Source organism: Thamnophis elegans, chromosome 9 (genome assembly GCF_009769535.1).
Source record: "Thamnophis elegans isolate rThaEle1 chromosome 9, rThaEle1.pri, whole genome shotgun sequence".
In the NCBI taxonomy this organism is placed as follows: Eukaryota; Metazoa; Chordata; class Lepidosauria; order Squamata; family Colubridae; genus Thamnophis; species Thamnophis elegans.
This window is the reverse complement of record NC_045549.1, coordinates 18,069,400-18,346,610: the sequence shown is the minus strand read 5'-3', so window position 1 is coordinate 18,346,610 and position 277,211 is coordinate 18,069,400. Positions and strand designations below refer to the sequence as shown.

General features: G+C 39.1%; 2 protein-coding genes across 3 annotated transcripts; both read right to left on the bottom strand.

The window, feature by feature from the left end:
* Nucleotides 1-37,817: 37,817 nt before the first annotated feature.
* PDLIM5 (PDZ and LIM domain 5) lies at nucleotides 37,818-187,962 on the bottom strand. Its single transcript, XM_032224129.1, has 13 exons — nucleotides 187,699-187,962; nucleotides 181,263-181,397; nucleotides 148,334-148,485; nucleotides 112,872-112,914; nucleotides 110,638-111,065; nucleotides 99,388-99,560; nucleotides 97,661-97,697; nucleotides 67,428-67,606; nucleotides 49,429-49,588; nucleotides 45,073-45,253; nucleotides 44,259-44,379; nucleotides 40,290-40,405; nucleotides 37,818-38,209 (listed from the first exon to the last, which is right to left on the bottom strand). The coding sequence occupies exons 2-13, from the start codon at nucleotides 181,356-181,358 to the stop codon at nucleotides 38,120-38,122; spliced, it is 1,776 nt and encodes a 591-aa protein (XP_032080020.1). The 5' UTR covers nucleotides 181,359-181,397; nucleotides 187,699-187,962; the 3' UTR covers nucleotides 37,818-38,119.
* Nucleotides 187,963-218,831: 30,869 nt separating this feature from the next.
* On the bottom strand, nucleotides 218,832-255,440 carry OPN4 (opsin 4). 2 transcript variants are annotated; one of them, XM_032224590.1, is made up of 10 exons: nucleotides 254,932-255,440; nucleotides 238,614-238,750; nucleotides 236,378-236,511; nucleotides 232,633-232,836; nucleotides 229,033-229,204; nucleotides 227,682-227,840; nucleotides 226,359-226,466; nucleotides 223,501-223,672; nucleotides 221,679-221,825; nucleotides 218,832-219,969 (listed from the first exon to the last, which is right to left on the bottom strand). In XM_032224590.1, the coding sequence occupies exons 1-10, from the start codon at nucleotides 254,959-254,961 to the stop codon at nucleotides 219,580-219,582; spliced, it is 1,653 nt and encodes a 550-aa protein (XP_032080481.1). In that variant the 5' UTR covers nucleotides 254,962-255,440; the 3' UTR covers nucleotides 218,832-219,579. The 2 variants fall into 2 exon arrangements, with proteins under 2 accessions (XP_032080481.1, XP_032080482.1); XM_032224591.1 differs by lacking the exon at nucleotides 232,633-232,836.
* Nucleotides 255,441-277,211: the final 21,771 nt, after the last annotated feature.

Below are 277,211 nucleotides of genomic sequence, written 5' to 3'. Positions count from 1 at the left end.
GGGGAAGGATACTGTAAAATCTCCATTCCCTCCCCACCCCACCAACCTGGTTTCCATCTCCGTTTTCCTTTGCAGGGCAACAAAAGAAGACCCAACCGATCAGCCGGGACTCCAATCAGTTGGGCCTCGGGGGGCAGCAAATAGATTGGGGGTGGGGCCAGTCAGAGGAAGTATTTACCAGTTCTCCAAACTACTCAAAATTTCCGCCAACGGTTCTCCAGAACCTGCTGAATACCACCTCTGTGTTATACTCCAGATGCTTAGGGTTACAAAAAGTATTCTTGGGACCCATATTTGTCAATGAATTGCAGGGAATAAGTTACGGTCAGTATATTGTATACAAACCAGAACTTTTATCTGAAGGAGATGGGTGATTAAGAAATATGAAATATAAACAAATATATAAATGAATATGCAGAATAAAACATTAATTAATTCTTTAATATAATCTAAGGTTGTACATCTTTTGATTTTGCTGTTTCATATTTTATGAATTTTTAAAAAATGTAAACTATTTTCATAAGGCCTCCAAAGTTTTCTGCCTATTGTGCCTAATATATACAAATAAGTATGCCAGCTTCGTGTTAAGTCAAAGAAATGCAAGCAAAAAGACCCCCCCCCCAAAAAAAGAAATATAAATTCTTATATTTCTTATATTGCATATATATCAGAAGTGGGTTCCTACTGGTTCAGACCGGTTTGGCCGAATAGGTAGTAATTTGACATGCCACGCCCCTGAAGTGGTTCTCTTGGTGGTACTACAGGCGTCACCATCTTGTTTTTTGCTTCTGCATATGCGCAGAAGCATTTTTAGTACTATGCTTGCTCATGTAGCGTGCATCAAGAGCATGCATGCGTCCCTGAATGAACCGGCAGTAGCAGCAGCCAGAACCCACTCTGATATATACATATACATATACATATACATATACATATACATATACATATACATATACATATACATATACATATACATATACATATACATATACATATACATATACATATACATATACATACATACATACATACATACCAGTGGTGGGTTGCAGGCGGTACACCCCAGTATGGGCATACCAGAGCCTGGGTACTGTTCCGGTACGGTGCTCCCCTTTAAGCCTTTGGCACTTCCGTGCATGCGCATGGTGCAAACTGTGCCTGCACGACACTTTGCCGAGCAGCTGGAGCATCATGGAGGCTTGCGGAAGCGTCGCAGGCAGGTACGACGCTTGTGCGTGCCACGCACATCCATATGGGTGATGCTGGGCCAGTTTGAACCATACCAGTTGGAAGGGGATCTGGAACCCACCACTGGTACATACATACATACAAATGAAAATCTTCCAAAAAACATACCCTTCCCAATATCCTTATTCCCTGATTGCATGATACAGCAAGCCACAAAGCATAGTTAAAATACATCTTGGGACTTTTTAACTAAGCTTTTCAACCCATCCTATCAACAGAGCTAAGGTGAGGCTGCTCAGACAACTGACCATTGACCACAACAATTCCAAGCCAAACTAGTAGTGGAATGCAAATCATCAGCAGAAGATATTAGTTCTTAGAGTGACAATCATGGATTATTTAAGGATTACATATATAAAGTTCTTTTTCCAACTTCTGGCAATAAACAGTGAAGTCTCAAGAACTATTCCATATGTCTGTGGGAAGAAATATCCTTCTGGTTCAGTTCCAAGCTGGAAAAAAGACACTGGAAACATGGAGGCTGATTGGAAAGAAGGTTTAATGATGAACAGAACCACCAAGGCCATGGTTCTGGTGCAGATGACCTGGTGCAGATGACCATGGAGTTGAGGAGGAGCTTATATTTTCTCTTGGGCTTTGCACTTGAGCTTCCTGTTCCTGGGCAAGAGCATGAGGCCATGTAGGGGTTATATAGGGGTCATAGCTGGCTCTGTACACAAAGTACAAATCCTAGGTGATTGTCCGAGCTAAGTTTGGTTGAAATTTCTGAGGGTGATGCAATGAAGGACCTTCTGTTCTGAAAGAGTGTTGGGTAATTCCTATTATGGCTTAATGGCTTTCATCCTGTTTTGGCTCTTGGGTGAGGATATTTGCTTATGAATAGAGCTACCTAGATACTTTAAGTGTTGACATCTGCTCTGGACTATTAAGGAAAGGGGGGTTGCTTTCTGTCTCTAAAAGAAACCCATGTTTCTCCATTTCTTCCTTTGGGGAGAATCTACCTTTTTAAAATATTCCTCAAGATATTAATTCTTCTAGGAGGGAGGACTGTGGCTTCCCACATTCCCTAGTAATCAATCCATTTAAGAAGCAGTTGGGTACTCTTTTATGATGGGGTCTGTTAAGTAAGCTCCCCGTTGGGAGAGCAAGTGCGTTCAGAAAAGCGTTGTGAGAGTTGTGTTGGAGAACACACAAACCAGCATACAGAGCAGAGGTGGGTTCCTACCAGTTCGCACCTATTCGGTAGAACCGGTTCATCAAATCTACTGAACAGGTTAGAAGAGGTTCCACCAGTGGACCCGGAAAGCAGGCCACACCTACAGAAGAGGTTCCAAAATTTTTTGAAACCCACCACTGATACAGAGACACTGCAGTTTAAATAGGCTTTTACTTTCGTGAAAATAGAGGTATCAGAGTCCATCAAACAGTCCAAGTCATACACGGATAAGACAGTCAGTCATCAACGTCTTTCAGTTAAGGGATAATCCAAATAACATAGTCCAGTATCATATGCAAACAGTCTGGTACTCAAAGTTTGCCAGCAGTTACAAAACTTACAATAGCTCACGGTACTTTCTAACAGCCAGCTTCCAAAACACTCAGATCAGATCAGCCCAGCATCTCACAAACAGAGAGCTAACAATCGTTCTGGCTCCCTCTTATGGCCGATTGAGAAAAACAGCAACCAATCACATTTTGCAGTATGATTTTAAGAAACAGGTATAGCATTGTTACATGATTTATATATTGCCAACCCAACCGTTAGATTATATTCCTAACATTGTCTCAGAACAAGAGGGAGAAAAATGTGTTTTTAAAAATCTATTCCTCATTCATAAGCTCTCAGTCAAACATTCCTTTCCAGCCTTTTCACCTTTTTTCTTTGTGAAAAGCAGTTTGATAAGACACAGGTTTGAAACCTGGATTTTGCACCTGCTTTAATTCACCTCTTGAGATCTGTCTTTTATAATGAAATTCCGCAAAACAGTCTCTACAGTACATCCTAGTCTTTTAAAAAAAAAAAAATCTAGGCTAATGAGCCAAGGTGGCGCAGTGGTTAAATGCAGCACTGCAGGCTACTGCTAGATCAGCAGTTCAGCGGTTCAAATCTCACCGGCTCAGGGTTGACTCAGCCTTCCATCCTTCCGAGGTGGGTAAAATGAGGACCCAGATTGTTGGGGGCAATATGCTGACTCTCTGTAAACCGCTTAGAGAGGGCTGAAAGCCCTATGAAGCGGTATATAAGTCTACTGCTATTGCTATTGCTATTGCTATTGCTAATTCCAATTCCATCATTTCCTAATTCCAAAATATAATCAGTGCTTTTCCCCTACCAATCCAACATCGAATTTCTCAAGCTTTGAGGCGTTTCTTCTTTTTTGTGGGTGTTTTTTTTTTGGGGGGGGGGATTTCACCTGTTTTGATCATCCAGAGCTACAGCTATGAAATGGGAAGCTATATAGGATTCATAGTAAATAAATGAAGGAAATGACCAGGCTGAGCCCAAGAGTTGGGTCAAACTCATCATTATTTTGGAGTCTCTATACCTCCTTAAGAGACCTAAGTCCACCCCCCACCCCCATTGACCCCTATCTGACACCAATTTGCCTTGACCGTGTATAGGTAGCACGAAGTAAACCTGTAGTACTTTTGAACTTTATCTTGGTTCCAGACTTCTTGCACCTGAGAATAATAGATTAATAGTTTCAACCATTCATAAATCTGATCAATCCCCCTTAGTGCTGTCTAAGTTTGATGACCAGTTTTGGAAGAAAATACCATAATTTAATGACACATTTCATAATGAATATATATTCATTATATTACATATATATTATTATATTACAATACTTGAGAGACCACCTACTGCCAATTACCTCCACACGACCTATTAGATCTCACCGATTAGGCCTCCTCCAGGTTCCATCTGCGGGTCAATGCCGACTGGCGACCACGCGGAGGAGGGCCTTCTCGGTGGCAGCTCCGACCCTATGGAACGATCTCCCCGAGGAGATTCGTACCCTCACCACTCTCCAGACCTTCCGCACAGCCATTAGAACCTGGCTATCCCGCCAGGCCTGGGGCTAAGATTGTACCCTCCCGAATGGTATGAATGTTGTGTTTTCTTTTAATTATGTGTTGTCGTATATGTAAAAATTTGTTTCCCCTTTCCCTTTTGGATGTGAGCCGCCCTGAGTCCCCCCAGGGAAAAGGGCGGCATACAAATAAACTCCTGAATCCTGAATCCTGAATCCTGAATTTAACTTCATGTATTCATCACTCTTGGGTGTCTCTTTCAAAAGATCTTACCTAAATTCCACAATTAAAAGATAGTAGACTATACAATAGACATTAAGCTCAGGGCTAATTGTTAATAAGCCACAATGACATCAAAATGAGACATACATTATGACATTTTGCAAAGGGTGGAATTTAGTTTAGACAGCACAATAATTCATACATCATAAATATGCATTACATATCTGTGAATGTAAATCATGCAATTTGTGTCATGGTGTCACAATGGAAGGATTGTGATTTGCCTACTTATTTCTGTCCTTTTACTATTTGCAAAAAGAAAATATATATCATTTTTGTTTCTCTAACCGTAAACGGAGGAAAGCTGTAACTTTTGCACTTAGAAAAGTTTGCTCTAAGTTTCTTTTTCATCTTACCCGGGAAACGATGGCCCTTCCTCTAAATACATTTGCCTTATATTGTTTCTGTCCTTTTAAATTCCAGCCAACAATGTTGAAATACCAGAACTAAATATTTCTATTTTGCACAATTATTCTGCGTTTAAACATTGCACAGTCTCAGAGCAAAAAAGAAAAGAAAAGAAAGGATTTTATTTGACTTGTGAAGATGTTGCTCAAAGTTTATTGCATAGTTCAGATTTTTCCAATCTTTCAGATTCTTCGAGGCAACTTCACTAATTCTGAGGAATGGAATGGGGCAGATTTAATATACATTTTTCTCAAAGTGTTGAAAAACATACTGCCCATCATTTGATATTTGTGGTAACTGAATTATTAATACTTATTAAATTTTTATGGAACCCATCTCCCCTATAAGGTGACTCTTATTTGTTGATCTGATATATTTGCATATTTTTTACTCCTTTTTGTTTTAGGGTTCTATTTAATTGATAATAATAATTAAAATTGTACACTGCTTGACTCTCAAAAAAACTGTCCACAACAAGCAAAGAAACAATCGAATCAATAAAATATTTAAAAAAATAAAGAAAAAGATGGCATTATTTTGTTTTGTTGAATTTTGTTTCCTGGAAATTTCTTAATATATACTAATGAATCTAGCCCTGACATTTTTAAAATATAAGCTTGGTTGGATATCTTGCAGAGTGTAGACTCACTCTCCACGGTTCTCTAAAAGCCTGGGAAATCCTGATACTTACTTTTCTGTTTCCATGGCTTTGCTGTGGTCACCTGTCCCAAATGCAATTAGAATAGCATTTCTGTATTCCAGACGTTTAATTTCCAGCCAACAAGAATCCTTTCTTAAAGGCTCAAGACACAATGGTATATGTTGTTTGGTTAGAATATTTATGGGACAGTTTGGAAGCTGCAAGGCCATGTGATTTTACCCAGTTGCCAGTCTTTTGCAATTTGTTCTAGTTTTTGTATCTCTAGTTACAATAACTCTTAGTTCCCAAATCTTATTTTCATTGTATGTATTTCCCAAGGTGAGATTGCAGTCCTGTTAGGAAGATAAAATCAGTCATCTTCATATAACATTTTTCAACTGTATCTTAACTTGGATTACAGGTAGTCCCCAATGTACGGCCACAATTGCGCCCCACATTTGTGTTGTTAAGTGAGATACTTGTTAAGTGAGTTTTGCCCTATTGTACGACCTTGCTTGCCACAGTTGTTAAGTGAATCATTGCAGTTGTTAAATTAGCGGCATGGTCGTTAAGTGAGTATGGCTTTCCCATTGATTTTGCTTGTCAGAAGGTCGCAAAAGGAGATCACATGATCCCGGGACACTACAGCCTTCATAATTATGAATCAGTTGCCAAGCATTTTACTTTTGATCATATGATCGTGGGGAGGCCGCAAGTGTGAAAAATGGTCATAAGTCAGATTTTTCAGTGCCATTATAACTTTGAGCAGTGCCCAAATGAACTACTGTATGTCAAGGACTACATCAATATGTGAGAATGTGAGCTCTTCCCAATAACATCTGGACAATGAACCAGATAAAAATTAACTAGTCAGAAAATCTCCATTAGTTGCTTCCATTTAATTTTGGCCAACAAGTTTGCTCATTATTCAGTAACAAGGGAAACTTCTTCCATTAAGGATTTTGACTACCAAACAGATCACAACATGGAATAAAGAGCCATATAAAATTACACCTAAAAGCAATTACAGTCACTTTTCATTGTTTAATAGTCTGTCTGTTTAAATTTCTTTACAAGTCCTTAATGGCAATGAAATTACACTGTTTGTTAGCATCTGTCAGTTTTATGACTTTGGACCCAGGCAATTTAATCAGTGAATACATTTGCTGGATCAAGGAAAGTAACAATAAATTACAAAGTCAAATTCTAACTTCAATAAAAAAATATGATTTATTATAACAGGTATTTAAAACAGGCACCAATTTAAAGTAGCTGCATTCGTTTCCTATGAAGATCATTTTTCCAAATAATAATTACCTTAATATCCTCCGATGTTACCTTAACAGTTCCTAGGTCCTTGGTTAGGACTCGAGCTGTTGAGCTACCAACCAGCCCCAAAGGCTGTGAATCTCACCAAAGATAAACCTCATAATAATAAAACAATAGCAACTATTGCAGAATATATAGGTAGGGCCAAGTTGTATGCCCGTAACATGAAAACTAGTAACAAGAATTTATAATGGAAGTTCTGAAGCAACCTTAACCCCAGGGCCTGCTTGAATGCATCGTACTCATAAAATCCAGCACAATGGAGGTAGACTTGTACTAAAAATAAATTTTAATAAAGCAAACAGCAGAGATATACATTCTGCTCAAGTTTTCAAAGGCTAAATAACCTGCTACTATTGTGTGACTATAAAAAGACTTGCCAAATATTATCAAAAAGTTCACATGGGATTTAAACATTGAACAGGCTGACTGACAACTGAAAGCTTATTCCGAAAGCAATTTAAAACTGGGTTGGCCACAGGTCAGTTTTTCTTTGCCAATTTCCAGACTTGCACACATATCTTGCCAAATACCAAGACAAAGTTTTGGCAAGCAGGGGTGCCCTATTTTGGGCTTGGGGCCTTTCATGGTACAAACATTACATGTATATCCCCTTTTCTTCTCAAAAGAATATCGCATCTCTGACAGAAGAATCTGCCCTGTTGAATTGCACTGGAAGAACAGCGTGAGTGCTTTTGGATAATAATGTAATACTGGTTTAATACCAGAGGTGGTATTCAGCCGGTTCTGACCGGTTCAGGCAAACCTGTAGTGGAAATTTTGAGTCATTCGGAAAACCAGCAAATACCACTCTGGCTGGCCCCGCCCCCAATCTATTCACTGCCTCTTGACTCCCAGCTGATCTGAGTCCAGGCTGATTGGCTGGGTCTTCTTTTGTCGCCCTGCACAGGAGAATGGAGCTGGAAAGCAGGTTGGTGGGGTGGGGAGGGAATGGGGATTTTACAGTGTCCTTCCCGCAGGAAATGGAAATTTTGCAGTATCGTCCCCTGCCACACCCACTAAGCCACGCCACGCCCACCAAGCCACATCCATAGAACTGGTAGTAGAAATATTTGAATCCCTCCACTGTTTAATACATATTGCGGATAGATGGGCTTAAAGAGTACATAATGTATAGAGTAAGTCTTTGGGGAGATTTTGTTCAAAATGTCTTCCATGGGATCTCTCCTATTTCAATTGGTTCAGGTGGATTTTACTACCCACAATTGTGGTTTTGCTCAGCAACTCAGATCAATCAATATCATTTCCTTCTATAACCCACTCTAAAATGTAGTGGAAAATTGTGACTCTAAGATAGAGGGCATCAGCCCATAATGTGTCCTGCTGGGTATCTAACATCTGCCAGATGTTGATATTGGGGTTGATATTCACTTACTTTTCCTACCGGTTCGCAAACGTGAACATGTGTGCCCATGCATGCTTTGATCACCCATGCCGCTTGCACGCATGCACGCAGCTTGAAAACATGTCTAAATAGGACAGCATAGAGCCAGGGCAGGTGGGCGGGCCCACCTGCAATTTCTACTACTGGTTCAGACAAAGTGGTCCAAACTAGCTGAATACCACCTCTGGTTGATACGTATCTGCTCCTAACTATGATGGCACCAAAATTATAAAACATATTATCAGGGCTCCGACTAACAAACCCAAGCAAATCAGAACTCTGAGACTTGGCTCTTTCTCAAAGGTCCTTTTTTAACGAGTACATCATATCGGCACAACTTCGATGGAAAACCAATTCTAAGTCTTTCCCACGGTTTCAGCGTAATTAAACTAGGAAACAACCCCATCCCCAAGTGTCACAAGTCACATTGGCCAATTGGGTTAGTTGACAGGCTCTTCAGGCACTCCTTCCCCAACCTTATCTGTTGCCAGTAGAGACAACCTTGGTTCTCAGGAGAAAGTTCTTTGTTGTGTCCAGTAATGCATTCCAACCTCCTTCCCCCCTCCCCCCTCTGCGTGGCAACTGAGGAACAGAAAGATGGCTGTAGCCAGGTTCAGTTCGATGTTGATAGATAGATAGATAGATAGATAGATAGATAGATAGATAGATAGATAGATAGATGATAGAGATAGAGATAGATATGTATGATGCAGTGTCATACTTGTGTCATAACATCAGTTGCAAAGGCAAAGTTTTGTCATAATTATATCACTCTTCCCCACCCCACCCCTTGTTACCCCATGGACACTCATAGATATATGCAATTAAATGCAACAAATTTGGCCTGCCGCTATGTACTTTTTGAAGCTGCCACGGGCTAATTCATTGATGGTTCTCATAGCACAATATGCAGCCTCCTGAAATATACAAGGGCCTATGCATCATTTGGGGGGCGGGGTGGCTCAGTGGCTAAGATGCTGAGCTTGTCGATCAGAAAGGTCGGCAGTTCGGCGGTTCGAATCCCTAGCACTGTGTAACGGAATGAGCTCCCGTTACTTGTCCCAGCTTCTGCCAACCTAGTAGTTCGAAAGCACGTAAAAATGCAAGTAGAAAAATAGGGACCACTTTGGTGGGATGGTAACAGCGCTCCATGCATTCAGTCATGCTGGCCACATGACCATGGAGACGTCTTCAGGCAGCCCTGGCTCTTCAGCTTTGAAACGGAGATGAGCACCGCCCCCTAGAGTCAGGAACAACTAGCACATATGTGTGAAGGGAACCTTTACCTTTACCTTCATGCATCATTTGCCAAGATGGGTGGCTGTAGAAATGAATCAATATTTCAAATCTATCGTCTGGATTCATATAATTATATGATCTCAAATTTGTTGAGCAATGAACAGATGGCTGGGTTAGTAAATTCAACTCTTCAATATGGCCCAGATTAGGAAACAGATTCCATCAGAAGATTAGAATTATACTTTATTGAGTATACAATAACAGAATCAGAGTCTGATTGTATTTTTTCCTCCAATCTTACATCCCAGGAAATCAGTAATGGAGTCAATTGGAGTCTCTTCCTAATATATATTTTTTCCCCTTTTCTGGGGCTCAGGACATGCTCCTGCACATTTGGAACAGTTTCTAATTATTTTTTCCCCGTGATAATCTCCATGACTCTCTGTACCAATGCAAATAAGCTATTAATCATAATTATAAAAACTTAATGAATGATTTTACACAATACACTAAGCTAACGTCACTTAAATGTGATCACTTAAATATGGGCTACTAGTGTGCGGCGGCACCTTAAAAAAAGCTAATAAATCCTTCGTTGTATAAACAGAGGCATAGTATCAAAATCACATGAAGCATTAGTACTGCTTAATCAAGCCTTAGTAAGACCACACCTGGAATACTGCATCCAGTTGTGGTTCTCCACATTACGAAAAAGATGTTGATGTTTGCATAAAGGGCAAAGAAGAGCAACTAAGATGATTAAAAGCTTGGAGAATAAAACATATGAAGAACAGTTGCAGGATTTAGATTTGGCTAGTCTAGAGAAAAGAAGGACTAGGGCGGAATATGATACCAGTATTCCAGTATTAGAGAGGCTGCCACGAAGAAGAAGTGGTCAACTTATTTTCCAAAGCACCAGAAAGCAAGAGAAGAAACAATGGATGGAAACTAATCAAAGAGAGAAGCAACCTGAAGTTAAGGAGAAACTTCCCAACAGTGAGGACAATTAGCCAGTGGAACAGCTTGCCTTCAGAAGTTGTGGGTGCTTCATCACTGGAGGTTTTTAAGAAGAGACTGAACAGTCATTTGTCTGAAATGGTATAGGGTCTCCTGCTTGAGCAGAGGGTTGGACTAGAAGACCTCCAAGATCCCTTCCAGCTCTATTCTGGTTAAAAATATACGTACATGGCTGGAAACCATCAAGGCAGAATCATTGAACATCCACACAGTTATTTAAGAAAATAGATGCCAGTTTCTTTAACTTGCCAGATGTTCTCACTGATAGGAGAGAAAACAATTGTGTGACTAACATGAAAAAGAGACAGAGATTGTTTCATTTAAATATTTTCTCCTTCATCCTATCCTAAGCCAGAAGGAAGACCCAAAAAGGAGGATCTCCCACCACCTTCAGCCAAATAAAAATGGAGGTGGAAGGAGAGTCACAACAGCCTTTGGCTCATCACAACTAGGAGGAGGAAGAGAGAGATGTGTTTACAGTTCAGAGACCCAAAAGCAGGAAAAAATGGAGGAGGGATGATATAAGGGCTGAAATGGATAATGTAGAAGCAAATGATTTCCATGCTAGGGAAATCCATTATACAAACCTATTTCCACCATCTTTCAAATTCACCAGACAATCTACCAAGCAGTTGCAATTTCCAAAGGATAAGAGATATCCTGTATGAATTATGAAGCTAAATTACCCAGGTTTTGTCTGGGAATCTGCAGTCTAGCAAAAAAAAAAATCAATTGAAAGTAAAGTGTGTGAAGTTCTGGGATTTACAGAATATAAGCTCAGTATAATGAGGCTTTTTACGAACCAGCCATTAAGTTTTGTACAACATAATTTGTTACTTAGCGTTGTTTTATTCAGTAAAACCATAACTGATTAAACAGTGGCACAGAGTGATATACAGAGCTAATCAGAGGTGGTATTCAGCAGGTTCTGACCAGTTCTGGAGAACGGTATGGTAGCGGAAATTTTGAATAGTTCGGAGAATCGGTAAATACCATCTCTGACTGGCCCCGCCCCCATCTATTCTCTGCCTCCCGAGTCCCAGCTGATCAGGTGGGAATGGGGATTTTGCAGTATCCTTCCCCTGGAGTGGGCAGGGAATGGAGATTTTACAGTATCCTTCCCCTGCCATGCCCACCAAGCCATGCGAAAAGGAACTGGTAGTAAAAAAATTTGAATCCCACCACTGACAGCTAATATATAAGTAACTGTTCATTTCTGATAGTAATGCTTAGTTGTCCTTTTAGACATTTATTTTAAAATAGATTAGTAGAATTTCCATTTTATGTAGGCAAAATGTATTTATCTATAACAAGATACTTATTTTAAAAAACACATAGGCCACTCAGAGTCTTGCCTTTGAATATATTTGGGCAGATCAGAAAGAGGTTTGTGGTAAAAGTCTTGTTTGTAACATACCAGTGCCCTATTTTCAAATGCTTCTAACAAAGATATCCTAAGGAACGCAATAAATGTTTGCATTTGTGTACCACTGATGCCTTTCATATTTTTCTAGCTTTGATCCTTAAGGTGGTAGATTTAATTAAAAATGTTAAGTAGTTGTTTGCTTAAGTCCTGCTCCTGTAGACTAAACAAAGGGACTGGCTTGGAGACTAGCTTATAGATTAGAGCCAATATATACAATAGTGAGTTTTAATATGGCAGGAAGGTTAAGCCAATATTTGGGGGAAAACATATTCCCCATTTTCTCCTGCTTCCTAAAAAAATCAGTGGGATTATTTTTGAAACCCTAGATAGTTTGGGATCAGGGCACCTTCACAACTGTTGTCCCAAGAGTTCCTGTCACCAAAATCCTCTAAATCAGAATCATTTTTTGAATTTTACGGTGTAAGGTAAGGGTAGCCCTCACACATATGTGCTAGCCATTCCCAACTCAAGGGGGCAGTGCTCATCTCTGTTTCAAAGCCAAAGAGCCAGAGCTATCCGAAGACGTCTCCGTGGTCATGTGGCCGGTATGACTAAGTGCTGAAGGGGCACGGAACGCTGTTATCTTCCCACCAAAGGTGGTTCCTATTTTTCTACTTGCATTTTTGCATGCTTTCAAACTGCTAGGTTGGCAGAAGCTGGGACAAGTAATGGGAGCTCACTCCGTTACGCAGCGCTAGGGATTCAAACAGTCAAACTGCCAACCTTTCTGATCGACAAGCTCAGTGTCTTAGCCACTGAGCCACCCCATCCCTTTACTGTCCCATTACTGTGTAGTAAAACCCATTAATTAGGGGTTAAGGAAGGCTGCAAATGCCTCTGCAATTACTGGATGGTTGACAATTCTTAGAGAAGTGGTTCTAATGCATTTTTTAAAAAATCCAATGAAGAGTTTGATCACAGCTCAGAAATTAGAGAAATAAAGGGCCCAAGAGAAACTCTGATGCTTTCCCTCCCATTTCTGAACCTTGTGGCACTCACAAAGCTCTGAAGAATGAAGATAGCATAGAATAGTTACTTAGAGATAGAGCTTGTATTTTCCATTAAATAGAACGCTGTTACCTTCCCGCCCTGAGTCCCCCCAGGGAAAAGGTCGGCATATAAATAAACATATAAATAAATAAACAAAGGTGGTCCCTATTTTGCTACTTGCATTGTTTACATGCTTTTGAACTGCTAGGTTGGTAGAAGAAATACTACCTTGTCTTCTTTTATTTCTTTGTCAGTAAAATATAGAATTCAACACTTTGGAAAGATATGTTTTCAAACCTGAGAGAACACTTAAAATTATTAAACCAGCTACATTTTTCCAGGTTCGCGGGACTATTTAAGCAACTCCTCCTAACTATCTCTGCCCAGGGCCGGATTTTCCTATAGGCTAACTAGGCTTCAGCCTAGGGCCTCAAGATCAAGAGGGGCCTACATTCAAATTGTTAGCAAAATTAAAATTACACTATTCTAAAAACAGTGAACACTAAAACACTGAACTGAAAATAAGGAGAAATTCTACGCATATGACTAATAAACATACATAAAAATGTATTGGTTAAGATCGTTCCAGCGCTGTGGCAGTTGGGGAGCCCACCCACATTCCCGGCATTGGCGGTCAGGCGAGAGGCGCAGCCGCTCCCAGTAGCCGCCCCGTCGACGTGGAGCCCACCAGCGGCCAGGCAAGTGAGGGCGAGGGGGCCGAGCCAGGCAGCTGAGTGCAGCAGGGGAGGTGGCTGGCCTCGCTGCCTTTGCCGCAGAGCAGAGCTGCCCTCCGTTGGGAGGCCAGCTATATATATTGATATATATTGATATATATCACAGTAATGATGTATTTTATTGTCTCCCATGTAATTTACAAACTTAAAAATGGGAGGTGAAAGGGCCTCATAAGTGGAGTAGCCTAGGGCCTCTTTTCATTTAAATCCGGCCCTGTCTCTGCCTATATGTGCATTACATATTCCGTACATGTAAAGACACTCAGGAGCAACTGGGCAGACAACTTCAGAATTAGGCTCTATGTGTGTTCCCTTTTATCCAGAAAATCACCTCTTTCCATAGCCTTATTGGGCAGGCTGTTTAAAGTTGCTGAGACGTCTTATTGGTGACAGCAGATGGACCTTCCTCGCTGCCAAACTAAGTGATTGTGAAAGAAAAGGACAGTTAATTGCTTCCAATGCTGAGTAGGAATGATGGGATTTGCAGTTGCCAACACATACAGAGCACGAAGTTGGAAAAGCCTAGGTTAATAATAATATTATTAACACAAGAGTGACAGTTCTCTCCAAACCAGTATTGTAATCTACAATTGCTAATTGCCTATTATCTCTACCATTGCATTTTCTAAAGCACTTAGTAGTCATACTAGGGTGGATCCAAACCACTTTGCTGCCTGAGACAAAGTTTTAAATGTCACATAAAACACTGTCAGCGTTCCAAATATCATCCATAATTAAATCAGAGTCCAAGGCAAAGTATTGCTCTAAGTTCCAATATTAAATATTATTAAAATAGACATGTTGGCACATCTACGGAAAACCCGAATCTGACAACTTCCTGGATTTTCCATCCAGTTGAAAGTTCATGATCTTGCCCCCACACCCACAAGTCCCTCTCATGGTCCAATCTTCCTTTGCCATGCTGGCATTTCCACCCATCTAGTTCCGGTCAGGTGCAGAGGTGCGAAGACAAAGAATGACCTTGGGCTTCTAGAAAAGAATGTTTTATTTTGACAACAACACATTCTACTCCTTACTATCCCTCCGCCCAATTACCCCACTAATGAAACAGAATAGTAAAATAATAGAGTGTGTGGCAGGCCAAAGATCCTAAAAGGAATACGATTGCAGGCCTGACACAAGCATTTTACAGAGTCAGAATATTGCCACCAATAATCTGGGTGCCAAGTTCCAGAGTTCAGCAAGGAGTTCAGACAAAGCCAAAGATGGTTAATTGAAAACTTTATCCAACAAGCTATAACACTGGCACAGAGTGACAAACAGGATTACAAGCAATAGCAATAGCAATAGCAGTTAGACTTATATACCGCTTCATAGGGCTTTCAGCCCTCTCTAAGCGGTTTACAGAGTCAACATATTGCCCCTAACAACAATCCGGGTCCTCATTTTATCCATCTTGGAAGGATGGAAGGCTGAGTCAACCCTGAGCCGGTGAGATTTGAACAGCCGAACTGCAGAACTGCAGTCAGCTGAAGTAGCCTGCAGTGCTGCATTTAACCACTGCGCCACCTCGGCTCTTCACCCAAAGTCAGTGCTAACTGGCTTATCCTTCTACTATTTAAATAGCAGTTACTCCACCCCCATGTCTCCACCCCTGGCCTTGCCCTTACAACCCCTCACACACCTCCCTTTAGTGTGTGATGGACAAGCCACGCAGGCCCCAGGTGCTCTGTGCACCGTCCGCCACCTGTTTGTCCCTTTGTAGGCTCCGTGCAGCTGGCACTGGTTCCTCATTTTACCAACTTCGGAAGGGTGGAAGGCAGAATCAATCTTGAGCTGGTGAGAATAGAACTGCTGGCAGTCAGCAGAATTAGTCTGCAGTACTGCATTCTAACCACTGTGCCACCATGGTTCTTATTACAGAATAAGAGCCAAATATAGTAAGTTTCAAGCTTATTCAAATGTTTCTAACAATATGAATGCTAAACCATATCTGCAGGGGTCTGTGTATCTTAGTGATGCTAGAAACTATAGTGTTGGAAGTGTGTGAATTCTCAGGAAAATCCCACATGATGGGCAGGTGATAGCTAAGGGATCAGAATGAATAGGGTCTATTGGAAAAGAAAATGATAATCCACTCTAGTAATTGCCAAGAAAAACAACTGGGATTTACAAATTGGGACAGTATTAGCATTACGCTTGGAAATTAACTTTCCCTTTAGCCAAGTCTGGAAAATATCCAGTGAGCTACTGGGGAGGATCAGTGGTCAAAAATACTGATGTGATGTGGAGAGGGTGAATTCCAGCAGGCTCTGACAGGTTCTGGAGAACTGGTAGCAGAAATTTTGAGTAATTTGGAGATCTGGCAATTGCCACCTCTGGCTGGCCCCAGGAGTGGGGTGGGAATGGAGATTTTGCAGTATCCTTTCCCTGCCATACCCACAAAGCCACACCACGCCCACCAAGACCACAGAACCGGCAGTAAAAGAATTGAATTTCACCACTGGATATGGATGGACTAAAATCAAAGGATGTCTAGAAGGGAAAGAAAGCTCAACAGGACAAAAACATCTATAAATTTGTATGCAGAATGTTAGACATTAAAGCATAATGTCAGAACCAAAATGTTAAGATTGAACACTGATAGAATTGAATTGAATTGAATTTATTGCATTTATATGCCACCCTTTTCCCCGAAGGGGACTCAGGGCAGCTCACAATCCAAGTCAGGGAGGTGGGTACAGATAAGGGATAAAAAAGACGAACAGAACAATACACAATTTAAAAGCACACAACAACCATACCATTTGCGGGGGGGGGGGGGGGGGGGGCAAAAGCTCTTTAGCCCCAGGCCTGTCGGAACAGCCAGGTTTTAAGGGCTTTGCAGAAGGCCTGGAGGGTGGTGAGGTTTCGAATCTCCACAGGGAGCTCGTTCCAGAGGGTCAGAGCAGCCACAGAGAAGGCTCTCCTCCGGGTAGTCGCCAGTCGGCATTGGCCAGCGGATAGAATTTGGAGGAGGCCTAATCTGTGGGATCTAATCAGTCTATTGGAGGCAATTGGAGGTAATTGGCAGCAGGCGGTCTCTCAAGTACCCAGGTCCAATACCATGAAGGGCTTTATAAGTGACAACTAGAATGATCACAGTTTGAATTTCAAAGCAATTTCAATGAAAGAGAAAAAAACCTGGTTAATTATGCAAAGACCCAGCTCTCTGGGAAAGGTTCTAGTGCTAGTAAAGATAGAGGGACAGAAAAATCTGGAGAACGATGAGCAGCAAAGAGGAGAGACTAGATACAGTTGCAAAGAATGTACCATTGGGATACTTAGAAGAATGGGTCATGTAGAAAACCTATTAAAAGTCTAAAGTGACTTGCTGGCAGTTAATTGGTTGATATTATGAATTACATCCATGTCTGTGTACAATGCTTCCATACTCACCCCACTCCATCCTCCTGTAAAATCATTATAGGTGAGTGGAAGACTAAAATATGGACTTAGACTATGGATTTGATTCTTTGAAACCTTATTGTACCCCCTCTCTCTGTGTCTGTGTGTGTAGAGAGAGTGATAACAAATATATATATGCACACAAGTGCATGTGTGTGTGTGTGTGTGTGTGTGTGTATCAATGATGTGCTGTGAGGTTTATGGCTAGTGAGGCACTGACACAGGGGTTTCAATTTTTTTTAGACTTGTGGACTTCAACTCCCAGAATTCCACAGCCAGGCATGCTCAGTTCCGATTTAAAGCAACAGCTATAAAAGGAAAAAGGCAAGAGCTGAGGTCAGGCTGAGCTAGTTGCTGCCAGAGTCACCGGGGATGACTCTGCTTAACTGTTTAAAAAAGCCTCTAAAAAACGCCCTCTACAGGAGGAGGCAGGTGAACGACTTACCTCATCTACGTCAGGAATTTTTTGGCTTTTAACTCTTGCTTAACTTTGCTCAAGTGATCATAAAACGCCAGATTAGATGAGGCACATCGTTCTGCCTCTCCTGTAGAGGGCACTTTTTAGAGGCTTTTTAAAACAGTTAAGCACTAAGCAGAGTCATCTACGGTGACTCTGGCAGCCACTAGTTCAGCCTGACCTCAGCGCTTGCCTTTTTCCTTTTACACATTTTTTCTTTTCATGATAACAGTGGTGAGGCTCTGCCTCCCCTGACTGCACGTCCCTGATATATATATACACACACACACAAACCCCATATATATATATGGGGTTTGTGTGTGTGTGTATTTATATGTATATGTATACGTACATACATACATACATATACACCCAAATACAACAAGACCAGCATACCTACACCCGTGAAAAATCTATGAAAATATATATATATATATTTATACATAGATTTTATATATATATTTTCATAGATATATATATAATGTAGGTCTTTGGTTATTCGGGTTTTCTCCCGCGTAAATTTGGAAGTGTCTTGGCACTTAAATTTACACGGGAGAAAACCCGAATAACCAAAGACCTACATACAAACACGCATGAAAACCTCAGAAAACAAATATGTATGTATGTATGTATGTATGTATGTATGTATGTATGTATGTATGTATGTATGTAGAATCTAATATACCTTTTAATTTGATTAAATCAGTTCATATTTTAAGGGGGGAAATTCTTCTAAATAACTTATAGAAAACAAATACAATTGTACCTATGAAATCTTACCCAATTGTTGCACTTGCATCAAAGGCCAGGAATGGACAACGCTAAAGAGACTTTTCCACTTTCCATCGTGAGGATTTTAAAAATGTACCTCATAGAGCAGTGATGGGTAACTTTTTTGTCCTTGTGTGCTGAAATTGTGCCCTTGCACGCAACAGCGCATGTGCCCATTTTCATAATGCAATGCACCATTGTTGGCTGCAATGGCTGCCTGCAACCCTCTGCCAGGGAAAACAGAGCTCCTTTTTCACGGGCAGAGGCACAGCGGGACCGTCCTTCGCTGTTTCCAGGGCGGATCTAAGCACCCCATGGGCTGGATCCGGCCCTCAAGCCTTGTGTTTGACACCCCTGTTTTAGACTTGTTAGTCCCATAGACAACGGTCTCAAGATGTTAAAACTTGATAAAATACTCTTTAGCCAAATACAGTTCGGAGGGTTAATATTCCCTTTCTTACAGTGTATTTAAAAAAACTCGGGTAAAACTACAGGAAACTGTAGCAGCAGGATTTTTTTCACAATATGTCTTTAAAATTAATCATCAGATGTCCCACATGAAAGCTGCCAGGCAGCTCCAAGTCCTTTCACTCAGTAAGTTAATGATTTGACATGGCCTGTAACAGGATCTGTCTATTTTGATTAAAAAAGTTCCAGTGATAGCAACTAGCGTTTACCCTGCAGCCCAAAACGATCCCAAGGATTTTCCTATTCACTCCCCAATTCTACAACAGGGTAAGGTTAACTTTTTCCAGCCAATGGATAAGGGAACGCATCTCATTTGTAAGAAATAATAAAGGCAGGATCTAAACAAACAAAGAGGTTTGCTCATAAAATGGTTGGTATTCAACTTGTTCCTTCATCAACTGGATGCCATTGTCATCACATCTAGCCACAAAACATACATTTCACAGAAGGCAGAACGGGATGTTCCCTGTCTATCTTGAGTGGCATCTGCGGAAATGAGATACAGAGTCCAAACAAGCAAGATGCTGGTCAGAACATCCCAGCTGAAGGTCTTCCTTTTTTTTCTATAAATGTTGAGGTCACACACATCTACCATTTTTCCTGTTTCAATCCCCACTTCCAGACTCTTAAACTCTCTGAAGTTCTTTAATATCTCAGCTCTTTATCTTTCTTCTTGCAATAAAGTGTGGCACACTTGCAATCAAGCATTAGGTTTGAGTTAACTCTATTTTAGTTGCTAAAAATATCTAAGCTACGTCCCAGGGATTCCTGTAAATAAATGCTGCAAAGATTTGATTATTATTATTTTTTGCTTTGAAAATCTTCTACACAAAGCCCAAAAGTTTTTCTACACAAAGCAAAAAAACCCACTTTTTTTGGCTTTGTGTAGAAAATCTTCAGGGTTGGCTCAGTGGCTAAGATGCTGAGCTTGTCAATCAGAAAGGTTAGCAGTTCAGCGGTTCAAATCCCTACTGCTGCATAACAGGGTGAGCTCCCGTTACTTATCCCAGCTTCTGCCAACCTAGCAGTTCGAAAGCATGTAGAAATGCAAGTAGAAAAATAGGGACCACCTTGGGTGGGAAGGTAACAGCGTTCCATACGCCTTTGGCATTTAGTCATGCCGGCCACATGAACACGGAGACATCTTCAGACAGCGTTGGCTCTTTGGCTTTGAAACAGAGATGAGCACCGCTCCCTAGAGTCGGGAACAATTAGCACGCATGTGTGAAGGGAACCTTTACCTTTACCTAGAAAATCTTCAACAAAAGACATGTCAAGGAAAGTACCTGTAAATACTGAAATGCCTGTAAGAACTGTGTGCCTGAACCTACTATAGAAAGCAATTTTAAACTTGTGTTCAGCACTTTGTTCAGTAATAATGGTTTGGTGCTGGAAGGGAAATGCTGAGAACTGTTAGTACTTGAACGTCTCTTCCTCTTTTACAATTAGAAATAGCTGGTTCTTATTTCCAAAGAAGTTTATTTTGCTATTTGGTTGATTTGGATTTGCACCATATCTCATACTTAATACTTTTCATTTTCAATGTACAGGATTAGGAATTAAATAATTGGAAATAGCTCAGGCTGAAGTCTTGAAGAACTGTTGCTGGTCACAACACAAGTTTGGATCAATAGTCCGTCCAAGTCAAAGCTTTGATGGTCTTTGAGTTCTGTTTGCTTATAAACTAAGGTTGAATTTGGGTTTGCAAAGAAGCATCTCTCATCGTTTACAAATTAGAACAATCTCCCCGTGGAGATTCGGACCCTCGCCACCCTTCAGGCCTTCCGTATAGCCGTTAAGACCTGGCTGTCCCAGCAGGCCTAGCGTTGTTGAGTTCCACCCCTACTCGAATTGGTTGTGCTTATTGTGTTTTTAAAATTGTCTGTATTGTTGTCTTATTTTTGTCTTCCTTTTTGTATTTGTTCCCCTCCCCTTGGCTTTTGTTCAGCCGCCCTGAGTCCCTTTGGGAATAGGGCGGCATACAAATCGAATAAATCCAATCCAAATCCAATCCAATTATTATCTATTTACTAATATCTCACTTTTATTATAAAGAATTCAAGGTGGCAAACCTATCCAACACACATTCCCCCTCTTCATTTTCCCCACAACAACTCTATGAGGTGAGCTGGATTGAGAGAGTGACTGGTTGAAGATTACCCTGCTTAATAAAGCAGGAAATCATTTATTGTTTTATGGAGAATTGTAATGCCACGTTACAGTTTTGAAGTTCAACCTGTAGAGCATTATTTCTTCTTCTTCTTGGATTGATCACTAGATTGTATTTGTGTTTTATCATTGGCAGCCTTGCCTTGGAGAACTAAATGTCACTTATTTGGCCTTCCCTCTCCACTATTCTTTCATCAATCACTTAAAAGTTTAACAGGAAACTGATAGCAGTTGGTTGCTAGAAAATCACAAATCTATATCCATTATTGTTTTAATTTGTAACTCAGATATTTGATTTCACTTACTTGAACCACGTTATAATTGAAGGGTATGTTTACTTCATTCAATATGTTGAAGTAAACGACTTCCTGTGGGAGGAGCCTGTCGCCGAGGAGCTCAACGGAGCCCCTCTTAGAGTTCTGGTCTGTATATCTAATTAAGATCAATAGATATCATCCCTTTCTGGCAGAAAGGGACAGGCAGCAGCTCAGGTGTTAGGATTTATTCGTAGTTCACAGCCCTTTTCCTTTTTTTTTGGGCTGCGAACAGAGAATAGATCCAGCGTAACTGAGCTCTTATCTCCAGCCAGTTCTTCGCAGCTGCCTTTTTGCAGCCTTAGACAGCCGACTCCCACACTCAGGACAATGATATATTGTTTTTAAGATAATACGAGCGGGTCTCACTTCTGTGATGTGTTTTTTTTTTAACAATCTAAACACCAGCCTTGTTCTTCCTTTGAACTTCTCTGCGCAATTGGGATACAAAATGGCGTTTTTACTGTGTTGGTGATTGATGACGTAATTAACTGGCTTTATTTCCCCGGAGACCGCTACTCATTAATGAGCAAAATCTACAAATAATTTATTGAGAACTGACCAGCTGAAGACACTGTTTATCTGTCTACTCTCAGATTTTATCTATAATGTCTCCCAGGTCTAAACAGGCAAAAAAATCCTCCCCCCTCGTGCTTAAAGAACTTGTTACCAAATCGCTGCCTTTGTCTCCTACGCCATCTACTGGAGATTCTTTGACACAGGAGCTTCTCTTTCAAATAATTAATGACTTTAGAAAAGAAATTAAAGAATTTGTGTTGGATTTATGCGATAAAATACAGACCAAAATTGCCCAAATAAATGCGAATATGTTTGAAGTCACGTCTACTTTAACAGATTATATTGAAGAAATGGAGACGAAATTGGAAACTTTGGAGGGGGCTAATTTTAATTTGACTTCTAATATTCAAGCTTTACAACAAGAGATTATTAATAATCAAACACAACTTACAATGATAAATTATAACAGAAAGGCGTTTGCAATAAGAGTCAGAGGACTGCCTGAAAAGAAAGGAGAAAATTTGAAACAGACTTTTGTAGAAGCTTTCAGCCAAGTGGTGGGAGGTCCGGGACTTAATTTTGATTGGAATATTCAAAAAATCTATCGCCAAAATTCGCATGTAGCAGAGCAACGACAGCTTCCAAGAGACATAATTATATATTTTTTCACAAGAGAATCCAGAAACGCGATCTCACAAAAGTTTTATAATAGCAGGCTCCGAATCGATGGCCACGATTTGTTCGTCTTTAAAGATATCCCGCTTTAGATGCTGCAAGCAAGGAGAGGCTATACTTTTTTAACCCAAGAACTTAGAAATCGTCAAATAAAGTATAAATGGGAAGCTCCAGTTGGAATCACAGTTACATTTGAAAATCAAAGATTTCGTATTAATTCTGTTTCGGAAGCTCGGGACTTTTATTATAAAACTCTGAAGGCGGGGCTTCTTGACTCACTCGGAAGCGCGGAAGGACAAGGTGAAGGAAAGATAAGCAGCAAGTCACTTGGTTACAAGAAGGAGGGAGTTGTTCTCCCCCTACTGGAGAGGCAGAAGAGCAGAAACTGAGGATTTAGTCATATTTTCAAAGCAGCGGGACACGTGGTTATAAGGCAGAGGGTTGCCTTTTCTTTCCGGAAGGGCAGAAGAGCAAAGAATATAGACCCAGCGACGTCTTTAAAATACTTTCTAAGCTTTTGGACTGATTAAAACTTTAGGATTTCTGTTTGGTATGAAATGGTAAAGCTGTGTACTGATGAGGAATGGAAAGAAGCATTGCTTATTCTAGACAGATATTATACGGGACTTTTACAAGACTTATTTGAATTTCAATCCAAACTGCGCATGAAGTGTTTTCTGTGAGGAAAGCGGGGACTAAGATTTATTTGAATTGCGGTTTGGGATGAATGGAGTTGGGAAGACTGGGGCAGAAAGGAAGGTGGAGCGGAATATTGATGAAGGGATCTTGGGATTGAACGAACTGGTATGGATTTTGGGCACACATTTTACGAATTTACATGTTTGAAGTATAACATAAAAAGCTCAGGATTTTAAAGTGAAGAGCGAGATCCTAATCTTATGCAATTTGGGCTTGGGAGGAATGGAGACGTGAAACGAAGGATAGGAAGATGAGTAGCGAAAGTATGAAGATAAATTGATTTTTGTATAAACTAATATTTGAATATAAGGTTAAGAAAGGCTATCTGGAGAGTCTACAGGAAGATGGGGGTAAATATCAAAGAAGTAAGGAACGAGGACAAAATATAAATGGAATGATTCACACTGTTTAAATTTTAAGAATGATGGGAGGCTGAGCATAATGCAAAAGATTTTTCAATTTTTTTTATTTACTTTTTTTCTTTTTTCTTTTTCGGAGTGTTCTTTTTATTTTATTTTCATTATTATTGTTAATAAGATATTTTGAAGGTGAATGGTACTGAACTGTGCCGGGTGTGTGACCTGGGAAGTCGGAGGGGGTTAGGGAGGGGGGTTCATTGGGGGTGGGTGGGTGGGTGGAGATATAGTTTCAATATATAGAATAAGAAGAATACACTTGTATACTGTTGTTCCTTATCTTTTCTTTTTATTTTTCTCTTTTTTTTTCTTATTGCTTTTTTCCTTTCTTTTTTCTTTTTGGCGTAAGGAATAGAGAAATGCACCATAGTGAGAAGTAGAGGAAAGGAAGAGGGAGAAGTAAGGAGGGAGGAAGAGGGGAATGTAAGGAGGATGAGAGGGGAAGGAGGGTGAGGAAGGCGAGAAAGGAAGATAGGAGGGGAAAGGGAAGTAGGAGGGGTGATCGTTGGAGGGAGAAAGGAAAGTTGGAGGGGGAGAAGAAGGGGTGTATGAAAGCGATAGGTTGGGTTTATGAGTTGTGTTTAGGTTGGGTTTTTTTTTTTTTCTTACTATTATATTATTATTATTGTAAATATCCAGTATATAAGTGAATGTACAAAATTGAAAATGAAAATGAATAAAACATTTAATACAAAAAAAAAAATATGTTGAAGTAAACAACCTTCTATTAGAATGTGGTTGGTACCAAGTAAGTATATACTGTATAGTCTTGCTACTGTAGGAAACACACACAAAAATACATGTTTAGCAATACTGTAGGATAGATACCAAAATATATATTTTGAATAAAGTAAAAAAAAAAGATTGATAAGGCAGCCTTTCTAAAGCTGGTGCCTTTTATGTTGTGTTGGAGAGTCTAACTCAAAATTTCTATGCTTCTAGAGAAATTCTTCCCACTCAAAAGACTGATTTCTGCTTTGAAAATATAGGCTGCATACAGTAGGTAGTACCAATCTGAAGTTTTGAAATGTATTAAATATGTAATATGAAGTGTTTGGCTGATAATGTGTCATATAACTGTTTTGTAAAACCAGTGCTTGATCATGTATCTTAATAAAAGATTATTCTAATGAAGCATTTTGTGGCACCTATAGTCCACCAACTACGCTGACTTACTTATCTCATTATTATATAGCCTGCAAATGCTTATTCCAAAATAAATGTGTTTGATTTACCTATGCTGCATAAGTCTATGTTGTTTTTTTCTGAATTATCTTAACACACAATGGTCTAGAACGGGGGTGTCAAAACTCACATCATCGCAGCAGCATCACATGACATATCGGGACTTTCCCCCCCTAAACCGGGCATGGGCGTGGCCAGCGCGGGACGCATCCGGCCCGTGGGCCAGGAGTTTGACAGCCGTGGTCTAGAAATATTAAAGAATTCACTCCCAAATCACGCTGTTCTTCATAAAACAAAGTATTTGTTTGCTGATTTGGAGATATATTTATTCTGAAAAAAATTGCTTCGTTTATTCTCTGCTACATAAACTCCATTTAATGGCTGTTATCTTCCTCCCTCTTGGAATTGCACTATGCAGGACATGTAACACGAGCCTAGTGAATTTCTCCAAGTTAGATGTAAATGTGTTTTTCCTTGAGGTTTCATTCAACTGCTGTCAAAAGCTAAGTGCCCACCGGAAGAGGTTAACACCACCATGGGGGACAGAGATAGAGAGAATGCAGCCGAATTATCTTGGCTGCCTTCCATTTTACAGCTGAGAACTATTCCAGATGGAGAACAATTTCCAAAGGAGTTCCGATCGTCTGTCAAATGACACGGCAGTGTATCAAGCCAGAGATTAGAGTTTGAGGGATCCTGGAACATCGATTCCTTGGGGAATGCTGTAAAGTAATCTACCAAATGTTCACAGCAAAGTATCACCAGATGAAGCACATAATCTCCATACCATCAACACACAGTGGGGATTGTTTTATAGTCAACCATGACAACTAACCTTTAGGATTATTTAATCTTCCACAGCAGCTGCACCATTGACACGGAGGTTTGGAAGTTTACAGATAGGCTTATATTCTGCCTGCAGCAATGTAATTTTTGCATTACAGAGACGGTGAATAAAACCAAAATGCAAAATTATAGTAGTTCCATAATTTGAGATAGTGGAAGATAACATTACATTCCACTTAGTACGTTTCCTGTTTGCTTTAAAAGTCTTTTTTGCAGTCCATGGACAAACAATTGCAAAATCTAAAATGGAGATATTGGCTCCGCCTCCCCCCACCCCAGGGGAACGTTTTACAGTGCTTCGGGATTTTATAGTAACTTGACATCAAGAACTATTCTATTGTAGAATACTGGATCATTCTAGCTCAAATTATTTCATCACACTTACCTTGGGAGTCCTGCGAAAAAATCAGGTGGAACGATGGCTGATGACCTCTTTCTATCGGTCCACCATAAAAAATGTCCTCACATATTGCATTATAGTATGGTGTGTTGGTTTAACAGCTGCAGACAGGAAGGCACTACAGACAGTGATCAATTTGGCAGAAGAAACCATTGGTTGCCCTCTGACACCACTGGATGTCATCACCAGATCTTGCTGCTTTAGCAGAATAAGCAAGATACTCAGAGATGATTCACACCTTGGTCAATGTCTGTTTGCACTTCTACCACAGGGCAGAAGACTTAAAGTATAGCCAGCCAAACAAATAGGTTTCAAGTTTATTAGAATTTGTATGCCGCCCACTCCCATAGGGACTCTGGGCAGCTCACAACAGACAAGAAACATTTAATTTTAAAAAATAGAGATAAAAAAAATAAAAAATACAGTATTAAAATTCATGTCACCCATTCCATCTAAGCGGGGCTGGATATCAATCAACAGCCCCAGGCCTGCCGGAACAGCCAGGTCTTGACGGCTTTACGGAAGGCCGGGAGAGTGGTAAGGGTCCGGATCTCTGCAGGTAGATCGTTCCACAGGGCCGGCGCAGCAACAGAGAAGGCCCTCCCCCGGGGAGTCGCCAGCCGGCATTGTTTAAAAATAGTTTCTATCCTTGGGCTGTCAGACTTTTAAATGCAACCACAATCACTCCATGCACATTAGTTTTTTTCTTTTTTTCTTTTTTCATTTCCGCTATAATTTTGCACCAGTGGGGCTAAAACCAATTTTGTTGTATTTCTTTTGTGCAATGACAATAAAGACTATACTATACGTAGGAGACTTTTATTAAAGCCATTTTAAATTCTCAGTTACAATTAATGCAATTAACTTGCAGCAGCGTAAAATAACGAAGAAAATTGCTGATGTTAACCAGGAAATAAACTATTAGCATGTTATACCTTACATATGTGTACACGTATAGGTGCATGTATTGTCCATCTGTGTACAGTTAGTCCTCAACGTATGACAACTGAGCATGAAATTTTTGTTGCTAAGTGAGACATTTGTTAAGTGAGCTTTGCCGCAGATCATGACCTTTCCGGCCACAGGTGTTAAGTGAATGGCTGCAATTGTGAACTTCGTAACACAGTTAAGTGAACCTGGATTCTCCATTGACTTTGCTTGCCGGAGAGTGATGATCACATGACCCTGGGACCCTGCAACCATCCCAAATATTGCCAAATCTAAATTTTGATCAGTTCACCAAAGGGATGCTGCAATGGTTGTAAGTGTGAAAAATGATGATAAGCCACTGTTTTCACTGCAGTTGTAACTTTGAATGGTCACTAAGCAAAGTGTTGTTAGTGGAGAACTACCTTTGTATGAATATATAACAAAGTTAAAAACTGTATATATGTTACAGCAGGGGTGTCAAACTTGATTTCATTGAGGGCTGCATCAGGGTTGTGTTTGACCTCAGGGGGCCGGGATGGGCATGGCCAGCTTGTCACTTGTGCCGGGGGTGCCTCTGGTGGCCTGAGGGCTCTGCCAGCGAAAATGGGCTTCCAAGATCTGTTTTCACCTGCAACCTCTGCCAGTGAAAATAGCATTCGGGAGGGCCGCCCACAGCCCTCCTGAAATCCGTTTTTCTGGCAGGGGCACCGTGGGCTGGTCCTTTGCTGTTACCAGGGCAGCCCTGGGGGCCAGATCTAAGCACCCTGGGGGCCGGATCCGCCCCCTAGGCCTTGAGTTTGACACCCCCCCTGTGTTACAGTGTCATGGGTACACCATTGGAAGATCTAAGACTAGGGAGGCTTCATTTCCGAGGCTTCCCAATGGGACCATTAAGAATAAACATTAACTTAGTCATATAACCAATTCATCAAGTGCTAGAGACTGGAGGAAAGACACAAAGGAACTTATGACATCTTAAAGATAAAACATTAAAAACAATTTTATTTGGCAATGAACTTGCCACTTAGAAAATTAATAGCAAACTTCTGAGATATTTAATAATCTGTCATTATCAAACAGTTCCGTTTTACATGCAAGTCAGAGGTTGGTTGCCAATTTTTTTTGCTACTGATTCGGGTGCACTCCTGCGTGCGCATGCGCAGAAGTGTCCAGGCAGGTGGGTGGAGCCTACCACCATCACTACTACCAGTTCAGCAATCTGGGCTGAACCGGCAGCAACCCACCTCTGATGCAAGTACAGATATTAGGAATTGATTATTCTAACATTTATTCCATTATTTTTTACACACACACACACACACACACACACAATTTTCTACATGAAAAAGCATTTAAAACATTGTGTTCCTACTCAAAAAAAAATCTACAGCAATACATTTCTTATATTTTAAAGTGCTTTTTGTGGAATATTTCAGACTGCATACGATAGAAAACCTTGCTCAGTTCTTATCATCTCAGCTGAGCTATAAAACCATCACTGCTGGAAAGCGTATGTTATTTTTTCATCCACAATATATATTTTTTATATATGTAGGCCAACCTGTTTATGGTTATTACTCTAATTAGGGAAGCATTTTTCCATGCTCTGCAAGCCCCCAGAGGCTTTAAGCCATCATCCAAAATGATGCGAGCATTCCATTTTTGCAGTAAGATAAATTGGAAACGAATAATAAGAGCAGTCTTGTGTTTTTCAGATATGCTCCATTACAAAGCTATGTTTTTATAAGGTACCCTGAAAAGAATAAGGTTCACATTTATTTTATTACCATATTGGTGTTTCTTAATATTTCATTCAAACAAGGTGAAATAACATCATGGTCTTAGATGATGGAAGAGGTTAGTCTGTGAAGGTTTGTATCTTAACCCCAACATCTTTTTCTCTGGAAGACTATTCAGAAGTCCCTTACATTTTGAAGAGCCTCATTTCTTCAAGAAGGCTGGTATGAAACCCCAAGCTATCATCCACAACGCTTCATTGTACCAGAATGGTTTTCTATTATGCTAACTTTCATTTACATCCTTCATTCCATTGTATGTTCTAAGTCTGGTTGTAATTTTTGTTATGTGGTACAACCGCTCCTTATTTCGTTCCATTCCAACGACCAGGATGCTAAGCAAAATTATCTTTGTTTACACAGTATATTTTTCATAATTTTTTTATAAAACGCAATAAAATCAAACACAGTCTAATAAAAAGCAAAAGCAGTAGAGAAAAAAGAACCAAAAGTGTAGAAAGAACTGGAAAAAAAATAGAAGCTCTGATTTCCTTTAATTACACTTACAAAAGTCTATCTCATTCCAGTTACAAAAAAAATCCATTTTTTAAAATTATGGGTTAATTTAGCCACCTTTGCATCTTTTCATTGTCTTCGCCATCTATTCCTCTGTTGTAGGTCATGTTGAACCATTCCATTTTTTGAACATGTAATAGCTTTGCTGCACTTTCCACATATGAAAACAAAGTTCTGTGATTGTGTGTGTGTGTGTGTGAGAGAGAGAGACAGAGAGAGAGAAAGAGAGAAAGAAAGAGAGAAGAGAGGGGAGAGGAGATATATCAAAAAGGTAAAGGTTTCCTTCACACATATGTGCTACTCTAGGGGGCAGTGCTCATCTCCATTTCAAAGCCGAAGACCCAGTGCTGTCCGAAGACGTCTCCATGGTCATGTGGCTGGCATGACTAAACGCCGAAGGTGCACGGAACACTGTTACCTTCCCACCAAAGGTGGTTCCAATTTTTCTACTTACATTTTTTACGTGCTTTTGAACTGTTGGGTTGGCAGAAGCTGGGACAAGTAACGGGAGCTCACTCCATTATGCGGTGCTAGGGATTTGAACCGCTGAACTGCTGACTTTTCTGATTGACAAGCTCAGTGTTTTAGCCACTGCGTCCCTCTAGAGATCATGATAGTACATAGTTAAAAGAAGAATCTGAGTTGCAGCAAGCAATTCTCATTGAGAAGGCAGTTTAAATGTCCTTGTTTTCCAGATAATTGTATTAAAAGCAGCCACAGGTAAATACACTGTGGTATACAGTATGTGAAAAAAAATTCCAGCTGTCCAGTGTATCATTATTGTTAAATATTAACTCTTTTTGAGTGAAAGCCTTTCTCAAAGATGCTAAAGGATCTAAAACTTCCCAAGGGCTGGCTCAGCTGTTTTTAAAACTTTTTTTCACTGTGTGCACATGCACAAAAGCACAAACCACTCTCTGTACTGGACTCTTAGTGGACTGTGAAGTTTTTTTTTGCTAGTGCATATGTGTACAGATAACAGGAAGCATCTTCAAAGCAGCTGAGCTGACCTTCCCAGGGAGAACAGCTGCTTTAATACTTCAAGGAGGGGAGCTTCACTCGCACCATTGGGCTTTATGAAGTTCCAGTTGAATGCTTTGCAATCCTAGTTATGATTTTCTAAGTGATATTGAGTTCAGTAAGTACAGCTCAACATTCACTTTCTATAAACAGGCACTTCTCTCGGCCAATTCCAATGGCTTGCTTAGCTTTGTTCCACGAGCAGAATATCAGTTGGCATGTAACTAAAACTGTGAATGTTTAATTGACTTTACACATTCTCCCTAAATAGCTTTCCGATGTGAGTCAGTGATTATCTTGTGAGTTTGCTTCCCATTCCTGTATTGTAAGTACCCACCATTTCAATGAAGAGATAACGTCATTTTGAGAAGCTAAATTAACAAAATTAACTACTGGTAACTATAGACCAAATCCAGATTTGATTGACATGGCATTCCTGAACTAATGCACACATTATATATTACATCTCTGGGAATTTTCAGGCTTTGCTCCTAACTAACCTGACATTTTAAAATTATTATAATGCAAGGAAACAACCAAATGGCCAAACATAGAGGAATGGAACCGTACTGCGTTATTTTAATAGCTAGGCAAAGGTAAAGGTTCCCCTCGAACATATGTGCTAGTCATTCCCGACTCTAGGGGCGGTGCTCATCTCCATTTCAAAGCCAAAAAGCCAGCATTGTCCAAAGACGTCTCCATAGTCATATGGCCGGCATGACTAAACACCAAAGGCACACAGAACGCTGTTACCTTCCCACCAAAGGTGGTTCCTATTTTTCTACTTGCATTTTACATGCTTTCAAACTGCTAGGTTGGCAGAAGCTGGGACAAATAACGGAGCTCACTCCGTTATGTGGCGCTAGGGATTAAAACCGCCGACCTTTCGACAAGCTCAGCATCTTAGCCACTGAGCCACTGCATCCCTTGATTTTTATAGCTAGATCTCTGTAAAACCTGATTAATTTGGGAATAATCATACAGAGGAGAGCAATTATTTTTTTATTTTATTGTTTTAATATAGGCACGACGAACCAAAAGTTTAGCTGTGGAAGAATAGGAACAATAACAATGATAAGGAACACACTGCACTTTATGGCCAGCTAAACTAAAATGCTGTGACTTCTAAAAGTCACGTAATCTTCAAGAACAGTTTCAGTTATTGAAGAACTATGAAAACAAGTGTTTGAATGAATAAACTGTATTAAACCATTTTAAACCAGCCAACCATTTTCTAAAAACATTACATGCAATTTTTAGGAAATTAAGATTTTGAAATTCAAAATAAGGATTAATAAAACTTCACTATGATCCATGATCAGAGAGAGAAACATCCAAAATGTACTTATAATACATTTGTGAAAATAATTTCAGGCGTTATTTCTCTAAATAAAAACTAAATAAGTCAGGATACTTACTACATGCTGGTTTTTGACTGTAAAATCAAGACATCTGTACCAAGTGCAAGACAAGGATTTCTCAGAATGGAAACATTTTGGAAGCTTTGATAGGAAGTGGCAGGTTTTTTTTCACTTATGAAATTTAAATAGCACAAAGTATACTGTTGATTGAGATGTCCCATGACAACAGATGTTTCTTAGAGGAATTGAAATGCCCTATTAAGTGGTTTTAGTGAAAGCCACGATCTTTCGCTGACTTCTACTTTGCCCTTAGTATAGTGTAATTTTCTAATATATTTTTTTCATCATGCTATTTGTGGTCCTAACACACTCCTAACACACACTAGAAAATTAATAATAAATAAAATCTCATTGATAATAATAATAATAAAATCTCAATGAATTTCTAATATTACCAAGACCTTGTCTGAAGCCAGATATGAATATTCCCAGAAGTTAAACTTCACCCTAAACCAGGGGTGGGTTCCTGCCAGTTCTAACCTCTTGTATAGAAGAGGTTCCACAAATCTACAGTGCCATTTAGAACCGGTTCCAGCTCCCTCCCCCCCGCCCGTCCGCACATCATCAAGATGAAGAACGGGAGGAAGAATTCTGGGAGTTGAAGTCCACAAGTCTTAAAGCTGTCAAGTTTGAACACTCCTGGGTTTTTTTTCCCCTAAAGGGTTAGGAGTGCAAGGGTCTTGTAACTTGACAGCTTTAAGTCTTGCATGCTTCAAATGCCAGAGTTTCTGAGCCAACATTTTGGTTGCTAAGCAAGAGCATTGTTAAATGAGTTTCACCACATTTTACAAGTTGGCCATGCCCACTCAGTCACATGGCCGGCAAGCCACTCCCACCCGGTCACATGGCCAGCAAGCCACTCCCACAAAGCAGGCCACACCTACAGATGAGGTTCTAAAAAAATTTGAAATCCACCACTGCCCTAAACTAAGATTTTATTGAATGCCAAGTTCTGTAAGAAAAGCTTTGAAGATATCCTTAATATAGTACAGTTCAACCAGTCAGCCGACTGACTTTGTGTTGAACAATGAATGTCTTACATTTTGAAATTTAGCTTTAAGGGCATAGCGATTATTCTAGATTACCATTTCCTAATGCATAAATGAATGCTTTTGTTGCTAAAATGGTAGAAAAACATACTCTCTGCTGTCAAAGCTTTGAGCATAGTCTCAATGCCTTTAATAATTATACTTTTGGAGTTTAACACTCTGTTTAAATAGACTTGCATTTGTCATCATAGTAGCCTAAACACTTGCAACGGAAGTCGGTTTCTGTAAAGCTACCTCTAGCTTTTTATAGTCCTATGTAAGTGTTCCCTTTTCATTGTACAAACAAGGTTGAACGCAACAGTATGTTCTCTTAGAGAAAAAAATATCAAGCTCATTAGAATCCCAGGAGCTACGGTTATCATGATATAATTGACCACATTACTATAGATGGTTAAGTATCGTAAAGTGAAATCAGAGAATGCTTTGTGCTAAGGCTAAATACAGTATCAGATAAACCTCGTTGGAAAAGATAGAATTGCAGTTCCTACTGATGGTCTCCGGCTTGGAAAGAACATTAGGCAATCTTTGTACACAACTTTGTCAGCTATTATGTTTCCTACCAGCTGATGAAAGAAAGAAAAAAGAAGTAAGACCAAATACAGGCAGTCCTCGACCCAGAATTTATGTTGCTAAGTGAGAAATTTGTTAAGTGAGTTTTGATCCATTTTACAACTTTTCTTGCCACATTTGTTAAGTGAATCAGTGCAGTTGTTAAAATTAGTAACGCAGCTTTTGGGTGGATCCGGCTTCCCCATCTTGGCAGCAGATCGCAAAATATGATCACATGAACCCGGGACACTGCAATGGTCATAACTATAAGCAGGAGTGGGCTTCAAAAATTTTAGCAAGGGGTTTTCTGCCCGGCTGCTCGGTGGGTGTGGCCTAGTCGGCCTCCTGCATCATGGTGGGAGGGGGCATTTTTGCCCTCCCCGGGCTCTGGAGGCATTCAAGCCTCTGGGAGAAAACGGCCTTCTCAGGTTCTGGAGGCCCTCTGGAAATGGACCCAAACTTCCGGTAGGCTGGAAAGTAACCCAAACTTCCAATAGGCTCGTTTTTCTCCCTCCCCGAGCCTCCATGTGCACTCTGCATTTACCTGCATTCAAAACAGGCCACATAGGGACTCCTGAGAGGGCGGGGGCGGAGCCAGCCAGGAGTGGGATTTGGGGGTTCTCCAAACTGCACAGAATCTTAGCTAGGTCATCCTCCGCCTCGTTACTCCTAGGGTTTCCCTACTCCTCCGTGTCCCTCTCCAAGTTCAGCGTACCCCACAGGGGTCCTCCAAGCGTGTAGATTGAGAGAAGAAGCCAGAGCCCTGATCTTCTTCCCTACACTCGTCACGACATCAGCACCGGAAGAACAAAAACTCACTTTCTTCAATGCCATTGCAATTTTGAATGGCCACTAGATGAACTGTAAAGGTATATGGTTACTTTGCTGTGATGGTATTAAACTCAAAGAGACATTAAAACAAAGCATTGACTATATAATTCCACAGGTATGTTTATTGATGTGTACATCAGGTCAAGTTAATGACTAGGCTCTTTACAACAACTGAACAGATAGACAAATGACAACAGAAGCAGTTATGTGTTTAGGCAAAGATGAAAAAACCCGCACTTGTTTTAAAATAGAGCAATGCAATAAAATGAGAACTGTTATCAAGATCGTTAGAATATAAATTGATTGAAAGAAAACTAACTTCACAAAAAATACAGAATAACCAAGTCCAACTTTATTCATTTATTGCTTTTTGAAAATCACCCCAAAACTCTTAGGATATGAAGACCAAACCATCTTTAATTTTTATCTTAGCTCTTGTACCAGAGGGACATTAGTCTATTTACAAAGAATGATGTACTGATTTATTACAATATGAAACCGTTTGTTCTTCATCTAGGCGGTCATAAATAAGGTGAATTACAATCCTGTCTTACAAAATAAGTGGCTTGTTATCTATGGAAAGTGTACATAAACTACCCACTCAACTATCCACCTCTCCTCCTGTGTCCTATTTCCCATTTTTAATAACAGCAGCTAGCTCAATCTTCCTCAATTGGCAGAGCCTGAAATTTCAATTCTCCAGATTCTCAGTCATGGGAAGCCTATGCATTTCCTGAATGCAGAGCAAAATAACTTCTCAAATTCTGGACATTTGCCACTAAAGTCAAAGTCACCTTATTCTGCAAATTGTAATTCGCCCTGTCAAATGCTGATTGGTAACCATATTTCTCCTACAATACATAGATATGGTATTTATATATGAATGAATCATATTTATTAATGAATGAAAAAAAATCTAAATAAGTTAAGGAATAGAGAATAAATTTCATATGTATGGGCTAGATACAGACTTAGAACAGATCCATAAAAAACAATAGAATCTAAATTAAATATGGTTAATTTAAATTCCTTTGATTATAATTTTGGCTAACTCTGATCCAGTCTATTTATTCCATGCTTGTCAAATGAAAATGCTGGAATACTTACAATACTGGAATGAATACTATTGAAGATTTAATATCATCCCCTTTGTGACGTCATCATGACACAATTTACACAAAGTTCAATTTCTTTAGTAAATATCTGGGAACTCTAAATTGGTTCCAATATGGAAATACTATAGTTTATTATGCAAAATTATCATAGTTCAGCTCTGACTGATCCATAGTACACACAAAAAGCATCCACTATGAGTCTCAAGGCCATTCTGAAAACGTATTATGAGGGCAACTTGACTACAGGAGGTCTTCAAGTTGTAAATGTTAATGTATTCAAATTATGCCTTTCTTTGTTTTAATGCTTCAGTTTTGTTCTCGGGTATCATAATTTTTAATTTCTTAAGAGTTTCAAAAAAAGTAACAGTAGCCAATGTCTCTCTGGATTCCCAAGGTCAACATCCGTAAATGTTGCAAGTGTAGCAATGTGACCCAATGTGCAAAGTGATAAACTATCCCATTTGTGTGAAGTGTCAATGTCACACAAAAGTGGGAAGCATGAATCATGACATTAAGCTCACCAACTTACAAATTTTGACCTTTCCCCTACCCTCATAAAGATCCTTGACTCAGCCTTCTTGGGCCGCTTACAGTTTATTTAAATTCTTTGCTCGTTTGGGAATCTATCCACTTATTCTTTTAAATCTTTATATTAAAGAACATATTACATTATCAATTGTCTTTCCTTCTCTCTCTCTCTCTCTCTCTCTCTCTTCTTCCTACTGTTATCAAAAGAGGAGCTGAGATATATAGGATGAAAAATTAGTTCATAAGTTTACTTACTTACTTATTTACACACACACACACACACACAAAGCAAACAAGCATTTCAAAATAATTCGGTATGTATTTTACATATATATGATTAAAGCAGCTGATGACAAAACCATAAAAGAAAATAAAAATCTTCAGTACTTACTATAACAATAGTACTTAGACTTATATACCGCTTCATAGTGCTTTAAAGCCCTCTCTAAGCGGTTTACAGAGTCAGCATATCGCCCCCAACAATCTGGGCCCTCGGAAGGATGGAAGGCTGAGTCAACCTTGAGCCGGTGAGACTCAAGACTTGAATTGCCAAACTTCGGGTAGCCGGTAGTCAGCAGAAGTAGCCTGCAGTACTGCACTCTAACCACTGCACCACCACAGTTCACTACCTTAAAAAGCTGGAATTAAAATCCTCTAGCCTTTTCTGTATGTTACAACAAAATAAGTGCTATGTGCACACAATGTGAATGAAAAGTAAGGACTTAATTTATGTAAATCTGACCTTACCTCAATCCTATCTATGTGTACTACTTAGACTTCTTTTGATTTCTGCTATTCTTTCAAGACAATGTGCATATGCTTCCTGAACACTTACAGAACTTTTCATCACAGTGAGGATTTCAATACTTAATGGGTGAAGTTTATTTTACTTTTTAGGCATTATTTCTGAAGGTTAAAAAAAAAGTAAAGGCAGAAAGCAAATTGTATGCCTGGTGGGAATTAAAGGAACTATGTGGAGACATAACTTTTTCAAATTTTCTCAAAAACAATGTTTTCTTTTGTGCCAAAAGTTGTATCTGCTAGCTTGATTTTGGAAAATCTAAATATCTAACAGTTCATTGGGCACAAGCATAAGAATTGTGCCTTTCAAAGGAATTTGGAAACTCTACAAGCAAGGTTAGATATCTGAAGTCAGAAGACACCTAATGAAGATTACTCTTTTCAGTTCTGTTGTGGCCCGCCAGCGGGGAGGTTGGGGAGGAACATGGGCCAGTCCGGGGGTCTGGGGAAGGCTCTGACAAGTGCTCTGCATCAGAGGCAGAGATGGAGCCAGGGCCGTCCAACAGTTATCAGCTGCCTTCGGAGTCAGACATCAGTGAGGCAGACGAACAGCTGGAGCCTGATCCCAGTGTGCGCATGCACAGAGTTGCCAGACGAAGGGAACAGTTAAGGAACAAGGATTGACTTGGGAGAAGGCCACAGGTGGACGGTGATTGGCCCCTCCCATAGGGAATAAAGAGGAACGAAAGGGGAGAGGGTGTTTGCAGGAGACAATTAGTTCATTCCTGCATTCTTGCCAATTATTGTGGCATCTGAAAGATACAGCCTGGCCACTCTCCAAGCCTGATAAAGGTCGGTAATTGTGAACTATCTTGAAAGGCTGTGGGAGACGAAAGACTTTGCTGGAGAGAAATTTACTGTAAATTAAATAAAAGGGGTTTATCGGGACAAGGACTCGGCTTCGTGCTACTGGTGGAAGCCTAGGTCAGAACAAGTTCACTGACAAATATTTGTTTGATAAATAGCTGGATTCTACCTGAACGGAACCGAAATGTTTGTCCCTACCCGCAAAGCAGCTACAAACCCAATTCTAAATTTGCTAGGTATCAGGCCCATCCTCTTTACTTTCAGCAGTATCCAAGAAGCTGTGTTATCGCTTACGGTATTTAAATAATAATGCAGAATTTGCAACGAAGTATTGGATTAAGGCAAAGTATTAGTTGATTATAAAAACCAATCAGTAATGTCCACTTTTTTTTTTTTACATTTATTCTCATTAACAAACAAACATCTAGCTTCAATCTTTTATTATATACTTTAACTCAGCTATTTCCAACCTGGCGTCCCCAAAATAAATTCTGGATTGAAAATTTCAGTTTCGCAACTGAAACACAACGAAAAGCTCTCAGACCAAAGCTAATTAATTATCCCCCTTTCTATTTCATGTGAAGGCATTAAACCCTATTTCTTCCCATGTCTTTGCTTCTACAAATTTAAAGTTTATATAAATACATCTTGAAAACCAACACCCAGCCCTGTTCTTTTCTTGTCCTCCCATTTGTTGGAGTAACCTTTAATGTTTTAGATGTTCACAGAGTGAGCATGTTTCTTGCATAGAGGCTTATCCTTCTTGGAGAAGAAAGTCTGGCCCTCCAAACTCTCACAGCATACCTGAAATAGCACAAAATTAATTATAGGCCAATGTTCTAGAACTTCATATACATACATAAAATACAGGTCCTTTCAGTACCCAATCCCTTATTGAACTAATTAGATTTCTTTGCTTTTTTGTCACTGTGAATTGTTATATAAAAACAGGATCTGCAAGAAAAGTGGTGCAAAATGTCCTTGTTCAGATATTGATATTGACTTCCAAGTTCTGTAATCTGTTTATCGTCTTCTTGAAGTTTCTTCTTCTTTCTGACTGAGAATCAACCACTTTTTCCACGGCCACTAACTATATTTTATTCTCTATGGGCAACTGAGAATTCGGCTCCACTTTTTTTCGCTAAGTATATTGTTGACGTCTCGGGGGTGGGGTGGCCTAGTGGTGAAGATGCTCACCTCCCACTCAGAAGGTTGAAAGTTCAATCCTAGGTAGTGGCAGATGTTACTCTTTTAGGCCTCTAACCTTTTGGGCACCAGGGACTGGTTCCAAGGAGAGAGGTTTTCCCAAGAATCAGGGGGAAGGTGGTTTCACGTGCTGCCCTCATCCTGTGCATGGGGCTTTGTTTGCTGGACTGGGTTTTGGCATGCTGTGGATGGGTCCCGATCTGCAGACCGGAAGTTGGGGACTCCTGTTCTAGGGCACAAAGAAAATATATCTGCTGCAAACTACCGTGTTTCCCCCAAAATAAGACAGGGTCTTATTTTCTTTTGACCCCCGAAAAAAGCATTTGGCCTTATTTTCAGGGAGGTCTTATTATTTTTGAGGTGCAGAAAGCATCGAGCGTGGTCACTTCATGGCTGCTACTGTGTTTCAATCTTTTCAGGGAGGGCTTATTTTTTGGGGGAGGGCTTATTTTAGCGCATGCGCTCAAAAATCTGATTTGGCTTACTATCTGGGGAGGTCTTATTTTGGGGAAAATAGGGTACATGTGACGACAGGAAGGGTATCTGGCCAGTAAACAGGCAGTTGCCCCAACTCTACCCCAAATTAAGGTATTACAGAGTCATAAAAATGGAGTGTTTATTGTTGACTTCTGTGTAGTTTCCCCCAACTCTACCTTACTTTTCCTGATTGTTGCAATTAAATGTTTCTGAACTGCGTTTTACAATTGCAATCATGCCAAAGTGATATATGGTAAAACAAAAATCGTACAATAAAAATCAAATATTAAGACCACAATGGAACACTAGGCATTACATTATATTTTTTTAGTCTTTGAAAGTCAGTATCAGCACCACGAATAGGCTTGGAAATAAAATAATTGTTTCTAGTGTTGAACACAATGTGGGAATGACCAATACTCAATACTAAGCTTTCATAAGCAGTTGAAGTTTAAACCCCCTTGTAAAAGCAGCCCAAAATCTAACACATTACATGTTGCCTAGACAAGATCAAAGCCGTGGCACGACAAAACCGCGCTCGACTAAGCCGCGCCCAATTAAACCGCGTCGCTGACGTCATCAACAGGGCGACAACAGCGAGAGCGGAGAAAGAAGGGCGCTTTAAATAGCGCTTTGAAAGCAAGCCGATTCAACTTAAGGTAAGGATTAGGTTTAGGGTTAGGTTTAGGGTTAGGTTTAAGGTTAGGTTAAGGGTTAGGGTTAGGTTAAGGGTTAGGGTTAGGTTAAGGGTTAGGGTTAGGTTAAGGGTTAGGTTTAGGGGGGTTAGGTTTAGGGGTTAATTTTAGGTTTAGCGTTTACAGTGTGCTTCTGTCTCTGCACTGTTGTCACCCTGTTGATGACGTCAGCTACGCGGTTTCGTCGAGCGCAGTTTAGTCGAACGCAGTTTTGTGGTGGAACCGATCAAAGCATGAGTAACGGAGTAGCAACAACTATAATCCCTGATGAATTAAACAATGGAGTTCTGTGTTAAATGACTATTGCTTGCAGATTTGAACTTCTTCATGCTCTTGTTAATGAGAAGCTGCAGCTACATTCATGATCTGCTTGTGGGCTTTTCATTAGAGAACAGAATGATGGACTAGATGCTGGATATTTTGCTCTGCCAGTTTGGCTAGTTCTTATCTTTTACACCTCCTGCACATTCCTCCATACATGATTCATGACACGTTTTTATACTTACTGAGCACACAAAACAGGTATCATGCCAAGTATGACCCAAGGCTTCCAGAAACCTGTCCCCAGCTTCAATAGGGAACTCACATCCATGGCACATGGAACCAAATAATGCATAATAATCTGTAGAATACATAATGTGGACACTTTAAAGAATACCAGCAATTTCAGCAAAATCCACAAGAGAGTAAATGCTGTATGCCTACAACAGTGGCAACATTCTTTAAGACTTTTTCTCTTTGTAGTTTTAACAATCCCACTCTTGCTTGTAGGAGGATTAGATATTTTGCTATTTTGCAATCTGATTAATCTAAGGGTACAAAATTAGCTATCCCCACCAGATGGCCAGCAAAGAAAATATAGAGAATTCTTTGCTGCTCTCCAATGTCTGCCCTGATTTGGTAAGATGTATAAAAATCACAGCTAAGTAGCTATATGGAAATTATTAGAGTCACTGTAATTTTCAAATAAACTTTTTTTTTTTGCATCAAACAATTTGATTCTGTAAAAGGATCAAGATGAAATACAATTCACATGGTAAGGGATATAATAAAAGAATCACATGCAATGCGGAATTTATCAAATATTTTCCTAAGCCATGTGACTATTTTGTACAATTTTTATATTCCCCTGATGGTGAACCTGTGGCACGTGGAGCCATATCTGAGGGTACGCGAGGCATTGCCCTACGTCAGCTCCAGCATGCCTGCACGCACTGGTCAGCTGATTTTCAGCCTTCCGGAGAGCGTGGGGAGGCTGTTTTCACCCTCACCAGGCTTCAGCCTGGGGAGAGCAAAAAACGGACCTACCAGGCCCAGTGGAAGTTGGAAAACAGGCTTCCGGAGGACCTCTGGGCGGGTAGGGAGGCCATTTTCACAGGGGGTATTTAATTACGGGTGTCGGCACACTCCCGCACATGGTAGTAGGCCAGCGGTGGGTTTCAAAAATTGTTGGAACCTACTCTGTGGGTGTGTCCTCCTTTGTGGGAGTGGCTTGCCACCCATGTGATGGATGGGAGTGGCTTGCCGCCCATATGACTGGATATGAAATTATGAATTAGTACTTAGGTCGGTCCAAGTAGCTATTCAGAAACTCTGGCATTGAAGCATGCAAGTCTTAAAGCTGTCAAGTTACAAGATCCTTGCCAGTGGTGGGTTTCAAAAATTTTTGGAACCTCTTCTGTAGGTATGGCCTGCTTTCCTGGTCCACTGGTGGAACCTCTCCTAACCGGTTCGGTAGATTTGACGAACCAGTTCTACCGAATAGGTGCGAACTGGTAGGAACCCACCTCTGTAGTAGGCGCTTTTGGCACCCAAGGGGAAAAAGGTTCGCCATCACTGTTATATTCTATACACACTGTAGGCATGTACTCCAACAACTTAGTTATTGTAGAGGTGAAGGGGCCAAAGTAAAATGATACACAATTTATTTAAGATAGGTGGTGATTTATATAAACAATCAAATACACCTCTTTCTCCAGCTACCAACTCCATGCTTGAAGTTAAATAAAAACTACTTTATCAGCTCAAGGAGCTTGCCAAATAAATTTGTATGCTATCTTTGATGTGACACATTATTCAAATATTTTTATTTTCAATCTGACAAGCTCTTTCATCTCTATTTCACAATATCATACTGAAAACGAATGTAGATATGTTTAACTTGGCTCCTGCTTAGACTTTTAAGAGGTTTTACAAGCTTTCTACGGAACAGTAGCCAGCGCAGACCGAAGAGCTTCTGTTTTCTTTTCTTTTCAACCTCAGACACACAGTCTTAAGATTTTTCCCATGTTACATTAACCGTGGAAACAGCAGCCTAAAATAATTTGTGCAAGTAACAGGCAGATCAGAGATGTATGAAGTGTGGACACTGAATTCGTATCTTTGATTCTGTAATGTCACCTGAAAGTCCAGCTGAAGTACAAGAAAACTCATGGGATGAATGCTTCAGTTATTTTAGTTACTGCTTTGTTACTTCCATTCAAGTTGTGAAGCTGGGTTAAATCCAGTGATGGGATTCAGCTGGTTCACACAAACCGGTTGTTAAATTACCCACCGCCACTAGCAAAGTGGATCCTAGGCGTTGCGCTGCACTGGAGAAACAGGCAATGGAGCGGCTGGCGCAAGAGAAGGAAGCCACTTTCCCTCTTTCTTCTCCCTGCTCCTCCTCCTTCCTTCATGCTGGCGGCTCCAATGCCTGTTTCCCCACTGCAGCACGCAGGATCTACTTTGATTGAGTTCGGTGGTTACTTTAACAACCAGTTCATCCACGGTCAGATTGGCCATCGCGGGGGGACTGTCCCGCATGTGTGGTGGAGCTGGAGGACGAGGATGGGCCATGCCTCCCACTGACCCTGGGCAAACTGGGTGTTAAATTATTTGAATCCTTGAACTGGGTTAAGCCCCACTTTCTACTACCACTGACGATGTTACTTAGTTTGGGTAATGAAGCATCTGCAATTAAACAACCAAGCTCAGTATCAAGGACCCTTCAACCCTGAACTATAAATACGGGTAGTCCTTCACTTACAACCATCTACTTAGTGACTTTTCAGAGTTACAACTGCACTGAAAAAAGCGACTTATTGCTATTTTTCACCTTTGTAGCATCCCCATTGATCATGGGAACAAAATTCAGATACTTGGCAACTGGTTCATACTTATGACCGTTGCTGTGTCCCAAAGTCATGTGATCATCTTTTGCGACCTTCTGACAAGCAAAGTCAGCAAGGAAGCCAGATTCACTTAGCAACCGGGTTACTAACTTATCAACTTCAGTGATTCACTTAACAACTGTGGCAAGAATGGTCGTAAAATGGGCAAAACTCACTTAATAAATGTCTCACATAGCAACAGAAATGTTGGGCTTAATTGTGGTCGTAAGTCAAGGACTACCTGTATTCTGCTTTATCTGTACTGCACTTTTTAAAAAAAATTACCAACTTTCTGGCATCTGTTTTGTGTGTGAAGCAATTATTGCCTTCTGCCAGGAAAAAGGCCCCTTAGTTTTTGCTTATTGAATTGCAAGCAAGAAAGAGTGTGATTAATTTCCTTACAAAGAGGATTTCAATAAAAGAAAGGCAATACAGTAGAATTGTCTATAAAAAAGGAAAAGGAAAAAAATGAAATAGAAAAACAAACCCAAAGAATAACTAATTTAAAAAAATCAATGAAAGTGAGATACATTATATACAGTAAATGACTAATATATTGCTGCAGGAAATTCCACTTTTACATAACTTCCCATTTTAGACATGTTAATCTTTTATTTCAATGTTTTCATTTCTACAGAGAACATTATATGTGATGACACATTTAAGTAAAGGTAAAGGTCCCCTTTGCATATATGTGCTAGTTGTTCCCGACCCTAGGGGGCGGTGCTCATCTCAGTTTCAAAGCTGAAGAGCCAGCGCTCTCCGAAGACGTCTCCATGGTCATGTGGCCAGCATGACTAAACATTGAAGGCGCATGGAACGCTGTTACTTTCCCACCAAAGATGGTCTCTATTTTTCTACTTGTATTTTTACATGCTTTCCTAACTGCTAGATTGGCAGAAGCTGGGACAAGTAACGGGAGCTCACTCCATTACGCGGCACTAGGGATTGAAACCACATAACTGCCGACCTTTCTTATCGACAAGCTCAGCCTCTTAGCCACTGAGCTACCATGTCCCTATCTGATATATATGTCCCTATAAATGACTCATTTACCAGATTTAATCATTCTAAATTGTCCTCCTTTTTTCTATCAAATCAAGAACGGCATGTCCGTTTGAACTGTGGGACATTCTGCTCTGCTTTAGATGGTGCTAACAGCATGAAACTGACCTGTTTTCAAATTTTATTTTAAAAATAGAAACATTATTAGCTGAACTGGTAGATTCCCATCAGCAAGGAAAGAATAGCCCAGTATTTTTTTTTTAAATGTCTTCTCATCTCTTTATTCCCCTTATTTGGATTGCTGCAGGTAATACTCACCTGTCTCACAATAAGGGTCGCCATCTTCCAAGTGGAAAATATTGTTGCGAATGGGCTTGTGACAGGCCACACACACAAAGCAGGAGACATGCCAGGTTTGTTTCAAAGCATTTATTACTTCCTAGCATAGAAAGCAAAGCAAAATACAAACAGAATTTATGTGTGAATACTTGAGTATTTGAATTACCATATTTTTCGGAGTATAATTCCCCCCCCCCCCCAAAAAAGAGCATGAAAATCTGGGTACGTCTTATACACTGAATACAGCCTCCCCAGCCCCCAGAAGCACTCAACAAGCCTCCCAAAAACCCGCCCCGCGCATCCTGTTTTCTTTTTTTTTTTTTTTTTTGCAAAAAAACAGGGCGTGCATAGGCTTTGGGAGGTTTATAGAGTGCTCCTGGAGGCTGGGGAGGGCAAAAACGAGCGAAAAACGGGCCATTTTTCTATGCAGTTTTCCCGTCAGTAATATCACAGTCGTTTTGGGATTGCTTCCTGTGGGATGTTTTTTCTATTTTCTAGACTTATCCATTGCTCTGAAATTCTTGGTGTTTTCCATTCAAGTAATAACCAGATCCAGGTTGCTTCTAATCCCAGAGCCAGGTGTTGAGACTGGGATTAAGATACAAAGGATATTCTGAAATGGGAAAAACTAGAGAAAGGCAATGCACAACTCTAAAGATTCTAATTTTGGAACCAAGATTAATAAATTATTTTATTGCTCCTGCATCAATAAATACTATTTATAGAAACAACTGGCTTGATTATGTGAGTTATCTACTCCATAATGTTAATTACAAATTGACATCTTACTTACTCCAAGTATCTTCCTCTGGCATCGGGCACATTCTGGGGCAAAGAACTTCTCATAGCAACCCTCGCAGTAAAATGCTCCCTTCTCTTCCACAAAACCAATATAAGCCATGGAAGTTTTGCAGTGAGCACAGTTGAACTCTTCAGGGTGCCAGGATTTTCCCAATGCTACCAGGAAAGGCCCTCTGTTTCAAATAAAAAATAAATATTAATTTTAAACTCCATGTTTAATGAAATGCAGTCAAACATCTCCTTTCTATCTTCTTTTATCAGGCAGAAAGCAAAATTTATTGCTAAAGAGAGAAGAAACTTCTACTGGATTTTTTAAAAAAATATATCAAGGTATCAGTAAATTTAACTCCATGAACAAGCACTTGTCTTGATATCATTCAAAGTAAGCTTTTAATGGATAATTTTGTCTCTTAAAAGATAAATTCTGAAAAAATCAAGACAGCTAAACATAAACACAATTTTGGAACATAGAGTCTTGAAGACTCAAAAGTGATGTAAGACATATTAGAAGTACACTATATGTTATCCACGAGTGGAATAAATACAGGTTTTCACAATGTGTTTCACCTTGGAACAGAATGCTTAGGCTTTAATATAATTAAAATGAAACATTTTATTTCCAAAAATGGTCCTAGATCAAGGTAGAACTTTCTGATTCTACCCAAGATATATCTAGACATGGGTGTTGTGGCCCGCCAGCAGCCAGCGGAGCTGGCAGCAGAGTCGGACAGTGAAGAGGTTGAGAAGGAGCATGGGCCAGTCCTGAAAGCTAGGGAAGGCTCAGCCTAGGGATCTGCGTTGGAAGCAGAGATGAAGCCATCTGGCAGTGAACAGGTACCTATGGATCTAGACAGCAGTGCGGCAGAGGAACAGCTAGCAATAGCAATAGCAGTTAGACTTATATACCGCTTCATAGGGCTTTCAGCCCTCTCTAAGCGGTTTACAGAGTCAGCATATTGCCCCCAACAACAATCCGGGTCCTCATTTTACCCACCTCGGAAGGGTGGAAGGCTGAGTCAACCCTGAGCCGGTGAGATTTGAACAGCTGAACTGCAGAACTGCAGTCAGCTGAAGTAGCCTGCAGTGCTGCATTTAACCACTGCGCCACCTCGGCTCTAGAGCTAGAGCCTCTTCCCAGCGTGTGCATGCACAGAGCTGCCAGAAGAAGAGAACAACTCAGAAACCAGGGTCGCCTTGGAAGTAAAGTAACACGTGGAATGTGATTGGCCCCTCCCATAGAAAATAAAAGAGGAGCGAAAAGGGAGTGGGCTTTTGCAGGAAACAATTCGTCCGTTCGGTCCTTAGATTCGTTTCAGGAGTGTGAAAATCTGTCCATGAATGCCAGAGACTCTGTGCCCAGTCTTTCCTTGCACAGCACCTCATTTGGAAAATATTTACATGGCAGCTTTCCAAGATAGATAAGGTCTGTAGTCATAATTACTCCTTTGAAAGACTGTTTGCCAGGCCTTGCTGAATGTGAATGAGAGGAATTCACATTCGTTTAATAAAAGGGATTTTGTCAGGACCAGGACTCTGCTTCATACTTTTTGGGGAAGGCTAGGTCAGAACAATGTGATAGAAAATTCTTATACTTTGATACCTTCACCATTAATGATTGAATGTGTTGTTTTCATTTAGTTCCTCCAAACCAAAAAGCGGAATTAAATCAACCCAAGTGAAAAACGTTTCATATAAAAGAAAAAAAAGAATGCATGCCATTTCATCTGCAGAACTATTTTCTGCCTCCAGTATATGTAAAACACAGGCTAACTATTTCTCAAAATATTACAAAGCAGTGTTGTTCCCCCATGTTTATACCTATTAAGAATCATTAGAAAAATACAGATACCTGAATTCTACAGGTAACCTTGCTGCCCTGTGGATACCTGGACAATTGCTCTAACCCGATACCCTGTAACCTCTATACAAGCACCTTTTAACATCAATGCTCTTCCAGCCATGTAGGAATCCAATTTAAGTCCTTATGTATAACAAACTGCTCTCTTCTCACAGCACAGGCTAATGTACGAGGCTCATTAGGAAAAAACCAAGTCTGAGAAGGACTTCTGGCCCTACTTAGGATCAAGTTTCCAATTGTCTGCACTAAAAGTACAGTCTTGGAAGAAAACATAATAGGAATTTGGAAGGATGGCAAAGTATTTTGATACTACCACCTACATATAGCATTTTAACATTTTGAAGCTTCCACCTGAAGAGGAATAAAACTCCAGTGTGGAAAAAGCAAATTGTTATTTCCAGTATTTCGAATTTTGAACAAATCAGTGACTTCTGCAGCTGAGACTACAACATGTAATGCCACTGAAGAAGTGAGCATAGAATTCCCCCACCCCCGGCCGCCAATGGTTTTATTATAAATACTGTGCATAAACTCAGTGGAAATCACATGTGGGCAAGAAAACATAATATAGTTGGCAGAAAAACATCAATTGGATTTATATTCCGAACAAAGATGGATAGCATTGGCAGTAATCCTTTTAATTGTGAAATTTATGTAAATCAGCCAACATCCTATTTCATGAATGAAAATAATTTGGATGAAATGCATAAATGCACAGCTGTTTTGTAGCCAGAGGTGGCCAACCATGACTATGTCAATGGAAAGTAAAATATTGAGTTAAGTTAAGTCACCGATGTGCTCCCAAAGTTGGGGAAAATGCTTCTGTATAGAGGTGATTTACTGGAACTCTTAATATTTATGCAAGACAATGAGTGAAAAGGTAGATAAAGAAAATTCATATTCTTTGGAAGACAATAGGTTGGGTTGGTGCTTTTCATACTATTTAAGTAAGCACAAAGTAGCTGATCTATGACCAGAAGTTGTCCTGATTTTTAACGGTTCATGAAAGCATCATAAAAATGCAAACTTTATCTCAAGTATCTTTTTCCAACAACAGTTTTTCTATTTCTTGTGGCAGTTAAATTGCACTTCAATTTCTCACTTATCTTGCAGAAAATTTCTCTTTGTCAGTAATTGTAATGCCATGATTACTTAGGGAGAAAAATAATTTAAAGAAACTCATTCCTTTAAAAAAAACCCTTCCATGTAAATGATACAGAAATATATTAATGCCAAGATTCTGAATTGACAAGTTTAATTATTTTATTCATTGATATTCTGAAGCTCCTCAGCTGTTGCATATAGCAATCTATTAGAATTTAATTACAAATATTTCACAGATATTATACCTGGGAAAAAACAGGTAGTTTGGTATCTTGATATTGCAAGATAGGATGAGAGCCTATAATAAGATTGAAAAAAAGTGCGATAACTTTTAGATAAACATATCAATAATTTAAGGATATCGGTTAAAAAGTTATGAGATACTCCCTTTTGAATTTGGGGGACTTGCACATCATGGTTATTTTATGCATTAGTGTAAAGTAACCAGGTGTACAGTGCATTTGGCTGCAACACAGGTGTGCTGTGGAATGTCACTTGATCTAGTTCTTACCTTTTCACAGGTAATACTGCCTCAAAGGGCATGAACTGTAATTATGCTAAAACCTTAACCCCAAAAGCTGAAGGCTATCATAAGTTTCCCAAAGTATTGTAACGCAACTGTAGAGAAACAACATGATATAATCTTTATAAGAATGCCAGGTGATTCTATATAACCTTCTCACTTTTCTTTTCTTTTACTTTCTGAAGCTGTTTGGACATCTGCTTCTAATAATATGCCCATATAAGCTTGATATTGTACCAATCAATACTCAATAAAACTATTCCTCCTGAAAATTGCTGGATTCTATGATTGAGTCAATTATGAGAATGAGTAAAATACTTACAACTATGTAAGAAAAAGAGCCTAGTGGTGCAGTGGTTAGAGTGCAGCACTGCAGGCTACTTCAGCTGACTGCAGTTCTGCAGTTCAGCTGTTCAGATCTCACCGGCTCAGGGTTGACTCAGCCTTCCATCCTTCCGAGGTGGGCAAAATGAGGACCCAAATTGTTGGGGAAAATATGCTGACTCTGTAAATCGTTTAGAGGGCTGTAAAAGCACTATGAGGCGGTATATAAGTCTAAGTGCTTTTGCTAACTCACATACTTGCACAATTTTCAGAGGACCGAAGTGACTACTTTCTCAGCTTTCTGTGATGTTCCAGACGGAAGCATGCATTAATTTTACTGACCGATTGTATGAACCTAATTAATTAGCATTTATTTGTTGTATGATGAAACAGCGTGCTCAAGAGTGCAACTCAAGAATAGCACTGAAGTAGTTTCAATCAATGGGTTACAATCACTCAAATAAAAGTTCCTTGTAGAATAAGAGGTACAGTCCTACACCTCATGTAAAGCAACCATGTATATAGAAAATAGTACCGACCTGATGACTTGATTGCACTGAGCACACATTGGAGTCCGCTTGCCTGCCGGAATATGCTCTGCTCTCTGAACCAAAGTATCTTCATTGGTTTGCAGAAGTGCGGCTGTAGCTTTCTCACCAGAGATTGTATTATTGTTGTTGGAAATCCATCCACTTCCAGCTGCCGTGAATTGAAATGGGACAAAACTGAGCTTGCAAGGAGAAATGCCGCCAATCCCAATGTTTTAGTACATAAATGCAGAAAGATTAGGAAGACATTTATTGATACAAATAAGTTTGCATCTAGCATTCAAATGATTGGCTTCACTCACCACCCGTGAGCAACTTTGAATGATGAATTCAAGCACATCTTTTGCAAGACTTATGTTACCATTTTTAAAGCTGTTTCTGCTTGCCTCTGCATGTGCACAAATGCCCTTTATGGGCAGAGATGCTTTCAAAACTACAAACCAAGAGATGCAAATATGAAGGTGCTTGATTCACATTTTCTCAGGTTAAAAACAGAGGTGGGATCCTACCGGTTTGGCCGAGTAGGTAGTAACTCGGCTGGACACATACCCAAACCGGTTCTATTCTTGGCGCTGCCATCTTGATTTTCTGTTCTGCACATGCGCAGAAAACTCTTCATTTAAAATGTATTTTTTTCCTTTTTAAATGTTGTGCACATGTGCAGACCTTTTTAGGTGCAAATGTGCACGCATACGGAGCGCAAAAATTTTCAGGCACCGAACCGGTAATAATGCCAGCAGGGAACCACCCATGGTTAAAAAGCACCTCAAATCCTTTGCAGAGAGATAAGGCTGAAAAACTTAATTTCCATTATTGTGATATGAATTATTCCTTGACAGCAATTCATTGTTTCTTATGAGGGATCTCACCCCATGCCTGGACTTGAGACCAAACTGTCATGAATCTGAGTTATCTATATTCTCCAAGACCATCTGTATTTTATCATTAACATATTTTATACATTCATTCTTTGGTTCCCTAGAATCTCATTGTCAGGGTTCCAAATAGCATCCAAATGTAAATCAGAGTCCAAGGCAAAGAATTGCTCAAAGTTCCAATTTATTAAGAGAGCCATGTTGGCACATCTGGGGAAACCCGAATCTGAAAGCTTCCCAGTTTTCCCCACCTAGTTGAAAGTTCAAGATCTTCCCCCCCCACACACACACAAGTCCATCACATGGTCCAATCTCCCACTGCCATGCTGGCAGTTCCACCCACCCAGTTCCGGCCAGGTGCAGAGGCGCAAAGACAAAGGATGACCTTGGCTTTCTAGAAAGAATGTTGTTATGGCTACACAGTATGTGACTCCTTACAATCCCCTTTCCCATTTTCCCATAATAGAAAATGCAGAATAATAGAAAGAATGGCAGGCCAAAGACCCAAAAGAAAAGATGGTTGCAGGCCTGACACTCATGGCCAATAGGTACAATGGGTAATCATAAGAAAAAAGGGAATAGGAAATTTCCGATCTAAGATTCAAAACTAAATCTTTGGAATGTAACTGCACTTTTTAAAAAAGTATGTAAAGATTATGTTTCAGAATGGAGTTTAGTGTCTAGTTCTATTGCAAAAATGCCCTTCAAACTGGGCAGGGGAATTAATTTTTTTTTAAAAAAACTGTAATTGGTAAGATATTTCTAGTATATTATACCACAGTTTTCTAGCCAATCTGCATTATTTGATTTTAAAGGCTAGCTCCCATTAAAGCAGCTTATCTAGAATTGTCAAATTCTAACCAAGAAAGGTTTCTAAATAGACTTTAATCTATCTCCAGCTGGACAATTACATGAAGCAAATAAGAAAATGTACCCATTGGCAGACAAAGAACTAACCACACTTTATAGTAACACTAAAAAGAAATCCAAGCGGTGAAATATTTGAAATATGCATCAAAATTTTTCGCATAAGGATGATGTGCTTTGAAAATAATGCTTTTACCCTCGGGAACACCCCAGTGGATTTTTAAAAATCCACATAACATTGCAACTAAAAGGGAAATTAAAGAACAAGCAACAAAGGATTTCAACAACAACAAAAAAGCAGGGTAAAGTCAACCATGTCTGAAATGCTGAATTACTGCCAGATGACCATAACATACAAGGTTAATAAATGAACATAATACAAAAATAATTCAAAGTAAAGAACATCAGTAGAAGTAGAAATACTTTGTATGCAAAAGAAGTCCAGGTGTAAATCTTCTCATCTCTACAGAGGAACTGGAAAAATAACATCTTGCATATAGAGCTACTGGTAGTCCAAAGAAATAAAGTAAAGCTACGGTAAAGAGGTCCCTGTGGATTTTACTCCGCTAGATGTTGCCGACAGTAGGGGTGGAGCTTATCTCAGTTTCAAGGCCACTGAGCGCTGTCTGAAGACATTTCCATGGTAATCACAGAGGGTTGTTCACTTTCCTCCAAAGTACTCGCATTCCCATGCTTTCGAACTGCTAGGTGGGCAGGAGTTAGAGCAAAGATGGGAACTCACCCCATCATGTGGTGCTCGGGTCTCGAACGTGAGCTACCTGCTTTCCAGCCAACAAGCTCAGCATCTTAACCACAGACCCATCACGTGCCACCCATGTTCAAAGAAATATATAACACTGATTAAGGTAAAGGTAAAGATCCCCCTCGCACATATGTGCTCGTCATTCCCGACTCTAGGGGGCGGTGCTAATTTCCGTTTCAAAGCCAGCGTTGAAGACGTCTCCGTGATCATGTGGACGGCATGACTAAATGCCAAAGGCACACGGAACGCTGTTACCTTCCCACCAAAGTGATCCCTATTTTTCTACTTGCATTTCTACATGCTTTTGAACTGCTAGGTTCGCAGAAACTGGGACAAGTATCGGGAGTTCACTCTGTTACATGGTGCTAGGGATTCGAACCACCGAACTTTCTGATCAACAAACTCAGTGTCTTAGCCATTAAGCCACCGCGCCCCTACAACCCTACAATTAGGTGTCTTAAATTCTTAAGAGTCTATTTGCTTTTCAATTTTTTCTGACAGGCACTTGTAGTAAATAGCATTAACTTTATAGCCATATCTGAACAGAGGTTCAACACAAACAGCACCTATCTTATTCTACCAGACTATCCCTTATTTTTTTTGTCCTATGGCCCTTATTTTGCATCTTTTCCTTTAGAAATAATGCAAAAATAGCTGTTTTCCATCGTAATATCTTGTGTACTTTTAACTCTGCCTATAGTCAAATTCATTAAAGTGTATTTATCTGTTCATGCTTTGCCAATTCTACTGAAAAGGCAGTTTAGTCACACACCTTTTCTGCCTGATTAAACTTCAAAGTCTGACAAACTGTTGAAGTTAAGAGATAAGGCTGGCACCTTCTGAAATGTTTTCAGCCCTAAAGTGACAACAGTCGATGCTTTTCTTTCCCCCCTTCTTCACCAAAGTGTGATAAACACCTGTAGATATTTATGATGCGGTATCAGGATAACCTTCTCCTGATAAATAAATAACGACAGAAAAAGAAATAGGAAAGGTTTCCAGAGAAATGGGTACAATAAATAAGTAATTGGTCAGCTTTTCATTATCAAGAAACACCGTATTCTTTAAAATTGGCTCCTTTCTGCCTGGGAGGCATTCCATTATGACCCAGTGATCACAGTAATTTATTTTGAACTACAAATGCTTTCCAGGTCTACAAATAAACACCAGATAAGAGGGGACGAAGAAAAAGCATGTTGAAGAGTGCTGCTGTTTCTGACAAATTGCACTTTTGAGCACTACCTCTGAGAGGTTACCGCTTCATTTTCAACTCCCAGCAAACAGGAAAATTATCAGAGCATATTCTTGAGATTACTGAAGCAGCTCTATAATTATGGATTTTTCCTGATTATAACACCCCAGCTAGCAATCTGATGCATTTGCTGAGAATTTTCATTGTGTTTGAAAAGTTCTCTTTTAAAAGGTTGCACTTATCCGAGTTTTATAGGAGCACAGTGTTGCTACTCAGGTAACATTAAACACCTAGAAGAACCTGTGGAAGCGTAGAAGAACGCTGGAAATGATTACAGAGGATGACACTGAAACTTTAATGATCTGCATCCCCACAGCATTTCTCCAATCCCTTTTAAAACGTCTTTGTCTTGTTCCTGGCCCAATGCTTGCAATTAAAATGTACAATTTCCATTAATACAGAAAACTAATTAGCACTGTTCAATTACTGGATTGTTGCAGCATCTGGAATTATGAACAATTCAGAGGCAATGGACAGAGATAGACAAGACTTTGGATTTGGGAGGCATGAGACTCACTAATAGCCCACAAAAGTCACACTTTCTCTGCTGTGATTTTGTTCCCTCAATTAGGTTAGAAATAAAAACATGTTATTGCACATCATTTTCGTGAAAGTCAATAATGAATTCTGAACTGCACTTGGGAAGTGGAGCATTAAGTAAAAATGTGAATTCATAATGTATTACAGCTGGTGTCAAATATTTTGTTCTAAAGGAAAAAAATGTCTTTGTCTTTATCGTTAACATGGAAAGGGTGGAAAGTTACCAATACAGCTAGTCCTCGACTTACAACCACAATTGAGCCTAAAATTTCTATTGTTAAGCAAGACGGGTAAGTGTTAAGTGAGTTTCGCCTGCATTTTTACAACCTTTCTTACCAAGTGAATCGCTGCATCGACTTTAAATAAATCTGGTTTTCCCCTTTGCTTATCAGAAGATCTCAAAATGTGATCACATGACCCTGGGACACTGCAGCCATCATCAATACAGTTGCCAAGTGTCCTTGTTTTGATCACGTGGTCATAGGGATTCAGTTACCTTCCCTGCCAGTTCGCAAATGTGAGTGTGCACCTTCTGTGCATGCACAGTACTTGCTCATTACGTTGGGGCGGGTGGGCCAAGCCTCCCACAGCCGCCAAGACCAGTTCACCCGGACCAGAGAGAAACCGGCTGAATACCACCTCTGATAGGGATACTACAAGAGTAATAAGTATGAAAAAGAAATGTCACAACAGCACTGGAAAAAATTATCATTGTTATGATAGGTTACTGAGAAACTGAAGAAGACAATATTTGAAAGGTAGTAAATACTTTGATTCTGCTTGTGTCAGTTGTGTGCATGTGAGGGGTTTTGCTTGGACTATTTGTTTGAATAGTCCAACTTTTGAATCTCAAGGGCAGCTTATGCTGAGACAAACCCAAAACACCACCTGTTGTTTGGGATATAAAAGATAACGATGTCTATAGAAGATACTAGCTTCACCGTAGAGCACAAAATAAACTAACACTTTCAGAAAGGCTTAAGCACACTGGTTGGCAATTGGTTTGTTAGGCTAGGCTGGCAGCTGTTTTTCTCTGGCTGGTGAACCGCTTTATAATCCATTGCTTCGATCTCTGTACAGAATATGTTTTTTTCCACAGTGGGTCCTTCTCTTTGTCTTCACTCAAACCAACAAACACAACGAAAGTACAACAATGTAACACTGTCCAGTTCATTCTAGGATTATTAGCCACCCAAGTGCTTTCCTAAAACCAGAAGCTAATCTTCAACAACCATAGCTGTCTAGATCTGTCTTCAATGACAGACATAACACACTATTAATTAGACTAAAAGCACCCCCTGTCCTGCCAAATTAGTATACCTGCTTCCTTTTTTCCTCACAACAACAAACCTGAAAGATAGATTGGGTTGAGCGGGACTGGCCGGGCCATGGTCATCCAGTTGACTTCTCCTAATGTTCTTAAGTGTTTATCTTGTAATCAATGACACAAAAACTGGCTTGTATTTTTCAATTGGCTTGTTCCAAGGTATGATTAGGGCTGAGAGGAAACAACTAGCCCAAAATCACCCTTCTGTTTTCAGACCAGAACTAGAACCTGACTCACCGTGTTCATGGAGCAGCACCTTAACTAATATACAGTGTTGGTTCTCATAAGAGGTGTCTTCCATGGCAGTGATGGCTAACCTTTTCCAGACTGAGTGCCCAAAGCATGCATGCGCCCGAACCGTCAAAATGCAATGCGTGCACCAACCCATGAATGCACGCCACCCCCAGAGCATGCGTGTGCAACCCCTTCCATGCACCTCATCTTCCCACGCATGCACGGCAGAGACCCGAAGACCAGCTGGCTGTTGGGAGGTGCACGTATATTCGTGGCGGAGCTGAACTGGGCATATGGTTTGCGTGCTGTCAGAGAGGGCTCTGTGTGCCACCCCTGGAACCCTTACCATAGATTCCATATGTAATTTTGCAGTTTTCCTCTCCGGGTTCTTGACTTATTTTCTGCAGTAATACTGGGGTAATGTTCTCTATCATACACCAATTGGAAGCTTTAACCCTAAAGATAATGAAGGTTTGCTGTTTTCATCTTCTACTCTGCTCTTTGTGAGACTTGGAACAGACTCTTCATTATTTTAGGGAATTTTTTAATGGGTACACTTTAATTTGTTAAGGTTTTTTAATAATGGCTATCATCCAAAATGGAATAAAATACCCTATTTCAGAGAACTGAAATGGAGTGATTATTCTTCTATAAGAACAGTATTTTTTCTGGAAATACTTCTATTTTCTAGAGAAACATGAGAATATTCAGAACACACTAGGGGTTATTCATAGCTCAGTCTAATGCTAAACATTAATGACGAACTAAAATCTTACTTAAGACAAGAGTAAAGTCCACTACTTGAGCCAACCCTTCTCTGACAGATGTTCTCCTGACCATAGCAACCACTGAGACTGAATATTTAACACTCACTTACACATAAGATCAGGCATCATATGAAGTCTATAAATAATAATAAAGATACTTCTAGGCATACACGTGCCAGAATTTCATTATAAAGTGCTGTCGTCCAGTGGTTTATATAACCACAATCATACTACTGTACAACAGATGGGCGAAAATAGATGTTCCTATTACTTAATAGGCTATAACTCCTTGGCTCTTATTTCTAGGCCAAATGAATATTGATGAGTTTTAAATGCTATTAATATTCCCACCTTCCCACAAAAAAACTCCACCAACTAAATTTTAGTCTCTGAACATTTCCCTAAAAGGCATGGGCTTAGGCAATGAGAGAAAGCAAAGCCTTTTTTTTTTTTGCTAGATTTGTGGAATATAATTAAAGCTTTAAATCCTCCTACGATGAAAGGCAGAACAGGAAGGATTATACTGTTATCATTTCTTAAAATGTCTGGGAAAGCTAGAATGTGCACCATGAAAAATCACAACAGGTGCATCAGAGGCCGGGTTACAATTTCAGGAGGTTAGTTTCCTGCTGGAGCAGCTAGTCTTTCATCTCCAAAGAGCTCAGATTAAATGGACTGTAAAGTTTCTTAATTAAAATGAACATTCTGGGCGGGATGTTGGGTCAGGTCATTTTTCTCATCGGCGGCATTTATGGGTCAGTCAAAATTCGGTAAAAATTTGAGGGATTTGCTTTGTTCCTTCCAAAGTCAGTCTCAGAAGGAAGAAAATTGGGAATATCATCCCATTAAATTCATGCTTGTTACACTCAGAAGGGGATGGGGGGAAGGTGTTCTGGGATAGCATGGAGTGAGAATGTAGAAACCTTTCCAACTCCTTAAAATTGCCACACCTTTTCCAGGGATCATATACTGGTTTAAGAATTTATGGACGAGTGTCATGATTGCCCTCCACAAGCCCTGGACAACTCTTTTGCCTTTCGATCTGAAGTTGATGCATATCCCTAATGCCTACATAATTGCCTCTGTTATTCATGTGGTTTACATCTTGTAGAATTATTTGCAATAAGCCACATAATAAACATTGGAGACAAAGGAGAAACTTAACTTTTAAAGCTGTTGAGATCAAATACTGTATAGCAGAGGTGTGAAACTCACGTGACATTTCATGATGTTTTTTCCCCTTTGCGGAGCTGGGGTGGGTGTGGCTTGCATGTGACACATCAGGCCCCTGGGCCCCCAGTTTGACACTCCTGCTGTACAGCATTATCATTCTGCATTGAAGTTCAATGCATGGAGATATTTTTATGGCACAGGACTTGAATAATTTACTTTGTAAGCCTTACTTACACAATACTGTAAATATAATGCAATATACAATATTTGTGGGAGGGCTACAAATATTTTAAATGAAAGAAATAACTGATGAATTGTATTAGTAAAGTTTGCTATTTTTCTGGAAACCATCATGGAACACATTCTAAAATAGAACAATTAGCCTGATAACAATTTCAAAACAAATTAAAACATATTATTGGTGGGTTTAAGCTTGAGAAGATAAGGTAGAATTATAGAGTTGACTGGCAGACAGACAGAACTAATTCTACAAACCTCTTTGGGAAAGAGCTTGGTTAGATGATGAGGGGATCCATGGAACTGGGGAAAAAGTTGGCATCTTATTCCTGTATGTATCATATCCTCCTTATTTTGAACTGCTTGTGTATCCAGTGTAATCCAAGTGTCCAGTTGTAATCCAAACTATAATTATAGTTAAAGGTAAAGGTTCCCCTTACACATATCTGCTAGTTGTTCCTGACTCTAGGAGGTGGTGTTCATCTCAGTTTCAAAGCCAAAGAGACAGCGTTGTCCAATGACGTGTCCATGGTCATGTGGCCAGCATGACTAAACACCAAAGGCACATGGAATGCTGTTACCTTCCCACCAAATGGTCCCTATTTTTTTACTTCAATTTTTACAGGCTTTCGAACTGCTAAGTTGGCAGAAGCTGGAAGAAGTAACAGGAGCTAATTCTGTTATGCGTGCTAAGGATTCGAACCACCGAACTGTTGACCTTTCTGATTTACCAGCTCAGCATCTTAGCCATTGAGCCACTGCATCCCTACATATTTTACATAGGTAAAAGAAAACAAAGATACATCTATTCTGTTCCACGATGCTTGCAAACGGTTAGCATCTCACATCACAAGGAAATGTTCCAGCTTCAACAGGTGATGTTTACAAAGAGCTTTGGTGTGGTTTCCGAACACTTTGCTTGGCTACACTGGAATTCACATTCATTAATCTATCACAGTCTGTGGTATGCCAAAACAATTCAGTACTATTAATATTGGGCTGTCTATTTGTCAGGAACAAACTCCTCTGATGTTGCTATTGAACTTTGAATGTACTCAACTTTCAGGACATTTTTATTTAAATTAATGTCCTGCTCAGTTTCAAAATACAGCAAATACATGCTGTTGGGTCTATAACCAAATAAAAAATTGATGATGACCATGATGATAACAATTGAATACAGCAAACAATCTTTGTAAAAAACCAAGTCAAAATCCAATCGACCAATGTTGTATGGTTTTTATCCCATGAATCTAATTTCATGAAATACAGAATTCTAGCCAAAGAGCTCTAGTTTGCTACTCTTGGCACTTGTGGTTTTCTCAACTGTTTAAAAGTTTATTGACCAGCCCCACAGTGCCATCCTAATTTTTAAAAAATGCTGCTCAGCCTCGTATCAATTATAAACATTTTGGAAATTTAAGAAAAAGGAGATAGTCCATTACTTTATTTGGAGATGTTCCTATTTTCCATGAAAAGAATAAAGATAAGTAGAATCACAGAGAGAGGGTAGGAGTAGGGGAGAGGTAAGGGAAGGAGGAAGGGGAAGGAGAAGAGGAAGGAAGGAAGTAGAAAAGGAAGGGAGGGAGAAAAGAAAGGGAAAATAAGGTGGTGTTACAACAGGTGCTAGGGATGGTAAACAAAGCAACCCAAAATGTATATTATAACTTTTTAAATGGAATAACAAAGGTATAAGAATGGCAAACAAAAAGAATAATTATGTGAATATATACCTATAATTGTATGTAAGAGAATAAATGATAGTAAGAATATAAAGCATAATATAGGTAAACAATATTTTGTTATAAACAGTTAAGTATAAATAAATATAGAATAGTACATAAAAATGGATAACGAATAAGGGGACCATGAATGCAAGATAGAAATGTATAGGAGGGAAAACACTAATTGTAAAGAAACCGATACAGAACTGCTGTAAGATATATGATGGAACTTCTTGTTCCTATGTTGTTTTAAGTCATGTGTTTGTTTTTGTTGATGTGTTTATGTGTTTAAAATAAAAATTTAAAAAAAAAAAGAATCACAGAGAGCATATTAGATTAGATAGAGGAAAAAACATATCCATTTGCATTCATATAAATTGATGTTACATTTTGGGGTTATGTTATGCTGGCAGTCCTGTGATGAATGAGCAACATCCAGTCTTTTGAAATGGTTGTGATTGTGCCCAAAGATGTTGCCCGCCCTTGTGTCAAATTACACCCTCTTCACTTCTCTGCAGCATATTTAGTCTTGCATCAACTGACACTACAAAGCAGCAACTTGTTAACTCTAATCATTGTTCTGATTTCACTAATTGGTCGAGGCATATAAGCAGCATGTAGAATTCCCACATTATTGGAATGTGTTTTGGATAGTTTTAAGTCTACGGTATTTTTTTTTATAAGCAGTTTAAAGTTCTGCCAAGTTGGATATTGAAGATTTGCAAGAACTCTGGGATTGGAAGATCCCACATAAAGAAACAAAGGTCTTAAAACATATTAAGAACACTTCGTACAATCTTAAGTTTTAACTTGGCCTTTCCAAAATCTAGTATGGTTTAGAAATTAAGCTCTCTCGAATTGCATACCAATATGGTTATTACCATATTGAAAAAAATCAAAATTAATTCACAAACAAATCTCTTCACATACTCTTTATGAACTATTCTGCATAAATATTCTGATCAGTATTTATTCCAAATAGTTAATAACAAATTTAAGATTGGCCTGAATGGTATAAATATACAATATGTCTATGTGTTTGCTGCTGCTTCCTTTCCTCCTTTTACGTTTTCTCCTTTTTTTTTTTTTTACATAAAATAAGTTTGGGAGTTAATTATAAAGGTTAATGTATAAGATTTTCAAACACTGGGAAAATAGTGTACTAAGACAGGGGTCCCCAGCCCCAGCCGTGGCCTGATACTCTCATCCACAGCCTGATACTGTTTCGCGGCATGCCAGCAACCTGGTGATGCAAGCAAGCAAGTTTTGTCTACACATGTGTGAGATCTAGATAACACGCAAAACCATTCATCCCCCCCACCACCACTGATCCGTGGAAAAATTGTTCTCCAAAAAAGGCAAGACCAAAAATAAGCAATGACTAAGATTTATAGAATGGGGATTAGAATTATATACAAAATCATAACAGTGAAAATGTGTAAGACAAAAAATATGATTATATTGGTAAATACTGAATAGACCAATTGTAAATAAGCATCGTGGTTATAATATTTAACTTTATATTCTAGTATGTAAGGCAAAGACGTTGCCAGGACGGTTTCACTGTGTCCAATGTTTTAATGTGTGTTTAATAAAAAAAACCTTCTTTTTTTAAAAAAAAAATGTTCTCGCTGAAATTGGGCCCTGGTTAGAGGTGGTGTTCTACCGGTTTGAACCGGTTAGCCCGAACTAGTAGAAGAAATTGCAGGTGGGACCGCTTACCCACACTCTATTTTGTCCTATTTAGGAACATTTTTTTGAGCAAAGCGCATGTGAGGAAGGCTGGGTGCATGAGTTGGACAGGGCGCGTGCATGCATGCGCACATATATACATTTGCGAACTGGTAGGGAAGGTAAATGAAAACCACCCCTGACCCTGGTGCAAAAAACGTTGGAGTTCTCTGAACTAAGAGACTGAAGCTTAAGATCTGGTGAATGCAACAGGAAGGCAATTACAAAATGCTGTGACTTGAATAAGCGCTGTGGTTCTTTATTTAGTTTTGAAATACTTGGTTTGCATTGATCCAGGCACTGTCCTGTGTTTGCAGTGGCATAGAAAGGCAGTGGCTTCTCAAGAGAGAGGAAACTTTAAAAGTCCACTTTATAAAAACAGGACGTTTTTACAGCAGATCTGGTGCCTGGGAGACAACCAGTGGTGGGTACTGGATCCCATTCCTACTGGTACGGTTGGAACGGGCATGCGTCTTAGCGCCTTTGCGATGCTCCAGCTGCTCAGCGGAGCATTGTGCAGGTGCTGTACATGCCGTGCACATGCACGGAAGCGCTGAAGACTTAAAAAACCAGTAAGGAGCTCGGGCGGGCAGGTGGGTCCTCCAGACACCGTACCAGAACGGTATCCAGTGCTCTGGGCAGGCTCTGGTACGCCCGTACCGAGGTGTACTGCCTGCACCCACCACTGGAGACAATATAAGAAAGTGCTTATTGACAGAAGAGAATATTTGTAGCTTAGGACTCAACTGAACTGAAGGTGCTTAGCGTTGTGAGATGGGTAGCTACACAAAATAAATACATAAATAAATGATCTTTTCTAAAGCCTGCCAAAAAGAAATGCATGTTTCAGAGCACCGCAACACATATCACTTCAGCCTGCTATATAGAGGCCAAACTTAATTCTGGTTATAATCAGATTTTCGAATTCTGGTAAATTCGAGGAGAAACATGGTTATCACTTAGCATCACTGCAGCCAAAACATCTTTTAAAGCAATAAAAGTGAATAACTAACGATGGAAAAGAAAGCAAGCAGAATTACATGCCTATATTGTACTCTTAATATTCAGCCAAATGCAGATTCATCTGCCCCAAACATTCTTATACTTTTTCACTCCTGTATTAGTATTTTTTTCATTTAAAAGGCAAGCATTCCAAAACAAGTCTCATTGCTTCAGAATCGTTTAATTCCATTAAACAAAGTAGTAAAACAAATGAAAGAACTTCAGCAGATAAATATAAATTACAAGCAATGAGATTCGTGAGAAACTTTTTTTTTAAACCCTTTGAAATATTGCCCTGCCTTGTGTTATAAAATACATGGGGCTACACACTTACTTCTACCACTATCCAGAATACCTTGCAGGTTAAACATTAAAGATCCTTTCTGTTAAATGTACCATAAACGAAAGAACACCGTGCACTCAAAATATAAGTTGCCCTCTCAAAGTTAACCCCCATTTCATTTGCCATTAGAAAGAGAAAAAAAGAAAGAAAAAGGAAACCAGTCAAGGAAGTACAAATGCAGTGATTTATCGCCACCTCAAGGTACTTTGAGGTATCACACCTCCAAATTCCCCCCCCCCCCAAAAAAAAATTTATTGTCAAACGTAGCCATAGTAGGCCAACCAGGCCGGACAATTAAAACTCCCTCCCACATTAAACATACCTTTTTGGTAACTAGAAACCATTATGAATCCTTCCCCTATCACTATGTAATGACATTTTTCAAAAAAGAAACACATCCAGAAATGGTGGTCTAATTGCTTTATTTATTAGATTGATTGACTGACGGATTGATTGACTTGGAACCTCTTTTTCTGCATGTGGCATACATAATATTCCACCTTACATTTTCCCCTATAACATTCTCTTGGTTGGTTTGGTTTGACAGATTGACTAGTCTAAATAATAAGGTAAAGGTTTCCCTCGCACATATGTGCTAGTCGTTCCCGACTCTAGCGGGCGGTGCTCATCTCTGTTTCAAAGCGAAAAGCCAGCGCTGTCCAAAGACATCTCCGTGGTCATGTGGCCAGCATGACTAAACGCCGAAGGTGCACAGAATGCTGTTACCTTCCCACCAAAGGTGGTTCCTATTTTTCTACTTATAAGCTGAGACATGTAACAGGATCTTACTCCATTACGCGGCACTAGGCATTCGAACTGCCAAACTGCCAACCTTTCTGATCATCAAGCTCAGCGTCTTAGCCGCTGAGCCACCACGTCCCTTGTAAGGTCCAAATAATACCTAATGCCTAATTCTGAGGTAAACTAGAACTTGGGCTTTGCCTGTGCCAGTTCAAAACCTTAACTGACTCTCTTTCAACTAGAACAGTTCTAAACAAATTAAAAATACCTGGAAAGAGTAAATTAGTATTTTTAAAAAGTAACTGGGAAGGTCTTCTTTTAGTATGAAACACAGAGAGTTCTCTGCCAAATTTTACCCTCTACAAAAGGGACTTTTGAGGGGGAAGGGATGGGGGCATCAGTTTAATCTTTCTCAGAAAATATTTTTTAAAATCAGTGGAGAAAACAAAAAACATAGTGCTTATCTTACAAAATGTTTGATGGCAAAGAGGTATTTTATACAGAAAATACCTCTTCTGTATATGTTAAAAACGAGCCAGCTACAGTTTTAAAGTCAGCAGGCCCTGATTTTAAAACTCCATTGAGTGACTCCACACTGCCCAACCCCAAAACCATCCCTTGAAGATTTGCAAAAAGTCCTTTGTGTGAAAACAGAACAACTAACAGACATGAAGATGTTGTCAACTTTCTAGAGAAATCTGTTTTTCCTTGTCTTTATTGCTCCCTTCTTAGTTTTGCCATCACTCTATTTGAAAATGTACAATCATGGGTGAAAACATTATCTAGAGCAGTGGTAGTCTGCCTGGTCCCTACCGCCCACTAGTGGGCGTTCCAGCTTTCATGGTGGGCGGTAGGGATTTGCTGTAACTTTGCTTTATAAATTTTATAAAGTAAACTTACTTCCCTACTTTATAAATCACCTTTACTGAGAAACTGGTGGGTGGTTAGAAAATTTTACTACTAACAGAAATACAAAAGTGGGCGGTAGGTATAAAAAGGTTGACTACTCCTGCTCTAGAGTCTTAGATGAGAAGCACATCAGGAAAATAAATCTGCATAAATTCTGACAATTTTTATAAGAGTGAAGAATCTGCAGTCCACATAATAAATTGTCCCAGCCCCCGCAAATACTCTAAAATAAAGCTCTGAACTAAATTTAGAAAGTTTGAAGAACCATGTGTATTATGTTCAGTTTATATATAGCTGAAAGTACTTAAAACAAAAGTCAAACATTAGCATCCTAATAATCAATTAAGTACATTTAATTTAGGATTTTACTATGGAAATGAATTGAAATCTTCGATTGGAAATATATCTACTAAAGGTAATCTTCAGCTTACAACTGTTGGTTTAACAACGGTTCAACGTTGTAGTGGTCCTGGAAAAAGAGGTGTACGACTCTCATCACACTTATTATTCTCTCTCAGTCACATGGTCACAATTTGGGCACTTTTCAACCACTTCACATTTATGACTGGTTAGAGCACCCTAAGCAGGGGTGGTTCCGGCTGCCGCTACTGCTGGTTCACTCAGGGACGCACTTCGTGCGCAAATGAGCAGTGCAACAAAAATTGCTCTGCACATGTGCAGAAGGCAAAAATAAGATGGCACCATCTACAGAACTGGTTCGTGGGCGTGGCAGGCCTGGATCGCTGCCGGTTCCAGGTAGACAAATTACTACTGGTTCGGCTGAACTGTCTGAACCCACCTCTGACCCTAAGTAAACATAATTTCGATTTGTAACTTTTCCAGTAGCAATCATATAACCACCGCAGTGATTCACTTAACAAGTGCAGTAAAAGTTGGCATATAATCAGGTCCAGTTATGCTTTATGATGACTTGCTTTATGACTGCACCAGTTTACTATGGAAATTCTGGTCCAAATTGTGGTTGTAAGTCAAGGACCACCTGCCTAGCTTAACAGCCTATAGTTTTCTTTCCTTATTAGATTTCAGCAGTACAATCCAATACGTTTTCACTTGGAAATTTCCCACCGAGTTAATGAAGTCAACCTTTTAATAAGTTTGCTTTGTTGCTGTGTTATTGCAGCCTAAGGAAAAACAAAAGGAAGATCTGAAAACTTGCTAATATGCTTGTTTTAGACTTGCCAAATTGCTATGTGCATAATCATAATTGTTATGTTCTACCTACAGATGATCATAAGGGGAGAAAAACAATAATTACAAGCTTGATTTTTAGTGTAACGGTGCCTTATTTATTTATTTATTTATTTAATCAACTTCTAGATTCCAGTCTAATGTAAGTCTAAAATTTTGAAACAGAAGCCTACTAAAGGAGAGAATGTTCATTCCACTGAAAAATCGAACTTAGAGGAGTCATTCCTAGATAGTGCTCTTACTAGTGACAGCAAAGGCAGCAAGACTAATGTGATGATTAGCGTCTTTTAAAAAATCCAGCAAGATTTTTTTAAAAACCCAATACTGGTTGTCTTATATGCCAGACTGGTTACCTTATTTGCAAATGGCTTAGTAGCTAATGGCAAAAGTGTAATAGCTATGTGTAAAAGGATGTCCTACTGAGAATGCCACATTCTATTCAGGGTTAGCAGCAGCAAAGCACATTATGATTACTTGAGTTTACATTACTAGTACATGAACAGGACAGTCCTGTGACTATACCAGCTATGGGAAGCAACCAGCTATGGGGAGCAACCAAGCTGGTGACAAGACACTCCTGGCAAATGTGTTCATTTAGGCTCTTGATAACAATGATAAAACTATATGTACCACTATTCAATTCTGAATATTTCTAAGAATATTTCTAATACTTCTACAGCATATAGTTAGTTCTTCTTTAGCAACCACAGTTGGGACTGTCAAATCAGTTGTTAAGTGAAGTGGTTGCTCTGTGACTATGGTTATGATCACACTTCAGCTCTCCTTGGCTCAACAGAGCTAAAACAAATAAAATATAAAAAGATGAAAAGATAGACAGAGAAGGAAATTCTTCTACCCTAACTTCTTTCTCCAGAAAACCACTTCTCCCTGGAAAAACTTCCCCTAGGGGGAAAGACCCCTATCTATGGAAAACAATTCTTTAAAACATATCAGGTTTAAGAGCCATTCAATATGCAGTCTAGGCCAACGTATCATATCCATGCCATAGGCAACAGATTTTTTCCTCATTCTTCTTGTTCTATATATTATTATTTACTGAGTTTCTAACCCATCTTTCTTGCAGAAGAAAGCTCACTTTTCTTCCATTATTAAACTCAAGGCAATACAAACTAAGATTTCACATTCTTAAAGGTAAATGTTCCCCTAGCACATATGTGCTAGTCCTTCCCAACTCTAGGCAGTGGTGTTCATGTCCATTTCAAAGATGACGAGCCAGCGCTGTCTGAAGATGTATCCATGGTCATATGACCGGCATGACTGAACACTGAAGGAGCAAGGAACACTGTTACCTTCCCGCCAAAGGTGGTTCCTATTTCTACTTGCATTTTTACGTGTTTTCGAAACCGCTAGGTTGGCAGAAGCTGGGACAAGTAACAGGAGCTAACTCTATTATGTGACACTAGGGATTTGAACCACCGAATTGCCGACCTTTCTGATTGTCACGTTCAGTGTCTTAGCCACTGAGCCACCACGTCCCTTAACCACTGAGGCACATTCTTACGTCTATATAAATTGACTCAACATATAGTTGTACTTATGGACATGCAATTGCTGGGTCATGGTGTTACACAATGAGGACAGCCCTGAATGTCTGCTCTGTCTTAACTAGAAGTATATGTGCAGTGGGATGTATAGAGACATAAGGTGTATTTTTTGTGTCATATGTTACATACTGTATTTTTCAGACTATAAGACGCACCGGTTTATAAGACGCACCAAGATTTCAGAGAGATAAGTAAGAATTTTTTTTGGGTATTCCCTCAGCCCCCAGCAGCACTCTGCAGGCTTCAGCAGGGCTGAGGGAAGGCAAAAAACCCTCCGTTTTTACAAACAATGGGCCGTTTTTCGCAAAAATGGTTTCAGGAGGCCAAAAATGGCTGCGTTCGGTGTATAAGATGCACCAATATTTCCACCCTCTTTTAAGGGGGGGGGGAAAGGTGCGTCTTATACTCTGAAAAATACAGTAATACCAACATGTCAAGTCAATATATGAATAAATTCCATAATCAGCAAAACCATGCTTCTTGTGTTAAAATGGTAGTCTTCATTCTTCAGAACAATTCTACTTTACAGGGGATCCAGTTGTGAAAGTGCACTTTATTAATTTTGATACGCATTTCTGTTTTGTATAGTTTCGTATTGCATTTGAAAATTAAACTTTCAACCAAAGTAAAGCACAAATCTGGACTTGGTATCAAATTTTATCAGGTATCATCAATATATAAAACATTTGAATTCAAAATCAGGGACCAAACCAAAACCTTCAATGATTTACCTGGTTGCTTAGAAGACTCCCAGCTTGGGGTTTTCTCAGCATACTGAGGTCCTGTGGATTTGAATGCAGCTCCAGACTCAGCTGAAATAGGCCTATTGGCCCCATTTTCTGGGTTTTCAGGCATGCTTCTTACAGCAGCAGCAGTATAACTAGTGAATTGTGTGGGTTCCAAAGAATCACTGTTTGAAGAAAAAACATATTAGTTTAGCACAATCCCCAAACAAGCACAAGGATTCAATGAAAATGTTCCTTTAGATAAATACAAAGAAAATTACTTTTAATTATAAGCAGAAAGACTGGCCCTTCACTGTTCGTCCTCAATTTGGCACACAGTGCTGCAAATCTCATAGGACATCCTAATCCATACCTTGTATGCCATCCATATGCAAACTACGTTTCAATAGCAATAGCAATAGCAGTTAGACTTATATACCGCTTCATAGAGCTTTCAGCCCTCTCTAAGCGGTTTACAGAGTCAGCATATTGCCCCCAACAACAATCCGGGTCCTCAGAGATTAACTGCAACTTATTAAGATCTCATTTAAAGTTAGTGTCTTTCTACTTGTATTAACAAGACCCCGAATTCTGAGCTTACTAAGACATGCTAAGACATGCTCATGTGAAAACACATTCTGATTGTTTTTGACAATAAATATAGTGGCATTTCTTCAAGTCCAGAAGATTCGTTTTCACAGTGTATAAAACAAAGTTTAGAGTTTGGATTATGAATATAATGGTCTCCCAGTCCATGTGTTCATATTACACTTTCTTTAAAATAAGGAAGGCCAAACCAGGCATATAACATTTGAGGGACTTCCTGTTTATTTAGGTAAAGGTTCCCCCAGACCTGTGTGCTAGTTGTTTCTGGCTCTAGAGGATGGTGCTCATCTCCATTTCTAAGCCGAAGAGCCAGCACTGTCCAAAGACTTCTCTGGGGTCATGTGGCCGGCATTACTAAATGCCGAAGGCTCATGGAACGCTGTTATCTTCCCACCAAAGGTGGTGATTATTTTTCTACTTGCATTTTTTACATGCATTCGAATTGCTAGGTTGGCAGAATATAGCAATAGCAATAGCAGTTAGACTTATATACCGCTTCATAGGGCTTTCAGCCCTCTCTAAGCGGTTTACAGAGTCAGCATATTGCCCCCAACAACAATCCGTGTCCTCATTTTACCCACCTCGGAAGGATGGAAGGCTGAGTCAACCCTGAGCCGGTGAGATCTGAACAGCCGAACTGCAGAACTGCAGTCAGCTGAAGTAGCCTGCAGTGCTGCATTTAACCACTGCGCCACCTCGGCTCTGTCCCGGCAGAAGCTGGGACAAGTAATGGAAGCTCACTTTGTTACGCTGCACTAGGGATTCGAACTGCTGAACTGCCAACCTTCTGATCGACAAGCTCAGCATCTTAGCCACTGAGCCACCGCGTCCCCTTGTTCATTTATTCCACCTCAAAGATTGGTTCTGGCTATTCGTGCATCCAGAATATATTTTACAGATTGCATTTAATATCCATTATTTATCTGATGAAAATTTCAATTCAGCAAATATGAATGTTAACAAGCCTTAAAGCAAAAAAATATTATGTGTATCATATACATAACTGGTAAGATTACTGATTTATGAAAAGTGAGAAATGAAGCAATTGTGGGGGAAAAAATAAGTTTACATTTTGGGAAAGGACAAGTTTTTCTTGGATATAGTTCTAAGTTTGCATACAGGTTAAGTCACTTTGGAAATTCTATATTTTCACTATTAAAACATTGGTCTGATTTAGTAAATCTGCTTGAAAACATTCCAAAAGAAGTAAGAAGAAAGCATCCTCAAAGTATACATTACAATAATTACAGTGTTTGTCTTGCTCTCTTGGGATCTTTCTAAATACAGATAGTCCTTGACTTATGACCACAATTGAGCCCCAAAAATCTGTTGCTAAGTGAGACAGTTAAGTGAGTTTTTGTCCCATTTTGTGACCTGTCTTGACACAGTTGTTAACTGAATCCCTGCAGTTGTTAAATTAATAACATGTTTGTCGCTTTCCCATTGAGTTTGTTTGCCATAAGCTTGCAAGAAGTGATCACAACCCAGGATTCTGAAACCGTCATAAATATGAGTCAGTTGCCAAGGGTCAGAATTTTGATCACGTGACCATGGGAATGCTGCAATGGTTGTAACTGTGGAAAAGAGTCATAGGTCACTTTTTTCCAGTACCATTACAACTGGTAAGTAGTGCTGGTAAGTTGGGGCATGCATAAGCACACCACCGTGTCTAATGTCCCTGTCCTACTGTCCCCATTTATTTATCCCCATTTCCTGTGTTCTTATTCATGTTTATTCTTATTCCTGTTATCTTAGTTTGTGAGTGACAAACTAAATAAATAAAATAAAAATAAACTTTGAACAGACACTAATGAATGGTTTTAAGGTGAGAACTATCTGTACGGCCAAAAGCATTTAAACATGTGAATGGATTCACGTGAAAAGTGGGATCAGCCATGCTAGTAAAGCTAAACTCCTAGGCATGAAACTAGAAACTGCAGGCATTTAAAGGGAGGAAAGGCTGAAATATAGCCGAACAATTGGCTTCACATGAAACTTTTGATTTATGGCACACGCTCTGCCTATTGAGGTTGGCAGGAGTCCTTCTGTCAACATTTGCAGTAGACCTCACACACCAATAATATTGGAACTAGTTTTGTAAGGCGTTCATTACCAAAACAGAGAACATTTTGAGTTCCTGTGGCTGCATTCCCTCTGGGTTTCCTTCCAGGGTTAATCTTCATATTATGCTTAAGTAATCGTGGAAATGTTATCAATATGCAACATGATGGGGTTTTTTTTAAAAAAAAAAATCAGCTACTTTCTATAGCAGTTTGCTTTCTAACATAATTCGGTGCATTGGAGATTGATTAATGGATCATGGTTTAAGGGAAGAAAAGAGCAGAAGAATTGGGCATCTGTCAAGTTACCATATACAGCAAAAAGATACCAGAGCGCACATGAGGGCAACTGGATATATTTTTTCAAGTAAATCTATTTTCATCATCAACAAAGAGTTCAGGGGAAGGAAGGAAGGAGGGCATCTTTTCTTCTGAATTTAAACTCCTTCGGAGCTCAACAGGATATTCATTTAAATTCCTACATGTAACTTCAAGGCCTCCATCAAACATTTAGAGTATATTAATTACTGTATTTTAATCTAATTGCATTTTTTCTTTTTTAAAAAAACATAGCATTTATTGAATCTTCTAACACTTAAAAGATAAAACACAAATGTACACTTATAACAGCTTTTCCATATTGGTATTCATGTCTTTCGTAACAATCATATTTACAAAAAACATCTATCTCTATATCATTATCCTAAGTTATATCTTATTAAAATACTCTCTATATATTATGCTTTTACTGTTTGTACCTTACGTTTTACACTTACTCTCAAGCCAGGAAGAAACCGAGTACTATCAAATTTGGAATAGATAATATTCCTGGCTTGAGTGCATTTTTTCTATCCATAACAGATGGATTATCTATTAATTTATCCAACTTTCAAAGCTTATAAAGCTATGCTAAATAACCAGCACACCAATATACCTCTGTGATATGCTATCATATTGTCTTCCACCCTTCCTCTGCACAGACGCCTTTACATCCGGATAGAGAAGAAATGTATTGTGAGTAAAGGAATGTGCATCCATGCTATTCCAGCCCTTCCTATGAATTATTCGGCTCCACTATGGTGCTCCTCAGCCAGAACAATGGCATTCTTCCCGTTTTCCATTTTGCATACTACATCTAGCAACTCTTGGACAGCATGGGAAAAGACAGAGATGAAAAAAATCTGTTTCCCTGAAAATAAGCCCTATCCAAAAAAATAAGCCTTAACATGTTTTTACACATGCACCTAATATAAGCCCTACCCAAAATAAACCCTATTTAACAGCCTGCGCAGCTGCCCGGCCGCCTATTCTGTTTGGTTGCTCATGGTGCCACAGCCATGAGGCGAACCAGGATGTGGTGGATGTGTCCCATGCAACCTGCACCGGCTTACCTTAGAGCTCCTGCAGCCAGGCCGTCCATGCCCCACTTGCCTTGCGGTGGCGGCAGCAGTGGTAGCCATGTGTAGCAGGAACTCATGTGACTGCTGGCCCACTTCTGCTTACTTATGGAAATAGCGGAGCAGAAGGTTGAGTGGTTTGTTGGTGCCACAGCTGCAAGGCAAGGCAAGTGTTGGGTGGCCTGACTGCAGGAGCCCTGAGGTAAGCCGTGTGTGTGGGGGCACTCTCTGCCTCATGATGGCAGTACTAGTGCGCCATGTGGCCTTCTGCCCCGCCATAAGCAAGCAAAAGAAGTGGGCCTCCCATACATGGAGAAACACTCCCAAAAATAAGCCCTAGTGCTTATTTTCGGTCCCAAAACAAAATAAGACCCGATCTTATTTTTGTGGAAACACAGGTACTTCATATATACAAAAAGAAATAAAGAGAAGCCAAGGCACACTGATTACTTTCTTGATAAGGATTCCTTCTTTGCATTCCTAAATTACCAATTTGAATTGAAGCTGTAAAGTAGAAGTTATCTCCTCCAAATGTCCAACTCCAAAAGTGGCCATAGACAAGACAAAATGTCTGTGTGGTCAAAAATATTATTAATCTGAATTAATTTGAGGTTTCAGGCCCCCCTTGATACTTAGGCTATGGGTCCTTACTACAATGGCCTTCATTTCTTACCAAACTTTATTTATAGCAGAAACCCATGTGTGAACAAACTACCTGAATTTCAATAATATAAAACTTGTATCTAAAGTTATATGTGAAGTTACTATATTCATGGTTTCAAGATAAAGCAGTCTGCTTTAAATTATCAAGAAATCAAATTAAAACAAAGTGTAGCAGTCCAGCAATGGAATACTCAGAAACATCATTATCATTTAGTATATTTTAACTTATCTGCAGTGACTAATAAATTAGAGCAATAAAGACACGCAAGTCAAAGTTAATGAGATACATGTGAACTGAACCCTATCCTAGCTACTTCCCCATTTGTTGTATCTCCCCCAGGTAGAATTAAATTTATCAAGCAGATACAGTTTTCCAGGTAATAATTTTTGTTTCATTTCTCATTGTCCTAAAGTATAATCTTCTTTCTAAAGAACAGGCCTTTTAAAAGGGAACAAAGAGACATCTGTCACTTCCCAAGTCGCTTTCTTTGTGTATCAAACTTAGGAATTAAGATCTAATGCAATGCAAGACCAAATTGCATATTATTAATATATTATTATTATTTGCATATTATTAATTAATATTAGATATTGTATATCTAATGCAATGCAAGACCATATTCTTCCATCAAAGACCTATATACTGTACGAGTCAAAAAGAGGCTATGAAAATAACTACAGATTCCTCACATCCTGGACATAAATTGTTTCAATTTCTACCCTCAAAACGACGCTATAGGGCACTGCACACCAGAACAACTAAACACAAAGACAGTTTTTCCTCAAATGCCATCACTCTGCTAAACAACTAATCCCACAACACTGTCAATAATTTACTAAGACTGTATTACTATTATTTTTCTCTTCCTTCCTAGTACCTAACTCTTTCCAATTATGACTATAACCAGGTTGCTTGTATTTTTAAAATTTATATTGTTTTATTTGTTTCCTAGTATAATTTGATTGCTTATTAGTAATCTAGGACTATCACAAAGTGTTGTATCTTAAGATTCTTGATGAATGTATTCTATTTTACTTTTCTTTACGTACACTGAGATTATATGCACCAAAGACAAATTCCTTTTGAGAGCCGAGGTGGCGCAGTGGTTAAATGCAGCACTGCAGGCTACTTCAGCTGACTGCAGTTCTGCAGTTCGGCTGTTCAAATCTCACCGGCTCAGGGTTGACTCAGCCTTCCATCCTTCCGAGGTGGGTAAAATGAGGACCCGGATTGTTGTTGGGGGCAATATGCTGACTCCGTAAACCGCTTAGAGAGGACTGAAAGCCCTATGAAACGGTATATGTCTAACTGCTATTGCTATTGCTATTTTGTGTCCAATACACTTGGCCAATAATCTATTCTATTCTATCGCTTTTTAGGGAAGAAATACATTTTAAGATGGAGAAATTTAGGTTGAAGAGTTACTTAGATTCCAATTGTGAGATATTTAGTAAGAGAGATACCTCTTCCCTGCAAACTATCAAAAGCCATTTGTCCATTTCCAGAAAATTGTCAGACATCTGCTAGTGGTGTACAATCAAAGGAAGTGCCAACATTTCAGTAGGACCACCACCACTTTGGTTTTTATATGCCATAATTCTTCTAGGTTAGGTCCTCTGCCAAGAGGAGTTGGCTTCCCCATAAACAGTCTGGCCTGGAACTGGCCATGTTGCTGTATTTTTTCCAAGTGAATGTTCCCAAAATTAGAAGATTTCCATAAATAAGTAAGTTACATAAAAGCAAAATCCTTAAAATGGAAAACTGATTCAATGACCTCTGCAAGCTAAAGACACACACAAAGCCATTACCCAATTTTATTTGTGTGTTCTGATCAGTCTTCTCAAAAGACTTCTCCTACACAAGTATTTTTAAATGCTGGTGTTTAGTACACCAGTATCTGGTATATTGTATCAAGCACACCAGTATATAGTATACATATAGTACAGGGGTGTCAAATTTGATTTCATTGTGGCCCGCCTCAGGGTTGCTTGACCTCAGGGGTGGGGTGGGTATGCCCAGAGTGGGCATGGCCAGCTTGACATCACTTTTGGCGGGGACATCTGTGATGGTCTGAGCGTTCTGCCAGCGAAAACGGGCTCCTGAGCTCCGTTTTTGACCGTTACCGCCTCCTGCCACCCTGTACGAAGCTCGGAGGGGACTGAGCACAGCCTCCCCCCCAAGCTGTTTTTTCTGGCAGAGTTTGGCAGAAGACCATCATGACCAAAAACAGAGCCTGGGGGAGCATCATGTAACCCTCTCAAGTTCCGTTTTCACTGGCAGTTGGACATTCCTTGTTGTTTCCAGCGTGGCCCCATGGACCAGACCTAAGCACCCCACAGGCTGCATCCGGCCCCCGGGCCTTGAGTTTGACACCCCTGATCTAGTATAAAGGATTCCTTTGGTGGTGTTGTTGTTGTTGTTATTATTATTAACCCATTTAACCTTCTCCCTTGATTCACCTGGATGATTCAGGGTCAGCCAGGTTCTTTTAAAAAATGTGTTTATGGGCATTCCCCCCCCCTTTATTTGTACCAGAACCGTTCACTTATCAAGGCATTGTGCTGCTTTGAAACTGGAACGAAGAAACAAATGTCAGGTTGTATAAAGCATTGTCTAACCAGAAAATGTCCTAGAATCTCATATATTGGTATTTTTACAAAAATACGCCAAGGAGGGACTCCTTCTCTTTCTTAATAATAACTAGCAAATTGAACAAAATCCATCATCTGTACAGGCAAACTGATGTGTGTCTTGCCCAATCTCTAGAACTAATGCACCGTCATTTACAGAACACCCAGACCAAGATAATCATTTCTTAAATCTTAGCAACCCACACAGAAATTTAAATATTCTAAGCAGAGCGCAATCTCATCTATGCTTAGGATAAATTTATAAGCACAGGAAGGATAAAGTCAGTTTCTTTTGCCAACTGTCATAAGCCAGTGATGGCTAACCTTTTTTTGGCTCGGGGGCCAAAAGCATGCATGCCCACACCCATAATTCAACCCCCCCCACCTTGCACATGTGCACATGACCCGCCTCCTGTCCCGACCCCCGTGCATGTGTGCTGAAGCTTGTGGAGGCGAAAATGGCCTGCGCCGCCCGACCCCCCCCCCCAGCAAGCCAGAAACAGCCTGTTTCCAAACTTCCCGTAGGCCCGGTAGGCCCTAGGCTTTGGAGGCTTTCCTGAAGCCTGTGGAGGGTGATAACAGCCTCCCCTGGCCCTTCAAAGGCCAAAAATCAGCTGCCTGGCGTATGCATGCTCGTTGCAGCTGACATAGGGTACCAGCTTGCATGCCCTCAGAGATGGCTCCATGTGCCATCTGTGGCACGCAGGCCACGGGCTTGCCATCACAGTCATAAGCCCATGATGGATGAGAATTTTAAATCAGATTCTGATATTCAATCTAAAAAGCATCTGAGTTACAAAAGAAATGACTTCAACTCTGATAGCAAAAAATATTTTCAACCTATTTTGAGTCCTTTTATATTGATCCCAATTTTAATTGTTAAGAAACACAGTCACTCGTTATAATTCTGGGGGTGAATAGGGTGAACTAGAAAAGTTGAAAGATATCCATGCCATTCTCTTACTCAATATCATAAGAAAATCACTCGTCTGGGAACCCTGATTTACCAAATGTGAGGCCGTGATGATCGGTCATAAGATGTCAGACTTTCCATGAAGTGTTACTTCTAAATGGCCATTGATGAAACCATCCAGATTTCTTCAATTTTAAGAGTTAATGTGGAATCAACTTTTGAACTAAATATTAAGGAATGGCTTCACTTAAATCCAGCTAAAATTGTTATTTTTGAAATATTTATTTTAATTTTTTTAAAAAAATATTCTGTGTTTTGCAATTTGTGGAATTTTAAACAAAGGAAACTATTCTTAAAATATAACCATTGTTTCACAATGTTTGCGGCTGTGAGAAAAATATTTGGAAAAATTGCCTGGATATGGCAACATAAAAAATGCTTGGTTCCAGACACACAAAAAAACACAAAGGCGAAATTCTACAGAAGAGATTCGTATTTCTCTCCTTTTAAATAACTCTATACTGTAAAATTATAAAGATTAATGTTTATATTAGTAAAGGCAACATTGTTCTAGCAGAATCTAAAGAAAAAGAAAGAACAGTTAGGCATATGAAAAAGTAGAAGTGGAGAAGATAAATAAGAAGACAAAATGACTCGAGATTGTTTGGCCTCTTGTGCTGATAAGAGTATGTAAAAGTCTAAAAACCCAAATCATTCAAAGCTATTCTGTCTTTTTCCTCCGATACAGAGTATTTTGGAAAAGCAGCTTCCTAACATCATTCCAAACAATAATCTTTTTTTTGGGGTATGAAATTAAAATTTACAAAGATGTCAGTATGATCACACGTAGTCCTCAACTTACAATCGTTCATTCAGCAACCATTTGAAATTATAACGGTGCTGAACGAAAGCAGCTATGACTGCTGCCCAAAGTTACAGCCTTGTAACAGTCACATGATCAAAATGTGGGCACTGGCAGCATGCCCACCGTAATCATGGTGGGGGTGCTGCAACTCCCTTACCTATCTCCATCTCCGGCTTGGTTGCTCTATAAATAGGGATATCAAACTTGCGGTGTCACGTTGTCGTCACGTGAGGTATTGTGACCCCCCCCCTTCGTTAAAACCAGGGTGGGCGTAGCCAGCGTGTGATGCATCTGACTCGCTGGCCACAAGTTTGACACCCCTACTCTATAAAGTGGCACTTAACCATACCACTGAGCCTAAAGTAGCTTTCAGCACTTTCAGACCCAGGTATCTGCTTCAACCCTTGTTCTGCCACTGCCACTCACAAATATCACCTTGCATCGTTCTCTAAAGCGGTGGTCTCCAACTTTTAGGGCACCAGAGACCAGGTCCATGGAGAGAGTTTTTCTGTGGACCGGAGGGGGCTTGGTTTCATGTACTACCTGCGTTCCATGGATTGGGTTCTCGTTTGTGTGGCCTGTTTCTGGCATGTTGCGGACTAGTCCTGGTCCACGGACCGGGGGTTGGAGACCCCAACTCTTAAGGTACACAAGAGTTGAGTAATGGTGCAATTGCTCCACTGCTCAGTCCTCTTGAGGATCTACCATATGCTGCTTATTTTCAGTTGTTTTTCTGCTGCTGTGGAGAAGTGTCTACAACATCTCCAAGGCAGCTTGGTCATGTCGGGTCTTCTTTCTCGGAACCTGTTTGTGCAGAACTTCAGAACAATGTGGTGCAACTTTGGAAGGCTTTGGAAGTCTCACAGAATTTCAGGTGGTTTTGGAAGCTTCATGAAAGTTGGGAAGTCTTGGGATTCAAGTCAGACCAGGGTTCCAAAGACTTCCACAGTAGCACTCACCTTTTGGGGAACTTCAGAAGCCCTACACAACTTGGGAAACATTTGGAAGCTGTGTGTGAACTCTTGTGGAGTCTCTGAAGTCTTTCAAAGTTGTCCTGGGTTTCTACAGTGTGCCAGGATTTTGCAGGCTTCAGAAGCCTACATGAATGGGTTCCAGAAAGGAAAGCTTGATGCAACTGGTAGCTGCTTCAGATGGGTCATGTGAATGTGTCCACAGAAGGAAACACCTCAAGTGCTGGACAGCAGGCGCAACTGGATCTTTTTCCCCCCAGAATTTTTTTTATTCTCTTACATACCATTTTAAGTATACATTCACATAATTGTTATTCTTTTTTACATTTATCATTCTTATACATGTATTATTTCATTTAATAGGTTGTAATATAGAGTTTGAGTTGCTTTATTTACCATCCTTTCCTCCTTTGTAATACCACCTTATTTTCCCTTTCTTTTCTCCTTCCCTCTCTTCTCTTTCTTCCTTTTTCTTCTCCTTCCCCTTCCTCCTTCCTTACCTTTCTCCTACTCCTACTCTTCCTCTTCCTCCCCTCTCTCCTTCTCTTCCTCTCCCTTCCATCCTCCTCTCCTCATCTCTTTCTTCTTTCCCCCATCTTCCTTTCATTTTCTCCTCCTTTCTCTCTTTCTTTTCTATTATTGTAGGTGTCTCTTTCAGAACTCAGTCTATGTTTCCTTGGGATGGTATCTCTGCAAACCCAAATATAATTTGATATCATTTCTTATTCCCTTACCTTCGCTAATCTATCCTAACTATATTCCCCCTCTACTTTATATCTTGCTTTTGGATATATATACTTATATATTTCATATTTTCTTTTCTGTTTTCTCCTTCTTCCGCAACTGCATCTTGAGAATGGTGCAAGGTACCATTGTGGGTGGCAGGTGATGGGCAGTGCAATGCAAGGCTTGGCTGGGGCAGCTGGGGTTTTTCATCACACTATAGCATACCCCTCCTACCACATGGCCTGTGTCAGGTCTCCCTCATCCCGAAGCACCCCAAAGTTTCACTTAACAAAGGACACAACTGATTAACAACTGCAGAGGAAAAAGGATGCTGTACTAGGGGACTCTATGGTGGGGGAACCGGACTTCTGGTCAGCAAAGGAAAAAGGACGCCGTGCTAGGAGGAGGCTATGGTGGGGAAAACAGACTTCCGGTCGGCTCCAGAATTAAACGGGGAGCTTCTGGTGAGGACATTTGTGGCTCTTTTGAGTGTTTAAGGTTGCCGACCCCTGACCTAGAGTTTTCTTGAAACACACAGTATGCCCAAGGGTGCGCAAACTTTGTATGCAACAGTCATCTAAAAGGCATGCCTAATTTACATCTCTTGAGGTTTTACTTCCACAGTAAAATTCAGGAAGAGCAAGTGAAGAATTGTTTCTCAGAGTCTTCAAAGATTCACTCAGTTCAAAGCAACCATCAACAAGGAATACAAAACTACAGAAGATATGGCATTGGTCAGAAGGATATTATATGTGCTGTCAGCACATGGCAGGTATAACTGTTAGTTAAAAGGCACAGGCCATAAAGTTTATGTTTGGTTGACGTGTTGCTTTCATGGCAAAGTTGCATTTTATAATTGAAAATAGTTGCACTATTTTCTTATTCATTCACAAGTAGAAAAGGTTTTTTATTCTTCCACAGTTTTCTATATCTTGCTATTATTAAATACAGACAGTAGCATTTTCATACATTACGAAGTTAACTCAAAGGTAACATGAACTCAGATTCGGGGAGGATCATATAACAAGAGCAGATGTATATACCGCTTTACAGTGCTTTACAGCCCTCTCTTAGCTGTCTACAGAGTCAGCATAAAAGAAAGGAAGGAAGGAAGAAAGGAAGGAAGGAAGGAAGGAAGGAAGGAAGGAAGGAAGAAGAAAGAAAGAAAGAAAGAAGAAAGAAAGAAAGAAGGAAGAAAGAAGAAAGAAAGAAAGAAAGAAAGAAAGAAAGAAAGAAAGAAAGAAAGATACTTTTTACTGGTCATGGAAAAGATACGAAGGTTTTTTAAATTTTCACAAAGTAAGCTTTTATATGCTCACATTTTGATAATCTGAATAATATGTACTTATGAAACATTTTAACAGTGAAATCATCCAAGTATCCCCAAGGAACTAGTTTATTAGACACAATAAATGAGTGAGCTGCATCTAAATCATCAAAACCTCTGCTTTGTTGGTTAAAATAAAACTTGCCAGAAAAGTTGGTTCTCATGTTATCATAGCTGTGGTCAGAAAATATGACACAAAGCAAAATGCACCAGCCCACCAGGAAACGTGAAGCGCTTTATGGAGTAGGTGGCAAATGTGTGAATAATCTTTTATTTGCTGTCCCATTTCCCAACTATTGCAGTCAGACTAAGTCAGTAAATATCAGGGGAATAGGAGAAAAAAAGGCTCTCTGTTCTAAGAATACTTCTTTAGAACAACATGTGGTTTCCACACTGGAGGAATTCTGCCAGTACCTCAATCCAGACCTATTGATTCCACTCTAGTAATATTTTCCCACCTTGGAGTTAACTGAAAGGTCATACTTTTTAAATAAGGGAAAATGGTCCTGTGCCATGAATCACATCATAAATTCAAAATGAGTTGGAGGACCACCACCAACCTAACATTTCTTAAATTAACCTGATTTGAATAACACGACTGGTACCAGCAATGGACACGAGCCATTTATAAAACATTTCGCTATAATGACTGAAATGTTTTAGCACAGTCTTAACATTAAAATATGACTTTTCTCTCCCACTCCATTAGTCCGATGTAGATACTATGCTAGTAGTGAGTGATTGCTACTCATGCACAAAAGTTTTTGTGTAAATAAACCAGTGACGTACCTTTCTTAGTTTTTAAAATGAAGAGCAAAAAGAAATGTATAACTTTTACTGCAATAGTGCAAGTGGGGTTGAAATTCAAAAAAATCCAAAGAGCCAGTGAGTTAGATACAATGATGAGGATGAGGTAGAAGTGGCTGAGACAATTTCCTATATTTTTACTACCTCCATTTCTTTTGTACTTCCAGAACACTTGTAGATTTCCTTGATGGCCTTGTGCTTTCCAGAAGTGGGGGTTTAATAATAGGAGTAATGAGAAGAGCATCCAACAGAGAACGATAGCTACTATGATCTGGGAGTCTAGTAAATATTTAAAGAGAAAATAGAAGGAAAACTAGTTATAACGAAATAAATAGAAAGCTATTCATGCTAAAACCGAGAAGGAAAATTGCCTTTCATTTTCTAGTACCTGGGTACTAACTGCATTGCAAGTCAATCAATCAATCAATCAATCAATCAACCAACCAATCAATGTATATTACCAAGTAATGCTCCCTGATCTTGGATAAAAGAATCAAAGATCTTACTAAAACCTCACTAGATCTTACTAAAACCTTACTAAATCTGCAAAAGTCTCCTCATCCCTGTTTTCTATGACATATTAAACACATCAATCTTGGCAAATATATTAATGTTTATGAGAAATGTGAACTTGGAAATTATGTATGATGACCTAATGACTTCATGAAATACTGCACTATTATTAAAATACATAAAGAAAGCTTTAAGTTCAATATATATTGATTCAATTCACGGCCTCTTCCAATTTCCCAGGTAAGCTACCAGCTGGTCCCTTGACGAAGCGCTAATTGGGACCAACCCCACTTAGCTTCGGAGACTGCCTAACTAGAATTATATGCCAACAGGATAATTCAGATTTCAGCAAAATTGGTGTGTCAAAATTAGAAAGTTAGGTCAAAGAGTTATTTAAATTTCAAACACAGAAGCTGCTCAATTACCTTCTATGAATTCATTTAAATAATTAGAATAATTCCCCCTTACTTCCCGATTATAACTCCTTTACAAAATCTAAAAGTGATAGACTTGAATTTTTGTTCAGAGCAACCAATTGAAGATAAAATCAGAATTATCATAAAATCCTACTCACTGGGATAGAAGAGACCAGATATATACATATGTACATATATGTGACAGATTATATTACTGGAGACAATTTTCAGTGGCTGGCACTGATGATATTATCTAGCTTAGGCAATGAACTGTCTGCAAAAAAAACCAAGTTATGAGAGCAATAAGAACCCCGCAATTTTCTCTACTGTAAATCCAATTAATTGAACTATTCCAAGAAAAAAGGGAGTAAATTGAGACTTAATCACACGATTAATTGATCTATCCCCCCCAAAAGGGGGGGAAATAAATTGAGACTTTATCACATGATCCAACACTGTGAATTAACTGCATTAAGAGTGCTAGCACATATTTCTTATCTTAAAAGCACTCAGAACTACATCTCACATATTTCTGTGCTTCTGTGCTATTTGAGCTTCTCTGATATTCCTTTCCGAAATAATGTCTACCTGGAACGCATCGATACAGCGGCAGATACAGTAACAGCAGCACTGCTCCTAACATGTGTTGTTGCCTCCACTGGAAATGAAGTGAAGGGCATTTGAGGACGTGTTAAACAACTTCCCAATGGATTTTCCAATAGCAATTTCCTATGATACAAGATTCAGTCCAAGGGAAGAAAACGAAATCGAATCTGAGATAATTGTAGATAAGCAGAGGTTATGCATACAATTTCAAAAAAACAAAAACGCTGAAAGGTATAGCAGCACACCAATGTACCAACTTTTCCAGAAATGTTGATAAACTGTTCCTTAATAGAAACATCACCTTGAAATTTGCCTATGTTAGCAAGTGTATAAGTCAGAGTCTTATATATTGGTATACTTTCTACCCTTAACACTTTTGGAAAATTGCATTTAATACAATAATACAATAGCAGAGTTGGAAGGGACCTTGGAGGTCTTCTAATCCAACCCCTTGCCTAGGCAGGAAACCCTATACCGTTTCAGACAAATGGCTATCCAACATCTTCTTAAAGACTTCCAGTGTTGGAGCATTCACAACTTCTGGAGGCAAGCTGTTCCTCTGATTAATTGTTCTAACTGTCAGGAAATTTCTCCTTAATTCTGGGTTGCTTCTCTCCTTGATTAGTTTAGGTTGCCTGAAGTCTTCCAAATGGCTAGCCTTAGAAACATAGCTTTATAGTCTTAGTTTTCCTAATTTATTTAGTGGGACCTGTGTCTAGTTAATGCGTAATGGGCTTGGCTTTGCAGCTTGAGTAGCATTGCTCTGAAGAACATTATTAAGCACTGATCTTAATAATGTAATCTCTTTTTAATTTAAAAAGTGCAACAGATTATGATTGAAATACATGACCCAAATACCAGCCTGACTGGTGTTACATACGTACTTATTTAAAGCATCCTCATTAGATGGCTGAAGCATCCTTTATTTATATACAGTAGGTGTATGATTGGAATCGCACTAAGCCACTACAATAGTATAAGGAGTCTTCAACTCCTTATACTATTCAACTCCATAGTGAATATATTTCTTCGTCTAAGTTTACAGAGTCCCAGCTTAATTCAGAAATCCTCTACAGGATTATCAGTTCAAATATTTAGAAAAATAACTGTCTTCTGGAAGCTAGCTGGAGAAAGAGCAAGAATTTGAACAGAAAAACAGCCTGGGGTAAAAGAAGATATGGGTCTGATCCAGGGGTGGGATGTTATGGGTTTGCCCAGGTTTGGAGAACCCATAGCTAATGTTACGGCCAGTTCGAAGAACCTCCAAATCCCACCCCTGCCTGGCCCCACCCACCCCACCTGTCCCTTGGATGTGAGGTAAGTGCAGGGCGCGTGCAGAGGCTTGGGGAGTGGGAAAACGGGTTTCCCAGAAGTTCCGGAAGGCCGGAGATGGGAGGAAGCAGTTTTCACCCTCCCAGAGACTTGAAGAACGTCTCCGGAGCCTGGGGAAGGCGAAAACGCCCCCCCCCCCCCAGCTGTGGTGCAGGAGGCCGATAGGCCATACCCACCATGGCCACGCCCACCTAGCATAAAACTTGTTGCTGAAATTTTTGAAGCCCACCCCTGGTCTGATCCTACCTATCCTTTCACTTTGATTCTACCTACTGCCAGATGTCAGGCACCAACAGATTAGTCTGGACACTTTGTGAAGTTTTCATAGGGGAGAAAAAGGCTCTTCCATCTTGCTAAGGTGCGGTAGCTTGAATGAAGGGATTTATTTTTTATCATTCCCAAATGAAGAGCAGCATCTAAGCTACACGTTTGCAGCTTGAAGTCAGCACAAAGGTTTCATCAAAAGCATTTTTTTTAAAAAAAACATACAATCTCTGATTGCCCCCCCCCCCCTCGAGTTTAACATAGCACATTTTATTTTCAGATGATTTGGATCAATAGTTAATCACGTTTAAAGAATAATTCACTTCAGGTGTTTAAAAATGTAGCTTATCTCTCACAGAAAAAAAAAATAGTAGTAATGAAGAAAAATGTATGAAACTATGCAACTCTCTCTTAAGAAGTTCTTGGGAGTAAATATAATTTCAAGATGATGCCCTCCCAGGGAAAAAAAATCGATATACTGTAGGTAAAGCTGCTACTGCTTAGTATTAAGTTTCAAAGAGATTTGTTATATTCAGTCTGTTTGGTGAAGGACTTATTTCTACTGAAATAATAGTCATTCGTATGTTTTTTTTACTAATATTTTATCTTCACTGGAGATACTTGTATGTGAACATGCTGATACTTTGGAAGATAAATACTGTTTTCAATCTCTGCCTTGGTAGAAAACAAAGATAGGCAGATAGCAGCTAATCTTCTGCATTATCATAACTGTTCCACACAACCATAACATAAACAAGGAATCTCCAACTCTTTTAAGCAAGTGTTAATAATGCCAGGATATGAATACCTGCCAGTAAATGGGGGCTCCAATGTAGGTTTCTCAGGCTGGGCTGGCAAAGTAGATTCCATAGAAGCAAGAGAAAGTACTAGTGGTTCAAAGGTCTGAGTTCCCACAGTACTCATCATGGGTGGATCCTTTTTATGATCAGCTTCATTTGTCCCCAACTTTGGAACTGGGGCAATCAATTCAGAAGACCGAGTTTTTAGTCTTCTTGACCTTAATCAATTAAAAGTTAGGTTTAAGCAGACACTGCATTAATTGCTTAATAAGTAATAGCAAATAATTAAAGCACTGGAGGTTTCTGTCAGGAAATTTCTCCTCAGTTTAAGTTGCTTCTCTCCTTGATTAGTTTCCACCCATTGCTTCTTGTTCTACCCTCAGGTGCCTTGGAGAATAGTTTGACTCCCTCTTCTTTGTGGCAACCCCTGAGATATTGGAGCACCGCTATCATGTCTCCCCTAGTCCTTCTTTTCATTAAACTAGACATCCCCAGTTCCTGCAACCGTTCTTCATATGTTTTAGCCTTCAGTCCCCTAAACATCTTTGTTGCCCTTCTCTGGACTCTTTCTAGAGTCTCCACATCTTTTGTACATCGTGGCGACCAAAACTGAATGCAGTATTCCAAGTGTGGCCTTACCAAGGCATTATAAAGTGGTATTAACACTTCACGTGATCTTGATTCTATCCCTGTTTATACAGCCTAGAACTGTGTTGGCTTTTTTGCAGATGCTGCACACTGCTGACTCATATTTAAATGGTTGTCCACTAGGACTCCAAGATCCCTCTCACAGTTATTACTATTGAGCAAGGTGCCACCTATACTGTACTTGTGCATTTTATTTTTCTTGCCACTCTCAAGGTCAGTTGACATGCCACAGAAAAGTCATCCAGATATTAGTAAAAAGGAACTAAATTATATTATTTTAGAGGGGATAATTTTTTTCACTGAAAATTAAATATAGGTGATATGCAACTTTTTTCTTTATACAGGAATTGATACTGATGAAATACTAACATATGGTTTTAATAGCAATTTATTATTCTATCAAAGATTATATCTGCATGAAGGTGTTGACACCTTTATTTTATCTATAAAGGCCACAAACATATGATCTCAAAGATTATGTAATACTCTACCTACAGGTTTGTGCTTTTTATTCAATAAACTGCTGCCATCTGGTGGAATAAAACACCTTTAGTAGGATGAATATTACAAAAAATTACTAAACCTCTAGCAGACTTTTAATGCTCCTTTCTACATTTTATCACACAAAATTCTCCTGCGGGCACAGAAAAGATGCAGAGCATCTCTGTAAGGGAAGTGTGAAAACTTTCCTGTCAAACAAGATACTATTTAAAAGAAAATAATTTTATCTGTCTTATCCCTTAGTTTTCCAAGGTGACAAACATTTTGCTATCTTAACAGACAAACATTTTGCTATCTTAATATCTTTATTTAAAGATATTAAATACATTATTTAATCTCTTTAAATAATTCTAAAATAGGATTTTTAAAATGGTATAGAATAGCCATGGTTAAGAATTATGTAAAGAATTCCTGCACTCAGATGGGATTGGACTGGATAATTGATAAATCCCTTCCACAATATGCACTCTATGATTTTACAAACAGTATCCGATTTGATAGATTTGAAACTACCTAGCAATAACCGATGTTGTTTTAGATAGAGTAGCTACTTGTCTGTTAATACTCAGAATATGGATGGTCACAGGTGGATGAGGTGCACCCTTGGGTAAGGCTTCCAGAGGATTGTTGATAAACAGTTCTCTGAAGAAAAAAATTTATAGTACAAATTTAGAATATAAAGTTTTCTAACATTAGCTATTGACCTATAATACACTTAAAACTGACTTGGCCTTAAATATTAATATTTGTTTTGTATGTTGGTATAACATATTAGGGAGAGAAAATGTATTTTGCATGTAATTTGATATCATATCAAGGAGTCTCAAATAATTATTAAAAGAAATTGCTTCTTTACAAAACTAGCTATATTTATCCTAAGCTTCGTCAAATATTTGGTCAACACTGTAGGTACAATTGTGCATTTACCTTTACAGCTCTTTATTCCTTACAATGGATTATCTCCAGATTTAAACAATATTAAAAAGGTAAACATTTGAATCAACACAAATCCATTGAATGGCATCTATTCAAGAATATTTTGGCAATACCAGAAGGAGTTTGCCTTCTTTCAAAGTAATTTTTTAATTTCCTAGTTTAGCCGAAATCCTTTGAATTCCCACATGGTCCAAGTACTACTAAAACTGATTCAACTAAAGTTTTGAACTAAGTCAAGATCTGGAAGGCACTTTAATCTTTGGAGACTCCGTATTTAGATTACCTTTACTGGAACAAATGAAAATTAAGTTATGCCTACGAAAGTGCCACCTGATTTAAAAGACTAATCTTATTTTTGATTCCACAACTGACATTTAATTACTGTATAATTACTCTTTTAGAAATGATATAATTCCTATTGATGTTTGTTAAAATATTCATGACTGGGAGAGATATGGTAACAAGGTCAGCCAATGAATAGGCACAGCAACTAAGTCAGCCAATGGCAGCTTAAACAGATCTGAGTCTGTGCAGAGAGTTGAAACAGAAACTTAAGCAATCTGCTGCTCTGAGAAGTAAACTAGCAGTAAAACTAGCAGTCTGTCTGGGCTTGTCTGCTGATATGAAACTAACTGCTTGTGTTTGCCTGTAACCCTCCTGCCTTGTGTTTACTTAGGAGAACCACTTGTTGGTATTGTACATTTATTCATCTATTCTTATGTATATAAAGAAATTAATGAATCCAACTGAATCTATCTGTGTGTCCTTTCTGGATTTGATTTTTCTGCAACAAACTGAAAATGTTCATATACAAATTCAGAATAATACAACATTCCTTCAGATATTTGATTATTATTTTTATTATGGGATAATATTTCCTAATAGTTTATGGAATTCTACCAATAAAACTGTTGTTCAGATATAGACAATACATCATGTAATAGAAAAACAAGGTGAATGAAGAACATATTATAATATATATTGAAGAAACTATAAAGTATTTACCTCCTGAAAGATGGAGCAGAAAGATTAGGTCCAGATAGTGTGGTAGAAGAAATGGTAGTAAGAGCAGGTTCTATGGTCACAGAACTAGTTGGATTTGCTTCTGCCCTGTTTCATGGAAATTTGTTTCCATCCCAAATCAGAGAATAAGTCAAAGTTCAAAACAATTTTTTTTTCAAAATCTACACCTATACATTTGTTTGGCTATATAGCAAAAATTGTTTGAGTTGAGGGTGAACCATCTGATTAGTATCTATGCTAACGTTGAAATTTGTTGCATTTCATAGAGTTCTTACCAATCTTTTAAAACAGTCAAAACTGAATAGATGCATACAATTCAGATCAGTGTGAGCAATTCAATAATTAACTTAATAAAATAATGCAATCCTCATGATGCCCAGCTTTATTTCACATTTTAATACTGGAAGTTTCAATAAAAATGCAGCATTGCAAACCTAATTAGATCTAGAACAAAAATTGTTTCATCTTGGCCTAACAGAATCTGAAAAAAAGCATGTCATGTCACTTTGACACATTAGTACTACTTTTGAGTCTCCAGTTTAACCCTACAATAGAGAAGTATTATATAACAATCTCTTTTTTTCTTAACAACTAAGATCACAATGTTTCCTTTGGCCTTCTTTATCACTTAGCGACTTTCCATGCAATAAGCACAAAACATATGAAGAGTTGTTGTGTGGAATGGTGCAGTGGCCTAGAGGTAAAGCTCTTGCCTCACAATCAGAAGGGTGTGAGTTCGATCCTAAGTGGAGGCAGATATTTCTCTCCCTGGGCACACTGAGAATATATCTGCTGAACAAAACTCCGCATTGGTGACAGGAATGGCATCCGGACATTAAAACACTCTGTTAGCTCCACTCAGTTGCCCAGACTCCACCCCACAAGGAATTATGGGGTCGTTAAAAGAAGATAAAGAATTATTGTGTGTGAACATGCCGTCTATGCAAAAAAGAATCAACTGCAGCTTTCCCCACAGCCTGGGGAATTTAATAGTAATTGGTAGTAAAGTGATGATAAAACATAATGCTCAAATGTGATAATTACTTAATCAAGAGTATTTGTGACTTCTTAAGATATTATTAATGGTTATAGTACTACATGGTGCAGATGGGTTTTTATAACAAAGTTTAGTCATGAGTGTGTCCGGTGAATTGATGGAATCACAAAAGAGGAGCCAACCTTTGTGGTGGTGGTTGTGGCGGTGATGGTACGGATGGTTGAAATTCTTCAGGTATTTCGCAGATAGGAGTAGCTTCAGAATGGGAGTGCTGAGCTTCTAATCCATTCATTAGATCTCTAGATATGATTCATATTAATAACAACAGAGTGCTTGTGTTTTCAAGTCTAGCTACTGCAGAAAATACAACTTTTGACAGAATAAAAACAATAATAGTAGGGCCATCAAATACCTTACAGATTATTTTTAAAAAATCTTAGGTTTAGAGAAAAACAAATTTAATGTGCCCTACAAAGCCAGAATATGTAAACGGTGTGTGTTTGTGTGTGTGTGTCTGCGCGCACTCCAATAGATTATTGCATCAGCCATCCGTAGGGACAGTTATACCCATCTGCATCTGATTCCTGGCAAAATTGCTTTATAATAACTGAATTTGAAACTTAAAGCATAGACAAAGATTATCAGAAAAGAGGAAGAAAAAATGGCAGCAGTAATAGCTCTCAGACTTATATACCGCTTCATAGTGCTTTACAGCCCTCCCTAAGCGGTTTACAGAGCCAGCATATTTCCACCAACAATTTGGGTCCTCATTTTACCAACCTCGGAAGGATGGAAGGCTGAGTCAACCTTCAGCCGGTCAGGCTCGAACTGCTAGCAGTGGGCAGAATCAGCCTGCAATACTGCATTCTAACCACTGCACCAAAATGGCACCTGGGACATAGCAATGGTTTGGGACATAAAGACCTAGGGGAATTAGGTTACAGAAAGATTTAGGGCTTTCAAAATTAAAAACAAAAGAAAAAAATAATGATGCAATTACATGTGCTTGTGTTAAAATTGATAATACTGTAGCTATGTGGTGAGGCAGGGGATCTTTGAGAAGGAACTGACGCTGAACAATATCCAATGGCTCTTTACAATGCTCATGGTCTTACAGCAAAAGAAGAAGCATCCAGATTTCATTGTGGCAGGAAAATGAATAAATATATAGGCCTAATCAAAATTCATATTTGATCAACAACTGAATGGCTCTCCAGCCTTTCAAATGGTAATGCAGTGATACCAAGAATATGTTTGATGCAGTGATGGATCCTTCAGACCCTAATGAAATTAGGTATTGAACTCAGAAGCAAAGTTGTATAGGATCAAAATCAATACCTTTCCCCAGACTGAGAAACAGTAGAAGGTACATGGTCAGGGCTGAATCAATGTCTCCTGTTTTAATCATATTTTATTGGGGGGGGGGGGGAGTGGATGCGTAAAGTCACTGGATGTAACAGCCTATAAATAATACATTAATCAAAACTTTTCTTCTCAATAAAAAATCATCCATATGATCACTTGAAAAGGCTACAAAACCTTCTGTGAAGTTAATTGCTTTTTATCAGGGTAACCTGGTCCACCAAATTATGGGACGGAACTCCAGTCATATCTGTAATCCATTCCAGGACTTCGGTCAGCACCCGATTTGGCTGTGGCTGGAAGCAAGACTAACTGCGCATGGGAGCACATACAAAAAAAGGGGGGACAGAAGGGGAAATCACTGTGGCTGTGATTGATTGCTACCCGAGGATGTATTCGTAAACAGAGTGCAACATTTAGCGGATTTTTTGGTTGGCACCCGATTTGGTCGTGGTCAGAAGCCTTCGTGACCCAAGGTTCCACTGTACTGCTTCCGTTTTCACCTTTCAGCCCCAATCCAGGAGCTTTCACAGGCAATCGCTTTTGGAACAAACTATTTTTGCGTTGAATTTATGTTCTACTGACAAAGAAATAAAGAGAGACTAGTATAGATCTATTTCAGCTAGTCATACACTTCTGGGATTCAAACCTGAGCTACTTGTATATTAGGTATATGTAAGACTCTAAGACACGGGCTCTCCTCACTCACTATACCAGGAGAAAGATTAAGTGTTCTTTTTAAACATGTGAAGTTCAATATAGTCCAAAATCTAAGGTGGTGAAGCTAATACAAATTCCCATAAAAGCAAATGTTGATTTGAATTACCAAAAATGAATTAGGATCCTTCTAAGATCTATGGAGGGTAGATTTTAAAGCTTTTCACTGTATCATTAAAATATATCTTAGATTTTTAAAGAATGCAGCATGGGAATCATCCAGCAAAAGATTAATCAGTTTAGCCCTAGAAAATGTTCATGGTAGAGGACACACAGGTGGCTACCACCTCCACTAACTCCAAAAATAGAACCCTAAGTTTAGGCCTAACTCAATTAGTGGCAGGTTTGGGTTGATCTCTCCTAGGTGTGAAGGACTGAAAACTTCTCTCTAGGTATTTAAATGCCTTTGTTTGTTCAATGTTGCTACTATTTATGTATCAACGAGAAGCATGACTGGCAGGTCTTTTGATTAATATCATTATTTTTGCTTAAGAAATATTGGTGGCAAGTTGGTAACTTGGTTACATCAGGCCAGAAAGGAGGAAGAACTGCAATGATATAGAGGTGAAAACAGTTTGTGCTATGAAGATATATCATGACAAAAGGCAGATTGACCTAAAACAGGACTAGAGAAAGAAACAAGAATGTAAATACTGAGAAATAGGCGACAAATATAGGAATAATTACAGGGGGAAAAATATGTTTATTTAAAAGTATTTTCCCATTTTTTTTGCAAAACCCATGCTTTTTTTCTTAGCAAAGGAAAAAAAAACCTAGCAAGGTTTTTGATTTGCATAATATTTTCCTGACTCTCCAAAGCTGCAAAAATGAAAGACAACCACCAGAAGCATAACTGAAGTTATCTGACACTTTTTTTTTCCTGGTAAATATTCTGGTAATTATTGCCAGAAACCAAACGTTCTTTTACAATAATGGCAGTGTAGCATACGGCAAACAAAGGAGAATTCAGTTTGTACTTCTGCTGTTATATATAAATTTTTTTGTACAAATTCTATTCATTCCAAATACTGAGTGGAAGGCATTTTTACTGATTTCAGTTCCCAAAATTCAATCATGCTATCTTGGAACTCTGAAAATTGCTGTTCCAAAACATCTGGAAAGCACCATATTGGTAAAGACAGATGTTGAGCCGTTCCCCACTAATTTGCAGTAATCCAATCTGGCACTATTGGTCAGATAGTACTGTGTAAGAACTAAAAATAATCCTGGATATAACATTGTATTACATTATTCAGAGTAGAAACCATGTACACATGCAATCTTTAAGGTGGTTTGAAACTCTAAAAAAATTTTTTTTGAGGGGAGGGGGGTAATTAGCCTGATTTAAAAGAGTGGGCAGAAAAAATAATCATAGATTATTCTGAAAATTAATTTGTAAAGCCTATTTGTTGCCTTCTGTTAACATGGCTGAAGTGCAAGATTAAACATTGAAAAAACCCAGGATAAATAACAGCTTAAAGCCTCAAAATAATGATAGCAGAGTAACTAGGTACCCATTGAAAAAACATTTCCATATTGCAGTGTGCAGCCTGATACTGGTCATTGGGATTAAAAAAAGACTTAGTCCTTAGAAAATATGCAAATAATTTTTCTTCTTTCACGTTTGCCCAGATTTCAGCAGTTATTGAAAGGGAAAGAGGAAAAACAGAGACCAATCCTCTGAAGCCTTCACAGAGCACTATGCAACCTAAATCTTTAAAAATTATTCATGCCCAAAAGTTTACCCATCATTTGGCATGTGTGTATGTTTACATCTTGGGCCTGTAAATAAAAATACTGAAAAGAAAAAAATGGTCTATCACCACATAAGTTTGGGAAATTTGATTTAAAATAATTTCCAAATCTGCCATGAATTCCATCTTCAATTCCACTAAATCAGAGGTGTCAAACTCAAGGCCCACAGGCCACATCTGGCCTGCGGTGTGCTTAAATCCGGCCCGTAGTGGCTCTGCCGCCAAAAATGGGCCACCCGGGGCCCACGCACAGACCATTTTTGGCCTCCATGGCCTCCAGCAACACTCTGCCAGCCAAAAATGGGCCACAAGGGGGCCTCAGAAGGCCCATTTTCGGCCAGCAAAGTGGAGGCTGAAAGTGAGGCACAGGCCCCCCGCATGTTGCTCCGTGTGCCCCATTTTGGCTGTTAAAAGTCCTGCAGGAGGCGTCCGTCCCGTCTCTCTCCCACCACTCCCTGCCACCACCATCACCACCCGCCGACCTGTGGAGAACTACAATGCTAATCAGACCCTCAAAGAAATCCAGTTTGACACCCCTGCACTAAATAGTTAGCAGAAATGTTAACCTGGAAAACAATGCCTAGAAATCAATGATTAAGTGTTCCCAAATATTTCCCATTAATACCTGTAGAATCCCTAATATATTTTCATATCAGGAGCTCCTAATAACTAATATTTCAATTATGGCAGAAAATCAGAGATTCAATTATCTAGGGTTCATCCAATAGTGTACGATGATGTAACAACACATTTCAAGTGTTTGATGTGCACTAGGACATACCTTTACACCAGTCCTAAAAGTCAATATTATGATTCCCATAACACAGATGGAGAGACATGTATGTAAAACTATATAGTCAATTAAGAGAGAAGTGAAATACCAACTAGAACAGAGGTGTCAAACTGGCAGCCCTTGGGCTGAATGTGTAATGCGTAGGCCACGCCTACCCCAGTTCTGCAAAGGGGAAAAAGATCACGAAACATGACGTGACAGTGTGAGTTTGACACTCGTGAACTAGAAGCTTTTTAATGTATATGTACTGGACTTACTTTGTAACATAATGTGATGGACTTACTTTGCTTTTGACCCAATGCTACTGTAAAACATTAACATACAAATAAAGCTAAGGTTGGGTAAAGATACAGGATTAACTATATGCAACCTATAATTAAACATAAAACTACAGAAATGCACTCTTAGCATGAATCTTCAAATCTGGGATGCGTTGTAGCAAAAATCACCACAATTGTTAAATAGAAGCCACAATAGCATTTTACACATTTTCACAAGCAGGTGGGAGAATTAGAACACAGACCAAGGTGTCACATTGCACTATTTTGTGTACTCACTGAAGACTAATCTGGTGCACATGCACTGTAAAGAGAAGTGAAGCTTTATTACACTTGTAAGTTTAGCAATTCCATGACTTAAAGAATAAAGCATCTGTTAACTAATTTACTCTCTCGTAAAGAACCGGTAAAGTACAGTAAAATAAGAAGAAGGCGTCAGGCATTGGTGTTCTGAATTCAACCATGTGTCTGCTTAGTGTATTTGGTAATTTTTGTGCACATGTGCTATTAATGTCAAAGAACTCAGTTACCTTAGATGTCCGTTCTCTGTTTGACTTTCCCTAGAGTGTCAACAAATAGAAAGTGACAACTGCTATCATAAAAGACAAAATAAACATCAGAAGAAAACTCTACGTAGAATATATTCATATATGGGGCATTTCCCCTCAAAGCTTATATCTGAGTTTGTTACATACAGGAACGCAAACAAATAATTTGTCCTTGTAGTTCTTGTACGTATGATGGGAGCTCTCGTTAAATGTTAAAAAATAAAAATGAACTGAGGAAATGCATCATTTAAGTTCTCTGTCCAGCAGCCCCTTCTTTTACCAGTAATGTTTTCAACTAAATTTATGTATGGTACCTACATGTGCAAACTTTGAAAGAGTATAAAGAAAAAATAGAAAGTAAATTAAATGCGATATTTATTCAGTAGTTTTGAGCTCCACATAAGCATAAATTAGATGAGTATGCATCTGCTATAATACATTATATTACAAATTAATACGCACGATCAAAAATGGACAAGAAGCTCCAAACATAATAAATAAAACCTATATTCATTGAAGTCATACTATTTTCTTTTGCTGTTTTACATGGCTTCTTCTACAATATAATTTTTACTTGGATTTGTGTCCAGAAGACTTCATATGCTTTCAGAAAAACGTTTTTCTCAAGTAGAACATGAGCTGTATACAGAGATGGTATTCTACCGGTTCGGACCGGTTCACACGAACCGGTAGCAGAAATGGTGGGTGGCCCCACCCAGCCCTGGCAGTACGGCATCCCATTTTGTCCCTTTTTTTGCCAAAAGCACATCTGAGAACCGGTAGGGAAGGTAAGTGAATACCACCCCTGGCTGTATAACGCAATTATTGCTAAGACCCATTGACTAACATAAAAAAGAAAACAACCCTCTTCTTCCATTACCTCTTTGAAAACATTTACATTCTGCCATTAACTCTATCCAACACAAGAAACTAACATTGATTTTACTGAATCAAACCAAAGCCGTATTGGAAATACACAATGACGCTTAAAGAGTTTATTATGCATGTTTTCCAATGCAGCAGGCATTCCTGTAACTTTCTCCCTATCTTAGCACATAGCACCTTTTTCACATAAGAGCCAGGTTCCCTGCCAGAAAAGGCACCCTACTTTTTCAAGTCATTATGAATTTTCTATGTCTCCTGTTTTCTGCATGGTGTTTTTTTTTTACAGAGATGCTGGCTTTGTACAAGCAGAACAGGTTCATCTCATTCTTAATAGCAATAGCACTTAGCAATAGCACTTAGACTTATATACCGCTTCATAGTGCTTTTACAGCCCTCTCTAAGCGGTTTACAGAGTCAGCCTATTGCCCCCCAACAATTTGGGTCCTCATTTTACCCACCCCAGAAGGATGGAAGGCTGAGTCAACCTTGAGCCTGATAAGATTCAAACTGCCAAAATGCAGGCAGCTGGCATTCAACAGAAGTAGCCTGCAGTACTGCACTCTTAACAACTGCGCCACCTCGGCTCTTAATACATGGATATGAGATTTAAAAAAAAAAAAGATAAAAGGCTACACTTTCTCAAAGCTGGGTTTGTTTGTTTGTTTGTCATTTCTTTCTTTGCAAAGCATTTGGAAGAGGAAGGGAAAGAAAAGGACTCATTCCAATTTTAGGACATGGCGAATCATTGGACGTTAAGGACACGTGCTGAAACGCCATGGTGCCAGTCCCGTAATTTTGTGTATCTAGGGCCTATGATGTGGAGGGGGATCTTTTCCCTGCAGAGAGAAGTGACAGAAGAAGACAGGTAAGAGGAAGGAAATCTGTATCTCAATCAATTCTACACCACAAAACCAAAGCATGCGGAATTCAGAATCGGAATTAGTAATCCGAGTTTACACTAATTGTCCTTGCACTTCGATATAGAAACCTGTCGACATTTATGAACAAACCAATTTCTATTGCTTCTGATGGTGAACTGATACTTTAAACAAGCAGCCAAAGGCCAGAAGAGAAGCTGCTATTCCTTCCACTATTAATAAACTATGCAAGATAAGTTGAGCAAAATTAATGAGGTGAGTTTATCTTGATGCAGAACCCAACTTTTTATTGGGAAAAAAATGTGAGCGCCATTACTAATACTGCCAATAAATATTGGTGCTAGAACAATTGTGTACAATTGCAGTTAAAAATGCAGAAGCAAAATACTACACAGTCCACACATCCCAAGCACTTATCTTACACAACTGCTGAAATGCCAGTGAGCAATAATTGAAGAAACTTATTTTGATTGACAGCACCTCCATAGAATACAGGTTTATAACTCTGTACAGCACTCAAGATTTAAATGTCTATTAATCAAGAGACCAAACTGCTTCTTCCCATGATGCTACATTTTTTTCTATGGTCATGTTCAGAGGTTCTGCTCCAGATGCAGCCACGTATTGTGGTGTAAAACACAGCTACCTAGCAATAGTAAAATGCTCTACCCAGAAATGACACTCCAGTAGCACCCTACTTGTTGTCTTTCTGGAAGTAGACAAAACATTTATAGTTTACGTTTTTCTGAAGCTTTGTGATTCTGCTATTATACGTATATTGTACATTTAATTATTGTTTTGGTTTCAAGTTTTTTTAAAATATTGTGATTATATTGTGTAAGCTACCCTAGGAAAAATTGGTAATGAAGAGCAGAGTGCAGTTTTTAATAAGACAATTTTCTAAACGAAAGTAATAAAACAAGGCTACAGACTCTTCTGCTTTCAAATACTTCCATGCTGTAGTCAATGGGTTTATTCCCAGCTCAAGACAGATTAAACACAATAAAATTTCAAATATCACAAGCTATGTTAGAAACATGTTAGGAATTGCAGTAGCCTGCCTCACTGGAAATATCACTTTTTTAATAAAGATGCAGTAACGTTGCAATGCTTGTTACGTTTGTCATAAAAACTAATTTTGAAATTGGAATTTGGTCTATATGTCAGTAGCAAAACATATAATTTTAAATCTGCTTAATATAACAAAAAGATCACATTTTTAAAATATCTAAAAAAGATTAAACAATTACCTCTAAACTTCTGATACTATTTCTTTTTTAAAAAATACACCTCCTTTTCGGGGGGGTTGTTTGGGGGGATTTCACAGGGGTTAGGGAGAACCTCTAGGTAAGATTCTGTGCAGTTTGGAGAACCCCCAAATCCCACTCCTGGCTGGCCCCACCCTCCCCTCCCCTCCCAGGAGTCCCCAAGCGGCCCATTTTGGATGCAGGTAAGTGCAGGGCGCATGCCGAGGCTCAGGGAGGGCAAAAAACGGGCCAAACAGAAGTTTAGGAAGACCAGAAATGGCCAGTTTCCAGAGGGCCTCCGGAGCCTGGGGAAGCCTTTTTTGCCCGCCCGGAGGCTCAAAGAAAGCCTCTGGAGCCCAGGGAGGGTAAAAACACCCTTCCCCCCAGCCATGGTCCAGGAGGACAACTAGGCCACCAACCTGGCACAGAACCCCTTGCTAAAATTTTTGAAGCCCATCCCTGCTCCTTTTTCACATTTCCTTTCTACTGCTGACACTATTCCATTTTTATGTAAGTATTATTAAAGACTTTAGATGTCTAGAGAAGTATTCAATGTTATGCAAACAATAATGTTAAATGGGAAATGCTAGGGCTATTCCAATTTATTTTTCTAAGAAAACATGCCATACAAACATGAACCAGAACTTTAAAATGCCCACGATTTTTGGAAAAACAAAAGATTCTTGTGACATCTTAAAGACTTTTTTCAATACATCAAAGCAAAACCATGCAATATTTTTTTTTTAAATAAATAAAAATAAAATCATTATCTTACTTTGCCTTCTTTAGATTGTCTGATTCCGGCTCTTTCACTGCAATAAAATAAACCATTCATTCAGTTTCCATGAAGTTCCCATTTTTTCACTGATCCATGAAACTTTTATCCTTAATTTATGACAAGATTAATATCTAAACATCCTATTGTTACAAATGTCTTATGATGTTCTAAAACAGTGATGGCGAATTTATGACACATGCCATGTCATTTTTGGTGGCATGCTTAGAGGTCCTGTGACAGTGATGGCTAATCTTTTCATTGCCGCATTCCGAAAGCGGCCCCACACCCATAATGCAATGCGCGCGTCTTGTGCGTGTGAACCCCCATGTTTCCCCTCCCCTCCCCATACAGGGTGGGCCCATTTTGGGCCAGGAAGCCTCCTGCACCAACCTGGAAGCCAAAAAGGGGTACGGGAGCGCTGCGAGAGCCCCAAAACGCAATGCAAGTACACCCCTACGCATGCACCCGCCCCCTGCGCACGCCCGGCAGACACTTGAATACCAACTGGCCAGCGGGAGGCACACATGCATGCGCAGTGGAGCTGGGTTGGCGTGACAGTTGACGTGCCCGCAGAGTGGGCTGTAGCATGCACCATCACGGTCCTATGAGAATGCGGTGTACTATCATGTGATCTCTGGAGCCTCTGGAAGTCACACAAGAGAGCCGCCTTCTTATATGGCCTCTGGAGCCACCAAAAAGCAGGCAAGAATAGGGCGTGTTTTCCTGCTCTTTTTGAACTATTCTCTCGGACTATTCTCCGAAGTTTCCAAGCCTCATGTGACTCAGAGCTGCCACGGGTAGGATACAAACTGAAGCATATTTACAATTATGTATGTTTTTTTATTTTATGTAGCACCCATATGACTATATAAAGCTAAGCTTTGTTATGAATTGTTTCTCTTTTGTCTGTGTGTATTAGACACACAGACTCACATTGGGCATTTTCCGAATTTTTCGTATGCTGGTAACGTGAAAATCATCATTGCTCTAAAACAGTGTTTCTCAACCTTGGCAACTTGAAGATGTCTGGACTTCAATTGGCTGGGGAATTCTGGGAGTTGAAGTCCAGACATCTTCAAGTTGCCAAGGATGAGAAACACTGCTCTAAAAGATACATATGCAGCACACCCTGCCCGCAGTTTAAATTGCATTTAAAAATTTTGTGAATTTTTATAATTTTGGATGTTATCGATTTGATAATCCATCTGGGTTTATTGCATGCAGTAAATCACTTGCTCCAAGGTATTGCAAAGTGCTTTTGAGAAGTTTCCCATTTTCAAAGCATCTGCTCTGTAGTTCGTGAAAAGAACTCAAGTTCAAAAACTACCTGGGTCACAGAATTGATTTCTCACACATTTATTATTGTTTTGCTCTTTTACCATTCAACCTTAGCCAAATATATAATGCTGCTATATTTTGTTACTAATTCCTTTTCATTAAAAACTAAAAATATCACTTTTAGATGATTATAGTTATAGGGGTTGTCCGCGGCCCTCCCGAGCCCGGTTTTCATGGACATAAGGTTGCAGGAGGCAGTTGCAGCCAAAAATGGGAGCCCATTTTCGCAAGCAGAGTGCTTGGACCAACCACAAGTGTCCCTGGCACGAGTGATGTTGATCTTGCCACTCCCACCTTGACCAACCCACCCCAGCCCCCAGGTCAAATACAGCACTGGTGAAGCTCTCAATGAAATCAAGTTTGAGACCCCCGTGTTAGAGACTTACTACGTTCAGTGCCTGTGATCTGTTGAAGGATGCGGAAAGAACGGGACTGAGTAGTTCCGGTCCTTGGGTGCCAGTCCTCAGTGTCTTCAATCAGTCTCTTCTTGCTGTTGTTGCTGTGAACCGGTGGATGGAAAAATTCTGTATTTCTGTACACAACGTGCTTCCGTGGTGGACTAATTACAATGAATAAGAACAATAAAACCATAAGCGAAAGAAAACTTGATGACGCTGACTTTTCATTTACATTGACCAAGATATTAAGGATCTGTATTTAATAGAAATCTTGCTGCAGTTAAGTTTTCACTTCTTTCAGGTTAGATAAAACCGTTAAAGTTTTAAAGCACCCAGGTTTCAGCTGATCCTTTTTTAAGAAACATAAGCTGCAATCAAATATCTACATCAGAACCTGCATGAACAGAAGCTAAGAATTCTTAGAATCCTTCCATTTAATTCAGTGAACATTTCTTAATAAGATAGCACACAATTATAGCTCCTTGTATTGGGCTCTAGGAAAAACAAAATACCGTATTTTTCGGAGTATAAAATGCACCTTTTTCCCTCAAAGAGGCTGAAAATCTGGGTGCGTCTTATACACTGAATATAGCATTTTTTTGTCTCCTGAAACCCCGCCCCTTCACCAAAATGGCCTTGATAGCCTTTAAGAGGCTTTCAGGGTGCTCCTGAGAGCTCTGGAGGGCAGAAATGAGCGAAAAACAGCCGCATCCCCTAGCAGCACTCTACAAGCCTCCTAAAGACTATTCATGCCCTTGTTTTGAAAAAAAAAGGGCCTGTTTTCAAGAAAAACGGGCCATTTTTGGGAGGTCTGCAAATTTTTTAAATTTGCCTTCAAAAATCTTGGTGTGTCTTATACTCTGGTGCATCTTATATTCCAAAAAATACAGGACCTTACATTATATGTACAGAAAATACTGTACATATATGTTCTTGTGCTTTTTTAGCTCCCATTATACCTCTTCTAAAGTTTACTATATTAACTTAATGATAAATTTTAAAAAAATATTATGAAGTCAATCAAGTGTTGAAGATGGCTAACTTGCAATGTTCATCAGAACTTAAGATTATGTGACCCTCTTTGGTAGCTAAGAAATGAATATTGGGGGGAGAGGGGATTTCTTAACAGTAAGGTTTTGTCTTATAGCAAGACAACAAAAAAGACAGGAAGGAAGGGAGAGTGGGTGGGTAGGAAATCCTATTACCACTATTTAGTACAGAAGAATAAAGAGAGGAAGGCAATAGTTAAATTGGTAGAAAAGATAACCTACGTAGAATTTGGAATGGTACAAAAATTAGTTATGGATATGCAAAACCATTTCAGACAAACTGTAAATTATCACAACTCGCTCTCTCTCCCTACACACATCCCAGGGGTAGGTTGCTGCCGGTTTTACTACCGGTTTGCGCATGAGCAGAACAATTTTCAGTGAACTGCGCAGTCACTAAAATCCAAAATGGTGGCAGCCCAGTAGCGGTGAGGGAACCGTGTCCCCGCCGGTTCTGCAATCCAGGCCTGAATTCCACTACCAGTTCAACCGAACTGGGCCAAACTGGGAGCAACCCACCTCTCACCCACCCTGATCAAAATACAGGCACATAATTATGAACCTCAAAAAGGCACAATTTTGTTTATTACCGTTTAGGTGGGTTTTTCCTTTTATTGTATTGGAAATAGCAAGGGAACAGAATACAGAAGAAAGTCCAGCGTAAGAAGGAGAAAGGAAGAACAGAAAGACAAAAGAATTATAAGTATTACATTTAACTGCTGGTACTATTAGCAAGTCACCAAATAAAATAATTTAATAATAATTTTATTTTTCCCCAAGGAAGAAACTGTATTGGTTTACTTGAGACTCATTTTACCCTCTTGATTTCCTCACTAAAGTTTGGCACAAAGCTGAGGGCTGATTTCTGTTTAGAAGAATTGGCAAACTCCCAACCTGTCAGCTGAGTTTATACAGTCAATCATATGCATGTAGCCAATTACTACTGACGAAAAAAAAAACCCATTCCACATTGTTTGATTAAAGTAAAGCTTCCCTTTGCACATATGTGCTAGTTGTTCCTGACTCTAGGGGGTGGTGCTCATCTCTGTTTCAAAGCCGAAGAGCCAGCACTGTCTGAAGACATCTCCGTGGTCATGTAGCCGGCATGACTAAATGCCAAAGGCGCACACAATACTGTTACTTTCCCACCAAAGATGGTTCATATTTTTCTACTTATTTTTACGTGCTTTCGAATTGCTAGGTTGGCAGAAGCTGGGACAAGTAACAGGCGCTCACTCCATTACGAAGCGCTAGGGATTCGAACCACCGAACTGCCGACCATTCTGGTCGACAAGCTTAGCGTCATAGGCACTGAGCCATGAATCCCTACCCTGTTTGATACTACTGGGCATATTGATATTTTTTCTTCCAAATGTGGGATCCTTTTGAATTACTTTTGAATAAGCAAAGGCTCTCCACTATAAACTACACTCTACCTGGGCAACTTCACAGACATCATCAGCTCAAGTTTACTGAGAAAATAGGCTACTCATTGCAACCTATATTGTGACTGGTCCTTTTTGGTTTTTTTACAATACCTGAACAGGATTATAGACTTTCATGTAAGATGATCACAAAGGCCTTCTAAAAATCCACGGGACTTTGCCATCTCTGCTTAACTACTTCTATCACACAGAAACGCATCACTACGGTGCTACCTCTTGCCATTCAGATGTTTCTTATGATGTTTAGTATCAAACTCCTTCCTAATCTTTCTGATACTGTATTTCTCTTTTACGAGCGAATTCAGTAATTCAGTGTATACATTTACTTCTCTTTGTCATGTTTTCATCACACCCTAAAAAAAAATAAAAGTAATCACCGTGGTACCTTGGTACTCAACTGCTTTGAAACTCGTTGAATTTGGTACAGACCACGTTTTGATGTGAAAATTTTGTCCCGGTACTCATTCTCTGTTTGCTACTCAATGCACAAACTATAACTGCCTTGTGACTCACTACATTATCCCTCATGGGAAAAAAATTTTGGGTATTCATTATTTTTGGTACTCATCACACCTCCTGGGACCAATTATCGATGAGTACCGAAGTACTCCTGTATGGAATATAGATTAAAATTCTCTATATGAAATACTGGACAGATAGAAGGGGAAAGGATATACTTTTCAGTTAAAGTTAAAGTTAAAGTTTAATGAATTTATGTGCCACCCAATCCCGGAGGACTCCGGGCGGCTTACATAAAAAGAGTTTAAAAGAATACTAAAAAAATGTAAAATAGAGAGACAAAGCAAGTTAAAAAGACACAACATGCACTCAACCTTAGTGGGGCTGGACCTCTTCAAGAGGTCAACAGCCCCAGGCTTGCCAGAATAGCCAGGTCTTAGTAGACTTTCGGAAGGCCGAGAGAGTGGGGAGGGTCCAAATCTCTGGGGTAGATCGTTCCATAGGGCCGGGGCATCTACAGAGAAGGCCCTCCCCCGAGGAGCCGCCAGATGACATTGTCTAGTCAACGGCACCCGGAGAAGGCCCATCCTGTGTGATCTTATCGGACGCTGGGAGGTGTGTGGCAGAAGACGGTCTCGTTTTCAGATTCAACCAATGTAGTATCTTTCTCAATTCTACTAATGTACTACAATGCCAACAATTCTGATCATTCCTAGGTCATAGAATACACCCCAAAGAGGCATGATGGCCATTTTAGTTTAACACTTCCGGGAGAACAGCAATTGGAAGAAGTTAATTTACTGCAAACTTTATTTCCATTCTTTCAACAAAACAAAAAGTATTATAACAAAACCTATTACCAAACTTAGAGGAAATGGAAGTTAATTCAAAAAGGCTACCTACAGCAATTATTTTATATAAACTGTGGTTCAAATGTTAAGAGAGTGATTAGTAAAGTACTTACACCTCATCAGGGTTACTGAAGGAATGAGGGACAGAAAAGAGACAAACAATGGATACGATTCCAGGATGTTCAAGTACAGATAAGGAATAACATAGAAAATGGGAGCAAAAAAACAGTTAATGAAAGTTAATTGTAATATTAAAGACAGATAGGAAAAAGAGAGTTTCATTTAATCAAAATTATCAGGTAATGCTAACAGATTTTCCAATTGGTTTTTCTAGAATAATTTCTTGCTGACTTTTACCAGCAGCTACCACATCATGCCACAAGGTGGCGGCAGAAGCTAAGGTAAAGTCATGGTAAATTTATTTCATCCCTAAGTCAATAGGGAAGAGGTGAGAAAAAGGCAGAAAAATCCTTGAATTAAATTTCCTTCCAATAAATGTCTTCATTTTTACTGTATTTAGCAACATTTTACTTTCCTAATAGGGGGGAAAAATCACCCATTTTAATGTCTAATCACAGACATTAAAAAGAGACTCTTTTGCTGTTATTATCACTACTGTTTGCCAGTTACTTGTGACAAAATTTAATATTGTAAATAAAACTACACACCAGTGAAAATGCAAACAGTTTATGTTGCTTTACTTCAGAAGCCAAGGCTCTACTTTGCAGAATTTTAATTCCGGGACAGCCACGCATGCCAATTATTTAAAGCACAAAGCACAACTCCATTCTAGTGAAACAAAATACTAACTTTGTCACTGTTGTAACCTGTAGAGGGGGTGGGAAAAAAAAGTCAATATGTTTACTGCAGCAACTTCTCTACTGTTCTACTTCATCAAATCCAAACCATGTAAATTCAAGTGTTTTCACACGTTTCAATCCAATATAAATTAATCGATGTCATCCCCTGATTAGCCCAAGGAATCCATCTTAATGCAAAAAAAAATAATTTACATGCATGAACTAAGAAAGCAATTCAAAGCAAAAACACATGCAGACACTTAAAAAGCAAACCACGAGTCCAGTGTTTCTGACACTTGGCAACTTTTAAGATGTGTGGATTGTTACCTCCCAGAACTCCCCAGTCAGCAGCCAAGCGTTAAAATACACACATCTTAAAGTTGTCAAGTTTCAGAAACACTGGATTAGTTGTTCACTGCCCCATAGCAGAAACTGCTTTCAAGGTGGGCCTTTATGCAGTGGTGGGCTACAAATAATTTAACAACTGGTTCTCTGGCTCAGTAGGCGTGGCCGGTTGGTCATGTGACTGGGTGGGTGACATCACTCATCACACCCAGCCCCGCCTCCTGGCCACTCGCCTCAACGGCAGAGGTAGGATTCAGCTGGTTGGGGCTAATCCCACCAATCCCACCAATGGCCTGCCCCAACCCTACCTGTTTTTTGGGCTGTTTTCAGGCCGTTTTTTGGGCCAATCCGGAAAACAGGCTAAAAAATGAGTTGGGGTGAGGCCAGCCAGTGGCGAGATTTGCTGGTTCACCGAACGAAGCGGAATCTTAACTACCGGTTTGTCCGAACTAGTGGGAACCGGATGGAGCCCACCTCTGCCTTTACATCATTATCTAGCTAACTCCCACCTGAGTATCTGTTCTTCTTCAGTAGGTCATGTATGTTGATTTTAAATTTATAAACTGCCAAAATTTAAGGACCACTCTATTTTTATGACAGATTTATATAGCAAGTGGGATAGATTAGACATTTTACTTCATTTATTGATTATACAGTGACTGATTTGCATAGGACACAAAAACATTTGCTTTTCATTTTGGTCTAAAAAGTACTAATCCATCCACTAGGTGTCATATGTTTCTACTACTAAATTACTTTTGATACTGATGAAGTGGAAATAGCTGTTTCTGTCTCTATAGACAAACATGACCAATCCTAATATTATTATGTTTATCTGACTACTTTGCTTAAATGAAATTAAGAGATGCCATTCTGTACTTAGAAATTAATATTGTCTTTGAGAAAAAAATAAAGCAGTAATCATACATATTATTCTACAACAAACCTAACTTAAGTTCATTTATACCAAAGTAGCTTCTTCAAGAGACAACTGGATTTTCTGTTTTTTCTTTGAAGACATCTCGCTTCTCATCCAAGAAGTTTCTGAAGAAGCTTCTTGGATGAGAAGTGAAATGTCTTTAAAGAAAAACCAGAAAGTACAATTGGCTTGAAAAAGCATTTTTGGTACAACCATGATCTGGATGATGGAGAATCCCCATAGACATGGAGTTCATTTAGTTTTTGAAACTACTATATATTCAGGCATAGGGAAGAAGTATGTTGTACAGTGCATACTTTGGTGGTTGGACCAAGGTGGTATTAAGCTGGTGAAGCAAGGAGCATCAGGTTCTAGCTCTTCCTTAGTTACAGAAACTTACTAAGTGACTTTGGTTGAGTTACACCAGAGCCTTAATCAGCTTCAGACTCTGTGACAAATGGCTGAACAAAATCCTCATCCCATTAGCTACTGGTATCCCATTATCTACTGGAAAAACTAGACAAGAGGATTGCAAAAACATGCAGATTCAACGATATTGGCTAAAGGCGGCAATATCTGCATTTTCCTAAAAAATTAAATCAACTGGATTCAAGGCAAGTATTCCAGACTTTCAGGACTGCTGAGTTATTATAATACATTTTTGTTCAAAGTTGATGTGGCACAATGTTTTAAGTAGAGGCTCTTAAAATGACAATTCTACCATGAGTTTCCTTAGAGCCCATTCATTTCATTTCATTTCATTTGTCTTGTATGCCGCCCACTCCCGGAGGACTCCGGGCGGCTCACAACAGACAAGGGAAAGGGGATAAATAGACAAGACAACACTTTAAAAAAAGACGCAACATTCACAATTTCCATGGGGCTGGATGTTTCACAAGCCCCCCGGCCTGCTGGAGCAGCCAGGACTTGGTGGCTTTGCAGAAGGCCGGGAGGGTAGTAAGGGTCCGGATCTCCACGGGGAGGTCATTCCAGAGGGCTGGAGCTGCAACAGAGAAGGCTCTCCCCCGGGGAGTCGCCAGCCGACATTGGCTGGCAGATGGAATCCAGGTGTCAAACTCATGGTGTCACGTGACATATCGTGACTTTTTTTCCCTTGTGGAGCTGGGGTGGGCGTGGCCTGCATATGACTCAAATGGCCCTCAGACTGCAAGTTTGACACCCCTGTCCTAGATGATTAGGATCAGGTATATTGGACAACAAGTGTCTTGGATCAAAAAGACAAAAGGGAAATATAAAACAGAGAATATGTTTAAAAAAATAACAAGAAATATTAAACACAAACACAGCCCAATTCTCTACATATTTATCCTAAGGCAAAGCCTTTGATTTTCAATAAGCTTCTACCTCTATGCATACAAAATTGTGGGAGGCTTAATAATTGCATATAATTGTTTTAAATATCTGCATTCACCTTATAATATAAATCTTTATTTAGCATTGAATTTCATGTTAAGTATGTATAATCTTTATTGTCACTGTACTTAAATACAACGAAATTGGTTATGGGAATATTTATTTCGAGGCTGCAAGGGCCACCGATCTTCTCATTTTATACACTGACAAATTAACTACTCTCTTCTAATCTCTGCAAGCAATTTCCTTAAGACACAAAGGTAAAAGGCCTTTTTAATTGGCTAGAGTTTAATCTCAAACTACATTGCTTGATATAGATATAGTGCTAGCATCTATGACTGTTTCAGTAAACAGATTGTATTACTACAGCGCTAAATATATTTGTAAAAAAGGGCAGTGCAACATCTCCGTGTTTAATCAGCACTAGATCTTTCATGTGCAAGCAAATTCTTCTTACACAAATAACTGCACAAGCATCATTTGAGATCATATTTTCAGATATTGCACCTTGTCAGGACACCTCAGTCAGTTTTAAAGAACAGAGATGTAACACTTCTACCAGTTTCATTTATTATGAAACGTAAAAGCTTGAAAAATCAAAGCCGTTTAGTTCAAGGGTGTCAAACTCAATGTCCATGGCCCACATCTGGCCCGCAGGTTGCTTAGGTCTGGCCCATGGTGTCGGTCTGGAAATAGTAAAGGAACCAGCCTGCGGTCCCTCTGCTAGCAAAAACAGAGTGCACGGAGGGGGCACACGGTCCCCCTTTTCAGCCTGGATGGCCCCCTGCAGCACTCTGCCAGCCAAAATGGGGCATGGGCATTTTGGCTGGCAGGGTGCTGCAGGAGGTGCTGCCCCATATGCTATCTGTTCTGTCCCTCCCCTCCCCCCTGGCCAGCCTGCGGAGGACAACTTCAATGCTGATCCTCAAAGAAATCCAGTTTGACACACCTGGTTAAGTTCAACAACTTGGTTCAAAAAAATCTTCAAGTCAAACCACACTGTTAAACCAACCAAATTTAAAAATGGAGATGGTATTAGAGATCTAAACACAGGGCTCCTTTATAGACAGAAGCTGAAGCTCTTTCATAGCAGTTTTCCAGAAAGCACAGGAAACAATTGCATGTTGAGAAAATTGTTTGTAATTACAGTGGGTGACTGGATCTTGCCTAGGGGGAAAAGAGTTTACTTGTCTTCTTGGTACAAAGTTATTTTAGTTGTTATAAATTATTTTTGAATGCTAATGAATGCCGCTGAATAGCAGGGCTGTATTTTAAATTTGCGAAAGCCCTTGTGCCAGGGTGCCCAAAGCATTGCCAAGATATATTTATATGTACTGAGAGATTTACCAGGAATTCATCCTCTCAATTTTAGATAGGGTGGCTGCGTACAATGATATGATGCCCTTAAAGAAAGTAACAATAGTTATGCCCTCTACGTAACGAAGTATGTATGACATTTTTGCGTAGTAGGCATTTTACTGAAAGAAATACGCTGTCTGAGGGGAAAAATTTGAATGCACAAAAAGTCAATTGCTTCAACAATTTATAACTTGAGACCCATACACATTGCATGACAGATTTATTTTATGCAATGTATTTGATAGTCCCTTTGGTGATTTGCTTTCTTTTAGAGCCGGGGTGTCAAACTCAAGACCCAGGAGCCGGATCCAGACCGCAGGGTACTTAGATCTGGCCCACAGGGCCATCCTGGAAACAGTCCATTTTCACTGGCAGAGAGCTCTCGGGCCAGCAAAGGCACTCCTGACATGAGTGACGTATAGCTGGCCACCCCCACCCTGCCTCCCGAGGTCAAACACAACGCTGATGCGGCCCCTTCAATCGAGTTTGACACCCCTGTTTTAGAGCTATGCCTAAGTAACTTTGAAACCACTTTTTCAACCTTGGTTTCCCACACCATTTTTTTGTTTTGTGCCTATCTTCTATTACCAGTGCCAATCTTTTATAATCAGGAAATACAGCTGCAGCCTTAGATGTGGTTAAGTCTGATTCTGATCCACTCTCGTAACAGTTACTCAAACTGACAAGGGTTTCACAAGCTCATAACTCTTAAATCCTTGATTTGCTTTATCTCTTCCAATAAGCTGGAACCACAGTCTTTGGGGATGCATACTTGACAATCGGCTATATAAATTACAGAATCATGAACTTCTCTCTCTCTCTCTGTCTCTCTCTCTCTCTCTCCCTACCCCCACCCCCAAGTAGAATGTACTAAGTGGGAGAGAGAGGGAAAATTAAAACTATGGGAAATCAAAACATAAATTGAGAGATTGAGCTTTTCTTCTACCATCTTTTGCTTTCCTCAAAATGAAATACGACTATTTTCTGTACATGCTGTAACTGTAAACTCTTCAGATTCCCATAACTCCCTTCACGGCTTCTCACAATGACAAAGGAATTTCAAGTACTCCTTGACTTATGGCTGCAATTGAGCCTGGAATTACTAATCAAAATCATGCTGGTTGTTAAGCAGGTCATGTGACCGACCTGATTTTACAAAAATTATGTGGTGATCGTTAAGTGAATATAGTCATTAGGTGAACTCACTTTCTGCAATGGGCATTTTTTTGCTGGAAATTGGAAGCATTTAGCAATAGCAATTATATACTGCTTCACAGTGACTTACAGCCTTCTCTAAGCAGACTACAGAGTCAGCATATTGCCCCCAACAATGTGGGTCCTCATTTTACCGACTTCAGAAGGATGGAAGGCTGAGTCGACTTTGAGCCAATCAAACTGTTGGCAATCGGCTGAATTAGCAATAGCACTTACACTTATATACCACTTCATAGAGCTTTACAGCCCTCTCTACCAGTGGTTTACAATGTCAGCATATTGCCTCAACAATGTGGGTCTTCATTTTACTGACAGTCAGCAGAATTAGCCTGCAATACTGCAATCTTCCCACTGCGACACCATGGCTCGTGTTTATACTTATATTATAAATGTAATATAATTATAATACAAACATACACTTATATATGTACTCTACCTATGTTTTACAAGTTCACATTGTTCGTAATGCAAGTCAAGAACCATAATATAGTTGCAAATTTAAAAAGAAAAAGAAAATTGCAGAAGAATAAGAATAAAAGATGTAGGGGAAAGTCGATAAGTACAGAAAAAGCCCTGTATTAATACAAAGGATGAAAAGAAGAAAACTGTGTGGAATATAGAACAGAAAATGCTTGGTTGAAAAGATGAAAAGGAAAATTTTCCACAACAGGTGAACCTTTTTTCCCCTGTAAAACCAAAACGCATCTACAATAGGATGAGCTTTGCTATACATTTAAATCTTCAATAATGGTAAAGGTTCTCCCGCACATATGTGCTAGTCGTTCCTGACTGTAGGGGGCAGTGCTCATCTCCGTTTCAAAGCCAAAGAGCCAGCGCTGTCCAAAGACGTCTCTATGGTCATGTAGCCAGCATGACTAAGCACCAAAGACACAGAGAACGCTGTTACCTTCCCACCAAAACGGTCCCTATTTTTCTACTTGCATTTTTCACATGCTTTCGAACAGCTAGGTTGGCAGAAGCTGGGACAAGTAACGGGAGCTTACTCCGTTACGCGGTGCTAGGGATTCGAACCGCTGAACTGCCAACCTTCTCATCAACAAGCTCAGCATCCTAGCTACCGAGCACCACGTCCCTCCTTAAATCTTCAATAGTGATTCTTAAATTGCTGTGAACCGTCGAACATTGCAGCTTGGTGTTTACCGTCTTCAGCACTCTCAATTTATAAATCTGGTTTATAAAATTAAAACAAGTCCCTTCTCAACTAACCTGATTTTTTTTTTAGGTTTATAATTTCAGGTAGAAAGCGCAATCAGTGAATTGCCGAGGAAGTACTTTTGAGACCTTTAAAACAGAAAGAAGAAGAAGGAGGAGGAGAAGGAGAAGGAGGAGGAGAAGAAAAAGAAGAAGAAGAAGAAGAAGAAGAAGAAGAAGAAGAAGAAACTAGTCCCTAAAATGACCTACCCATTTTGTTGTTTACTGTCACCCTGGTTTTCTCTGGATGCACTTCGCTGCCCCTCGGTCACCTCTGGGGCCCTTTCGCTGAACGGTGCACTGTGTGGGGATTGCCATGGGGTATTAACGGTAGGCTTTGCAGCACTCGGCACATGGCAACGCTGCTCAGCGTTAGCTTTGGGGTTAACATGCGCTCCTGAGGCAGTGAACGGGGGAGGCGTGATAGAGGCCAAAAGTGTAGGGGAAGCATGTAATGGAAGATTGGCACTGGCGGGCGTGAAGGCAGATGACGGTGATGGGATGGAAGTGACCTTGGAGGAGGACACAGCTCCAAAGGGTCTAGGAGCCTTATTGAAGGCCATGCCGGTTGTGGATGTAACTTTGGACACAGCTGGAGATGCAATGGGCACAGGCTTAATTAGGTCCTTGGGCTCTACCTAGGTGAAATAAAAACAGAAAAAAATACACAAGAAAGCCACACACACATGCACACACACACATGCAAAATGTATCCATGAAATCTGCAGCTGTTTTGTCGTGAAACATCAATTGATGACGGACCGTTGCAAAAGTATACGACGGTGGCCATAAAATATTGGCCTGCCAACATCACACAGCATGCGTCATTGAAAAGAAAAACTAAAACAAAACACAACATGCGTGAGCTGGTAGCCTTGGATTTATTTTAGCCAAAAAGTTCACTGTAAAACTGAGTCCAACAATTAGGAGAAAAGTGCAGTTCTTCAGTGCAAGAATTAGAGGTAATCAAAGACAGAATCCTCATAGTAAGATTTTTACTTACTAAAGGATTATGTATATCAGGCAGGTCTATATTGGAACAATGGCCTTCCTTTCTAGTGACAAATGACCAATTTTGTTTTAAGAAGTTACTTTCAAAAGTAGTTTGAGGTCATTTAAAAACTCTGACCCCAGCGAAAAAGAAATAATTTACTAGTTTTATTGCACATAATCAGGCTCTGGGTATTTCTAAATCTTACCTTCCCCTAATTTAAAAGCTATTGCTATCTTAGCTTAACTTAAAGGCAAAGTCACATGTTTTGTTTGGAATTTGTTTGGTATCTTTGCTACAAAATAATGTGACAGTGTCTCTTCTTTTACTCAATTCTTTGTACCACAATAGCCATCAGACTTGCTGTACATGTAGTTAAGCAAATCAACAGGCACCTATTAGAGATCATGTTCTACTGAGGAAAGCAAATCTTTCTGCATTTTTACAAACTCCTCTTTGTAACTGTATCATACTTTCAGAGATCTGGCAGAAAAAGGTCTTACATTAAGCTATGCTTTTATAAAAGGTAAAGGTAAATATTTTATCTGTCAAGTCACGTCCAGCTCTAGATGGTGCTCAGCTTTGCTTCTTAGCTGATGGAGCCAATGTGGTCCTTTTGTGGACCTTCTGTGGCCATGTGGACAGCACTTTGATATTATTATGTGCTCATCTCCAGCTGAAGGAGCCAAAATGGTCCAGCATGATTGTATGCTGAAGCACACGGAACGCTGTGACCTTCCCACAGAAGTGGTACCTATTTATCTAATTTCATTTGCACCTTTTTATAAAGCTCCTACTAAACATGCTTGTAATCAGTTACTCTTAAAATTTTAGGAAATGAACAGGGACCTTTTAAGAACATGGCTGATCTCTATAAGTAACAGCATTTTGTTAACTTTTATCTAGGCTTGGAAGCTAAACTGAACTAGGCCTGGTTAATACTTGAATGGAGAATGATTAGAAAATCCCAGGATGGTAGATTGGATTAGAAAGGGGAGGTTGGAGGGAATATACTGAAATGGAAAAATTGTGCAAATCACTTCTTCATTGTTACCAAAAAAAAAGCTGTGGAAGAGTGATCATGAAATTCCTAGGAGTTGAATTCAACTCAAGGAAAAGTCCGTAAGAACTACAGCAGTCATTTTCCATGATAGTCCCTGTTTTTGAAATACTTAAAAACTTTTATATTGGTTGCTTATCACTCAATATAAATTTGGCCAATGCCAAAATAGCAGCAGCAAGGAAGACTTTCAAAGCCAAAAATTACACCTGAGGACCAAATTTTTAGATAAAAGAAGATAGCATATTTCAAAATTTTCAAAACCACGTTGCATTGGAAGAACTTTTCAGATTGACAGCATTGATTAAAAGGAGCATTGAGGGATGTGAATGAGTAAATTAGCTACAATAGGAATTCTCCTGTGTACTTAGGACCCGGGGAAGAACCCCTTACCTGTTGCACAGGAATTGGATCTGGCTTTGGCGCTGCAGGTGCTCTGAAAAGAGAAAAGGAAACAAATTCCATAAGCAATGTAGAATCCCATAGGGTCCATTACATTTTAGGTTCTAAAATCACAATGCAAAACACTTTCTGAAGTCCCATTGACTTAATTCATGCTTAATAATGCTAATCAGTGGGACTTGTCAGTATAGCCAAACTTACATCAGCTGTTAATCAAAGTCTTATTCCAAACATCCAAAGATCAGTAGATTGAAGAGCAAAGTATCTACAACCAGCAAAGCAAAACTGAAGAGCAAATCAGCTGCATCCTAAAACAAGAGTGGCTTTTGTATATTGGATGGATTTATAACTCAACTGGCCCATGCATGAACGATAAAACGCTTCCAATATATTAACAAAAACCACACACGGCTTGCAGTTTATACAACAGTGACAACGTTTATGGCATCGTCTCTTTTATACAACTAGCTTTGCTTCCTGCTGCATGCACGAACCGCCAATGAATTAGTCCTAAAATAAACTGAAGGAGAATTTTGGAGGTTGCTACATGAATAAAAATTTAAAAGCAAAGCCTTCTTCCCATGCATTTACATTTCAGTTCCTTGTACACCACATCTGTGAAGAGTCTGATTCTTTTTATGATGACAATTATTCTTCAACTTTTCAACCAGCTATCATACTTCCTTAGAAATGTATATATTTATATATGTAAATGTATGTATTTATATTTATATATATATATATATATATATATATATATATATATATATATATATATATATATATATATATATATATATATATAATGTCTATCTACAGCAGTTTCCCTTTAGAGCTGCTCTTTCAGCTCTAAACTGCATATAAGTTGCAATGATTCCTTGAAATGACTTCCAAAATACATAGATGGGACCAGTGGTGGGATTCAAAGTTTTTTTTACTACCGATTCTGTGGGCATGGCATGGCTTGGTGGGCGTGGTTTGGTGGGCATGGCAGGGGAAAGATACTGTAAAATCTCCATTCCCACCCCACTCCAGGGGAAGGTTATTGCAAAATCTCCATCCCTCGGGAGGCAGAGAATAGATGGGGGCGGGGCAAGTCAGAGGTGGCATTTACTGGTTCTCCGAACTACTCAAACTTTCTGCCGGTTCTCCAGAACTACTCAAACTTTCTACCGGTTCTCCAGAACTAGTCAGAACCTGCTGAATACCGCCTCTGGCTGGGACCTTCAGGTACCAGTACAGATTTGTGGGAAAGATGCATTCTTCTCCCACAGTATATTAAATTATTCTGGAGATCCTGAGCATGATCCTCATTTCTGATGAAAAATTAATAGTGCTGTCAGCTCGACTACTGCATTTAAGTCACAAAACTGATGCTCAGTTAATCTGATATGAAATAATTTCTTAAGAACACTTGAAAGATTTGTTTATACCTTAGTTGTATCCCCTTCCCTCCCAACTTAAAACTCCTAGTTTCATCCAATCTGTTTTTTAAAAAATGGAAGCAAGATTGCTACGGCTGCAATAAAGAAAAATAAAAGACCTTATGCTGGCAAAAATAGTACTGGGGGAAAAAAAACCCTGAAAGCAGTTTTCTTACATATTATGGGCTGATTCAATTACTTCCAAACAAAAGCATATTTTTAAATGCATTTTGCGGCTAGATTCCTGAAATAGTCTACTGATTATTATTCAGGATTGAATAACGCTGAACATTCTTGCTTGCGCGCACATAGGCACTGATGTGGCTGTGAAAACAAAAGTTAATAAACAAAACCAGGCAGGCTTGCCTTACAGAAATGACAGCTTTTGATGTACTGGGTCCTCATAGATCAAGACTGGGTTGATTGAAATAAGTGGCTGAATTCATCCATTAACCAAGCCCCATTCACAATAATTAGCTTTTTATGCGACAAAGAGGTTGCCTATCACTACAATTTATAGTATAAAAGTCTGCACCAAGAGAACATATGTGTGGACAGAAGGACTGGCCTTCTGTTCTTTTATATCAATTTGGAGTAAATCATTTTTCCTATTCATAATTTATTTCAAAAATTGGGCTGGTGCACCATATTCGGCATACTGGTCGCAGTCAGTTTCAACTTCTCAATTTGACTAGGAGCCAATCATTTAAGTCAGGAGTGTCAAACTCAAGGCCTGCGGGCCAGATCCAGCCCACAAGGGCTTAAATCTGGCCCGTGTTGCTGGCCTGGAAGTAGCAAAGGACCAGCCGGTGGTGCCTCTGGCAGCCAACGCCCCCTCCTAACACCCCATTTTCGACCTGGACAGCCTCCTGCAGCACTCTGCCAGCCAAAACGGAGCACAAGAGGGCGCACAAGGTTCCCACACACCCCGTTTTGGTGGCAGGGTGCTGTAAGAGGCCTATGTCCTGTCCCGTCTCCCCACACCACCCCATGGCCAGCCTGCGGAGAACTACAATGCTGATCCGGCCCTCAAAGAAATTCAATTTGACACCCCTGATTTAAGTGAATGATTAAGGAATGAATCATCGTTAATATAGAGAGCATTATACATTAAACCTGTACCAATGAAAAAGTGGGAACACAATGTTTTCTTGCAAGAATGGAAAAATTGGGAGGAAATAAACAGTTGCTCTGTGTTCCTTCAGTCTCAATTAACTAATTGGAAATGTTGTATCTGCGTCAGACCCAACCAGATTTTATGAATTCCACAATAAACAGAAGAACAAACTCTATTAAAACAACTCATTTATTATAGTTTTATCAAAAAATAGTCAACCATTCAGTCAACCAGTCTTAGAAGAATTGATGCAACCACATTTGCTTCTGCTGTAACAGTTACTCCTAACTATCCATTTCCTTTTTAATATCGTGTGTGTGTGTGTGTGTGTGTGTGTGTGTGTATGTATGTATGTATGTATGTATGTATGTATGTGTGTATATATATATATATATATATATATATATATATATATATATATATATATATATATATATATATATATATATATATATATATATATATATACTGACAAACTCTTCATTCCTTACATTTTGGTTTTGTTCACCTTTTCCTTCTTGGCTCATATGCTCATTTCAGACTTAAAAAAAAGAGAATATGGAGAACTCTGCCAAATCATCCATCCAGCAATCTGGAAATGTTTGCTTCAAGACAAAACTGCTTTGTTTCAAGTCTAAGCTACAACTTGCTTTATAAAGCAAAAAAGCTGAAATGCAAGAGGGAATGAAAAAGGAGGAGCACATCATAACATAATAGTTTTGAGTACTTGGCTGAAGAAGACAGAAATTAGCAACCACACTCAAGCAAAAAAGCTAAATAACATTGGGGTGGAGACTTGGCTATTTTACCATACAATTTTGTTGCAAGCATTGTATTCCACAATCTCACAGACAATGCCAGTATTTCAATAATTGTCAGACACGCAAGGGTCCATTCAACGTGCTTCCACCAAATCAGATAAAACCCTCTAGCTTTGACAATATATTAGTTTAAGGATATTGAGGCTTAGCAACAATGCACAGGTATCCCATATAAGTCACAAAGATGACCACGTATGTATCACCATGCAAATGATTCAATTTACATGTTATTGGTACAATGACATCTTGACAAATTAAATAAATCTCGCCTCTCAGAAGATCCTGATTAGCTTAATATATTATGAAATGCAGAAAACGGGTTAATACAGATAATCAGTGTTACATTAACAAAGAAAAACGGAGGAATAAGGAAAGATGAAGAACAACCTGAGAGTTAATACATCATTCTGGCAATCACAATGACAATCCGGGGGTAACTACAATTACAGTATTAATTTCTTATTCAATATTAGCATTATTTTGCGATGGAATATTATCATATTCCATCATAAAAATAAGTTAAACGGCATCACTTCAGTATTGCTTTTCTCTTCCCTCTCTCAATTCTTTTCAACGGAATCAGATCAAAAGATGCTGAATAGAATAGAATTCTTTATTGGCCAAGTGTGATTAGAATTTGTCTCGGGTGTCTAAGCTCTCAGGGTACATACAACAATAGTGATAGATCATGATCATAGTCATTGTAAAAATACATTCATCATAAAACATTAGATACCACACTTAGTAATAGTCACGGATACTAAATATGCAATCAACATAAATCATACTAGAATACTAAGTAAACAATATAAATTGTAAGATACAAGCAATAAAGTTAAAGTCATAAGAAGATAAGGAGATAGGTAACAGGGAAGATGAGAATGATGGTAATACTGCCTTTCTAGATATTTGACAGTGTTGTGGGAGTTAGTTGTTTAGCAGAGTGATGGCATTTGGAGGGGGGGGGGGCTGTCCTTGTGTCTAATTATTCTGACATGCAGTGTCCTATAGCATCAGTTGAAACAGTTTATGTCCAGGGTGCAAAGGATCTGTAGATATTTTCTCAGCCCTTTTTCTGACTTGTGAAATATGTAAGTAGGTCCTCAATGGGATACCAGATTTATGTTCATTCAAAGAGATTACTTCAGTTAAGCTTTTGGGTTTTCTTTGTCATTATAGCCTGCTATTCTTTGTACAAACAGTTTGCAAACAAGATCTCTTTGAGAGAGGGAGAGGGAGGGAGAGGAAGAGAGAGAGGGAGGGAGGGAGGGAGGAGAGAGGGAGGGAGTTACTTTGGAGGAATTTTTTTTACACTGAATTTTTTACATTCTTTTACATAGCATACTGCACATTGCCAATTAATAGTAAGGCAGGTGGGTACATAATTCTCTATGTTGATGTTTTATGGTTATAACTCCTAACCCCCAAAAGCTATTTTAGTAATATTGCAATAGATTTCTCATTTTATTGGATATATTCTGCTTGCATGGTTTGTTTTATTTTCTATATTAGCACTGAACTCTATTAGATAGAGCAAAACCAGATCTTCACACAATACTGAGGACCAGAAATCACAAGTATAACAAGTAGCAAAATAAAAGATGGCAAATTAAAGATGCAACTAATAGAATTGTAGAAAAGAAGTAAAAAAAGCACTGGATTTAAAAGGTAAGAATCTGAAGGAAGAAAAAATGTATAAAATAAAAAATGTTAATGTTACAGTGTAGGGAAGCCATGAAAACATATAAAACCTCCTCAGAACTAAACTCATGGACATAGCTACTTACGTGTACTTAGCAACAACACAGAAGAGGTTTACCATTACTTTCTACAGAAGGTCCTTGACTTACAACAGTTTGTTTAGTGACTGTTCCAAGTTACAATTGGAATGAAAAAGGTAATCTATGACCGTTTTTCACATTTGTGACCGTTGCAGCGTCACAATTCGGATGTTTGGCAACTGACTCATTATTATGACAATTGGGGTGTCAACTTTTGAGACGTTCTGGCAAGCAAAGTCAATGGGGAAGCCAGATTCACTTTACAACTGTGTTACTAACTTGAAGTGATTCACTTAGCAAGTGAGGCAAGAAAGGTCATAAAATGGGGCAAAATTCACTTAACAAATGTTTCGATTAGCAACAAAAATTTTTGGCCTATTGGGATCCTAAGAAGGATTACCTGTACTGTTTTTTTTTAAAAAAAAAATCCTCAATTACTGCATAATCTTGGAATTTCCTGGTAATCTCCAATTTAACCACTATCTTAACCTGCTCCTGTTTAGCTTTCAAGACTAAACAAAGTTGGTCAGGTGAAATAAAAGACAAGAATATCTAGACATTATTGTCAGGACCAGTGGAAGATATAATACTAGCAAACAGGGAATAGAGCACTGAAGTTCTATGAAGAAACTAGAAGTACTATTGACAAATAGAATCTAGAGGTGGCTAAAACGCTAAAAAAGAAGAAGTGAAAATAGAAGTGAGAAGAAAAAGGGTTGAGTTAAATATAGAAATAAGTTGATCTACAAAGGTAGGCGTGAATAAAGAGCAGGCATACTTTTGCTAAGTCTGCATGCTGGTACATATCCATAAAATGAAAAAATTAGGCCAATCTTTTCAGTGCTGGAAAAATGAAAACAAAGTAGAGTAGGTTTTTTTGCATAATTATTCATGTAAATAAGCACGATATGTGACCTAAATAGACTTTAGCAGATGACCAGTTTCTACAAATATATTTTGAGTTGGACAGGAGCAGCAGTGAAATCCTCTGAAGTCTGCTACCAGTTCGGGGTGTTTACTACCAAGCGCGTGCTTTGCGCGCATGTGTTGTTGAGGTGTGCCCGCACAGCGCTAAAAAGGGAACATTTTGAAGCCTTCCGAGTCGCTGTAGAACAGCGAGTGGGGGGAATACACTGTGCCACGCAATTTAGATTAGCTAGAAAGCAGGAAATCTGACGATTCTAGCTAATATGAATATAAAATAACATAATCAGCATGTCACAGCTGATCTGTCACCCAGCTGATCGTCGGAAATACCGGTTTGCCCGAACTGGTAGCATTTTTTACTACCGGTTCAGGCGAACCGGTCTGAACCAGTAGCATTTCACCCCTGGACAGGAGGCATGCCTTGAGCTGAATCCACGAAGCACAATAAATAAGAAACATTGGATAGTGGGAGTAACATTCATTTCTACGTTTCACCATAACAGAGACAAGTCAAAACAAAACTCTAAAGTCTCCCTTCTTAGTTCCGAGTATTCTGAATGCAATTGTACATTACTAGCACTGCATCACATGCACAAAAAACCCGTTTAGGTTTCATTTTTTTCTGATTTGTTTTTTCATCTTCAGAAGTTACATTTAGATAAAATCAAGAATAAATAAAACCGCTCATATGGCAGCTAGCCTGAATAACACAAGCAGTCATTAGGGGAAGGGGGGGAGATCACTTTTATGTTAACTACAGATGAATAAGATTAATGCAACTTCAGCACATTTAAAACAGTCTGATAAATGTTTTATCGAGAAGTCTCGCTACCAAACAAGCATCACACTCAAGAGTAGATGGTGCTATTAGAAATTAAAATTGAAAGCCCAAATGTCCAAATCTGTCAAATGCATTTTGACCAACAAGGTCTTCTTCAGGAGCTTAAAATGGTGGCTTCCTTAAAAGAATTGATCTCCATCTTCTAGTTCTTGGCAGGCTTTCCCTGAACTGAACTCTCTCCTGTGTCACAATTCCTAAAAGAAGGTACACTACTTTAAAAATGATGCAATCTATTTTTTTTTTGTTCTTGTGCTGTTTTAAATACAGGCAGTCCTCGACTTACAACAGTTCATTTAGCGACCGTTCAAAGTTAAAATGGCACTGAAAAAAGTGACTTATGGCCATTTTTCACACAATCTTTGCAGGCCACATGATCAATATTCAGATGCTTGGCAACTGACTCATGTTTATGATGGTTGCAGTGCTCCATAGTCATGTGATCCCCTTTTGCGACCTTGTTCAATGGGAAAGGCAGATTCACTTCACAACCGTGTTACTAACTTAACAACCACAGCAATTCACTTAACAACTGTGGCAAGAAAGGTCATAAAACGGGGGGGGGGACACTTAACAAATGTCTCACTTAGCAACAGAAAATTCTGGGCTCAATTTGTGGTCATAAGTTGAGGACTACCTGTAGGAACAATTGGCAAATAAATTTAACAATTTAAGATTAATCCGTATCCTTTAAAACAAAAGCTATGAAAAAAGTAGTAAAAGGGTTAGGTGAAACTAAGCGGCGCTTAGTAGTATTAATATTAGTATTAATATTGCTAGTTGTTTGTTAGTACAACAGCCTATCAATCAAAATATTAATTTATTTTTAATGTTTAAAAGGAAATTCAGAGATTTTTACAAATATATCACGGAGGAGTGATCTTTTTGGTCTCAAAGGCTGCATGAAGGAAGAGAATATGCATGTCTTGTAAAATTGTTCCACAACCTACAATTCAGTTCTGCTGAAATTGTTAACAATCAAGGGTGAAAGACCTACTGACACCTGTCCATTTAATCCTACTGCCAAATTTACAGCCCTCTTCCCGGGAAACCCACAAAGGGAATCTTCTCATAGTATTACCGGGTCTAGCTCAGAATAATAACACACTAAAAAATCTCTGCAACTACAGGGTCTGGTAATGTTTATTTTTATATTAAAAGTTAAGATAAAGGTTCCCCCTTGCACATAAGAGCCACGCTGTGCAGGAGACTCCTCAGCGCTAGACTCAGGTCAGCGCGAGCCGCAGTCCCCTTCATGTTGGCTCAGGAAGAAGGGGAATGGGACCGCGGCTTGCGCTGATCTGAGTCTAGCGCTGAGTCTCCTGTATAGTGTGGCTCTTCTCCACAGCGCAGCGGACCGAGTTGCTGTCCCCTCCCCGCCACCGTGATCCTGGGGTATTTTGCGTGCACGCGCAAGAAAGAGATGAAAGAGAAAAGGGGACAAATAGAGAGAAATGAAAGAGAGCTGGAAGGAGAGAATGGGAAAGAGGGAAAAGAGAGGGAAACAAATTAGAGAGAGAAGGGGGAGAGGGAAAGAGAAATGAAAGAGAACTGAAGGGATAGAATGAGAGAGAGAGAAAAGAGAGAGAAACAAATCAGGGGGAAAGAAAGGAAGAAAAAAAGAAAGAAAGAAAGAAAGAAAGAAAGAAAGAAACTTTCTCAGACCTATGAGGAAAGCAGTGGCAAGCTAGATCTCTTGCCAAGAAAACTCCTCGGCCCCTCCCCCAAATCTTTTTTTTTTTTGTTGGCCACTGGTGGCCACCGCATATGGTCCTCAGCAATACGCTCTTGCCCGCCACCCCTTTGAAACATGCAAGGACGGGACAAAATGGCGCGGATCCATTTATTAAAACCTCCTGTGTTACAAAGGCATTTTAATAAAAAGATTGTGATGATGTCAGTGCCTCACCAGCCATAAACCTCACTGCACATCATTGCCAGATACAGAGGTTATCATTGAGAAGGTCTGCTTTCTTAGTCACAGCCAGTTAGACTCACAAGCTTTAGCAGCTCCTTCCTAGATATTCAGATGGATAACCTGGATCATAAGGCAGCTCATTCATTCATTCATGGTTTTCCCATTCCAACAAAATGGCTCTTGTTGACCAACATGCCCTATAAATTATGAATTTTAACAATCCAATAATATAATATTGGATTGTAATAATAATGGATTATAACACAAAAGTAGATATAAGAGTTTAAATATCTATAAGTCCCCCGCCAAAGATAATAAACAAACATACATAAAAAATACACTGTCATTGGGGCCCTTATAATGGGAGAGAGAAACTAAACAACTTTATATTATGGACGCAACTAATATTTCTGCCCCTAGTCTGAGAGGAAAGTCAAGGCTTACAGAAGGCTAACAAGCTCAGGCCTATCCAATTTTTTGGAAGGGTATTGTGACTGTCCCATAAGGGAGCAGCCATCACTGAGAACATATTTCTTCTGATTCCTGCTAGATAACACTTGGTTTCATTGAATGGAACCAAGGCATTCCTATCATTCAGGGAAGCAGAAATGATTAGATTTATGCAAAGGTCTTCCTGGACACCTGATTCCAAGAAGGAGTCCTGGGTTCAAGAGAACCCTTAAATTTGCATACCATTTTTGTCTGCCACTTGGAGTCAAAATTCCAAGATCCAGGGAATCATAAAGCTCACCGCCACTTCATCTTGCTAGAGTTAAGCCTACTACTTAGACTCTTAAGATTCTCCATACGTTGAGGGGAAAATAACAGCATCACTTTGGGTCCATTATCACATTGCTGATGTGCTGATAGATTACAGAGTTTTGTGTCTATTTTAAATAAGCTACGGCATACTCTATTTCCTTTACCCATACATCATCATCCACAAGATAATGTTATAGTTTTGTATCCCCATTAAATATTATATTTGAAGCTTTGCATATTACCAATAAACAATTCTGTTCAGAGCCATCTATTCTCTTATTGCTACTGATTAGCGAACAGTATTTAATAATTGAACAATGTAAATTGGAATCAAACAAGAAAGGTGGAATCCAATGCAGCTATTTATTGAGTGAGAGATTATTCTTGGAATTAAAACAGGCAAGGAAGAAGAGCTATTAAATGTGTGATGAACTGGATATTGCAAACGTTACATAAAAAGGTAAAAGAACACCATCTATGAAAATTAATGTACCGATGAAAATCTTATTCTAGCAAATGAACAATTATTCAAAGGATAATAGGAACATTTTACATTACTGAGGGAAATATATGTATTAATGCAGCATGCTAAAACATGGAGCTCTAATGAGGTACTATATATCTGCCTTAATTAAATGCTTTCAAAATAACCTTATAAACTGTCTAGACATAAAATCTGCATATGAAATATAAAACTTGGATTAGGTGATTATTCATGTAGTTTTCCTCACACTGTCAAGAAGATAATTTAAAAAATATATATATATATATATATGAAAAAAAATATCACAGCTATTACATGGAAGCCAGATTTTCTTTTTCATCTACAGGTAGTTCTCAACTTACAACTATTCATGTAATGACCATTTGAAATTACAACGGCACTGGAAACAATGATTTATGACTGGTCCTTGCATTTATGATTTTAGCAGCATCCTTACAGTCATAAGATCAAAATTTGGTAACCGGCATGTATTAACAACTAGCTCATAACCCGGCGTTGCCCAGATATTTATTTATAGGGGGAAATGGTCCGGACCAAACCTAATTTCTAATGTTGGATTTTCCCCCTTAAGCCCCCTTGTGGAGTACTGTGAAGCCATTACCATGGCAACTCCAGTGCACTGTACAGTAGAAGCCATTTTACTGCAGTACAATAGAAGCCATTTTAAGGCACAACAGGCTGTATCTTAACAGAATACACACCCCGAGGAGTGTTAGGGGTGTCTTATCCCCTCACTATTTTTCTCCAGAGAGTAAGTCATCTGTATACCAAGTTTGGTTGAAATTGCTCGAGGCGTTCCAGAGTTATACTGGAACATACACACACACAGCCATTTATATATATGTATATGTATATGTATACGTACGTACGTACGTACGCGTGCGCATGCACACACACACACACACACACACACATATATATATATATATATATATATATATATATATATATATATATATACACATACATATATAAATTGCAGTGTCACTGGGGGCTAGCCAGTTCCCCAAAGGCAAATCAATGGGGAAAACTGGATTTGCTTAATGACTGTGTGATTATTTAACAACTGAGTAATTTGCTTAACTGTGGCATAAAAAAGGCTATAAAATTGGCTATGACTCCTTAGCTGCTTACAAATGTGGTCGCATTCCCTCAGTAAAAAAAGTATAGTAAAAAAGTCTTAAAAAGTTAGTAATTCAAAACTAATTAGTTAGCAATTCAAAATTCAAAGCTACAAGATAAACCCATGATGAATTGCAATCTTTATTTGGTGATAACCTTCTCCCATTTATCTTTCTTGAAGTCACTAATCACTCTACTAGGTAGCCATTGTAAGGAAAGGTGATTTAGGTACACGAACTGTTCAGGAGGTTATTGGAGACCTTATACTTTTGAATTCCACGGTTTCAGTACTGCTATTAGTAAGCTGAACCTCAGCACTGGCAGTACACCGTGGCCTTTGGACTGACCCTGTTGGTGCAGAGTTGTTGAGTAATTGCACAAATTCAACTAATTGACAGGCAATCCTTGGAGATCATATACAAGATAGGGCATCTACTATTTTGTTAGCTATGTCTGAAAACTAAATGTAAAGACCTAGTTGCAGGAATGACTATTTTTACTAATTAAGCCACTAGAAAAAACTCTTATAAAAAGGATCAGTTAAGTTCTAGTACAGGGTTGTTAAACTCGTGTTGTCACGTTGTCGTCACATGATGTATTGCGGCTTTCCCCCCCTTTGCTAAAAACAGGGGTGGGCATGGCCAGGGTGTGACGCATCCAGGCTGCGGGCCGCGAGTTTGACACTCTTGTTCTAATGTTAGGTATTTCCATAAACAAAATTTATTTATTTATTTATTTATTTATTTTGTATGCCGCCCACTCCCGGAGGACTCCGGGCGGCTTACAAAAGACAAGGGAAAGGGGGGAACAAGACAAAGACAACATATTAAAAACAAAACCAACATTCACAATTTCTATGGAGGTAGATGTTTCTCAGCTCCCCCCAGCCTGCTGGAACAGCCAGGACTTGGTGGCTTTGCGGAAGGCCGGGAGGGTAGTAAGGATCCGGATCTCAACAGGGAGCTCGTTCCAGAGGGCCGGAGCTGCAACAGAGAAGGCTCTCCCCCAGGGAGTTGCCAGCCGACATTGGCTGGCAGATGGAATCCGGAGGAGACCCAAATCCGTTTCTATCAATGGCAATTTCTCAGTTCTGAGCAGAACCTCTAGTATCACTATCAATTTACATATTGTGTGTTTGTCCTGATGAATACTCATACATCCTGAAATACCTATATGTAGGACATAAAAATACAAATAATTTCCTCGTGCTTGTCCAGGAAACTAATATAATTTTCACCTCTAGATATATCCTTCCAAATATCCAGTGACGAATTCGTTGCTCATAGGAGGGGAAAGTGAAACAAATAACAAAGTTAATTAATATACTAAGCTATGATTTGCTTAATTATGTTTAATTGGAAAATGCAACTGTCACACTAGGATACAACTCATGACTTATTAATCACAGTGACAAGGTTTATCAGATTATGTAAAACAAATTTCAAAATATACATCTGACTTTTTGGTATGGAGCTAAGCACTTCTGGAAATTAAACTGTGGCTTGTAAATTTCCAATTAGCACAATAAAAAGAAAACCATACATGTCAGAAACAAGCAATTTCCCTGAAGGATAGTGCTTTTTTTTTTTTTTTTTTAAAAAGACATTTGAGCTGTCTACTGAGATTACAAACATACCCTGTTTTCCTGAAAATAAGACCTCCCCGGATAATAAGCCTAATTGGGCTTTTGAGGGCATATGCTAAAAAAAGCCCTCCCCTAAAAATAAGCCCTCACCAAATATACTGCAATGCAGCAGCAGCCACAAGGTGACCATGCTTGTCTCGTCCTGCATCTCAAAAATAATAAGACCTCCCCAAAAATAAGGCCAAGTGCTTATTTTGGGGGTCAAAAGAAAATAAGACCCTGTCTTATTTTCTTTTTGACCCCCGAAGTAAGCACTTGGCCTTATTTTGACCCTGTCTTGTTTTCAGGGAAACATGGTATTTAATTCCAAAACAACCACAGGCTTTTTGAACCCGCTGGCATATTTATAGGGTGCTTTTAAGCCAAGGAAGACATTAGAAATAGCCAAGTTTCCGTGGTTAGCCTGGAATAAAATTTACACCCAGGGAAGTTCAATTAGTAGGAATAACATGACTACTGGTTTATGAACATAATCCTGTTCCACATGCAAAACAAACTTTAGAATAGAAAATGCATTCAAGTAGAATGTATTTATTGTTAAGTTGTTTTACTCTGCTTCACTCCATAGACTTCAGGTGGCTTACAAAAGAATCCAAAATAGCAAATACAAACTTATATGCAAATCAAGCATCTGTTTAAATCAGAATGATAACATTTAATGACAAAAAATAAAAATCCACTGACTTTCTCGATCTCTGCATTTCTCTAAGTTTTGTGCTACAAAAAGCAGATAATAAAAAGAGACTGCTTCTTCTAAGGACAATTCGTTTCTCCCCCTGCATTTATTCCAGACAAACAACAGCCCTAGTGAAGTGTTATTTCTTTATAATGAAGCACTTCTACTAAAAGGTCACTGTGAAAATCCTGGCTCCATACCAGATTTGATATAGATATTAACACTTCCCCCTCCTAAGAATGTCTCATATATCTGACTATGCAAAAATCGAAGATCTGAGAACGCTTTGAAAGCAATATACAACGAGGACAGGGATTACAATTTCCCCAAATCAAAAACGACTGTCTTATATTCAAGGCGCCTCAAGTTCTTTTTAAATCATTCCTATGCTCAGCCCAAAGTACTATTAATTACTATATCTTTTGCAAATATTACGTTATTTAAACATATGGGAAACTTGCCAATAGAATCCCTAGTCTCTATACGGGGAAAAACCTGTCTTAATTGCCTTCCTTTAATATTCTTGGGAGTTGCGTGTGATTTGTTTTAGAAACTGTTACTATCGTGGGGTATTTAAAGAAAGAACATGCAAATAGTGCAATTTTATTCACATATATTTATTGTTTAGCAAAGATGTGCACTATCTAATAATTTAAAATACATAGTGTATTTTAAATATACTGTATATCAGGGGTGAAATCAACATACCTTTGCTAATGGCATGTAGCAATGTGAGCGCGCACAGGCGCAGTGTCAAAAACGGACTGCAAAGGTAAGCAAACAGCGAGGAGAGGGGGAATCTGCTATGCCACGCAATTCATATTATTACGTGCTATGCCACACCATTTATATTACCTAGAAAGCAGGAAATCCTACTTTCTAGCTAATATAAATCGTGAGTCACAGCTGATTGTCGAAAATACCGGTTCGGCCAAACCAATAGGATTTTTTTTTTACTACCGGTTCGGGTGAATTGGAAGCATTTTTACTACTGGTTCGAGCGAACAGGTCCGAAGCAGTAACATTTCACCCTTGCTGTATATACCGTAATGGAGAAGAGTTAGCTCCCTTTTGATCATAGGGAAAAGTTGCTACTGCCAACAAGAAGTCTTTGCTTTAGTCGTCACTAGACTGAGACCCTTCTCTACGACAAGATGAATTTATCTTTAATATCAACTTCTCTTTATTTGCACAATTGTCAAGGAAGCAGGCTCTGATCCCAGTTATAAGTTAGAGGGCCTCATCAGGTAACAGCATGAAGTCAACCTTGATTGAACTCAAAAAGGCTAAGCAGGGTCAGGCATGATTAGGACATGGTAACCACTTAGGAATCCCAGGACTACAAACAAGGGAGTAAAATGTTAAAAAGGCAATAGCATAAAAACCTCCACCAACCAAGTTGATGTAATCACCAGGAGTCAAGTTCAGTTTGAAGTAGTTGTTACTCAGAGGACTGAGGGCGTTGACGAAAATGTGTAGGGCAGGGTGCAGCCTTTGGCTCATGAAAATTCCCTAAAACTTTGAGTCTTTTATCTTTCATATGAATCTATGAAATGTATGGGAAGTCACATTAAAGCTGTTTATTTAACTTGATTTAATGACATTAAATTTAAATTAAAGCAAATTAATTTTTTTCTGACAACAATCTTTTTGAGGGATGGTTCAATATACTATTTCTAGACACACACTGTACCTTAGGCCCCTAAAAAGGTGTGCCCTAGCATGATGATCAGTGTATTAACAGTACTTCTTTGCTACTTACAATTCAGGTGTGTAAATATACACTGCAGTAAAATATGAGATTTGTAAGATCCAGAGAAAACTATTTTGAATAACCATTCCATGTTACAATATACAATATACAATCTCAGAAGTCAATCACAGTATGTCTTATAATTTTTTCTCCTCAAAGAACATGATATTGTTCTTGGAAAATTCAAAGACCATGTGTCAAACAAGTATGGAAATACTTAGAATTAAATAGCAAACAAAATTAATGTTTGATAAATTTGTTTAATAAATAAATAAAATGGCAACCAATATTAACATTTAGTGTAATTCATATAATAAATTATGCATGATTTTGGAAAGTGGTACTCAACTGCTTCAAAACTCATAGAATTTGATACTTGACACATTTTGATGGAAAAATATTGCCCTGGTACTTGTTGTTTGTTTGGTACTCGGTGCGCTGTGGTGGGAAGAATGGGATGGTTATGGAAAACAGACAGGGAGCCAGCCATACCAGGAATGTCACAAGGAAAGATGTTGGAAAGATCACTGTCATAAAAAAGGGACAGGCAGAAAGTCCTTCCCAGCTGAAAAAATGGATCACGTGGTAAGACATTTTTAGTGTCTCTTCGAATCAATTAATGACAAGTGCCAAGGTACATCCTGTACGTTGAAGCATTTTTCTGCCACAACAAATGGCCCTCCTAGAGCAGGTCAGAAAGTTAAAAGTTGTGCTAATAAACTCTTTGTCATAATCTAAGTGATCATACTCCATAGTAGAGAACTGCTGTTCACTCATCAAATATCTCTTTAAGAAAAGGTTATTGTAATTCAGTTATCCGTATTATTAAAATAAGGTCATTCGATTACCTGACCCCTGCTATCTTAGTAAATTAATTCATTCATGAATTCTATCTACACTTATAAGACGTGTTAAAATCTGTTGCTATTTCATTGTGCTTTCCATGCCACAACTCCTTTGGCTGCTTCACAGTAAGGTTATAGGTAAAACCTGTCCATATCTATATCCATTTATAACGCTGTAGGGCATTCTTGACTGTAAATTGTCTTCTCTGACATACTTCTAGGGATTAAATGCATTCATAGATGAAGATATTCAATCTGGATAAAAGTATATTGTTTCCTAGTTCAAAGAACATGTAATTTAACTTCAATGTTATTTGTGATACCAACTAACTATTTAAAAGGAGGAAAAAAAGAATGCCAGCAAGACTAAATGTCACCAGAGCTCATGCACCAAGTCATCTGTATTATTTTAAGAAGTTATGATAAATGCTAGCCAAACTTACATTGTTTCCCTTTGTCATCTTCTACGTATCCAAACAAGTTGAGCTTAAAATAAATGTACAAGGACAATAGTGCCATGTTCTGAATGCTATCTAGCAAACCAACTAAGCCAACTAATCATCTGCATTCTCTATCAGAAACGATGAGTTAGGTAGAGATTCCTCCTAAGTGAGAACATCACTAAGTGAAGACAAAGGGTGGAGTAGAAGCTGATTGGTACACTTTAAAGTAGTCACATACAATAAGTCTCAGTTAATGCTATATAGGGACATGGTGGCTCAATGGCTAAGATGGTGAGCTTGTTGATCAGAAAGGTCAGCATTTCGGTGGTTCGAATCCCTAGCACCATGTAACGGAGTGAGCTCCCGTTACTTGTCCCAGCATCTGCCAGCCTGGCAGTTCGAAAGTATGTAAAAATGCAAGTAAGAAAATAGGAAGGCCTTTGGTGCAGAGGTAACAGCATTCCGTGCGCCTTCAGCCACATGACCAAGAAGACGTCTTTGGATAGTGCTGGCTTTTCAGTTTTGAAACGGAGATGAGCACCACCCTCAAGAGTCAGGAACGGCTAGCACATATTTGCGAGGAGAACCTTTACCTAATGCTATATAGGTATTCCTTGATTAATGATCACAATTGAGCCCAATTTTGCTAAGTGAGACATTTATTAATTGAGTTTTACCCCATTTTATGTCACAGTTGTTAAGTGAATCGCTGCAGTTATTAAGTTAGTAACATGGTTATTAAGTGAATCTAGCTTCCTCAATGACTGCTTGTCAGGTGGTTGCAAAAGGTGATCACATGATCCTGGGATACTCCAACTGTCATAAATACAAGTCAGTTGTCAAGCATCTAAATTTTGATCATGTGACCATGGGGATGCTGAAATGGTCGTATGAAAAACGGCCATAAGTCAATTTGTTCAATGCCATTGGTCACTAAAGAAACTGTTGTAAGTTGAGGACTACCTGTAAGTCAGGGAGTAAATAGGATTCAGTGTTTTTTCATGCTTTCCGTGGATTAACAGCAATAAATGCTAGACGTACTGAGTATCTATAATAGGAGAAGCATATATAATCTAGTGATAGCAATTGATTGAAAGGAAGGAGTGAGGAGCTCACAAATTTAGATAAAGTAGAGCGTTTCAAACTGTAGCTTTTAAGATTTTGTGCAACAGATAATTGTGTGCGTGAATACAATCCACACCTACAATTGAATCATTGACCAGAGTTTGATACACGCCTATCTTGTAACGTGCCAAACAGACAAACTTCTGGTAACAGATAAAAGCTACAACTGGCTAGAGAAATAATGCATTTGTGCACTCAGCTGTCTTGTGGAAATTAGCAAAAGAAAAAAAATGCTCTGGGGCATTTTAATTCTCTGTTCACGTGCAGAAAAAAAATATATCCATTTAGTCCACCCACACAAAGATTTATCTACTTGCAGAAAATCCCCATCAGCTTGAGGTCAGATGGTTTCATGGACACCTCCGTGTATTTTCCATAGTAACAATAAAGAACTAGTTTGCTTTCTTCCAGAATTTTATTTCTTTATTTCCTAGTTTCCTTGGCTTTCCTGGTACTTCACGTTCTAACCACATCTAACCCTGCTTAGCCCTTCAACATTAGCCAAGGTAGACTAGAAGCAGATGACACAGAAGTAAATATCTTTTAAAGCAGTGTAACCTGGATTTATGAACTTTTTAACTTTAAAAAAAACCATTAGGAAAAAAATGCATAAATATTAAGTTAAGAAGGGGAGAACTGCAAACCTTATTTGTGGACTGTGCTGTTAGAAAATATCTACATTTAAGAAAGTACTTGCTGGGTTCTAACCAAAGTCAACACATTTCTCCACTGAACTGGCAAGAAATGTATACTTTTAAATCCTGCCATTAAGCATACAGCCATAACAGGATCTGTAGTTTAACAACATGAGCCAGCATATTTCAGGTCTATTGAGCAATATCTTTATTTAGAATATACTGAGTCCTGAAAATGCACTAGTGAATTCAGACCAAAGCCTCCTTATCCTGCAAAACTTTCATGTCTGAACCGGTATTTGGGAATCAGAAATTAATTTTTAAGCCTACATGTTGTCCCAATCACTAGTTATCACATCTGGTGAAGTGAGTTGTGCTCAATGAAAGTTTACGCCTTTTAGTAAGTGTCTGAGTTGCAAAAGGCTCTTACCAGATGCCTCCTGATTAGTGGTTAGCATAAATTAACATGGCTTTCTTCTTACAAAGTGTACAGTTAGTGCAAGGTGGCTCAGAAAGTCTTTCTTCAGAACTTTCATTGATTTTGTGAGCAAGATGTATCAGTGAGTCATTCTGCATTATCTAATGCTAAAATCGAAATATTATACATTTATGGCATAACCGGCGTCAAGTGCCTCAGTTTACTGTATTTTTCGGCCTATAAGATGCACCTTTTTCCCTCAAAAGAGTGGCTGGGAAAAAACAATTCAGCGAACACCTGACACCAAAAAATAAAGAAAATTGTACCAAACACATAATTGATAACTAACATCAAGCATATACATCTTGTTCACAAAATCAATGAAAGCATTAGACCAGTTTTGAAGAAAGAAAATGTTTAACCTTTTTTTAAAAAACATTTGATTGCAAAACTTAAACAAGATGCTTTTGTTTCCAATTTCTATATTCTCCGATTCTTAATGAAAAGATACAGAGTTGAATTTCAATGTTTTTTTTAATTAATCATCTGAGTTTTACTGTTTTAGTGGCACATACATTAAATAAAAGAACATTTTCAGAGATCCACAAAGTGTAAGATTCCTTTCTATTATTGACCAGGAAGATCATATCAATTCAATAAACCAGAGGGCAAAAAGTGCGAAAATAAATGTCAGTGATACCTACAACACTTTTAATGGATATATTTCAAATCACTGTTTATCCTTAGAGCAGCATTTCTGAACTGTGGCAACTTTAAGGTAGGGAGCGGGAAGGAGACAGGGAGAAGAAAGTGATGGATAAGGGACAAATATGGTGTATGGAGAGCAGAAGAGCCAATAATTGTTTTTGGGAGTTGATGGTAAGATGAATTGATGTAAACATTTAATAATACAATACGATGTTGGCTATGTAATAGTATACATGAGATTATATGTTATGGAAATGCAAAAATAAAAAAACTTTATATAAGGTGTGTGGTCTTCAACTCCCAGAAATCCCCAGCCAACTGGGGAATTCTGAGAGTTGGAAGTCCATGCACCTTAAAAGTTGCCTAACCCACACATCGTAAAGTTCAAAAAATACTACATTAGAGAAACAAAAGCAGCTATCTATAATTAAGGCATCAAGAGAATTAATCTTTGTGTCATTACAATAAGTCTGGTGCCTACATACAGGAATAGGCTGGCTTCAGAATGGCTAATCCAACATTCCAGAGTGACTGAAAAAAAAGTCTTTTCTCTTCATAACAGGAAGCAATTTCGCCTGATTGTAAAACTGTCTGCCAGCTATGGGTCAGGAGTTTCATTTCTAAAGAACTTAATAAAGCAATAACATACAGAGAGGTTTTCTCAGAGCCAACACTTTGGAAATAACAATGCTGTGTACCATCACTGAGTAAACTTGGCTAAATTAACCTTGGGCTAATTTACCTTGAACTAATTAATTAGTTCATATGAAAAGCCCTAATTGCATGCACCTTACTCCGTGTAAAGTAGTTTTCTTCTTATTTTTAAGTTTCCAAGTAATGTCTTGTTTAATAGAGGAGCAAATATGTAAAACAAAAGATTACCATAAGCCAGAAACAATCAACTTTGATTGCAAAATAATTACAAAGATTAAAATTTTATCCGATTCCACTACAAGGGTGTCAAACTCGATTTCATTGAGGGCCACATTAGGCCTTGTGCATGGCCAGCTGGACGTCACTTGTGTGGCGGGTGTCTGTGGTGGCTTGAGCGCTCTATCAACAAAAACGGGCTCCTGAACTCCGTTTTTGACTCCAATGTCTTCCTGCAACCAATGAAAATGGAGCTTGAAAGGGCTGCACGAGCCACTCCTTCTCTGTTTCCAGGTCGGCCCACGGGCCAGATCTAAGCACTCCATGGGGCTGGATCCAGCCCCCCGGGCTTGAGTTTGACAACCTTGCACAAGCACAATACACAATCATGAAGATAATTACTGGCAGTCCTCGACTTACAACAGTTCATTTAGTAACCGTTTGAAGTTATAAAGGCACTGAAAAAAGGGACTTATTTTCACACTTATTACCATTGTAGCATCCACATGGTCATGTGATTTACATTTGGATGCCTAACAACTGGGTCCTGTGATCCCGTTTTGCGATCTTCTGACAAGCAAAGTCAATGGGGAAGCCAGATTCACCTAACAACTGTGTTACTAATTTAACAACTGCAGTTGTTCGCTTAACAAATGGGGCAAGAAAAATCGTAAAATGCAGCAAAACTCACTTAACAAATTTCTCACTTAGCAACATAAATTTTGGATTCAATTGTGGTTGTAAGTTGAGGGCTACCTGACCAGATTCTGACCAACTTCCCATCCTGTTGCATCTTCTTTAGGATTGTTGTTGTTCAGGATTCTACAACAAAACCCCAAACCAAATGTAAAAATCATAACCGCAGCGCAACTGTATAATTAAGGGCAATATTAAGCTAAGGCTGTACAGACACTGATTTAAGGTGATAAAGCTTAAGAAGCTTCAATGCTGCCTCTCCTTCAGTGGTGGATCAGTGGAGGGTTCTGGGTAGGATGCCCCGGTACAGGCATGCCGATGGCAACTGGGAACAACGGCCACCATACTAGAACGGTGGCTCATTGGCCCACCCGCCTTCCTTACCGCTTTTTTGAGGGAAATGGGCCAATTGCGCACGTGTGCACAGTGTCTGCGCAACCTCCGCCGAGCAGCTGTGGCATCACAGGGCTGTGGGTGCACATGGCCCCGTCACAGTGTACCAGTTTTGATGGGTTCCCAAGTCCATCACTGCCAGGGATGCCATATGTCCTTGAGTTAATATGGTACCAAATTTCATCACTGCATAGTTATTAAAAGTCACTTGGGTATTAAAGATGAATTTAAATAAGCTCAAACGAAAGACATTTCCTTAAATTCCCAATCTGATTGAGGAAGTAAAATTTCCTGAAGAGATCTTTCAACAACAAAACAAAAAGCAAATAACCTAGTGAAAATATAAAAATATACTCAATGAAATGGAAAATATACATGCTATTTCTGAGATAGCAGCAATAGGTAACAATAGTTCAAATTATATTAATATTTAAGATTTTTTTTTATTCTATGTCATTTTTTTTCTTTAAATATCCTATGTTAGGAAAAGTATTTCCAGAAACTAATCCATCTCTCTCAGGCATTGGATTCAGAATCGCTTCAAATGAATTGCTCTCACAGCAATCCTGTTTGAATTTATTTTCTTTGCCAAGCCATACTGAAAATGTTTATAAATGTTACACGAAAGGGACACAAACTTAAAAGCAGACCAAAAGGCCTACCATTTGTCTTATTTCTCACAGGGAAACCCAATTTGATGCTTTTAAAAAGCGTTCAAGCAGGATAAGGGGGGCCAAAGGCTACAGCATGTCCAACTGCTGTTCCTTAGCAAGCGCAACTGAAAGTAACAACTGAGGGGTTGTGTATGTGTGCACATACAAGTGTGTGTGATTAATTCAAAACCAACTGTTCCGCCATAAAAATCAGTGAAGAACCATGAGCTGTTGGCTTTGCACCCTCCAATTATCTATTTCCTTTAGTCTGATGTATATTGATACTGAATCCAATAATCATTATGTTAAACCAGGGTGTCAAACTCAAGGCATGTGGGCCGCATCCGCCCCACAGGGTGTTTAGTTCTGGCCCGCAGGGTTGGCTTGGAAATATCAAAGGACCAGCCGACCCCCCTGGCCTCTGCTGGCCAAAATGGGGCAAAAGCAATAGGAGAAGCAGATTCACTTAACAACTGTGTTGCTCCTTGTACAACCGCAGTGATTTGTTTAACCATGGCAAAAAAAAAAAAAATTGTAAAATTTGAGCATGACTCAGTTAAGTACAGCCTTGCTCGGCAATTGAAGTTGTAGTCCCAATCCAATTTAAATTTACCGACAAAGAAATAAAGGGGAGAGTAGTATAGCTATTTCAAACTGTTTAGCTCTCATCAGCTAGCCAAATCCCAGAAGGGTATGAATAGCTGCTAAGAGCTAAACAACCTGAAATAGGTCTACTGGTCTCCATTTATTTCTTTGTCGGTAAATTTAAATAGTTTGTCGTGGAAGCGACTGCCTGCGAAGGCTCCTGGATTGGGGCTGAAAGGCGAAACCGCAAACAGTATGCTCCATACCATATTTGAGTAGACCAGGCTGCCCCGATAGACCAGTCTCACTGGAAAAATACTTGTAGTCCCAATTGTGGTTGTGGACTACCTGTATATGAGTAATTATCTATCCTTCTGGTTAATGTTTGGAACAAAAAAGTGGTTGACATTCATCCTTATTCAACTGATTCCAAACCCACATTCCACTTATTTATTTATTTTAGTAGCTTACCAAATAATTAATTTAAGTTGTGTTAAATCACTGAAACTTTGCCCCCAAAGCAGCATCTGGCTTCCATATGTTCTTATGTGAAACAAAAGAAAACAACACGCTATCACTGAAAAAGAAAAAACCTGGGAGCAGAATGTTACAATGCCATTAGGGAAGTTGGATTGCCATGAAAGATGCTGAGGCCTCTTTCTCACCACATTAAATAGTGTACATATGCTTTGGGGTGTGTGAACAAAAATAGGCAAGTGAGTCTTGAAACTGGGCTTTGCAAGTATATTTAGCAGAATCCCATGACTGCCATTTCCTACCATCGAAAACCCATTCTTAGCTCAAACTAGAGTGGAATTTTAAATATTGTTCTCATCTTACCAATCAACATTTACTAGGCTTCTAGAAAAGGAATTATGTCAATGCTGACCTGAATACTTGACGCAGTCTTAATGCTAATAAAAATGCTATTAGACAACTTTCATAGAAGAAAAGGTTAAAAAAACAATATACCTGAAATTTGGTTTAAAATGGGAAAGTGAAAATTTATCTGACAATAAGCGCTTAGAGATGTTAACAAAAACATATTCATCTGATGAACTTGCAGCTTCTAGTTATAGGTTTTGTTTTTCTTAAATCAGTGCAAATCTGCAGTTTAAGCTAATGCACAATAGATAGATAACCATATTCACATTAAAAATGTCTGAAGATTAGGACTATTGGTTTTACTTGGAATTAGCAAGTAGGAATTAAGAGTGAGCCCATTCATAGATAGAATATGAAATGCTTTGAATTCAAACTGTTTCAAATACCAAGCACATTATTTTGAATGCAAAACAATTTTGAAAGTTTTGAGCAAACTGTTTTTAATTCAAACTCATTCTGTACTAAAGAAATGTTATGTACTTTTCTTGATGAAAGACATTAATTATTATATTAAAGGTATTTCTCAATTTTCAATACAAAATTTAAAAGATCATTTACAGTAAACTACATGGTTTCAAGTTGTATGAAATTTATTTTTCCCAGGCAGCATTTTATTAGAAATATAAAACTTTTAAATAGAAACTGGCACAGGATGTTGTAATACAAAGGGAAGTAGAAACTTAGAGAAACTTTGTTAATACAAACTATTAGAGAAAGAAGGTTCCTAATAATTTAATTTGCAGATCTCAACATTTTATCAATATTTAAAGATTATACTGATGCTTATAAAAAAAACCTAGCCCACAAATGAATTCAGGTCTTCTCCTGCTAAATTTGAGAAAAACAGGACCAACAACTAAACAATACAATGTACCGGTAATACAAACTCACTTAAATCATCATTTGAAGTTTAGCATCAGTTGTATTTGAATCAACCCCATTCAAAGAGTTTAGCTAACTACTGTTAAATTGTCTCAGCTAAACAACTAATTTTTGACTTTGACTTTATTTAGTGATTTAAAACATGTACTGTATATAGCCACCCATCTTTCAACCAACATTGGGCGGCTTCCTATCAAAAATCAAAAAAACATATACAATCACTTAAAGCTATTTTATTTGTTTAAAATATTTATACAGCCGCTCATCTTTCAACCAATTCTGGGCAGCTCCAAATAAAAAACCTGAAAAACATATAAAATCACTCAAATCTATTTATTTAAAATATTTATTAAGCCACCCATTTTCCCACCAACTCTGGGCGGCTCCCAATCAAAAATCCGAAAAACATATAAAATCACTTAAAACTATTTTATTTATTTAAAACATTTTTATATAGCTGCCCATCTTTCATTTAACCAAAAGACAGTGAGGCAGGGCAGCCATTCTGGATTGGCTGCTAGAGATGAAATCAACACACAGAAAGTGTAAGGATAAAAGTTAAAACTTGTTCATTATTCTGATTTCCCATGATGTGCTTTACACTTTGTTTGAAAATCTGGTTCAATTCTAGTATAGCAGCCATGCTATAAAAAAAGCAGTGCACATCTTGGGTTGTAGAAGTAATAAATGAACTGTAAGTAATGTGTTGTCTGTAACTGTATATCCTATGTATTTTTAATTACAGGCATTTAAAAAAATTAATGCAAGTACAAATTGCAAACTAGTAAGTGAGTCTTATGGTTATTACAATCAATGATGTAGCTTATTCCAGAAAAAACCTTGAGAAATGGTAAAAGCTATTTATAGTCAAACTTTATTTCAGTCAAAGAGTAATATAGATTGAAACAACTAACAAACTGGTTGAAAGTAAAAAGAATGAGCATTAAATATAGCCTAATCATTACATAATTTGTTGTCTTATTGTTAGCACTATAAACTATGACTCTAGTACTGCCCCCACCCGAGAATAATATGTTTCCCCAAAAGTAAGACCCAACTATAAAATAAGCCCTAGCATGATTTTTGGGGTGTGCTTAATATAAGCCCTACCCCCAAAATAAGCTCCCAGTTAAGATTATCAGTCAGACACGTTTAGTAACATATTTTCCCCAAAATAACCAGAAAATAAACCCCAATGTATCTTTTGGATTAAAAATTAATATAAGACCCGGTCTTATTTTTGGGAAAACACTGGTATTATTTGTTTAGAAAAAAGCATACAGCTAAGAAATGGGTTGCAATAAAATATAATAATGTGACATCCATTTGTATATTTAATATTGTTCAAAAGTTAGGCTTCGGTGGTATAATTCCCAATAGATATATAACCTGTATAGGTGTCATATAAATTTAATATAGAATTATAATTATAAATTTATAAAAATGCAATCAGGATTAGTTAAAAATGAAATCTGGAAACAAACAGGGGTTACATGAAGAATAATTTTTGTGGACGTTCAGAAAAATAATTGATATGGAGAGCAGAAGAGCTATAATGGGTTTCTATTTTTCTGGGTATTGTTGACAAGAGGAACTGATGTAATTATTATTTAATACTATATGATATGGGCTATGTATAGTATACATGTGAGTGTGTGTTATGAAAATGGCTGTTGTGTTTCCCTCCCACCAATTTGGCAAGTATTCCATCACTCAGGCTGGGGGGTCAAACATTACACCCCTCAGACAGGGTCCGCAACTTGGGAGTCCTCCTGGACCCACAGCTGACTTTTGAACACCATTTGTCAGCTGTGACCAGGGGGGCATTTGCCCAGGTTCGCCTGGTGCACCAGTTGCGCCCCTACCTGAACCGGGAGGCTCTCACAACAGTCACTCGTGCCCTTGTGACCTCTAGGCTGGAGTACTGCAATGTGCTCTACATGGGGCTGCCCTTGAGGAGTATTCGGCGACTTCAGCTAGTCCAGAATGCAGCCGCGCGAGCGATTGTGGGTGCACCTCGCTTCACCCACATAACACCTATCCTCCGCGAGCTGCACTGGCTACCTGTCGATCTCCGGATACGCTTCAAGGTGCTACTTGTCACCCATAAAGCCCTTCATGGTAGTGGATCTGGGTACTTGAGAGACCGCCTACTGCCAATTACCTCCACACGACCTAGATTGTAACCCGCCCGAATGGTATGAATGTTGTGTTTTAATTATGTATTGTCTTATATGTAAAAAGTCTGTTTTCCCCCCTTTCCTTTTTGGATTGTGAGCCGCCCTGAGTCCCCCCAGGGAAAAGGGCGGCATATAAATAAACCTTCTAAATGTAAATCTAAAATGAAAATGGAAATAAAAATATTGATAAATAAAAAAATAAAATAAAATAAAGAGAAGAAAAATAATTGATAAAAAACATACTGAACTATACAAAATATATCATGTGCATCTGATGAAATGAACTACAGTCTAGGTATAACATTTAAGGCAGCCTCTTGGTCCAGCATCCTCTGAATTACTTGCGTTTGTAAAAGTTGCTCAAAGCATTTATTATCTATCTGTGATGGCAGGAACACACTGCATAAGCACACTTACAAAAATACATTGTCAAATGCTTCTCGGATGCAAAAAAGGATTAAAAACAGATGGAAAATGTAGGATTGGAAACTGGCATAAGACCATAAGACATCATTCCCTCTTAAACAAAGCTAAGATGCCATGTCTGTTCCCAAGGGCTCTTCATTTGATCTTTACCAGCCTAATTCTGTACAATCTTTGGTGGCAGTCAATAGTGAGTCACATCCTGTACGGGGGCTGGAAAATTGACTCATTTTCTATCAAGTTAGTGCAACGAAAACTCTCCAAGGGTTTGCTAAACTGGTCATCAAATGAAAACTAAAAACTAGCTTCTTCTATTTCTGTCCCCATATTAATCATCATTATTCCACTGCACTTTTTATATATCCAGAAGTTAGCTTTCAGCAGAAATTTAATTCCCCCGCAAATCTCAGTGGACATTACATGTAATGAATGGAGCTGAATTCATTTATTTGGGGTTGGCAAATCCTTCATTGCTGAAGACTGAATGGATTCTTACAATGATTGAAACAAAGCAGAAAGACCGTGTTTAAAAGTCCTACATAAAGATTTGTTGCAGTCATGGGTTTTTCAGGATCAAATACCTGATGCTAGAGAAAAATATCTCTAAGGTGCTAACTTCATAGGATACTTCTTGAACATATTACTTCAAAAGATGATCTATTCCCAGGATGGCGAACCTGTGGCACCCGGAGCCATTTGTCAGGGCACGCGAGACGCTGCCCTGTCAGCTGGCCGGCGCACATGTGCGTGCTGGCCAGCTGAGTTCACCCTTTTTAAAGCCATTTTTTGCCCTCCCCAGACTCCCAGAGGCTTTATAAGAGCATGGGGAGGGCAAAAAGAGCCCCCCCCGGAGGCCCTCCAGAGGCTCCATGAGCGTCCCTGAAGCCTCAGGAGCACACAAAACGGCACTATGGGCAAACCAGAAGTTCGGGAACAGACTTCCGGTTTGCTCGGAGGGTCGTTTTGAACGCTCCGAAGGCTTTAGGGAGCCTCCTGAAGGTCCCTGAAGCCTCTGGAGGGTCTCCGGGGGGGGGGGCTGCTTTCGCCCTACCCAGGCTTCTATAAATCCTCTGGAGCCTGGGGAGGGCGAAAAAAAGCATGCAAAAAATGGGGTGTCGTGCCCGTAGTGCGTGCATGCGCAATGAGGGGGTTCGCGCATTGCGTTATGGGTGTGGCATGCCCACACAGGACCCCCCTGCACTCCCCCCACTTACGGTACGCGAGCCAAAAAAGGTTTGCCATCGCTGGTCTATTCGCTTCAGAATATACTTCTGGTAAGGTATATATTGACAGTCTAAAATTGTAGTTGACTAGTTAAATAATTGATACGTAATTGATTGCATAATTGATTCATAAGAACTGTCATACAAAATCTTTGTTTAGTCATGTTTCAGGCCAAAACAATCTATAGCTACCCTGTTTCCCTGAAAATAAGACCTCCCCGGATAATATGCCCAATCAGGCTTTTGAGCATATGTGCTAAAATAAGCGGTTCGCAAAAATATTGCAACACAGCAGCAGCCACCATGATGTGACCACACTCGCCACCTCTTGCAACTAAAAAATAATAAGACCTCCCGGAAATTAAAGCCAAGCACTTATTTTGGGGGTCAAAAGAAAATAAGACCCTGCCTTATTTTCGGGGAAACACGGTATAGATACAAGAGATCAATTATTACTTTTGATCAAACAATTCTATTATTTAACTGATGAAACCTTTTTAAAAAAAATATTGAACAGTTTCTGTACTCTCTTGATTTATCTTTAACCAGAGATTCCTTAGGCTTCCTTCACTTCTACTCTTAGTAATATCCAGCCTGTCTGAAGTTGTTCTCCCAACAATTTAATTCCAATTGCTGTTTCTTCTATTCAAGCATTTGTCATCATATAGCCTGCTAATTGAACGAGGGGGACAGTATACAGTGGTTCCCAACTGTGAACAATTTAGTTGTTATTCAAATTGATGGTCATCAGGCAGATTGTTCAGTAGGCAAACAACGTGGTAAAAGTGCACCAGGTTTTTAAGGGCTAGCTAATCTGTTATGAACTATGTAAGTGTTTATATAATCAGTAAACAATGGACATTATTTCTTTTTGGATTTCCCTTGTCTGTATTTTCTGAATATAGCATCTGTCAGTTTCCATTCCATGTGTTGTTTGCACTGTAAACTCTTAAGCTCTATCCGACAACATGCAGATTAAGTACAATTGTTTCGCAATTTTTACCAGAGACCATACTTGGTATTGGAATTTAAATTGTTCTTTTCCATCCCTAGACCACTGCTGTATTTTGCACACCATAAAATCTGCGCCGTTTGGAAAGAGTTTAAACAATTTTATACTTAATAAAATTACTGCAGTTGTTAGCACCATTTTCTAGGGTCTATTTAATTTCACTTTTTAAAATGACCCGCCCTAAATCAGTAATCATTCATATCTGTCATTTTTTTTTCTATAGTTCTTTCATCTCTTCTTTCTCTCCTCTTCCTAAATATTTGTTTTTGGAAAAACTATTCCCATTTTTCCATAAGGTATCTCCTTGATTTCTGTAATTTTCTTTAACAAATCTTACTGGTCCTGTTAATTGGATTGTTATCCTTCATCTTTTTCTATTGCTCATTTAGCTGTACTTTCTTGGGTTTTCCTGTTCTTTTCTGAAACTCAGTATTCTATAAAATTTTATTGAATATAAAGCTGCTTTGAATACAACCCCTCAGAGGTGGTATTCAGCTGCTTCAGAACGGTTCGTCTAAACCAGTAGCGGAAATCACAGGTGGGTCTGCCCACCAGCCCACATCTATTTAGGCACCTTTTTGAGGCTGGGTGCATGCGCGGAAGACGTGCGAGCAAAGCGCATTCATGGACAGACGCATGTACACAAGGGAGAAGCAAGCGGGCACGGGGGGGGACCAATGGTAACAAATGGGAAACCCACCGCTGATCCGCTTCGTCACCTTTTTACTTCCATTTTGAAGGAGGCAGAATACTTTTAACCTGACAACAAACAGCCATTTTTCTTCTTTTCTTTTTTGCATGTCTTGAATTTTGGTTTGCTTCCCTTTAAGATCTCACTCTTTACATTTATCACCTTCAACACATTTTCTTAGGAAAACCATTATATCATGTTGGTTTGATGATTTTCTTGAAGTTGTAATTTTTCAGGAGGGCTGAGATCACAAACCTCTCGCAAAATTACAACTTAAAAATATCTTTTCAAGGAGCAAAAAAAAAAAAGATCTAGTAGGGTGATTTGAACCACAGGCAATACTAAATCTTGTTTTTTGCTGACTTAATAAAATTCTTCCATTTTTTTCTTTTTTTTATATATATTTTTTTATTTTTATTTATATCTTTTTTTTTTCCCTGTCTCAATACATTTTATTTATTTCATTTCATTTTCATTTTATACAATCACTTATATACTGTGCGTAAAAAAAAAGGGAAAAAAAACCCCAACATGACACTTCATTCCCCCATACACCCTCTCTTCTCCCCCTCCAACTTTCATTTCACCCCTCCAGCATTCCCCTCTTCTACTTCCCTTCCCCCTCAAACATCTCCCCCTCCCTCCATCTCCCCCTCCTTACATTCCCTCTCACTCCCTCTTTACTTCTCCCTCCTCTTTCCCTCTTCTCCTCGCTTTGGTGTATCCATACATTTCAGTTTTTTTTTTTTTTTTTTTTTTTAAAATAAAAGAGAAAAAGAAAAAAAGAAAAAAGAAAAACGAGCCACAGTATACAAGTGAATTCTTATTGTTCTAAGAATTGAAACTGTAATTCCACCCTCCCCCCTCCCCCCTATAATCCCCCCTCCCTAACCCCCTTACGGCTTCGCAGGTCCCATACCCGGCATAATTCTTTAACAAGCATTTGAGTATAATAAGGCCAGCTAACTTTAAAATTAAAAAAATAAAATAAAGGTAAAGCCAAAGAAAAAAAAAGAGAATAGTAAAAAATACAAAATAAAAAAAAAACACACACACACACAAAAAGAAAGGAGAAACAAGAAGGGTCAATAAACCCACTACGTTAACACAGCTTCCCATTATCTGTAAATCTTAAACAATGTAGCTCATTCCAAATTTCGGTTATTTTACTACTTGCAGGGTTTCAAACTGTATTAGAGCCAGGTAAGTTGATCAATTAGGATTCCCCAACTAAAAGTCTCATTGCTTTGTCTATCTATTCAGACCTTTAATTTATCTCTTTTTTATCCGAATATCCAAACCTTTCTATAAAACCATTAAACTCAAGTACTTCTTTCATTTTTCATTTCCAACACCTCCCTTTCTATCCTTACCCACCTCCACATGTAAAATTTTTTACCTTCCACCCTGCCTTTATCCATATCCACATATATATTTTATCCGCATCCATTGCTCCTCCCATATTTACTCCACTTTCCTGAAGACTCTCCGACCAATCTTTCTTGACCTTATATTGAAATAGCAACTCAAACAAACATCAGCTTGCATTCTAGCCCCAGGTAGTCTAATTAAGCTTTCGCTACCCTTCCCTCTCCCACGCGCCTCCCAACTCCGTTCGTCCCAGACCACAACTCAAAAAGTTCGCAATCTCCGCTCTCCTCGCCTAGGAAAATAATTCATGTGCAATTTGAGTTAGAGTTCAGACAAATCTTATATACAATATGTGTCCACAATCAGCAACGCTTCTTTCAGTCTCCATGTCTCATCATCGATATACAACTTTCCCATTTTATCCCAGACGGAAATCATAAAGCTTTAAAAACATCGCTAAGTCTTTATTCTTTAGTCTTCTGCCCTTCCGGAAGAGGAAAGCAACACCCTCCGCCTTGTAGCCACGTGTCTCGCTGTTTGTCTTCTCCTTCTCCTTGTCTCTCTCCAGGTCCGGATGAATCAGGAAGTCCCGCCTTCAGGGTCTCGTAGTAAAATTCTCGGGCTTCACAGACAGAATTAATGCGGTGTTTTTGGTTGCCAAATGTAACTGTAATACCAGCTGGGACTTCCCATTTGTATGGAATCTGAGAATTTCTGAGTTCTTCGGTTAAGAAAGCGTACTCTCTCCTTGTTCTTAATATTTGAGATGGTATCTCTTTAAAAACAATCAAGTCCTGTCCATCAATTCTCAACCTCTTGCTGTAAAGCCTCTGTATTATCTCATTTCTGGATTCCCTTGTGGTAAAGTATATAATTATGTCCCTCGGAAGCTGTCGCTGTTTTGCTACCCACGAATTCTGGCGGTAAATTCTTTGAATCTGCCAATCAAAGTTAAATCCCGGACTTCCCACCAAGCGGCTGATAGCCTCAAAGAAGATCTGTTTCAAATTCTCCTGTTGGTTTTCACGCAATCCTCTAACTCTAATTGCAAAAGCAGTCTTATTATAATTTATCATGACAAGTTGTTTTTGAGCATTTTCAATTTCCTGTTGTAACGTTTGAATTTTGGATATCAAATTAAGATTAGTTTCTTCCAAAAGTTCCAATTTGTCCTCCGTTTCAGCAATATAATCTGTCATGACTGTCATTACTCTGATCATATCCTTCTTTGCCTGAGCAATTTTAGCATCAAATTGATCATATAAATCCGATATCAGTTGATTAATTTCCTGTCTGAAATCATTAAGCGTTTTGAGAAGAAATTCTTGTGTTAACAAATCTCCCGTGGAGGGTGTAGGAGGCAAGGGTAGCGGCTTCATAGCAGTTTTGGAGATATGTTATTAAGGAAGCGCTTCTGTTTAGATTTGGGAGCCATTCCAGAGTAAAAATAAAAGACAAGCAATCAAGCGAGCCAAAAATCAAAGTCTCTGCTCCCCTCAGTTAATCTTTTAGCAATTAGTACGGAGAAGCCTTCAGGAGGGTAGGGCTGACTAAGTACGTCACATCAAACACAAAAGCTACGAGATCGCCATCTTGTGACGCAGCTAAAAAAGAAAGGGAGCCTTTTGCGAAATTGAAGCTGGTATTTTAGATAGTAATAGAAGAAATTCCTCAGGAATGGTCCCCGCCCGGATTGACTTTTAAATAGCTTAGCTTTGTCCTGGGGGGGGGGCAATCTGCCTAGGGCTGCAAAAAAGGCAGCGCGGAAAACTGGCCGGAGTAAAGGCTCAGCTAATGTTGAACCTCTTCTCCATTCACAGCAAAAAAAAGCTATGAATTACAAAGAGATCCTAACGACTGACCTTCTCCCTGCCCCTTTCTGCCAGAAAGGGGAGATATCTATAGATCTTATAAGATATACGAACCAGAATCCTGACAGGAGCTTCGTTGAGCTCCCGACGGCGGCAGGCTCCTCCCCCCGAAGCCTCTTCCATTTTTTTCTTGTAGAGTACATACTGAATTTTATTTTGGTGTCATCCATCTGTTGATGTGGTGTATCAACTCAGCTCTAGGTTGTTGGTGGGGGGGGGAAGTATTTGCTATAAATATTACATTTTCTTGGCACAACTGTTAGCCTGTCTCCTGCTTCATTTTATACATAGAAACGTAATGTTTCCATTATTTCAGATGCTACTTTAGTTCCAACTTTAGCATCCAGTCTCATATAATGAATATGCTGTGGTTTTTTTGGTGTGGTGTTGAAATGTTGCTACAGAACAGTTCCCCTTTTTCGTATCTGTGGGTGCAACACCAGATTTGAATCAACATAATACTGATTGGCTTGCCTTGGAATCAAAATTTGAGATCCTTCTAAATTTTTTGAGATCTTATGATTCTTTTAATCATTCTAACATATCTGAGCACTGACTCTGTCACTTGTATATATAATGATGGCTACTTAATTTCTGTTATATTTTTCTTGTCTGCAGTGGATCTGATCCTCTCTGCCATTTGAAATTTATTTCAGTTCACTGATTCCCAAAATGTCTGTGTTCAGTCTTAACATTTCTGCTCTGGCAACATCAGGTTTGTCCTGGTTCATGGTTCCAACATTCTACATGCTAGTAATATGTGTATTTTTGAAACATTATCAAACATTATTTTCGCTTCTTGACGTATCAGCAGATGGACATCCTTTCAGCTTTAATCTAGCCACAGCATAAATGATAGCCTATACCAGTGTTGGCAAACCTTTTCGGCACCAAATGCAAAAACGGGAACGCGTGCGGGGGGGGGGAAGGGGGAACGAATGACGCCAGAAACTAGAAAAGCAGTTCCCAGGTGCACATGTGCAGGAGCATCTAAAACTGGAAGAGCAGTTCCCCGGTGCGCATGCGTACAATGGGAAGCTGAGCTTCTGGTTTCCAGCATGTCATCTCGTCTTCTGGTTTCTGGAACGCATGCGCACCCGAAGACCAGCTGGCCAGAGCAAAACTGGAAGCTCAGCTGTCCAGTGTTCACATGTGTGCCACAGAGCTGCTCTTCCGGTTTCCAGTGCTTTTCCCCCCCCCACGAAGATCAGCTGGCCGGCACACATATGTACCGGAATCTGGAAGAGCAATGGGTGATGGCTGGCGTGCCCAGAGAGATGGCTCTGAGTGCCACTTCCAGGACGCATGCCATAGGTTTGCCATCACGGGCCCATACTGTCCTCCCCAGAAACCTGTTGGATACCTTCTGAATGGGGGAGACGGTACCCAGTGTCATGTTGACATTGTCCTCATTACGAAAGCCCATTTGGTTTCCTTGTAAGAATATTGCAGTGGATCTATTTTTTTCTTGAGAGCACTTTATTTTGTATGATCCTTTATGGCCAGTGGGATGGAGAGAAAACTTCCAGGAATAAGTACTCCCAATGACAGCTTGTAATATCATTGGAATGTACAATTCACTTCATTGCATGCTATTTTTCAAGTCTTAAGCATGAAGTCTCATACAGTATTAAACATTGGTCTTCTATTTAGGTTATTAATTTAAATTCTGTATTTAAAGAATGCAGCCTACCACTACCCCTTAATAAAAAGGAATCATTGGCTAAAAACACAGAAAAGTGTTAGGACAATTAAATTTTGAAGGAAACTAATAGAGTACATCTGAAAGCTTTCTCACAGTTGTCACACATAGGCTTAAAAGCAGAATATTTTAAAGGGGGTCTATGTTTACCAATATTATTTCTTCGTAATCTGTTAAAAAAGATATTTTTCATAGTAACCTAAAGAATAAATGGATAATAAATGGGTAGGTGATTTTTAAAAAACGTTTTAAAGAGTTGTTATGAATAAAGCTAAAGTTAGATGACATTTTAGTTCTCTATCAGAAGGATTGGGAAATAGAGGCAAGTGGTGTAACATAGGTCCTTGCAATTTTGCACCGTACAGCTCTTTGACTGTTTTTTAAATAATACATTGATGGTGCAATACAAAGCTCTCAATATTACAAACAAAGGGTACAATCAAGGTTAGAAAAAAGGCATAAGCATTCCGGGAAAGAAGAATGCATGCTTTTTTCTTCTAAGGTAATGTTATTCAATAATAGTCATGGTAATACCAACAATCATGATAATTACCTTTGCAGATTCATAATCAGGTTTCCCGAGCAGGTCTTTATTTTGTTTTGTGCTTCCAGATGAGTCATACTTTCCGCGCTTATCCCATCAATGCTAAGGACCACATCACCTATTCCGACGTTTGCATTCGCTGCTTTGCCTCCATCGCTCAACTGCAAAAATCACAGTAACGTAAGCATTATTTGCTTTCATTCACATTCTAAGAACCGAGTCATGAGGGCCAACAAGAAGAATTACGAACATTTCAAAGTGAACTTAACTTTGAAAAGAATACTGTATTCTTATAATGAATCCACTCTATAGAAAAGGAATAAGATCCTCTTAGGATGGAGTGAACACTGAATGAAATCAACCAGGTTCAAATGTTGTCAAACTCGCCATGTCATGTTGCTGTCATGTGACATTTTGAATGTTTTTCCCATTCGCAGAGCTGGGATGGGCGTGGCCTGCCCGTTACACATACAGGGATGCCAGTTTGACACCCCTGTACTAAACCAAAACCTAATCCTAAGGTTGTTTGGTGAAACCAGTGGTCTGGAATAGCTCAGTTTACTTAATTTACAACGTTAAACTAATCAGTTATGGGTTATAAATAAGCCAAGTTCGTCTATCACACAGCACTTAATACAAACTGCATCTGCATACATTTTAAGGACTAATAATCTTGGCATAATTTTCTAATGAAAACCATACCCAAGAACCTAAGATTCAACTACAAATTTATAGAAGACATTTTAGCAAACAATCCTTGTCTTAGGACAATAAGCTGAACTAGGAGGCTGGGTTATCAATAATGGTCAATTGGGAAATGAATGTATTAACATATAACTCATTGCCCCAATTAGCAATCCCAACCATCTAGGTTTTGTGAATCTATTACTGTGGGTACCAGCAACTTCATGTATATCCTAAGAAAATTCAACCCTGTGCTATCAGGATCACAGTAGTAGATTTCCAGAGACAAGCAATGCCCTTATTCATTAATTATAGTTGATGTACAAAATACATCACAAAATACAATAAAGTGCAAGTTGATCATAGCAATAATGTAATTATCACAGGATTTGATATAGCACAACTTATCATTGCGGGATTTGCATGACAAATAAATAAGCAGAAACTGAAGACTACAAGTTCTTGATTATTTTGCACTGGGTTCATGAAAAATCCCAATTAGACCAGCAGCCCCCAACCTTTTTGGGCACCAGGGATCGGTTCCGTGGAGAGAAGTTTTTCCCTGGACTGTAGGGGGCAAGGTTCCATGTGCTGCCTGCATCCTGTGGATGTGACTTTTTTACGTGGCCTGGGTTTCTGGCATGCCCCGGACTAGGGGTTGGGGACCCCGATTTAGAGAACATAGTTATTTAAGAAAAGGTCCAAGGAGTCCAAGTGTTTTCAGTTTGCATGTAGAAATTGGCTATTAAGATGTGATTTAACTCACAGAAGATAATTACTGCATCTTGTATTCTTTCTCCATGGAGCTCTTGAACTGGCCAAAAGTTTGAGGAGGATCATATTGGAGTATTGGGAAAAGGAAGAGTGCATAAACATCCTTATTGTAAATTTTCTTCAGCCAACTAATTATAAAACTGTCTGATTTTGGACATGCATCCTCTCCTCTACTAAGGGTATTTACGGACACAATATTTCTTCCAAAAGGTAACTTTCCAGAGAAGATTTATAGATAGAACAAGAACAGCTGAGGGAATGCAAACATTCCTTTGTAAATTCCTTTAAGTTTACTTATCTTAGGATCTAAACCAGATAAATTGTTATTTCACATAACAGTTCATTTAGTTGGTATCAAAACCCTAAGTGTAAAACTAAACCTCTTCGACAATAAATCAAAATTAAATGTCCCATTTCAAATACATTTTTTTCCTTTGAACTTGAGTTGATTTTCTCATGTCTTATATTTGTACAATGCAAAAATACAAAGTTATTTTAATTTTTTTTTCCATTCAAACCAGATAGTGTGAGAAAAATATATTAATAAGACCTCCCTGGATAATAATCCCTCCCCAAAAATATTGCAACACAGCAGCAGCCATGAGGTGACCATGCTCGCTGCTTCCTGCACCTCAAAAATAATAAGACCTCCCCAAAAATAAGGTCAAGTGCTTATAAGACCTTGTCTTATTTTCAGGGCACAGTACATAATTTAATTACGAGTGTTTATATGCCAGATCCAATCCAATGTACACTGGGCAAACTGAATTAATTTTAGGATTTGAGTAAAGCGTTCTAACACAAGAAAAGAAAGAAATGTTAATGATCACCAATATAACATAATAATATATAATAAAAGTTAGAAACTAGCCTTCCATGCAGTTCCGATATGAAAGATTCTAACCAAAGTATTCACATCTGCAGACAATACCACAGACTCTTTGGCTAAGGAATGAAATAGTACAAGTTCAAGCAGCAAATAAATGAATGGTATCACCATACAAAAACTTTAAATGAAAGGAAAAATTGAAAAAACAGATTATCCTTTCCATGCAGACTGCCAATGTGGGATTATTTCCTACTATATCGTGCATGGGCTCCTGTCCTATCTAATTTCAAGTATGGTTCATGGGTTTTTTGTTTACTTAAAAACATTATAGTGCCATAATGAGACACAGAACTTACTGGTGAGAATGTAATTACTGTATCCTATTCAAATAAAACTATTTTATCTTTATTTTGAAAAAAAAAGACATTCAACTGCTCAACAATTATATCTGTTGTTTTAGCTACCATTCATATAATAATGATTCATGTTGGATTCCAGGTCTTTAATTTTGCCAATGTATTTGTACTTTATCCATGATCATAAATTAGGTTTATTTTTCTTAAAAGTTGTTCTTTCTACATTTCTGGGCTCCAATTCATGAGGCCACTGGAAAGCTCCAGACCGCAAACTAACCCTGAATTACATAGGATACGGGCCACAGGAATGTCACATATGTGTAGTCACACTTAAATATTTTTTATTTACTTTCACTGACCTGGCTTCCTACCATTCCATTTTAATGCATAAATACATAAAACAGCCAAGCTGTAGAAGGGCAGGTAGAGAAGACTCAGCCTAGTGTCCACAAATGCACCAAGACTATCCCCACTTAAATTCTATTAACTCTTAACTAGAGCCAATTTACTGCTGTCCATTAATTAACCATTAAGGGCTCAGTGGCTAAGATACTGAGCTTGTCAAGCAGAAAGTTGGCAGTTCAGCGGTTCGAATCCCTACCACCACATAACAGTGTGAGTGCCCATTACTTGTCCCAGTTTCTGCCAACCTAGCAGTTCGAAAGCACATAAAAAATGCAAGTAGAAAAATAGTGACCACTTTGGTGGGAAGGTAACAGTGCTCTGTGTGCCCTTGGCATTTAGTCTTGCCGATCACATGACCACGGAGACATCTTCTTCAGTTTTGAAACGGAGATGAGCACCATCCCCTAGAGTCGGGAACTACTGGCACATATGTGTGAGGGGAACCTTTACCTTTATTAATTGACCAGATTATTGTGTGTAGCCTTGAGCAATAACTCTTCTGAACTGGGGACAGACAAGGAATAATGGATGGAAACTGATCAAGGAGAGATTCACCCAAGAAATAAGGAGAAATTTTCTGACAATGAGACCAACCAACCAATGGAACAGCTTGCCTTCGGAAGTTGTGAGAGCTTTATCACTGGATGCTTTCAAGAGATTGGGCTGCAATTTGTCAGAAATGGTGTAAGGTCTCCTGTTTGGGCAAGGGGTTGGACTACAAGGCCCCTTCCAACTCCGTTACTCTATTTATGACTGCTGTCTCATAAGGAAGGAAAACTTGAATTCATACAACCAATTTATTCAGTCCAAAATTATCCAATTAACAAAGCAATGTCAACAATAGGAAAATACAGGAAAATAATTATCATAATCATGTAATGATCTGGGTGCTTTAATTCAATGCTCCTTGTTATTTGTTAATATTTTTGGTGGCCCGTATTTAATTAAGCAGATATGCTTTGCGTACATGCTACTTAGTCACTAACAACCATAAAAGGAATTGATAGAACTGGGGGTGGGAGTTAGGGATTCCCGTTATTTAATTCAAGACTTCAAAACAACTGTTCCCGAAAACCTCTACCAAAGGTTGCCCTGCTCATTCGAAAATTATTTCTAGACAATTTTCCTGAAATTTCACTGTCTTAGGTCCATTACGTTTATGTATCTTTGATTCATTACATTTAATCAAGGAGCAGATAACTGTTCTTTATTTTCTACTGGGATTTGTTCTTGAAAGAGGCAGAGCCAAGGTGATGCAGTGGTTAGAGTGCAAAACTGCAGGCTACTTTAGCTGACTACTAGCTACAGTTCAGAAGTTCAAATCTCACCGGCTCAAGGTTGACTCAGCCTTCCATCCTTCCGTGGTGGGTAAAATGAGAACCCAGATTGTTGGGGGCAATAGGCTGACTCTGTAAACTGCTTAGAGAGGGCTGTAAAAGCATTATGAAGCAGTATATAAGTCTAAGTGCTATTGCTATTGCTACTGTTATTTTACCCTTTTGTCTGAAACGAATGTCATTGATTCTGTGCATTTGAAGTACATTGGCTTTAGAGCATTTGAAAACTGTGGGATACTTAAAGTAACTTGTCCACGTGATTGTGTCTGTCACACAACATATTCAGATTTACTGCTATCAGTGTTTGTTCCTTTTAGTGAGCACATGTTTCTTTTTGGCAAGGTAGTGCTCAATGTCTGATTTGGAGTGGTTTATGGAAGATAATGCATACTCGGCCAAATGCTATTTATAGGGATCCTGCTCTCTATTTCTCATGTATCCTCTCCTAACCTGATAAGAAAGGGACAGCTAGTCAAATCACTGGATTCAATTTCATCACCAATCTTTCAGCTCTTTCCTTGTAAGCCAGGGGCTCATGAAATGGGGACAATTATCCCCAAGAGGATATTTTGGACATACTTGAAGATAATGGAACAATTAGTAACTGCGTGTTTGTGAGTCGAAGCTCCAGTTTGGTATTGCCACTGCCACTGCATTTGTGTAAAACAATTCCTTTGTGGGGAGGGAGGAAAGTTAATGACACTACCTACTCAAGACCAAGAAAAGGGTCAAACCATATAAACCTCAGCTGCAAGTTAATGCTAAAATAATAATATCATTGAGAATAAAAGCAGAATTCTACTCTGGGTAGTATTATAGTAAAGTAACAGAGAGGATAATTCCAGCTACGCAAGACCAAGCTTTAAGAACAAATGAATTCAAGGCCACAATTACAAGACAGCAACAAACACCAAAGAAACAGTGGATCACCTAATTAGGTATGGCAAGAACGTCTCACTGACTGACTACAAACAATGGCAAGATAAAGTAGTATGATTTTGAATTGTGAGCCGCCCTGAGTCCCCTTAGGGAAAAGGGCGGCATACAAATAAAGGCAAAAGTAAAAAAAAAAAGATTGGAGCACTGGAATACCTGCAAGGAATACTGCAAGCAAGAACTGTTAGGACCACAAAATAGATAAAGTTAATAGAAAATCTGGGATGTTAGGATTAAAGTAAGAAGCATCGGCCAACCAATACCCCAATCTTAATAACTGTTGATAAGACAAAAAGTGTTCTTATCTTCTGTATCAAGTGTTAAATCAATTCATTTTGTCTTCAACACTGGGTGCCTACAGTCAAAACAGCTCTGAAATTATTCACTGTGAATTTCCAGAATTGAATTGAAATTCACTTCACTTAAAATACACATCTCTTACTAGAAACAAAATAAAAATGTCCTAAGAAATGTGAAATGTAAGTATTTTACATACCAAATAAGTGCTGAGTTTACTTGGAATCCACATTTCTTACAACATTTTTATTTTACTTTCAAGTCTAAGAGAAAATGTGTGTTTTTATTCTACACACCGTGTTTTCCCAAAAATAAGACAGGAGCTTATTTTCTTTTGACCCTCGAAATAAGCAGTTGGTCTTATTTTCGGGGAGGTCTTTGAGGTGCAGGAGGTGGCAAGCATGGTCACATCATGGTGACTGCTGCTGTGTTGCAATATTTTTGGGCAGGGCTTATTTTAGCACATGCGCTCAAAAGCCCGATTGGGCTTATTATCCAGGGAGGTCTTATTTTTGGGGAAACAGGGTAAGGTTATATAAGACCTGTGTGCATAAATATTTGAGTACTGTTCGTTAAACTGTTCCTCTGCCACTAATTTACCTGATCATCTATTTAAAACAAACAAGTCTCTTGGATCTTTCCTAGTAACTTGCTGACATTTATCAAGTATCTTTTTGAAAAAGACAACTCTTAAGATCTAAGCCACATTTGAAGTTCTACAGCTTTTTTTTTTTTTTTTGGCAAAGAGTATTAGCTAATCAAAACTACAATTCGAGTCGTATTGGCATTCAAGCTTCCTGATTCGTGGTAAGGCACTATTTTTCACACCTCAAAGATTCTTAATGAGTCACTAATGAACAAATCAGCTGAGAAAGCATTTGGTTTCCCAGATGGACGGGAGACATAGGATATTGCCGGTTGGGGTATTTCATAGCTGAGGGACTGCATCACTGCAGTATATTTACTGCTGGGCAAACTCTGCCCGAGCCCAAAGCCCAAATGTACATGACATTTGCCAGTACTGTAAATGTCATTAGACACATACCGGGCCACAGTATGTCAGTCTGCAATAATACGGATTCCAAAATACTCTTCATACATTCTTCTTGCCAAGCTTCAAGTAACATGTATCTGGGAGTCACATTAGTGGTTTTCTTTGTGAAATCAGAGTTGAGCCATGTAATTTAATATGCAAAAGAAAAAAAACACCTTTATCTACTTTTGTGTATTCTGTGTAGTCTAGCAAATTTATAATATGGGCACAAAGATAATTTTATTTATTTCAATTATAGCTTTATTTTTATTCACTTCATTCTTCAGGAAATGATGCCAGACTTAGCAGTCTCATATTCTGCCTTGCGTGAGGAATATCTTTATTGTCAATAGCTGCATGGAAGACAGAGGAGAGAGATGGCCACATGTGGAGACAGGTGGGGGTAGAATTTGGACTTGCTTAACGGCAATATATCTCCTTCAGGAATTATACTCTAGTTTATCCGTTTCCCATGAAAAATACCAAAGAACTATTTTTTTCAGTTTTTGCAAATGTGATCATACGAAGGACTCAAAAAGCTGAGGGAACTCAGGCTGTGCAATTCACACACACACACACACACACACGGTTCTATATCTTTTATTTATTGTTCTTAGACATGGATAACCATTCAAGAATTTTCTATCTGCACCAATGATGAAATTCAATTTTTTTTTACTACCGCTTCTGTTGCCGTGGCTTGGTGGGCATGGCAGGGGAGGATATTGCAAAATCTCCATTCCCACCCCTCTCCTCGGGCCAGCCAGAGGTGGTATCTGCCTGTTCTCTGAACTACTCAAAATTTCTGCTACCAGTTCTCCAGAACCTGTCAGAACCTGCTGAATTTCACCCCTGATCCGCACGTGCTTCAAAATGTGCATCATTACACCAAGAATTATACTCCTACAGCTAAAATTCCAACTTTCTCTTGGCAAATGGCTTGCATTTTGAAGCATGTTATGTAGCTAGCAAGGACACTATTAGCAACTTTCAAAAAACTTAAAGACATGCTTTTCCTAGGAAACAAATTGTTTTTCCAATGAGCCTTTGAAAGTTATACTGAAAAAAACTGACAAAATTATTGTGATGATGTGACATGCAACCCGAAGCTGCAGAGGAAAAAAAATGGGGTTACACTATGAAGTATTTACTTAAAAATGAGTGATATATTAGACAAGCTAGGACACGCTAATTTTTAAAAGCTAATCCTATACATGATTTCTATCCTGGTGCCTTCACCGCTCGACCAGAGTGGCTCACATTATAAAATCCATCCAGATGTTAAGATCCACTGGAAAGTACCTTTAAGGATGTCCTTGCTATCAAAGTCTGTCTTTCGTCTTTTCCTAAATTGTTCTCAGACAATGGAAAACATTCTTGGTGAATTGCATTTGGCCCCCAATTCTCAATATTTAAGAACCCTATCAGACACACCTTTCATGACCTTTATTAAATATTTACAGATGTTTTATAATTTCTGTTGTATTTTTAACTCTGGATTTCTTTTTTTCTTTTAAGCTGCCTCTAGTATTTGACAGAGTAGAAAGTCAGCATACTCTTATTCTAGGACAATATTTAGCTGGACAAAGAGATCTTAAATCTTGCCACAGCCAGATTTATAAGTCAGGGACTACAAACAGATTACTGGCAGCCATCCAATATCCAGTGTAGCCACTATTAAGCAGAATAATAATAATGAAAATCCAGATGCTAATATTTACTATATTGTCCAAAAACAATGACTGTGAGAAGACGTTTATGCTTCTTCTCACAGGTGCAGGATAGAACACTGATGGCTAACATTTTCCAAAGAGCGTGCCCAAAGCGCGCAAGCGCGCACCTAACTCCCCGTGCATGCATCCCGCCCCCGCAAATGTGTATGCAAACTCCCCATATGTGCCCCACCCCCCATGCATGCAAGCGCCCCCATGCATGTAACCCCCTAATGGAGGCCCCCTAATGACAAGCTGGCTGGCGGAAGGCGTGTGCGCATGCGCGGCAGAGCTGAACTAGGGTGACGGCTCGTGTGTCCATAGAGAGGGCGCTGTGTGCCACTTGTGGCATGCAAGCCATAGGTTCTCCAATACAGGGCTAGAATAAGACCACAGTAAACAACTCTGTCTATTGTTTGAAAGTAGCTGTTTTTAATTTGGAACTTTCATTTCAAATTTATTCAGGCAGGTTTATTTACTTTTTAGATTTATTTAGTTTTCAGACAGTACTCTGTCTTCCAACTTTTCCCCATTAACAACTACTCTATCAAGAGTGGGTGATTGGCTCAAAGCCCAGGTAAGAAGAGACCAGACATTAGGTCTCTTAGTGTCAGCTGAGTAGCTTAATCACTCACTATCACACTGGGTTTCAACCAAAAATACTATGCAATTTTTATTTAATTTGGAGGGCATGGGGTTATACAGATAGTCAACTTACGAACTTTTGTTTAGTAATCATTCGAAATTACCACAGCATTGAAAAAAAGTGACCTATGACCAGTTTTCACACTTATGACCATTGCAGTATTAACATAAAGTCACCTGATCAAATTTGGGCGCTTGCCAACTGTCCTGTGTTTATGACATTTGCACTGTCCTGGGGTCATGTGATCACTATTTGCATCCTTTCCAGGGAGGTTCCCTCAATGGAGGACGCCAAATTTGTTTAACAACTGCAAGATCCACTTAACAACTGTGGCAGCAAAGATAAAAAAAATTAGATGCAATTCACTTAACTTACCCTTTTAACAATGGAAATTTTGGGCTCAATTGTGGTCATACCTGTATAGCAATAGCACTTAAGACTTATATACCGCTTCACAGTGCTTTTACAGCCCCTTCTAAACCACTTACAGAGTTAGCCTATTGCCCCCAACAATATGGGTCTTAATTTTACCCACCTCGGAAGGATGGAAGGCTGAGTCAACCTTGTGCTGGTGAGACTTGAATTACCAAATTGCAGGCAGCCGGCAGTCAACAGAAGTAGCCTGCAGTACTGCCCTCTAACCACTGCGTCACAATGACTTGTATATCAATTTAATGTATTTCTGTAGCCTGTTCTTATGCAATCACACATCTGGTGTATTAATTGGGGGGGGGGGAAATACAGGTAGTTGTCGACTTACAACAGTTCATTTCGTGACCGTTCAAAGTTATAACATCACTTTAAAAAGTGACTTATGATTGTTTTTCACACTTATGACCATTGCGGCATCCCCGTGGTCATGTGATTTACATTCAGATGATTGACAACTGACTCACATTTATGACGGTTGAAGGGTCACGGAGTCATGTTATCGCCTTTTGCGACCTTCTGACCAGCAAAGTGAATGGGGAAGCCAGATTAGTAACAACCGGTTTACTAATTTAATAACTGCAATGATTCACTTAACAAATGTGGCAAAAAAGTCATAAAATTTCTCACTTAACAACATAAATTTTGGACTAAATTATGGTTATAAGGGGAGGATTACCTGTAGCTACATAAAATTATTCATAGTCCCTTCCCTAAATAATATACTAAGATAATAAGCCCAGAAGATAGGCTTAAAATAAAGAAGGATCTTGACAGACATGAACTTTGGGCGCTATCTAACAAAATGAAATTCAATGGGGAAAAAAGTAAGATTTAGGCAATAAAAACAAAATGTACAGGTACAGTACATGTGGTACCTTGTTCAATAGTAGTAACTGTGAGAGGGATCTTGGAGTCCTAATGAACAACTATTTATATGTGAGCAAGCAGTGTGCAGCAGCTGCCAAAAAAGCCAACATAGTTCCAAGTTGCATAAACAGAGGGATAGAATCAAGACCCCTTCCAGTCAGGCTTCAGACCCGGTTACAGCACAGAAACCGCTTTGGTCGCATTGATCGATGATCTCTGGAGAGCCAGAGATGGAGGACACTCCTCCATCCTGGTCCTCCTTGACCTCTCAGCGGCTTTCGATACCATCGACCATGGTATCCTTCTGCGACGACTGCGGGAGGTGGGAGTGGGAGGCACCGTGTTGCGGTGGTTCTCCTCCTACCTCTCGGACAGGTCGCAGTCGGTGTTAGTGGGGGGGCAGAGATCGTCCCCTAGGCCCCTAACTTATGGGGTGCCTCAGGGCTCGGTCTTATCCCCCCTACTATTCAACATCTACATGAAACCGCTGGGAGAGATCATTCGCAGGCACGGGATTAGATACCATCAATATGCGGACGATACTCAATTGTATCTGTCCGCCCCGTGCCAACTCAATGAAGCGGCAGACGTGATGAACCGGGGCCTTGAAGCTGTTATGGACTGGATGAGGGTTAACAAGCTTGTACTCAACCCAGAAAAGACCGAGTGGCTGTTGTGTTTCCCTCCCAAAGATTCGACCAATATTCCATCACTCAGGCTGGGGGGTCAAATTCTATACCCCTCAGAGAGGGTTCGCAACTTAGGAGTCCTCCTGGATCCACAGCTATCGTTTGACCACCATTTAATGGCTGTGACCAGGGGGGCATTCGCCCAGGTTCGCCTGGTGCGCCAGTTGCGACCCTACCTGAATCGGGAGGCTCTCACAACAGTCACCCGGGCCCTTGTGACCTCTAGGCTGGAATACTGCAATGTGCTCTACATGGGGCTGCCCTTGAAGAGCATCCGGCGACTTCAGCTAGTACAGAACGCGGCCGCGCGAGTGATTGTGGGTGCACCTCGGTTCACCCGCATAACACCTATCCTCCGCGAGCTGCGCTGGCTACCTGTTGATCTCCGGATGCGCTTCAAGGTGCTATTAGTCACCCATAAAGCCCTACATGGCAGTGGATCTGGATACTTGAGAGACCGCCTTCTGCCAATTACATCCCTGCGACCAATAAGATCACATAGATTAGGCCTCCTCCGCATCCCATCGGCCAGCCAGTGTCGGCTGGCAACTACAAGGAGGAGGGCCTTCTCAGTAGTAGCCCCGACCCTTTGGAACGAGCTCCCCGTAGAGATTCGCACCCTCTCCACCGTCCAGGCCTTCCGCATAGCCCTTAAGAACTGGCTCGCCCGTCAGGCCTGGGGACAAGGATAGTTACCCCTCCCGAATGATGAATGTATGCTGTTGACTATTTTATTATATGTCTCTATCTTAACGTCTGTATTCCCCCTCCCCGATTTTATGTGAGCCGCCCTGAGTCCCCTCAGGGAAAAGGGCGGCCTACAAATATTAATAAAAAAAAAAAAAAAAATCCAAGATCACGTGAAGTGTTAATACCACTTTATAATGCCTTGGTAAGGCCACACTTGGAATACTGCATTCAGTTTTGGTCGCCACGATGTAAAAAGGATGTGGAGACTCTAGAAAGAGTGCAGAGAAGAGCAACAAAGATGATTATGGGACTGGAGGCTAAAACATATGAAGAACGATGGCAGGAACTGGATGTGTCTAGTCTTATGGAAAAAAAGACTAGTGGGTGACATGATAGCAGTGTTCTAATAGCTCAGGGGTTGCCACAAAGAAGAGGGAGTCGAGCTATTGCCCAAAGCATCTGAGGGCAGGACAATAAACAATAGGTGGAAACTAATCAAGGAGAGAAGCAACTTAGACCTAAGGAAAATTTCCTGACAGTTAGAACAATTAATCAGTGGAACAACTTGCCTCCAGAAGTTGTGAATGCTCCAACACTGGAAGTTTTTAAGAAGATGTTGGATATCCATTTGTCTGAAGTGATGTAGGATTTCCTGCCTAAGCAGGGGGTTGAACTAGAAGACCTCCAAGGTCCCTTCCAACTCAGTTATTCTATTCTTTTACCCTGCCCTGTGAAAAAACTCTTCCCCTGATGTTTGACAGGCCTCTAAGGTCTGAGTCTTCCATAAAGCTTTGGAAACCTGGTTCCCCCCCCCCCCCCCGAGTGCTGAGATAAAAAGAGAAGACTGCACATCAGACTTGAGAGGCTTTTGTTTCTAATGGTTTTATAACTGTAAAATGGCTTTTGTGCTGTTTTAACTTTTCATTGGGAGCCATTGGTTATAAGAAACATGGCTATACAAATGTTATAAATAAGAGTTTGCCATGTTATGTTATTTAAAAAAAGGTTTGCAATACAAAACTCTCTTATATGTGCATACTTGTACATGCCTATACAAAGCTTACAATATGAACTTAGAGGAGAGAAAAAATAAGCATTTTTATTGGAAAACCCAAAAACCCATCAACAGTTCAAATCAGCTGTCAACATAAAGAATTTTTAATGCTGAGCAACAAGGTAAAAGAAAAAAGAAAAAATATTTCAAGCAATATAATAGCTAATTGGAATAAAGCAATGACAGACATTCAGGTTTTGACATGACTGGTGTCTGTTGTGCCAAGAACAAAAAATGACCAAATAAGGAAAAAAAACCATATGAGGATTGTAACCAACTTAGTTAAAGTTATAGGTATTAGAATGATCTCACTGTTATTCTATATTATAGGGGGGGGAATTATTGACCAAATTTATGCAGCAGCCATCTTCCAGCAAGAATTGGTTTGTCACTTTACCATTATTGGCCTGTCACTTTACAATTATACAATTAAATTTACCAAATTAAGAAAAAAAAGTTAGTCTTTTACTTTAAAATAAGAAAAATCAAGCAAGGAAGTAATAGGAAGCATAACCCTAATATTGTTAATGATATAATCCAATCCTATACCGTTTCAGTCCCAATGACATCTTATTCATCTCCCGTTCCTTGCTTGCTTTAATGTAAAAATTAAGACAACTCAATAACTCAGATTTAATTCTGTTCTTTAGAAGATCAAAGAAATAAGCTATTCCTCTTCCTATGATGTCAGACCCATTTAATTTAATAAAGCTAATTTTAAGGTAATATTTCAATTTTGGAAACCTTCCATTTTCATCTTCAACACTGTATAAAGAAGAATGTAAATACAAAGACTTTTTTCCTGGCATCTTCCCAGATTTCCAAAAGATTCTCAGCGTTGGGGTTCATACAATATGCTACATTTAAACACGATAAGTACAGTTTCTATTCTACCATACTATGTCTCTGTAAACACAGGTAGTTCTCAGTTTACAACCACAATGGATCCCAAAATATATGTTGCTAGTGAGAAATTTGTTAAGCGAGTTTTGCTCCATTTTACGATCTTTCTCACCAGATTTGTTAAGTGAATCACTGCAATGGTTAAGTGAGTAACATGATTGTTCAGTGAATTTGGCTTCCCCATTGACTTTGCTTTTCAGAATGTTACAAAACCAGATCACATGATCCTGGGAAACGGGGTCTGAAACAGTCATAAGTATGAACCAGTTGTCACCTGAATTTTGACCACATGAACATGGGGATGTTGCAAAGGTTGTAACTGTGAAAAACAGCCATAAATCACTTTTTTCAACGCCGTTGTAACTTTGGACAGTCACTAATTGAACTGTTATAAACCGAGGATTACCTGTAGGGGCTTTCGGGATTAACGTTGAGGCCTGGTTCATGCAGCAGGATGTCCACAATAAAGTGAAATGAAATATGCATTTCAAGCCAATGGTGACCAACCTTGTTTGTGCTCAGAGGTTAAGCAAGGTCAGGCCTGGTCAGTACTTGAGTGAGATTTTTTTTGTATTAAAAAGTTTTTTATGAAACATAAATTAAAACATTGGACATAAGTGTAAACCCTCCTGGCAAAATCTATGCCGTACATGCTAAGATATCAAGTTACACATTGTAGCCTGTTTTTTAACATTTGATCCATATGGTATTTACAAAAAATAAAAAAAGTAACCTATTTCCAGGGATGTTGTGTTCTGTTTAGTTTGTACATTCTCACATTTATCATTTCATACGTAATTCTAGTCTCCGTTCTATGAATCTTGGCCCTTGCCTATTTTGGGCTTTCCTTTTATATTCCAAACAGCGATAAAATTTATCCCAGATCTTATAATATTCTGATTCATCTTTTTTCCTTCAATTCCCATGTCAATTGATCCATTTCAACACAGATCAAGATTTTCCTAATTATTTCCCCTTCTTGGGGAGTTTCCCTATTTTTCCAATTTTGGGCAAAGACCATTCTTGCTGCCATGATAATATGTTTTTTTTTTTAAAAAAAAAAAACCCTTGTTGTATTTCTTTTTTATAATTCCCACGATAAATAATTCTGGTGTAAATTCTATTTCCTCTTCAATTATCTTGAGTGAGATTCCTTGAGAGAACACCTGTATGGCAAGCTAGCACTGGGAAATTAGAAAAGCTTTCTGGAAGAAGTGTGGGAACAAAACTACAGGTATTTCTTGGCTTACAAGCACAACTGAGCCCAAAATTTAAGTTGATAAGTGACAAATTTGCTAAGTGAGTTTTGCCCCATTTTACAATATTTCTTGCCAGATTTGTTAAGTGAGTCATAGCAGTTGTTAAATTAGTTAAGTGAATCTGACTTCCCCATTGACTTTGCTTGCCGGAAGGTCACGAAAGGTGAACACAGGAGCCTGGGACACTGCAACCAGCAAAAGTATGACCCAGCTGTCCAGCATCCGAATGCAAATCTCATGACCATGGAAATGCTGCAAGGATGAAAAATGGTCATGATTAACTTTTTTCAGTGCCGTTGTTTAGAGCTGCAGTGGCGCAGTGGTTAGAATGCAGTACTGCAGGCTAATTCTGCTGACTGCCAGCAGTTCGGCAGTTCGAGTCTCATTGGGTAAAGGTTGATTCAGCTTTCCATCCTTCCGAGGTGGGTAAAATGAGGGCCCAGATTGTTGGGGGCAATATGCTGACTCTGTAAACTGCTTGGAGAGGGCTGTAAAAAAACACTGTGAAGCGGTATATAAGTCTAAGTGCTAAGTGGTCGTTGTAAGTCAAGGACTAACTGTAGGTGGATGGATCCATGAAGTTACCAAGAGTTGAAATCAACTTAAAAAAGAGACTTTTTCTCTACTTTATACTTTATGTTTTTTTTAATTACATCAAATGATACACACTGGCAAGTGAAACTACACTAATGCACAACTTGACCTTTCAAATACCTATTACAGAATTGGCAAATTGTAGAGAAAATGGTTTTAACTCTTTTAATTAAAAACTACTGGTTTTTACAAGTAGGGAGAGTTCACTTGAAAAACAAGATTAGTTGAAGGGAAAGTTCAAAGAGACAAAGAACAGGACATGTTGTGATAAAACACAGAAGCGTAGACGCTTGCATTCAGTTGACATGCAAATGACTAATGTGTCCTGGAGCTGTTTCTGGCATTCACATCGCTTGCCATGTTTTATGCGTACACAAATGCATCTTAATTTCAATTTCTTGTTGACAATAGAAGCTTCCTGTACTAATTAGCTTCAAGAGTGATAGAGATGTTAGTTCAAAACACTTAAGGAGTGGCAGTTATAAGTTGACTTCAGAACAAGTTTTTAAAGGGCCAAAAAACAACAACAACCCCGTCTTGAAAAACTGAGCAAAACTGAGCATTTAAATGCAGCATAACTGACAATAAGAAATTACATAGCTGTGAGTACAGGAAAAGCTTAAAAGTGAAAGAGAAGTGGGAGGTTCTGAAAAGATAATAAAGCAGGATGTTAGAAGAAAAGGGACTTTATATCGCTGAATAAAATCCACCGCAATCCGTAAACCTGCCATTAAACATAACCATCATCCCAAAACAGTATAGGTAAATTCATACTGATTGGAGAAAAGTTTGGGAAGGATGCAAAACCAATATGGACAACGATGAGAATAATAATCAGTCTTCATTTACAATGGAAAATATAATGGTTTAGAACAGAAGTTTCAAACTCATGTTGTTACGTTGTTGTTACATGGCATATTGTGACTTTTTTCCCCTTCACTAAATCAGGGACGACCACTCAAATGAGAGATATAAACGAGACTGGAAAAAATGGATTGACTATATACAAAATAAATACGGGACCAAGAAATTCCAGTTAGCCTATGCTTAAGATCAGGAATGATTTAAATGGTTTAAAGTTAGCTTAGCAAGAAGAAGCTAAGATCAATGTAGAGATGTTATTAATTTTTTTATTTCTTTTTTCTCAATAGATTTTAGACTGTGTTTGTTAAAAATCTATACCGTGTACGGGTTCTGGGAAGTCGGGGGGGGGGGAAGGAGGTGGGGGGGAGGGGGGGAGGGAGGGATATATATTAGGCTAGACACGATGTGTTAGATCCCAATGCAATGTGACTTCACATGTATACTGTTTTTAATTTTTCTTTAAAAATAGGATAAGCCAAGTACATTAACATATAGTGGAAATACACCAAGGGGAGGAGTAGTAGGAAAGAAGAAAGATGGGTAGAGAGGGATGGAAGAGAGGGTGGGGGGGGAAGGTGAAAAGGAAGGGGGGGAGCGGATCTGGAGAGAGGAGTGGTAGAGGGGGAGGGGAAGTAGGGTAGAGGGGGATGATGGAGGGAAGATAGAAAGTAGGAGGGTGGTGGAAGAAAGAGGTGTATGGAGAATGGAAGAAGTATATTGGGCTTTTATTTTTTGGAGCATTGTTGACAAGAGGAATTGATGCAATTATTGTTTAATACTGTATGGTGTATACATGTGAGTGTATGAAAATGAAAATAAAAAATATACTAAAAAAATAAAATAAATAAATAAATAAATAAATAAACTAAATCAGGGGTGGGCGTAGCCAGCGCATGATGCATCCGGCCTGCAAGTTTGACACCCTTGGTTTAGAATCATGAAGCAGCTTACTAACCTAAGGATAGATAACTTGTCTATTTGACTCTGAATAATCAAAAATTGTCATGGTCCATTACAATAATTTCATGCCCAATCTCATGTCAATGCATGCAACTACCTATTGAAAAATCCTCTTAACTGTGGTGTTTAATTTACAATGCAGCACACTGATTTATACAGTATTTTACTTGTAACAACTGGAGGAAGTCCAATAAGAAACCCCCTTCAGAGCACTAAACACTAAATGATACCGGCAGCTGATCTTCAAACTTTTGAAAGTCCCGAGTTGTAACTCCAATTACTGTACAGAGTATGTAAGTTTGAAGCAAGCAAAGGATAACCTCAGGAGATACAGAGAAGCTGAAGTAGCAATTATAGATGACTGGTCATGGACATAAGTATCACAATTAGCTCCTGCAGCACACACAAGGGGATTAGTAGACCAAGTGGGAATCTGGTGTTTTCAACCACAGACAGCTATGCCACATCACTGCTTTTAAACCATCAGTTTCAAAAGTGGCTGATGTTTGGGACAAAAAAATGAAGGACAGAGATATGCAGGACAACCAGCTTTTAAAATCTAAGCCAGAGGTATCAAACTGGATTACTTTGAGGGCCAGATCAGCATTGTAGTTCTCCTCTATGAGCCGGGATGGGGGAGATCGGATGGACGCCTCCTACAGAATCCTGCTGGCCAAAATGGGGTGCAGGGATGGCATGTGCACCCTCTCGCACCCTATTTGGCTATGAGAGGCATCATGGACCAGTCCTTTGCTATTTCCAGGTTGGCCTTACGGACCAGATTTAAGCACCCTGCGGGCCGGATGTGGGCCGCGAGCCTTGAGTTTGAGACCCCTCATCTAAGCCAATGGAAACCTAGCAACTTTCCTAATGTAACCTTGTGCCTACTCAGGGACACAGCTGGAATGGATTTGGGGCTGGAAACCGTTTGGTCCCCACACCAAGACCATGACAGAAGCACATTTTTCCCTCCTAAGGATGTAAACATAGGAAACTACACTCATTCACAGCACTTAAATCCCATCATGAATTTAAGGATCACTCTTGATTATCTAGATAAGCCTTATTTCTTCTCATCCTGAACTCTAACTTTAAAGGGTGTCTGCATGATTGAAGGAAGGCAAAAAAGCATTTGCTTTCTATTACTCCTTCAAATGTCGGTACCCAGCAATTTGAGGAATTATATTAGTGTAATTTCTGCACTTGGAACGTTTTCCCAGCAGCTAAAGCAAATTTGTATGCAAAACATGTAGATATTTTTTGCATGTAGATTTTTAGGAGTGTTTGTAGGAAAATTAAGAGTTTCCTCCTTTACTCCAAAATTACAGAAAATATTAGGAACCTCTATCATTGGCACTTAGTCTTATCAAATGGGATAGTAAGAAATCAGAATACTACAGTGTTCTAAACATTAATTATTAATGCATTTGCCCATTCCAAATTCTACTTGCACCAATAATTTATAAAAAGAGGCTTGACATTACGGTCTTGAGGAGGGAGTTCAAAAGTTATTTTGAGCCCTAACATGCTGGCATCTCACTTTTACACACTGCCTTATAGATTAAGTTTCAGCTTGGCTACATAATTAAATTCTAGATTTAGCTTTAATTCCCAAAGTTCACAAGCTCCTCCACAGACTACACTATATATATGGACAAATCTGCACAGGTATGTTGAGTTTTATGATCAGATTCAAATATTACATGGAACTGAAGCACTCACAAGAGTTTTGGAGTGCACTACATACAATTCTGAGCCCCCTCCAATACATTACTCTATTATAATCAGTTTCATTTTTGAAGATAGGAAAGTTGTATATGAAGGCAGAATTACTTCTGATTAATGCAACTGCCTTCGTGGTTTTTTTTTTAAGAAAAGGAATTCTCAGTATTTTTTCCCCAAATTCTTCTTTTGTTAGATAAACAAGAAAGCAGATTTTTATTACTAGAAAACAGGCACAGGCAGAAACATGCTCAGATTCCACATACAGTGCTACTACCCATTACAGCATTTCAACGTAGACTTTGGAATTTGGATTCCATCACTATGTACAGAGAGATGATTCATATCACAAGAGGACACTCCTGGAATTGAGGACACAATGTTCCAGTGAGGATAAGTAACAAATTTGGGATTTGCCTCACTAGACAATACCTTGTAGAAAGCTAGCACCCACCCCTCTCCTAGAAGAATGAAATATTTTAGGAAATATTAAAAAGGCAGAATATTGTATTTCCCTGGATGAGAAATTGAGAAACATGCTCTTGGAGACAGAAACTTAGCTCCAGCTCCCTACCTCCAGCAGATATTTTGGTGCTAATTTATCTACAAGACAAAAGACTGGGCCAGCCTATCTCTACAAGACAAAAGGCCTTCAGCTCTAGGATGATGGGATTATCCTTTAGAGCAAAGCCATTCAGCCACAATAGGAATTACATTTCATCAGCCCAAGATTCCTCCAAACTTGATTCAGAAAACATGACTCCACATGGGAGTCTGACTATAGCAACCAAGAAAACACATGCCCTTGCCACAGAAACAGGAAGTTCAAGTTCAAAGCCCAAGAGAGGTTATAAATAACACACTCTCTCCACACCATGTGCTTAGCTACCCAGGACTTTAAAGCCATGTGGTTTAAGATGGTTCACCAAAAAAAACCATCTTTCCAACCAGCTTCCATGTTTCCAGTGTCTTTCTCCCCACTTGGAACTGAACCCAGATGGACATTTCTTCCAACAACCTCATCATAGTCTGCAGTGAAACAAACTCTGTACTTCACTGTGTAACAAAAACTGCCTAAATGTCTTTGAAAAGAAGGGCATTCTACTACTTTTCTAAATGAGATCAATCAGGGCTGAAATCCAGGAGGTTTTGACAGGTTCTGGAGAAACGGTAGTGGAAATTTTGAGTAGTTCAGAGAACCGGCAAATGCCATTATACAGGACAGGCAGATTCTTCCTTGAAAAAGACAGTCCTGAAAGCTGAAAGGGTTGAAAATTGGACTCAGAAACTACTGAGTAAGGTAGGAATGGAGATTTTGCAGTATCATTCCCCTGCCATGCCCACCAAGCCATGTCACACCCACCAAGCCACGCCCACAGAACCGGCAGTAAAAAAAATGAATTTCACTACTGAGATCAGTCCTCCTGATCCCTTTCTTCCCTGCTAAACCATAGAGGACAGGCAGATTCTTCCTTCAAAAAGACAGTCCTGAAATCTGAAAGGAATGAAACACCTTAAAATTTGACTCAGAAACTTACTGAGTGTATCTTTTGGGCTACACTACAGAAGATATTTCCAACACCCAAACACAAAAGTTGAACCCTGACCAGAGTTATCTGAAAAATAACAAAAATTGTGTGTCTAATTGCAGGAGCAAAAATTATTGCCATTGAAGCTTTATCGGATGCAAAAGAAATCTGATTGCTTAGATCGAGAAGATAGACACCTTCCCTCCACACAATTTTTCCATTTAATTCCTTCTGCCCTCTAACCCTGAGAAAGTGAACTCTGTGAATAAGCAGAAACTCAGCCTTATTTATTATGCCTCTCTTGAGAAAATGAAAATCTTTCACCTTAATTAATTTATAGCAATTGGTTTGTTTTTCTCATGCATATCCACTGCCTTAGAAAGTAAAACCGCCCCCCAAAAAAGATTGTTATGGTTTGATTTTTAGCTAAATGGAAGAAGCACAATGGAAGAAGCTAAATGAAACAAAGCACAAACTTGGGATTTGCACAACAGACAAAGACCACAAACCTTAGTAGTGTACATAAGCACTAAGTTGAAATCAATCAAACAAAGCATTTGGGGTTTAATGCGATACCAGAATCCAGCCACTGATACCTATTGAAAAAGTAAATTGCACAAGTGCTTCTGGACACTGTTAACATTAAAAATATATATGAAGGACTTGCAGACCTATTTGTCATAAGGAAAATAAGAAAACAGTTATCTAAAATGAGGAATAAAAATATATTAAATAAGTCTGATACTATCTTCACAAAGTAAGCAAGGAGCAGATTAGTTAATAGTAATACTCCTAATACTAAAATATTATAATACTAAGGAATAATATATATATAAATGAGTGTGTGTGTGTGTGTGTGTGTAACTCGAGCAATTTCAACCAAACTTGGTACACAGATGACTTGCCCTCTGGAAACAAAGACACCACTAACACTTGGGGGCGGGGGTTGGTTCTGGTAAGATAAAGCCTGTTGTACCTTAAAATGGATTCAACTGTACTGCTCTAAAATGGCTTCTACTGTACAGTGGAGTTGCCATGGTAACGGCTTCTGAGTACTCCACAAGGGGGCTCCCCAGTGGTGAAATTCAATTTTTTTTTACTACTATGGGCATGACTTGGTGGGCGTGGCAGGGGAAAGAAATTGCAAAATCTCCATTGCCACCCCACTCTGGGACCAGCCAGATGTGGTATTTTCCTGTTCTCCAAACTACTCAAAGTTTTTGCTACCAGTTCTCCAGAACCTGTCAGAACCTGCTGAATTTTACCTCTGTGGATCCCTCTAGTAAGGGGGAAAATCCAACATTAGAAATTACGTTTGGTCCAGACATTTTTCCCCCATAAATAAATACCCAGGCAACACCAAGTTATCAACTAGTATATAAATAAAAATAATAATAAACAATAGCAATAGCAATAGCAATAGCAATAGCAGTAGACTTATATACCGCTTCATAGGCCTTTCAGGCCTCTCTAAGCAGTTTACAGAGAGTCAGCATATTGCCCCCAACAATCTGGGTCCTCATTTTACCCACCTCGGAAGGATGGAAGGCTGAGTCAACCCTGAGCCGGTGAGATTTGAACCACTGACCTGCTGATCTAGCAGTAGCCTGCAGTGCTGCATTTAACCACTGCGCCACCTTGGCTCTTAAAACAAAATACTAAATTGCTTATACTAAGCAAATACCACTCAACAATTTTGCATCAATATAGAAGCTAAACTAGGAAACCAGAAAAATCTTATTTTCCTTCACACACATTTTACAACAGAATCAAAATGTGAAATGCTTTCTCAAGAAAAAATAATAGCTATTTTTTTCTTTAAAGTCATTCTTCCTTTTCCCAAATACAAAAATGCAAACTGCCACTGTTTCTTTCTCAGATTCAGCTGACAGTTTCACAAAATTCCAAAAAAGGCAATGTTTTCTGGTTAGATACCAGTCTGCCACTTAAAGAGGCTTGGGAACAGATACTTACCAGAGGAGAGAAAAGTAACTCCAAGGTCATTCATGATATCTGCACCAAATTGACAAATCTGGAAATAATTCCCGCAATCCCACTTTATATCACACACTTTTTTTCTTTACCACAGTTGATACAATCAACAAATAATAGGTTAAGTGAAAGGACAATGCAAATATTTCAAGTTGCTCACCCTTAATGCAGAAATTAGAAATAACTTCTGGCAGAAACAACATACAATTTAAGGAGATGCTGTCATATGGCATGAAGTGACATGCAACTAATTATTGTGCCTTGCAATTTCTGAAACAATCACTGGTTTCACACATACATGCACCTATTAAGCCATGGCTTATTTAAAGCAATTTACATGATTTATGTAATAAATTGTATAAATTACCTGACATACCATATGGCATGATAGATGGTCTCATAAAGGAAACACTCTACCATAAATGAGAAGAATTGATGGAGGGAATTGTATCCAACAGTATTAAAATAAGCCACTGCCTTGCTTGAGACTTGGTCACAAAATTAGCATCATTAGCCCAAAGGATCTCAAGATAAAGTACTCAAGTGATCATCTCACTTGGTCTACTAAAAACAATAGGCCACCTTCAGGGGGAAGATTACATTTGGTTGTTAATGAGGCATTTTCTTAACTTTTCCTTACAGTCACAGGGCATAAAGAAGCTACCTTACCGCACTTTTATACTGTACCTCCATTCTACAAGTTAATTTTTATAGATAGGATAGGTGGAGATAATAATCTTTTAACTTTATTCCATTGCTCATTCAACAGAATGTGTAATAATATACTGAGTAATTTGATAGAAACAGTGCTATACAACTTTAATGCATCTTGTTATTTCGGATCAAAAATTATGGAATGTTCTTGGGGGCAAATATCTATAAACAAAATAAGAAAAACAGATTATCTTCTGTTTCTGTCGGTCTCTGTTTCTGAAAATACGTGAGTTTACTTTTCCCATTTTCATAAGCTTCCTTTTGCATTTTCAGATCAACTTTCTGTTTAGTAGTTATTCAAGAATTTTCATCTGTGTTCAGTCATCCCAACTGTAGAATTCTATTAATCTATCAGCCTTTTCAATTCTGTAGAAGCACTTTATGATGGAAATATATTGATAAAAGTGATTTTTTTTAAAAAAAGAAGTTATCTTTAATTGTTACTACTTTTAGTACTTTGCAATAATACCTTGCCTTGTACTAGAAATAAGTCATTGTTGCAACTAAACTATAATACAATAAAGAAGCATGACAAACAAACGAACAAAAATTTCGACACAAAACAAAAACATAATGTTATTTGGCCACCATATGCTTGGCAGCAGCAATTCACACAACACTGTTTAAAACCCCATATAGCTTACTACTTTTCTAAAGCAAAAGATTTCCTGTTCGCTACTTATATGATTTGTTAATGAATTTTGGGCACATTACAGAAGTGCCGTCAAATAGTTGATAGAAAATGGGAAAGGTTAATTCCCTTAAGTCCCATCTGCAACTGAGAGAGAACAAAGAGCCTATACAAGCCAAGAAAGCATATGTTTTAAAGATATTTGGGTTGCCTGAGAGTGTTTGCTTTAGCACTTAACCATAACATACATGGAAGCTTATGTAATAGGCATCAAGCGCTCTCGCAGAACCAATTCACATTCAGGGAACATATGGAATAGCCTTTCTATAGCAATGCTATGTGTTGGAGTTGTGATTCCCAGAATTTTCGAATGGAATGGCCATTAGGAATTCTGGGATATGTAACTATATCTTAAGAGCATCAAATTGAAAAATGCTCTTCTATAGTATGATAGCCCAAAGAGAATTTTTTATCTATAGCAGATACACCCAAAAGACTGACACATCTTTTGAAAAGGAAATTTTTAACAAGATAGAAGAAATTTATGAGTACAACAAAGTATCTAGCTGAGAAGTTCACTGTGGAATTTTCTTCGGGAGTACCAATCAATAAAGTTCATTTTTCCCAGGGTCTGAAAAGTTGGCAACTTTAAGATTTGTGCACTTTAACCATGTTGGCTGGGGAACTCTGGGCGTTGAAGTCCACAAGTCTTAAAGCTGCAAACTTTGGAGACTCCTGATCTAAACAAAACATGATGCACCTTAAGCCATTATGGCTTAGACCAAGGAGGGTCAAACTGGATTTCTTCAAGGGCCGGGTCAGCATTGTAGTTCCTCTGCAGATCAGCAAGGGGGCGGGGAAGAGACAGGACAGATGCCTCCTGCAGCCCCCTGCAAGATAAAAAGAGGCATGGGGGGCTTGCACGCAGCCCCCCCTCCCCGAATCTTGTTTTGGCTGGCAGAGTGATGCAGGAGACCATCCAGGCTGAAAACGGGGCACTGTGTGTGTGTGTGCATCGGGCCAGTCCTTTGCTATTTTCAGGCAGCTCCGCAGGAGAGATTTAAGTACCCCAAAGGCCAGATCCGGCCCGCGGGTCTTGAGTTTGATACCTCTGGTTTAGACTCTCTCTTGAATGAATTACAATCGTATGCATATATCTATTCAAATGAAAATGTTCATGTCGACATCAGCACTTACATAACATACAGATCTACTGCTACTAAAGATATAAGAATACCAAGAACAGTATCCATGCAACCTAAAGGAACTGAGGAAATAACAAATATACTTCTCTGAGTAACTGTTGTGGCAGTCAAGGAGCTAAGTAAACCTCAGCTCCTAATCCAGTACAATGTTGGAAATTCTTAGTTTATTGCAGCAAACAGGGTAAATGTAACTTCAATATGAATGTCCTGACTGAAGCCTTAGGACAAGGGTATCAAACTCGCAGCCCGCAGGCCGGATGAATCATGCACTGACCACGCCCACCCACATTTTAGTGAGGGGGGGAAGTCGCAATAGATCACATGACTACGGTGAGTTTGACACCCCTGCCTTAGCATGTCTAAGTCAGACTTCTCTTTATTGAAGTGGGAAGGAAAGATTTGTGTGAATTTGACACTTTTTTTAACCCTTTTATTTTAATCTGTTGCATGAAAAGGTCAAGAAACACACAATAGATACACCAAAATATTACAGAGAAGACAAACGAGAATCTACTTTTACAAAATGCAGGATCCAGTTAGCTTGGGTGGCTCCTCATTTCTATTAAGTAACTTAGAGTAATGCAAATACATTCAATAAATCAATATAGACCAGTCTTCAGAACAAAATTTTTCAGACACCAAAACACAGTGTACAATTTGCAAGTTATTGCAGACATGCATTTAAGGGCTAAGTTGACAGTGGTCTCCCATATTACATTCCCAGGGTTCATAAGCCAACTATGAAAAGCATTTCATTTGGTGAAGGAAATACCAGTATTCTTCCTATTTTAAGCTTTTATCATGCATTTCCTTTTATGGATAGTGGGATCACTTTTTTTTCCTACTAAAAGAAGTTAGAAACTCGTATGTATCCTGGCTGTCCACCAAGACAAACAAACAAACTTTTCAGCACCATATCACTTCTCACAATGCCCTTAAAGATAACAATCAGCAAATGAATAAAGGCGGGGGGGGGGGGCACAAAGGATAACTAAAAATAGCTGCTTCAAACAGTAGGGACACTGACTGAGTCAGTCCCTGAGGGCAAAAGGAAGAGAAGAAAACCAATGCCTTACTCTTCTTTGCTGCCCTTAAACTCAATGAATTCGAAGGGATACTTTTTTTGCAGCTAGCTTTTTGCTAAGCCACTTTAAGATGTTCTTATTTTGGAAGAATTGCAAACAGACGCAAATAAAAGTGACTTCTTGTGCTACATTCATGATGGATCCAAAAGAAAGCACATGAATTTCACTGTTCTAATCCCCAACTGCATACAGTTTGAAGTCTGTCTGTCTGTCTGTCTGTCTCTCCGTGTGTGTGTTTGTGTGTGTGTGTAATTTTTTTGCAGCGCTTCTATCAAGACTGCATACAGATCCAACCCAGAGGAGCTGCAGAAAGCTGCCCTAAAAGCAAGTTTATGGTATCCAGGCAAGCAGCTCTTGGCAACAGTAGGGAAGAAACAGTTTTTAGCATCCAAGACAATCCTACACAGCAGTGGGGATTCCTGATGGTTTCCCATCCCCAGCAGTTACAATTTACAGTCCTGCTTAGCTTTTGGAAGGTTGGTTGACGTCACCTGCTGTGACTGAGGGGGGAAAAAAACTTCAGCTGCACATTACCTTCTTCCAAACAACGAAGTGTGAGAAAAACAGAAAACAACTGTTGTCCATTAAAAAGTAAGCGTCAGAATGAACGTAGCTACTCTTCGACACATTAAGAAAAACCAGGGAGCCCACTTATTTGATATTAATAATGGTTCTTTAAAAAAAAAAATCTTCCATTCATTTCCAAGAACAATCCTTACTGGGATATAATTATTACTAAGTTATTTTAAAATGTCAAAAAGAAAGTTAATAAAACAAGTAGCAATTATTTTCCAAAGCTAATTCTTTTTTAATGTCCAGCTCTTTCCAAAGGACCTAACCTAGTTATAGATCTTTTAACACACCTATCTTTATATCCTAAATATATATTTAAAAATCTGGGATGAGAGAGAATGACTGGCCCAAAGTCACCCAGCTGGCTTTCATGACTAAAGTGGAACTTGAATTCAGAATCTCTTTGCTTTCTAGCCTCGTTCCTTAACCACTAGACCGCATTGGTCTAACTTTGAGCTACTGGCTCAGTATCCTGGGAAATGAAAGCCTCCATATCTGAAAGATGTAAGGAAGGTTGGTTAAAAAGACTTGATCAATTGTGGACATTTAGTTATGTTAATATGACAACGCATATCGCAGTTATATTATATCCAATTCCCTTTTCTTCTGTATGCACCTTGTGTGTATGCTTCTACAAAGCTTTACTACTGGATGCAGCAATCTTGCCTATTCTAAACCTTATTTTATTGGTCTTCTAGATGTACATCTGACTTTTTCATCCAATGAGCCCATCTTTTCCTTGTACCACAAAGCACATTAGGAAAACTTGCTGGAAGAAGAATGGAGGTAAAGAATTTCATAATAATTTGTTGGTAGAAATATCCATCTGGTTCAGTTCTAAACCGTAAGAAAGGCATTGTAAACATGGAGTCTGATTGGAAAGATGGTTTAATGATGAAGCAGAACCACATAAATTCTGGTGCAGCTGACCACATGGAGTTGAGAGTGAGGGGGTTTTATACCTTATCTTGAGCTTTGCACTTGGGCTTCCTGTTCCTATGCAAGAACATGTATTCTATTGGCTGTTGTCAGAATCCCACTGGACTATGTAGGGATCATAGCTGGCTGCAGGTTGTCTGAGAAGTTTGGTTGAAGTTTCTGAGGGTGGTGCAATGTCCTTAGGAGACTATGCAACATAGTAAGCTCTGTGTTTTAGTGGATTAATCCTATTATGTCCTGAAGGATCATGTCTTAATCCCTTCACCCTGGAGCTGAAGGTCTTTCGTTTTGTAGATAGCCTGGCCCAGTCTTTTTTAATGGGCATAAAATATCTGCTGGGGGCAGGGAGCTAAAGCTCTGAGTTTCTGTCTCCCTTAAGATTATTTTTATTTCTCTTTTAGGGGAAATATTTTATCCTGCCTTTTTAAAATATTCCTCAAAATATTTCATTCTTCTAGGAGAGAGATGTGTGCTAATTTTCTACAACAGCTCTGCGTTTTCATGAATGTACAATTAACATACATCAAATCCACTGGATCAGCCATTCATGCAAATCCCAAGTACCAAAGTTAAGATCATGCTTTCTATTTCAAACAAGTCACTACTATATTCTACTAAACCTCAACCCTAAAGCAATTGGTATATTTTAGTGATAGAATTTGAGATTTAGAAGTTTAGTTAAGGATGGCAGATGCTTTCATGAGTAGCAGAAACTAATTTCAATTTACTGTTGTTTTTAAACGTAACTGCTTGAACCAGTGTTTTGATGCTAACTCCCAACAAAGGCCATAAAAATAACTAGCATTCACACACTAGAATCGACTTCAAGCATGAGTGCCCCAAACCTCAGAAGGTCACAACAAACTGCGGGAGAACATAAACAGTCCTTTTTCTTTGGTCTTGCATTTCTATCAACATTTAATTACCAGCACTTCTGATTGTATTAGGAAGGGGAAGGTGCTATGCAGAACACTCTGTTCTGATATAGCTGAAGCACAACCTAGTTCCCTTCTACTATCAAAGAATCAATTGGCTGGCATACCAGAATGAAGTACATTATTTCTAGACTAAACAGAAGTGCCCAGGAACACTAAATGTTAACTTTAATCAAGAGTGGTGAGCGGGACAGTTATACACACTGTTTACATATTTAGGATATAGTTTGGTCAGCTTCCCAGACAAGCCTACAGCCCTGGGATTTCCTGGCGATGTAGAACCACACTTTCTGATCCTATTTAGCTTTTTCTCCCTCAGATCAGCCAGTTGGAATGTATCCTTTTGATCCTCCAAAGGATGCCCCATGTTCTCAGAGCCTAAGAGTAAGTAGGCTCTGAGAACAGTGTTTTGAAACACAAATAACAGTCCAACTGTTTTGAAGAGTATTAAGGCATATGCTGACTTTGTAAACCTCTTAAGAGGGCTGTAAAGCATTGTGATGCAGTATATAAGTCTAAATGCTACTGCTATTAAAGTTGTTAGAAACACACATTCTCTTCTCTATCGTGAGAATATATTATAAGTGATCACAGCTTCCTGCATGAGTGCCCCAAACCTCAGAATGGAGTATCTGTAGCTCGGGATTCAACTGTGGAGTCCTTGGCACTCTGAGGTTGATTGGTTGGTTGCATTCAAAATTGTCAATGCAATTGTGAATGCATTTCAATAGATTTGTTTAATCAGTTGCTGGTTAGCTATATTTCCTTAAATAAAACAACAAACTCGTATGTTTCTTCTTTTGCTGACAAGAAGAGGACAATATAGCATCTTCCATTATTAACCAACCAGATAACTTCATCAGTGCAAGTGTGGGTGGGATTTGCTCCTATTTATATAGAGTGAATGTATAAAACAAAGAAACAAACAAACAAAGACAGAGAGAGAGAGAGAGAGAGAGAGAGAGAGAGAGAGAGAGAGAGAAAGAAAGAAAGAAAGAAAGAAAGACACAGGCAGATAGACAGACAGCATGGATAGATGATGAATGGATGGATGGATGATAGATGATAGCTAAAGAATGGATGGATGGACTGATGGATGGATGAATAGATAAGACGGATGGATAGATTGGTAGAGAGATAAATAGATATAGGAATAGAAATATAGAGATACAAATATCATATAGATAGAAGGTAGGTAGGTAGATATAGAAAAAGAGATACAATAACACAGAGATATACAATCAATGTTTAGTGATTCAAGCATTAATCACTGTATATTCTTAAAGCAATAAACCATTTTGGACAAAAAGAACAAAAAATATTATAATAATATCATTCTAAATATGTTCAGAAACAGAATGAATTCCAAACATTATGCTTGGTACTAACATAATATACTTCATCTGTTTTCCAGATCTATTCATAACAGACAAAAAGTGTGAACTCCCCAAATTTACTTATTCAGCATATCCACAAAATAGTTATGGATACTCATTGATAACATATAGTACTGATAATATATATGATATTTGAAACTATTTAAAACTTTTAGGTTCTAGATTCCCTTCTTGGTGATCTAGCAACTTTATCATGATACACATCGTATTCTGAATTGTGGGGGTTTTTGTAAAATTTTGAAAAAAGCTACAAAATAATAGGGAGTGCATTTCAATAGATTTGTTCAATCTGTTGCTAGTTAGCTATATTTCCTTAAATCAAACAATGAAGTCATAAATTTCTTCTTTAACTAGATAACGAGGGAGCAAAATAGCATCTTTTATTCTAAAGTGAGTATTTACAAAGTACAAAAAACTAGGCAATCTAAGACGAATTTAAATATCTCAGTGAAGTTTCTTTGAAAGCACTGACTCCCTGAAAAAAAATTTTTTTTTAAACGGTGACATTTTCGTTTTGCATTTCTTTCATATTTCCTTTGTCTGTGATAGCCACCTGCTTGCTCTCAGAAGGTCAGGATGCTTTCCTCTGCGGTTGGACTATCATCACACACAATAAGGGCCCTTTTATAGACATAGTAACTTAAGCTTCCTTTTTATTGAAAGCGTCAGGCTTTGCAAAAAGTAATGCGGTAGCTTGAAATAGCAACAGGAAACGCTTTCTGGCTAAAGGCGGCACAGAGTTGCCCTTTCCCAAACCATAGCCACATTTCTGTCTCTCTCAAGCAATGTAGGATTTTCCCTAGTTAGTGATCGGCCCAGCCCAAATTAGGTCACAGTTTTCTTCCCTCAGCAGTCAATCTCCAACCACCTCCTTGACAGATATAGGATGTTCAGTGAAAGCAGCTCTCCCCCAAACACATGTGCATTGATAAAGCAGAATATTTGTAGCTCAGGGCTGAAAGAGGAGTCCTTGATGCCGGAATTTGGATATTGATGACAGAATTTGAATATTTTCTTGCAGACATTTCTGCAAAACTAGGTAACATCATCAGCGCTAGTGCATCATCTAGCAATGATACTATCACCTTGAGGTACAAAAGTTCATTGAGTGACCATTCAAAGTTACGACGTCACTGAAAAATGTGACTTATGACCGTTTTTCACAATTAAGACCTTTGCAAGCATCTCCCTGATCACATGATCAAAATCCAGATGCTTATGACATGTCCCGAAATCATGTAGTCCCTTTTTCTGACAAGCAAAGTCAATGGGGAAGCCAGATTCACTTAACAACTGGCTTACTAACTTATCAACTGCAATGATTCACTTAACAACTATGGCAGGAAAGGTTATAAAATGGGGCAAGACTTGTTTATCAAATGTCTCACTTAACAACAGAAATTTTGGGCTCAATTGTGCTCATAAATTGAGGGCTACCTGTATTTAGTTTCGGTAATGAAACATCTGCAAGAACACAACCAAGCTCGAAGAGCGGGTGTGCATCTGCACGCACACACACACACACACACACACACACACACACTCTTACTTTAACAAAGTCTGTGTCTGGATGTGTAAATCCAACAAATCCATGTTGTGTTTTAGACATTTAATGGAATTAATCACACTAGTTGTCACTAGGCCTCAGACCTCAGTTTACCATTAATAGTTGGATTAACTTCAAACCAAAACTAGGCAAGTCTCACAGGTCTTAACCCAGAGTATGAACCAAGCCCATTTCCTCTCAGTGGAAACGAGCATGTCCTTGAAATAAAATTTTAAGCAAGAAAAATTACTTAAGCGTCCACTCCTGACATATCCAGTAAGTCATTACTTCTCTTAAAGTTCAGCTAAATCCCAAAACTGCATACCTCATAGGAGGCATCATAGCAACCAACAAAAATATTGATATTAAAATACCATGTTTCTCTGAAAATAAGGCAGGGTCTTATTTTCTTTTGACCCCTGAAATAAGCGCTTGGCCTTATTTTTGGGGAAGTCTTATTATTTTTGAGGTACAGGAGGCGGCGAGCATGGTCACCTCATGGCTGATGCTGTGTTGCAATATTTTCAGGGAGGGAGGACTTTAGCACACATGCTAAAAAGCCTGATTGGGTTTATAATCTGGGGAGATCTTATTTTCGGGGAAACAGGGTACTTTATTTGCCAAAGTTTTCTAGGTAGTCGACTTACAACAGTTCATTTAGTGACCGAAGTTTGAAGTTACAACGGCACTAACAAAAGTGACTTATGACCATTTTCAACTTACGCCATCGCAGCATTCCCAGTGGTCTTGTGATCCAACTTCATATGCGTGGCAAGTGACTCATATTTATGACTGTTTCAGTGTCCCGTGATCATGCAATCACCTGTTGCGACCTTCTGACAAGCAACGTCAGTGGGGAAGCCAGATTCACTTAACAACCCTATTACTAACTTAACATCTGCAGTGATTCACTTAACAACTGTGGCAAGAAAGATCGTAAAATGGGGCAAAATTCACGGAACAACTTTCCTGTTTAGCTACAGAAATGTGGGGCTCAATTGTAGATCTAAGTCAGAGGTGGTATTCATCAGGTTCTGACCAGTTCTGGAGAACCGGTAGCGGAAATTTTGCATAGTTTGGAGAACCAGTAAATACCACCTCTGACTGGCCCCACCCCCATCTATTCTCTGCCCCCCGAATCCCAGCTGATAGGAAGGAATGGGGATTTTGCACTAACTGGAGTGGGGAGGGAATGGAGATTTTATAGTATTCTTCCCCTGCCACACACACCAAGCCACGCCCACAGAACCGGTAGTAAAAAAAATTGAATCTCACCACTGATATAACTCAAGGACTACCTCTATATGATATACCAGGTGATACTTAAAAGGCTTTTTAAACATACTTACCCGAGAGATAGTGAGAGGCATGTTGAAGTCCTTCCCACCTTGGAGTCTGAACCCCCAAGGAGCTGGACCCACCAGTGAAACACTGTAGTTATTCATGGTCTTCTGCAGTTACGCTGTAATTCCCAGGGGAACAATCTGTAAGAGACATTTGAAGATTGTGAATGCTAAAAACACAACCCAAACATCCAAAATAATTAATTCAGATGCTGGGTTCATACACTGCACTAACTACATTGCTAACCCACTTAATACAAGACATATACAATTTAGGACAGGGGTGTCAAACTCAAGACCTGTGGGCCGGATCTGGCCTGCAGGGCGCTTAGATCCGGCCTGCGGGACTGTCCTGGAAACAGCAAAAGACCAGCCGGCTGTGCCTCTACCAGCAAAAAGAGAGCTCACGAGGGCTGCACACGGCCCTCCCGAGCTCCGTTTTCACTGGCAGAGGGTTGCTCCAAAAACGGAGCTCAGGAGTCAATTCTCTCTCGCAGAGCGCTCAGGCCACAAGCGGTCCCCGACATGAGTAACAGCAAGCTGGCCATGCCCACCCCGGTCTCCGAGGTCAAACACAACCTAGTGTATGTCTCAATGATTATAGAGTTTGACACCCCTGATCTAGGACAATCACAGAAACCAGGAAGCTTCCCTCAAAATGTATACTGGACAACCCATAATCAGCTTTTATATATGTCCTTTCAGGAATCTTGAACATTCCACAGGGAGAAAAGGGGGATGTGTTTTAATTATTTGTTGAATAAGCCATAATGACTGGATTCACACATCAGGCTAGCCTGAACTAAAGAAAGCACAAATGTCAACTTAGCAGAAAGTATAATTCAAACCAGTCTATTTTCTTTCTTCTAGAGATCACTCTCTCTTCCTGTCTATGCAAACTACTCAGATGCAGAATGACTGATCCCTTGTTTTCCACCATGTTTCAGAAGAAAAATGGGCATTTTTAACCTTGAGCTAGTTTTTGAGAAGAGATTCCTTTTTTACAGTCTTCATGCAAACAAGAACACGATAGCCACTGAAATAATGAATAATGTCTTCTTCAGAACTAGCAGTTCTCAGCTTTCAACTCATATGAAGTTTCGGAAGATCCCTCTGCAGGTTTTGAATTGCCCCTTCCTTCCAACATATGCACACAAATGTGCCAATGTTGCATTACTATATGACACTATATTATTATATTGTCATTATCAGCAGAAAATTGGGGATATAAAAAATCTACAAACATGTTTGCATCTCAAATTGTAAAAACATGTAATTTCATCAATATATTACCATCCATCTTTTTATTTTTCATTCTTCTCCTCCTTGAGCAAAGTTATTCTGAAAATAGATTTCAGGAGTAAAATGCAGAATAAATTGAAGTCATGGGTATTGTTTAGAGACTCTAGATTAAATAGGGTCTCTAAACAATATCCACAATTTAAATTTAACCCTATCCATGACTCTACCTCTAGGAAAAGTATTTAATTCTCTTACAAAGTGGAAATGCTTTACGTGGATGCATTATGAAAACACTTGAGGTTTGCTTGAAATAGAGTAGGCTGAAAACCAAGCAGACATTTTCTAGATATCATTTGTTCTCTCTCTGCAGCTCTGAAGTTATGAAGGACGAGAACTCCAGCAATTTCAAGTTAGCTTCCATTGTGGCATGGAGGTCTATCCTTAATAAGGTTAAGTCATGGCTTATTTATCCATAGAAGCAGTGGTTCAATTCAGCAGATTCTATCTGGTTCGGGAGAACCGGTAGCGGTGGCAGTGGGAGGCTCCGCCCACCCACCCAGGCGTCATCTCGTCCAGTTTTTGATGCGCTGCGCATGCACAGATGGTAGGTGGCGCATGCCAGCGAAGCAAGTGCGCATGCACTCACATTTGCAAACCGGTAGCGAAGGTAAGTTGATTTCAGCCCATCCATAGAAGACTTACAATAACTTTATTGTCACTTTAAATGTACACTGATCGTCATACATTAAAATGAAATTTCATTGCCGACAGCTCTCAAAGGGTCACCACGTCCAATATACACCATGATAAAATAAATAAATATAATTAACCATACACCGACATATATTATATAACATGGCTTGAGGGGTATGTCAGGACTGTGACCTAAACTATATTGGTCATTGAAAAAGGAAGCCGATAGGAAAGTGTTAATTCCACCTTTGCCTGCTAAGAGGAGGTGCTTAAGACTTCTTCCTCCTTCTATAAGGAAATCTCTCTTTTTCATTTCCAAGTATTGATTTCAATAGGGTGTAATTTGGCCTTTTCTTCACTGAAACTCAGTCTGAGCACATCACAATTACAGATGGCATGTGTCATAGTAATCCGATCGCTAGTTCCCTGAATCTCCTTTCCATCCATTTGCTCTAGAAAGCAGAATTTTGTTTTGGAAAGCAGAAAAGTTCTACTCTCTATCAGGAAGAGGTAGTAGTTAACTCTTTCCCATTGGTTCATCTTCTGGTGATGGAGAAGGACTGGGTTTCTTCCTTGCACTAAGCCACAAAATATGATTTACGATCAAAACACACTATAACTTAGCTGAAGGCTCTGAATGCAGACTTAAAGAATAAGCAGTTATGCCAAATAAGCTTTTTAGTCTTTCCAGCCCAACAGAATGTTGGAAATAAATTAGAAGAGGTCGGTTTATATCTGTCTAGCTATCACAGAATAACTGTCCAAAAACTAAAGGGCCTAAATTTAGTGTAGAGAGAAGTGCCAGCAAAAGAAAGCTGGAGTTCAAAAATAGGCCAAATAACATTGCAGGGGCCGTGAAGGAAAACCTTTCACAATATACTTTTCCCAGTGCATAACTAGCAGAGATTCAGTTGGGCAGCCCCTCCAATTGTTGCCAACTGTTCCATTCTAAGCAACCCATCCATACTACCCCACTTGTAGTTTCCCTTCTATAGTTATGTCCCACCATGGACAATATACAGCCTGTCTGATGCTTCCAAATGTACCTATGCAAATGTACCGTATTTTTCGGAGAATAAGACGCACCTTTTTCCCTCAAAAAAGAGGCTGAAAATCTGGGTGCGTCTTATACACTGAATACAGCATTTTTTGCCTCCTGAAGCTCCATCCCTTCACCAAAATAGCCGTACATAGGTTTTAGAAGGCTTTCAGAGAGCTCCTGGGGGTTGGGGAGGGCAGAAATGAGTGAAAAATGGCCCATTTTTGCCCCCCCCAGCCCCCAGCAGCACTCTATAAGCTTCCTAAAGGCTATCCATTCTGCTTTTTTGACAAAAAAACGGGCCCATTTTCATGAAGAACGGGCCATTTTTTGCTCATCCCCCCCCCCCCAGGAGCACTCAATAAACCTCCTAAGGGCTATTCATGACCTTTTTTGGAAAAAAAAAGGTTTTCGCAAAAACAGGTTTGCAGAGTGCACAAACTTTTTTAAAAAATTTTCTTCTTCAAAACCTTGTTGCGTCTTATACTCCGGTGCATCTTATCCTCCAAAAAATATGGTACCTGTTATTTCATGACAACAAATAAAATGCAGGAGCTTTTATATCCATTCCTAGCAAAGGGGTTGTAAGAAATTCCAGGAAGGAATGGTCTCCATGTTTATCCTATCTTGTTTTTGTTTTTTCCAAATTACCATAATGTTAAAAAGAAATTATGGAAAGGGGCTCATGTTCTGTCTATACATTAGGCAGGATAATTCTTGAAAAGTGAATAAAATACGGACCAAATCTGTTGTGAGGAAAGAAGCCAGCAAAAGACTAAGCTTGAAAATGGGTCAGATTTGACTAGGCACCGGAGAAAAAAACAACTGAACCCTCCACATATCTCTGGAAGTTGTGGGCGCCCCCATTCTAAGACCCTTTGTGGTCATGTGACCCCAGCATAGCTATTATGAAGGAGTTGGAAAAAATTCTACAAGTAATACTCTTTGTTTTTATCTCACATTTCATTTAATAAATACAGGTGGTCCTTGACTTATAATCAGTCATTTAGGAACCAAAGTTATAACCTACCTGAAAAAGGGACTTATGACCCAGATCCAAAATTCTGACAGCCATGTCCCCCAGAGTCACATGACACCTCAGATGCACCAAAGACAAATTCCTTGTGTATCGAATCACGCTTTGCCAATAAAGTGTTCTGTTCTGTGTTCTGTGCTGTGCTATGCTATGCTGGCAACACAACCATATATATAGTAGTTTGCAGCATCCTGCAATTGTGATATTTTACAATGGTTTTGCCAAAAACTGGCACTTATTTCCAGTTGTTGGCAAAACCATGCCATAGTGAGCAATGGTTTCACTTAACAACCAGGGTGTTCAGACTTACAACCATTGGGTTCACTTAACAACCGCTTGGGGAAAAATTATAAAATCATGTCAGTCATGTGACTGAGCTATTTTACAATCATCAGAATCGCGCTTCATTGCTTTAACCCGTAATCAATTAAGGCATGAGGAATCCTGAAGAATGAGATAATTTGTCTAATAGTCCTAGAGCAAATTGTTCTTTAGGCTGGACTGAGTTAAAAAACTGAACTATCCAGTCAGAGGAAGCGTGGTCAACAATTACGTAACTCAGTCTCTAGGCTACTGGATTCCCCAAGCAGCGCACAGGAGAATATTATAAATAGTCTATCTCAGGGCAATAGTTACTTGGCATCAATGAAACACTTTAAAAAGTTTCTTGCAAAGTGGAATATTTTTCTTCTAGCCTTAAATATCATTTTGATATTGTTTAGCATGCAGGTCTTGGGGGGGGGGGGAGACTGGAACTAAGCAAATATGAAATATTTACCAATGGTTCTTAAACCCATAATCCTATCCATTCCATGACACTGTGATAGCTTCCAAATGCTTCTTTCTTATTCCACTCACAAGCTCATACTTAATATAGCACCTGAAAGTATTACTAAAAAATACTCCTCAGAAATTTACTAAAAAATAGCAAAAGTGCTTGAAAAGCTTGTCTGTGTATCTTTTTAAGAAATTTTCATTTTCCGGTAACAAGAGCAATGGAAGAAATTAGTAGCTTCAAACATGTGCAACTATGCACATATAACATATGCAAAAGTGCACATATAACATATGCAAAAATGCACATACAACATATGCAAAATTTATCTAACAGATAAAACCCCAGGGCTCCCTTAAATCTTGGTTAGCAGACATCTCAAGAAATGTTACCAATTGGTGCCTTACATTGAAGGACAATATATCAAGTAGCTACAAAGTTGGGGAGGAAACACACATATATGGAATGGGTCTAGATTATGTCACAGCTGCCAAAAGAAAAGAAATAATCAGGAGCACAGAGAGCAAATAAAACAAATTTCTAACACGTCTACTTTACTTCATTGCCCTACTATGAAAAAGAAAAAAAATGGCCCTGCTGATTTTCTTTTATTTTCACTGTTTTTTAACATATCCCCGAGTTACTGATTTACCAACAGGCAGGCAGTAGGGGCACTTAAGGAAAAAGCCTTGCTGTGATGAAATGGGTTGGGGGCTGGGGAGGGAGGCAGGAAAGAAGGTGTGGAAAGCCCCCAACAGTGGGAAGGAGGGAAGGGGGAGAGGGAAGGGGGAAAAGAGATGGTGAGAGAGAAAAGTGTGGGGGGGGGCAGGAGAAAAGCAGAAAAGCTGCAAACTGAGCAAACAACTAATCTCGGGGTCCCAAGCAAATATTAATACGAATTAATCCCAAAACGTACTAATACCTGTTACCCTTGTACAGAAGTAACAGGTATTAATATTGCTTGGGATTAATTAGTACATGTTGTCCATGATGACAAATAAATAAAAAAAATAACATCAATACATATTCAACGGGGCACTTGTTGCCTCTTTTCAACTCTTAGATTTTTAAAAAATGGGGGTGGGGAAGGGTCGGGAATGGAAGAAGCGACACCTTACAGCAGCCTTTAAAAGGCCCGTCCTGTTAAAAAGCAGCGCCATGGGAAGGGCCGGCTCAAAAAAAAAAGGGGGGGGGGGAGACGTTTTTGCGACGGAACTACGAAGGGACTCCACCGGGTTAGGGCGGTGAAAAGATTCTCTCTCTCTCTCAGCTTAGTCTGGTTCTTCCCAGGGCGCTCGGGTGGTAGTAGCAGCAGCTCCCCGTTTCCCTTCCCGTCCCCAAACCCCCCGTGCAAACTTTAGCCGGCGCCTCGGGAAAAGCAACCAACGCCTCCACCCACCCAGTCTGCAAGGTGCCGCGGAAGCGCCCGGTTCCACCGCGCGGACGCGCTGCTCCTCTAAGGCGCGCTAAAGCCTCTTTCGTGTCGTCGTCCCCCCCCCCCCGCGCGCGCCCTTTTTATTTCCCGCGGACCACCACCACCTCATTTCGGGAAAGCTTTCCCCACTGCCTCGGGGTGAGAGGGGCGGCGGTTCCTCTCCCCCACTCCCTCCGTCCCTGCCTCTCTCCTCAGCCCCAAAGCTCCGTCCGCGCGACTCACTTCCGAGGCGGAGGCTGGAGAAGCGCGCAAGAACGGCGAGCGGTTTCCCACCAAAGCGGCGTTGTGCGCGCAAGAAGGAAAAGTCCGAGGCGAAGCCCTTGTCGGCCCGAGCTCTTGTTTGGACTTCCGCCCCTTTTTCTTCGCTCCTCCCCGCTCCGGCTCTGGAAGGGCCGGCGAGGTTGGTTCCAGCCGTGAGCGAGAGGGAGGAGAGGAGGGGGCAGCCGCGGGCTACCTTCCGGCTCTGGCGTGCGCGCCTCGCTCTTGTCGGAGCCTCGCCCGCCCGCAGCTTTGGCTGAGAACCGCAATGGAGCCCCCCCCCCCCCCTCTCCCCTCCAGACCTGAATTGCAGGCTGAACGAGGACGAAGGAATAAAAGTGAAGACGGTTCGGTGGAAAACCTGCCTAACTCAAGTGCCCACGTTGAACGAAGGGCGTTAAAACCAAGTTTAACAGGCTGACGTTTCCACCTTCAGCAGAGTTTGCGAACTCCGCCCGCCTCGCCAAACAAATTTCGAAATTGTTTTTTTATTCCACATGCGCACGAAAAGCGTGCGCCATCGGTGGAAAAGAGCGCTAGGTAGATGGAAAAGAGAGCTGGGTAGATGCGTGTTTGCGTGCACACGTGCAAGAGGGGAAACCTGCGTGTCAGTGCTTTTTCTTCCCCCAAGTTTTTTTTTTAAATTTTTTACAAATATATTGAATCAATGCGTGAACAGTGCGGCACCTGGGTGTCGTATATTCTAATACGAGTTAATCATTATTACATGCAATCAACGTATGTTTTTCTAATAATAATACACGTTTATATTATCTCTATTTTTCAGAGTATAACACACCTTCCCCGCTCCCCAAAAAAGAGGGTGAAGATCTAGGTGTGTCTTACACACTGAATACAGCATTTTTGGTCTCTTGAAACCCCGCCCTGCGCATCCCGTTTTTTCTGCAAAAATGGACAACAGACGAGGCCTGCTAAGTCTAGGGAGGGCAAAAACGAGCGAAAAATGGGCCTGTTTTTCACAAAAAAACGGGGCACTTTTTACCCTCATAAGCCCCCAGGAGCAATCTGCAGGTCTGTTTTTGGCTCCTTTTTACCCTCCCCAGCCCACAGGAGCACTTTGCAAGCTTCTCAAACTCTCTGCATGTCCTGTTTTTCTCAAAAAAGGGGGCATGCAGAGGGTTTGGGGGCCTGCAGAGTGCTCCTGGGGGCCCGGGAGGGCAAAACCCTTTAAAAAAAATTACCTCTTCAAAATCTTGATGTGTCTTATACTCCAATGGGTCTTATTGTCTGAAAGATACGGTAGGTTGCAATCTATCGTTATTAAATTATTCCATGTTTTCTCTTAATACTTTGATTTTATTATATAAAAACATATACACCAATATTCCCCCTTCTCTTATTTCTATCACTTATTCTAGCTTTTGTCCTGTCACACTTTATTAAAAGGCTTTTTCTTTCTATTCTGTCTTAATTTCTAATCATGTCACCCATCTAAGAAAAGAGAGAGAGAAAAGGAAAAACAAATCAGAACAACAACAAAAAAGAAAAATCATCTTAGCCCACTTCAGTACTTTAATTCTATGCTTTAAAGGAAAGAGAGAGAAAAGGAAAGGCAAATTACAACAACAACAATTATCTATCCATCATCTCTTGTCCCTGCATGTCATTGTTATTCTGGACTATTGCCATCTTTGCTGCCATCTAGTGGTAGTATGGATTTTCTCAAGTGCAGCATTCCTTTGGGTTATAGCAGTAGACACAACTTTGATTCTTTAGGTGGTGTTGACCAAGTTGTTCCTCTTTCCTTGTAGAAGTTGTATTACCAGATGAACAAGTTTGTAACCAAACTGAAAGAACACAAACCAATGATAGGACCTTAGGCTATCTGTATTGTTCACTATTTGCTTATTAGGTTTAATATGAAGAGTCTAGACTGTGTATAGTAAAAATACAAGCCAAAATAAAATAAAGTCCAGTGGAAGAAAATTGAACTACATCCCTTTGACCAATTAGTTGGAAGCCACCATCTCCTTAAAAGGAAATCGGTAAAGGTAAAGGCTCCCCTCGGACATATGTGCTAGTCGTTCCCTACTCTAGGGGGCGGTGCTCATCTCCATTTCAAAGTCAAAGAGCCAGCACTGTCCGAAGACGTCTCTGTGGTCATGTGGCTGGCATGACTAAATATCAAAGGCGCACAGAACACTGTTACGTTCCCACCAAAGGCGGTTCCTATTTTTCTACTTGCTTTCGAACTGCTAGGTTGGCAGAAGCTGAGACAAGTAATGGGAGCTCACTCCGTTATGTGGCGCTAGGGATTTGAACCATCGAACTGCCGACCTTTCTGATCGACAAGCTCAGCATCTTAGCCACTGAGCTAAGGGTCCTTCCTAAAAGGAAGTAGATTTACACAATTCCCAGAATGTCTTTCTAGGACAGGGTTCTATTGACCTCTAAGAGTTGACAAGACTATGCATGTATAGTACTATTAGTTGAAATAGTATTTATTATTGGATTTTTATCCCACCTTTGTGTAAGTAACTCAAGGCAGCAAACATATTTCATGCGATTTCTTATTTCCCCCACAACAAGAACCCTGTGAGGTGGGTTGACCTGAGAGAGAGTGACTGGCCCCAGGTCACCCAGCCAGCTTTCATGGCTAAGGCAAGACTATAACTTACTATCTCCTGGTTTGTAGACCAATTTATTATCTTCATATAATAAATTTTGGGGATTAATGAACAATCTGAAACTTCATGAAGCAATGAAACTGCAAAGTAAGGGCCATTATAGACACTATTTCAGATTATAATTATCGGCATCACCAAATTTGGAATGAGTACACTCTTTGAGTAAATTATGATTTGGAGTTTCATTCTATGAATTAGTCACAAAGTTTACATATTGTGTTGAGCTACATTATTGTTATTATTGTGAAGTCTTGTCCGACGCATCACGACCCCATGGACAACGTTCCTCCAGGCCTTCCTGTCTTCTACCATCCTCTGGAATCCATTTAAGCTCACGTCTATTGCTTTGGTGACTCCATCTAACAACCTCTTTCTCTGTCATCCCCTTCTTTTGCCCTCAATCTTTCCCAGCATTAGGCTCTTCTCCAGGGAGTCCTTCCTTCTCCATGCATTGCAACTGGGGAAAACCATAGCCTTCACTATACACACTTTTGTTGGCAGGGTGATGTCTCTTTTTTTAGTATGCTGTCTATAGCTTTCGTCCCCAGGAGGAAGCACCTTCTAATTTCTTGGGTGCATCTAGGATGATCTTGCAACCCAAGATCTGTCACTACCTTCATTTCTTCCCCATCTATTTGCCAGGAATTGAGAGGGCCGGATGCTATGATCTTAGTTTTCTTAATGTTGAGTTTCAAGCCAACTTTTGCACTCTCCTTCTTCACCCGCATCAAGAGGCTCTTTAGTTCCTCTTCACTTTCTGCCATTACAGTGGTATCATCTGCATATCTGAGCTACATACACTGTGCTTTACCAATAACAGATCTAACTAAATCCAACCAAGTTACACTTTTCCATGATACAGGAACTCAAGAGTTGCTGGTCACAATTTTCAGTTCAACAATTGATTGTCCAAGATGAAGAATGAGCAGAGGTCGGGATCCAGCAAACCAGCAAATCACCACTGCAAATCGGTTAAGGTAAAAATTGTCCATGCTCCCTGTTTAATGCAGCCTTCTACATATGCAAGCCTAGTCCTGAATCTGCTGACAGAAGTTTTGTTTGAACCCAATCTCATTGCCAGCCTTAAAAATAACTTCCTAACGTGCTTGGTCACGTCTGCCTTGCTTAACCACCCACCATGACGTACAAATTCATCATCTCCTGGCCTGAATGAAATTAATTCGCTTGTCTGTCGCACAAAAATTATTCTTATTCTCTCCGCTTCCAAGAACATTTGTCTCTGGCCACCCAGAAATGAGCAGAAACTATCTCGGCTTCTCTTTGTAACAAGATGTTTGCCTCCTTCTTTTATGATGCCCATTCAGTCCTCTCAGTTATGTCCTTAAAGATCAGAGTTCACAGAAAACGTCTGTCTGAACATGCCTGGCCTGTAGTTGATTCATAGAGTACAGTAAAAAAAAATCTGCTTAATTAAGGTTGTCAGCTCTGTGCTGCAATTGGGACAATTACTAACTACTAAAGGGACAGAGAAATCTACTTCTTGGTTGCCATTTAAAGTTTTGCAGTGAATTGGTGATCAACGCAACAATGGAAAAGTGAAATATATCTTCAGAGAGAGAGATAATAAAGAAAATATTGGTTTGCGCTGAAATGGATAGATTGATGTTAGAATTAAATAATAAAGGAGAGACAGAATATCACGATATATGGAATAGATTTTACCAATGGTTGGAACTGAGAGGTGGAACAGGAAATAAAAAGGCTTTGTAGACCCCAAGTGTGATGTAATATGTGTAAATATAAATGAGTATAATGGGCAGAATAATTGTATATAATTAGCAAGGTATGATGAGTATATATACTTGTTCTATATTTTAGTGTATATGGCGGAGATAACGCCAGGATAGTCGCACTGTCTGATATTTTAATATGAAATGAATAATTTTTTTTTAAAAAAATACAACTTAAAATTTTGTTTTGTGTCATTTTATTACTATGACTGCTCATTTCTTTTTTCCTATCTATATGCTATTCCAGTTGATACTCGGCTCCATTCACATGCCCATAATCCTGCAAGGGATTATGGGGTCTTTAAAAGAATATGATATTCTAGTTGCAGCTCCATTAATATTATGATTACTTTATTCCCTTGTATATAAAATATCTTTGAAGGCCAGGTATAGTCTTCTTCACACAATAAATTAAGCTGTAATGTGGTTTGTTTGCTCAGTGGGTGTGAACTTAACCTAAACATTTTTTTTCTGGCTAACAATATTATTTGAGGGACGCAGTGGCTCAGTGGCTAAGACGCTGAGCTTGTCAATCAGAAAGGTCAGCAGTTCGGCGGTTTGAATCCCTAGCGCCGCATAACGTAGTGAGCTCCCGTTACTTGTCCCAGCTTCTGCCAACCTAGCAGTTTGAAATCATGTAAAAATGCAAGTAGAAAAATAGGGACCACCTTTGGTGGGAAGGTAACAGAGTTCTGTGCGCCTTTGGTATTTAGTCATGCTGACCACATGACCACATCTTCGGACAGCGCTGGCTGTTCGTCTTTGAAACGGAGATGAGCACTGCCCCCTAGAGTTGGGAACGACTAGCACGCATGTGTGAGGTAAACCTTTGCCTTTAACCATATTACATTATGGTGCAATTGTTGCACTATAAATAGGCCAGTCATGACTTGTTATTGCCATGCATTTTTACCATGTTTTTCCTCTTTCCCAATATATTTTTGTTTGTCATGCACATCTACATTTTTAGCATTCTGTAACAATCACTCAGAGTAAAACTTTATATACCACAGTTCTCTTCTGAGCTCAAAAGAAAATGCAGAGAGAGAAAGAGAGAAAAAAAACCCTTCACTTTTCATGTGCCGTGAGAAAAATATCAAGCCAGGATCATTCACAGGCTGCGTGAAGTCAATCCACATTATTTTTGTTTTGTTTCTTTAGAAAATGTATATAGCTCTCCATCTCACAAAAAGTTATTCCGGGTGACTGTCAAGCAGAATACTTTTAGGTGGGCGTGTTTTGTTTTGAGCACTCTATTCATGACAATCAAGGAAATAGATTAAAATAAATCTAACGTTTCTGAATTTTGAAGCCACAGCTAGATGATGATCCCCAACACGGATTTATGTGCAGCAAGAAAGAAGTGGCATTATTTTACCATCAAACTTTCCAAAACTGAAGCCAAATGATTGTTTAATTGCTTCACCTTGACAACAAGGATCGGTGTACACAATCTCCTACTTCACTTCTAAAGGGCAAAGTTAGTCATTACAATTCAGGAGTGGTTGTTATATCCTGATGCTGCATACCATGACACTAGTTAATAAAAAATAAATACAGATTCAACTTCTATATACAATAATGCGATACACACATCAGATACCTATTAGGTTTGGTGCTATGCGAGAGAGGGGGGAGGGAAGGAGAGAGGGAAAGAGAGAGGGGGAAGGACAGAGATGGGGGAGGGAGAGGGAGGGAGGGAGGGAGGGAGAGAGAGAGAGAGAGAAAGAGAGAGAGAGACACTTATCTAATTACTATGTTGCCCTAGGAGAAAATATTAGCATGCTGTAGCATGGCAGCTAATGAATTTAATTATTTATAATGATATAAATTAATGGTATAACCTAATATCTTGCCAGCTCAGCCACAAACTTTACAGAGATGGAAAATGCATTTTAATTGAGATCTGGCAGTGGTTATAGTTGGTTAATCGTACTAACAATCATTTTGTATGCAACGTAATTTGTAATTTTGTTTGTATGTTTGTATGTAATGTAAAGTGTACTTCGACTTAGGTTAAACTCTTGATACTGTCATGAATGTGTCCATACAGTTTTCTTTACCACTATATGAAAAAGGTTTGCTATTGTCTTATTCTGTTTTTTTTTTACTTAATAGTATTTTAAGGTTTTTTTTTTTAAGGTATTTTATTAAAATTTATAGGCCGCCCTTTTCCCTGAGGGGACTCAGGGTGGCTTACAACCATTAGGGAGGGGGTACAATACACAATAAACGATATAAAAACAAGATAAGTAGTAAAAACACACGTATTATCTAGACAACAGTGATCTCCCACACAAATACTAACTTAGATTGTCAAGATTAGCCTTAGCTGATGAAAAACTTTAACTCCCTTTTAAAACTGCCTTTCTGAATGGTTGTCACCACTACATTGCAGTGATGATTTAAAGGGTACGTTCCTCTAGCAATTAATAGGGTTTATTACAATAACTTTTCCTATTTCCTCTTGTATTGTATTATATTTCTTGCCCCCAGTCTGTAAGAGTGCTACATGGCACAGCATAAGATTCATGCACCACCCTAGACCAATGAATGAACTTCCGGTTTACGACACACGCATACATTCTGGCCAGCAAATCTTCCAGTTACTGCCACGCATGCACATGCACCGATCATCTGACTGGCGCACATGCTCACTCCGGAAAATGGAAGACCACCTCTTCCAGTTTCTGGCACTGCCGCACGCACAAAGGCCAGCTGCTCATCACATGTGCATGCGCACCGGAAACTCAGAAGAGGAACGGGTGATGCCACAAGTGCTAGGCAACATGGCTTCATGTGCCACTTCGGGCACATGTTCCATAGGTTTGCCATCATGGCCCTAGACCAAAACTCAATAAATCATGTTAAACTTAAATTAAATTCCAAAAGGGATTAAGGCATCTTCTGCATAGGTTTGGTCTCTAAAGCAGTGTTTGGCAATTTGAAGGCATGTTGCTTTCAATTCCCAGAATACCTTAGCCACCAATGCTGAGAAACACACTAGATCAGGGATGCCAAACTTGCCGTTTGCAAGGTGGATACATCATGTCCTGGCCCATGCCCCATTTAGCGGAGGCAGGAAAAATCCTGATACATCACATGATGCCGCTGTGACAACGTGAGTTTGACCCTCCCCTGCTCTAGAGCATCAGCAGCATTTTCAACCAGCTCCCAATGCTCCTTTGGTCTCCTTACCTTCAGAATGGGACAATCTGCCACAGCCAACTTGCTGTGGCCAACTCGCCACAGGCAACTAGCCACAGCCACGTCATCATGGCCAACTCTCTGCAGAACGGTGAGACAAGTTGCTGCGGGACAATTTAACAATTCTATTTAATTATTTAAAATCAATTAAAAATATTTTATTTTTTTGCCATTTGCTTTTCATTCTGTCTCTTCTTTTGCACCCTTTCTTTAATGGTTCTATTCCACTATTTCTTTGATATTAGTGTGATTCTTGTTCTGCAGTGAGTTGTCCTGTGGCAAGTTGGCTGTGATGAGTTGCCCAGCATTGAGTTGGCCATGGGACGTTGGCCATGGTAAATTGTCATAGACCTCCTTATCTTCTGTCTTGAACTGGCCAGTGCTGTTTCCAAATTGGCCAATAGTGGAGAGCTAAACAAGAAAGTTAGCCATCCTATATACTCCATTCTCATCAGGTTTGCCTTTGTTGCAAGAGGAAAATAGAAACATCAAACCAAGAGTTCATTCTGTGGGAGCTCACAAAAGTCATCACTCATAAAAGGAAGAAAGCATTGGAGGAAGAGTGGGAGGCCATCACTGAAGTTCAGAATGAGAAAGACAATCCCAAGAGGTGGGAAGTGGAGAGATTTTTCCAATTCACAAGCTGGTGGGGAAGAACAGAGTCAAATGGTGCTTATGATGAGGCTGAATTGAAGCAGAAAGGAATTTTCTGCTCGAAAACAAAAAGCTCAGCACTAGAACATCATGTATATCACTGGTACATGTCAAGAGTTATGAAGCAGGGAAACTTGATGTCAACACAGAAATGTCAAAATTGACCACTGACATTCAATGCTAAGAATCCACGAACTGAAAAGGAATCAAATGGAATGGCTGCTGTACAGCAGGGAAACATTATACCTTTGGAAAGAAAATAATATAAGAAATTAGGTAGCAGTCATCATTATCAAAAGATTGTTCAGATAAAGTCTATCCAAGGGACAGGATTAGGCTCAATCTGAAATGAAAGCTTCAAAAGATGCTTCTCAAAGTTACCAGGATCCAAGTCTACATTCCAAAACACATAGAAGAAAAAGCTGAAATTAAACAGTTCCATCCCAATTTGCAATTCTTAAACACCAGACAAAAATCATAATCATCTATTTCTCTGGTGTACAGCTTCTATCCCAGAGCAGTAACTATATTAAATTCTATAGTATAGTGCAATATCGGGTTTTCAATTTCAATTATATAGCATGTGAAGGATGTGTGTTCATGTTTTTATTTTTATACTTATAATGTACACTGAAGATGTCATTTAATTTCATTGCATGATGTGCAATGACAATAAAGTAAACTAAAGTAAACTCTGTGTGGAAGGGAGATTTGAAGACAGGTTGTTCTGATCTTAGGAACGTTATCTTCAGATACTGATCTCACAATAACTTCATTGATCAAAATGAGCAGTTGGCTGTTGATCATTTGGACGTATTTCTCAAGATCTCCATGCCCATCTTTCATATAATAGTATTAGTCTGGAATGGAATGTCTTCCTGTTCATTCTGTATTATGTCTGTAAACGAACAGATCATTCTAGCATAACATTGCCATTAAGTTGATTCTTAACTAGAATTATAGTAAACTATAATTCTGAACATGCTCAAAGATAATTGTTTGCTTAAACATACCCTGTTTCCCTGAAAATAAGTCCCCCCTGGATAATAAGCCTAATTAGGCATTTGAGCGCATGCGCTAAAATAAGCTCTCCCCTGAAAATAAGCCCTCCCCCAAAATATTGCAACCCAGCAGCAGCCATGAGGTGACCACACTCACCTCCTCCTATACCTCAAAAATAATAAGACCTCCCTGAAAATAAGGCCAAGCACTTATTTCGGTGGGGTCAAAAGAAAATAAGACCCTGTCTTATTTTCGGGTAAACACAGTTGTAATGATCTTAGATTTGGTCAAATTCTTATTACCTTCCATATTTTGTTTTACAATTTTCTTTTCCAACAAAGAATTCAGAACTGCAATTCATGATATTGTACATTTCAATATTTTTAAAGAAGACAGTTCTAAATATTGCTCTAGCTACTGGACCATTGCATTTATCTTACATGCTACTTCATTAATGCTAACATTTTTATCATCCCAACTTTAATTAGTTATAAAAACGAACGAAACTAAAATCTGGTTTCAGAATAGGCAACGGCACTGGCACTACACAACAAATGTCTGATGGACAACGAAAAATGCAAGGGAGTTCCAAAAAAGACATTTATTTTGGATTTAAATTAAGGTTTTGGACTGCATAGATTGCAACGAATTATGGATCCCTCTTAAAATGCACCTCTGCATATTAAAATATTTCTATGCTGATCAAAAAGCAAACAAAAATAGCTAATTTATTAGTCTGTAATTGTGAAAGGAATGCACAAAAGTTGTATGTAGTATTCCATTTATATGCAGAACATAAGAGAAATGGTGGAATAGAAAAAATAGAAGCTGGAATTAAAATTGCCGAGAGGAACAACAACAATATGCTGATCATATTACTTTGATGGCTGGGAGTAATGAAAATGTTGTTGATGATTTAAAAAACCCAAGAATTGTGTCTACTGTGAATACCAACGTATTGCAAAAGTGAAAGAAGTAACAGGCTTAAACCTTCACAGGGACAGAATTTTTTATCAGGTCATGGGAAAAAAAAGTCGCCAGACAACTAAATGACAATATGTTTCCATAGAATCAAAATCATGTGGCAAGAGAAGGTAGCATGTTAATTTCAAATAAGTCACTCCCACAAAGCAATCTTTCATCCTGACTCATAGAATGATTAGAGTTCAAACTGTTCTGTCTAAACCTTGCAAAAGATACATTGTGAAAGATGTTTATGAAATACATCACTGGGTTGCTATTTAGTACAGGTATGTCTCTGTTTATTGCATTTCATTTAGCCACTTAGGAGGCAGAATGGCACAGTGGTTAGAATTCAGTATTGCAGGCTAACTCTGCCCACAGCCAGGAGTTTGATCCTGACTGTCTCAAGGTTGAGTCGGCCTTTCATCCTTTCTGAGGTTGGTAAAATGAGAGCCCAGATTCTTGAGGACAATATGCTGACTCTGTAAACTGATTAGAGAGGGCTGTAAAGCACCATGAAGCGGTATATAAGTCTAAGCGCTATTGCTATATCGCAAGGACGTTTCAGGTGGCATATTAAAAAGGTTAACTGTTGTGGGCTTTATCTATTAACTGATTGATTTTACAGTAAATAGATACCCTGTTTTCCTGAAAATAAGACCCAACCAGAAATTAAACCCTAGCATGATTTTTCAGGATGCTTGTAATATAAGCCCTAACCCCAAAATAAGACCCAGTTAAGATCATCAGCCAGATGGATGCAATGAAGAGGTGGTCCAGTTCGTTGCAAACCTTACAATGGAAGATGATGTCCAGAAAACTCAGCTCACTTTTAAGAAACCAACCAGTCTGTGGTATGTACAAGACTTGCTATTTCAGAGAAAGGCCTGGACTTCCCAGCCCTCTGACTAGAATGTGGCAACCCACCAGAGGTGGCATCCTACCAGTTCGCACCTATTCGGTAGAACCGGTTCATCAAATCTACTAAACCGGTTAGAAGAGGTTCCACCAGTGGACCCAGAAAGCAGGCCACACCTACAGAAGAGGTTTCAAAATTTTTTGAAACCCACCACTGGTCCTTGGATATGATTATTCTACACTATCATGCTCATATTTATAAATCTCAGTGCCTCTGTGAAAGGTAAGGATGACTACTGCGTTTGTGGTGCAATCAGAACATTGCGTGTGTTGAAGTTGTTTTAACGCAAACCAAAGATGCCTTTTAAAAAACAAGTTTACATCATATTCTTATGCATGCCAGTCCTGTGTGTGAGGTAATTTAAGGTGGTTCTGACAAGTGTCGTTGGCATCTTCATATCTGGTCACATGGGCGGCAAGCCACTCCCATCCAGTCACATGGGCAGCAAGCCACTCCCACAAAGGAGGCCACACCCACAGAGTAGGTGCAAACAATTTTTGAAACCTACCACTGCAACCCACCTTATCAGTATTTCCCCAAAATAAGACCTAACCAGAAAATAAGTCCTAATGCATCTTTTGAAGCAAAAAATAATATGAGACCAGGTCTTATTTTGGGGAAAATATAGTAGTAGGTCACATTAGTTAGAGGGGAAATCCATAATCCTTATGAAAACATTTTCTACAGGCTAGGCCCCTGGTACGCATGACATATGCTTTCCCCACTCCTGCCCCTTACCAGCAACCCAGACACATATATTGGCTGTGTCATATCTTCGATTACGACAATGGGCATTGTCTCAACTTTGTTATGAGGAAGAATGCAGTGGCTTGTGGTTAACTTTATGTTTGCATCAATCAAGCAACTCCCACTTTAAGCCATTCTATAAGGTTTCCTGAACATTAAGAAAAGAATGGACTAATATAGCCCGTCTGCCTGGACAAGCATAAAAATAAAATACTGCACTGGAATGACTCTTTCTCAGCAAAATCTGTAGAGCAGACCATTACTTTCTTCCACAGCAATTAATTCAAGTGGACGTGAGAAAGGACCTCAATCACTGCACAGAATGCAACGTGGTACGTAAAGTAAAAACCTAATTCATTTGCTATTTGTAGCAAACTGAATTGAAACCTCCAAATGAGAACTCAGTTCTGGGGGGAAAGCTGGAGGAAGTATCTCAGGAAGGTTAAGGTTGCAACTAATTGTTAAGGCTACCTGAACAATACAAAGGCCTTTTGAGCAGCTGAGCCAGACTAAATAAGTTACTGCCTAATCATGGTATTTTCCTGCTCATAGGCAGTCTGGTATAAGAATATATATATACACGCACAATATATGTTCTGTAAGATTTACAATACTTATGGCTGTTGAACTTGGTAACATGAAAGGAGATGAGAAGGGCCAAAATCTACTTTCCCACAATAAATAAAAGTCCAGCTGACAAGAATAGCTGGGAAGAGAAATGTTTAACATAGTTAAGCTGCATTGACACCCCGGTCTTAAACAGAACATAAATACCAAGATTAGATCAGTTTCCCCTGCTAGACAATTCATCAAAACACTCATTAACTTGGTGGATAAATACCATGTTTACAATAAAATGGATCTGTTCACTGTCAGCAGAAAATGAAACCTGCATCAGACCAATATTTCTGGCTCATAGACAGTGCACATAACATCCCAGATCGCAGCAATGATTAAAACAGTCCAAATCTTGATTAACTGCTGCTAAAGGCTCCAGCAGATTCTTCCAGGTGAATTGAAAATGCCTTATGCAGAACAGGGAGTTTATTCTCCTGGGTCAGCATGAAAGAGATGGCAAAAATTATAGCTTGGGAGTAATGGGAAGTAATGAAGATGGTTATCATCCCTTTGAAGCAGTCAACTGGTCTCTAAGGAAAGAGCCTGGGATATTCTTACATGCATCACATCCTATCTAAGGGTGGGTTCCGGCTGCGGCTACTACCTGTTTGTTCAGGGATGCACTGCGGGTGCGGGCGTGCTGCGGGTGTGCATGCGTAATACTATAAAATGCTTCTGCACATGCGCAGAAGCAAAAAACAAGATGGTGCCACCTGTGGCGCCGCTGATAGAACCTGTTGAGGGGTGTGGCAGGCTGAGTTACTACTACTTGGCTGAACCGGGCCGAACCAGTAGGAACCCACCTCTGATCCTATCAAATGCCACTAAGAGATGCAACTATAAGAAGAGATTTGATAGCAAACTGCATTCGTATGTTCAGAAGGAGGTAATTTGATGCATTTGACCATCATCATAGCATGGAATGAATGTTTACTTACACTCCGTCTCACCCACATGCAACCAATCTGTAACGTACATTGGGAGACATTTTACCCTAGAGTATACATCACAGAACCTGGTTCAAAGTTCTAGTTACTAAAAAACATTATAGCAGTCACTACTTTACTCACACGTATGGGAATTTAATGAGATAGAAACATGCCCCGTCTGTCTTAACCTCCTAGGAGGAAGTCCACATGAAAAACAAATCAAACTAATTGCCTTTTCATTAAAGAGAAATGCCATTCAGAGGACCCACCCACAAGAAATTTAATATTGGGAAGCTTTTTAGAATCAGAGAAGGCGTAATCTGGATGATTAAATTGTTGTGGAAAAATACTAACCTCAACATAGTGAGAGATGAAGTTGTCTTCTTTCATGATTTCTACATATTTACAGCAAAAACCAATCTGTGCAGCATGGATATACTGAGGCTTGAGACCTGAGTGCGCTACCATCCTTTTTCTTAAACTTAAGAAAAAGTAAAGCAATAAATTAATAAGTTAATTGCATAAAATGTTTTTTTTAAATCAGTGGTGGGTTTCACTTATTTTTATCACCAGTTCACACACACCCTCCCGCTCAGTCACTTGCTTCACGCATGTATGTGCGCCTTCCATGCGTGCGCCCCGGCCTTCTGCAAATGTGCCCAGCCTCAAAAATAGGACAGCATAACACTAGGGTGGGTGGCTGGGCCCACCCATGATCTCTGCTACCTGAACCAGTCCAAACCCACTGAATACCCCCTCTGCTTAAAATATAACAAAGGCAGCAAACTGCAGGAATATTTCGAAGAAAACAGAAATGCATCTTTGAGTTGTTGATAAATATAACTCTCAAATGCATTCGAATGCACTCTTTCATCACCTCACACACACTTCCTGAAGCTTGCCTGCCCCTTTCACATCCGTGTATATCCTTGTGTACCCTCCCCAACCCTTGCCATACCTCTTAGGGTGGTCTTGTGCAATGTCACACTATCAAGAATTGGGATAATGTCAGCGTTCCAAGTATCATGTAGAATTAAATCAGGGTCCAAGGCAAAACGATCCTTAAAGTTCCAATTTAATAAAGCAGACATCTTAGCACATCTGTGTTAATCCCAATTCTGGAAATTACATCAGAATCCCACCCAGTTAAAAGTTCATGATCTTGTCGCCACACCCACAATCCATCACATGGTCCAATCTTCTTCTTCCACGCTGGCGTCTCCACCCAGCTGCTTCCGGTCATGTGTAAAAGTGTGGAGACAAAAAGATGACCTTGGTCTTGTAGAAAAGAATGATAACAATACATTCCACAATACTACTCCTGTCTATTCCCATCAACTATACTAATGAAACAGCATAATGAAATAAGAGAAAGTGTGGCAGGCTAAAATTCTAAAAGGAATATAATTGCAGGCCTGACACACACATTCTCTCCAACTCTGGCAGCACCTCCCCTACACTCTACCTGATCTTTAGTAGGCCTTCCTCACACCCTTCTCCACCAAGAAGCAGCCATTGGCCAGTCTGCCAACTTGCTTGCAAGCCACCTGGGACTTGTAAGTTCCTGCCTGCTTTCTAAATGACCTGGTTGTGGGAAACCACAAAGAAGTTGCTTTGCCTAAGATTTGGTTAATGATGGCAACTGGCACTGCTGTTGCTATGCAATTGTGCTTTATGCCTGCATCACTTAATGACATAAATTTTGGTCCCAATTGCCATTGTAAGTTGAGGACTACCTATAGTAGGTATTACACCAGAATGGTTTCATTCAGTGCCATCCCTGTGTCTTTTACGAGTCTTTGCATCATTAAAGAAGATTTTAACTTGACAAGAAGTCAACATTATTCAGCTTCCCCCCCCCCTTTTTTTTTCTTTCTTTCATGTTTTCATTTTTGGCATCAAATCTAAGATATGTAATTATCTCAGATTTCTGGGTAAAGTTACCCTCTAGAGTCAAACAATTATAGAAATAATACTAAAGGTATTGTTGAATAATGAGGAACAGGTTTCACCTCCAGGTCAGCCTAACCAAGTCATAGTAATCTTGAAGGGATAGATTTTACTTTCTGGAGTTTCTTCAGATGTATGAATAAGAAATGAAAAACAGGATTTTTTTTTAAAGAAAGAAACATGGAGGGGGGAAAAAAGAAACAAAAAGATTGCTTGCAAACCTAAGTGAAACTATTTCCCTCTCTTTTTTCCTCCTTTTCATGTTTTCATTTTTGGCACCATATATAAGTCATGTAATTATTTCAGATTTCGGGGTAGATTGAAGTTCTCCAGAGACAAGAAATTATATAAATAATAATAAAGATATTGTTGAATAATGAGAAACATGTTTCATTCCCCTCAAACCTCCCCCCACCCCAGCAACAAAGACTTTGCAGGGCTAGATTTTACTTTCTTGAGTTTCTTGGATATATACATGAGAAATGAAAAACAGGATTGTTTGGGGGGAAAAGAAAGAAACTTAGAAAGACACTTAGAGATTGCTTGTAAACCTAAGGGGAAATGTAGATAAAAAGCAGCAAAATGAACATACTGATTTTGAGATGTGGAGGTGGGCAAAATCTCCCATGTAGCATGGAGTTAGAAACTGGAAGTAAGAAAAGGGCACAGTTGATACTAATGAAATAAAAGATCTGGAGATGATTGCCAATGTAGATGGAGCATTGCAAGATTGCATGACTGCATAGTAAGAAGCTCTACAATAAAATGGAATAATGCCCGCAAGCACAGAATTGCAATTTTTAATGTGATGAAAGAGGGAAAAATGTAAAATGCATTCCTGAGGGGTTAATACGGTAGTAATTATATTTAATTTCAACTAAACTTAAAAGTTTAAACTTTAACTTCATTTGAGTGTGAGAGATCCTCCCAGTTTGAAAGACAACTTAGTGTACAATCTTTATGTGTTTGTTTTTATTGGATTTATAGAACCAAACAACTTAAACCATGTATCTGTGGTCTTTGTTATAGTTACCAATACTGTGTACACACACACACACACACACACACACACACACACACACACACACACACGTGTATATATGTATGTATGTACTGTATGTATGTATGTGTATGTATGTATGCATGTGTGCGTGTGTGTGTGTGTGTGTGTGTATAACAGCTGATAACGGATCAGAGCCTGTGGCTTAGTGGTTAATACATCTGCCTAATATGTAATATAGCCCAGGTTCGAATCCCAGTAAGGGTATGGCTAGCTGATGAGAGCTAAATAGCTTGAAATAGATCTATACTAATCTCCCTTTATTTATTTATCAGCACAAATACTACACAAATGTAATAAAAGGCAACAGTAAAATATTGGGCTTTCTGTCTGGATGGTCTCTTGTGACCGATGGACAGAGAATGGAAGCAGTTAGCTTCCTCCCATAATTGGGGCATACCAGGGGTTGTGACTATATATATTGTTGTTTGTTTCATAATAATAATGGGAAATTTTGGAATTAGAGAAGCACTTTTGTGTGTTTGTGTGTGTAGAAAGGGAGGGAGGGAGGGAGAGACAGATGGGGGGGGGGTGTTGCTGTTTTGAAGACTTCACTGTGGGGGGGAGATTATTATATTATTAAAAGATTTACAACCTTCCCTTACAAGGGAAGAAGCTTCTATAGCAAAGGTGTCCAATTTCCCATTCCCAGATGTGTTAGAACTGCAAATCTCAGAGTTAAACACACCACACACACACACACAACGTCCTAATGGCTGACAAGGCCCTTTGTTGGCTTAGCAGCAAAAGACAAACATTTGGAAAATAAAATGACACACCATACAACTAAAACTTGACAGGACCATCATGAACCTAGAAATTATAGAGCGTGCTATGGATGGTAGGATTTTTGATCTGGACTTTCTTGTCATTTTTAGTTTCTTCTATCTAATTACTTCTCTCTTTTGTTAGCCAAAGGGGAAAAAAAACACTAATGCCAAAATAAAATAAAAGGCTGCCTGATTTATTTCCTCTGAAAATGCCTAGAGAAGTCAAACCGTTGAGTGGGAAAATCTGGAACTTGTCTTCCCTTTCTCTCATTTTAAGCTCTAAATTTAAAAACTGGCACACCCTGCGCTCACATTCTGCCTCAGCTCTGTCAGCTGGATACCCCCAATAGCAATAATTTATGTGCTTCTATCTGGAGGACATTTGTCATCCCTTTCTGTTCCAGTGGATGCTTTGCCCAGGAACAATCCAGGGCTCAGATGAGCCTAGCTATAATTTATGCCCTGTTTTTTAAGGCCTGTTTGTTTGTTCCTTGAAACTAGGTAGCTAATTCAAGCAGAATGAGAGTTATGGCGTTACCTGTTTTCAACATGAAATCAGACCACCTCATTGTGGGAGTGACGTCAGTCTTTCTGCTTTGGTAAATGGTTGGTCAATGATCTCCAGGAATGAATGGCATTCTTAACAGGCTTCCATGGAGGACGGCTATGTGTGCTATTAATATGTCCTACTTTAGTTCCATGGAACATACTATACTAACTCTTTTGCTGAGGCCTTATTTTCTCCTTTCATGACACTGGAAAAAAAGGGGGGGGGGATAGATTTTAGATCTTCAGACAGGCAAAAGAAACCAGCCTGTTTTAAACATAAAATAAATATGAGACTTTTAGGTTTGTAGGGTAGCACTTTCCTCATACTTAATAGCAATTTTTCAAGAATGTTCAGAACACAAGTACATAGAGATGGTCTGTCTTTTTTTAAAATAAAAAATAAAAACACCCACTTATTCTTAGATCTTTTGAGTACAGAAGAGTTGCCTCTTTGTACTTCTGCTATTTATTCTGGATTTGGGTTTGAGGTTCAGATTTACAATGGAGCAACTGCATGATTTGTTGATTGATCAATCCTTTGAAACTGATTATTTGTGTTGCTTCTCAGGAAATCCATAATGTAGATTTCCTAATCTCGCCAAGGGACTGTTTCTCCCATCTCATGTCTGAAGGATTTGTTGAGCAGCGTTAGAAACCTACTAAGTACTTTTTTCATAACCTGCCCTTTTTCTTCCAAATTTTTGGGGAATTGTATCTTCAGAGGTTTTTTTAAGCTGGCAGTAATCTATATATACAGTATATCTGTATATCTATTTCCTTTTAGGTTCTTGGGAGAAATAAAACTTAGAGAAGAACAATAGTACATAATGAACTGTGAACAAAAAGAAGATAATTCAATTTTAGAATGAGATTATATAATTCCCAGAATTCTCCAGCCAGCATGAGGAATTCTGGGAATTGAAGATCACAAGTCTTAAAGTTGTCAAGGTTGGATATCCCTGATAAAAAGCTACTGTAAATACTTCCTCACTTCCTATTCTAGAAGTGCTGGGAAAACAGTGATTGACTCCACTCATCAACACTGACAAATCTAAAAGTAATTCCAGATAGATTCTTTTTCCCACTAGTTCGTCTTTTCCAATACTACTTGCAGAAGTTCATTTCTGATCACATAAGATTGAAGTTTTAGCTTTGAGTTTCTGTGATTATTTAGAGGAGAAAACTCTGAAATATGTTAATAACATGCATTTATTTTTATTGTCTCTTCTATTTTAATTGTCATTGTCTAGTCTCACATGAAGCTCTGTTGCCATATCTGCCTTGCTTATTATGCACTGACGATAGGAAAAGGTAATATAAATATTTCCTCCTTGATTATTAATGGGTATTAATGTTGCAAGTGCTGTATTTTTTCTTCTTGCTAGAGTTTCTTTGAGAGGTAGAAATGAAAAAAAAAGTGTGTGTGATCATTGGAATCCTTCAAAATAATGTTAGAGGTTCAAAATAATGTCAGAGGTTAGAAGGAAGTTTATATAATTTATATTGTCTGTGAATGTCATACCAATTTAAATTCATGCACATATATTGTTCCAAAATATTAAAAAGAGAACCTCCTCAGAAGGCTCATAATCCAGGCCAGGAATGAACTGTAATTGACTGGAAATTCAACAGTTGTGGGAAAAACTACGCTAGTATTATGAAATGATTAAAATCTCTTCAATTTGTCTACTAAACTGATAATTTCTTAAATCCTTAGCAAGGGATCCTAATGCATTTTTCCAAAACAAAGCAGAATGAAATCCTCCTTAACAGAAAGATTGATTGAGCCTCAGACATATCTAGAATTTTAAATGCTTTTCAAGGTATCTAGCCATTCTTCAGGGATTCTTATTTATACAATGATAGACGAGGTTTCAACCAGAATGGAATGGTTTTTATTTTTAAGGTAGAAATGCCAAACCAAATATTTCTCTTGTAGTTCCATACTTGCTACAGATTTTTTGCAGTTTCCATCCCAAATGACTAAATGAAACTGTTTTCCAATTCTGGATATTTCCGGATTGGATATTGTAATTCTCTTTGAAAATCTCTTTCCACTAACACTTTTGCCTTCTTTTTCATTGAATGTCACTGAATTTGTTTCATTTTAAGTCAATGGGCAGTGATGGAAGCATTATACATGTATGTGGAAAGAGGAACGTACCAGTACTAAAACATTTTAGTACTCACAGAATTAAAGCCGCAAAATGTCCAAAGGTCATCAGGCAAGGAAAGAATGAATTAAAATTATTGCAGACTTTCCCCTCCATGAAGTCCCATGGAAAGAGTGTTAATCACTGCAAAAACAAAAACAAAAACAGGATCAATGTCCTTTACTGCCGACCTTTTCTCAGATAAAATTTAGTTGCAGGGAAAGAGACTATAGATCATCTTATCTACCCCAATATAAAAACTCTTTTTATGACCCTGTAATCCCTTAATTCACGGCAGAGACAGAAAAGATTGGATAGAATATTTACTGGCCAGATGCCCTTCCTGATGCCACATAGAGTTCACAGCAGATACAACCTTCCAAGTGGGAGGCGAGCATCTTCACCATTAGGCCACCCACCGCTTTCTCTCTACCCCAATATGATTGTTTAAAATTATAATAGCCACATTCCATCATTTGCTTTGATTTGACATGGGTAAGAATAATAACATGACTAGATGGGATTAGTCCAGCATCATGTGTTCACAGGAGCCAAGTGCCTTTTTGTTAAGCCTTCAAAAAGGATATGGCATATAAACATGTGCATGTGCATATGCATATGCATATACATAGATATACACATATCACATACACATACACATACATACATACATACATACATACATACATACATATAATCTTTCTCTCTCTCTCTCTCTCTCTCTCTCTCTGAATGAATGAATGAATGAATGAAGCAGAGGTGGTATTCAGCAGGTTCTGACCAGTTCTGGAGAACCAGTAGCTGAAATTTCTCTTCCACAGTCAACAAACATACTTCATATTAACTCAAGAATTTTAACTCAAATATTTAAACATGTCACCATCACCATATCTCCATTTTAATTTAACTATAATTGTTTAAGTGTCCTTCATCATAAAATATACCAAACTTTAATACATAACCACATACTGGCCTTTCAATTACTATTTCTAAGATCTTCCACTAAGACTAAATCCTTATGTCCTATTCCAGCTAAACATCCATAATATTTAATAACAAAATTTTCTAATCCTCCTTTCCAAATCACTGTTTAAAATTTACATCCAGTTTCTATATTATACCCATTTCTATATATATGTTGTTATTCTTATCCCTCCTTTATTTGACTATATCGTGTATCATAACATTTCCCCCCTAATAATCGAAACTTAAGCTGCATCTAAGTTGGTTCCCTTTTTAAAAAATTAACCTTTATGTATAATCCAAGGGGATTTCTAATCTTCCTTACTTAGGTACTGTTCCACATTCATATCCAATTATACTCATCATAACATTACACATCATATACATTAATAACATTATCAATTATTTATTTAAACTATATCTATTATCAATAAATTTCACTAAGTTTAACTAGTTTTAAATTATATTCTTCTATCTATCAACCTGTATCTTTCCAATAGCAAAACAGTCTCGTATCTTTTGCCATTTGTGGTGCCAGTCCTCTAATCATCTCCTTGATCAACTTTGTATGGACTCCTCTTAGCAACTCCTTGCTTATAAAATCTCTCATATAATCTTGATGCCCTTCTTCTGTTTCCTTAATCAGATTATCTTTGATTGTCAGTAGTGTTATCCATGCTATTGCTAGTGAGATTTCTCTCTTTAAATCCATAGATTTCTTTGGTTTTTTTTTCTTCTTCTGTGTCTTGCCCTATGGGATAAATTTCCCCTCCCTTTGATTCCTCATTCAGTATTCCACTCTTTCCATTTTCAGAGACCAGCCAATCACCATAAATATCAGAAAATTTAATCTCTTTATATTCATTTTCCACTTCGATTTTTTGAGTTTTAATCACCACATTTTGCATTTGTTAAACATCTTCAACTTCTTCATCATATTTTGCTGTTATGTGCTCTAAGTCTTCCAACTTCTTGTCTATCTTCTCATATGTATTTCATAATTTCTGTATTTCTGAAAATATCTTTTGCAAGCTCAAGGTTTCTGTTTGCTTTTGAAATTGTGCAATTCTTTCCAGCTAACCAACACAGCTGCTCTAGCTTGGAAGGTTAAAAAAATTAAACATAGATTCACAAAAATGTTTGTTTTCACTTTTCTCTGGTTAGAGATAAACTTCAAAGCGACATCTGTGTGCTTCCCTTCTTATCACTCTCTATAAACAAGCAGTAAGACCTTACAGTGCCAAGTCAAAACAATCAGCAAAGAAAAAAAATGTCCCATTTCCAATACACAAACTCCAATAAACAAACCCTACAGCCCCCAAGCAGGAGTGTTACCGTTGCAAATATTATTTCTTTTGTATCTTTTTTGTATTTCAAGTTTTAAAAAAGAGTCCAATCTTTAAATGAGTTAGAAAAACACCCACAGCAATGAAAGAGGAAAACTTTAGTCCATAGGTTACAGAGAACAATAAAAGAAAAAATAGAAGAAGAAAGCTCAATCCATCTGTTTCAAAAGGCTTCCATAAATTCCATCCATGAAGATAGCATTTAAAAAGTAAGATAACCACTGTCCAAAACCATTCCAAATTTAATTCCCCCGCTCAATTCTTCTGTTCTCCAATTTGAATTAATTTTAAGTTTTTTATAGGCAGTCTCTTTTTAAAACAGTAAAAGTTCCTCACCAGCTGGAAACACTTTCTCTTTCCGTATCCTTCCATTTTGGAGCCACCCCGACTTCGTCAGCCTTGGCTGGATTTTTTGTCACCGGCTTGAAGAACTTCTCTTGATTCTATCAGGGACTTTGCGATGTCCCTGAGGTCAGCAAGATGTATTCTTTCTATTCACCGTCTTTGCGGGACGGTTTAGGTCCCATTGGACCACCCAGCGGCAAAAGTACTGACCGCACGTCCTTAGCATCGCAACATTGGCTCCTCCTCCTCTAGATGGTAGAATTTTTTGATATACGTTTGGCCAAGATGAGTTTGGCTGAGATCACGATAACTGGTCCTGGAAGAAATGTGAATCAGCAAAATGATCCAAAGACCTATGGATAAATTGTAGGCAACCCCTCACCCCCTGCATATTCTTACTAGATTTGAGATAATGATGAAGTTGTTGGGATAATATTCTCCAACCACAGTCTTTAGACAGCAAATCCAAAATTCCTAAGAGAGGGTACCAGTTTGGAGAAACTTGCATTAAACAGACCATGGCTGTTATATTTCAGAAGCATAATTATATCTGGCTAAATTAATACATTCGTATACTGTGTTTTCCCAAAAATAAGACAGGGTCTTATTTTCTTTTGACTCTTGAAATAAGCACTCGGCCTTATTTTCGGGAAGGTCTTATTATTTTTGAGGTGCAGGAGGCGGCGAGCGTGGTCACCTCATGGCTGCTGCTGTGTTGCAATATTTTCAGGGAGGAGGACTTATTTTCAGAGGAGAGCTTATTTTAGTGCATACGCTCACAAGCCCGTATGAGCTTATTATTCGGGGAGGTCTTAGAGAGCCGAGGTGGCGCAGTGGTTAGGGTGCAGTACTGCAGGCCACTTCAGCTGACGGTTATCTGCAGTTCAGCAGTTCTAATCTCACCGGCTCAAGGTTGACTCAGCCTTCCATCCTTTCGAGGTGAGTGAAATGAGGACCCAGACTGTGGGGGCGATACGCTGACTCTGTAAACCACTTAGAGAGGGCTGAAAGCCATATGAAGCGGTATATAAGTCTAACTGCTATTGCTACTGCTATTATTTTCAGGGAAATGGGGTAGCTAGCATGCAGGTGAAACATTGACATGGTTTGACAGCGAAAAGAGAAACTTACTCTTACTAACAAAACTGCTGTTGGCATTAAAAATATAAAGCAAAAAACATACAGTTCACATAACATAGACAATGATTCTATGCTTTCCCACAAGAACAGGTTTTAAATCTAAGCAGAGCATTCAGAATCTTGGGCTGACATATGACATTCTTATGCTTATGCCCATGCTTGCCATTTCCGTAAGAATGTTGATCTGACCCAATGACTAGGCTGACCATGTGCCTGTAATCTCCATGAAAACATTGGCTTTGCACTGTATCAGATGCACCACCCAGGGAATCAATGCCTTTTACGCACATAAGACCTAAAGAATGTGCCACTCCCAGCTGCCCTTTCTCGTAAGGAACCTGAGCCCACTCAATCCCAGTGGTTTATAATCCTTTCATACACTGTGATGCCAAGAGAAGGAAGCGCTGATCCTTCTGCTGCCCACACCCATCATTTTAATTCAGGGTGAAAGCAGTCCTTAGTGATGTGAGTCCACCAAACAAACAAACAGACAAATGGGTCCTTCCATCATTAACATGTCAGATATCAGAATCATGGCTCATGTATTGCCAAATAATAAAATGAGTTAAAAGCATTGTAGCCTGCCAGAAATAAAATAAATATAAACAAATGGAAAATAGAAGGAAATCAAAGGGACTAGAGCAGCCTGCTACATCATAGAGACCAGACTTTCAAAGGTTTTCAGAGTAGCTTTATGTCTTTTATAATCCATGGTATCTTCATCTGTCACGAAGTGCTTGGTTGGGCTTTCACTAGATTTGGTGTTCTATTCAGATCTAAGTGATATCGATCTGCAAGTCAGGGAAGCTACATTGCTCTCCCTGTTTTGTTCAGCTGTTGTTGACAGCTGATGTCATGCAAGAGCAGAGAAGGCATTATATTAATATTATGCATTCCGGTAGATCTTTGATGTCTTTGAGGATTATCTGATGGATGTCTCTGTTAATGCTGTTGTGGCCCTCATTGGCCTTTGAAAAAGGGAAATCATGCGATTGGTCAATCTCCATACAGCATGTACCATAGCCTAAGCTTCACAAACAGCTGGAGACAAGTAATGCAATGGTAACATGACTTAGGAAATGCTTATTCCATTAATCAAAGACCAGAAGTCATATCCAGGTCTTGTTTTGGAGGTGACGATGGCAAAGAAAATATCTTTCTTTACCATAATGTCTACTCAGTTTTGAAAAGAGGGTTAACATCGTTGCCCAGAGGATCATTGGTTGCCCTCTCCCCTCCTTGGAAGAGTTTTATAGCTCCCGCTGCCTTAAGAAAGTTCAAAGCATTCTTAAAGATCCATCTCATCCTGGGCTCCCTTTTTTTTTTTGAACTATTACCATCTGGCAGATGGTACAGGACAATAAAAACAAGGACACATCGGCTGTAAAACAGCTTCTATCCCAGAGCAGTAACTATATTGAACTCTGCTGGATAGTGTAATATTAACGTAGTATCAGGGGTTTTCAATTCAATTGTATAGAATGTGAAGGATGTTTGTTTGTGTTTTACTTTTTATAGTTTTCTTATGTATGATGGACACTGAAGATGGCATTTAATTTCGCTGTAGAATATGACAATAAAGCAAAAGTAGTGCCCTTCCAAGAAAAGGAAGGCCGACAAAGAGAAGTGGCACAATGGGTTTTTTTTTTTAAACCTAAAACTTTGCAGATTTTAAAAAAAATGTTTTTCATCTCACTGATCACCACACATTCGTTTAGAATTTTTTAATTTAATTTTAATTTATTTATTTTGTCAAGCATGTATAAGAAAACAGATATACGTATAAACATGGTTATGAATACGAATAAGTGGGGACAGTAGGACAGGGATGGTAGGTATCTTGGTGCGCTTAGGCAACTGAGCCTAAAACTGATGCTCTCCGTCAATGACCTCTTTAAGGAAGAAGAAACTAACTGATCTTAGGCTCTTTACTATGCTCTCTCAAGGACTATAAACATTGATTCTGCATTATAATTACTAGTACTATACAATATATTGAATTCATCTTGGAAATAAACAGACAAAAGATAAGCTTCTCCTAAAACAGATGCCCTGCGTAAACATAAGAATGCTAAACAAAATGCTGGCAGATCTATTCTGCTTTAGGTGAATTCATAAGTCATGTTCAGTGGGAACCTCAACTATAATACTTCTAAATAACCTGGAAGCTTATTAAAATATGATTAGCATGTCCAAAATATCCACGTCCATAGATTATCCCAGTAGTTGAACCAGGTAATGCTAAATCTGTGCTGATTAAACTGTTTTAAGAGAACAAGCCATGCCTGAATTTAAAACAGAATGCCAGCTTCCCTGACCTGAGAACTATTTACAGCCATTTCTCTCCACAAGTTATTAGTGCAAATTTAAAAAAGAAGATTGATAGTGGATTGAAATGACCAAAGATTATTCAAGGAGAACCTGCAGCTAAACTGCCATCACCCCTTTGAATAGTTTTATTGAAATGTAGTAATAGGAGCTGGAAAGGAATTTTTATGGCCATGTTCAAGACAGACAGGTTAATTTGGGGGGGAGGGAACAACCTTACAGAGAAAGTTTTGCATCCATGGGAAGTTTATAGGAGCTGGAAGAAGATTTCTCTTTTATATATTCCTAAATTTTATTAAAATTATTAAAAGGGCAAAATTTAACGCAAACTAATATAAAGTAAAACAAAAAGAGAAGAAAGGAAGAGAGTGCTGAACAAAAGACACAAGTGCAAAAAGAAAAAGAGAAAAAGAAATAAAAAGAAGCTTCAGAGGTTTTTTTTTGCAAATATACCAATATTTTATAAAATTGTCTTACTCTGTGCTACAAAATAAAAGCTCTTTTTTTCTATTAACTAGGGTCCCCCCCAAGCATCTAAGAGAACTGCAAGATTTCTTAACTGTGATGTAAACTGCTAGTAGAAGAAGAAGCAATTTGCAAGCATTTAACAAGGATCCTAACATCTAAAGCTTTAGATCCATCCTGGATACCAGAATATCATGATGAAACATCCAATTTCATGAACCAGGCTGAAATAGATCAACAATCCTCATTAAAATTACTATGTTTTCTCTTTTATGAGAACAATATTTCATTTATGTAGGCCAGGAGTGTCAAACTCGATTTCAATGCCGCATCAGCATTGTGTTTGATCTTGGGTGGCCATGGTGGGTGTGGCCAGTTCAACGTCATTCATGTTGGGAGGGGGCACATGTGGTGGCGAGAGCACTCTGCCAGCAAAAACAGGCTCCTGAGCTTTGTTTTTGGCTGCAACGGCTGTCAGGTTCCTGAAAGATGCCCTAATTAATTCATGAGCCTCGAGCCAATTTCAAAATAAATCCAGCCCTCCTCCTCCTCCAACCCTAAGCCAGTGAAAATGGAGCTTGCGAGGACTGCCCATGACCTTCTTGAGCTCCGTTTTTGGCTCTAACAGCCTCCTGCAACTCTCTGCGTGCGACCCTCTCAAGCTTCATTTTAACTGGCGGTGGCACCGCAGGCCAGAGCAGTTTCACGTGCCAGATTAAGTACCGCGCTGGCTGGGTCTGTCCTCCAAGCTTTGACACTCCTGATGTAGGCATTTCTGGGAGACATACTTGATGGCAGTGATATAAGTAGGAACATGCATATGTCTGTGAGTAATTATACATATAGTGTTACAAATAAAAGCTTTTCACCTGAAATATGGTTCTTTCCAGTTGAGTAATGCATTCTTTATTCAGCAGTTTCCTGTCACAATAAAGATATACCTGCCTATGTGAACTAGGTGTGGTTTATTGTTGTTAAAGACTTTCCTAAGTCTTACCCCACCCTAAGATCTGGATTAAGGTGTATATTAATAATTTTTCTTAATCAGAGCCACACTAGTGCTTTTTTCCTGTATTGTATTGTATCTCTTTCATGCAAATATATTGCTTACTCTGGATATTTCAGTCCCAGGGTTTTCTAACATACCATGAAGCAGAACAATTGTAGCTTAAATACCGTGAGTTGACCCATAGTAAAAGGCAACAGGTTGTCTTGTTTAGTGAAATACAATCAATTTCAAAATGTTTATCTTCAAAATAATCTCACTGATGACATCTAGTGGCTATGTGATTTAAGTTAGAGATGAACTTAACAAATCACTTGTATTATCTTTGTTGGGATTTTACTTATTTAGTTGCGTTTAATTTTGCACCATGAACATTTTTTGTATTTGTTCACTTTAGTTAATTAATTACCAATGCAAATAGATCTCAGTGGATACCAATACTTACAAAGTTATGTAAATATGTTAGAACTGCCCTAGATATATTTGCACAGGGACATAGAGATTTTACCAATATTTTGACATCATCAACAACAATAATACGTGTTGGTTTTCTTCATATGGAACTGTGTAAAAGGTAGGATTTGCATCAGGTTTTTTTTAATTAATTGCCATTTGGCTCATAAGTACACAATTGTCTCAAACCAAACAAGTTTTTGCATGTATTGGTTTAGAGTTAGAAAAACTGGAGATGTTTGATCTCAATGCATCATAGCCACATAGAATAATAACCATGTGTGGCTATTACAGAATATATCAACAAATATATGTTGAACAGCATTTTCATTCGTATGTATCTCACAGTTGGGCATTCTTGATCCAAACAGCTTTGTTTCTATATCCACAGACACTTCATGCATATTTAGTTAACTCCATGACTGCAGCATTCTGATCTTCTAGCCAAGAGTCTTTACATATACAAGTGCACAATATTCTAGCCCTTTAAGGCAGCCCTACCATCTAAACCCCAGTATAGAGGGACACGGTGGCTAAAACGCTGAGCTTGTTGATCAGAAGGTCGGCAGTTCAGTGCTTCGAATCCCTAGCACTGCATAACGGAGTGAGCTCCTGTTACTTCTCCCAGCTTCTACCAACTTAGCAGTTCGAAAGCAGGTAAAAAATGGAAATAGAAAAATAGGGACCTTTGGTGGGAAGGTAACAGTTTTCCGTGCGCTTTCGGTGTTTAGTCATGCCAGCCACATGACCATGGAGCTGTCTTTGGACAGCACTGGCTCTTCGGCTTAGAAACAGAGATGAGCACCGCCTCCTAGAGCCGGAAACGACTAGCAAACCTGTGCAGGGGAACCTTTAGCTTTATCTTTTAAACCTCAGTAGGATCAATGGTGAAAAGTTTGGCAACCAGAATCCAATGTCTGTGAGAAAGAAGCCATAAACAACTTGCAGTCGACAAAAAGAGACAACTATATTACAGCACTTAAATGTTTTTATTGTCCCTCTTGAGTAAAGCCTACTCTGAGAGTCCAACAGTTCATAACTATTGACAAAGAATTATGAAACACAGTTATACTTTTTTGGTATTTTCCTACTGATATACTAGAGAGATACAAGAGCTGGTAATATGGTATCTTTGTCTAGTTCCTGCCAATGGAAAAAGGGGACGTGTTTGATGATGTTTGACACTTTTACATTTGAAATAAAAAGAAGTATGTATAAAAACACTGTGCAAAGCCTTACAACTTTATAAATGAAGTTGGATAATACAGATTAATTGGAAAAGTTGGCCCTTAACAGTTTCTTAAACAATTCTTATTTTCTGGTCAAATGAGTGATGTCCATTTTCTAAGACAACTGACACTCTCCAAATGTTTGGATGCAGCCCCAGGTTTTTATTTATTTAAGAAAATTTATATAGCCATCCAGCTTACTCTCAGTGACTCTGGGCAGCTTACAAGGATAAAAACTCAATGTAAAAATTTATAGCAATGTATGGCTGTGAAAGTTGGACCATAAGAAAGGCTGAGTGCCAAAGAATTGAGGCCTTTGAACTATGGTGCTGGAGAAGACTCCTGCGAGTCCCTTGGACTGCAGGGCGATCCAACCGGTCAGTTCTAGAGATTAACCCTGATTGCTCTTTAGAAGGCCAGATCCTGAAGATGAAACTCCAATACTTTGGCCACCTAATAAGAAGGACTGACTCACTGGAGAAGAGCCTCCTGCTGGGAAAGATTGAGGGCAAAAGAAGAAAGGGGTGACAGAGAATGAGGTGGCTGGATGGAGTCACCGAAGCAGTAGGCACGAGCTTAAATGGACTCCAGAGGATGGTAGAGGACAGGAAGATCTGGAAGAATGTTGTCGTGAGAGGTCAGACAGGACTTTGCAACTAACAACAACAATAAAAATAAAAAAGCAATAATCCCCTACACCCTAGGGACAACAATAAGATGAACCATTTGAGGCATCCCCACGCTCGTTGGCAAAATGAGATCTTCAGTGCCTTGCAAAATGGTGTCAACATTGGGGACAATATTCTCTCTGTGGGAATGATATTCCACAGAGAGAGAACTACCACGGAGAAGGCCCACAAAGAAGACCCCTTTGGGAGAGGAGACCTGCCTCCCCATTCTGATGGGATGGGTAGATGCGACCACAAAAGAATGGTCCTTTAAATAACCTGATCCCAAGCCAGGTAGGGCTTTGAAAAAGACAACCAGCACCTTGAATTGAACCTGGAAGCAAACTGACAATCAATGCAACTCCTGGAGGAGAGATGCCACATGTGGATATCTAGACTCAGGGATGGACTGCTGGGGGTTCACAGGGGTTTGGGAAAACCTCTAGCTAAGATTTTGTGCAGTTCACAGCACCCCCAATCCTACTCCTGGATGGCCCTGCCCATCCTGCCCCTCCCCTCCCCGGAGTTTCCACGCTGCCCATTTTGGATGCAGGTAAGTGCAGGGTCCGCATAGAGGCTCGAGGAGGGTGAAAAACGGGCCTCCTGGAGACTTGAGGAAAGCTTCCGGAGCCTGGGCAAGGTGAAAATGCCGCTTCCCCCCACTGTGATGCAGGAGGCCTACATGGCCATGCCCATCCAGCAACCGGGCAGAGAGCCCCTTTGAAGCCAACCCCCATCTAGACCTGTACAAAATCATGCAAGCTGCTGCATTTTGAAGTAACAAAAGCTTCTGGATACTTTCCAAGGGCAGCTCCATGTAGAGCGTGTTGCAATAGTCAAGACATGAACTGACTAGAGATTGGGTGACTGTGAGCAGGGATTGTTGGTCCAGAAAAGGGAATAATTGGCACACAACCCAAAGTTGCACAAAGCCCTTCCTGGGGCTGCCACTTGTTTCTTGAATCATGAGTCCAAGAAGACTCCAGAGGTGGGTTTCTGCCGGTTTGCCCCAGATCAGGTGAACTGGTAGTGGTGGCGGCTGGAGGCTCCACCCACCTGCCTGGACACTTATGAACAGAAGCTTCTATGCATGTGCAGAAGCATCGTGCAAGCATGCGCACAAGCAAACCAGTAGTAAAATAAATTAAAACCCACCACTGGAGGACTCCTAGATTACACAATGGTTTCACTCCAAAAGTTGCCATTCTTCTGTAGTTAAATACATGGGAAGTAATAATATTAACTGTTATAATTTAATTTACATTTAATTTTTATCCTGTTCCTTTCCCTTTATGAATATAGCCGATCATCCAGAGGTAAATGGATTTCAACAAAAAAAAATTACACTCATACAAATAGATATCATGAAAAGGACTGAGGATTGCAGGTCAGTAAACCAGAGAAGACAGTGATATTTAAAATTAAAAAAAGAATTCTTAAATGCATCAATTTTTCCTTAAATATATCCATCCATCAATTTCTGTGTTGTCATTTCAATTTCAGGACAGATGACAAATTAACTATTTTATTAGGATAAAAGGTCAGCAAGTTATTGATTGATTGCTGCATGTTCTTTAACATGTCCTTCTGACTTGTTACCTTTCAGCTGACAATTGAAAATGAGGAAAGATTAAGTCACAAATTGTGTGCAGGCTAAAATTAGTAGCTACATATGCTCTTAACACTTTTTCCTTGGAATTTGGTGATAGAATGGTCATAGGTTAAGCATTCCAGTTAAAGTAATGGAAGCATGAAAAATTATTCCAATTATATAAAGACATATTTACTAGGTGGTTTTTGTTGACAAGCATGTTATATACGCTTTGAGTGCTTTGGGCCTTCCGCCCCTATTGTTGCAGTTGGCTTCTACAAAGTGCATAGAGTTCAGAAATGACTTCAACGTTGCATGGAGAAATGTATCATTTAAACCGTTCTGCAATTTTTGTCTTTGGTACCATCATCATTCAAAGAAACAGCCAAGCTTATGACACAAGCTTCTCAACTGGTCCAGTAGACGAATGAAGCCTTCCTTTGAGTAACAGGTAGTTCTTATCTGGAGCAGAGTACAGATCAGTGTTTTCTTCTGCTATGCTTTCGGTCAAAGATTGCTCTTCAGACAGAGTGGTTTCTGAGGTAGGAATGATGATGATGTGTGGAAGAATGGGAGTTTCCAAGGAATCCTGGCTACTACTGATTTGGCCTTCGTGGATTTCTGCTTGAGAGGTGTCCAGGCTCTTCCCTCTGCTGCTGGCATTCAAGTCAAATGGAAGAGATGTTGCCCTCAAGGAGCTGGTTAAGAGGAGCAGTTCTGGAGCATTTAATTTAAGGGGTCTTTCAAGTTGTTCTTCTGGAGAGATGGAAGATACTGAAAACTGTGGGGCGGAGGGGAACCAGTGAAAATTAAAAATATTAGTTTTCTCCACCAAAAGTGGGAGAGATGTTCTCACATTGATAAGAAGCCTAGTAGGTGTTTTCAAAGGAATCAGGAGTTTCCAAATCAAGGAGCAGATTGCTTTCCCCCCCCCAAAAAACCAATCCCCTCCCTTTTATGCTAACAGAGCATAAAACATAAAATTGTTGCTGGATACTGCCTATATCAGGGGTGTCAAACTTGATTTCATTGAAAGATGCATCAGGGTTGCGTTTGACCTTAAGGGCGGAGGGGTGTGTGTGACACAGGACTCGTGTTGGAGTGACCAAGTGCTAAAGCAGAACTACCCTGATTCCCTCTCTCATCCTGTCTCATTCTAATCTCCTTCCTTCCTTCCCTCCCTCCGCCCTTCCTCTTCATTCTCCTTTCTGCTTCCATCCTTGTTCTCTTCCCATCTTTTCTTTTCTTTTTCTTTCCTTTTTTCCTTTCCTCTTTCCTGTCCCTACTTGCATGCTCAAATGCAAAAGGGGAAACATTTCTCCTTTTGTTTTGTTTTGCTAGCCCTCTGCAGTGAAAATGGAGCCCGAGGGGATACGCCCCCCCCAGGTCCCGTTTTTGGCTGTGATGGCCTCCTGTAGCCCTCTGCAAGTGAAAACGGGGTGCGGGAGGGCCATGTGCAGCCCCCCGAAAGTTCCATTTTGGCTGGTAAAGAGCTGCAGGAGGCCATTGTGACTGAAAATAGGGCATGGGGGGGAGGTCTGTTTTCACTGGCAGAGGCCCCATGGGACAGTCCTTTGCTATTTGCAGGCTGCCCCACAGGCCAGATCTAAGCACCCTGGGGCTGGATCTGCCCATGGGCCTTGAGTTTGACATCCCTGGCCTATATAGAGATGATTCATTTGAAAGCAGAGTAGTTACTGGAATTCTGTGCTTTAGTTTGATTACCAATAAATAATACTAATCAGGGCACCAAGAGACTCATTTGAACTGCTTCCCATCTAGATTGTTACAAGAGGACAACCAGAACAAGAACGGGGTGTGGGGTGGAGGATGAAGGTGGGTGTAGAAATCACAAATTTCTTTTAGAAAATTAGCCAATTGCTATGTATGTAACCGTTGCTTTATGTATCAGTTACTTCCAATGAATGCATATAATGGTCTGTAGTAGGCTCTGAACTACTACTCTGAGTATTTATGGAGACCTCAATTGAATGAAACATCCACTGAATAAAGAGGACTTCCTTTTTTCATGTTCCTGCTCAAAAACTAAAACGAGCAATTTTTTTAAATTCCTGGTATGAATTTGAAGCAGATGGATGCAGAGGTGGGCTGCTACAAGTTCACCCGGATTCGGGAGAACCCATAGCTAACATTATGGCTGGTTCGGAAAACCTCCAAATCCCACCCCTGGCTGGCCCTACCCACCCCTCCTCTCCCAGGAGTCTCCACATGGCCCATTTTGGATGTAAGGTGCAGGCCCCACACAGAGGCTAGGGGAAGGAGGAAAATGGGCCTCCCGGAAGTTCTGGAGGGACTCCGGAGCCTGGGAGAGGCAGTTTTGCCGAGGTGGTGCAGTGGTTAAATGCAGCACTGCAGGCTACTTCAGCTGACTGCAGTTCTGCAGTTCGGCTGTTCAAATCTCACTTGCATCACAAAAGATTTGTTAGTAAAACTTAAAGGAACGTTAAAAAATAATGATTTTTTAAAAACCTTTTCTTCAATTGGTGCATCACCGGTCAGGGCACTTGTGGGCAATTCACTTCTTTCTTCTGCATTTGTTGAAAAAGAGTTATTTTCAGGTGGCTGCAATTTTGCATGGACTGTCTCCACAGGATCAAGCTCTACATCATTCCAAGTCTAGGAAAGAAAAAAGAAAAAAATAGGGGATGAATGTGTTGTGTGTTATGACTATATATGTGTGTGTGTGTGTGTGTGTGTGTGTGTGTACATATACATACATACATATACATATACATATACATATATACATATACATACATACATACACACATACGTACGTACATACATACATACATACATACATACATACATACATACATATATATATATATATATATATATGTTATATTTGTGCTGATAAATAAATAAAGGGAGACTAGTATAGATCTATTTCAAGCTATTTAGCTCTCATCAGCTAGCCATACCCTTGCTGGGAATCGAACCTGTGCTCTACTGCCTCTTAGGCAGATGTGTTAACCATTGAGCTACAGAGCTCAACTCCTTATCAGCCAGGCCAGGGTGAAAGGTATATATTTACAGTCACAACCCCTGGTATGCCCAAATATGGGAGGAAGATCACACTTCCATTCTCTGTCCTTTGGCTCATCACAAGAGACCATCCAGACAGAAACCCAATTGGGTTTCTGCCTAAGAGGCAGACACACACACACACACACACACACACATACATGTATTCTTCTACAGAAGTATTCAACATAACTTGGTTCTTTCTCAGATAGTCCTGATCTTAATTAACAACAGCATTAGCTTCATTTTCTATGGAAGGCTGGTAGGCTGATGAACAGCCAATGATACCTTAATGATCTCTTATGTGACCAATGGCAATTTCCCCCAGAAATTGCCATTGGTCACATTAAAATTCTTCTTTAAAAAGTGTATTGTGGGACAGGAAGGTGAAAGTGAAACAAAGCTATTTGTTTTTCTTGGATGAGGGACTAAGTGGGGAAAATGGTTATTTGAACTAAAAGGAATGGCATAAGAGAATACAATAATGTATTGGAACAAGACAAAGCTAGCATTATTCAGTTATAGGGGGGATTCCTCAACATTAGGGCTTACTATTCACAGAGAGGTTGGGTTCATTGAAAAGAAGAACCTGTTTCTATTAGAGGACCTAATGATAGATAGATAGATAGATAGATAGATAGATAGATAGATAGATAGATAGATAGATAGATAGATAGATAGATAGATGGATAGATACTGTAGGTAGGTAGGTAGGTAGGTAGGTAGGTAGGTAGGTAGGTAGGTAGGTAGGTAGGTAGGTAGGTAGGTAGGTAGGTAGATAGATAGATAGATAGATAGATAGATAGATAGATAGATAGATAGATAGATAGATAGATAGATATAGAGGTGGTATTCAGCCAGTTCTGACAGATTCTGGAGAACCGGTAGCGGAAATTTTGAGTAGTTTGGATAGGCTGGCCACGCCTCCACTGCCTCCCAGTTTGAATCCCACCACTGGATGGATGGATGGGTGGACGGGTGGATGGGTGAATGGATAGATAGATAGATGAATTGTATGTGTGTGTGCATGTGTGTGAGAGAGATGATAGAAATCAGTGAAATTAAATACCAATTTAATTGAAGTTTCTTTGAACAACCCCATTACAAAATGCTCACTAGATGGATTAACTTTGAAGCAGGTTAAAGTGAGGACTTGTACCAAAGAGATATGTGTCTATGCATAATTAATCACGACAGGCCCAGGGTGATCTTGAAGCTTTTATCTGAGAGACTATCAGTCTCTTCTCCATGAGACAAGCTTAACTTTTTCTGTAGCGGAAATGGAAGAAATGCCACAGTTTTGGTTCTTGGAGATGAAAGAGACACGGCTAGACACAGAAGACCGGAAGGAAGAATTTGCAAGACTTGTAGAAAGTTCGCTTGTGGATATTCGTATGAGAAATCTCAAACAAGGAATAGCTCGTCGAATGGTTTTCCTGAAATGCAGAAAACAAACAAAGAAATGAGATTCTAAAATGAAACAAACTACAACTGGGCAAATGGAAACATTCACAGATACCTACTTCATGTTCACTTAAATTTTATTTTGTGAGGATTGACCTAGATGCATGGCAAAATCTCAAAACATATTAATTATCATTTCTCTCATGTCTGCCTATTTATTTATTATTAAATTTATATGGCAGTTAAATTAATAGATTACCGTAAATTACCGTAAATTAGTTGAGCTTGTCGATCAAAAAGGTCAGCAGTTTGGCAGTTCGAATCCCTAGCGCTGCATAATGGAGTGAGCTCCCGTTACTTGTCCCAGTTTCTGCCAACCTAGCAGTTCAAAAGCATGTAAAATGAAAGTAGAAAAATAGGAACCACCTTTGGCGGGAAGGTAACAGCGTTCCATGCAACTTCGGCATTTAGTCATGCCAGCCACATGACCACAGAGACATCTTCGGACAGTGCTGGCTTTTTGTCTTTGAAACAGAGATCGACCCCTACAGTCAAGAATGACTAGCACCTATGTGCAAAGGGAACCTTTACCTTACCTTTACCTTATGATCCTATTAAAGGATTGTAGCTACAATATAATGGCCATCAAAGCTACAAATATAGTTTACATGGGACATTTTCTTAACTTACAAACTGTTTGCTTTGTTTATAAACAAATAAGAATTTATAATTCAGCCAGGTTGCAGCAAATTTATTTTCTCCCTTCAGATCCAAGCTGGTTTGGTAGTACAATTCGACATTTAATATTTTAATACTACCTTATTCTTCAGGTCATTGTAAAATCTTAATCCTAGTATTTAATCATATAAAGTTAGTTGTCTCTCACTGATCATCTATCATCTTGCTTTCAATTTTTGTTATTTTTTGTTATTTATTTCAATAAACTGAAATAAAAAATTGAGCCTTGGATGAGTTACACATTGTGGATACTAGTACTTCAAAGGGATATTTGAAGTTAAATTCTAAAATATCCTTTCTCATTACAATTAAATTATTCATTACATAATGAATGACAATAATGTTTAAAGTTTTTAAAGGTAAAAGGATTGATCAGGGTAACACAGGATATGCATTTTTCTCTGTTCTATATTAAGCTTTCATGATTTTAATCATAGTTCTGGAGATAAATTTGTTGCAAACATAATGAGCTTGATAGCTGTCAGCAATCCTAACAGATCTGAGGTTGAACTGAATCCTTATGTCATGCTTAATGAAATCTGTCTAGATTTTGAAAAATCAAAATCAAAGGCGTCTTCTTTGAACACACACACACACACACACACACACACACACACACACACACACACAGAAAGATAACGATGTGCCTTCCTATAAAATATTACAGTTCTTTTTCAGTGTTCAAACATAATCAGCATATAGCAATGAACTTGGGAGCTGTCAAAAGCTGTCAGCTGATATTAGCAGATGCTTTTAATCTTTCTTTTTAAATGTCTGTATAGTTCTGCATCATGTGTTCAATTCCTGACACGTAGACAAGCAGAACCAGTCAAAACAACTGAAAGATAAATGTGTCATGAAATTCTCTGTTAGGTGATAGCAAAGAAAATTTCAGTAAGCAGACAAAAATTATTTCTGGAACAACAACGTAAGATGAGGCATGAAATAGAAATAGTATGTTACTATGTTCTTCAAAAAGGTGTGGAAGGTAAATCCATTTTGCTATCCATATTAATCTTGCAGATTAAGGAATTATACAGATAATTATTTATTCTGTGTAAATGTATGTTATTTATGTAACAATATTTACTATCTACTATTTCAGTCCAGACAGATTCTTAGTAGTGAAGAGCAAGCATACATACAAAAATTAAATAATGAGTAAAGGCAATAAGAAATGTAATATCCCAAATTGCTATAATTGTGAGCTAGGACCAATTTAGCATGTGGAATACAAGAACAGTTGGGACTGAATTGACTTTTGGGAAACACAAGTTCCAAAAAATAGGGGGTGTGAAGTGCTTTTACTACCATAACATTATGTACCTCTTACTATTAATAATGTTCCCACCATCTATGGCAAGCAGTATGCCAATTAATGCCCATCATTGGCTCCAAGACACTTGGAATGCATCAGTTTGGAAAATTATTGCATTGTCCTGATAAAGAGAAGGACAAAGCTGAGCTGGAATTCTTTTGATTCCATACTTCATCTGGTAGATTTTGACAGCAATATAGAAAGTGTTTTAGCTTTCTTCCATTATGTTTTTCTAAGTTTCAGGATTAGTCTACAACAGAGGTCTCCAACCTTGGCAACTTTAAGCCTGGAGGACTTAAACTCCCAGAATTGTACAGCCAGCTGGGGAATTCTGGAGACTCCTGGTCTACAATTCTGATATTTAGGGGATAGCCCTTCCATTCAAATATTTGTTGATTCATTCTGTTTTAGCTGATTAATTCAGACAAGATCAGCCTTGAGCTACTGTCTTTTAATAAGAACTTATACATTTTAAACTCATTTTTCTTTTAAATACTGTACAGACAGAAGAGATATTGTTACCAGTTAAACTGCTAAAAACATAGGAATCCAGGCAGAAATGAAATAATTTAAATAAAGATGTCCCACTATCCAACAATGGATTATTTTCACTTCAAATATATCAGAGTACATGTAGCATGTTAAGAGTGAATTTACAATACCTGTAACTTGGGTGAATAATAGCATAAATTATAGGATTGTGAATTGCTGAAGCTTTGGCAATAACAGCAGGCACAGACTTAGAATATGGAGTTAAGACTCTGGCATAACTAGAAATAAGAAAAAATAGATTAATCACTAGACCTTTAGCTAAGCACATGGTTGAATATTTGATGATCTGCTGCAGAGCTTTCGCATGTATCAATGTCTTCAGTGACTTTCGCATATATCAATGTCTTCAGTGACTTTTTTCTAAATTTAATTTTTGGAGTTGTAGGAACAAAATTGGAAATATGAAATTTTGATATATATGAAGGGCAGATGGGAGATACTAACACTGAAAAACTTTCCATGACATGTCTGTCTATTATATGCTTTTAAATATTTTTAAAATACAAGGTTCCATACAATAAATATTTTACATGCGTTCACAATATTGTTTTTCAAACAATTCAAAAAACATAAAGAGCTGGGAGGAAGAGGAAGCTCTTGGGGGGGAAAAGCTAGTAACTATAAATTATTCCTTTCAACTATGATGCAACATTTTGTCAGTAAAGAATATTTCAGGTGGAAAAATACTTCCTCCAACTTGGTATTTATTTAAACTGAAATATTCAGGATTTTTTGCCCTGGCAGAGCACAATATTTATTATAGTTACTATAAGGGAGAATATTGTAGCCCAAGATTGAAATGAAAATTCTCCGAGATTGATTGTTGTAGACGTTTCATCACCAAACTAGGTAATAATATCATCTGAGTAGTGATGGGGTTACTTACTTTGTATAATGAAATGTCTGCAAGGAAACAATCAAGCTCAGAGAGCCCAAGGACCCAGGGGTGGGTTGCTGCTGGTTTTACTACCGGTTCGCAACCCCCTGGGCGCCAGACGCACTGTTCAATGTAAATTGTTCTTCGCACATGCGCAGAACAATTTACAGTGAATTGCACATGTGCAGTCACTAAAATGCACATTGTGCAGTCACTAAAATGCACAATGTGCAGTCACTAAAATGCAGTCACTAAAATGCACATTGTGCAGTCACTAAAATGCAACCCGATGGCGGCGAGGGAACCGGTTTGGGTGCGTGGCAGGCCTGGGTCACTGCTGGTTCTGTTACCCAGGCCTGAATTCCACTACTGGTTCGGCCAAGCCGGGAGCAACCCACCTCTGCAAGGACTCTTTGTTATAGTGAATGCTTCACTCACCAAGTAACTGAGACATATCTGACAATTGTCAAAGAGTTTAGTGAACAAATGGGCAGGATTACCTTCTCCTTTTACACTCTTTTTCTACTCTTGACTGAGAGGGCGACTTGACACTTACCCAGCCCATGCAATCAGAGTGACACAAGCATACGGAGACCAAGATACAACATAAACCACAATGGCTACGAAGGCAACCTTGGCCAGCTTCCATTCATTCTTTATGCTGTGTGAGCTTGACTTTTTCCGTTTAGTGCTGGATCCCAATTTCTGAACATTCCTGTAAAAGAATGAGGAAACAGCAGGCCTTCGGTTAAGAATCCTTTCTGCCTTGCTGGGGATCCAACACCTGGTATCACTGTAGATGATACTACTTGCCAAAGTTTTAACTCCCCCTCCCCCTTTAAGTTGCTGGGCAGAATACTTTACTGTATTGTATACCAGATATTCAGAAAAAATTCCAGAAAGTCTTGAGAATAAGAAAAATTATGGCAAATGTAGCTTTATCACCCATTATTTATAATACTGGTCATAAACTCATAGGGATTTGAAAGACATTGAGTGCTCCTTCATGGCTTCATGAAATAGTGTGCTGGTTTGGATGAAGCCTAACAATAATTGGTCATTTAACACCCCTTTTATAGTTTATATAGAATACAATACAATAGCAGAGTTGGAAGGGACCTTGGAGGTCTTCTAGTCCAACCCCATGCCTAGGCAGGAAACCTTATACCGTCTCAGACAAATGTTTATCCAACATTTTCTTAAAGACTTCCAGTGTTGGGACATTCACAACTTCCGGAGGCAACTTCTGTTCCACTGATTAATTATTCTAACTGTCAGGAAATTTCTCCTCAGTACTATACTATACTATATTATGCTGTACTGTACTGTACAATATAGTACAATACAATACAATATAATCTATTCAAAAGTCTTATAGAAAGTTTAGAAACTAACCTATAAAATTTTTAAAAACCCAACAACAAAGAAGAAAGAACAGAGAACGGCTGTAAGTAAAATATTGAAAAAAGCCAAATGTGCCATGATTCGATACAATAATAATTTCTGTACTTATCTAATATACAAAAACTAGTAAAAATCATATTTATACAAACCATACATTCAGCATTCAAATTAAGGCATTCACGCTAAGAATCGCAGTATGGTCTTTCATTTCTAAGCTTTCAACTAACAGATTTTATTTGACCAACTTTTAGAGTCTGGATTGTTTTCCCCATTTAGAATTAAATTTTATCTCCTAAGTTCCTATAGCAGAGACTTTCTTACTCACTTAGTTGTGGCTCCTGTGTGATAGGATATAATAGGATATTGTCTTAACTGATAGTGGAGGAATATTAATTTGGTAAGAATATGAATCTCTTTTCAGTTTTTAATGCACCATTACATCTTATAATCAATGGGAATGTACCTGAGTTCCTAATAATTATATTTTTCAGGCATACACTTACCTGCCTGTACTTCTGATGGTGAGGAACATGAATAAATAGCAATGGAAGATTATCATAAGAGGAATGAAGAACACACACCAACATAGCAACATGGTGTAACTTCTGTTTCCTGGAGAATAGCTTACATAGTCCCATGTACAGGATATCATCAAACCTTCTGGGATATAGGAACCTAAAAATGTTAATTAAATTTTTATTATGTAGTGCATAAAATAAGTAACAACAGATGTAAGAATGTATTATTTAAGAAGGAAACTGCAACACTGTTCAATAGATGTAGTTGTCTTCATCTTCTCTTTAAGTCTTAGTCCCGAAATATGAAATAATTTATTGCACTATGAAGTTTCACATTCCAGAAGACCTTCTATGGTAGTTGCATTGGCTAAAATCCCCATCAATGTCAGTCAGCATGGCTCTGAATGTTGGTTGTCCAAAATATCTGTAGGAACAGGTGTGGGAATGTTTTTAATGCAAACTAACCATTTGAGTCAGAACTTATCCATTAAAGAACTTATTCAAATGATTATAAGAACTTTTTCAAATGATCAGTTTGCAGTAAAGACCTCTCCAAATCTGTTCCTACAGATACTTTGGACTACAACATTCAGAGCAGAGGTGGTATTCAGCAGGTTCTGATCAGTTCTGAAGAACCGGTAGCGAAAATTTTGAGTAGTTCGGAGAACTGGTAAATACCACCTCTGACTGGCCCCACCCCCATCTATTCTCTGCCTCCCGAATCCCAGCTGATCGGGAAGGAATGGGGATTTTGCAGTAACCTTCCCCTGGAGTGGGGAGGGAATGGAGATTTTACAGTATCCTTCTCCTGCCATGCCCAAAGAACCAGTAGTAAAAACTTTTGAATCCCATCACTGATTCAGAGACATTCATCCCGTAGGTGAGATTCAAACCCAGAACCATTTTTCTAAACAAAATTTCTGTTGATTTTTCCATTTGAATAAGAACTTATTCTTATATTTGAAGAATATTCAAATGGAAAGTCAACAGAAGTTTCTTTTAGAAAAATGGAACCTCATGTAGGGGATGTTAGTCTTTAAACAAAAAATTAAGTTGTGTTTAAAAGATCCTTCAGGCGTTAGTCCTAAAAGCAGAATCACTAAAAACAGAAAAATATTTACAGAAAACTACCCAGAGATTAAACTACGGGATTTATTTTACTTCACTTCAGATTCTCCTATGTTCAAAATGGCTTAAATCTTTTAAAAATATAGCAGAGGTACCAGTATGTATATTTGCCTTGTAGATGATCTATATAGAATACAATGGCTAAAGTAAGGAATAATTTTATTTAATTTCTAATGCTTCTTTGCCCATAAATGTTTAAATGTTTTTTTAAAAAAACAAACAGGAGCATTTTTTTGATCAACAAAGCTTTTGATCATCAGTTAGTGCTTTCATATATGTATGTAAAATATTTTGCCTAATTTAAACTGGCTTTGAGAGGTTTTTTTTTTAAAATGAGGTTTTATTTGTAGACTTTATTTTAACATTGCTTTGTACTTTAATTTATGAGTTCCCAGGAAAGGACTTCTACTTAAAATCTGGATATAAAGAGGGAGATCCTGTAATTTGCAGTTAGATTCTACATACAGAGAAGGTAGTCTTTTAGTGAAAATCCTTCATGATTTTGTTCTGATGGCAGTGCAGCCAAAAGAGGTGTGATCATGGAGAAGTGTTTCAAAGTCTTACACGGAACAGAAACAAATACCCCATCATCCTCAGAATTGAGGTCATTCTGGAAACAGAAAATCCTGACTGTTGTGCTCCCTTGCTGTTACTTATTTAAGCTTAAGAGAGATGAAACCTGTAACATCTGGGCAGAGTTAGTGCAGCACAGTTTTAATTATAAGGCTGGTTGTTAACATAACACTGTATCTGCAGAACCACCAGAGCTCCGAGTAGCTCAAAAGATGCCAAGAAGATTCACTGGTGGATGCTTGGACCAGGATATATATATATGGAATTACATTGCAAAGCCAATGTGGGATACTTTCCTATTGCTTCAGGTTATAATAGAGAGAAAACTACATCTTCCTAAGCTGATGTTTATAGAAAACAGAGATATTGCAGTAAATCCCTTAATTTAACCCAGAACCAGATGTTTTCATGCTGGAAAAAAAGATTTAAAAGGCTCTTAATAAATTCAGCATTTGCTAATTAAAGATTTGCTTAGAATTAATCTTGAGTCATTAAATCCCTTGATATGAATTCTTCCCTAGCCTGTTTTCAGTAATATTACTAGATAGAGATTAATTAGTGATTAAAGTATATGGTTCTGGATACTTGCAAAATATGTTCCCTCCACCAATGTGGTAGGGTAGAAGAATGTAGTTTTAATTGGTGAAAATACAACAGAGACAATAATTTTCTAACCTAACTTATTTAAACCTAGATGAATGGACAACACAGCTACTAAAATGATATATCTGGATCTTTCAGAGTCACCCAATTATTTTTCTTCAATTTTATTACCACACTAAAATTATTTGAGCTGCATTTAAGCACATCTATTAAGAGAAATATATTAAAAGTCTTTTGGGTTGACATGATCTCTCAGACTTAATTACATTATATTTTTATTGCTATATATGATATTATTCCAATCTAAATAAATAAATCCTCAGTTCCACTTAAATTAATGCAATTTAAATCAAACAATATGAAATGAGATCCAGTTCGATCTCATGGTTAAGGCAATAGGCTGGAATCTGGGAGACTTTGAGTTCTAGTCTTGCTTTAGATGTCACTGGATTCTTCTTACCAGTTCTGGAAAACCGGTAGCGGAAATTTTGAGTAGTTTGGAGAACCAGTAAATACCACCTCTGACTGGCCCCGCCCCCATCTTTTCTCTGCCTCCTGAGTCCCAGTTGATTGGGAGAATATGAGGATTTTGCAGTAACCTTCCCCCTGGAGTGGGGAAGGAATGAAGATTTTACAGTATCCTTCCCCTGCCATGCCCACGAAGCCACTTCCATCAAGCCACGCCCACAGAACTGGTAGTAAAAAAAATTGAATCCCACCACTGTATACCACTGATCAGCTGGGTGACTTTGGGCCTGTCACTCACTGTCACCCCAAATTATCATACAGGATTGTTGTTGTGGGGAAAAAATAGGATGAGGAAGGAATATTAGGTATATTTGCCTCCTGTGTTTCTTATACAGTAATAAAAGACAAAGTAAAAAAATATCTAATTACTCAGTCGAGCTTATCAAGAAAGCAACATGTAGCCCTATGTTTCTAGCAGAAAAAACAGTGTGCCTTTTTCAATATATTTTTGTAGAAACCTCCTATATGCAAGATACCTATGTATGCATATTCACACTCATCAAATGTATAATAAACCAACCCCCTCCCCTAAAATAGCTTGCAGGTAAAATACTGATCAATCTTATCGGTATGATTTATACCACACAAATATAAAAATACAGTCAATATTCTGATGGGGAGAATGGGAGATGTTGTACAACCCAATTGGGGGGCAGTATTAGAACATAGGGAGTATATGCATGCACACACACACACACTGTAGATACAAGGGTAAAAAGAAAGAAAGAAAATGAAAGAAAACTGATAACGTACTCCATCCGAATAATGGACATACACTCCAACCCAGTGAGTAGAGCCAGACAAATATAATGATTATACAAGAACGTTTCTTTGTACTTCTTTTTAAGGACTGGAGAGGCTTTGTAATCACACAGTAGCGATCCACCGAAATAGCTAACAAGGTCATCATTGAGGTTATTCCAAAGAGTGCTCCACAAAAAGCATAGAAGTTACAACCTGGAGCAAACGAAAAGCAAAACAGAAACACAAGATGTTCACACCATGGTCAGGTGATCAAAATTCAAACACATGGCAACTGACTCATATTTATGATGGTTGCAGTGTCCCAGGGTCATGTGATCACTTCTTTACAACCTTTTGACAAGCAAAGTCAATAGGGAAACCAGATTCACTTAGCAACTATGTTACTAACTTAACAGCTGCATTCACTTAACAACTGTGGCAAGAAAGGTAATGCGCTTTACTTGGGGCTGCCCCTGAAGAGTGTTCGGAGACTACAATTGGTCCAGAATGCAGCCGCGCGAGCGATATCGGGTGTACCTAGGTACACCCATGTTACACCTATCCTCTGCGAGCTGCACTGGCTTCCCATCAGTCTCCGAATGCGCTTCAAGGTGCTGGTCATTACCTTTAAAGCCATACATGGCTTAGGACTTGGATACCTATGGGACCGCCTCCTGTCACATACCTCCCAACGACCTATAAGATCCCACAGATTGGGCCTCCTTCGGGTACCGTCGACCAGGCAATGCCGGTTGGCAACTACTCGGGGGAGGCCCTGTGGAATGATCTCCCCACAGAGATCCGGACCCTTCCCACTCTCTCGGCTTTCCGTAAGGCCACTAAAACCTGGCTGTTCCGGCAGGCCTGGGGCAGTTGACCCCAAAATATGGTCCAGCCCCACTTGGAATGGAGTGCATGGTGTGTTTTTAAGTCTATCTTTTCTTTTTTTCTATGCCTTTTGATTTATTTGTATTGTGAGCTGCCCGGAGTCTTACGGGATTGGACGGCATACAAGTGTTATTAAACTTTGAAACTTTGAAATTTTGAAAATGGGGCAAAACTCATTTAACAAATGTCTCACTTGGCATCATAAATTTTGGGCTCGATTGTGGTCATAGGTCGAGGACTATCTGTACAAAAATTACAGTGAATTGGTTTGTTAAGAGTGCCTGCATTTGAAAGAACTCTGATTGGAAGTATAGAAATGACCATGGATAAAATTTAGCAATTTGGGGTTTTGACGTTGAGAAGGTTACTGAAAAATGTATGTTTTTTTTTTAATTTCACAAGCGCTGATTTAGAAAATTGTATTATATAATGCATAGGCCTGAATTATGGATGACCCTGGAAAGACAACTTGCATCAGGAGCTCACAATGAAGGAGTGAAGTCAGATGTCAGGACTAAAAGCAACTCAAAGGACAAAGGGACACACCAGAGTTCAGAAAGCTGGTGCAGTCTGGGTATAGCTCAACTGAAACATAGACTTCCCTGCTCCAAAAAAGCCAACAGCTTGAGATTTTGACAGTCTTGGAATTCATAATTCAGTGGGTCTTCTTAGCACGGTTCAACTCTCAAGACTAAAAATTGAACTATATTGTAGTCTCTTTGACTGTGGGATAATAGTTTGTATGATTTCATACACTGTGTTGATCAATCAAGAAATACTGTATACGCCATAGGCCAGGAGTGTCAAACTCAATTTCATTGAGGGCGCATCAGGGTTGTGTTTGACCTTGGGAGTCTGGAGTGGGCTTGGCCAGGATGGTGTAGTGTGTCGGGGGTGCCTGTGGAGGCCCGAGCGCTCGACCAGTGAAAACGGGTTCCCATCACGGGCCGGTCCTTTGCTGTTTCCAGGATGGCCCCGCAGGCCAGATCTAAGCACCCCTCAAGCCAGATCTGGGCCCCGGACCTTGAGTTTGACACCCCTGATCATGATACATAAACGTAGCCTATCATTTTAAGATAATGCAGCTCTTAAGACATGAAGTATGGAAGATCTGTAGCTCAAGATGCTGGTCTTCACTTCCCCCAAAATATTGCAACACAGCAGCAGCCAAGAGGTGACCACCCTCACTGCTTCCTGCACCTCAAAAATAATATCTCCCCAAAAATAAGGCCAAGCGCTTATTTCAGGGGTCAAAAGAAAATAAGACCCTGTCTTATTTTCGGGGAAACATGGTATACACATAAATATACAGCTTTATGACTGAAGAATATTCTATTCAATTCTACACAGAAACAAATGAAAGTTCGACTCTATTTTGCATAAGTCAGGCTCCATTTTAAGTACTATTCTGGGCATCATATTTTTTTAAAATAAATCAGAGAAATAGAACTGATGAAAAGGAGGGAAGGAAGGATGATCAAAGTATTGGAAAATTAAGTATTGAGAGTAAGTTTGGAAAGAACTGGCATATCACCTTTGATAAACAATAACAGAGAAGATCTGGCAGTAATTCTAAAATACTTAAAGGCTATTTCCATAGAAGATCACAATCTTCCTTGAAAAACCGATGACAAAGAAGCAGATTTTAATGACGTCAGGAAATAGATCCAAACTATGAAACCATAATAGAAAGAAGTGGACTCTCATTTGTTGGATATATTTAAGCTGTTGATGAATGGTTGTGTGTCAGGGATGCTTAATATTTGACTCTTGCACGGGACAGGAAGGTTGGATTAATAATCCTTTCTAATTATGATTCCAAATACTGTTCTCTATTGATGCTGGGTGCAGAATAATGATCTTAACTTAAAAGCAGGGAGACTCCACTGAATGTTAGGAAAAGTTTTTTTTTTAACTGTAAGAACAATTTGGTAATAAAAATAATTATCTGAGGGAACAATGAATTCCTTTTCAATGATATGTTCAAGTAGAAGTTATTTGTTCAACCATTGGATTGCTTTAATTCACATTTCTGTACTGAACAAAATGATGGATTTTTATTTTAACTATAATTCTAGGACTTCTCTCATGATAAGATGTGGAATCAGATGTTATATTAATATAACAAGCAAATACATGCATCTCATATATTAGCTTGTTATATCTCATTTCATCTATCTATATACAGCTTCTTCATAATAATGGGAAATGGTTGGTTATTGTTATCCATCATTCTTCACATTAACAGATACTGTATTTTTTGGAGTATAAGAGGCACCTTTTTCTCTCAAAAAAGTGGGTGAAAATCTGGGTGCATCTTATACACTGAATACAGCATTTTTGGCATCCCGAAACCCCCCTGTCTGTGTGAAAATGGGCCCATTTTTTGTCAAAAAAGGGGCATGCATAGCCTTTAGGAGGCTTCCAGAGTGCTCCTGGGGGCTGGGGGGGGGGCAAAAACAAGCAAAAAACAGTCCACTTTTTGCTCATTTTTGCCCTCCCCAGATCCCAGAATTATTCTAAAGGCTATGCATGCCCTTTTTTTTGACAAAAAATGGGCCCATTTTCACAAAAAAATGGGCTGTTTTGGGGAGGTCTACTTTTTTAAAAATTTGCCTCTTCAAAATCTTGGTGCGTCTTATAGTCCAAAAAATATGGTAATTGTGCAATTATTACATATTACAAATTCCTTTCCTTTGGGAGAGGTGGAAAAAAAGGAATTAATTTGCTGATCAAAGGTTAAGGATGGTTAAAAAAATACAGTCTTGTTTGGTAATAGGTATACAAACTTATAATTCCATTTGCAGATAACACGTCAAAGACAAACTCGATGCAACTGGAAAATGTAAAACTATTGGGAAAGCACCTGCGTCTCCAAGAACCCACTCTGTATACAGACTGTTGAAAAAGCAGACTGGAGCTTGTGTTGCAGACATCAGAAAGTCACTTGCAGCTAAATTCATGATGAAATAATTTGCAGGTGTCCTCAGCCTCTTGTTGCTTCACCATTATCATCATCATCAATCATATAAAGGAGAAGAAAGTGCTTTGTTAGTTTCTGTTATAGTTACGAACTACCATTCATCAGATATATAAAACTGCACATAGGCCTATCAAAATGAAAGCTGAAATACTGAAGCAGACAATAATTTTTAAGTAATCAGAGAATGATTTTTAAATAATCAGATGTTTAAAATCCAAATTAGAAAATTGTTTGTAGTGTATCTTTTTCTGACCAAGGAATGCTGTAAACCCTGAATAAAACAGTTCAGATGTTGATATAGTACACTACTCTTCTGTATCTAGAAAACTGGAAAAAATACTTGGCAAAAGTGAAACATTTAAATAATGGCAGAAATAAATGTAAAATCTACTACTTCTCTAAACATCATCATTTTTATTATTATTATATTACTTCGTTGTTTATATGTACACTCTTAAGCACTAGAGACAATTTCCTCACACTTGGCCAATAAAGAATTCTTTTCTGTTCTGCTCTACTCTCTGTATATTATATACTCTATTCTATATTCTATAATACTCCACTGTACCCCTTCAGAGGTTCACTAGGCAAAACTTATTAGCATGACAAAAAGATATTTTGATTGCAGTTATCTGTGGCAACATTCATAAGAGGTTATTAGAGAATCAGGGCACTGGGTAACTGTAGAACATGCATTAAATTAGAAGTCAGAAATTGCATGTTCCTCGGTTACAGGAAATTCTGAAATCTTTCACACTCAAATTATTTTTCTTCTTCTGTAGATATTTAAGTCCATCCCAACTTTATTGTGATTCTTTTTAAAATTAAAACTAGAAATCAAACCCAGGTATCCTCAACTTATGACCTCCATTGAGAATTTTCATTGTTTAGAAAGGAGTTGAGAGAGTAACTCCCAATTTTATGACTTTTGGTTATTAAGCAAATCACTGCTTTTAAGTGGATTATGTGGTCACTAAGCAAATCTGGCTTCCCCATTGACTTTGCTAGTTGGAATCATGCTGGGAAAGTCACAAATGGCAATCATGACCCAAAAAAACACTGCGGTATGAGATATGACCTATATGGATAACAATACAGGTACCTATTTACCTGTATGGGTAAATACAGGTAGTCCTCAACTTATGACCATAGTTGAGCCCAAAATTTAGACTGCTAAGTGAAAACTTTGTTAAGTGAGTTTTGCCCCACTTTACGACTTTTCTTGCCACATTTGTTAAGTGAAACATTGCAGTTGTGAAATTAAATCACCTGGCCATCATAAATATGAACCAGCTGTCAAGCATCCGAATGTAAATCATCCGAGCATGGGGATGCCACAAAGGTTTCAAGTGTGAAAAACGGTCATAAATCACATTTTACAACTGTTGTAAGTTGAGGACTACCCGTACATCTTGCTTGAAAAGTGTCAGATTCGATTGCAACCCATGGAGATGCTGCAACCATCATAAGTGTCATAAGTCACTTTTTTGCAATCCCCTCCTAACTTCAAATGACCACTAAATAAATGGCTGTAATGTTAAGAGGAACAAACAGACTTGCCCGTCTTAATCTCACCCAATCTGCTGTTTGAGAGACCGCCTGCTGCCAATCACCTCCACTAGACCGATTAGATCCCACAGATTAGGCCTCCTCCGAATTCCATCCGCCGGCCAGTGTCGACTGGCGACTACCCGGAGGAGAGCCTTCTCTGTGGCTGCTCCGACCCTTTGGAACGAACTCTCCGTGGAGATTCGAACCCTCACCACCCTCCGCAAACGGCCTTCCGCAAAGCCGTTAAAACCTGGCTGTTCCGACAGGCCTGGGGCTAAAGAGCTGTTGCCCCCGTCTCGAATGGTATGACTGTTGTGTGTTTTTAAATTATGTATTGTTATGTTTCGTTTTTTTATTTTTTGTCTGTACCCCCCCTTCCCTGATTTGATTTGTTAGCCGCCCTGAGTTCCCTTCGGGGGGAAAGGGCGGCATATAAATATAATAATGAAATGTTTTATAGGAGCAGAATAAAAAAAAAGAGGACAGAAGAACTATTGGCTGAACAGAGCACCAATGGAGAATTGTTCCCTCTTCCTTCATCCCTATCCCTCGCTTGTGACAACTATACCTGTAAAATGCATAGAGGACAAGGAGATTTCCTATAATTCCAACACAACCAATGGCCAGAACACAAGAGCCTACAGTGTAGAGGACATGGTCAGGAGCATCCACTTTAGTCGGGCGACCACTTGCCGTAGTGTGGTTCTGGAAATAAAATAGCAAAAGAACAAAGTATTATTAAAATTAACGTTATTACTGGTTCAGAAATTGAATGTTGTTCTTCTGACCTAGGCTTCCTGGGACAGTAAAAATCACACGCTTAACCCCCAAAACCCTCTTTTTATTTCAAGGGCTGTGAATTATGTTCATTCACAGCCCATAATGAGTCACAAATAGTTTGTAAAGAGTCCGACAGAAGTCTGCCACAGTCTTTTGGGATAAGGCTGATAAGCACCCACCTCTATCTCTCTTGAAATGCTGTCAAAGACATAATTGCCAATTAGCTTTGCAAGGTCATACAGAGCAGAGAGTCAAAACGGAGCTTCAGAATGAACAAAGTTGCTTCCTGCCAAGGCTCACGTCTTTGCTCCTCCTTTATGTCTTATGGGAGGAGCCAACCATCTCCAAGCCTTACTCCCAAGTCGCCCCTTTTGTCTTAACTGTTCTTGCCTTCTGTCAGTTCTACGCATATGCGCACTGGGAACAGGCTGCCCCTGTTCCTCTGCCTCGCTGATGTCCAACTCTGGAGGCTCTGGAGCAGTGGTGGGTTTCAAAAAAAATTCGAACCTACTCTGAGGGTGTGGCCTCCTTTGTGGGAGTGGCTTGCCAGCCATGTGACCTGGTGGGAGTGGCTTGCTGGCCATGTGTTCTCTCTCTCTCTCTCTCTGTTTCCTTCCTTTTGTCTCTCTGTCCCTTTTTCCTTTTTTTCTTTCATCTCTCTCTCACTTTTTCTTTCTTTTTTCTTTCTTTCTTCCTTCCTTTCTCTTTCTCTCTCTCTCTGTGTGTGTGTGTGTGTGTGTGTGTGTGTGTGTGTGTGTGTGTGTGTGTGTGTCAGTGGTGGGTTTCAAAAAATTTTGAAACCTCTTCTGTAGGTGTGGCCTGCTTTCCGGGTCTACTGGTGGAACCTCTTCTAACCGGTTTGGTAGATTTGACGAACCGGTTCTACCGAACTGGTGCGAACTGGTAGGAACCCACCTCTGCTCTGGAAGCATCACAAAACTCCCAGATGGCCCTGGCCCCCACTCCCACCGATGCAGAGCTCTAATCTGAGCCCTTCCTAGACTCCAGGACTGGCCCATGTTTCTCCACAAACTCCTTATTGTCCGACTCTGCTGCCAGCTCCGCAGGCCGCCAGCAGATGACAACAGTTGTATACATACATACAAATATATACAGACATATATACACACACATTAATAGAAGTGTATATGCATTTCAATAGAAGACTCTGAGTCAACCAATGCTTTATTTCCATGATCAAGTCTTGGGATATTTAATTAGCCAGACCCACTAGCAACTTTTGATACAGTATATTTCAATATCCACAGAAGTGAGATTCTGAATTATTTTTCTTAACAAGGACAGATACTGTATCAGCAGCAAGGAACATCCCAAGTCCAATAGCAATAGTACTTAGCAATAGCACTTAGACTTACATACCAATTTTCAGTGCTTTATAGCCCTCTCTAAGTGGTTTAGAGTCAGCATATTACCCCCAACAATCTGAGTCCTCGTTTTACCAACCTTGGAAGAATGGAAGGCTGAGTAAACCTTGAGCCTGGGGAGATTCAATCTGCCAAATTGCAGGCAGCCAGCAGTCAGCAGAAATACCCTGCAGTACTTCATTCTAACCACTGCGCCACTATGGCTCATACATTATCCCACCAATCAATTATGGACTCTCCCAACTAGAAGCTACAGTGATAAGGATTGTAAAGAAGAGTAGTAAAATGTTTTCTGGAAACATGATGTTTATGTGGTGTTTTTTTTTTTAGCAGGATTCGGCTGCTCAGCGATAAGATAGAAATAAAATTTTATTGAACAGGTAACCTTCGACTCACTATGGTGGACAAGTCAGGCCAATGTGTTGTTTCTGGGAGACAGACTTGCGCTGTTCAACATTGAATATTGCTGCTGATAGATTAGTTGCAAATCTGTTGCAAATCTGTTGCTTGAGCCTGTTAACAGTTGGTCCATGTTCATCTCAGCAAGCACCTTACAGGAGGGCAGTTTCCAATGGCACCAGCAAGGTGGTGTAGACTCACTGCCCCACATACTGAGTATGAATTTGAAGATTTCTTTTCTGTAATTCTTTGGCCCATGAAGAGCAATATGAGGTTGGATGTACATTATAGGAGAAATGAGGAAGAACTTCATAATTAATGCTTAGGTGATTCATGGGGCTTAAAACCAAGATGTTGAACTCTATTTTTAAGGGGAAAAGAATTTCAAGGAGAAAAGCTGCTAATAGAAATTTTGAAGGACAAGAAGCTGGGGAAGAAAAAGGTAGTGGACCACAGAAATTCTTTCACTGTCTCATCTTCTATCCCTTATGGGAACCATCATGGAACTACACAATTTATTACTTTTCCTTTTTAGCACTTCCCACAAAGTGTAAAAATTGGCAGAACGAAGTCCTTCGCAACTGGTTCTTCGTCATACTGGTAAAAACCGAGTAACACTAGCATTATGAGCCACGATAGTGTAGTCATAACTGAGATGAACCAGAGGACAGATATTTAGGAATTGTTATTATTGTTTAATTAAATGATTATTTAAAGCATTTGCATATTGCTCCATTTCTTGTAGAAAATCCCAATGCAGTTTATCAAGTATGTATTTCCTTTCAAATAAAAATAATAAATATAAAGTTAGTGGAAGTGGTGGCTTGCTACAGGTTCGCCTGTGTTTGGGAAAACCTGTAGCTAATGTTATGGCTGGTAACTATAACAAATCCCACTCTGGCTGGGCCCTCCCCCCTTTCCCTCCCCTCCCAAGAATCTCCACACAGCCCATTTTGGATGCGAGGTAAGTGCAGAGCTTATGTGGAGACTCGGGAAGGGCCAAAAAACGGGCCTCCTGGAAGTTCTGGAAGGCCGGAAACAGGCCCTTTTCTAGCCTCCGGAGCCGAGGGGAAGCAGTTTTCATCCTCCCAGAGGCTTGAGGAGGCCACTAGGCCACGCCCACCATGGCCATGTCCACCTAGCAACTGGGCAGAGAATCCATTGCTAAAATATTTGAAGCCCACCCCTGGTTAGTGGGTGGTGAAGTGATTTTGGAAAGCTAAACAGGTAGAAACAGAACAGTCTTTGGGTAGGGAAATCAGGCTGTAGATTAGCATTCAGGAAGGCACTGTCAAGCCACTGCTGTATTGTTGCAAAGAAAATAACACAGTTGTGTCCATATGGTGACAAAGATATGAGATTGATCTGAGAGGATGTTTATTTCTTGAAGCAAAACTGAAGCATGTTGCAGTGCACAGGTACAGCCATTCCCTAAGGATCTCCTATAAAGAACTGTCTCTGTGCCAGACATTCATAGTCTACAGCAAATGAACTCTATCAAAATTCAAATATGCCACCTGAAATTGTTCCAGTGATAAATTATCTTTGTATTTTAGCCAAGAACACAAACAAAATGGATCATTAAACAAATCAAGTCAGAGTTCCCACATGCTGCACAAATTATACTTTGGATGCAATTTATGTGAAAACCTTGCTCACTAGAGAAAAATATAATGCTATGAAAGGTGAAAGGACAGAGAAAAAAGAGGACTCAGTTACAGTGATGACGGGTGCCACATTGAAAGACCTGAGCACCATGTTGGAAAGGAAGAAAGAAAGAAAGAAAGGAAGGAAGGAAGGAAGGAAGGAAGGAGTCTGTCTGTCCTTCCATCCATCTATCTGTTTGTCTACCTACTATAAACCAATAATCCATCCACCCATCCTAACGGTTAACACCAGTTTGATGGCACATACCCAATCAATCAATTAATCAATCAATGAAAATGATGATATTTTTACTGCCTGTAAAGATGGGTAATTGTGCTACATTGCTATTTTATAATGATTTTTTATGGTAGAACAGTGGAATGAACAGCTATCAGTATACGATGAAGAGGACAAACTTGGAATATAATGATACTTAAATGCAATGCTTGAATATTTTACTAAGAATGTACACAGGGAAAATACTCTTTTTGCTTTAAATAAAATCAAAGTACTTCTGGAGAGCCAAAATTCAGAAAAGGGACATAAAGTTACTCAAGAAAAAGGGTTGGAGAAACATCTGTCTACCTTAAAACATCTCCAGATAGAGAGAAAAATAAAATCCATGAACTGTTTGTTGTAACAGTTTGCTTAAAATGTGTTAGTAAAAACACCCCCAGTCGACCATCTGTTACTGTTGAGTCCAAATTCATTTGCCCATTAAATGGTTTAATAATATATTTGATCTCTTATATAAGCTACAAATCCCATTCATTTTTTCCCCTCATGGAAAAATTAAACATCTATTGAATGGCATACTAAACTTGAATGTGGATTAGTATTTCAAAACTGGAGAGAATTTTGTTTGGATTAAATTAAGACTCTGTTTCAGTTTCATTGTTGAACTGGCATATTTAACGTTTCTATTTTTACATTAACCTCCATAATGCATAAGATAAATATGGCAAGAGAACAGTTTATGGAAGTTAAAGAGTTTCAGTTGCACATGAATATATATTTGAATATGAATATAAGAGAAACAGATAAAGTAAGCTGCAATCCCTGCTTTGGTGCAGAAAGCATACACTGGTAATTTATATGTCCTAAATAAAACCAGGTGTGCCACATAATATTACATTCCTACGTGGCAGTGAACAAACAGAACAGTTCAATTTATGTAACTGACATTATCTCATAATTCCCGTTACACTGACACACATAGATTAATATTTTGAGTCACTCTTTAGATATGGTTGACAGTAGTACATGACATCTATAAGCGTGATTGACACCAAAGCATGATGGAACACAGAAGGGAATAATGCAAATACTGGTATCAGCTGACAGGCCTTATAAGGTTGTATCGCTGGATTTCTTTTTCTTTAAACATGCAGACATTTCCTACTTAGCTACTCAGGGAGTAGCAGCTATAAGATTGTATTTTGATTTTGGCAGCTAAAATGTTGCCGCTTGCAACAAAAAGTTGCATGGAACTGTCCAAACCAGGGGTCTCCAACCTTGGCAACTTTAAGTCTGGCGGACTTCAACTCCCAGAATTCCCCAGCCAGCAAAGCTGGTCTAAACTATTTGGGGGTAGGGGTGCATGTAAATGAACACTTACAGTACATTACAGGAAAAAAATGGCTCATCAGTCTTCCTCAGACTTGAAATAGTTTATTCACGGGTCTAGATCAGGGGTGTCATGGAGGCATCGGGACTTTTACCCACTTTGCTAAACTGGCTAGCATGTGATACATCCAGCCTGTTGCCCGGAGGTTTGACAGCCCTGATCTAGATGACCTGTAGGAAAATCCTTTTAGTGTTGATTGGATTAAGACAAACAAGATGGCTTCCAGAAAAAGGAGTACTGGAACACGAATAACTTTTCCTTAATCTTCACTGTTCTATATAACCCATGAAATTGACTTACAATGTAATATACAAAGGACGCTAACAAAAGAGTCCCTTTTCCATTGTCTTATAAGCTCCCCGTATCAAATGTTAAGAAATGTTCTTAATCTGTTTATGAAAATCATGGTGGGGTCCAGTAATAATATTTTTTTACTCTTACTTCTGTCCAAGAGTCTTAAACTACCTCCCTTTAAATCTACGAAGAGGCAGCTGAGGCTGCTTGTTCCTGGACTGCTTGTTACCTGTGCAACCAAAGCTACCTGCTACACTTTCTTTACAATCAAGATGCTGCCTGTTGTTCAGCACCACACGGGACAAATGTCCCCAACCTCATCTGTCTTTGATGTACTAAACACCAGGAATGACCAAGCCTCTTCACTTGGAAGGTGATGGGGTGTCTGGCCATTCCTTCCCCCTGCAGACTGTCCTCTGTTGATCTTTGCCCGAGAAACGTATCTTATCGCTTTCTCCAGACCGGATACTGTATTTTTTTTCAATTTCATTCTTGTTAGTTAGGTCTTACCATATTTTTCGGAGTATAAGACTCACCAAGATTTTTAAGAGGCAAATTCTAAAAAAAGTTTTTGCACTCTGCAGACCTCCCCAAAACTGGCTGTTTTTCGCAAAAATGGGCCCGTTTTTGTCAAAAAAAAAAAAAAAAAGGGCATGCATAGCCTTTAGGAGGCTTATAGAGTGCTCCTGGAAGCTGGGGGGGGGAGAACAAGCAAAAAATAGCCCGTTTTTTGCTCATTTTTCCCCTCCCCAGCCCCCAGCAGCACTCTGGAAGTCTCCTAAAGGCTATGCATGGCAATTTTTGCAAAGGGAAGTGGGGTTTCGGGAGGCCAAAATTGCTGCATTCAGTGCATAAGACGCACTCAGATTTTCACCCTCTTTTTTGAGGGAAAAAGGTGTGTCATACTCCAAAAAATGGTAACTTATTGCTTTATTTGGCTCCCCAAAGCTCCCAGACTAGGTAGGCAGGTTGAAATCATATTTTTCAAACCAGGAGGAAAACAAAATTAAGCTCACCTAGAAGTTTCTTGAAAAGGAGATGGCCAAATTCATTTCCTTTATCTATTCCAATATAAAGGTAAAGGTTCAACTCGCACATATGTGCTAGTCATTCCCAACTCTAGGGGGCAGTGCTCATCTCTGTTTCGAAGCCAAAGAGCCAGCGCTGTCCAAAGACATCTCCGTGGCAATGTGGCCAGTATGACTAAACGCCAAAGGCGCTGTTACCTTCCCACCAAAGGTGGTTCCTATTTTTCTACTTTCAAACTGCTAGGTTGGCAGAAGCTGGGACAAGTAAAGGGAGCTCACTTCGTATCGCAGCACTAGGGATTGTTACTGCCAAATTGCAGATCTATTTGATCGACAAACGTCTTAGCCACTGAGCCACCATGTCCCTATATTCCCATATAACCCTTCAACAAATCCAAGACAATTTCTTTCTGATTGCATCCTTGGGTCCCTGAGGAGTGAAAGGTAGAATTCTGACCCCAACAGTTATCCAAGGCATTTCTATAGCTTTGATTCCAATTTGACAAGAGGTGATTCTGTCCAATTTGACATGAGCTGGAAGCATAACTTGTCTATTTAATTCTTTTCTTCTATATCCTGAGTCAAATTTGATAAAACATGCTCTCTCGGTCTTTGTTTTCCCTTTCTAAGCATATATAATTTAAAATCCCATTATTCTTTAAAAAGCAACAGCAGAGTCAGAAATGAGGCAATTTGTGTTTCCTACCTTTGGAGAATATTTAGGGTAGAACATTCAGTCTGAAACAATCTGAAATCACACGCTGGACACAAGATAACAGGCTGGCAACAGCAGCACATGCAGCTTAAAAACTAAATCTGTGTCCTAATGTAGCACTTAATGTTCAATAATGGGGATGTGGAGCAGGAGGGAGCAGATTGGGGACCTGATTATGCTCAAATACATCTCTAAACATCCAGCCCTAAGCTAAATGCTACGTATAATCTCTCGGACTGTGCATAATGAATTAAGAAAGAAGCAATGGATGAAAAAGACAGCAACAGAGAGGAGGGGAAAGGCTAATAACGTGATAATCTTCCATACCTCCTGCAAGGTCTGAAGGAGAGGCTCCCCTATTTCTTGGAACAATCAGTGATGCAAAAGTATTTGGGACACATGACTGCTTCCTCTGCATGGCAGAATTCCAAGAATGAGATTCTCTTCCATAACTGATTCAGTTAACGTCCTTGCTTTTTTATCCCACCATCTGGTCAAGAGAGCATTTTTTTCAGGCATACATTGAACAGCCTGAGTTTTTTATTTCAGCTGACTGGAGTGTTTTAATTTATTTTAATCTGCCGCATTGATTTTTCTCAATGATGAATTAATGAATTGCACTATTTTTTTTCTCATTTCAACGAATCAGCTTTAATTATTTTACTTTGTGTTTTTTTTTACTTTGTGTTGCTAAATCTATTTATCATTCTTTCCACATTTGATGGTAATTACTAGACCTCTATGAACTTCTCCCTTTTGCCTAATTCAAGCATTGTCTGTTGCACAGGAACTAAACTGACAATATAAAAAAGGAGGACTTGCCTAAAAAGCAAAGTAATTCCACAAATCACTCAATCATTGTTTATTAAATAAGTTAAAATTGACAGAGGCTACCTCCTCATAAAGGGGCGTGGTGGCTCAGTGGCTAAGAAAGGTCACCAGTTTGATGGTTTGAATCCCTAGTGCCACTCCCATTACTTGTCCCAGCTTCTGCCAATCTAGCAGTTCGAAAACATGTAAAAATGCAAGTAGAAAAATAGGGACCACCTTGGTGGGAAGATAACAGTGTTCCATGCACCTTCGGCATTTAGTCATAAGAGCTACATGACCACAGAGAGGTCTTTGGACAGTGCTGGCTATTCGGCTTTGAAATGGAGATGAGCACCGCCCCCTAGAGTCAGGAACGACTGGCACATATGTGCGAGGGGAACCTTTATCTTTAGCTTCTCATAAAATATTGTTCAGAAATCATCACAATAAGAAAGAAGAATAACCACAAAGAAGTGACTCATATTTTCACTTAATGATTATATTAAGCATCCTAAACCTATTATTTATATGAAATTAATCCATAAAACCCACAAAAATCTGGAATTGTCTTCCACAACCTAGTATCTAGAAGACATATTAAAGCTGAGTTTTCAGGCAGTATCTGGAAGGTTAGTGAAAACTATCTTATATGTGGCTATGTTACGCACAACTTTCTTTATATCAGAAATAGGACGAGAAGACTATTATCCGGGGACAGGGAAATAGAACGATTACATCAATTATATTCTGTAAATAACAGTTGAGAACTGAACAAGTCTTGGTTGATCAAATCTTCAGTCTATTGAGGACTGATTTGAATGAAGCAGAGATAAAGAGGAAGTGATGGAGAGACTAATTGTAGCTATTTGTTGAACAGACACAAAAATAAGGTCGCATGCTGAACTATATCATTTTTCTACACTGGGGTGGAAACTTTCCTACTTTTCCAATCTTACTTTTCAATGAGCTACCATATTGGCTGGTAGGCTGTGGCTGGCTAAAGAAATCCTGAATTCTTCTGCCCCAGGGCTGTTAAACTCTCGGCCTGTGGGCCAGATGCATCATGCACTGACCAGGCCCGGTTTAGCAAAGGGGGAAAAAGTCCTGATATGTTACGTGACGACGTTGTGACAGGGGTGAGTTTGACGCCCCTCTTCTATCCTAACAGAATAGTTCCATGCGCCTTTGGCATATAGCCAATGACCATGGAGATGAGCATTGCATCTTAAAGTTTACATGACTGGACAGAGAAACCTTGTTTTATATTCCTCTGCCTGATGCATGCTGCAAGTCACATAGATGTAATAGTTGTACAGCAGGTGTCACCAGTGCCATACCACATTGGAGAAGTCTGTTGTATAATGATAGCAATAGCACTTAGACTTACAAACTCAGCCTATTGCCCCCAACAATCTGGGTCCTCATTTTACCAACCTTGGAAGGATGGAAGGATGAGTCAACCTTGAGCCTGGTGGGATTTGAACTTCCCAATTGCAGTCAGCCGGCAGTCAGCAGAAGTAGCCTGCAGTATTGCACTCTAACCCCTGCGCCACCAAGGCAATAATTAGAGTAAACAAACAGTATAGGGCAGTTAGGACTAATGTTTGCTATCTAGAGTATGTTATATTTCAGGAAACCCTATTATCATAATTACCATACTAAAAATGTAAGAGGAAATGGATACATATGGAAGTAGAAAAGTTATTAAAATAATTGAAGTTTAAACATTCAGTAATATATATTAATCGCTAGCAGGTACATTGATATACATACAAATGTACAGGCACAGATTATGATGGAAAAATGCCATTCTAGTGCCCAAGATAGATACTATTTGTAATTTGTATAATAGATAAATGTTTGTATATATTTAGTACTTAGGAAGTAACCAGTCTGTCATAATTTTATCATAACAGAAAATAAAAAACTGGGTTTTGTTCTATTTTTTTTATTTTTCCTGTTCATTTCTGATTAAAAATTTAAAAAGTAAATTATCATAAAATCTGAAAGTATTGCTTGGCTATCCCAAAGATGCTTTTTCAAAAGGCAACTGGACTTTCTGGTTTTTCTTTGAAGACGTTTCACTTCTCAGCCAAGAAACATTTAGAGCTGAAGCTTCTTGGATGACTTCAAAGAAAATCCCGAGAGTCCAGTTACAGTAGAACTTCTGGTCATGAATGCTTCTGACCACGACCAAATTGGATTTTTTGTAGTGTCAAATTTCCTGTTGTTTGTTTACAAACAATAGCCACCCATGTGTGGCTGCTGCATTAATTTTGGTTAGGTTCGTGTCACGACCAAATCGGGTTGTGACCAAAGTTATGGAATGAATTATGGTTGTGACCAGAGGTTTTAGTGTACCTCTTGAAAAAGCACCTTGGGAACAACCATGACTGAGAATTTCCATAGCAATTGCTTGGCTACAGATTTCAATTACAGAGCTAAGATGAAACACTTAAATACTTTTTTTTTTTTTAAAGAAAATTTTAGATAGCATTCAGGGATAAAAGTTTTTTGAAGACAAATCCACAATGCCAGAAAAAAAAATGCACAGCAGTTTCAATGCATTTGCAAGTAAATGCTATATGAAGCATTGTATAGTCCTAATATTATCTTTTCTAACAATTTCTAAAAATTGGAAACTGGTATGCTATAATGATTAGAGTTAGATTAGGATTGGAGAGTTCTAAATTCACTTCGGTCTTCAGCCATGAAAATTCACTGCGTGACTCTAAGCCAGACAGTCTCTATCAGATTATTGTTGTTGTTGTGGGACAATTTGGAGGAGAAAATGGTACATATGCTATCTTGAACTCATGGAGGAGCTAATAAATAAATCATTACATATTATTTTGTCTCTTTCAAGAGCAAATGGTTTAATTGTCTGTGGAGTTAAATTGAGCTGAAAAAGCACTAGTGTGACAAATCCTTTAAATGTTTTTGATGAAACAAACCCTGACGTTAGTAAAGATTTGGGAAGCTCCCATGAGATCCCTCTGAGCAAGATAAACACATGAGAGTACTGCAGTCTTCTGGATTTGCAATTGGCTGTAATAATGCACTGAAAGAATGCTTGTAAATGGTTATGCTTTGAGTGGAACTTCCAGGGATCTTGTCCCAAAGCTATTCCACTTTATTAAATATTTATAAGCAAGCTACAGGATGGAGCTGAACTGAAAGGATAATGGAATGAAAACAATAGAGATAACATAAACAAGTAGGAGCATTGGCTAACACAGTGTTTTTCAACCTTTTTTGTGCAAAGGCACACTTTTTTCATGAAAAAAATCACGAGGCACATTAGAAAATGTTAAAAAAAATTAACTCTGTGCCTATATTGACTATATATAAAGTAATTTTCCCACGGCACACCTTATACTATGTCACGGCACACTAGTGTGCCGCAGCACAGTGGTTGAAAAACACTGGGCTAACACATAAGAGGCAAAATCAAAATTTAAAATTATCTCCGTACGCTTGGGCACTGCCTCAAATTAATAAGGTGATATTGACAAGGTCCTGCATCTCAGCAGTGAAATGCATAAATATAGGACTAGAGATGTGACAGTACAGATGAAAATGATCTAAGCCAGGGATCACCAATCTTTTGGACCTCAGGGACTACTAAATTCATAATTTGAAATCCCGCGGACCACCAATATAATTTTTTTAAGTAGATAAATAGTATTTAGTGTGATATAAATAATGCAAATAATTTTTCTGCATACCACCAAAATTTTCTCGCGGACCACAAGTGGTCTATGTACCACTGACTGGTGACCACTTATCTAAGTTACTAGCTGAAGAAGCAATGTAATGTGATGGTTAAAAAGACGAATGCAGTTTGGGCTGTCTTAACAGAAGCCCTTCAGCCAGATCATGGGAGGTAATCATTCATTGTATTCTGCTTAATTAGATGCCACTTGGAATGTTGTGTATATATTCTGAGTCCCATCATTGAAAAGAAAACGTGTGAACAAGTTTAAAGGAGAACATTTTAAAAAAATCTGGAAACCAAGACCTTTGAATTAAAGTTTGTGTATGTGTGTGTGTGTGTTTCCCTTGCAAAAGAAACTAAATGATGAGCTATAATGGTCTACAAAATATCTAAACAAATGTAGTGAGTAAAGAGGAGAACAAGCTTGTTCTACTCTGAAAATGAGGGCAAAGGAAAGGCCTTTTTAAAAAGGGGAAATTAAACTGAATATTAGAAGAAACTTCCTGATCAAGAGTTCTTAAACACTGGAACAATATGTCTTGCATAGGGCGGACTCTCCTTTAAGGCTTTCAAATGAAGGTTGAGTAATTGTGGATACTTGAAGTTGAAATTTAGGGTATGGAACAGAAGGTGGAACTAGGTTATGTATCAAATCCTTTCAACATTTTAATACAACCAATTCCAAGTCTACAACATGCGGTGAAAACATTTATACAAAAAAAAAAAATAGTATCGCAACGCTAATTCCCAGTTCAGATAATGACCAAAAATAGTATGTTACATGTTGGGCAATATAACTCTAAGTAGATTGGAACCAACTTCCATGCCATTCACTGCAATGGCAGAGGAGATGCCAAAAGATGTAAGTCTACATCTTACATAGAGTTGTCTACATAGAGTCGTGGTGGTGCAGGGATTAGAATGCAGTACTGCAGGGCTAACTCACTGCTCACTCCAGGAGTTTGATCCCGACCGACTCAAGGTTGACTCAGCTTTCCATCCTTCTGAGGTTGGTAAAATGAGAACACCAGACTGTTGGGGGTGCTGTACTGACTCTGTAAAGTGCTTAAAGAAGCCTTTAAAGCACTGTGAAGCGGTATATAAGTCTAAGTGCTATTGCTATCTTCCAGATAAAGAGTAGTTTTTAAAACGAAGTGCACAGCTAATAAACTGCAAATAGAACAAGCTGGATAATATCTATTTCTGAGGTTTATTTACAACTGTTCATAAAAAAGTAAAGGTTCCCCTCACACATATGTGCTAGTCGTTCCCAACTCTAGGGGGTGCTGCTCATCTCCGTTTCAAAGCCAAAGTGCTGTCCAAAGACGTCTCCATGGTCATGACCAAATGCCAAAGAAGCACAGAACACTGTTACCTTCCCACCAGAGGTGGTTCCTATTTTTCTACTTGCATTTGTACATGCTTTTGAACTGCTAGGTTGGCAGAAGCTGGGACAAGTAATGGGAGCTCACTCCGTTACACAGCGCTAGGGATTTGAACCGATGCCCTTTCTCATCGACAAGCTCAGCGTCTTAGCCACTGACCTTAATCTATAATTGTATTGTCCTGGAATATAAAAGAGGCTAGATTCTGATGGCATATATAATTATTTTCCCAGCAGAACAGAAAGCTGTGAGTTTCTGTGCTTGACTGATCTCTCATAAATTCCTTATTAAGTTTTTACACACTCAAAAATATCTATCAAGAATCCCCATTAAAAATCGTTATTTTCTAAACTTTCCACTCAGCTGATAATTGCTAACTCTCTCTTGGTTCAGTTAATGGAATTCCACCTTACACTTCTTAAGAGTATACTCTGGGGTTATATGAATACTTGCATCCCTCCATCAACAGTATTAATTATATGAAGAACTCAAAAAGATGTAAATGCTCCAAGTTCTAACAGTTGAATTGATCCATAGGCAGACAAGAAAGTCCTGAAACATATATAAACTTTTGTTGATTTGTAATTGGATTACGTGCTGGCTATCACTTCAGAAGGTAATTTATTTGGAAAAGCTCACATTAAGACACAGAACATCAAGTTGGAAGGGACCTTGGGAGATCTTCTAGTCCAACCCTCTGCTCTAGCAGGAGACCCAATACCATTTCAGACAAATGGCTGTCCAGTCTCCTCTTAAAAAGTCTCCAGTGATGAAGTAACCACAACTTCTGAAGGTTACCATTCCATTGGTTGATTGTTCTCACCATTAGGAAATTTGTCCTTAGTTCTAGATTGCTTTTCTCCCTGCAGATGAGGAAACCAATGAAATCAAAATGAGACCATGCAGTCCACAAATATCCCACTTTATTCCTTAGCCTGATCGCACTCTCAGAAGTGAACGTAGATTTTTCTCTTCCAAACTGTGTATTGGGAACCTCGTCATGATTTATTACCATGAATTTAGTTTGGTTTTAATGGGATTATTGTTTTATTGGTTTCTGTATTTCGCTTTTGCGTGTGCACGGTTGTTTTAATTATGTGAGCTGACGCAAATCATGAATGTGAGATGGGCGTCTATACAAATTGAATAAATAAACACACCACAAATTCCTAATCCTAGCAAGTCATTTCACTACTGCTACAAAAAAAAGTAAGCTCTTTTTGAAGATGGTGACAAATCTGGAAGTCAGTGAAGTGGCAATCGAAATCTTTCTAATAAATCCCTCAAGCTAAGTAACTTGTTCCTTAAGAAATTGGCCCCTTTCTCCATTCTGTCTTACAATATACGAGAGCAATCTTAATGCCTAGTAGGAATGTTTGTCAGCAAGGAATATATTCCTATTTGTTAAAAACCCAAAACATGCCTATATCTGCTTAACTAGATATAAGACATATTAAACTCCTATGATAACACAAAGAGAATTACACTGTTTTCAGGCACAACTGTTCAAAGTCTACAGAACTTTCACCCTAGAAAGCTGCTTTTTCTCCACACATTTTTAATGCCGTCCCCCCTCAAAAAAAAAACCCCAACTCTAAGAACGACCATATGAAACATAGGAATTTTACAAGAAGAAGATCATTTCATCTGGAAATTTAAGGGAAAAAAGGCAGAGCAATTATGAATTGCTTTTTGTAGTGCTAGGAGCTGTCCATCTGAAAGTACTCAAAGTCTAAGAGTGAGGCAGTAAAAACTACAGCAAAACTACAGAGACTCTTAAGAAGTTTTCTTCCTGGTTTATCATTGCCTTCTTCTGGATAAGAAGGCTCCCCGGGGGAGAGACTTCTCTGTTGCAGCTCCAGTCCTCTGGAACGAGCTCCCCGTGGAGATCCAGATCCAGACCCTTACTACTCTCCCGGCCTTCCACAAAGCCACTAAGATTTGGCTGCTCCGGCAGGCTGGGGGGCTGTTGAAATAGCCAGCCCCACTGTAACTATGAATGTTGTGTATTTTAAATTGTTGTTTGTCTATTTGTCTATTTATCCCCTTCCTTCGTTTATTGTAAGCCGCCTGGAGTCCTTCGGGAGTGGGCGGCATACAAGACCAATAAAATACAAAATACAAATACAAAATAAGAAAAGTTGATTTCAAATCTCATTCTAGGGCAGTGATTAGTGTACTTCCAAGCAGTGCTTGGCATTTTGCACTGAAACCTGCTTATGGTTAGGTTTTAGCATCAAATGACCAGTAACTATAAAGATAATTTTGTGGTTTGCAACTCCCATTAATAGATATTCAGGAATTTCTGCATAAATTGCGGCCCAGAGAGGCTACTTGCAGGCACATCATTCTCTCTGCCACAAGCAGAGGACTTCGATGTCCTGAAGCGTATCTTTTTCTTCTTTTTAGGGCAGCCTTCCTCTAGTCTAGCCCGATATTCTTCAGATGCTGCTGGATGGAGGAGAGGAGTTTTCCAAGTTGTGGTCCCAGCACACTTGGGAGGGCTCTGAAGAAAGAAAGGCTGCGCTAAGAGCAGCAGGGAGGGAGGGAGAGAGAGAAGAAGAAGAAAAGGGAAAAGAGGAGAAAGAATGAGAGGGAGGGAGGGAGGGAGGGAAGGAGAGGAAGAGATGGGGGAAGAGAGGAAAGGAAAGGAGAGAGGGAGAGAGAGAAGGAGAGAGAGAGGAAGAGAGGGAAGGAGAGGAAGAGAGGAAAGGAGAATGAGGAGAGAAAGAGAGAGGGAGAGAGAAAGAGGAAATGAGAGAGGAGAGGAGAGAGAGGAAGAGAGGGAAGGAGAGAAAGATATGGAGAAAGAGAGGAAATGAGAGACAGGAGAGGAAGAGAGAGGAAGAGGGAGGAAGAAAGAGAAAAGGAGAGAGGAGAGGGAGAGAGAGAAGGAGAGGGAGGGAGAGAAGAAGAAAGGGAAGAAGAGAAAGAAAGGAGAGAGGAGAGGGAGAGAGAGAGAAGGAGAGGGAGGGAGAGAAGAAGAAAGGGAAGAAGAGAAAGAGAAAGAACTAAGGCGGGAGGGAGAAAGGGAAGGAAGGAGAGAGATAATTTATTTTCTCCTCTCGCTTGAGCGGGTGCTACTCCCTCATACTTACCTGCCGGTACCTTCCTTCCATAACGCTCATCCGATCCCTCTGGCGCCGCTGTGCCAGGCTGGCTAACGGAAGGCGTCAAAGAATCCGCTTCTCCGCTTCCCACGCTCCACCGACGAACTCACAGCTTTTGGTCCAGTCGTCCCGCGGGCGGCCCCCCTGGCGGACGAAGCGAACCCCAGGCTCCGCTGCCTGCGGCCGGCACTTCCAGCTCGGCCGGGAGAGAGTTGCGGGGCCTCCACGCCGAGGCGAGTCTATTTAATCTCCCCTCCCCCCCCCCGTCCCGGTAATCGAGCCCCGCCACGCGCAGGCTTTTCCCGCCTCCCCCTCCCCGGGGTCCGGGGCGTCTAGCGGGAAGCGAATGAGGGCAGCGCTGTGGGGGGGGGGGGAAGAGGAAGGCGGGAAGGGGCGGGGAGCGGGTGAGAGAAGCCCGGAGGAAGCCCGGCGCGCAGCCCATCCCAGACGAACTTCGCGGGCATTTCGCGGGCTTTGGGAGCGCAGGTGCGGCGCCTGGAATTGAGGGGAGCTGGAGTGGGACTGTACCACTTACAGGTGGAGTGGGGGGGGGGAGAGAGAGATCGATTCCAGCTTGGATTGCAGATTCTTTTAATGGGCAGCTGCTAAGAAAGCGGAGTGGGTGGATTGGGGAGTGGGAGAGAAGCGCCCGTGAAATGACTCCTGCAAGAGGGACGGAGGGACGGAGGAGGGAGCGGGTGGGTCGGAATGGAAAGATGGCGGGAACTATTCTCCGCTTTTTATCACATTAACGAGCTTCTGAGTTGGTGGGGCGGCGGGTGGGCGGGGGGAGAAAGACAGAGTCTAATCCCCAAAATGTGGGTTGCTAAGGGAGAAATTTGTTTGGCCCCGTTTTGCGACTTTTCCTTGGCACCTTTGTTAAGTGAACTGCTGCAGTTGTTGAATTATTAACACGGCTTGTTCGGTGAATCTGTGGACTTTGCCTGTCAGAAGGTTGCAAGAGGGGATCACGTGACCCCGGGACACTGCAGCTGTCGTAAATATTTGCCAAGCATCCGGATTTTATTCATACAACCGTGGGCTGCAACAGTCATAAGTGTGAAAAATGTCACGAGTCACTTTTTCAGTGCCGTGTTAACTTCGAGCGGTCGCTAAACGAACTGTTGTAAGTCGAGGACTACCGGCATTGTGTAGCTTTCCAGTCCTAGCTCTCCCCTGGCATTGTGCATCCGGAATGCCTTTCTAATTGCAAGGTATTTGTTCAATAGTGAGCCATATTGAGGTCTGCAGAGGAGCTTAGGTTAGTGATGGTGAACCCTTTGGTGTCGAAAATTCAGACAATGCCTCGCTTGACTCTGCCACCCTGCCCAGAGAAACAATTCTTTCCATATTTAATTGTTTAAAAAAGAATTCTGTCCAATTATATGTGTGATTCTCAGGACCTACTTGCACACTGCTTATTTTCAGGCAGCGTTTGATTCTCAGTCATCCAGGTTATTGTTTTTCCAACGGTATTTTTTCCAGGAGGCAACTGGACTTTCTTGCTTTTTCTTTAGAAGACGTTTCGCTTCTCATCCAAGAAGTTTCTTCAGCTCTGACCGGATGGTGGGGAATGGAAGGATTTATATTCCTTGCAGACAGCTGGTCATTTGCATCCTTTTAGTTTTGTTGCAGACCCATCATCAGTGTTTGCAAACCCAATTTCTAGGACGCCCATCCCTCCATCCTGCTAGCCCTGATAAGGTTACCTAGTTTGGATAATGAAACATCTGTAAGAAAACAAGCAAGCTCAAAGAGCACCAAGGATCCCTCATTTCAATCTTGAGCTACAAATATTCTCCTTTCTTTTTCTGTTTATAGTTCTCTGTGGCTTAGCTGAGGCAGCTCTGGGCTATACAAGGTCTTGAAGCATTTATTCATGAAGCAGTTTTGGAGGCTGCTGTTTCATCGCCTCTGCAGCCTCGAAAACCACACTGGTCTTGTTTTTGCATGATTTTGGGAGGCTTTGAGGCCATGGGAGAACATATTGCATTCTCACATGGCCTCTGCAGCCTCTGAAAGCTGTCTGAGAACAGGGCATTCTTTTGAAAATAGTTGTCACGTGTTGCTGAATGTTGGTATGTCACTCAAAACATTGTGATGCGTCACCTTTGACGCGTGTTATAGGTTTGTTTTATACTTTAGCTACAGGGTGAGAATGACTTAAGGGCAACATCTTGAAGATATGGGATATAAAAATGGTCACTGCAGTACAGCTGAATTGTCCTATACATGAATTTTTGAAAGAAAGTTTGCTTTAGTTCAATGAAATTTATGCTCAGGAAAGTAATTTAGGAAGACATCTTATACTGTTATGTAAAAAATTTAACATGGGCTTTTCTGCATATGTTGGTGGATGAGAAAAATCACAACAGACACTCCTTAAATGAACAGGAACACATGCAAGGGGGAAAGGTATACAGAATGATTGTAATTGTGTTTCCCTACTTGTAATCCTTACTTAAATCATTGGCTAAGCAGCTTAAGGTTTTGACATAATGTTTCTGACGACGATATCATTAACTACCAATCCAATCGTAACAATCTGCTTTAGCTGTGGCAGGACAAATTCAGATTTTTACCATTATAGCATCATGATTCTACAGATGTTCCACTTAGTAGAAAGTTGTGATTTCTGGAATTACAGGTCCAGCACATCTGGAAGGGACAAAAACAGGATAGCTGTGTTACATTTACACTGGAAACCCATACAGACTTATATCTTACAAAATTAGAAAAATAATAATAGCCTAGTCAGCATTCTGTTTTTACTGGCTAAAAATAGTCATTAATTTCAAAACATTATGGAATTATACTGAAACGCAAAGAGAATAGCTCATCAGCAAAACGTCATTCAAATACTTACAAACTTCTTTGTAATATCTTGTAACCTTGAGGAATGTCACTTCTTTTTCTGTAGTGATTTATTATTTTATTTGTTAGTCTTTATTCTCTGGGGATACATATAGATAGACAGAGAGAGAGAGAGAGAGAGAGAGAGAGAGATGTATAGATATAATATTATAATTACAAATTAATTTATAGTTAAACAGGACATTATGTTCACAAATTATACTATTCAAGCTTCTTAACTATGTACAATGGTTGAATAAACAACAGTTGAAGTAAGGTTTTACACTTAGGCAAGCCAAGCCAAATATATAGGTACAGATTAGGAGAAACCTGGCTTAATAGTAGTAACTATGAGAGGTATCTTGGAATCCTAGTGGACAATCACTTAAACATGAGCCAGCAGTGTGCAGTAGCAGCCAAAATAGCTAATGTAATGTAACGTAATGTAATGTAACAGAGGGATAAAATCAAAATCACATGAAGTATTAGTACTATTTTATAAAGCCTTAGTAAGACCACACTTAGAACACTGCATCCAATTTTGGTTACAATATTCCAAAAAAGATGTAGAGACTCCGGAAAGAGTGGAGAAAAGAGCAACAAAAATGATTAGGGGGCTGGAGGCTAAAATATATGAGGAGCAGTTGCAGGAATTGGCTATGTCTAGTCTAGTGAAAAGAAGGAGTAGGGGTGACATGATAGCAATGTTCCAATATTTGTGGGCTGCCACAAAGAAGAGGGAGTCAAGCTATTCTCCAAAGCACCTGAGGGCAGGGCAAGAAACAATGGATGGAAACTAATCAAGGAGAGAAGTAACCTAGAACTAAGGAGAAATTTCCTAACAGTGAGAACAATTAACCAGTGAAACAGCTTGCCTTCAGATGTTATGGCTGCTCCATCACTGGAGGCTTTTAAGAGGAGTCTGAATAGTTCACTTGTCTGGAATTGTATAAGATTTCCTGCTTGAGCAAGGGTTGGATAGAAGATCTCCAAGGTCCCTTCCAACTCTGTTATTCTGTTAAGATTTACTTTTACAACAAAACTAAGCAATAAAGCCTTCTTTTCATTGCACAATGTCCGACATGCAGACCCAAAACTAAAGAAACCACCTTATGGCTGTGTGAGAAAAGAGCAGGCGGAGCTGTGGGTGGAGTTAAACACATCATCAGCTTAGAGTCTTTAAATTGCCACAAAAGATCCCACTCCTGCTCTCCTTGAATTCCATTGACCCTAATCTTGCACCAGTTTATTGCCGACCATTAGTTGACCGTTAGATTCTTGTGTATAGATTTGAATACATCTTCTATGCTGCAACTTTATGAATGATCCTGGGGTTTTTTGCACCTAACAATAGGATGTTGAAGACCTGATGTAGTTTGCTAGTGTATAAAGCATAGCATATAAATTATGACATATCATGAAAATTGTTCTGTGAACCGTACTGCAATTATTTGGTGCATAACTAGCAATACTATATTGCTAATAATAATAAGCAATTTAATTACAGTGTAATGAATCAATACTGAAAAATGCAGCTATGCAATAAACTTGTGCTCACTATGCACCATTTAACTTCATGTATGTATATTGAATTTTAAACTTACCATTGCTGTAAGATGTAATGCTGTATAAAATAAAAGCAAATTGCCCCCAATAGTTTTTCAAATAAGAATTTGAAAAAAATAACAAAGCAAATGTTAGCTTGCCTTTGACTAAGCTAAAGTGATATATTATAAGGTGGTATATTATAGAGTGGTACTAATACCACTCTATAAAGCCCTAGTAAGACCACACCAAGGGCATTGGATCCAGTTTTGGTCACCACACTATAAAAAAGACTCTAGAAAAAGTGCAGAGAAGAGCAACCAGGATGATTAGGGGACTGGACACTAAAACATATGAAGAACTGTTACAGGAACTGGGCATGGCTAGTCTAGTGAAGAGAAGGACCAGGTGGGACATGATAGCAGTACTCAAATATGTGAGGGGCTGCCACAGAGAAGAGGGGGTCAAGTTATTTTCCAAAGCACCCAAAGGCCAGACAAGGAATAATGGATGGAAATTGACCAAGGAGAGATTCAACCTAGAAATAAGGAGGAACTTTCTGACAGTGAGAATAATCAACCAGTTTGCCCTCGGAAGTTGTGGGGGCTTCATCACTTGAGACTTTCAAGAAGAGATTGAACTACCATTTGTCAGAAATGGTGTAGGGTCTCCTGCTTGAGCGCAGGGGGGGTGGACTAGATGACCTATAAAGTCCCTTCCAACTCTGTTAATCTGTTATATGTTCACCCAAATTAATGCAAATTCTAAAGAATAAAAACAATGCAAATTCATTGACTTATCTAGAAGGAAAGAGAAATAAAAACTAAAGTTTCAAAGGTTCACTTTTAATCAAGGTGAAAGTAGGACAAGAAGGACAAGTTCCTATATGATGAAAGAAAAGTAAAGACACATACTGGAAACAAAAGATACCCTTGGAACACTTATTCCACTATAACATTAGAAGTGAAGGGTGGTTGTTTTTTAACTATTTCTGGAAGATGGAGGGTTTTTTTAATAATCTGTTTTGAGAAAGGATATTTATAAAAGTCTCAGATGATGTTACAAAAAGGATAGATAGAAAAAGTCAATGTGACTACAGGCAGTTCTGCCATCTCTTTTCTTTTTTACTTGGAAAATCAAAAATGAGAAAGGATGGAAAATTCTTTTCAGATCTATATGCTATAAATAGTTATTTTAAGGCAGAGGAAGCAGAGGGCAAAAATCCACATAGGGATATCATTACTAGAACAGTTTGATCCAGGATTGGAAATATGAGCCTGAAAACACTAAAGAAGAAAACAAAGCTGTCTTGGGATATAAAATATATAATTACAAGTCAGATATACTGCAGTGGAATGAGTAGGTTTGGCTGTTGCTGTCTGTCAAATAGCCTACTTATTTGTTCTAGGACTCTAAATAAATGTATTAATATCAGTGGTGGGATTCAAATGTTTTTACTATTGGTTCTGTGGGTGTGGCTTGGTGGGCGTAGAGTGGCTTGGGCATGGCGTGGCTCGGTGGGTGTGGCAGGGGAAGGATACTGCAAAATCCCCGTTCCCTCCCACTCCAGGGGAAGAATACTGTAAAATCCCCATTCCCTCCCCACTCCAGGGAAAGGTTACTGCAAAATCCCCATTTCCTCCTGATCAGCTGGGACTCGAGAGGCAGATAATAGATGGGGGTGGGGCCAGTCAGAGATGATACTTACCGTTTTCTGAACTACTCAAAATTTCCGCTACCGGTTCTCCAGAACTGGTCAGAACCTGCTGAATACTGCCTCTGATTAATATAATAAATTATTTAACTTGCTGTAAATTAAGAATGGCAAGAATATGTATTTTAACCTAACTAATAGTAGCTTGAAAATATACTTCCCCTTCATTCACAGGAAAAGAAAAAACCAAGAATCGTTCTGAAATGTGTTTTGACTTGTGTAAACGGAAGAGATGTGAAACAAGAAAATCTCAGGTTTTTTTTAAATAATGTCTGATAAAGTATCTGTTTTGGTACCCAATGAAACAAAGAACAATTTAAAGTAACTTTTCCACATAAACACAAGACTGGAAGTAGACTTTTATTAGTGATTGACGTATTGTCCATTTCACCTCTTATGCCAACTTAATTTTGGTTAGGGAACTTAAACAGATTCTGTATTCACTGTAATGATGACATTTTATTTATTAGCAGTCATGAGCCATACAGCACAGAAAGGGCAAATAATGATCATATATTAAAAAATTTATGTGATCCTTGTTTGAATTTTACCCTTCTTTGCAGTCAATCATTTCAACTCTCAGGAAGAAATTATCTGCATGGAAGCTGATGAAGCTAGGACGATTGGGAATTAAGCCAAGAAGTTCAGACGTCCACTTAGCATGCAATAGTAGGATTTGCTAATTCTGAAATCAAGTGGGGATAATGTGGGTTGCTACAAAGTGTGTGGGCGATGATAATAAAATAATTAAATCTTTTATGATACAATTATTAACTACATGCCAATCATTTGCATATATAATTAAGAACTAATAATTATTGCAAGTAAAAACTTCATTTGTTCTATGAGTAAATATCCTGAAACTTTTTAAGCTATAAATAATGATATATTTCTTTTACTTTTCTCTGCTGTTTCATTTATAATAATTTAAAGTTATTTCATTAAATATATTGATGATATGTAGTAAACTACCCAGAGCCTTTTGGAGTAGAGGGCTACAATAAATAATAATAATTATTATTATACAATTGTATCACAGCGGCCAGTTGTTTCGCCGGATTTGGCATTGGTTACTAGTCGGGCCCCACCCAGGGGCCTAGGACGTCGTAACGTATTTTCGCAATATGCGTGCAGATCCAAGCAGTGCGGCTTTTTGCATTTGACTGATGGTGATTTTGTCAATTTTTAACTGTTTTAAATGTAATTCCAGTGCTTTTGGAATAGCACCCAGTGTGCCAATTACCACTGGAATTACCACTGCTGGTTTGTGCCATAGTCGTTGAATTTCGATTTTTAAGTCCTGGTATCTTGCGATTTTTTCATGTTCCTTCTCGGCGACCCTGCTATCACCTGGTATTGCGATGTCTATGATTGTGACCCTATTTTTCTCAACCAGTGTGATGTCTGGTGTATTATGCGCCAGTATTTTGTCGGTTTGTATACGGAAATCCCACAAGATCTTGACCATCTGATTTTCTGTGACTCTTTCAGGCTGATGTTCCCACCAGTTTGTTGCTGTTTTAATATTATAATTTTTGCACAAATTCCAATGGATCATTTGTGCTACTGAATTGTGCCGCAATTTATAATCAGTCTGCGCGATTTTTTTACAGCAGCTGAGTATGTGATCAATAGTTTCGTCAGCTTCTTTGCAAAGACTGCATTTGGCATCATCAGAGGATTTTTCGATTTTGGCCTTAATGGCATTTGTGCGGATAGCTTGTTCTTGCGCAGCCAGGATTAGTGACTCTGTTTCTTTCTTTAATGTACCTGTTTTTAACCATAACCAAGTTTGTTCCCTGTCCACTTTATCTTTTATTTTTTCCAGAAATTGACCATGCAGTGCTTTGTTCTGCCAACTCTCCATTCTTGATTTTATCACATCTTTTCTGTATTCTTGTTTTGTCTGTTGGGCCTTCAGTAGATTTTTGTTCTTTACTTCGATTAATAGATGTTCTTGACTTTCTTTTAAATAATCAGCCAGTGCATGTTTTTCTTCTTCAACTGTTTGCTTCACTTGTAATAATCCTCTGCCACCTGATTTTCGTGGCAGGTACAGTCTATCAGTATCACCACGTGGATGTAAACTGTAGTGCATTGTCATTAGTTTCCTGGTTTTTCGGTCCAAAAGGTCCAAATCAGCTTGTGTCCAGTTAACTATGCCAGCTGTGTATCTTATAACTGGTATTGCCCAGGTATTTATGGCCTTGATTGTATTTCCACCATTCAATTTAGATTTCAAAATTTTCCTAACTCTGTTGGTGTACTCTCGTCTGACAATAGTTTTTACTTCTCCATGCTTGATGTTATCCAACTGCAGAATGCCTAAGTATTTGTAGGCTTCATTTTCTTTGCATTTAATTAGTTGGCCATGGGCATTTCAATTCCCTCAGATGCAGTGATTTTGCCCCTTTTTATGGATACAGTGGCGCATTTTTCCATGCCAAACTGCATTGAAATATCGGTGCTGAATACTCGGACTGTATTTGTCAATGATTGGATTTCTATTTCTGACTTTCCATAGAGTTTCAAATCATCCATATATAGTAAATGCGAAATTTTTTCAGCTTTTTTGGCTGTTTGGTAGCCTAATTTCATTTTTTTTAAGATTACTGATAGTGGGATCATTGCGATGATGAAGAGAAGAGGTGAAAGTGAATCACCCTGGAAAATTCCTCGCTTGATATTAACCATTCCGTAGCTCTCGTTCCCTACTGCCAACTCAGTTCTCCATTGTTTCATTGCCTTTTCAGTAAAGGATGTAATATTTTGCTAATGCCAGTTGTTTGTAAGCATTTTATGATCCAACTATGTGGCAGTGAGTCAAATGCCTTTTTGTAATCAATCCAGACCATATTCAAGTTCGTTTTTCTGTTCTTACAATTTTCTAATATCATTTTATCAATTAGAAGCTGATCTTTTGTGCCCCTGCTCCTTCTTTTGTTGCCTTTTTGCTCTACTGGCAAGATGTTGTTTGTTTCCAAATAATCCATCATGTTATCTGCAATAATGCCTGTGAGTAATTTGAAGGTTGTTGGCAAGCATGTTATTGGTCTATAGTTTTCAGGTGTTGTTCCTTTAGTTGGATCTTTCTGAATCAAGTATGTTTTTCCAGTTGTCAACCATTCATCAATTTGGCCCTTTTGTAAAATTTCATTCAGTTGCCTGGCCAATATTGCATGTAAACTGGTCAGATATTTGAGCCAGAAACCATGTAATTGGTCCTTTCCAGGTGATGTCCAATTCTTTACCTTTTTAACTCGATTTTTGACCATCTCAGTTGTTATTTCTAATACTTGCATTTGTTTGTTGCCAATGCTTTTCTCAAAGTCATGTATCCACTTTGCTTCCTTGTTGTAGTCCTTTGCATTTTCCCACAATTCTTTCCAGAATTCAACTGTGGCCTGTTTTTCTGGTTTTTCACTTTTGGTGTCACCATTTACATTAAGACTTTGATAAAAACGCTGTTGGTCTGATCGAAATTGCTGATTTTGTTTATATTGGATGATTCGTGCCTCATATCTTTCAATTTTTCTAGCTGTTGCTGTTATCTGCTGTTTTACAATCTCTACAGCTTCATTGATGTTTCTTGTATCCAATCTATATCTCCTGATTAGCCGATCTATGATTTTGTTGTTTTTAAGCCGTTGCTCATGCATGTTCTTTAAGTTACTAGCATCTGCCCTTAATTTTTTGATTTTTTGTTCTAAACGGATTTTCCACTTTGGCTTTGATGCTTTTTCTGTTGTATGACTAGGTACTTTAATTTTAATGCCTAGTTCATTAGTGACTATTACAGCTGCGCTGTACATTAACTGGTTTGTTTCCAAGATGGATCCTGGTTCAATTGTTGAAAACACTGCATTAACCATTTTCATGATAGGGGCCAAAATTTTCTTTGGCACAGTTTTTAGTGATGGTAAACGTTGCCTTTCCTCATTAAGCAGAAAATGCTCCATGATCTTATCCTTCAATTCTTTTTGTTTTTGAGTTAGTTCATCAGTTGGTTCAGTGATAACTGGTTCTAGTGGTGGTGATATTATTTCCTCCCCGAGAGCTTCTTCTGGGAGTTCTACTATAATGTCTTTAGTTGTGTCTTGAATATCAGTTATTTCCGCTTGTGATATTGTTTTTTGGGTTTTGCAATTTGCCTGAATTTCCTCATGTTCAACTTCACTAAACACTTTATTCCGTATAATAAATCGCCTTTGATCTGCTAGTCGTTGTTCACTAACATTTGAATCTGGATATTGTTGTTTCCATAATTCATACATTCGCTTTAAATAGCCTCTTTTTTCTGGCTCTGAGTTGTAGTAACAGGCCATTATGGCACGGTTTTCATCTGCACTATATTTTTGTCATTTTGTTGGCTGGTCCACTTGTAACCCACTTGTCGACGGATGTCCAGGGACCCCAACATCCGCCGCGGCCCTTGTTAACGACCGATGCGGTATGGAATTCTTATTTGTTTTTTTCACCATATTGTATGGGTTGGCATTATTATTATTATTATTATTATTATTCAACGACTATGGCACAAACCAGCAGTGATAATTCCAGTGGTAATTGGCACATTGGGTGCTATTCCAAAAGCACTGGAATTACATTTAAAACAGTTAAAAATTGACAAAATCACCATCAGTCAAATGCAAAAAGCCGCACTGCTTGGATCTGCACGCATATTACAAAAATACGTTACGACGTCCTAGGCCCCTGGGTGGGGCCCGACTAGTAACCAATGCCAAATCCGGCGAAACAACTGGCCGCTGTGATACAATTGTATAATAATAATAATAGACAAATGTGCAACAATGGCAACCAAAGCAGGCAAGATCATAGAAGATGATGGACTAGAACTTGAGAATGAAGAAATGATAAAGGCAGTAAAACCAGAAGGATTCAAATACTTGGGGATTTTAGAGGCCTCTGACTTAATGCATAATGAAGTCAAGGAATTAACTTCAGCCAAGTACGGTTGATGAATTCGTAAGATATTAAAGTCCAAATTGAGTGGAGGAAACATCATAGAAGCCATAAATACCTGGGCTATACCCGTGATTCGATACTCTGCAGGAATAATTGACTGGACCCAGGTGGAGTTGGACAATTTGGACAGAAAAATAAGGAAGCTTATGACAATGAATCATGCTTTGCTCCCTAAAAGTGATGTTAACCGATTATATCTACCAACAGCAAAGGGTGGTCAAGGACTCCTACAAGTAAAACAGACTGTGGAAGAAGAAAAACACAGCTTGAATGATTACATCCAGAAAAGTGAAGAACCAATGATTAAGGAAGTAAATAAAGGAGGCCTTTTAAAAACAACTAAGTCAAAAGCTGAATATAAGAAAGAAGTAATTGAGAAGCAAGCTGAAAATTGGAAAAACAAAGCTATGCATAGCCAATACTTGAAAAGTATTGAAGGCAAAGCTGACAAAGTACCGGGACTTGCAAATTGAAGTTGAGCCACTGAGGAAAAAGAAATCGTGTGTTGTCCCGATTGTAATTGAAGCCCTTGGAGCAATATCTAAAGGGCTATCTCACTATTTGGAAATTTTATCAAACTTGAACACTCTGATTCTACAAAAAACCACCCTACTTGGAACAGCTTATATCCTTCGACGTTACCTTAACAGTTCTTAGGTCCTTGGTTAGGACTCGAACTGTTGAGCTACCAACCAGCCCCAAAGGCTGTGAATCTCACCAAAGATTAACCACGCAATAATAATAATAGGCATCATTTATAATTATGCATTAAATACAAAGCCTGTGGGAAAGGCTATAGTACAGAAACAAAATGAAATAATATTGATATTGATAAATGTACCATTAAAATAATTGACTATAAATTATGAATTAAAGTAGAACATGCTTAAATGAAGCTTGTGGGATTTTTCAAATGAAATATGAAAAAATCATATTAATTTTCTGGTTAAGATTCTGAGAATAACAGAGATACTTCTTTATCAGAACTGTATGTTGTAACTGTATATTGTAAAATATGAGTTAATAATATACATGACTATTTAGAAATAAGCATTCCTTAGTTAAGAAATGTAGTTGACTCACCAGACAGTTGGAAAAAAATACTAGTTATTGGGGGAGGTGGTATTCAGCCAATTCTGACAGGTTCTGGAGAACCAGTAGTGGAAATTTTGAGAGTGGGGAGGGAATGGGGATTTTGCAGTATCCTTCCCCTGCCACGCCCACAAAGCTACTCACAGAACTGGTAGTAAAAAAAAATGAATCCCACCACTGGTTATGGGTCAGTACAAGGTGAAATATGAACCAGTTCTTTGTGGAAATGAAGCCCAAACTGTGGAAGGTCAAAAAAGATCTTTAAGGAGTCTTTCTTTCCACCATACCATCCTCTCTTGCCTCTTCCTTCCCATTCATACATACTATATTTTTCAGACTATAAGATGCACCGGAATATAAGACACACCAAGATTTTGAAGAGGTGTGTAGCAGGGGGGAGAAGGGAATAAAAAGAAGGTTTGGGAGGAAGGGGAAGAAACAGAGGAAGGAAGGGCAAGAGAAGGAAGGAGGGGCTTGCCTGGGGAGTAGGGGAAGAAAGGGAAGAAAAAGTGGGAAGCAAGGAGAGAGGAGGTGAGACCAAAGGAAAAACAAGGGGGGACAAGGGAATAGGATAACAGAGGCTTCTGCAGGCTAAGTCTGAGGCAGAGAAGAGTATAACATAGGAGAGGCTTCTTTGGCTAAGCCTGAGGGAGACAAGGTGATAGGCTAGCAGAGGTTTCTGTGGGCCAAGCCTGAAGGAGAGAGTGAAGATAGAGAAAGCAGAAGTAGCTCCAAGCAGCCACCTGAATACCATCCCATCCATGACCTGCTTGCTGAGAGGAGGCTGACCACAACCCCATCACGTGACCCTGGCAAGTAGAAGTGCATCAGAGAGGGGCCATGTTGGACTGGCAGCCATACGAAGAGGACCAGGAGAACCCAGACTCCAATGGCCCTTAAGAGGGTTAGTATTACAGGTAAATTTAAAAAAAGTTTTTGCACTCTGCAGGCCTCCCAAACCCTCTGCATACGTCACTTTTTGTGAAAAATGGGCGTGCAGAGTGTTTGAGAGGCCTGCAAAGTGCTCCTGGTGGGAGGGGGCAAAAATGAGCACAAAACAGCCTGCTTTCATGAAAAAAACAGGGCATGGGAGACTTGTAGAGTACGCCTGCGATTTGGGGAGACAAAAATAAACAAAAAATGGCCTGTTTTTTGCTCGATTTTGCCCTCCTCAGCCCCCAGGAGCATTTTGCAGGCCTCCCAAACCCTCTGCACATCCACTTTTGCAAAGGGGACGGGGTTTCAGGAGGCCAAAAATGAGCCGAGGTGGCGCAGTGGTTAAATGCAGCACTGCAGGCTACTTCAGCTGACTGCAGTTCTGCAGTTCGGCTGTTCAAATCTCACCGGCTCAGGGTTGACTCAGCCTTCCATCCTTCCAAGGTGGGTAAAATGAGGACCCGGATTGTTGTTGGGGGCAATATGCTGACTCTGTAAACCGCTTAGAGAGGGCTGAAAGCCCTATGAAGCGGTATATAAGTCTAACTGCTATTGCTATTGCTATGTATTCAGTATATAAGACACATCCAAATTTTCACCCTCTTTTTGGGGGGGAAAAGGTGCATGTTATATTCCGTAAAAAAAGGTTTATACAAAGCAGAAGACGACATAATTTCCACTTGATTGAGCCAAGGAATAAAAACAGGCTTGTCACATTCAAACTGCCAAACACTGCTGAGGGCTTCATTTGGAGACAACACTATAACAAAATGTCTGATTTTTGAAAGCTTTATTTGCTATTTTGATTGTCGCATACGTTGCTTGGAGCAAAGAAAAAAAAAGGAAAATTGATGCTAAACAATTTATATAGCTGCTCATGGCATTAAAAAAAAGAATAGAAATGATAGATACTGTTCTTTGTGATCTCTTGGTTGAGAGTTTTCTTTCAGATGTTTCAATACTAGGTTGTGTATCACTATGGGGTCATGTAGGGGTCATAATGTTACGGTTCCAAATAGCATCCAAAAATAAATCAGAGTCCAAGGCAAAGTATTGCTCAAAGTTCCAATTTATTAAGAAAGCCAAGTTGGCACATCTGGGAAAACCTGAATCTGAAAGCTTCCCGGTTTTCCCCACCCAGTTTAAAGTTCGAGATCTTGCCCCCACACCCACAAGTCCATCACATGGTCCAATCTCCCACTGCCATGTAGACAGCTCCACCCATCCAGATCCGGTTAGGTGCAGAGGTGCAAAGACAAAGGATGACCTTGGCTTTCTAGAAAGAATTTTGTTATGGCTACATAGCATCTCACTCCTACAATCCCCCCTCCCATTTTCCCACAATAGAAAATGCATAGTAGAATAATAGAAAGTGTGCCAGGCCAAAGATCCAAAAGAAAATATAGCTGTAGGCCTGACACATTGCTGGCTCTATAGGCAAAGAGGAAATACAAATCCTGAGCTAAGTTTGGTTGAAGTTTGGGCTGCTCTGAGGGTGATGCAATGAAGGGACTTGTGTTCTGAAAGGGTGTTAGGTAATTCCTATTGTGGCTTAATGACTTTTGTTCTGTTTTGGCTCTTTGGTGACAGCATTTGCATCTAGAAACTTGGCTTCTTTCAATAAGCTCTTTATCTCTTAAGTGCTGACATCTGATGGGAACTGCTTTCTGCCTCTAAAAACAAGTTTCTCCATTTCTCCCTTTGGGAAATATAATAATCTGCCTTTTTTGATATTCCTCAAAATATCTCATTCTTCTAGGGGGTGGGGTGGCTTCCCATATTATCATAAGTGAGTGGAGAAGCACTGTTGTAGATGAATAACTGGCAAGCAGATCTCACAAGATTTGGTGATGCTGTGTGGAAATTATCCATGCTTTTGAGCATGAAGGTCAGCAGCACTTTTTTAAGCTTTAAAAATACCTGTTTGTCGTGAGTTGGTGTCTGGAGTTTCAGCACATAACTTTTGTAGGGTCTTTAGGTTGTGTAAACCTATTCAAAATTATCTGCCATAACTACTCTTGCTTCATGATCTAATTTGGGGGGGTGGGGATCCTCATTCTCTTTCTCTTATGTACAGTAGCTATTTCCAAAATGCATATTCAGGATAGTGATTGGCTGTAAGAAAATAAATAGTGAAGTTGATTTTGCGACCTTTAAATCTCAACCTTCTGCATGACTGTGAGCTCACCAGGCATAGGCTTATTCATTCCACCTATTGGTTATCTCATCTCTTTTGAAGATTTGCTGTGAAGAAAAGTTCCATTCTCGGGATGACTTGTCTAACCCTGTATGATATCAAGGCCAAGATTTTCATTTCAAATATTTTTGTCTCCTGCTGCTTTGAAGTGAACATAGATGGACTTCCTAATAGGATAGGATTGTGAATCACTCCAAACAGCATGCTCTGTAGTTCTGGTGAATAACCAGTTACATCAGAAAATACAATATTATTTAGAGATGAGATTTGTTTTCCGCAGGCCAAAAGGCCAGCTTCTTTGTACAGAGACTGTACCGATGGACAGTGGGGTGCCTTGTCCCCATATCATAACAGTATCGTAAGGCTATTTTACGTCAATTGTACGATCAGAATAGTACTGAAAAGAGAATTGCTTCCTCTCTCTTCCTGTGATTTCCCATCCCATTCGTGAAGTCAAGAAGCCACGGTGCCTTGCTGCTAAAAGCAGTGTCAGATTGACACAGTTGGAAGGGATCTTGTACTCCTGTCCTCCTCCAAACTCCTGCCCAAGCAGGAGACCCTACTGCATTTCTGACAAATGGCAGTCCAATCTCTTCTTGAAAGCCTCCAGTGTTGAAGCTTCCACAACTTCTGAAGGCAACTTCTGTTCCATTGGTTGATTGTTCTCATTAAAAATTTATCCTTATATGTAGGTTGAATCTCTTCTTGTTCAGTCTCCACCCATGATTCCTTGTCCTGCCTTCGGGTGCCTTGGAAAATAGCCTGACCCGTTCCTCTCTGTGGCAGCCCCTCAAATATTGGATCACTGCTATCATGTCTCTCCTGGTCCTTCTCTTCACTAGACTAGCCATGCCCAGTCCTCAACTTAACGACTACAATTGGGAGCAGAATTTTTGTTGCTAAGCAAAGCAGCTGTTAAGTGAAGATGCCTGATTTTATGACTTTTTTGTACCGTGAGAACCACTGAAGTTCTTAAGTGAATGACAGGATCGTTAAACAGATCTGATTTCTCCTGTGATTTTGCTTGTCAGAAGCTGGCTGGGAAAGTCACAGATGGACAATGCATACGACTTTGGGATGTTGCAGCCATCAGAAATACATGTGGTATTTATGAACATCTGGATTTTCATTATATAACTCTGGATACTGTGTCAGTCATAAGTGTGAGGACTGGTTGAAAGTCACTTGAATTTAAGTTCCATTGTATTAACAATTGCTAAATGAATGTTTTGAAGTCAAGGACTGTCTGTGTTCTCTTTTTTCCCTGGATGATATAAGGGGTGTTTTTTTTTCCTTTTACAGCACATGAAATGAAAAAAAAACAAAAAACCCTACATTCATTAGGCAGAATACCAGTTGAAACCCTAACTGTTTATTTTGTCTTAGCAGTGGAAAAGGACACTGGCCAATCTGTGGGGAACCTTGACAGTCAAAGATGATGACATTTATGGAATGGCATAAATATGATTGCATGGATTCATGGTAGTAGTGATGGTACAATAGCTGTAGTACAGGAGTGAGTTCGTACTGGTGTTGGTACTGGTTTGCTTCGCACGCACTTTGCATCTGCATGCGCAGTTTGCTGTAAATTGTTCTGCGCATGCGCGAAGACCATGAAAAACTAATAAAAAACTTGCTGTCAATGGCAGCAGAGACCAGGGAACCAGTTCAGGGGCGTGGCCAGCCTGGGTCACTGCCGGTTCTGCGACCCAGGCCAAATTACCCACTACTGATTCACCTGAACCGGTAGAAACCCATCTCTGTGGTAATAAAATATAATAGAGTTAGTGCTACCAAATCTGGGCTATAAAAATATGGTTGTTAATCAAATGACCCTAAATTTCTTTATTTCCCTGCTGCCCTCTAGTGGTGAGACAGTATTTTATACACAGAAATGGTAACTTCAAAACTACCTAATTATAAAATGTTCTACTATTCTTCTTGTTGTAGTGTCATATCTGTCAGTGGACATTGGTGATCATGTTGGTGATCCTATTTTTATCAACAGCCACATGAAAAAGTGCTGCTGATTTTTGTCCAAACCAGTCCCTTAGATTTTGAAGCCATGATGTTCTTCTTCTGCCTGGACCTTCAATGTTTCTCTAGATGATTAAATGAAGTATGCTGTATTTTTCCAGGTCTTGCATCACATGTCCAAAATATTCTAACTTTCGCTTTTTAATGATTTAGATTATTTCTCTTGACTTTCCCAGGCGGCTTATTATCACCTCCTCATTTCTGATTTTGTCAACCCAGCTTATACGTAACAGCCACCTATAAATCCACATTTCAAATGCTTCTAGTCTCTTCAAGCAGCTCTCTGTCAGAGACCAACTCTCCACCCCGTAGAACACGTTAGAAAAGATGTAACATCTGATTTTCAATCTTAGGCTTATGTTGTGATTGCAGAAGATCTTTTTCATTTTGAAGAATGCTTTTTGAGCTTTCTCTATCCTTGTCTTTCTTTATAATGCTAATTAATAAAGATTATAATTAAATGAGTGCAAATAATGAAATATTTTCCAAATGTGGAGTAAAGGCCACATAAAAAAAAGTTTTATTGATTTTTGCTGTTGTTGCTGAATCTTGATTACTTAGGCCACATGTATACAATATGCTACCTAATATGGCTTATTTTGTTTGGTTTGAATGAATTCTTTGGAACCTAGTAATTGTAGTTTATACACCATGGTTTCACAGAGCTGTGATCTAATTGTGGTTTATTCAGTAAAAGACGTCTTGGTACGATTGCTCAATTTTATTATTTTAGTAGACATTGTGGAGCTATGGTTAGAATGCATTATTGCAGACTAACTCTGCCCACTGACAGGAGTTCAATCCTGACTGGCTCAAAATTGACTCAGCCTTCCAAATCAAACCAAATCTTTATTGTCAATGCACAACATGTGTACAATGAAATTGAATTTTTCCATCCTTCTGGGGTTGGTAAAATGAAGAGCCAGATTGTTTGGAGCAATATGCTGACTCTAAACTGCTTAGAGCATGTTGTAAAACACTGAAGTGGTATATAAGTTTAAGTGTTATTAGTATTGCTATTCAAACACAACAGTAGTAGTCCTAATTTTAGTGTTCTATGTAAAATTCCCAGTTTCTTAATCCTAGTTTATTGTGGGCTTTCTTTCTCTTACCTTAAATTAAGGTAGATACAGAGAATAAACCTTGCAGATTCAGCTGTACTTGAGAAAACAGTTCATGCATTGTGCCTAAATAGAATACAGTTTGATTAGCATTAAACAAACCACACTAAAGTTTGAAAATCAACACTTAGTAGGAGTGGTATTGCTATCAATTCTATCTGTACTTCATGAGGATCTGCCCAACAAGCGGGTAACATAGATTGTTGTTGTTGTTGTTGTTGTTGTTGTTGTTGTTAGTTGCAAAGTCATTTCCGACCCATCACAAACCCATGGACAACGTTCCTCCTGGTCTTCCTGTCCTCCACCATCTTCTGGAGTCTGTTTAAGCTCACGCTGACTGCTTCGATGACTCCATCCAGCCACCTCATTCTCTCTGTCATCCCCTTCTTCTTTTGCCCTCCATCTTTCCCAGCGTTAGGCTCTTCTCCTGTGAGTCCTTCCTTCTCATCAGGTGGCAAAAGTATTTATATAGATTGCATTGGGCATCAAATCATCCCCTGGGACCAATAGAGATATTTTTTTAAAAGGATGCTGCTGCAGATATTGGAAATAATCCATAACTACTATATTTGCACAGTTTGCAATTCATACTCAGTCAGACTTTTAAGCTAAGGCTTATCCAAACAAAGATCCAATTGTGTAAATAGTTTTCAGAAAGCAAGACATCCCTAAGAACTTACCAAAGTGAAAAATATATATATTTATATATATTTTTATATATATAAATATATAAATATTAATATTTATATATTTATTTATATTTATTTAATATTTATATAATATAAATATTATAAATATTTATATATATAACATATATATATATATATATATATATATATATATATATATATATATATATATATGTTATATTTATGCTGATAAATAAATAAAGGGAGACTAGTATAGATCTATTTCAAGCTATTTAGCTCTCATCAGCTAGCCATACCCAAGTTTTTGGGAATCGAACCTGTGCTCTATTGCCTCCCAGGCAGGGAGTTAACCATTTGAGCTACAGAGACCGACTCCTTTATCAGCCAGCCAGGGTGGGAGGTATATACTTAAAGTCACAACCCCTGGTATGCCCAAGTATGGGAGGAAGGTCACACTTCCACTCTCTGTCATTAGGCTCGTCACAAGGTATATATTTAAAGTCACAACCCCTGGTATGTCCAAATATGGGAGGAACATGTATGTATGTATGTATGTATGTATGTATGTATGTATGTATGTATGTTTCTGTTTTGGAGATCTCAAGTGGATGCCCTGATTATTGCCATGCTATTGTTTATTAAGTTTTAATAATATGTGCTGTTTTCGTATGTGTTCCTTTTCCTTTTGTTCAATGTTTGAGTTGGCCAACTTTATAAATGCTTTTAAATAAATATATAAGCACTCCAGGGGCATTTCATAGTGTGTCACATATTCCAGCATTCCTCATATCTACAGCACTGAATAGATACTTTTGAGTATTATCTTTTACAGATTATCAGAGTTGGAAGGGACCTTGGAGGTCATCTAGTCCAACCCCCAACCCCAAGCAGTAGACCCTACACGGTTTCTGACAGATGGCAATCCAGTCTCTTCTTAAAAGCCTCCAGTGATGAAGCTCATACAACTTCCAAAGACAACTTCTGTTCCATTGGTTGATGGCTCTCCCTATCAGAAAATTTATCCTTATTTTTGGGTTGAATCTCTCCTTGATCAGTTTCCATCCCTTATTCCTTGTCTGGCCTTGGAAAATAGCTTGACCCCTTCCTCTATGTGGCGGCCCCTCAAATATTGGGACACTGGTATCATGTCTCCCCTGGTCCTTTTCGTCACTAAACTAGCTATGCCCAGTTCCTGTAACCGTTCTCCAGTCCCCTAATCATCCTGGTTGCTCTTCTCTGAACTTAAGTTTCTTTTTCTATTAAGCTGAATATAGCTTCATGTAGCTCAGAGGAGCCAGCTCCCTCAGTCAGGACCCCATTACACAATCCAAGTCAAGGAGACGTGATTCATCGAGGGCGACTGCAAACAAACAAAACACTTGTCATTGATGGTAAATGGAATATTGTACCATCAAAAGATGTGATGTAGTACACACTTCTTACATTTGCTCTTGACTGTGAAAGCACTAGACAAAAACAAATTAAATTCCTCACAATGTGGAAACCCATTTCCAACTAGACTCTAAAATCTCTTCTCAAAATTTCCTTGTGTACCCTTGGTTCGTTCTCTTTTGGCATTACTTTGTACTGTATCTTTCACCCCCTTTTACTTCTATCCATTTATGATACTGCAGGTCAAGGAGAGACTGTTCATCCTAAAGAATAACAGATTTGATCTAGTTATAATACAATACCAAAGGGTAAGCATTTCATGACATTTATATTGTTGTCTTTTCTTAATTATTTCTTAGAATCTGCTTAGTGAAACAATTTAAACTTTAAGCTCTTTTTAAAAAAAATTATTTAGTTCAAGTCTAGTTCAAACATCAGCTTTAAAAGAAAAAAATATTTGGTTATCTAGATCAAAGCTGGCTGAGGAACTCTGGAAGTTGAAGTCCACAGGTCTTAAAGTTGCCAAGGTTAGAGACCACTGATCTAGATGATGGATTACTTTTCTCACTATTTCTATTTCCTATTAGTGAAGGCTGATGAATTTAAAAGCCGAGGTGGCGCAGTGGTTAAATGCAGCACTGCAGGCTACTTCAGCTGACTGCAGTTCAGCAGTTCGGCTGTTCAAATCTCACTGGCTCAGGGTTGACTCAGCCTTCCATCCTTCCGAGGTGGGTAAAATGAGGACCCGGATTGTTGGGGGCGATATGCTGACTCTGTAAAACCGCTTAGAGAGGGCTGAAAGCCCTATGAAGCGGTATATAAGTCTAACTGCTATTGCTAATTTAGAATTTTTACAACATCTACACACTACCACAAACATCTTTTCCCAGTCATCGGTTTTAACACATTTATATTAAATCCGTTTACGTAGAATAACAACTGTTCAGGCAAAACCTATTCTCTTTCAAATGGAGCTTTCCTTCTTTTTTTTTTTGCATTACCTAATCTCGCAACTATATTTTAAAATATAATTCTTCCAATGCAATTGCCTCATTTCCATTCATGTAGCTATCTTACAATAGCTCTTTGAGTTATATTAGAAACTGGCTTCAAGATAGCCAATAATTTGGGATTTAGCCCAAGCTCTTGTTGATCCAAGGATAACACTTTGATCTTGTGTTTACCTCAAAATAGAATGGTCTGTCTTTTCCATTTGCTTTCTCTGCATGAGAAAAATGAGAACATCCCGGGTGTAAAATAATTGTGGAAAATGGCAGTTGGACTTACCTGAACTGCATGTTTCGACGAGAAGTGTGGGAGGAGTAACCATTGGGTATTAACCTAATCTTGATTGCCTATTGGAGATTGAGGAAATCTTTGGAAGCCACACCTCCTGCTGGTCCGGTGGCTCGCCACTTTAACCGAACATCTGAACGGTATCTGAAAGGAAGCAAAAAGAAACAGCCAATACCGATTCTTCCTAGCTGTTGCTTGAACCTGGACGTGCTCAGGCCCTGCTTCACGGCGAAGGTCGCCATAACGGGCGGGAAGTGACTCCTCCCACACTTCTCGTCGAAACATGCAGTTCAGGTAAGTCCAACTGCCAGTTTCCGAAGAGAAGGTGTGGGAGGAGTAACCATTGGGACATACCAAAGTTAGTTGTCCTGGGAGGGAATGGACGGGCCTGAGCCCCCTTGCATGTCTAGGACGCCCTGAAGGACCCTCCTGCCGAAGGCAGCGTCCGC

Excerpts from the sequence above, each read along its gene's own strand:
- OPN4 (XM_032224590.1), bottom strand. The coding sequence starts at position 254,961 with ATGAGCGTTATGGAAGGAAGGTACCGGCAG. Across the intron at positions 236,512-238,613 it reads GTCCTCTATGCATTTTACAG|CAACAAGAGGCTGAGGACAC; the intron begins GTATAGTTGTCA and ends ATAATGGTGAAG. Across the intron at positions 229,205-232,632 it reads ATGTCCATTATTCGGATGGA|GTTCCTATATCCCAGAAGGT; the intron begins GTACGTTATCAG and ends TAACATTTTTAG.
- PDLIM5 (XM_032224129.1), bottom strand. The coding sequence starts at position 181,358 with ATGAATAACTACAGTGTTTCACTGGTGGGTCCAGCTCCTTGGGGGTTC. Across the intron at positions 111,066-112,871 it reads ATCCAATTCCTGTGCAACAG|GTAGAGCCCAAGGACCTAAT; the intron begins GTAAGGGGTTCT and ends TATTTCACCTAG. Across the intron at positions 99,561-110,637 it reads GACAGTAAACAACAAAATGG|TCCACCACGGAAGCACGTTG; the intron begins GTAGGTCATTTT and ends CATTGTAATTAG.